The sequence below is a fragment of the Thunnus thynnus genome, chromosome 11 (genome assembly GCF_963924715.1).
Source record: "Thunnus thynnus chromosome 11, fThuThy2.1, whole genome shotgun sequence".
NCBI lineage: Eukaryota > Metazoa > Chordata > Actinopteri > Scombriformes > Scombridae > Thunnus > Thunnus thynnus.
In genome coordinates, this window is record NC_089527.1 from 32,570,548 (window position 1) to 32,825,115 (window position 254,568).

Sequence of the window (254,568 nt, forward strand, 5' to 3'; positions counted from 1 at the left end):
AGTGTCTTTCTCCATGGTTCAACCTTGACTCTCTACAGTACTGTCACTAGCACTACACTGTGTTATAGCGCCCTCTAATGACCATTTATGGGATAACTCTACCTGTCAATTTAATGTGGTTACATTTGCATATTGTCATGGAAAAGTCCTTCAGCTGGACCAATAGGTCTTCAAGTCTTCCACAACATATTTATCCCAAAAATTAAGATATTCCAATAATCCAGAAATACACTGAAACTGGTGTTCATTGCAATATAATAATAGATTTACTATGTATTGAGCAAAATAGTAAACTGAGGCTGGTCCATGAATCACAGTCACAAAAGCACTTGCTTATATACCCAATTCAACTACTCCTTCTGTGAAGCTTATTCTTATCTTATCTTCTAAGACTCCTTGTTTTTGCAGTTCCTGGTATTTTCCACCATTAGTTACAAGTCTTTCGTACACTGAGCTATTTTATACACCAACAGTTATGGTTTTGATACAGTCGCTCCTCCCATAATGACGTCATATGATGACCTTCAGTATGTTGGCAATGATTCAATATAGCTCATTTGAGTCACCATTATTTCTGGATCCTCCTTAAAGTAAAAATAAAAATAAATGGCTCTTGGCCTTTAATGATTATCTGTCATGATTATTGACTTTTACTGATTCATTGTCATGATGATTATTGACTTTTATTTATTCATTGTCATGATTACTGACTCAAGAAGGTAGAGAATATCTTCTCTACCTGCAACGGTGGAGTCAGTCACACATGTTGTTGAGGGAAATCTCTCATTGTTTCATTCATATATTTCATTGAGTAACTTAGGTTTACAAAATATTGCAGAATATACTGTTTTCACAGTCTTCTGACCTACGGAAATAGCAAGCCATTAACTGTACTTATAAGATTCAAATCTTAAATATAACTGATCCAGCCAACAACAAGTCTTCAAAAATTACAAGGTGTGGAGTGTGTACAATATTATGTATACTTGAAGTAAATATTCAAAGTCTTTGGCGTGTGAGAGTCTCTCATATCCATTTCCCTGTGGTATTTGTTAATATCCCTATGTCACTTACTGGTCCTAAGAACACTAGGCAACTGCCGTGCCGAACCAGAGTGACAGGTTGTTTGTTGTGGCAAAATCCTCTTTGCATGTTGTGGCAAATCCTCTTCTCACTCATCCCAATGGGGAATCACCTGCTCCAGCAAGAATTCATTATACCATCCAGCATCCTGCCACATGAAATAAGTACCTACTAGGGATGTGCAGAGGGCCCAGTATTTGTATCTGTCTTTGTTGAGGCAGCAAAATTATTTGTATTTGTATTTGTATTCGAATTAAAGTGGAAAGAGGCTTAAAAATCCTGTTTTTGTTTTTATTATGCTTTTAATTTTAGAAAATTCGTCTTCATCACTTTCCCTGCAACCCTCCCTCTCTGTCCTACCCCACCTCTTTTATTCTCTATGCTTATTTTCTTTCTTTTGTCCTCCCTCCGCCCCTTTTCTTGTCACTGCCCATGTTTTAACTCCAATTCTCATCTCCATCTACACAAAGTGCATCTCATGCAGCAGTGAGGGAATGACTCTTCTTAAATACACAGATGACATGGCTCTAGTTGCATGCTTTTCGTGTCCATCTGCACGGACCCCACTGCAGACAGACATTCACGTGTAGGTCTTGATGTCCCAACTCCCTCACTCTGCACATCACACCTTCATCATCTTCATCAGTTTCTGTGCAACCCTCCCTCTGTCACGGGAGAGGGCTTACGTGTTTTTTTTTTTTTTTACAAGAGCGAGAGAGGAGGCAGGAACCATGATCCATTTGTTGTTGTGTTTGCTTGCTCTTTTTTGAGGAAAAAAGAAACACAAAAACTTGGCATGGACAATGGACTTCTTTTGCCTGTGTATACCATGCCCATGGTGTCTCAGTGGCCCTTTGATTCTAAGTTTGATTTAAGTTTGATTTGGATTCCTGACACATGGCCACTACATAAACTAAAAAAAGCCCTTGGATTCAAAGGAAGGAGTCATCTCTGGACTCGTTGGAGCCTGTTGGAATTTGGATGGATGATCAACAGGGATTGTTTTATTCATTACCTTTTGGATATGGCATCAGTGGGAAAAATGCTCCTGACCTTTGTATGTGAGAATACTCAAGCACATGCACAGATAGACCCAAGGTGATGCTTATGCACCTGCCTTTTGGGCCTCTGACGAGGTAAGTGCCCTTTTTGCAAGACATTTTTTTCTTTTTCTAATTTTATATATTAGTTTTTTAATTTGGCCCATGGCATCAATTCTCAATTAAAAGCGCATTATAAAGCTGGACAACTGCCTTTGAGTTCTAATTCTATGAGACCACACGAAAGCAGTAACTTCAACACGGCTGAAAGCGATACGGAAACACTAAAATAAAGCAGATATTGCCGATCCAAACAAGATCAGGAGAGAAACTTAACTTCAAACCACAGAGATTTATTTAGAAGATACAAAAGTACACACAGAACACACAGAAACAGCTTTCTCTCTGGTCTCCAAGACGGACACACATGTCTCACAACACACCACTTGTTTGAGGGGGAGGAGGGGGGGTCTCATGGGTTGGCCGTGGTCAGCACTGAAAGCAAGCGGGATCACACCAGCCCAGCTCGCCTTGGTTATACCCTGCTGTGAGGCTGAAGTGGAGGCATGTTTCATCGTGGGTTAGTTTGGCTAGCTGTGTCCAAAGCAGACCAACCTGAGCTAGTGGAAAAACCCTTTCTGATGGAGTTGGGAATGCTGAACATAATCGCTATGCAATACTCCTATGCACAACTGCCGTTCATAAAAAAGAAAAAAAAAACAAAACAATAGACTTTAGTGTGTGTCTTTGTATGAAGAAGTGAATCTGTACAGCCATTAATCACTACTGTTGTTTTTTCTATCTTTTTTCTGCATTATACTGAGTGTCCGACACATTACATCAGGGACCAGCCAAGAGACTTAGTGCATAGTTGTCAATGCTTACCTTCAGAGCAGGGATACCACGGAGCCAAAAATCTTCTAGCGGATCACTTTGGAAATGAACATAAAATTGTATCTGCTCACATGGAAAGGATTCTCAGCTTGACACCTGTTAAAAGTGAGGATATTAAAACAGTACAATCATTATCCCTATTTCTTTGATGATTATCAAATTTAAAAGAGAAAATGGTGCATATGAAGGAATTGGACCCACAATCTAACACGAGGACCATTATCTTGAAACTTCCTTACAACTTAAGGGAAAAATGGAGAAATCTTGCCTGTGATCTCCAAGGGTGAAGTCGTGAGACAGCAGTGTGTACTGACCTTGATGCCTTTATCAAAAAGCAACTCTAATGCCTCCAATGCTAGTCATGTAAAGCAAAGGAAAAAGTGAAGCAGTTTTGCCACCAGTGTCATTCCTCCTCTACTCACAACTGTCTGTTTTGTTGACAAAGTAGTCACTCACTTGATAAATGCTCATATTTTAAAGTAAAAGAACACTGGGACAAGATTAATTTCACCAAGGAAAAATGAATTTGTCTCAGGTGCCTGAATGTATAGGCCACACAAGCAAAGACTGCAAAACAAAGCACCTTGGAAGGATAAAGGAACATTCTCAGAACAAGCCCAACAGTCTCTGTGCCCTACATGTGTTTCAACTGCAATGTCTCAGACCTGTGGCCATATTGGGGCTGGTTATGAAGATGATTCCATCTTTTCTATTGTTGCACATCATGAGCCATATACATATCGATATATATATATCACCCTGAACAGTGTTGGAATTAAAAGATATTTTATTATCAATGCATGTCAATGTTTGGTTTGCAACGGAACAAAACAAAATAGTTGTGAAAATAACTGCATTCATGCTTATTCAACAAAGACATTTTAAAACAGTCTGGACAAAATTATTGGTAACCTTTAGAAGTTGTAAGAAATAATTGATTTGTAGTGATACTTTAAGCAGACTATTGTGTTTAAGGCTTCCTGGTATAAGACCCAGGAAGACCCCACTTCTAAGAGGGAGACACAAAAAAGCCGGACTGGACTTTGCCAAAATGCATGTTGACAAGCCACAGTCCTTCTGGGAGAATGTGCTTTTGACAGATGAAACAAAATCAGAGCTTTTTGGTAAATCACACCAACCCTATGCTTACAGAAGAAACAATGAAGCCTTCAAAGAAAAGAATACCATGTCTACCGTGAAACATTGAGGAGGCTCAGTGATGTTTTGTGGTTGCTTTGCTGCCTCAGGCACTGGGTGCCTTGAATCTGTTAAGGGCACAGACTGGATGAGAAGGAAACTTTGGACCATTCTGAAGTGACCTGCTATGAGTCCTGATCTGAATCTCACTGAACATCTGTTGAAATAGCTGAAACTTGCAGCTGGGAGACGACACCCATCAAACCTGAGAGAACTGGAGCAGTTTGCTCAAGAAGAGTGGGTCAAACTACCAGTGGAGAAGTGTAGAAACCTTAATCAGAGTTACAGAAAGCGCTCAACAGCAGTTATTGCCTCCAAAGGCTGTGCTACAAAATATTAAGTTAAGGGTACCAATATTTTTGGCCATGCTATTTTAATTTGTTTTATTGTATTAAATAATATGCTAAGTTGTAAATCAAAAGCAAAGTTTCAGTTATTTTCAATGTGAAATAAAGAATGATGGATACCATATACTTCTGTCAGTTTCAAATTAATACAGAGAAAATTTAGTTGTTTTTTTGTTTTTTTTAAAAAAAGCTGGAAGGGTAACAATATTTTCAGCCATGTTATGTTATGTTAATCTCCATAACATACGCTGACATTGATTCACTCATTGGAACTGATGCCCAAATGGTGATGGAGCCCTGGGAGCTAATAAACAACCAGGATGAAGGACCCTATGCAGTCAGAACCAGGTTGGTTTGGTCCTTAATGGTCCACTTTGTGGTGGACAGCAGGAGTAAGGCTGCCCTAATGTGACAGCCAACTAAATCTCTGTTAAAGACCTTCAAGAAATGCTGGTTTAACAGTATCTTTGACTTTAATGAGAGTTCAGTGCAGCTGAATTAGACTGATAGAAAGTTAAAAGGCAAAAGAGACTTTATCACTGGCTCGAGCAAAAAAAACTGCAGACTGGGCAGGAGGAAGAGATGGAGGAGAGCAGAGTGAGAGGCAGGAGAGACAGAGGCTGACAAACTCACAGAGAGAAGAGATCACTTGTGGTATTAACCTTGTGGTATGTTTTCTCTCTAGTACAAAAACACACTCAGTAGTTATTAGCTATTACCTGTAGAAGAAGTATATATTTTTGTGGGGAACCCACCCATGAGATGTGACTAGAAGTTTATTATGAACTCATCCTTGATGGACCTTGGTTTCTCAACTGCTTTACTCAATTTCTGTCATGGGTAAAATAAATCAATGGCTCTATCTTCTGGCAAGTTAGCAGGCGAAACAAACAAGCACCATGAGAAACTACAACCATAAATTTGGGCTCTAACGTGTGTTCATGAATCACTGACAGTTTAAATGTGCAGATAATACTGCTGTATACTGAATAATCCTCCTCAGTGCATAAAAAACAAAGAGAAGGAAGAATTCTACAGTCACCAGTAAAGTTAGTACAATCAGAGATGAGTTCTCTTGACTTTTATTTTAACTTATTTTACATTTTAATTGTTTACATTTGTGTCTACGGCACATTATATTTACTATTTATTATTTACAGGAATAACAGTCTCTGGCTTCTACCTATGATAATGTTACTGAGCAACATTTGACAGCTCTAGTTACGTACAGATTATATATATAGTATTATATACAGTCATTTTGTGGTTTGTCTCCAACTGCAGCCCTCTTCTGTCATAAATGAAAATGGCAGCAGAGAGAAAAAAATATGCAATAAGTTATAATTCCTATGTAAAACTGACAATAACTAGAGTAATGCACAGTCTTTTCTCATGTATTGTTCATATGTACAGAAGGAGAAGAAAGGATTTTCACAATTTTTTGAATTCAGTAAAAGTTTTTGTAGAGCAGATCTCATCTCAGTCACTTCACATCCTCTCTACAGTATGTTGGCATCACAGGAGCCAGGCTGCAGTATCTGAAGAGTCACAATGAGTTTAATAGCTTTTCTAAACCAGGGGTAGAACAAGGCATATATCACAGGGTTCACCAGTAAAGTTAGTACAATCAGAGATGAGTTCTCTTGACTTTTATTTTAATTTATTTTACATTTTAATTGTTTACATTTGTGTCTACAGCACATTATGTTTACTATTTATGGGGGGGTCTACATATATGGGTAATCTGTGTGCATATATGCATAATGTCATTACACAGAGCCAGCAAAATCCTTTTTAAAACCACGTTTGCATAAAGCAGTAACTAACCATCGCTTCTGTATCACAGGAATAACATTCTCTGGCTTCTACCTATGATAGTGTGTGATGCCGCACCCAGACATCTGTGCCTTTCATTCTTCAACAGTGTTTCATATTCGAAAAACCTGCATTTACTTTACATGAATGTTTCCATTATCTACTACTTATATTACAAAACAATTCTGAGGGAAATATTTTCTCTTTACTGAGCAACATTTGACAGCTCTAGTTACGTACAGATTATGATTTTACTTATAAAACATTACCAGTTTACATGATGCAATATTTTGAAAAACAATACAACAGTATACAAAGTCGTTAAAGTAACCAATTCAGAATGATCTGGTAATGTAATATTATAACATATTGAGACGGGACATTCAACATAGTAAGTCCGCTATTTTTAATATTTTAAGTACATTTTGCTGCTAATACTCCTGTAATTTACCCAAGTAAATCTTTGAATGCAGGATGTTCATTTGTAATTTTACAGTATCTGTGAAATTGCTTGCTTACTTTCACTTCTACTTTCTGAAAACGTATTCTCTGGGACCAGCTGCTGCTGCACCTTTTTTTCTCTCTCTCTCTTTTCTTGGATGCAAATGATTCTTTACTTGTTTTTGATATGATGAAAAAACATTCTGACAAAGCAGTTCAAACCCTGGACAGTACTGCTGATGTGTCAGTTATAATGTCTCAAAGGTTGAGATATTTTGTTAGTTTCAACAAGAAAGCTTTAATCTGTAATACTAAATGTATCTTCATGACTGTTCTCTGATCTGTGGCCTGAATACTCTATGAGGCCAAAACAGCATCTGTGATCACATAAGATGCAATAGCAAGAAATGAGCTGATTATTTAGGTTCCTGCATGTTTGAATTGGGTCAGTTTCCAGCATGTAGGTTGTAATTCTAAAGTGTGATGTTGTGATTGATTGATTTGAGTTTACAGAACAGCTGTTGCTGTTGATGTTAACAGATATTTCATTAATGTGGTAACTCTTTCTCCTATTTCAGCTGTAGTGTGAGGTTATGCAATACTTTTTTGGTACAGAATGAACTGTCAAGTGGATTGAAAAATGCATCATGTTAAAGTCTTAAGTCTTTGTAGAGCAGATCTCATCTCAGTCACTCCACATCCTCTCTACAGTATGTTGGCATCACAGGAGCCAGGCTGCAGTATCTGAAGAGTCACAATGAATTTACTAGCTTTTCTAAACCAGGGGTAGAACAAGGTATATATCACAGGGTTCAAGCAGGAGTTAAATTGCAACAGATGGAGCACAAAGAATGCAGATGAAGTATTGAGCAAATTGTTCCCTGCAAGAACTGTGATATAGTATGGGCAGAAACATATTAGAAACACAACTACAAGAATACCAAGAGTCCTGGCTGCTTTCAACTCAGATTTCTTTGATGTTAGAGTCAGTGAAACCTGGAGTGTCACAGCTGCAACGTGAGAGCGCATTGCACGAGCCTGAGACACAGCCACTACAAACACTCTCATATACAAGATTATGATGAAAGTAACTGGAACAACAAAGGTCAGAACAAGATCAACAAGTCCTGAAATATATTCAATGACAAACACACACTCTCCCTGACAGGAATTATACTTACCTGGTTGAGTCAGTTCATCCTTTGTAAAGACAATGCTGAAGAGAGCAGAAAAGAACCAACACAGACAAACACAGAGTTTAACTCTTCTCACAGTGATTCTGGTGGTGTAATGCAGAGGGTCACAAATAGCCACATAGCGGTCAACTGATATGAGCACCATGTCTCCTACTGAGGAAGAGGTAATGATGAAGGACATATAATTAAACAGAAGACAAATTTCATCACCAAGAAACCAGCAGAATGTTTGTAGGACAACTGCTCCTGGTATCAGCAGGAGGCCCACAAGAAAGTCTGATACAGCCAGAGAGAGGAGGAGGAGGTTGGTGGGTGTGTGGAGCTGCCTGGAGGAAAAGAGAAATGCATCATTAAACCAACAAGTCTTCATATCTAAATGATAAAACAACTCAAACAAATATTTAAAAAAATTGTGTAGCTAGTATCTAGTGTTTATGTGAGTGTTTTCTGATATGCCTCATTTAAAGTTAACACATGGTTAAGTGTAGACAATCAAAACTACTTGGTTATGGTTGACATACATTGATTATTGGGGGGAGACAGGACATGAACCACTGTCTCCAGTGTCAAAGTCAGACATTTGAAATTTATTTTGCAAAAACATTGTCAGCAAGGCAGAATAGTTTAGTGTTCCAAGGTGCAACATTACTTAGAAGTTACTCAAATGCAATTGCTCTTTTATATGTTTATATTAATTAGTTTTAAAAAAGGATCCGCCAATAATTGTATTTCTACCTGAAGTGGGAGACCGAGATGATGACGAGCAGGTTGAGAGCCACAGTGAGCAGAGAGAGAGAGGACAGCAGAATCTTCAGAAACACAGCTTCAGATCCAGAAGACCTTGGCCTCCTGCAGGAAGTGTTGAGGAGTTGTGGAAAGCAGAGCTCTGCTCCATCCTGGACCTCCATCATCAGAGATCATCAGAGAGCTGCAGCTCTGGCAGCTTTCTGATAAGAACTCTGAGTCATACATAGTCATATAACTACTTTATCTCTCTCACATTCTCTTTCTCCACCCTTCTCAGTCTCTGTTGGACTGCGTTTTCGCTTCTCCCTCACTCTGCATATTACACCTTCATTATCTAATCACTTTCCCTGCAATCAGCACTTTGTCTCCTACCCACCCTCTGTTATTCTCTTTGCTTGTTTCCTTTCCTTTGTCCTACCTCTGCCCTTTTTTTGTCACTTAACCCATGTTCTATCTCTGATTCTCTCCTCCATCTACACAAAGTGCACCTCATGCAGCAGTGAGGGAATGATTCTTTTTAAATCTGCAGATGGCATGGGTCTGGTGGCACACCTGACACTAAAGGACAATTCATGTTTTCTGTGGCTATGTGGCCGTCAGGGTCAGCATTTCATCATCCACCCATGTCTGTGAGGGTCTGCGCGGACCCCTCTGTGGACATTCACGTGTAGCCCCAAATTTGTGACTGTGCAGACTGTACACATAGCAAGCGCATGTAGGAACATCACCTTTGTTAATACCAAATCCTCATTTGAAAAGGGGCACCACTTCCCATTAGTCTAATTTAACTGTGCCAAGAAGAAACACAGAAACAACTTTATCAGTCTCACGTCTGATGTAGTGTGTTATGATGCTTTGTCACAAGAAGCTTTAATGTTTCCTATGGACATTAAAGGTTACTTCAAGGTGATGGTGCCCAGACGAGGTTATGTTTTACATTAATAAAAGTGTTATGTTGCAACAATATTTTTCTTTATTTACTGTAAAAATCATACACATGTAGCATCAAAACAATAATCACTGTAAGTATATTAAAAAACAAGTAGATTTAATAAACTATCAGCTGTATTTAGCATACAGCCTTATATTTTGAGAGGATCATGAAGCATAAATATATTTACAACCACTTGATACAAACACATCTGGTTAGAGTGTCCTGCATTATAGTGGCCTGAGAGGTGCAACACCCACTATTGAAAACTTGAAATACAACCAAAATACTAGATATATTTAGAAATCCGTACTCAAGTGTACAGAGACAACTCGAAGATTGAACTGTCCAGCACTTATCTGTACCTTTCATTCTTCAACAGCGTTTCATATCTGAATAACCTACGTGTTCTTTATATGAATGCTTCCATTCCCTACTACTTGTACTAAAACAATCCTGAGGGAAATATTTTCTCTTTATTAACATTTGACAGCTCTAGTTATTTACAGATTACGATTTACTTTTAAAACATTACCACTTTACATGATGCAATATTTTTTAATAAACAAGTTTACCTAAGTGAATCTTTGAACACAGGATGTTCACTTGTATTTTTACAGAAAATGAACTTTCTGAAAGTAAAGAATTTTTTGAATTCAGTAAAAGTCTTTGTAGAGCAGATCTCATCTCAGTCACTCCACATCCTCTCTACAGTATGTTGGCATCACAGGAGTCAGGCTGCAGTATCTGAAGAGTCACAATGAGTTTAATAGCTTTTCTGAACCAGGGGTAGAACAAGGTATATATCACAGGGTTCAAGCAGGAGTTCAAATAAAACAGATAGAGCACAAAGAATGCAGATGAAGTATTGAGTGAGTTGTTCCCTGCAAAAATTGCAATATAGTATGGGCAGAAACATATTAGAAACACAACTACAAGAATACCAAGAGCCCTGGCTGCTTTCAACTCAGATTTCTTTGATGTTAGAGTCAGTGAAACCTGGAGTGTCACAACTGCAACGTGAGAGCGCATTGCACGAGCCTGAGACACAGCCACTACAAACACTCTCATATACAGGATTATGATGATAGTAATTGGAACAATAAAGCTCAAAACAAGGTCAACAACTCCTGAAATATAGTCAATGAGAACCACACACTCTCCCTGACAGGAATTATACTTACCTGGTTGAGTCAGTACATTCTTTACGGAGAAAATGCTGTAGAGAGCAGAAAAGAACCAACACAGACAAACACAGAGTTTAACTCTTCTCACAGTGATTCTGGTGGTGTAATGCAGAGGGTCACAAATAGCCACATAGCGGTCAACTGATATGAGCACTATGTTTCCTATTGCAGAACTGTTAATCATGAAGGCCACATAATTACACAGAAGACACATGAGATCACCAAGAAACCAGCAGGATGTTTGTGGGAGAACTGCTCCCGGCATCAGCAGGAGGCCCACAAGAAAGTCTGATACAGCCAGAGAGAGGAGGAGGAGGTTGGTGGGTGTGTGGAGCTGCCTGGAGGAAAAGAGAAATGCATCATTAAACCAACAAGTCCTTATATCTACACTGTAAATCTAAACATTGGCTTTAATAAAAGGTATTGAGTGTACTAAACTCAGTTTTTATTAACATGTTGCTAACACTCATTTTGAATAAGTTACCTTTACTTTGTAGTTGAAAAACCTTCCAAACTCAGTATGCTCGAGTTGTATTGATTTAGAAAAAACAAGTCCTGGCAACTTAGGCCTTTTCATGAGTTAATGTACTTAGTTACATGTAACTATGTGCATTTACTCTTATACTTAAACACCCTACATATTAGAAGTGTTGGCACTTAAAGTATTTTTTCTTGTTAAGTTACTTCCTATTTCTACCTCCTTACACTTACACAGGAAAATGCTCCTCTATTTTTTTTTTAATTTTTTTTTTTTTACTTAATTTCTTTTCTTGCTTTTACATAACATTATTGGTACAACTTTATTGAACGACCAGGGCTGGCAGTGCCACAAAGTGCTACAGCCCCCCCCCCCCCCCCCCCCCTCTAACGGTTCAACGGCTGCACATGCGCACTGCACAGATCATCAACCACCTGCCTCTTGGCGTGGTATGCCTATGTCGTTGGACTTGGACACGGCTGCAACGGCCATTATTTCAATTTTGGGATTTATCGTTCTGCTGCTGCTTGGAACATTGATATGGTGAGTCCATGCTTGACTAAAAGGGGAACTATGCAAGTGTGTTCGATTTTCTGCTGTTTCGCTAACAGTTCTCCCGGCCAATGCATTTGTTTTCGATGAAACCGACCAGAAAACAATCTATAGAGCGATGGATAACATTATCTATCATGTACGATGTTAGGACGTGTGTCTCTGTGTAGTCTTATCCGTCATTTGGGGTTAGCATTAGCTAGCGTTAGCAATCGCTAGCGTTAGCATTTATAGTTTGTGCTACCAAATAATTACAGACCTCTAAATCAACCCAAAAAATATATTGATGGCTTATATCCAACAACAGTATAGTGGTGCTTAGTGCTCAAAACACATTTATAACTTACATTTGTGTGATGTGGTGATTTTCAGTTTGAAAAGTAGTCCCCCCCCCCCCCCCCCCCCCCCCGTAGCCAAGATGGCGGCCATTAAGGGTGAGAAGTGTCCATAGTTCCACACTCAACTTTTTGACTGTTTTGAGTGAAACATCTGGGTACTCACAGTGTATTTTTACATACTTCTCAGTGTGAACGCACTTACTTTCTCAAAATGTTAAGTGTAAGTACAGAAGTATGTGATTTGAGACACAGTACAAGTCTAGGGCTGGGGGTGGGGGGAAGGGGGGTTATTTTCTTAGAAGTTAAGTTAGCTTGGAGATGCAAGGACACGTTACTCGCAAAACACGACTGTCAAACGTAGAATAAAGTTGTAAAATCCCAAAACGTCAGTGAAATTAGGTGCTTTTGTTGTTGTCGCTAACGTAGGCTTTTTTTTAGGTGAAACCATGAGGGTGCATGCCTGGTGGGTCATGTTCACTTAAGCAATATTACTCGAGTGGGTGTTCTTTAGCGCCATTTGAGCACGACAGTGATGCGGTCGGGACCGAGGCGCTTGCGCCCAGGTCCGCAAGCATCACGGTCTCAACTCTGTCTATCCGACTTTGTAACGTTACACACAGGCAGGGAGAGAGCCCTCTCGGCTAAGACAGTTTCCAGCATATTCACAAAAAAATGTAGATTTAGTTGTTCATATGTGACTTTGGCAGCTGACAGGAACACCTACATGAGGTTGATGTAGTTTGTGATTAATTCGTATGGCGCGTAATACATAACCTTTCAAAAAAAGAATAATCCAGGTGTGTGTGTGTGTGTGTTTAGATTGAAACTGAAATTAAATCCATTAGTACTTTTTTTTTTCTTAGGTCTTTGCAGAGTTTAGCAGAATTGCCACCAAACATCTTGAAAGCAGTTTCTTTGAGTCTCTTGACAAGCACACTCCACGGATCATTGAACTCCTGCAGTCAAAAAAGGGAGCTGCTGGACTGAAGATTCAAGAGTTAATGGCCAACTTGGTAAGAAATTAATTTAATAATTTAAGTTTTAAGTTCTTACTCTCATCTACATACACTTACAGACCAACATTTTCATTCTTTGTCTGACTTTTTTTATTCTAATTGATGTTTTCTGTCTCTGTCTTATAAGTCATCGGATGTAACTGCAAGACGCTCCGTGGTCCTCAAAGGCCTTCCCATCGTCTTTGGTGATGACCCAAACAAGTTCTCTAAGACATGTTTTGTAAGTACTTGCACAAAATGCAGTATATTCACTTGTAATACCGACATCAAAGATATATGTCCCTCACATTTCTGCCTGTATTCATTAATGTAGGCCTTCCTTTACTGTCTTATCTTTCACTTCATTTCAAATTTAGAGGGTGTTATTGTAGCTATTGATTGTTATTCTATTGTTCATTTTTTGTCTCTCCATCGCAGATCTTAGTGTATAGTTTATAATGATCATAGTGTCTAACTATCCAAATACTTCCTGACTACACATTGTTTTGCTGATTGTTTGTTTCTTTGCAGGAGACAACGAAAGATGAGGCCATAGACAATGTCACAGTCGGTGTATTGACCATCCTAAGTGAAGACGATCCTTAGCAGCCCGTGTCCACAGCCATCGTCCTTGAGGGAGGTATTGTGATGGACAAAATTCGGGACTTGCCACAGGCATTTTGCCTCATATTTGGCCTCACATATGCCTTGAACCTCGATTACCCAAAATGTGTTGGAAACACATTCAAATTCATTCAAAGTGTAATGCTTGGTTTGGGAAACAAAGCCCTCCCCCCAAAACTGTTAACAGTTAAAAACATGTTGTTTGACGAATGAGGAGTCAGATGTGAGGTAGCACTCAAGAACTGCTTATGACAGAGACATGAGAAGAGATGCCTTAACTAAACAGTATTTTGAACATTTTAAGAGCTGCCTAGATGCAGTTTATTTGTTGAGTTGATTTTCAAATCTGTTCAGTGCTTTTATGCTGGTGGTATATATAGTGCCCTCTTGTGAATTCAGGTGTTAAAATGTTGTGTAAAAAGAAATATATGTTGGATAATGTGGCATACCGTTAATGTTCTTATGACAGAGAAGAGGCGTTTGATGCTTTTATAAACAGCATTTTGAACTGTTTAAGAGTCAAGTGAAAATATAATCATCATTTCATTGTTCAATTGATACTCAGACCTGTTGAGTGCTTTTACAATAATGCCTTCTTGTGAATTCTGATGATAAAATGTTGATTAAAAAGAAATGTGATATGTTGGATGATCTAGCCAGCAAATACCTGTAATCCAGCATAAATTGTGCGTGTTAAGATTCACAGTAAGTCTGCATACTGTTAATGTTTTTATGACAGGAAGAGAGGTTTGCTTTTAGCATTTTGAAATGTTCAAGAGTGACGTGAAAACATTTTCATTTCATTTCAATTTTTTTTACAATAGTGCCTTGTGAATTCAGGTATTAACGTGTTAAAAGAAATGTGATATGTTGGATATTTGGATACTGTGACCAGCACATAATCCATCAAAAATTGTGAGCACAAAATCTGCATACTGTTAATTCTGTACACGTTTTAAATAAATTGAATGCAGATGACATTCTTTTTCGCAGTATTTTTTTCTTTCAAATTAAGAGATGATAACAAAGTTATTTTAAGTACTGAAGACTCAGAATTGACGAGTTAATTTCAATACAATAAAGTTACAATAAATTACTTATTTTAAGTCCAATGCAGTCATAACCAGCAAGTTAATTCAAGAGCTGTGAACTCAAAATAATCATGTTTAGTTTAGTTTAGTAAACTTATTATAAACAAGTTCTCACAAGTACTGCACACTTATATTTAGTAAGTTACATATACTTAACTTAATCAAGTTTACTTAACTCAGTTAGTTTAAGGCAATGAGTTTGCATATTTTTTTTGAGTAACGCCAACTAATTACATTTTACAGTGTAAAGGATTAAATAACTCAAACAAGTGTTTTCTGACCTGCCACATCTATAGTTAACACATGGTTAAGTGTAGACAATCAAAACTACTTGGTTATGGTTGACATACATTGATTATTGGGGGGAGACAGGACATGAACCACTGTCTCCAGTGTTGCAAAAACATTGTCAGCAAGGCACAATATTAGTCTAGTGTTCCAAGGTGCAACATTACTTAGTAGTAGCTCAAACACAATTTCTCTTTTAAATCTAACTTTATATTACTAAATTTTAAAAATGTAGGATCTGCCTGAAGTGGGAGACTGAGATGATGACGAGCAGATTGGGAGCCACAGTGAGCAGAGAGAAGGAGGACAGCAGAATCCTCAGAAACACAGCTTGGAACCCAGAAGACATTGGCCTCCTGCATGAAGTGTTGAGGAGTTGTGGAAAGCAGAGCTCTGCTCCTTCCTGGACCTCCATCATTAGAGATCATCTGACCAGCAGCTTTCTGACCAGAATTCTGAATCATACAACTACTTGATCTCTTCACATTCTCTTTCCCCACCTCTCTCTGTCTCTGTTGGACTGCGATATGACTCCTCCCCTCACTCTGCACATCACACCTTCATTATCTTCATCACTTTCCCTGCAACCTTCCCTCTCTCTCCTACACCCCGTTATTCTCTATACTTGTTTCCTTTCCTTTGTTCTACCTCTGCCTTTTTTCTCATCACTTAACAATGTTTTATCTCCGATTCTCTTCTCCATCTACACAAAGTGCATCTCATGCAGCAGTGAGGGAATGACTCTTTTTAAATACACAGATGACATGGCTCTGGTGGCACAACTGATGCTAAAGGCTAACTCATGCTTTCTGTATCCAAGTGGCCGCAAGGGTCAATGTTGGTCCGTGTGACATAAATTTCATTATCAGCCTATGTCCGCGAGGGTGTGCGCACAGCCCTCTGCAGAAGTCCACGTGAAGCCCAAATTTGTGACAGCATGGACTGTATGCATAGCAAGCGCACCAATTGCTTATGTGATAGAAAAGCAAACAGGAATACCTGTCTCATCTTCTGCATGTATGTACTGTATCTCTACTCTCATTAGGCAGTCGCTTTTCTTTTTTTGACTTTTTCTTGCTATTCAGAAACATACAAGAACTCCTCAGCTGTAGTCAGACTGAAAACAGTGCTGTGCAAAACAATACACGGAGCTGTGTTGGTGTGGGCGTGTTTTTTCAAGTGCCAGTGAGACAATGAAATATGATCTAGCAAGTCCAGTTGGAGTAACAGATTATTGCGTTTAAAGTCTTGTAAGGATTGTGATATTCACAGAGTGGATTTTACAACTCTGGAAAGTTATCATGCTGCAGCCCTGTCTACTAGTACGTACATATGGAACGTGTCTGTGTCCCTTGAAAGTATGTATGGAATCGCATGCACTAGTTCAGGCTTTTGAGGAAAGCTGTCTGGAGCTGAACATTGGCCAGACCAAAGAGCTGTGTTTTAGGAGCAGGGGGAAACTGGACGCACCCCAGCCACTCTTTGAAGCCATCAGGCTGGACATTTGCTAGAGCAAGTGCACACTTTCAGATACCTAGGGACAGAGTTGGACACCTTTCTCTCCTTCTCTCTGCAATCTGGCTCAGTGTACAAAAAAGCCCAACAGTGCCTCCAGCTGCTGAGGAAACTTAAAACAACAGTACTGCATGACAAAACAGCCCATTCACTCATTTCATTCAGTGTTTCCATCCACCTGTTTTTTATGTGTAGTTTCAATTTGCACATTTTTGACATTGTCTTTTAAAACAAATGATAACCTGCAAGTCATTAGAATAGATGTGAGTTTCCCCTCTGATTTTTAATTGGAAAGCTGTAGCGGGATCAAGCAGCTTGTCCTGATATGCATTTTTATGCGCAAGTCCTTGTTTCCAAAATCACTACCACAGAGGTTGGCAAGTGAAAAGTGAGAATAACCCATAGAGTCACAATGATGAATTCTCCCTCAAGGGCACTGAGTAAGTGCCTGGGAGCTGCAGTAACCCCTTTTCCCGCCATTCCCCATCACCTGACTATCACATGCTCTCCTGCACACATTTTTCCATTTCCTCAATCTCCCTAGTTGTCTTTATGCCAGCCCATTCCCATTCATTCATTAGCGCTCCAACCATTTTTTCCCGCCAGTTTGTTTAGCCACCTGTTATGATTCACTGTTTGCCTTTTTTTTTTTAGAGTTTTGGAATTGGAGATATGTAAGTAACCTAAAGTTTTCTTTAATAGCATTCGTTTTGATGTCTCACTATGGGATATGGAGACTCCTGTATTGCCAGACAACCTTATCTTGATGACTGACTGCCAGCACCCCTTACACAGACGTATGTGGGTGAGGAAGGTCCATCGAGGAGGCCACACTAAGGACAGCATGAATAACGCTCGAGACATGACATCCAACTTATTTTGGGTGGGTAACCACTCGAATGGAAGCATAGAGAAGCATGTCAGACTGCAGCTCTGCCTCCTGGTCTCAACTCTGAGTTGTCGTGGTTTTGGTCTGCTAATAAACTCAGCCATATTTCTAGATATGGCTAGATGGAATATGTTTCTGAAACTAATCTAATCACATAAGTGTTGCTTCACTTTATTTTATTCACTATAGTATTAAACTTTTACTTCAGTGTAGATGGTTTGAGATGTGTAGATGGTTTGAGAAAGCTGAATCAATAAAGTTTGGATGTCTAGACATTATAAGAAGCGTTACTATGAATATTAATGTTAGGTATGCTGAAGGAAGGATTAACTTTTCACATAGAGCAGGTCAAGACCGTACTCTTTAATATACAGAGACCCAACAATTCCCCCATGAGCAAGCACTTGGCGACAGCGGTAAGGAAAAACTCCCCTTTAACGGGTAGAAACCTCAAGCAGACCCCGGCTCTTGGTGGGCGGCCATCTGCTTTGACCGGTTGGGTTGAGAGAGAGAAAGAGAGAGGGAAAGGGGGAGGGGGGACAGAAGAAAAAAAAAATCACAACAACAACAACAACAAGCACGAGCAGCAACAGCCAGGGAAGGATGCCATCAGGACTGTGAAGGACCGCGGAGGTTCGGCCCGGGACTCAGCTTTTCCTGTGAGATGAGAAAGCACAAAAAAAACTCCGGGGAAGAAGCAAAGTTAGTGACATGCATTGATGTTACATGAATGCATACAGATGGAGAGGAGGAGGGGGAGGAGAGAGGAGCTCAGTGCATCATGGGAAGTCCCCCAGCAGTCTAGGCCTATAGCAGCATAACTAAGGGCTGATCCAAGGCGAGCCTGGTCGGCCCTAACTATAAGCTTTATCAAAAAGGAAAGTTTTAAGCCTACTCTTAAACATAGAGAGGGTGTCTGCACCCCGGACTGAATCCGGTAGATGGTTCCATAGAAGAGGAGCCTGATAGCTGAAGGCTCTGCCTCCCATTCTACTTTTAGAGACTGTAGGGACCACCAGTAAGCCTGCATACTGGGAGCGCAATGTTCTAGTGGGATAATACGGTATTATGAGCTCTTCAAGATATGATGGTGCCTGACCATTAAGGGCTTTGTAAGTTAGGAGAAGGATTTTAAATTCTATTCTAAATTTTACAGGAAGCCAATGTAGTGAAGCTAAAATGGGAGAAATGTGGTCTCTTTTTCTAGTTTTAGTCAGAACACGTCAGCTGCATTCTGGACCAGTTGGAGAGTCTTTAGAGACTTGTTAGGGCAGCCTGATAATAAGGAATTGCAATAATCCAGCCTAGAAGTAACAAATACGTGAACTAGTTTTTCTGCATCTTTTAGGGACAGGATGTGCCTGATTTTTGTGATATTACGTAAGTGAAAAAAGGCAGTCCTTGAGATTTGATTTATGTGGGAGTTAAAGGACATATCCTGATCAAAGATAACTCCCAGATTCCTTACGGTGGTGCTGGAGGCCAGGGTAATGCCATCCAGAGTAGCTTTATCATTAGATAATGTGTTTCTAAGGTGTTTAGGGCCAAGCACAATAACTTCAGTTTTATCTGAATTTAGTAGTAGGAAATTGCAGGTCATCCAGGTCTTTATGTCGTTAAGGCATGTTTGGAGTTTGTTTAACTGATTGGGTTCATCTGGCTTCACTGATAAATATAATTGAGTGTCATCTGCGTAACAATGAAAATTTATGGAGTGTTTCCTAATAATATTACCTAAAGAAAGCATATATAAGGTGAATAGAATTGGTCCAAGTACAGAACCTTGTGGAACTCCGTGTCTAACTTTTGCCTTCATGGAGGATTCATCATTAACATGTACAAACTGAAATCGGTCTGATAAATAGGACTTAAACCAGCTTAATGCAGTTCCTTTAATGCCAATTAAATGTTCCAGTCTCTGCAAAAGGATTTGATGGTCAATTGTGTCGAATGCAGCACTAAGATCTAACAGGACAAGTATAGAGACAAATCCTTTGTCCGATGCAGTTAGGAGGTCATTTGTGACTTTCACCAGTGCTGTCTCTGTGCTATGATGCGCTCTAAATCCTGACTGAAAATCCTCAAATAAGCTATTGTTATGTAGAAAGTCACATAACTGATTAGAGACTGCTTTCTCAAGGATCTTAGATAGAAATGGAAGGTTAGATATAGGTCTATAATTGGCTAAAACACCTGAATCAAGAGTAGGCTTCTTAAGAAGAGGTTTAATTACAGCTACTTTAAAAGACTGTGGTACATAGCCTGTTACTAAAGACAGATTGATCATATCTAGTAAAGAAGTGCTCACTAAGGGTACTAAGGGTGAGGCTATGTCCGGTTTTAGTTGAAAGTTAAAAAGACTTCCATTTTTTATAGTTGTTTCAACATCTTTTAAACTACTTCATTCAACACTAAATTTAAAAGCCTTTTTAAAACCATACAAACAACATTTGACAGCTGAGCTGTGATTGGCGGTTAGAGATCGTGGAGGAATCTGATTTGATAACTAGCAGTGGACTAGCAGGGGAGAGTGACTGAGTAGGAAATAAATGAATGGTTAAAGTAACCGTAAAATAAACATTTATTTAACAATTAAGAAGTGTCATTGTTTTCAGTGATTTTGTTATGAATTACTACAATCACAAACCCACCCAATTATCCAGATATGAGAAAAAAACAAGAGGGAAAAATACTCAAGAAAAAAAGCCAAGCGCAGAAAACAACATTGAAATGCATTAGATGAAGTTGGCCACCCGCATCGACCTCCGCATCCAGGCCCGGCGACGAGAGAAGCGTCAAGGGGGAGGCCATCGCCCTCTGCCGTCCCGCTCCCATGGGGGTGCCGTCGCAGCCAACTCTGCCTCCTCTTCAGCTCTGCAGACAGGGGATCCTGAGCCTATGCAGCTGGGACGCACCTCCCTCACCCCAGAGGAGAAGGAGCATCGCCGTAAGGCCAACCTCTGCCTTTACTGTGGAGCAGCAGGGCACTTCATCTCCAGATGTCCAGCAAAGAAAAGCCAGGGCTCATCAGTAATGGGGGAGATCCTGGTGAGCCCAACTTCCCTAGTGTCTCCCCGTCCCCAAAGAGCTCTGCTCCAGGCCCAGCTCCTCCTTCCGGACGGTCCCCACACCATGGCTACCTTCATTGACTCTGGGGCTGATGCCTGCATTATTGACGAGGAGCTGGCCCTTCAGTTGGGGCTCGGGCGGGTTCCTTTGCCACAACCGGTTCCCGCTAGAGCCCTAGATGGACACATCTTGGGCAACGTCACACATCAAACCTCCCCTGTCCATCTGCTGCTCTCTGGCAACCACCACGAAACAATCCAGTTTCACATCCTGAGCTCACTCCGTCTGCCTCTCATCCTGGGGTATCCTTGGCTCCGTCTTCACAACCCTCACATCGACTGGGTCACGGGGGCCATTCAAGGGTGGAGCCCCTCCTGTCATCTCAGGTGCCTGCAGCAAGCCTCCTTGCCACTTCACTCCCACAACCCCAGCTCCTCGCCCGATCTCTCCAGGGTGCCGCCGGAGTACCACGACTTCTGCCTAGTCTTCAGTAAAGCCAAAGCCACATCTCTGCCTCCGCACCGTCCCTACGACTGCGTTATTGACCTCTTGCCTGGGACTTCACCCCCCAAGGGGCGCCTGTACTCCCTGTCTGAGCCTGAGAGAAAAGCCATGGAGACTTATATCAATGACTCTCTGGCTGCGGGTCTCATCCGTCCTTCTTCCTCTCCTGCCGGGGCGGGTTTTTTCTTCGTGGAGAAGAAGGACAAGACCCTGAGACCCTGCATTGACTACCGAGGGCTAAATGACATTACTATCAAGAACAGGTACCCGCTGCCACTCATCTCCTCCGCCTTCGAGCTGCTCCAGGGGGCCACCATTTTCACCAAGCTCGACCTGCGCAACGCCTATCACCTTGTCCGCATCAGAGAGGGAGACGAGTGGAAGACGGCCTTCAACACCCCGACAGGGCACTACGAGTACCTCGTCATGCCATTCGGCCTCACCAATGCCCCCGCCGTCTTCCAGGCCCTGGTAAGTGACGTTCTTCGAGACATGCTCAACCGGTTCGTCTTTGTCTACCTGGATGACATTCTCATCTTCTCCCAGTCCAGAGATGAACACATTCACCATGTCCAAGCCGTCCTCCAGCGCCTCCTTGAGAACTCCCTGTTTGTTAAAGCTGAGAAGTGTGAGTTCCATGCCTCCTCAGTGTCCTTCCTGGGGTACATAGTTGCAAAAGACAGTTTACAGATGGACCCAGCTAAAGTCTCTGCCGTCACCTCCTGGCCTGTTCCTGAGTCCCGCAAACAGCTTCAGTGCTTCCTGGGTTTTGCCAATTTCTACCGCCGCTTCATCCGCAATTACAGCTCCGTGGCAGCTCCTCTCACCGCCCTGACCTCCTCCAAGGTGCCTTTTCAGTGGTCACCTTCCACTGACAAAGCCTTCCAAACTCTCAAGACACGGTTCACCTCAGCACCCATCCTTCAGATGCCCGACCCTGATCTCCAGTTCATTGTGGAGGTGGATGCCTCTGATGTGGGGATAGGGGCTGTCCTGTCCCAGCGCTCTGCCACTGACCAGAAGCTCCACCCATGTGCCTTCTTCTCTCGGCGTTTGTCGCCTGCCGAGAGGAATTATGATATTGGCAACAGGGAGCTGCTGGCGGTGAAGATGGCTCTTGAAGAGTGGCGGCATTGGTTGGAGGGTACCAAAGAGCCTTTTCTGGTCTGGACTGACCACAAGAACTTGGAGTACATCCGATCGGCTAAAAGACTGAATTCCCGCCAAGCCCGTTGGTGCCTGTTCTTTGCCCGGTTCAACTTTACCCTCTCCTACCTCTCGTAATGCCAAGCCCGACGCCCTGTCCCGGCAGTTCCAGAGAGCGGAGGAATCTGGAAAGAGGCCAGAGCCCATCCTCCATGGGTCCTGTCTTATCGCCGCGGTGACCTGGGACATCGAGGAGAGGGTGAGAGCAGCGGCTGAGGGACAGCCTGGTCCCAGCTCCTGCCCGCCAAACTGCTTGTTCGTCCCTCCAGCCTTTAGGTCAGAGGTGCTGCAGTGGGCCCACTCCTCCAAGCTCTCCTGCCACCCTGGTGCTCGACGGACACAGCACGCCCTCCTCCAGCGCTTCTGGTGGCCCAGCTTGAAAGAGGACACCCAGGACTTCGTCAAAGCCTGCCCGGTCTGTAATCAACACAAGACCTCCCGCCGGGCCCCAGCAGGACTTCTGCAGCCTCTTCCTGTTCCCCACTGCCCGTGGTCCCACATCTCCATGGACTTTGTGACAGGCCTTCCCTCTTCTGAAGGCCACACCGTCATCCTGACCATTGTGGACCACTTCAGTAAGATGGCCCACTTCGTGCCTCTGCCCAAGCTCCCTTCAGCCAAGAGAACTGCTCAGTTGGTCCTGCTCCACATATTCCGTCTTCATGGCCTCCCTGTCGATGTGGTGTCAGATCGTGGGCCTCAATTTGCCTCTGTTTTTTGTAGAGAGTTCTGCAGTCTCCTGGGTGCCACCGCCAGTCTGTCCTCCGGCTTCCACCCTCAGACCAATGGGAAAACGGAGCGCATGAACCAGGAGTTGGAAACGGCCCTGCGGTGCATGGCCTCCCAGAACCCCTCCTCCTGGTCCTCACAGCTGTTGTGGGTAGAATATGCCCACAACTCCCTCATCTGCTCTGCCACCGGCCTCTCTCCTTTCCAATGTGCATACGGCTATCAACCACCTTTGTTCCCCACCCAGGAGAAGGAGGTTTCCTGCCCGTCTGTCCAAGCCTTCATCCGCCGCTGCCGCAGAACCTGGCTCCGGGCCCGTTCCATCCTCCTTCGGTCTGTAGACCGCTACACTGCCGCTGCCAACCGCTGCCGCACCCCTGCACCTACTTACCAAGCGGGTCAGCGAGTGTGGCTCTCCACCCGAGACCTGCCCCTCCGCGTGGAATCCAGGAAGATGGCACCTAAACACATTGGACCCTTCACTATACAGAAAGTCATCAACCCTGTTGCAGTACGGTTGAAGCTCCCGTGCTCTATGCGCGTCCATCCAACCTTCCATGTCTCCAAGGTGAAGCCGGTCCATGACAGTCCCTTGGTCCCTGCAGCACCGCCACCACCTCCTCCACGCATTGTTGACGGGGGTCCGGTCTACACAGTGCACCGCCTGATGCGCTCCCGCCGGCGGGGGAGAGGCCTTCAGTACTTGGTGGACTGGGAGGGGTATGGCCCAGAAGAGAGATCCTGGGTTCCTGCTCGTTTCATCATCGACTCCAACCTCATTGCTGATTTTCATCGGTGTCATCCTGACCAGCCAGCTAAGATGCCTGCCCGTCAGGGAGCCCACACTTTGCCTCCACCAGACCGGCCTCTGGGGGACCGTTCCTTGGAGGAAGCTACAGATGATGGAGAATCCCTCCACCAGACCCCCTCCACCCACCCGGCTGAGGAAATGGACTGGTCCGACTCCCAGGAGTTGTAGGCCCATCTCCTGCCCTGTTTATAGTGCCTTTTTAGGGATGTCGGGAGCCATCCCTTGAGGGGAGGGTTCTGTCAGAGTCTGCTCTCCCCCTCACCTGTTGCTGTGGGAATTATCCAATCATTCAGTCTCACTCTCTGCTCTGCCACACCCCTCATTAGTTCAACCACCTTCACCTGGCGCTCCCACCTGCTCATCATCTGCAATCAAGCCTGTATATAAGCTGCCTCAGCCCACTCCCTCCTTGTCAGATTGTCTACACTACTATGCTAAGTCGTCTTGCTTTCTTCACTGGACTGCCTTCCTGGTTTCTGATCAGCTTGTCTTCGACCATCGCTCCTCGTCTCTGCCCCGGTAAACCCACCAGCCTTCTGTCCCTGACTCTGAGTTCTGCCTGCCTGTTCCCTGGTCTTTGTCTGCTGTGGGAGTGGAAGATCGGGGTTCAATTTCCAGTGGAGTCATACTCCTTAGAACTGTGTTTCTCCGACCGTGCTTATATTGCCTTGGCATCGTGTGAAATAAAGACTACTAAGTTTATACCAGTGTCATTTGTGCTGCTATTGGGTCCATCCTATACCCGTTACACCTTATTGTCAATATACCTAGCAAGCCATACATCGTCTGAATCCCCTATGTCTCTTGTTTGTGGTTGTAAAGTTTCATGAGGCTGTGATTGTCCTAGAAGTCACAATAGGTAATTTTATACAGTGAGGTCAAATTTCAATTTCATGAGGCTCATTGAATTCACAAGAGTCTCAGCTTTCCAGTCACATCAAATTTGTGCAATTCCAAGACTGTTTAGGGACCCTAGTATACAGAAATATTAAAAAAAAAAAACATTTTTAGAATAGTTGAAAACAATACATTATACTACATGCAAAAAAACGACATGTTTTTGCCCCAAACTGCATTGGATTAGCATAAATTGGGAGACTTGTAGGTACCCATCACAGACTGTAAAAAAATATGGATGTAGTCACCATGATGTGACCAATTGGTTTGTGGCCTGCAGTTTTGAAGCCTTAAGTTTAACGATTTGACCATTGCCATTTTTGATTTTTGGAGCCAGAAGTGACCATATTTGGATGAGAGGGTGGAGCTGACCATAGCGCTAGCAGCTAGCTTGGTTAGCACGGCTCATTTACAATCTGTGGTTAACGTGATAATGCTAATGCTAATTTCTGATAGCAAAAAACAGGTCTAAAACCATTAAAACAAAATGTACTCACTGGAAAAACTCAACATCCGACTCCTTAGAGGGTCTTTTATCACAACCAAACACAGAACAAGACTTTTTTTAGGTGAACAAAATGTTAGTTACTTTAACTAACTGAAAACACACTGAAATAGCAGCAGCTATGTCCATACTCTGTTCAGCTGGGTCTCTGTCATTCTTGGTTTCTATCTAATTAACATAAGTTAGTCTTCTTGTCCGCTTTTTTTTCCACTACCCCGTCACACGCTGCAGAGCAGTTGGGCCCAAATGCAGAGCCCAAAGGCAGGACTGAAGAAAACCTCCTTTATTTCTGGGATCGGCAGGCAAAAACACAAAAGCTGGCTGAGCTGAGCAGGATGAACAGAACAAACTCCCAGAATGGAACAGAACAGAACTGTCTTGCTGAACATAACAGATGACTCAACAAGGACTGAACAGAAACTTGAACATATAAAATACAAACTGAACTAGAAAATGCAATTTCTGTAGAAATTGCGTGTGATTGCTGAAAGCGAATTTAGATTGCATGACTGGAAGCTGAACACTATTGAAAAATCTAGCAAGATTAAAATCTGCAATGGGTGGAATTGTACCTACCCCCTCATACTTGTAAGACAGACATGCTATGCACTGAGCTAATATGTCACACAGGAATGCCAGGCCAGATTCTGCTATTTAGTCTGTCAATTGCATGAAATTGACAAAAAAGCAGTTCAGCTCAGCTCATTAAGCAGATTGGCTCGAACTCACAACCTTTGGATCTAAAAGGAGTTCAGAAGTGACCTGAGCTTAAACCACTGGACTACTCAGACAGGATCTGTAAAATAGGAAAAGTATTTAACAAGAATAGCAATCCACATTTTAGGTAATAATGTTAATGTAAGCTAAAGAGGAATTGACTTACAGTACATGATAGAGATGTAAAGCAACTTTGTACATGAGAGCAATATTATGAGGAGCACTGCAGTGAGCAGGTATCAAACACACAACCTTGTCATCTAAGGTGAAGCTGATTAGCAGAACAGAATTCTAAACCACTGAGCCAACAGACATTCACAAAAAAGAGAGGAAAAAATCTCCATTTTGATGAGGAAAATGTATTTGTCTTAAACTAGAGCTTGAAGCCCAGAGATTTGTACATCATTAGTGTAAGCAAGACTAGTTTAACATGAGAATGAATGATATGTGTAAAAAGTGTTTGAAGGAAGAGAGAATCTGTAAGTTTAAGAAACCGGGTTGAGAGGAGACACACATCCTGCAGACTGTATTGCAGTCAATGAGAACATGACAGGGACTCTCTATCAATTAAGGTTCAGATCTCAAAAACTATAAGTCCTATGTGAAATGTATTTACATTTTGAGAGAGAGGAGGCTTGTGGCAACATACTGAGGCAAGATATGTGCTTGAGGAGTTAAAATTGTGGGAGTGACAGCAGTTTTGAAAAACATTTCTGGTCTAAAATTATCTGTGCTCTCCACTGTGCCTGATCACATGACACACTGGTGAGACCTGAAAAAGTCTGAAAAAACCCTGACTTTGGGCTTAAATTGCTGAAAAACTACAAAAGATATCACTAAACAATCTGATAACTTTGAAAGTTCAAAGTTTTGTGAACATTTTACAGTTTGAATGGCGTCTGTACGATAAGGGACTTCCGAGCAGTTGAGTGTCAAAGTGACCAGGGTTCCAACTCAGTTGGACAGTTCGTCCCATAGACTGCCATTATAAATTTTAATGTTTTAAAAAATTATATAAAATTACTGAAACATGTTACATTTCAGAAAAATACAAGCACACATCTGCTGAATGAGTTGCACAGATTGACAGTTGAATGGTTTTTATAGCACAAAGTATGCAGCAGTTGAAATGCAGCAAAAAATGTACGGAAGACGGAATAAGAATAAAGAGTGAGAAGAACAATGTGTGATTGCTTTCAGCAACTAATCAGACAACAAGGAAAAGGTGGGACAACACAAGGGCAAGATAGGAGCTGATAGGCTGGGGAAGACACTAAGAGCAGGGCAGGACTGACGAGGCTGATACAGGGCAGGTGTGGGGAAAACAGAGGGCAGGGCTAACAAGGGTAATGCAGGGCAAGTGAGAGGAGGAGCACATGAACACAGGAGAACCACATAAAGGAAACACAGAACAAACCAAATCCCACAACATACAACACTCAAACCACAATCAAACCAAGAATGCAAGAAAGTCCCTCAAAGTCAAATAACATAAACAAGCTCAACCAAATGACTAGGCAACATAAGTGTAACACAGAAAACCCAAAGAACACAAAGAGTCCCAACCCATGAGTCCATGACACCACCTACCCTTCTCCTCCTTCACCTGCAACTATTTTAACTTTTGAATTTTTAATAACCAATCAAGCAAAACAAGCTCTTTAATACACACACACACAGCATGCGTGCACGCATGCAGTAACGTCACAAATTACCCTGAACTATACTGCTCTTACGTCAAAGAGCAGTAACGTCACGTCAAGTTATTTGTATGGCATATTTTAAACATATTCATATTTATGTAGCTAAATACATTTAAGTTTTTGAACAGCAGTGATTATGTACAAAAAAATTCAGAAAGCCTAATTTGGGTGGAGTGTACACGACACAATATATGTTTTCATTGACGTAATTCCCCACTTGCTGCAACGTTTGTCTATTTTTTTTCACATCTTTGTTGATGTATGTAGGGTGAAATGTTATTGACTATGTAGAATAAAAGATATATGAAAAATACATTAACGTTGCTCAGTATATTGCTTTTCTGCTTGTGAACCTCGTGTTCAGATAGATAGATAGATAAACCTAGAAAATGCAGTTTGTGGTAAAGGTCATGTACTGCTAGGTAAATATATGGCATAGTACCACAGGGCATGTACTGTGGTAACACACAACATTCAAATTACAATCAAACCGAGAATGCAAGAAAGTCCCCAAAGTCAAATAACATAATCAAGCTCAACCAAATGACTAGGCAACATAAGTGTAACACAGAGAACCCACAGAACACAAAGCATCCCAACCCATGAATCCATGACAGCACCCCCCCCTCAAGGGACGGCACGGCTGTCTAAAGACGGGGGGAGGAGGAGGCTAAAACCGACAGTCCATTGGCCAGGACAAAGCACAGGTAACCAAGAAGACAGGTGACCAGAGCGCAGGAAACCAAGGAAGTGGCCTGGGGGCTGAACAGGGTCAGAGCAAGAGGCCTCAGGCGGACAGCCTGGGGGCCGAAGAGGGGTGAAACAAGAGAGTTCAGGGGGACAGCCTGGGAGCCGAACAAAGGCACAGCAGAAAGTCTTAGACAAGCAGCCTGGAGGCAGGACCAAGGGAAAGCTGAGGACCTGTGGGCAACTGGTGGGCAGGGGCAATGGCTGAAGCTGCTCTGGAGGACAACCACGAGGCAGGACAGAAGGGTGAAGTTGCTCAGGAGAGTGACTGGGGTGCAGGACAGACAGTTGAAGTCGCTCGGGATGGCGACCAGGAGGATGATCAGAAGTGTGGAGCCGCTCTGGTGGTCAGGCAGGGGGCTGGCTGCAAAGGCGGAACCCTTCTAGAGGTCGGGGTGCAGGCCAGCGGCAAGGCAGAACCCCTCTGGAGGTCAGGCAGGGGACCAGCGGCGAAAGCAGAACCACTCTGGAGGGCCGGGGGCCAGCAGCGAAGGCGGAACCCATCTGGAGGAGGCGGAACCCATCTGGAGGTTGGAGTGCAGGCCAGCGGCAAAGGTTTGGCCGATGTGAAGGTCGACAGTGAAGGCTGGGCCAATCTGGAGGTCAACAGCGAAGCTGGCACCAGAAGACATGGCTGCAGGTCTGGGCAGGGCGCTGGAGAAGCAGACCACTGGAGTGCAGAGAAGGAGGCAGGAAGCTGGAGATCTGACTTGTGGTCGGCAAAGATGGCTGACTGACAATGTGGGAGATCTGGCTGTGGATTAGCAGAGATGGCCAACTGGAGGTCTAACTGAGTGTCAGCAAAGATGGCAGCCAAGAAACTGGACAATCAATAATAAAAGTGGTAGTTCCCTTTTTAATTTCCTCAAAAACATTGATGGCATAATTGGCATATCTAATTGGCATACTTTGAGCTCATAATTTAAAATTATTGAGAAAACACAACAACAACTTAAAGATCTATGTTATTTAATGTTTGTGTGGGTTAAAGGGCTATTTTAACCTTTGATGGGTAACTGTTAGTGTATATCAGTAAACTGAGTAGGGTATTGTGCTCTTGTGCTGTTTTTTGAATAGGTGTTAACTGTATTATATTGGTACATTAAAAGATACGGTGTGCTGTGCTATTGCTTTCTTCTTTTTGAAGGTGGAGAGTGTGGCATTAGTGTCACAGTAGTACAGAAGCCCACTATTTCAGAGCATTGTGAAGGTACAAGACATGTTAGAAAAATCAAATGTAAGTTGTATAGTTCAGGGTAATTTTATGGAGAAATATTTTTTAACAGGTGTACTTAAACTTCTGATGGGTGTATATCAGTACACTGAATAGGGTATTGTGCTATTGCTCTGTTCTTTTTTCAGGTGGAGAGAGTGGTTAACTGTATTATAATGGTAAATTAAAAATATGGCGTGCTCTTGCTTTTTTCTTTTTGAAGGTGGAGAGAGTAGCATTGGTGCCACAGTAGTAGTAGCAGTAGTTTCATCTCCCTCTTTAATGATATGTACCTTTGGTTTTATTTGAGGTTCATAACAGTACATTGTACTAAGCAGTTGTTGGCTCATTAGTTTGTTATTCACATGCACTAAAATTCACCAGAATGCAGGAAATCAAGTCTTGTAACTAAAATTTTCCTAATGGGGGATCACCAGACCCCCGCTCAAAAAGTGGCCTGACCAGAGTTACATTTCACCCTGCATTTCCCAGCCTGAATGATTTTCCCAGTCCGGACCTGAGGGCAGGGCTAACGAGGGTAATGCAGGGCAGGTGAGGTGAGGAGCACATGAACACAGGAGGAGTGAAGGAACACAAGGGAAACACAGAGCAAACCAAATCCCACAACATACAACATTCAAACCACAATCAAACCGAAAATGCAAGAAAGTCCCCCAAAGTCAAATAACATAAACAAGCTCAACCAAATGACTAGGATTTAATAAAAGATCAGCTGTATTTAGCATACAGTCTAATATTTTGGGAGGATAATGAAGTACTGTATAAGTAAATTTACAACCACTTGATACAAGCACATCTGGTTAGAGTGTCCTGCATTATAGTGGCCTGAGAGGTTCAACACCCAGTACTAGAAAACTGGAGATACTCAAAATACTCAATACATTTTAAAGTCTGTACTCGAGTATACTGAGACAACTCAAAGACTCAAACTTACCAGCACTAATCTGTGCCTTTCATTCTCCTTTCATTTTTGAATAACCTACAAGTACTTTACATGAATTTTTCCATTTTCTACTATCAAAAGGGAAATATTTTCTCTTTATTAAACAACATTTGACAGTTCTAGTTACTTACAGATTATGATTTTACTTATAGAACATTACCAGTTTACATGATGTGATATTCTTGAATAAACAATACAACAGTATACAAAATCATTAAAATAAACTCAACCAATTCAGAATAATCCAGTAATGTAATATAATAACACTTGACAGAACAAGCACATTTTGAACAGGCACTGCACTAGTTCAACATAGTGAGTCAGCTATTTTTAATATATATTGTACATTTTGCTACTAATACTCCTGTAATTTACCTAAGTTAATCTTTGAATGCAAGATGTTCACTTACAATTTTATAGTATCTGTGAAATTGCTTGCTTACTTTACTTTATCTGAAAACTTCTCCAACTCTGGGACCAGCATGTTGCTGTACCTTTTTTTCTCCTTCCCTCTTTTCTTGGATGCAGATGATTCTTTGCTTGTACTATCATATCTATTTTTGATATGACAAAAAAACATTCTGACAAAGCAGTTCAAACCCTGGACAGTACTGCTGATGTGTCAGTTATAATGTCTCAGAAGTTGAGGCATTTTGTTAGTTTCAACCAAGAAACTTTAATCTGTAATACTCTCTGATCTGTGGCCTGAATATTCTGTGAGGCCAGAACAGCATCTGTGATCACATAAGATGCAATAGCAAGATATGAGCTGATTATTTAGGTTTCTGCATGTTTGAACTAGGTCAGTTTCCAGCATTTAGGTTATAATTCTAAAATGTGATACACAAAAGGCTGTGATTGATCGATTTGAGTTTGAGATTTGTTGTTATTGTTGATTTGTTCATGGATACTGCTCCATTTTTCCCCCATACTTGATTATCCACCTGCACTATCACATTTGTGGGATACAGGGATAGTAATTTTAATGCCATTGTTTAGCTTTCTGTTTCTAAAACTGCTCATTTTTGTGGCTGGTCTCTAACTGTAACATCAGCCCCCTAAGGAGAGGGGATTTCTTCTGTCTTATGAAATGAAAATGGCAGTAGAGAGAAAAAATATACAACAATGACCAATATAATGAAACAGATTAGAACAAAATAATTGTTGTGATAAATTATAATAATTCTTTTATCCTAAATATGCAATAGGTTGGTCATTTTGTGGTTTGTCCAACTGCAGCCCTCCTCTGACATAAAATGAAAATGGCAGCAGAGAGAAAAAAATATGCAATAGGTTGTAATTCCGATGTTAAACTGACAATAACTAGAGTAATGCAGAGTTTCCTCATGTATTATTCATATGAACAGAAGGAGAAGAAAGGATTTTCACAAATTTTTCAATTCAGTAAAAGTCTTTGTAGAGCAGATCTCATCTCAGTCACTCCTCATCCTGTCTACAGTATGTTGGCATCACAGGAGCCAGGCTGCAGTATCTGAAGAGTCACAATGAGTTTAATAGCTTTTATAAACCAGGGGTAGAACAAGGCATATATCACAGGGTTCAAGCAGGAGTTAAAATAAAACAGAATACCCAAAAAGAATACAGATGGACTGAGTGAAGTGTTGACCCCTGCAAGAGACACACAATAATATGGACAGAAACATATTAGAAACACAACTACAAGAATACCAAGAGTCCTGGCTGCTTTCAACTCAGATTTCTTTGATGTTAGAGTCAGTGAAACCTGGAGTGTCACAACTGCAACGTGAGATCGCATTGCACGAGCCTGAGACACAGCCACTACAAACACTCTCATATACAGGATTATGATGATAGTAACTGGAACAATAAAGGTCAGAACAAGATCAACAAGTGCTGAAATATAGTCAATGACAAGCACACACTCTCCCTGACAGGAATTATACTTACCTGGTTGAGTCAGTTCGTCCTTTATAAAGAAAATGCTGAAGAGGGCAGAAAAGAACCAACACAGACAAACACAGAGTTTAACTCTTCTCACAGTGATTCTGGTGGTGTAATGCAGAGGGTCACAAATAGCCACATAGCGGTCAACTGATATGAGCACCATGTTTCCTACAGAGGAAGAGGTAATGATGAAGGACACATAATGACAGAGAAAACACATGAGATCACCAAGAAACCAGCAGGATGTTTGTTGGAGAACTGCTCCTGGTATCACCACGAGGCCCACGAGAATGTCTGATACAGCCAGAGAGAGGAGGAGGAGGTTGGTGGGTGTGTGGAGCTGCCTGGAAATAAAGAGAAATGCATCATTAAACCAACAAGTCTTTATATCTAAATGATAAAACAACTCAAACAACTATTCCAAAAAACTATGAGTGTTTTCTGACCTGCCACATCTATAGTTAACACATGGTTAAGTGTCGACAATCAAAACTACTTGGTTATGGTTGACATACATTGATTATTGGGGGGAGACAGGACATGAACCACTGTCTCCAGTGTCAAAGTCAGACATTTGAGATTTATTTTGCAAAAACATTGTCAGCAAGACAGAATAGCTCTAGTGTTCCAAGGTGCAAAATTACTTAGTAGTAGCTCAAACACAATTCCTCTTTTAAATCTAACTATATATTACTAAGTTTTAAAAAAGGATCCGCCAATAATTGTATTTCTACCTGAAGTGGGAGACCGAGATGATGACGAGCAGGTTGAGAGCCACAGTGAGCAGAGAGAAGGAGGACAGCAGAATGATCTGAAACACAACTTCGGACCAAGTAGATGTCAGCCTCTTGCAGGAGGTGTTGAGGAGTTGTGGAAAGCAGAGCTCTGCTTCGTCCTGGGCCTCCATCATCAGAGATCATCAGAGAGCTGCAGCTCTGGCAGCTTTCTGACCAGAACTCTGAGTCATACATAGTCATATAACTACTTTATCTCTCTCACATTCTCTTCACACACACACCCCTTTCTCTCAGTCTCTGTTGGACTGTGATATCCCTCCTCCTGCTCTCTACACATAACACCTTCATCTTAATCACTTTCCCTGCAACCCACCCTCTCTCACTGCCTCTCTCTCCTACCCACTTTATTATTTTCTCTGCATGTTTCCTTTCATTTGTCCTACCTCTGCCCTTTTTCACATCACTTAACCTATGTTAAGACAAACAACAGTATTGCATGAAAAAACGGCCCATTCATTAATTTCAGGTGGTGTGTCCTGTTACCTGTTTTATGTGCAGTTTCAATTTGCACATTTTCAATATTGTCTTTTTAAACAAATGATAACCTGCAAGTCAGCGCCTCACTAGAATATTTGTGTGTTTTTTCACCTCAGATTTTTAATTGGAAAGCTGAAGCAGGGTCAGGCAGCTTGTCCCAATATACATTGTTGTGCACAAGTCGGTGTTTCTAGAATCTCTACCACAAAGGTTGGCGAGTGAAAAGTAGCTATAACCCATTGTTGCTATGGGTGGGAGTGTGTTTGGTTGTTAGTAATAATTCATAATCATCATAGATAATTGCATAATTAATTAATTATAACAATTAATAGAATTATTAATATGAATTAACTATTACAGGGCACCAACCGGGACCAATAACCAAACAAGGTAGTCTCATAAAAGAGTTCACCTAGAATATTAATATCTGAGTGATATCAACATTCACAGGTGACCAAGGAAAGGTTGAATTCGAGCTCTGACTCCCTCAATCAGCCACTTTTCACAATATGTTAAACACAATAATGACAAAAGAAACTTCTCTTTAAAGATTTATTATTTAACTTAACAGAATTAACAGTTAACAAATGCTTCATTCAATAAACTACTATTCTAAAATTTCATTCTACCAAAGCAAAACACAAACAGCTATGTATGTGTATGTGTGTGTGTGTGTGTGTGTGTGTGTGTGTGTGTGTGACAAGATGGCGGCGTGATGACGTCGAGGGTTTGAGGCACGGACGTGACTATGGGAGGAAGTCATGTCACGCGAGAACCAAATGACAGAAGTACGGCGGTGTCTTGGTTTGACAATAGCAAGATGGCGCCGCCTGGTGGTCGGCTTCTTGCACTCACCAAATTCCATGAAAAACACACATTTCTGATGGCGGATAACGAGGGACAAGTCCCACATTATCTGACCATCAGATGTGCAAAAAGATGTCGGTGCGTGTATGTGTGTGTGCAAGCTTGTGTGTGCGTGTTAGTCGCAAAAGAGGGAAGAAAGAGGAGAGAAAGCGACCGTAAGGGGGAGAAACACAGAGGGCACGCGTACAGATGGCAGTCTGTAATGCAAGTTGTCTGGTTTCTGATTGACAAGGCAACTTACTTTCTCACTCACAGTGGCACAAACACAGCAGTAGTCCTAAGTCTAGTGTGGTGAACACAACTAAACAGGCAGAAAACTTAAAACACAATACAATACAACACAATACAAATGGCCTCGGCGGTCCGTCAATCCACACAACAAAACAATGATAGCAATAAAGCTTAAAAAGCTAAAAGTTAAACAACAGCGCTGATGCTGAAACTAACACACTGTAACACTGCCTCTGCCCAGACTTAAGCCTCTTACTTGGTCGCTTCAGAAAGCGAGCAGGGTGTGTGTTAAGTCCATCTTTCGGTCCGGCTCAGTTCCTCGACTCGGATGCTGACGGTGCCGTGCTTCTGTCAGCAGACTTAATGGTGAGCTGGTCCTCAGCAGCGTGGCCGAGAATACAGCAGTTGACTCAGTGGAAGAAGAGCAGGGCAGAGAAGTTCCGCATCTTCCTGAAGAAACTCCGTTTCTTCCTTCTGCAGGATGTGAGAGTGCTGGTTGCAGCAGCGGTCTCTCTTGGATCCAGGGATGATGTTCGGGTGAACACGGTGAAGTCTCATCTCGTCCGGCGAGGGGAGAGTCTTCCGATCGGTGGGGGGAAACACATGCATGGGGTCCCCCCTTTAGTCAAGCTGACTCACAGAGGGACAGAGGTTCCCCCTAGCTCAGTTGACATGGAAAGGGTGTTTCTCTGGGTGTCCTCTGGTTTTAAAGGGGCGTTGATGTCATGGCTGTGTCATCATGATGCTCCTCTGTGCAGGAGCTTCTCTGTCAATGAGAGACTGTTGTTAAGACCATTTCCTGTTTAGCACCTAGGTGTGAACGTGGTGCATGGCGCCTTGTGGCCAGGCCTCAGGGTTTATATGTAGGCCTTCTTTGTGTGACCTCATGGTTGAGGCCCAACACCATTGAGTCACAATGATGAATTTTCCCCTTGAGTGCGGGAGCTGCGGCAACCCCTTTCCCTTTCCATTCCCCATCACCTGATGTCCCTGTGCCCTCCTGCACACCTTTTTCCACTTCCCCAATCTGCCTAGTAGTCTTCATGCCAGTCCATTCCCAGTCATTCATTAGCAATCCAGCCATTTTTTCCATCCAGTTTGTTACACCTCCTAGGCTTGGGACAGTGTTGACGGTAACTCCATTCTGGTGCACTGCCATTCTGTTTGTGATCCCACCGGGCACGCCGCAGCGTGTTTCAGAGGTGTCCCAGAAGCGGCTCTCTGCTCCACTAAATATATGCACCTAGTCTATTTTTGACGGAAGCTGTGTCAAGCTGCACAGAGCAGATCGAGTAATAGAGCATACGGTCAATTTTCATAATAAAACACAATGTGCAGACTCCCGATCGTATATCACACCACAACATCAATATCATGTCATCACCGGTGCCAAGAAGCCAGAAGTCAATTGGTCAGAGGATATTTGACACCATGGATGACAAGATGTTCATTTTGGAAGTGGAAAAACACAAGGTTTTATATGACACCACAGATCCTTTTTACAGGGACGATGCCAGAAAGGACAAGGCGTGGAATTTAATTGCAGGAGTTCTGGGAGTGGATGGTGAATATAAACTACTAATTAACTGATAAATAGGTGATTTTTCCTGACTTAATGAATGTGACTTGTACAGTCAAGTACTTGTAAAGAGCCATTAAGTAGTTATCCATCTTGAAAACCCATTAAAAATGTTCAGTAACCTTGCATTTCACAGGACATGGCCTTTGAGATATTATTTGCTATTTTAAGAAATAATTAACATATTTCCTCTTATAGTGGCCGGTAAGTCAATTATACCCCCGGCCCGGGGGTGTGGTTGACATAAACAAATAAAGGCCAGCCCCGAATACAGGCCAGGGAGGGAAAAAACAAGCATGGATTGAGGCCATATTCAGACCAAATCAGGTGTTGCTCCGCACTGCTGCAGGGTTGTACAGTGGTGTGTGGGTGTTACACCAAACCAAAGGGTTACACCAGCTACCCAGTGTAAACGTTTGTAGAAGTAAAAGTGCTTCCGCTTGCAGTCTCTGGCTTCCTTATTCTAATGTTAATTGCTAAAGAGGCTCCACAGAGTGGCAGGACCTCTTTTCCCATTCTTTTTGGGTAAACAAAATTGTTTTTTTTAATGTTTTATTTTCAAAAAGACATTACAAAGAATGAAGGCTTTTTCACAAACAATAATAACTTGTCTTTCGGAGCATAATCATTTATCAGATTCTTTCAATCCTTTACGAGCATGATAACAAATAACATCTGAATAACAAAAGAGCTATGTACAAATTTATATATACACAGTTTCTTTCAGTCCACAATAACCTCTTTGGTCATTTTATCACACCATCCTGTCCTGTCAAGACACACTGCCTTAAGGAGAGTTGAAGAAGGTGCAAAATACCTCCCTCACATTACAGGCCTCTCTTGATGCCCATTTTCCTCCCATGTTCCTTACTGGTGGCATGTGTCTCCCCAGCTGCTCTGCCTCATCCAGCAACCTCACGTTGTCACTAGGGGCAAGCAGGATGCATGCAGCCACCAAAAGTGAGTCCACATTTTGTGGGTGCAGGTTGATTCTGCAATGAAAGGAGGACAGAATGCCAAAGGTATTTTCAACCACCATCCTTGCTCATGAAAATCTGTAGTTAAAAATCCTTTTCTGGTGAGTGAGGTTCTGTCTGGGGTACGGTCTCATCAAGTAGGGTTTGAGTGGGAAAGCTGCGTCACCCACCATGGCACATCACCCAGGCAAGCAGCACCAGGCAGAGAGGTACTGGGTGGCATATGAAGTGTTCCGTTCTCCATTCCTCTCCTCAAATCTGATCCAGCATACACCCCACCATCGCTGATTCTTCCAAAGTCTCCTATTTGAATAACATGGAACCTGTAGTCAACATCCACAAGTGCCAAAAGCACAAAGGAGAAAGTCTTCTTGGAATTTAAGTTCTGACTTTCAGACAGTTGTGGTGCTTGAATAGTAACATGTTTACCATCTATTGCTCTCAGGCAATTTGGGAAATTCCATTTTTCCCAGAAGCCTTGAGCCACCTCCTCCCAAGTGTCTTGTGTTGGCCTGGGTAGGAACCTCTCTATCATCACCTTCTCAGTGGTTGCACACACCATATGAACAGAGTGGATCACAGTTGTGTGCCCTAGGAGATAGCTGAAAGCTAGGCTGACAAGTGAAACTCCAGAAGCCAAGTACCAGATAGGGAAGAAAAGAAAATCTAAGTTACATATGAAAGTCTTTTTTATTCATCTGTCTCTGTGTTCTTTTTTTCAGGTGATGCTTGCAAGGCCAGATGGAAGGCTTTAAGGGATTCTTTTGTAAAAAGCAGAAAAAGAAGTCTGATGCCTGTCATACACTTTTCCATGAGCCTGTGAAAAGTGCTTGGGGCATTCGTGATTCCTTAGGGTATACGATTAGATTTGTAGAAACCCTAAGGGGCACACAAAGGCTGTCTTTGGTTTATCTGCCTCACTCATCTCGATTTGATATTACCCCGCCTTGAGGTGCATCAAAGAGAACCATTTTGACCCAGCAAGAGCTGAAAAAGACTCCTCCAGATTTGGCAGTGCATAGGTGTCACGGATGGTCTGCAGATTTAGCTTCCGATAACCCACACATAGCCTCACATCACCATTCTTCTTTCGCACTACCACAATAGGCGATGAAAACTTGAACTCTCTGATAAAGCCAGTATCTAGAAGTGCTTTAATATGCTTTTTGACTGTGTCAAAATCATGAGGGTGAATGGGTTGAGATATCTGTTTGAATGAGTCTGAATTTGAATTGAGTCTTGTCTTTCAGGTTTATGTGATGTTGAAGCTTGGTTGTGTGACCAAAATCGAGATCATGTTGTGAGAAGACATCGGAGAAAGTGTTCGACTTTTGAGTGATTCTGTGGTTCCACTCTTCAGGGAGTGATGAAGTGCCAAAGTAGTGCCAAAGTTTAACAAACAAAAGCCCTTGCATTTCTTTGCATACTTCATTTTATTTGTCACCAGATTAGCTACCAGAGATAAAAATAGAAGCATTACAACCTTAAACTATGTTAAAAGCTTACTTGAGTACTGAGTAACAACATTTAGCTGCTTTAAGCAGCGCAGGTGGTGACTGACTGACATGTTTGTCCCTCAAGTATTACCATAGCTGTATGCACTTGCCTCGCTGCTGTGCTGAGACTGTTCATTACTAAAAAACAGTGTTGCCAACTTAACGACTTTGTCACTAGATTTAGCAGCTTTTCAGACCCCTTTAGCAACTCTTTTTTTCAAAAAAGTGGCTAGCAACATATCTAGTGACTTTCTGGACAGAGCTTAACTCCTCTCCTTGAAGGGAGTCATCAGTATTTCTCAGCTAATGAGCGCTAATGTGGCTCTCTGGACTGACTGTTCAGTGGGACAGAGCAGCAGCACATTCAATGACCAATCATTGATCTACATTGTTTTTATTCTAAATGATTGAATGAACTTTACTATCCAAGTTTGATTTTGTTTTATCAAAATAGTTAACAATAGTGAATTTATTCCAGTACATGATCATCTCTCTATTCAACTCTCTATTCACAGCCTGCATAAATATTATTATTAGGGGCCGAGCCCAAAAGGCAGAGGACTACTGTAAAACAGTATAGGCTAAGGGCAAGGGCACTATTGTTTTTCGTGTGTTTGTTTGTTTCTTTCTTTCTTTCTTTATTATTACGCCACTTAAAATTTGACCCCCTAAACATGCTCAAAAACTCACACGCACATCAGGTCTGGTGAAAAATGTGGTAAAAAGTAACCCTCGAGGTACCAAAATGCGCTCTCTAGCACCACCTATGTTACTAAAATGGCCGCCACAGCCCGTAGGAATATCATAGAGAGATCAAACCAAAACTCAATTATTCATCTCATTAAGACCTACAAATCATTCACTGACAACCCTGACCTCAATCCAACAGGAAGTCCGCAATTAGCCTTTCAAAATAAGACTTTGCCCCAATTTTGGCCCCCGAACAAACGCTATCTCCTTCGAGGGCGTTAATGGTATCGGCTTCAAACTTTAATAGGTGACTTATGACACTATGCTTAAAAAAAGTTGTTAAAAACTTTGTAATAACTCGAAGTTGCAGTGCCACATCACACCTTACAATGTAAAACAATGGGGAGGCAATCTATGGGCATGAACTTTGTGTCAAACAGAGGCTTCTGACATCTAAACTATAAGTTTGACTACCTTCAAACCTGTATCAATGGATTCGCCACAAAATTTCCTACTAAAAAATATAATTTTTGATGTAAGATTTGGCCAAAGTAATGAGATTTATGAGATTTCACAAAAAGCGTAACTTACAATTCTCCTCTCCAACTGCTCCTGGTGATGTCACTCCCTCAGTGCTGTGGAACATTCCGCAATACACACTCATTATAAAATCACAGGAGGAGCAAGAAAAGACTTTAAAACTCATACTCTAATATCTCAAAAACAATAAAAGATAGAAAAAACATGTAAATTCAAGACTTGTAGGTCAAAGTCTGGCTCATTTAAAGTTCAAATGAAGTAAAGTTATGTTCATAATAATAGCAGTGTGTTTAAAAAGGTGAGTAAACCTCAAATTGCTTCAAATAAATTGTATTTTAATGAACACAAATGCATTGGGGACACTGCACATTCTATTTCAAAGCAAGAAAATTGGAAAAAGTAATTGAATTTGATGATATTTTACAGAAAGTCAAATATAATGTTCAAAAAAATAGCAGTGTTGATTTCTTTCCTTACAAACTCAAAAATGTACTGTATAAACTAAGAAATGCTTGAAGATTCAACTTTCCTTAGAATCATAAACTAATATTTAGTTGCATAACCACGGTTTCTGATAACTGCTTCACATCTGTGGTACATGGAGTCGACCAACTTCTGGCACCGGTCAACAGGTATTGCAGCCCAGGACAATTGTACTATGTTCCACAATTCCTCTGCATTTCTTGGTTTTGCCTCATGAACAGCATTTTTTATGTCAGCCCACAAGTTTTCTATGGGATTAAGGTCCGGGGATTGTGCTGGCCACTCCATTACTTGAATTCTGTTTGTCTGGAACCATGATTTTGCTCGCTTGCTGGTGTGTTTGGGGTCATTCTCTTGTTGAAACACCCATTTCAAGGGCATTTCCTCTTCAGCATACAGCAACATGACTTCTTCCAGTATTCTGATGTACTCAAACTGATCCATGATCCCTGGTATGCGATAAATAGGACCAACACCATAGTACGAGAAACATCCCCATATCATGATGCTTGCACCACCATGCTTCACCTTCTTCACTGTGCACTGTGGCTTGAATTCAGTGTTTGCAGGACGTCTGACAAACTGTCTGTGGCCCTTAGACCCAAAAAGAACAATCTCACTCTCATCAGTCCACAAAATATTACGCCATTTCTTTTTAGGCCAGTCAATGTGTTCTTTGGCAAATTGTAACCGCTTCAGCACATGTATTTTTTTTTAACAATGGGACTTTGCAGGGCTTCTTGCTGGTAGCTTGGCTTCACATAGACATTGTCTGATTGTTACAGCACTCACAAGCAATCTTAGATCTTCTTCAATCCTTCTGGAGCTGATCATTGGCTGAGCCTTTGCCATTTTGGTTATTCTCCGATCCATTCGAATAGTCGCTTTTCTTTTTCTTCCTCGCCTTTCTGGTTTTGGCTGCCATTTTAAAGCATTTGATATCATTTTATCATTTTCTACACTTCTTCATAGGTTTTCCCCTCTTTTATTAATTTCTTAATCAAAGAACGCTCTTCTTCTGAACACTGTCTTGAACGACCCATTTTACTCTGTTTTTCAAGGACAAATGCACAGCCAGCATATACAGCGTCAGTTGCCTTGATCCTTAAATAAGGGCCACCTGTTTAAAACCTATTTTTTTCACATAATCAATGACCTCACTAATTGAACTCAGCACTGCTGTTTTTTTGAACACACCGCTTTCAGTAGATGATTCAGTTTCACAGAATCAGCAGCATGCACATCATGCCTGTTGGGTCTGTTGGTTTTCTATACTTTTACTAAACCTTCTAGAAACTTACTTGCAGTGTAGAAGTTGAAATTCTAACAAAAACAGTGATTTATCTTGCTAGTGATGTGGGACTGCTATTATTCTGATCACAACTGTATGTATCTAAAACTATGTGGAAGCAGTAAATGTTCAAAAAGGTGTGGGTTTGCTCACACTCTCCATTCAAATGTATGAGTATTTTTCTGTGTCCAGCTGCAGTTACTTATTGTCTCTACACACCTGACAGTACACATGTCAATCAAGCTTTGACCAGGTCATGTGGGTTAAAAGTCTTTACTTTTCTAAAAATAGACTTGATGAAAATTAGGAAATTCATTTGTTTTACACACAAAATCATCAAGAGTTTTCAATTTACTAATTGAAATTCAAGTGAATGGGCCCAAAACTTGCATGATTTTGATGACACAGATGTGAGCAAGACAGACATGTCTCACCCTGCAGAAAATTCTCATCCTGTCAATCAAACATTCAAAATAAAAGCACACCACACTTGTAAGAAATATCCATCATTTTTAAAAAGCAAAATGATCTGATCCCGAAGGGCCAGAGTGGGAGATCCCATCAACGCTGCTTGCAGCTTTAATTAGAGGTAGATTCAGATGTACATTGAAGAGCTGCTTGAAAAGCTTAATTTAACTTCATTTAACTTCATTTTCTTAAAATTTTTAAAAATCTTGTATGTATGTAATTATGCCATGACATCATATATATGCAAATCAGCATGTGAAGTCATCTAGCAACATCTAGCAACTTTTCCTGCAGGCTTTAGCTATTTCCCACTGAAAATAGTTGGCAACACTGCTAAAAACCTGTAAACTTCACTCAAACTTGACTCGACTGCCAATACTCATAGCAGCTCTCGTACACAGTCACTTGCCTCCACACATCTTGTACATGCTGATATACTGCCTGTGTGCTGAACAATACAGACCATCAATGATTTTTTCTCTATAATGTCTCAAAGGCATTTTGTTAGTTTCAACCAAGAAGCTTTAATCTGTAATACTAAATATTTTTTCATGACTGCTCTCTGATCTGTGGCCTGAATATTCTGTGTGAGACCAAAACAGCATCTATGATCACAGAAGATGCAATAGCAAGAAATGAGCTGATTATTTAGGTTTCTGCATGTTTGAACTGGGTCAGTTTCCAGCATGTAGGTTATAATTCTAAAACCTGATACCCAAAAGGTTGTGATTGATTGAGTTTACAGATGTGTTTAAACAAATATTGTTGTTAATGTAAACAGACATTTCATCAATGTGGTAACTCTTTTGCCTGTATTTCAGCTTTAGTGTGAGGTTATGCAATACTTTTTTGGTACAGAACAAACTGTCAAGTGAATTGAAAAATGCAGCATGTCTATTTCCACAGCAGTCATTTTGCTCATGTATACTGTTCCATTTTCTCCCCCTAAGTGCTGGACCCACCTCTCCTGTCACATTTGTGGGATACAGTGATAGGAATTATAATGCCATTGTTTAGTTTTCTATTTCTAAAACTGCTCATTTTGTGGTTTGTCTCCAACTGTGGCATCAGCCCTCTTCTGTCTTATAAAATGAAAATGGCAGCAGAGAGAAAAAACATACAACAGATTGTAATTTCTTCGTAAAACTGACAATGAGTAAAGTGATGCGCAGTTTTGTCATGTACTGTTCATATGTACAGAAGGAGAAGAAAGGATTTTCACAAATTTTTGGATTCAGTTAAAGTTTTTGTAGAGCAGATCTCATCTCAGTCACTCCACATCCTCTCTACAGTATGTTGGCATCACAGGAGCCAGGCTGCAGTATCTGAAGAGTCACAATGAGTTTAATAGCTTTTCTAAACCAGGGGTAGAACAAGGCATATATCACAGGGTTCAGGCAGGAGTTAAAATGCAAGAGAGAGAGCACAAATAATTCAGCTGAAGTATTGGGTGAAATGTACCCTGCAAGAGAAACCCAATAGTATGGGCATAAACATATTAGAAACACAACTACAAGAATACCAAGAGTCCTGGCTGCTTTCAACTCAGATTTCTTGGATGTTAGAGTCAGTGAAACCTGGAGTGTCACAGCTGCAATGTGAGAGCGCATAGCACGAGCCTGAGACACAGCCACTACAAACACTCTCATATACAAGATTATGATGAGAGTAACTGGAACAATAAAGTTCAGAACAAAGTCAACAAGTCCTGAAATATAGTCAATGGCAAACACACACTCTCCCTGACAGGAATTATGCTTACCTGGTTGAGTCACTTCGTCCTTTGTAAAGACAATGCTGAAGAGAGCAGAAAAGAACCAACACAGACAAACACAGAGTTTAACTCTTCTCACAGTGATTCTGGTGGTGTAATGCAGAGGGTCACAAATAGCCACATAGCGGTCAACTGATACGAGCACCATGTTTCCTACCGAGGAAGAGGTAATGATGAAGGATATATAATGACACAGAAAACACATGAAATCACCAAGAAACCAGCAGGATGTCTGTTGGAGAACTGCTCCCGGCATCACCACGAGGCCCACGAGAAAGTCTGATACAGCCAGAGAGAAAAGGAGGAGGTTGGTGGGTGTGTGGAGCTGCCTGGAAATAAAGAGAAATGCACCATTAAACCAACAAGTCCTTATATCTAAATGATAAAACAACTCAAACAACTATTCCAAAATACTATGAGTGTTTTCTGACCTGCCACATCTATAGTTAACACATGGTTAAGTGTAGACAATCAAAACTACTTGGTTATGGTTGACATACATTGATTATTGGGGGGAGACAGGACATGAACCACTGTCTCCAGTGTTGCAAAAACTCAGTAAGCAGTAAGGCACAATATTAGTCTAGTGTTCCAAGGTGCAACATTACTTAGTAGTAGCTCAAACACAACTCTTCTTTTAAATCTAACTGTATATATTAATACGTTTTAAAAATGTAGGATCTGCAGATAATCGTATCTCTGCCTGAAGTGGGAGACTGAGATGATGACGAGCAGGTTGGGAGCCACAGTGAGCAGAGAGAAGGAGGACAGCAGAATCTTCAGAAACACAGCTTGGAACCCAGAAGACGTTGGCCTCCTGCAGGAAGTGTTGAGGAGTTGTGGAAAGCAGAGCTCTGCTCCATCCTGGACCTCCATCATCAGAGATCATCAGAGAGCTGCAGCTCTGGCAGCTTTCTGACCAGAACTCTGAGTTATACAACTACTTCATCTCTTCACTCACCCCACCCCCCTCTCTCTTAGTCTCTGTTGGACTGCGATGTCCCTCCTCCTGCTCTCTACACATCAAACCTTCATTATCTCATCACTTTCCCTCTGACTTTTGCAACTTTCCCTCTCTCATTGCCTCTCTCTCTCCTGCCTCCTATCTTTGTTGTTCTCTGTGCTTGTTTCCTTTCTTTTGTCCTACTTCTGCCTTTTTTCATGTCACTTAATGTTTAAACAGACAACAGTGTTGCATGAAAAATCAGCCATTCATTCATTTCAGGTGGTACTTCCATCCCCCTGTTTTTATGTGCCGTTTCAATTTGCTCATTTTAGACATTCTCTTTTTAAACAAACTAGTGCAGTGCCCGTTCAAAACGTGCCTTGTCGGAACAGGCTGATTTCTCGATACCTAGAGAGAGTTCGTGCATATTGAAATCATGATGGGAAAAAGACATCCAGCACTAAGTCTTGCATGTACATGCCGAGTTTCATTCACAGTAACGTTACACAGATCTTAGGTCTCTTAAACGTTTTCAAATCATTAACACTATGGATGTAATCCCACCTCAGACCACAATGTGGGTTTCAATGGCAGAGTAGCGCTGTCCATGTTTCAGCTCTATAACTCCACGGGCTGAAGAAGCAAACATTATTTAAGGGGTATCTTTGAGCAAAACTCAAGACCATGAAATGCCCTCCCATCGTCTGATTCATGTGCAGCTCATCCTGTCTTCACACTGTTTCAGTGTTTTTCACTCCGGGACTGACGCCAGTTTCATAGACAATACATTCGCAATGCAGCTGGGTAATGGGTGGGAACCCCTGGTCAAACCCATTGAAGTAAGCATCCTAGACATCATCCCTTGGTGACTAACAGAACTGTTCCTGTCCAGCTGGGTATGTCAGGTAACCACCATGCAACACTCACCTTCCATGTCACTGACACACCTCAACTTCCTCTCATTCTGGTGTTTCCATGGCTATGCAGGCATAACCCTCACAAACCAGTCATCTAGGGTTATTTTGGGATGGGGTGACCACTGTTATATTGTTTACCTCACATCTGCTCTGTCTTAAGCTCCCAGTAACACCTCTGTATCTGAGTGTCCAGATCTCTCAGGAGTTCCTTCAGAGTACCTGGATCTGAAGGAGGTCCTTAATAAGACCAGGGCCATTTCCCTTACTGCCCACCATCTGCATTACTGTGCCATTTACCTGCTCCCAGGCACCTCTCCTCTCAACGGACACCTCTACCCTTGTCTGCCCCTGAAACCTAAGCCATGTAGAAGTACATCAGTGAGCCTCTGGCAGCAGGTGTCATCCGGCCCTCCCACTTTACTGGGCAATAAATGGTAAATGGACTGTATAGCGCCTTTCTAGTCTTCCGACCACTCAAAGTGCTTTTACACTACAAATCACATTCACCCATTCACACACATTCATACACTGAATGGATACAGGGGCTACCATGCAAGGTCCCAACCTGCCCATCAGAGGAAACTAACCATTCACACACATTCATACACCGATGGCACAGCCATCAGGAGCAATTTGGGGTTAAGTATCTTGCCCAAGGACACATTGGCATGTGGACTGGAGGAGCTGGGAATCGAACCGCCAATCTTCCGATTAGTGGACGACCCGCTCTACCTCCTGAGCCACAGCCAGTAACAACAATACAACCATAATATACAGTGGAAACTACTTACAATGGAATTGACATACAAACAATAGAATATGAATCTGAATATGAATCTCTCTCTCTCTCTCTCTCTCGTCTTTTTTAAAATGAGTCGGGAAGACGTCAGCAAAGCCTAACTTTACTTTTAATGTTATCAAATGAAGAGAAATGTCCTCCCCTCTTCCTCATAATGTTTTTGTCCTCCCTCATGGCAGGGTTACAGCTCTGATCAGATTGTGATTGGCCACTGTAGTGTGACATATTGCACTTCTCCAAAAGTTGTACTAGTTCAACTTTCTCACTGCGGGCCCCTGCGGCCCCCACCCCTGCAGCCTAAACACACAACCTGTCTGCGTCCAACTGGTTACCTGAGGTTGGTGCTGCGTGCATGTAGAAATCATGATGGGAAAAAGAAAGTCTCTCAATGAAAAACGTAGTCTCCTTGAAGTTTATGACAAACTGCCAAAAACAAGTCAATGAGATGCAGCAGTGAAACAACAAGCATTTGATACAGCTGTTCTGTATTTTGAAACAGTCAATAAAATTCAGTAAATAGTGAAGCTGCCCATTTCATTATTTTATATTCATGTAATAAATATACAAATGTCAATAAGATGGTAATCAGCATAAGAAATTAAGAAAAAGAAAAAAAAGGTTATAGTAATCATCCGCTTATAGTGATCAATTTGACCTAGATGGACGTGATCACTATAAGCGGTTTCCTGTACTGTATCCTTCTTTCAAGCCTTGGAAAACACCCAGACCAATATAAGACCAATATGATATGTTAATGTACAAGTCTGTTTCATAAATTATATTATTATTTCATCTGTTTATTTGCAGTGAGCTTGAACTTAAAGGGATAGCTACCTGTACCAGTTGACATGTGACACCGTGTCACAGTATACTCTATACTGTGTTATACTGCTGTAAAAGAAAGTTGAATAGTAGGTTATCATTTTATAAATCTTTTGTATATATGTTACAAATGTTTTCAAACTAAGGAGTCAATGTTTGTTATCAACTGAATGTGATGTAATGTCATCGTCATTTTGGGGACACATGTTGGTGAAGAAATCCTACTCCTAGGCTAGTTGAATTCTTGAACCTGTTTCTATCTGAGGGTTGCTTGATGACCTCTGGGGTTAGCTAGAGATATCTGTCTTAAGCCTACTGTTTTAGAGACCATACTTGTTTGTAAGAAGGTGTAATGGTTTGTGGAAGTGTCCATTTAGGGACCAGACTGTTTTTAGCTTTGCTTCTGGAGAGGTATAAAGCTGTCTAGTTTGAGTTCACAATCTTTAGAGAAAGGGCTGGCTTTAGGGAAAGGGCCAGCTGAACATCATGCTTTCTCTCCAAAAATACAAGATGATTGTATTTTTGTTTGTGTTTTCTTTGTTATTTGTATAATTGTTACTGACGATGTGATGGATTGTACAGTGTTTACAACTGCTTCAACAAGTAACAATGTTTAATGCTTTCTTTATGTCTCCATGTGCCTTCTTTCTCGAGAGAAAATTTCCACAACACTGCCCAAACCTAATATCAAGTTTGTGAAACAAGTTCAGGAAAACACCTCAGCTGAGCAGTCCCTCCATCAAATATGTGTAAGTGTACAGCTTTGGGCCTTGATTTTTCTGCACTTGGCAGGAACAGAAACAAGCTGTGAATGAAATACTGACATATTATCACCTTTTAAGTTGACTTGTTAGCAAACAGTTGCCTCTTTGCAGATCCAGCAGCAAACATGGAGCAACATTAGCATTCATTTGGAGTCATATTTAAGATCACCGGACAAATGTGCAAATGGATGTCCAGTAGTCACTCTCCTTTCAGCTCTGTTTTTGCTCTCTACTAACTCCTGATGGAAATATCTGGCTCTTTGGCTTGCTCACCAGCTAGGCGCTAAGTTTGTTTGTTTGCTGTTTCACACTGTCTGGTACACTGGGTTTTTAGAGCTTTTGCGCTAAAAACAGCTGCCTACTGCATCTGGAAATAATGCTGATGAAAGCAGTGAGAATGGACCAAAACATTAAAACTGTGGGCCGTAAAACCAAAACAAATAGTTAAAAGATGCCTAATGGCTCTGCAGAGCTGATGGGAGCTGCAGAGTTGAGTGATGGTTCTCTGTGGGTTTGGGACTACAAGTGACCCTTCTCACACTACACATACTGTTTTCATTGTTATTATGATCCATTGTTATTATAGAAATATTGATTATAGCTGCTTTAAATATTGGACTCTGAGCAAACAAATACTAAAGGTCATGATAGACATCATCAACTGGAGAAAAAAAGCATCATTGTTCAGTAATGATTGCATCACATGTTGTTATGTGGTGGCTGCATCATGTGTTTACACTGAACGTTGTTTTTGTTAACACCTCTGATTGCAGTGACACCTGAGAAAATGAGATGTCATCATCTGACACTAATCCATGCAGGTGTGAACACACTTCCTGTCTGGGGAGGTTCAGCACACTGCCATTAAGAGCAACTAATGGGCAAAAATGTTGTTCACTGAGAGGCAAATTCAATCTCATAGGACTAATCTGAACATGTGCATGTGTGCTTAGCCACAACACACAGGCAAATGCCTGAGGTAATATGCAGTAAATGGATATTTTGCCAAACAAACACTGATCTATTGAGAGTTGAGTTTTTGCACTTCACTTTCACAAAGTCCACAACATTTACATTAATTATGTCTCATGTGACAATACTTGCAGAAGACTATATTTTTATCTAGTTTTTCCTTTGACTTCCATATAGTTGTATGCATGATAACTTGATTTATGACCTCAGCACTCCCCATGTTACTGTTACATAGAATTTCACATGAACATTACACACACACATGAACATTAGTGGAGAAGTTAAAGCATTAAAACTTGTTTTATGTGCGCTTTCAATTTGCAAGCAAAACACCAAAATGGTCCTGACAAAAACTAAAACACTGCAAAACATTTACCATATCAAAAAAGAAAAGATGCAATAAAGGCTGATGGAAAGAGAATTTCTGTTTCAGTTGTGGTACCTGCTGCTGTTTCTTCTACTGTTGACAAAGCATTTATGTCTTGCAGCCACTCACCGTTACAGGCCTCCACTCCGGCAGAATGCAAACAATAAAGAATAAAAGCAGTAGGGGTGTCAGAAGTGAACTCAAAGGTAGTTGATGTAAATACATATTGACTCACATTTTATTTTCCTTAAATTTCATGAATACGCTAAAAACTGAAACAAAACTACAGACACCATTATTTTTCTTGTGATTATACATATATATATATATATTACGGCACTACATACATAGTTCTTCACATATAGTGAAGAACTATGTAGGTTTGAGAATTTAAAAACCTGGTCCGCTACTTGTGTATTTCCTCCTATTAAGCAACATACAGTGATGGGTGATGAAGCTAATAAAGAGGAAGAAAGAAGATTACTATACTTTATAAAATAAATATACTATGAAAACAACTGAGAGATATCGTTAGGCCTTTGACATCAAGAGTGACATTGACATGCTGCCCAATACTTCCAAGAGAGGTGGAACTAGGCCTTTTTCTGAAAACAAGACTTCTACAGACATGCTAGTGAGCTACATGTAACCAACTTAGTGTAGCATGTTAGCATGCTAATACTTGCTAATTAGCGCCAATCATGCAGTACAGCTGGGACTCAGAAAATAAATAGTTTTACTGTATTTATTCAAACAAAAGTACTGAACAGATTCATTTTTTTATCTGGTGGTGGAATTAGGTGAAAGATATAGTATTTATGTGGGCTACTTTTTCCACTGGAACTGATACTATACTAATTGTACTGTATACAGTATATACTAATCTTTATAGTATGCTGTTTTTTGCAGATAGTATGCATACTTTATACTACTGCCACTATTTGTATAGTACTTTCAAGCTAAGAGCACAAAGTACTTTCCAATGCAGAAAATACAATCACACAAATAAAACCATCAAAATAAACACAAAATCTGTCAGTTACACAACAAAGCTGTTATGTAAACAAGTCTAGTTGTCACACAAGAAGGTGATTTTATAAAAACATATTTGAAGACAGTTTTAAAAAATGACAGTGTCAGCAGACTGAACACGAACTGGAAGACTATTCTAAAGCCGATGACCCTGTACAATAAAAGTTTGATCACCCTTTGACCTTAACCTGGACTCTGGAACAACTAACAGGTCTCACCCAGCAGATCTAAGAGGCCTTTTTGAACAGAGAGGAGTGAAGGTGTTCACTGATGTAGTCAGGCACCTGGCCATGTAAAGCCTTTTAAGTAATGAGTAGGATTTTAAAATGGATTCTAAAGGAAACTAGTAACCAGTGCAAAGAGGCTAATACTGGGGTGATGTGAGAAGTGCATTTGGCTGCAGACTTATGCACAGTCTGAAGCTGAGCTACAGCTCCAGTATTAAGGCAGGTAAATCGTTACTATAAGCGTTACTATAGTCCAGGTGTGAAGATTTAAAGTGCAAATTTTTTTTTTTTTTTTTTCTTTTTTGGTATTGCTAAAACACAACATTGCCTGGATCTCGAAAAAATTCCTGAGTTGGTAAAATATTTTTGTGTCTTTAGTTTAGTGTAGCTCACCGTCAAAGATAACACCCAAGTTCTTAGCAATGCCCTTAATATTTGGAATAAGAGGACTTAGCAGTGGCTGGTCTTGTTCTGGGACGGATCCAATATATGCACTGTGCAAAGACAATCATAATGCAGCTTTAGAATGCCACTGCAAGCAAATTGTTTTTCCAAAAACTCAATAGTTATTTTGTGCTCTCAGATGTGTTTCTGGAGCTTTTTCACCATCATCCACCATCAGTTTTATTTTTTGCCAGCTGTGAGCAGCTCTCCCATTTACTGACAATAAGAGCTTTTGAATCTTGAAAATTTGTGCAAGGCATTGTGGGAGAATAACGTGTATATGAACAGTACCCTTAGTATGCATACTAACTGTTATGGGCATACTTAATTTAGTCATTTTTGCAGTGTGAACATGCTACATACTCAAAAGCCTGCTTAGATTCAGTGTATAGTATGGATTTAGGATATGGCTAGAGATCATCATACAGACCACACACATCATACATCCATGCAAAGAAAAAGAAAAAGACAGCAGACAATTTGAAATGGTGTTGAAGTATATGAAGCTTGAGGTAAAGAGTGGCTCATACCAATTTTATTCTCACAGGTGATACAGTATGCGGTATTTGAGAGGGATTCAAATATTTAACATTGAGTAAGTACTCCTTGATTTTAGAAAGGAAGATGAACGATTAATTACAGTTTACAGTTAAGCATTATACAGCAGGAAGTTTGTATATACACTAAGTAGGGATGAGTACAGAAATTCATTTACATTTAATTTACAACTGTGTTTAATGTGAAACTGTAGTAAAAACAATGTAGCTGAATAAATTAGGGTGTTGAATTAACAACCATTGAGCCGCAGCAGTTCAGATGTCTCACTTCATGGATCAGTTTAGAAAGTTTTTTTCCGTAACTGCTTTCGTAGACATTTTGGACACTTCTTTTCCACAAAACACTGTTTGTGAAAGCAAGCCTTGCACACTGTAAAAAGAAAAGGCAATATTTATACAGCTGATAATTTCTTTGCTGTTTTTATAACTACAATGGTTGTGTCTCTGTTTTCACCTTCTGGTCCCAACACTGCGAATATTACAGAAAAGACCGCCGTGAGATGCTAGAAAATAAAGCATGTTTGAATTGTGCATCATGTAGCCATATCTATGGCAAGGTGACTGAGGTAATTTTGTATCAAAAAGATTGTTTGATTTATCAAACTCAGACTGCTGTAGCCTCAATATTAGCTTTATCTGAGCTAGCACAGCATGAGGACTATGGATTTTGTCTCCTGCTTCCTCCCAGCCGCCCTGTATAGGGACTGCTACACTAACAGTATGGACAGGAGAAATAATTATAGTAGCCAATAACTCCTAATGAACAGCACATATGGCTTTTCAGTATTATATGAAGATAGACCTGAACCAATTTTAAACTCTCTTTTAAGCTTAAATTGTTGCAGGTGTTGTTTCAGACTTGACAAATTAGTTAATGCGCACGAAAAAACCTTAAGTCTTGTCATGCATGACATAACTTGTGCAACAAAACATTTTTTGCCATTGACATTTTGTTGTAAAATTGATCAACAGTTTAACTGTTGGAGTTTTCAAACTTGTACTTTGTTTGCTCTGGACCAAATCAGTGGATGAGTTGGTAAACTTGTTCCATTTTCCTCAGGGTTTGGTTTCTCTGACTACAGAAAAAATTAAAGTGAACTGAAATGTATCACTAAAAGCCAGGTGAGAACGTTCACTCCTCTCATTGGTCAGATAAGTAAAGGGCGGGACTGAAAACATAAACACAGGAGGAAGGTCCAGATATCAAGAAGCAACATACTTTGTTGCTAGATTCATTATCTGGCTAGCTGTTAGCAACTGTTGATTTCGCTGATCTACATCTCAGCATGCAAAGTGCATCTAGTTACAGCAGCTGTTTAGCTCAAACTTGTAGCAGGATTAGGTCAAGGTCAGATTACGTTCCTGTTTCAATGTTCATTTGGGCTCCTGACTGTTGTTTTAAGACAGCCTTAAAAAGTTGTGAACCCATCCTTTAAGCAACTCCACAACTGTCTTACATTTGGTGTCATCTAAGCTGTGAAGAACTTGAAAACTGATATACAAATAAAGATTATTATTATTATTATTATTATTATTATTATCATTTTGAGTTAGCAAGTTGGTCATCAAAGAGTCAACTGAGTCATATTCAGACTTGCTTAAGTGATTCCCATGCGAATGTGCCATATCTTTAGTTAACTTGATATGTAATAAAGTAAGCAATAAATAATTAATAAATTAATATGAACAATCTGGGGAACCCCCCCCCCCCCCCCCCCCCACCACCACCACCACCACCACATAATGTGGCAATGTCAAAAATGCATACGTTGAATTAAGTTATGAGGAGCATACCAACTGTATGGTATCATTCTTATATTCTGCATATATAATTTATTTGAAAAGTAATCAGAAATTGTCTGTTCCTACCTGGACAACGCTTACATATGTCACTCTGAAAAGGAAAGATGATGTTTCTTTCTCTGCAGAACTCACAGATAAAACCTCGGGCCAGACACAGCTGTGTGAAAGAAATCAAATGGCCAAAATTAGAGAGGTTTTATTCCACAATGAATGCAGAAGTAACATCCTGAAGTGTATCTCCTCTAAAACAAATATGTGCAGGAGTGCTGTTGCTGATGTTTCAGTGTCCGATTCTTGACTGTTTTATGTCTCGAGCCTGTTGTCTTCAAATGTAAGTTGTAAATACAATCTCCATGTTATCACATGACCTAAGTTGAGCACTGAGGTCACATGATGACACCTGAGGAAGATCTATTTGCTGAAGAAGTGCCTGTAATTATCTGCCTGTAATTAAAATTATTGACTCCCCCTGAAACTTTGCATTGTCTTACAACATTGAATCAAAATAGATTTAATGTGGCTTTTTTGACACTGATCAACAAAAAAAGTGAAAACAGATCTCTACACAATGAGAGAAAGTGAATCTCAACTTTTTCAAATGTCCAGCTAAACACTTTTGGGATAATGGTATTGATTATTAAAAAACATTCAGTATTTCCTACTGTGAGGATTGCTAATAATACTAATAATAATACTTCCTTGCATTAGAAATACACTGCATGTATTTTCCATGTAAAAGAGAAGGCTATAGTGCTTCAGACTGACCTCACAGTTTTCAACATGATTAATAGCGGAGTGAAAGACTGCTCTGGCCTGCGCTACAAGCTGACCCTTCTTCACTCTGAAGAGGTCATCCATGGAGAAGAGGTGTGGCCGCTCGGTCAGGTGACAGGGAAGCTGTTCAAACTCAGTCATTAACCTGGAACAGAAACACACACAAACACAGGACATGAAAACCTCATGACAAATATCCCATTTGTGGGTAGTTGGGGTTTATTTTGAGTGATTGTACCTGGATGGCAGGTATCATTTAACAAGACTGAGAGTCTATAGCCATGCTAGCATCTCTGTGACGCTTAACTTTGGCACAGAAGAGTTTTGAGCTAAATGCTAACATCAGCATGCTAACATGCTTACAATGACAATGTTGTTATGGTGATGTTTAGCAAGCATCTTTACCATGTTCACCATCTTAGTTTAGTGTGTTAGGGTGGTAACATGCAACATTTCTAAGTAAACGGATCACCAAAATTTTCACAATTTGTCCTGAGGATGACATGAATGTCCATATTACATATCATTTTACATTTTACATTTAAAAAAAAAAACAAAATTGAACCTCATGGTGGCGCTAGACACTAAAGTCATTAGGATTCATCCTCTGGGAACCACAAATGTCTGTAGAAAATTCTAAGGTAATGCAACAGGACAAATTGCTGAGGTATTTCAGTATGGCTCAAAGTGGTGGACTGACCATCAAACGACATTGCCATCACTAAAAACACGTTTGTATGTATTTGGTCATAAAGTATTGGACAAATTAAAAATTTTGACTTGATGAGGGTGCTAGAGGAAAAGTCAGGGGATCATCAAAGTTACAATTCCTCCCGTGGGGTACAGGAATGTTGGTACAAAAAAATTATGGCAATCCAATAGTTGTTGAGATATTTCAGTCTGGACCAAAGTGGTGGACCGACTGACATTGCCTTCCCGAGAGCCACACAGCGTGGCTAGAAACATATGGAAATTGTTGACTGTTACATGATAATGCTCTGTGGGTCCATCACAACGAGCAGTTCCTTCTTACGTTCGAGTAGTCATCTGATCCATAAATATATTGATCATCGCTTAGCGTATAAGTGTTGATCATGTCGAATTCTAAAGTAGTCTGAGTCAATTCTTGAAGTTTGCAACTCTAAAGTAGTACAAATTTTAAATATGGTATAATATATACAGTCTATTAATGTATAATATTTACATATTGAATACCGTATATTAACATTATCCTCAGTAATCAGTAATATTCTATATTCACATGTTTATATCTGTATACTCTGTGTGTAAGAGAAAGTAAAGTTTTGTCTACCTTCCAGATAATCTGCAAGCTTTCAGCAGCTTCTTGATGCCCAGCAGCTGTTCCTGGACTTCCTGTAGGAAAAAGGAGAAGTTTGGAAGCAAAAACCCAAAGACGGACAGAATAAAGGAAAAGTAAACTGAAATAAAACTTAAATAAATTTCAGCTTCTGTATTTTCTGTGTTGGGCCCACTTAAAAGTGATCAACAACATTTTACTGACTCTTTGCACATGTTAATCATAACAAATCATTGGGGATTTGCAACTTTTTCTTATCAGCATCAGTGACTTCACTGCACTGAGTGGCTTCTAAGATGTTACACTCTCTGAAACAAGCGGGTCCAACTCTGTGTCTCTTTCCTGAGCTTTTAGTCCTGTATTTGTCTTCCACTTGAACTTTTTTGGGGGGAATTTCTTTGTTTCTTTTTTTTTTTTTTTGTAGTAAATGAGCTTCTTTCTTTAAATCAGGATACAGACATATCCAGGTTTCTGTCCCCAGGCTGTGATGATTACATGTGCAAACATAAAAGTGCCATACTCCAAAAATCTGACCATGACCGGAATACTAATGATAATTCTGTCTTTAACTCACCCTGAACCTGTCCAGCTCTTTCACTCTGCTGTAGAGTGTCTTACCAACGCAGGTCAGGTCAAACAGAGGCTGATGCCACACTGTATCCAGCAACTGTTTGGAGAAATCACTCACAGGGTATCTGAAATATGAATATTATTATGATAGATTTAATCAAGAGTCAAAGTGTACATCTGCCTATGCTATTTTTCCCACTGTGCCATCCAGCTTTTTGGGAGTTGATTGAATTATATATATATATATATATAAAATGTTTACTTTTTAAGTGTTTTTATTACCTGCCAAAGTCCCAGCAGGACAGAACTCGACCAGGGATCACAGCCTCAGAGCCGCTATGGCAGCAGTCACAGAAATATCTGCCAAATGAATTAGAATTAGTGAATAAAAGTACCATAATTAATTTAACATGTATAATGTTTTTGTTGAAGACCATAAGCATGCAGACTATAAGGAAACTGTGTTCTACTCTATATCTGCGGTTTTCCAAAAACCTAAATCAGACTATTTGTACGTTCACCAGAAAGAATATTTTACATTTTGTTTTTAATGATTGCAATGTTGGTTTGCTGGTCAGTCCACCACTTTGAGCCACCCTGAAATATCTCTGCAAATACTGGATTGTCTTGAAATTTTGTACAGACATTCATGGTCTCCAGAGGTTGAATCCTGATAAAATATCTAAAGAAATGCAAGATGGATTGGCAAATGAAAGGATGAATCCTAATAACTTTAGTCTCTAACATCACTATGAGGTTCACTTTTTTTTTGTGAAACTTTTGGATGGAAAGCCATGACATTTGGTAAAGACATTCATGTCCCCCTCAGGACAAATTCTAATTACTTTGTCAAATACTTTGGTTTATGACCAATTACCTTCCCATCAGCCTCTCCTGTGTACTTTGTGTTTAGCGCTAATAGGCAAATGTTAGAATGCTAACATTCTAAGCTAATGTAGCATGGTTTTAACATAGTAAACGCTACCTTATAAACATCAGCATTCACCTCAAAGCACCACTTTGCCCAGATACCACCTCACAAAGCCGTTAGCATGGCTGCAGACTTATTAATACATTTATAAAAATAAATAAGGCTACATACCTGCCAAGGTATTCACAGTACCGCAATTTCTTGATGTACTCTGGTGGCAGAGAGAGAAACAGAACTCAGACATGCTTTTTATTAGTACTTCCGATTAGTATTGTATCGTTACTGTATGACCAAAGCAAGACAGTCTGTGTCCACAGCCTTTTAGTTTAGTACAAACATTGTGAGATAATGTAATATTTGTGATGAACACTGATTATTGAGATCAATAATGATTTCTATGGAGGATAGTATCACCACGGGAAAATGGTAAATAATATAGAGAATAGACTATAAAATAGATGTTTTCTTTTTATAAATTGTCCAATGTATTTCTACTATGTGTTTCAACTATATATTCCAACTTGTGTGCAGGAATGGGTCATTTCTGACTTCAGTGCTCCACAGCGGTAGTATGAAAAAGGATTGCAATGCATTCTGATAGAAGAACTGAAAGACAAACTTTACATACATTGTCTTATTTTTCTACAAACAAAAACATATGCCATCAGAATAACTTGTTGGATGCATTCAAAAATCACACGTAGTGGCCGCAGAGTCAACACTTTAAAATAAAATTTTGGTACTATTTATGGTCTGCATTTTTTTCTCTGTATATAGTAGTTTTCATCATTAGTGGCGGAGTCCGACAGTGCCTTGACATGCACAATGTAATCACAGATAATCCAGTGTTACTGATATCAGTCTCACTGTTTACTGTTCACTCTCCTAAAACTGTATCAGAGCTGTATTAATTTACTGCTAATGATAACACAACATTTCCTCCTGCTGCTTCACATTCACCTGGCGAAACACGGGATGGCTTTTATTGTGAAGCAGTCACAGAAAACTCAGTGTATTTGTCACAGATGTCAGCACAGACAGTGATCATTCCTTAGAAATGCAGCTACAACACAAGGACATAGTCAAAACAAGGAAAGAACAGTCATTTGGGGTATTTGTGACAGCAGATCAGTTTTAGATGATGCAGGGAGTAAGAATCACACTGAGCTGTTAGATGAAGAGCTGTAGGTGACAGGCTGCACTCCTCCAACTCCACAGTAAGCTAACAACTCCTTTAACTGTGGGCCTGCTGCTATGTGGAAAACTACTCACTTTCTGCAGCATGAAATCAGATTGTGATGCTCATGACATGATGGAAAAAGGCCAGTTAAACACTGACATCTTTATTAAAACAATGTGAGTTTGTTTGGCTTCAGTTGCTCCTGTGTTATATTTCTGACAAAAAAGAAAAAGGTGCTGCTCAGTGTCTTCTTTACAATCCAATACTCACTGCGCTCTACCTCTGTCCCACAGCCTGCACACAGGAAGTGTTGTGAAGCCACTATTTCACTGCGTCTGGAGGAGGAAACAAACAGAGTCAGTTACTATCAATCTATCAATCTATCAATCAATCTATTTATATATCTATCTATCCATCTATCTGTATTTGGTTGTTGAGTTTTGTCACATGTAATGAAGGACCTGTGTGTCGGCTGCACGGTGAAGATGATCTGGAAGCGTGGAGGTGCCCAGCATAGGGATCCTCTCATCCTGGTCCTCAGTCTGATTTCTTCTGTCAGGCTCCCACTGTTCACTGCCACGCCACCAGTACCCGGCAACTGGTGAAGACAGAGAGGAAAGTTTATGGCAGTTTCCAGCTCAAGATTGTGTCTCATGGTTGGTTGTGAGGGACAAAGGGTAGCCAAAAAACTAAAAACTAACATGAAAACTAACTTTTTTTTTCAAAGATGTAGCTTTAGTTTGCTCTAAGGACTCACACCTATATACTGTAGTTGAATTGTTTGCTGTAAGTGTTCTTACCTCCTGAAGTGAGCTACGCAGGCTCTGCCGACCACGCCGAGGCCCGTGGGAAGGAAGCCATCTCTTTCTGAACTCCAACACCAGCTGCTGGGCTAGCCACTCTGCACTGAGTTATGGGACACCACAGATTGATTCAGAAATCACAAAATCAGAACAAATGTATAGATTTGGAGACGGGCGTCCTGGGTTTGATTGCATTTTCTTACTTTCTGAGAGAATCTCTTTGTGTCAACGTAGTGTCTACTCCACAGTCTGAAATTAAAACACAGAATATGATATTCGTATTATATTCATATGTGATGCAATATTAAATAAGAAGAAAATCATTCCTAAAGTGTGTCACAATGAAATTTTGTAACACTTTATCTCAAGTATTTCACCTATAGAAAAGTGCTGTTAGTACATCCAAACACTGTATTAGTACTTCAAGAGAAGATGTGAGAAGAACTTTTCCCTTGTTACTTAAACCTGTTTAGTCATGCCATGAAAATGTTACTGTAAATACATGTGCATGTACAATATCCTAGGGATGCCAGAAATAAATGATTAATAATATAAAATGCCAAGAAAAAGAAAAATAAGAACATATCAAAAACCTGAACTGTCACAAGACCCTCCCCGGGTTGGGCCCAGAAAAGGGCCTTTGTTTCATGTCACCCCCTGTCTCTATCAGCATAGTGAGATGCGGGGTTATCCTGATGTAATATATTTGACAATGAAGTCATGGGTTCTTCAACCAAAGTAAAAAAAAAAAAAACACACAAACAAACATAAACTGTACATTTATATCAGTATGGCAAATAACATGTTTTGCTTTCCAAAATAATGCACTAATCCTTCTTAAAAATCACATGCAGCTGTCCTTCAGTGCCTTGTCTTTGATAGCTGTTCAATTGTTGCTTCTTTTTTAGGTCAAACCAGGGGCAATACAAAGTGGACAAAGCACTTGCTTAAAATGTATTGCTGTATGACTGCATGGTAACAGCTGCAGGCAACTCAGATGACTATTTCAATCTTTTAACAACTCAGAGCTTCTCGTATCTGGATTTTCTGTTCACAGATTTTAGTGAATAAATCAAACTGAAACTGTAAAAGGGCGGCAGAAATAAGATTTTGCAAAGTGGGACATGTCTACAGAGGCCCTTAGAGGTAAAACCTCAGAAAACACAACAACGCTAGAGCAAACAAATGAACAAAACAGAAAACTGATGTAAACTAATGAACTAAAATGATTTATTTTATTTTCTAAGAAATCTGAATTGACTCAGACTCTGTCCAATAATGAACAAGAATTGTCTATTTCCACTCTGTGAAATGTCATCGTGTTTTCAGATTTGTTGTGTTTTCTCATGTTTTACCCCTCAGAGCCACTAGATGCAATTATTTGAGAAACGGTTATTTTGGATATTTGGGGATTATCAAAACCAAGGAGTGTGTCTTTAAACCAAAAAAATTAACACAAAAATATTTGACTTTATCCTATGGTATCTCACTGTATACGTACAGTTAAAATCATTTTACCTCCAAATCCACTGTCAGTGGAGAGGACAGAGAAAGTCTTTGATTGATGGTCATTATTCCCTGCTCCCTCCTCTTCTTTATCCTGATTGTGCTGATGTGGGTGCACATAAGTTTTAGAGGAGTATGTGTTTCTGTGTGACGTCTCATTGTCTCCATCAGAATGTCTGCTCTTATTATCCTCTTGTTTGGTATCCACTATACTGCAGCACTGTTTGTGTCTGCATGCCTTACGTCTCTGCTTGTGATCCACTGAAGAGCCTGTCTTTGTCTGTCTGCACCTGCTGTATGTGTGTTGGTGTGTGTCCATCACGGATGTCCATTGATCAAAGCTCAGAGTCCACTTTGCACCTTCCAGCACCTCCAACACCATGTCCACCACAATGAAATGAGCATTTTCCTGCACACACAGTCACAGTACAAACATAGGTGAAACAGCTTGCCATCATTATCATCATCAGCACTGTTGAGAAGGAACATACTAACATTGTTTTGTGTATTATCCAGTGTCAGATAAGAAGATGGAAATCATAATTTCATTAAGATCAAGAGATGTAACAGACTTCCATTTTCTAATCCAGGTCTGACTGTGACAGCAAACACTCAAATGCAAATGTTTCCCATGTCAAAATGTTCATCTATTGTGTTAATACGTGATCCAAGAAGCCCTCTGAACCTGTGTTTAACCCACTGAACTCCCCATATCTTCAAATTGTGTTTGATGTTTGAAACTGTAATTGTACCATACTGGTAACTATTGTTAGTAATCCACCAAAAGGAAATTAGAAATTCAGAAAATCAGTTAGTAACACACCTTTTCCAGCTCACATGTGTTCTTGAAGACATCTGCAGCAGAGAATTCTGGGATACTACTGCTCCTTCTCTCTCTGCTATGTTGTGTTGATATAGAGAGGCCTGACAAAATGCACATATAGACATGCATGAAGAAAGAGTTCAGCTTTATTTGACAGTAATATCAACACTGAATCAAATGAACTTCTATGCAGCTTTCAGCTAAATGGTGTATGGTGGAGCCCTCCAGCTCTCACCAAAAATACATTATAAAAAAAGCACAGGCAGCTGCCCTCAGCTAACAAACCCAAGCAAGTACATTTTATGCAAGTCCATGACTTAGAGTAATACAGGCCGTGTTAGCCTGTACACTATATACCCCTGCTATAAACTATGTGAACAGCAGATATCTGCAGTAATAACTGAATCATGCAATCAGGATGTTAAACTGAAATAAACTTTTTTAAACCACTGATAAGTAGTCCACTTCATGTGTTTCTGCATTTGGTTGTTTTTTGTATTTGGTTGTGTTTTCTGAATTGCCTTTTGCCTGAAGTGCCTCTTGTTTTGCTGCACAAGTCTTGTAAAATTGGTGAAGTACAGCATTTTTCATTTGATTGTGTTTTGTCTGTTTGCATGTGTTTTCTTTAGTTGCAGTGTGGTGAGCTCTCAGGGCCGCTGTACTTATACCTAAATTAGCAGAAACCTGGTTTAGATACCTGGAGTACTGTGGCAGCGCTACAGCCTCACTGCTCCCATTTTTTAAAAAAAAAAAAAAAAAAAAAAAAGATCTCCAACTTGATCAAACACAGACTCAGAAGTATTTTGGGTACATTTTGATGTTGACAAAAACATGATGGCAATCAGTACTTGCTATTCCTGTAGCAAATATTCCTTGTATAAGAAATAATGTGCAGCTGAAACACAGGAGGTTAGCTAATTTAGCGATTTAACTTTTTAACTTACATCAAATCATAACCTTGGGTGGTTTGGGAAATAGCAGTAGTATTCTGTGTATATAAACACCTACACAGCAGGGTCAGTAGATACTGGTAATAATTAATCCTATTCTACCTGATGTGTGAGGGGCATCACAACTGGTCGGGCCCTGTCCTCTGTGCTCCTCAGCCAATCTCTGCTGTCCACTGAGGGGAAGGTGGAACCCAGGGCTGAGGAAATGGTTCGGATTTGAGGAGACAGAGACACAGCCCGGCTTCTTGTCCTCCTGGACTGGGGATGAGCTGTGACTGGAGCTGGGTTTGGATCCCAGATCCTTCATACTGGTTACTGTCAGGCCCCCATGTTGATCCAGGAACAGTGAACCAGAGGGAGGAGATGGGGAGCCCAAGCTAGGAGCAGAAATGTTTCACTTTAGTCAAAAAAAGATATAAAAGTGAGAAAATGCTTAAGATAAAGAAAACCCAGGAGAAATTTCCAGCATACAAGCTAAAGAAACAATAAAAAAACAAAACAGAATTAAATGACATTTTAATGTAAAGAGTAGGAAGGGAAATAAAAGGCCTGTTTTAGATCAATAAAGTCATGTATACTCCTTTATCAGATCCTGCAGCAATCAGACTGAACCAGTGTTTTACCAAAAAACTGCATGTTTGATGGTTGAATGAAAATATAACTTATTGTCTGGGGAGACATTAAAAATGGCTTAAACACTGAAAGTAACAGAAACAGCATCGTGTAGATTTGAGGATAGTTTGATGTCCACCCAAAAGGCTTTTTATGTGCCTCCCTTCTTGCATTAAGCTATAAAAATCCCCATTGCATAGAAAAAATAAAAACTCTCTCTTTAGAGAGTCTCTTTATTTTCCATTTCAACCCCAGTTTCCTTACATCATGTAGGCCACCACATAACTTTCTAAACGTTAACCATCAAGTTTCAAGTGAGTCATGCACAGTAAACTTAATTAATCTGGCATTCGCAGGAAACAAGTTCATGGGCTGTAGACATTCACACATATAATTACATTTTAACAACAAAAACATTAACAAGCTTCTGTATATTTGAATCATCTTTTATGTTTTAAAGTGTTTTGTAGTCTTTTTTACCCATGGTTTTGTTAGTTTCACCAGTCAGTTGAAGCCACCAGGTTTAGGATTTAAAAAAATCTTTACTGTGGCGCCATCAAGTGGTGATATCAAAGTGACACAGTGGCAGCAGACCATACCAGTCATCTATTTCCAGAAGCAAATACCTATGCCATCAGAATATTTTAAAAGATGCAATAATCACATATTTGTATGCATATATATATTTTTTTTGTTTATGTCTATTTTCTTTTTTTCTCTCTGTTTCTCTTTTCTTTTTCTTGTAATGTGGGGTTGGGAGTGGGGGATCTCTTGCAAGTGTTTCCTTTCAATTGGTGTTCACATGTGTCTGTTAAAAAGAGATTTCATTGCTGTCACACACGCTCTGATGATGGCTATATACTGATATGCGTCAGCAGATTTGAAAGCATATTGATTAAACAAATGCACTTAAACGATCAACACATGAGGTGATTTCTTCACTGGTTTTGGCCTCTTGAGTGCCTTTTATTGGCTTTGTTTTTGGTGCAAAAGTGCAAAAAAATATTCCACTTGAAATGTGCTGAATTAATGTGACTTAACCTGAATAGAGAGCGTTTTTAAGCTTTCATGTATGCAGTTACCTTGATAGAGCAGACGTGTCAGCACCCCCTCCATGCCAGGAGAGGGGCCTGTGGCTTCTGGAGATGACTGGACTGCTCCTGGGAAGGTAAAATCCTTTGTCCTCTGGATGAAGAAGAGACTGGTCTTCTTTGTTACTGTTGTCAGCCTCTGAAGGTGTGAAGTTCTCCTCTCTACCTTTTTCATCATCCTCACCCTCATTGCTACGACTGTTTGTTGCTTTGTCAGTGTTGTGCAGGGCTGAAGTAGTGCTGGAGTGTGTGTTTGACTGGGAGTGACAGGAGTGTTTGAAGGCCTTCTTTGGCTGTGGGAGTTGATGGGAAAGTTCTGCATCTGTTTCTCCTCCACTTGTGTCTGGTGGTGAAAGCAGGACGAACGGGATCAATCCTGCACCAGCCAACTGTTGGTTTTGGTGAGAAAATTCTTCTGGACTGTCTTATGGAAAGAGGAGAGAGATAATATTTTATCAATACATATTTTAATTTTTGCCTCTTTCTCTCTCAAATGGATATCAGGGAGTTTCTTTCTCTGTCTACCCAGAAGCTGGTCTGGATGTTGAACCAGAAATGTGTCACTCAGAAGCCAAGAGGACAAATGGAGAGCTGAGAGGGCAGAAGGTGGAAATGAAGATACAGTCAATGATTAATAACAAGTTCAGATATTTCAAATTGAAAACCTACAAGGAACTGGTGGGATTTTGTCTTTGGAGCTGATGGAAGGCTTTTAATGTGAATCATCCTTGAAAGTGCTGGGTTTCACTGAGAACAGTTAATAGTGCTTGTTTTTGTTCAATAAGAGAAGAAACAGTAGCAGAGGGTTGAGTGTGACATGACTCTGTGGAAATGTGCATGCAGAACCAGTCAACAGTTTGAACATACTTTCTCAACCAGGGGAATAGAAAGGTGTGTCCAAACTTTTAATTGGTCATTTACATACATACTGAACTTATCAAGAAACATGGAGGAAGTGTTAATTTGCATCAACAGCAAATGAAAACCGGACCAGATCATAAAAAATATGAATATGAGAGTATATATATTTATAAAGAAATAAAGGCCTGTCTACCAGGCCCCTCTCAACCAGATAAAGATCTATATGATTAACTTTATTGATTGCAGGCTGTCGCAGCAGCAAAAGGAAGTGACCTAAATGAGATAAAGTAAGATGAGATATGACTAATGGAAAGTTTAAACATACAGACTTCAAATGTATGATTAAAAAATAAAACACAAAAAAAATACATACATTGTGCTGTATGTAATATACAGTATATAAAGTATATGTAATATACACACACCATACAATGATACAACACTATGAAATACATATGATAAATATAGAAAAGAAAACGATATAGCATATAATATAAAAAATACAACAACAATATATGAGATATGATATAATATAGTATAATTATATAATGACATGAGTAATACAGTTTAATGCACTGTGTGTTAGATATGTCAGTCCAACTTATACTACTATTTCCATAATAGCATTACATAAAGTACATAAAGACACTCTTTGAGAATTAAATGTTAAGTTTCCCCTGGCACAGCATGTCAACCTCATCAGGCCTCCTTTAAAGCCCCTGAAAGTCTGGTTTCAAATCTTAACTTTACTCTATAACAGTAAACATTCATGACCAAATAAACCAATTATAAGTTAAGATTCTAACACTTAGAAATGCTAATCTACTTCATCAGGACTGTGTATGTGTGGTTTGATCAGATTTGATTGACAATGACCAAGCAATGTCCTGATGTTTCCCATGTGGTTGCAATCTTTAAAATCCCTAAAGGTGCCCCAAAGCTCTGTATACTTACTTTGAGAGTGTGGTGGATCTTACCTGTTGTTGTCAGAGTTGTAGTTGCAGTTGGTGGAGAGTCCACACACCAGCTGACATATCTGGGTCTGTGGGGAGAGGAGGACCTGCCCCTGCAGCTTCCCATCTGTACAGAAGAGGAGACAGTTTCCCAATGACAGCAGCTTTGGTGCAAACTTCCCGGTACAGTGAGTAAAAAACAACCAGCTGTGGCAATAAGTACAAAATTACCCAAACACAGGTAATCCGCAGGCAGTTGATCAATACCAATGCTGACTTGGCCACCAGATGAAATTTATGAATTTTGCTTTTGCTTTTTGTTCTGTATTCTTTTTAGAGTAGGTTGCAGGAAGTTTGACCAGTTTTATCACTCATACAAACTGATTAAGATCATAACTTACTGCTCCTTAAAAGTCAAAGTCTCAAGTCCGAACACTACTTCCTCCATCTACACTGAGGGCAATAGATGAGATCTGACAGGTAGTGTTACACTGGTATGACGGTATTTCAGAGAAACAGTGAGGAGAAATGAGATACGTTTTAGGAATTTAAAGCTTGTAGAAATTTTGGTGATTCAAATCCATCACTGGCAACACACACAAACATTTGTTAAGAAATGTGGTGCCACAGACAATATCTGTACTTGGTTCAGTCAGAATTCAAAGAGTATATGTACTTTTAAGCACAAACTGCAGTCCATGTAGAAACTGTGCAAGTTGTTACATTGGGAGTTTGGTGGCAACTTTTTTTAATGTGCGGTAATAACTCAACATATATTGTCATAACAAATTAAAATCTAATGTTTTAAGGTCCAGTATGTATTTCATATATATAGCACCATTTCCATCTCTACAATCACATCATGATCTGCATGATCCACAGTCCAGTTGTTCCCAACATTGTAGATTGTAGATTCTCCCTTTATATGCATTTAAGTTTTTTTAAACATATACAAATGATGAAACACTTCAGCATCCACCTCAGCTATAAATATATACATATGATTGTATACAGTATATAACATATACAGGATAGTATACATACATATAATGAATAGCTGTAGGTATGTTGGTTGTACAATTGTTGACCTATAATTTACTTACTATTTTTTTGTCTATACATTCTCTATAAAAACTATTCACTCCCCTTGGAATTTTTGTATGTTCATGTACTCAAAGTAGATTTTATGTGGCTTTTTCACAATGATCAACAGAAAAAAAGCCCTTTTAACTTACTTAGGAACTGCAGTGTTTGGACCACAGGAAGCAGGGACTAAATTTAGGTCAGTTCAATAACAGAAGTTTCTGATCTGGGTGAGGTTTCCAGGGATTGTGTTCTGCTCCATTCAGAAAACAAGGAAATATTTTAATATTGACGGGGTGGGAAATTCTTGTTAAACTTTGAAAACAAAGTTAGAGCTTTGTTGTCGGATTCTCGACTAGTTGAAACCTCTAGTCACACCAGCATTTAAATGTACAAACAGCAAAATTTCACATCAAATTCAGTTTACTGCAAAGGAGACGCTGAGATAGGAGGATTTGCTTGTTGGGGTGTAGTAAATCTTCACAAATTTCTTCTTCTTCTGTTTTGCATTTTTCGACGGGTTACAATACCAACTTTTAGGTGCATACTGTTACCTACTGTACCGGAAATGTAGAACAGGATCTAGTTTACATAAATCTATAATAATAAAAAGCAATACGTTTATTTAAATAACAAATAAAAATACTATATTTTAATAAACAATCAGGTGTTTATTAAGAAATCTACTAACCCTCTTCGTGTGTCCCACACCTTATCTCCATTTGTTCCTAGTATCCTTTCCAAATCCCATCCTTGTTTGGCCTCTCTCACCCTTTGTTGGAAGCTTACCCTTTCTTCATTATATTTGACACATTGCATCCTGTCAGATCCTGTCATTACCCTTTAATCCCACATGTGCAGGTACCTAACAAAATTCTACATCTATTCCCAATCTCTGAATTCTGAATAAACACTGAAAAACTTCAAACATTAGATCCTCCCTCGTTCTCTTCATAGTCTGTAAACTTAAAAGTACTGCTGCAGAGTCAATACACAGCACCAACCTGTCAGGCCTCACTTCCTCCACCCGCTGCAGACCAACAATCGATGCTATCATCTTAGCTCTATAAATTAGCTCTATATTTCAAATTGTGGGATTTATACTCCTGTTCCTACACGATCATTATGATCTTTCGAGATGTCAGTAAATATCTGTAGGCACTTAGTTTGCATGGTGTCCTATTTTGCTTTCCACCCAATCTTTCTTTAATTCCATAATACTAAAATCAACTTTAGTCTTAAAAATAGCCATGGAGGAACATAACTTATTGGAGTAGGGGAACTAAAACTTGTTTCTTTAATGTCCTGTTCTTTTGATTCATCATTTATCTTCCGTCCAAAACCACTTCCCTTAAATCTGTTATTCGTTTAGGACACGTGTAGGACACTTTTAGTGGTATTTTCAGCCCCACATCCTCTAAGATGAATCCAGTAACTTAATGAAAGTTTGTCGCTTCTGAGCTCTAGTGGGCTTTCTCCTGACTCTACCAACACAGCATTACTTGGAGTCCATCTCATTGCACTAATGCAAAGTCTCAAGGCTTTGTTAAGTGAGATTTGGCTGCTGCCCCATAAACAATAAAACCCATAATCAATTGCTGATTTCACACACACACACACACACACTCATACATATATATATATATATATATATATATATATATATATACATATGGACACAATTTTAAAGAGCTGTAAAACTAATGACATTCCCCTCAGTCTCAGTTGTACTTTGTGTTTAGTCCTAATTAGCAAATGTTAGCATGCTAACACACTAAACTAAGATGGTGAACATGGTAAACATTATACTTGCTAAGGGATTGTTATGCGATACGATTATCGGGAGGAAGGGTAGTCTGACTTTTTTGGGAGGACAGTCTACTTTATTTCAGTGTTCCCTTGCGAGATGTATTACGTAAAAAATTGATCAAATATTTACATCAAAAATATGGCTTTCATGTGCACCACAGAGGTGCTTTTTACATGCAGGGGGTCAATCTCTCTCTGTATCAGGGATTTATTTTCCTCATCACCAACAAACAAGTAGTTAATGTCCATTCTGCACATGTTCTTCATTCAGTCCTCAAAATGACTCTCACACTTGATCATCCGCTCTTTCACAGTTAGCTGAACTGCAGCCAAAACACTGAGAGTTTTTTTTTAACAGTTTTCTCACATCTGTCTCAGCCTGTCATGTGTCTTGAGCTGTTACTTTAACCGTTTACTGACAGTGATGAACTTTTATTTGACTTTTACTTATATTTTTCAAAATGATATGGGCCTACCTATCTGCAATGCATCTGTCTGTCCGGAGGCTTCTGCATCACAAAGCTACGATGAACTGAAAACTTCACTGATTCCAATCATTTTTTCAGCTGTGACACACTATAACTGTGCCCTGTTGAATTTTCTCCAACTGGCATGATTATGTAATTCACGCATCATGTAATTGGTTTATGACATTCAGTTATCTGATCTCACACTGCCTACAATATATATTATGTAAACTGAGTGTCCCTGTTTATGTCACTGTGCATAAAAGCCAACTCGACTATAATAAACAAGGGTGAAAATATTGTGGTTCTCAAGTCTTTCAGCAGGACCGCTGTGGCTAAGTGGAGACACTCAGAGCTGTGTTTTAACCTTTTGTAGCAATGTCTGTGATTTATATTTTAAGTCTATTCTGTAGTATTTTATATGTAGTTTAATAACATAAACATCTGTCTTGTTGGGATTTACTGCTACTACTACTGTACCTGCTAGCATAAATTTAGATTTTGCAGCAACATTGCCTATTGTGCTTGTCTGTGTGTGTTGATGTAACTAAATTAGTTACATCTTCGACATCATTGCGACATTGTTACATTACTTCTAACTGAATTAGAATTACTACTCCTCTGGCCTGAGAACTATAGTTTGTGATTATAATGTGTCCCTTACATCTTATTCTTCTGTGTTAGAGGTTACATGTGATTAAATAACTTTTGTCATTACTTGTTTTAACTTTGTTAGTTTCCCAAGGCCTCTGTCAGTGTTATTGTGCACAAGCTATTAAATACCATAAAAGAACTTGATTGATATTAATATGTACAGTAACTGAAAAGGTCACATGCAACATGTGCACCACTGCTCCTACATGTATTCTTACATATATTATTACCCATATTTGTCAACTCAAAGCAGCCAATACTGACTGCCTTTTCAATCCCAGCCATTTACTACTGAACACGCATTAAGACGACAACAACAGTAAAACACAAAACTGTAATTTCCTGAATTTGAAAAACAGAGTGTTTCTAAGCTCGAGGACTGAGAACAGTGTTGGTTTTTAGTCTGACTTTACCCCCAAACTCCCTTTATTTTTATAGTTTTATCCAGTTTTCTGTGTGAGTAAAATTGTGTTTATCGTGTTCATTGAAACTCACAGTGGTTTAGTTTAAACACCTAGTAACAGTTTCTTGTTCACAGATTGTCAGTGATAAAGTACCCAGATGTTTCATATTTCAGTAAAAGCAAAGTTAAACGATAGACAAAAACTAGAGAACTGAACGAGACTGACCAAAACACGAACAAGTAAAAAACCAGCAACACTTAGAAACCCCAAAATAAATCAAGCTACTCACCACCTCGCGAGGAAACCTGTTAAAGGCTGCGGAGACTGAAACGAGTCTTCAGTTACCAAACACTGTTGAGGAGAAAGGAAGAGAGGCGGTTGTTTATCAGGGCTTCCTGTATTTAACAATGCTTTGTACTTTCTGTGGCTGAGCTGTCAGTAGCGTTTCTTCATAGGACAAATAGGCCTCAACACTCTCGCTATATTGCACCACAGTGATCCATGAGATTTCCTCAAGTGACTCTCTATCAGCTATTATCACATTCAATAGAAACAAATAAAAACTCAAACTGGTGACCATCAAGAATGGGTTTCACTTACATCCACGTCATCACAGAGAAAGCCACATCTGGAGTAACATGTTATGTTAAAGGTTATGGTTAAAATTGTGTATCCTCCTCAGCCTAACAGTAACCATACAGCAGCATGAAGCTTTGCTGACCAGAAATATTTGCTATAAAGTGTCTCAGCTGAGCGGACTGATGGCTGTCACGTCAGCTGGCAGCTAGTGGAGAAGAAAGAGGAAGTCAAAGTATCAGTTGGTTTAATTTTACCTTCATGTTTACAGGGAAACACAAGTAAAAGCAGCTCAGATAAAATCTTTCTGAGACAAAAAGTTCCCTTTACAATAGGAGTATCAACAGTACATAAATATCTGACAAGTACTTTTAAAATGCCTTTACTGTTTGTTGTGTTTGTTTTTGAACTCTGAAAGGGCTTCGCAGAGCTTAGGGCCCCTGAAAACTTGGACTGTCCCTGTATATATCTGCAATGCAAGTTTAAGTGTCTTTAAGTATCTGTCTCAAAATGTATTTGATCCGTAGAGTACAGTCGGACCTACTGTGCTGTTGTCACTAGCGGGCAGATTCCTATGGGAAGATGTTCCCGAAAATGAAACCTTTAAATTTCTCAATTCATCTTTTTCTTAAAATTTTGTTGCCAACATTGTTGCAGTATCTCCAAAATAACAGATTTATTCAACACAGTTTTGTTTCTTTAAACTTTCCACTTGTTTTAAAAGTACTGGTTCATTTTTTTCTCCTATGCTAGCAGCATGGCTCTACCCCTTTGGTCCAGCCTGAAATATCTCAACAGCTGTTCAATGGATTGCAATGAAATTTTACACAGACAATCATGATCCCTCGGAGGATGAAGCCCTCTGACCTTAACATTTGACTGACTTTTCCTCTATTGCCACTAGCAAGTTGACATTTTTGGTTTTGAGTGAAATATCTCCATAACAGTTGGATGCATTACCATGAAATTTGGTTTAGACATTCGTGTTCCCCTCAGGATAAACTGTAATAATTATGGTCAGCATTTAAATTTGTCCAATAGTTTGGTTTGTGAACAAAAATCTGCAAAATGGATCACATGCCCATCAGCCTCAGCTGCACTTTGTGTGTCTAATTAACAAATATTTGCATTCTAACACACTAAACTAAGATGGTTTACATGGTAAACATTACACCTGCTTAACATCAGTATGTTAGTGTTGTCATTGTGAGGATGTTACTGTACTGATATTAGCATTTAGCTCCAGGCACTGCTGTGCTTAACTACAGCCTCATAGAGCTGCTAGTATGGCTACAGATTCTTGTTGGAAAGTGAAATGATTCACTTTTTCAAATAGCTGTTTGATGGTTAAGATTTGGTCTGGTGTTATGGTTAGAATTAGAGTTAAGTTAACTCTAGGGTTAGGGGCTGAGGGATATATTGTGTCACTAAAGGTCCTCACAAGTACGGAAATTCAAACATTTGTTGGCCCACATAATGTAATCAGTGAACAGCACTGTATATCTGCTGATGCAAGCTTGTTATGTAATCAGTTGACTCAGCTCTCCAGCTCCCCAATGGAGTTCTTTCACTATCACACACACACACACACACACACACACACACACACACACACACACACTCTCTCTCTCTCTCTCTCTCTCTCTCTCTCTCTCTCTCTCTCTCTCTCTCTCTCTCTCTCTCTCTCTCTCTCTCTCTCTACATGAACACCAGATGGCAGTAAATAAGGGCTTTTACTTGCAACACAAAGCATGATTCTGTGCAACCTCTATTAAACATGTCATTTGTGGTTTGACAGCCAACAAAAATATAATCTGACAGTCCAAATGTGGGGATCATTAGTACTGAAAACTGCTTGGTAAAGCTGGTAAGATTTATAATCTTTTTATTCTTTGATATGATAATTTTGGACTATTTTATGTCTGCAAAGTGCTGTTTAATACTTGAGGAGTTTGGCCTCTTTTTTTTTTTTTTTTTTTAACAAAAAAAGGGCTTCATAGATAAAGAATGTTTATTTTATATTTCAAGTAAATTATTATTTTTTTTAAAAGTATCATTTAGTTGTTGGTTTCCGGGTATCATATCGGAAGTAGCATTGAAACATTGTGTATCTCTTCCTCTACAGTTATGATCATTGATCTAAACAAATGTCAATAGCTGTGTTTATGGACATTCAGTTTACTCATCATGGTTAGTACTACTCAGCCTGTAAAAACAGTTGTTTGATTTCTTATGTGGCTCTGGGAGGAGCTGTCTCAAGTTGGCTTAGGCTTCAAGACCACAAATCTTTAACAGAATTTCTGCATTACAAACTAGGGGCCTGTAGTTTGAAAAACTTTGACATTTACCAAACAAAGGAAGTGTGATAGATGCCACAGAGTTACATCATGGGAAATGTATGATCCAGTATTTTTAGGCTTTAAGGTATTAATAGGCAGGATATCTTGGCCTCTGCTGCATCGTACAGGTTTATGGGCCCCTAACAGACTTTTAGGGGCCCATAAACCTGTTATCAACAGGACCATAACTTCGTCAACTACGACTAATATTACAGTGACACCACAGGAGAATTAAGAAATTGCAGTGAAATATCTATTTGGCGCAGACAAAGCAGAAGTTGTCATGTCTCTGCTACTCAGCATGTTGCACTGATCCTGTCCAGCAGATGTCACTGTTAACTGAGTTTTCACTGCTGAGTTTTTTTTTCTTTGCTGTTTCACAGCTGCAGCTCAGTACGCAGCCGCAGTGAGAAAACTGCGTCAAGTCGAAGAAATGCAGTGTGAGACCGGACACGAAGCAGTCCTGTTTTCAAAATAAATGAAAGTGACTAATTGAAAAGAAGCCATCCTTCCAAGTTAACTGGTTTGAATGGTGTCCATTAAAAATTCACATATTTTTTCTTTGTTTAAATTCTGTTTCTTCTTAAGAGGATGTTTCTGAAAATTCACTATAATCATTAGTGAAAAAGACTCAAATATGAAAAAAGACAATATCCTGGCATTATCAGGAGAGGCACCTTCCCTTTTTTTAATGATATCCTCTCCTGCTGGATTTATAGTCATCACTATAATTCAGACAGTTTTCTAATTGACCTCAATCACGGTGCAGATGAAGGTTTTTATTATTATTTCTGTGTCTACCTATTTATTATTTGTTTAGTTTGTTGAACATTACCGTTTGTGTTGGTAAAGAGCGTCTCTAATATACTGCGGGTATTTGATGACCGGATGTCGCGTCGCAGACTTTGACGCTTGACACCGCGCAGGGAGGAGGGCGGCAGACGCGGAGGAACGTGAACGCGCGGCGCGTCTGTGTCCCGCTGTTTGTCTGAACGTAAGCTCGCTCTCTCTCGGACAGAACCGACACACACGCAGCGGAGAACCGCGAAGAGGGGGAACATTATGGCGACGTTGGGACCGGAGTCGGCTCGTACTCCTCTTTCCCAGCTCGGTTCTTCTCCGTCGATCCAGACTCACATCGGCAGCGCCAACCTGCCTCCCAACCGGGGCTTGGAGCGGGCGCTGGAGGAGGCGGCGGCCAGCGGCGCACTCAACCTCAGCTCCCGAAAACTGAAGGAGTTTCCCCGGACAGCCGCCAACCATGACCTGACGGACACGGTAGAGGCAGGTAGGGCATCTTTCCTCGGTTAACCAATGCTGAACGGTAACGACTCTCAGTAACGCGTTACAGCAGCGTGGATGCTTGCTTCAGTGACCGTTGTACTTTATTTATGGCTCTGGCATTTCCGTTACCCATTTATAACCCAAAGAGCGTGTTTAACGTAGTCATTGAGCCCCGACCTCAGTGGTTGCATTAAATGCATCTCCCCATAGGTCATTTGTATAACAATATATGTGAATTGAACTTTTTCACTTGGACCAGATGCACAGCTGAATTTGAGTATCATTGCTGGCAGATGTGTGGTCTCATTGACACTAAATAACCTGGAATAACCGGAAGATTGTATACACACATAAACACATGGAACATATCGTCAGTGTCCAGTCTGCTGTACATGTGTACAGATGATGTGTGTGTGGGGGACTACAGTGGAAGTGGATGTTGAAATGTTTATCGTGGATCTAGCTGCTCAGTGGGCCCGCAGTGGAATTCCCCACCACTTCCTTTTAATCCAGTTACAGTTGTAAACAGGCATGGAGAGCAGGGTGCACCCAGCCACACTGTTTGATTTACTGGAACAGAGGAGCTGAGCTCAGTGTTAATCATCACAACACATAGTTTACGTTATGGTCACTAGTGAAAGGTGTGTGAAAATGTGTATTTAAAAAAAACCCATTAGCAATATGATAAAATGTGGCAAAAGCATCCATGAGGTGATGAATTCATGAAAGCAGTTTTAGCTGTTAGGTGTGAAGTCTACAGACTGTACTAGGGCTGGACAATATATCGATATTCTATTGATATCCTGATATGTGACTAGATATCATCTTAGATTTTGGATCATAATATCAAGATATGGTTTGAGTGTTGTCTTTTCTTGGTTTTAAAGGCTGCATTACAGTGAAATGATGTCACTCTCTGAACTTACTTGGCTGTTCTAGCTGTTGTGTTATTTGCCTTTACACACTTAATCATTATATCCATATAACTGATGATTATTTATCAAAAATGTCATCATGTAAATATTTGGTGAAAACACCAATAGTCATCCCTACAATATTGTTGCAATATGGATATCGAGGTCAAAAATATGGTGATATTTGATTATGTCCATATGGCCCAGCACTAGGCTGTACACTGCCACCTCTGCATAGTTTAGTATTCTGTTAACGTGGGGTGTTATAGTGCTGCGGTGGCTAGCTGTGTCGCCTCACAGTAAGAAGGTCCTGAGTTTGAATCTGTCTGGAGTTTGCATGTTCTCCTCATGTACCCGGTGCTCCGGTTTCCATCTACAGTCCAAAGACATGCAGATGAAGGTGAACTGGTGACTCTTGAGGTGTTTTTCACACCTATAGTTTGGTTCATTTGGTCCAGATCAAGGAAGCTAAAGATTCATTGTTGCCTTTCAGTTCTGGTCTGCTTCATGTTCACACCTGTCTTTACAAACATACCAAGAGCTGTCAACAGGAAGTCATAGGAAGTGACAGGTAACTCATGGATTGGATTCATGGTCAGTGCGAGGGGCATGCCATATGATAGTGCTCATGATACTGTCCATGATGATACTACATTTAGTTTAGATCTCTTGTAAACAAACAGTTATTTTTGCTTTGAGTGTTACTCACCAAAACACACTGTGTGTATTCTGGAGCGGGTTTGTAAGTATTTTAAATTCTGCATTGTTTACATCATGTTTACTATTTTGCAGTCTTTTTCTTCACTGTCTTTGCTGCTCTCTTTGGTGCATTCCAGCCACCTGTAGATCACTGGAATAGTGTGAAACCATTGGCAGGACTGTGTATGATTGTGCACAAGACAAACTAAATGTGACCCACTCATAACAAAACTCCTCCATAGCACTACTAGAGATCACAAACTGCCCACAGTACCTTTAATGTTGTATAAATGAATCATCTGATGATACTTAGGGTAATGTGTGGCTTTGATGTATTGATGTTGTGACCATGCACAGCAGCAGCACACATGTCTGAAAGTGAATGTGAGGTTGCTGCAGCCTCTGCTGTGGAGGAGTCCATCTCTGGTTTGATAACATTACCTTCATCGATGAAGAGCAGAGGCTCTATACAACATGCTCCATCATCTAGAAGTCACATTAATCATGAGACAAGTGGCATCAGGATCTGATGTAGCTCAGGTGACAATGATTGATTGATCATGACCTTTATATGTTTGCATCGTGGAAATTTATCAGAGCAGCATGTCGCAACATCATGAACATCGTTTTTAAAAGTTGGGAAGAGTAGAGGCCAACAGTGCTGCCAGTCGGGGATGTGAGAGGGAAAAGTGACAGTACAGTCAGCACTTCAGCAGGCTGAAGTTAGTTTCATTATCACCAGCTGGACACGTTTTACCCAATAAAGTGAACTTACAGTTGGGTATAGATCAGCTGACTAACGTCATTACAGCAGGTCTGTTTACATCAGAGACTGTGATCAAAGGCTCTGCCTCCGTCTGCTCCTCTAAAACATCTGTCACACTGACTGAACACAGACGCTCCAGCTGAAATGATGTTATTACAATTATGTTGTAACTGTATTTATATTGTAGCTCTGTAGACACACACGTGTGTATCGTCAAAAATATAGTTATCCTAAAACTATATGGCCTACCTCTAATCAGCTCTACATGGACCCTCGTTGGCAAAAACAATTCTGGTGACTAACAGCAGCTCATGAAGCACTTTAATGATCTTCATGTATCTTTTCTGAAGAAATCATTAAAAATGGGCCTTAATGTAATAAATAGTGACAAAGTACTTTTCATTGAGAAACACTTAACTCCTTTCTCCTTTCTGATTGATCAGGGAAAAAGCCTGCGCTTGTTGTGATGCGTTTATGTTATCATGGTAACCAAATGATCTTGTATAAATATGGTCAGCAGATAGATTTAACAGTAGTTTAGCTTTTGGATTCATTCTAAGATCACTTGCGTATCCTCACACAGTGCTGTGCTTCTTGTCTTTTGCTTTCCCACAACAAGCAAACAGCACCACAGTCTTAGCTCACCGAGGCGGTCTAGATGCACCAGAGTCCGACTGTTGATGTTCACACTTCCCTAAATGACCTGCATTAAACCAGCAAACACACCAGAGGATGTCTGAATGGCACCAAACCTGTTGCCCACAGGCATGAATGTGAGTGTCTGTGTCAGCCCAGTGTGGCCCTGCTCTCACCCAGTATGAGCTGGGACAGACTCCAGCCCCCCTGCCACTTGACCAGCATAAGCAGGTACACAGTAGATAAGGGATGGATGACATTTGAAGGCTAGAAGCAGCGACGGTCTTCATGACTTCAACCTAGCAGAGGTCAAGCAGCTGCTGCTTCCTCATCCTGTTGTGACCGTGTACCCTTTTCAGATAAGAAACCTTCATCAAGCTGTTGTTATGAAGTGGTTTGTTAAGACTCTCTGGAAAAGAAGTAGCATTTTGATTGTAGCACAAGGAGTGTGGGTGATCTATATGCTCTGATTTAGAGAGGAGTTGATTAAAGTGATTTGCTTTAATGTGCAGTAAATCAGTAATGACTTAGCTGCAGGCTGCTCACATCATGCCAGCAGTAGCATCACATTTAAAAGACTCGGTTCCTCTAAGTTGTCTCACTGAGCTCCAGTGCTGTTCCTCCATGCAGATAGTTTTGGTTTTGTTATGAGAGATTTTGGCTGACATCTGAACACAACAGAGGTGAATGGAACTGAGTTTGAGCTCCTCGAGGCACTAAAGAATGACCTCACTGTGAACAAATCATTTCTTTGGTCAAAAATAGTCCTGAAGAAAGTCTTACACAGCGAGTTCTGTGGATGATCTCAGTAATAGTGTTACCGGGAAGAGACCTCGCTGTGGATTCTTTTCAAATCTTCCAGTGCTGTGTTACAGGACTGGAGAGTCTTAGTGATGTTCGATCACTGTACTCTGTAACTTTGTTTATGTGCACTGAAGAGAAACGTGGCTTACGTAACCACAGAAACAGACAGCAGGATGAAGTCGAGCCATGGATCGGGGGGGGTTTGCATGTGGATTCAAGACACTGATAGTTTGTTTTTTTGTGCACATACTCAGAGTTTCTCTCTGCTCCAGCACTGTACTTGCATGCTAGCGTGCTCAATAGCAAGTGTGGTTTGCAGCAGTGACATTATTTTTGTGTAGTTTCATATCTGGTGGTCTTTTGAATGAAGCTTTAAGTTGAGGGTGTAGTGTCTGTGTACTGATCATTGATCCAATCTAATACTGATCACTGATTCCTTCCTCTTCTTGTACATTCTTACAGAGAATCTCCACAGACATCAAGTGTAAAACCACACATGGCTCTATAATAAAGCTGTATGTGTTACTGTAACTAATGATTTCTGATTAATAAGCTAATAGTTTACTCCATAAATTGTCAGAAAATAGTAAAAAACTGTTCATTATTATTTCTCAGAGCACAACGTGACAACTTCAAACTGTTTTGTCTGCAACAGTTTAAATCCCAAAGCAAGTCAACGTCCAGTGATGTGAGTAAATAGGAATGAAACAGATTTATTGTTGCTGATTGAAGGTTGGAAACATCATTTCCTTCATGAGGGAAAAAAATGCAACATGGCAGCTCGGATATATATAGAGAACTTCTGTTTCCAGACAATCCCATGGTGATGATTGTAGAGTTTATGAATGTGACCTGCAGACTTGCTTGTTCAGGTGTCTCAGTTTTATGATTCAGAGTCAAACAGATTGGCTGCTGTTGGAGGGAACATGTCAACATCTCCTTAGTTTAGCGCTACATTAACACGCCGCTCTGATGCTAGCTCATAGTTGTGTCCTGTGTGTCTCTGATCCCATGAGAACTGTGATTAACCCCCATGAAAGGAAAGGAAATGAGATGAGAGGGAACAGAGTGAGTCAGTGTGACTGATGAACACGAGGTGGACACACACACTCATGTGCACGTACAAATGTCTTACACAAATCTGCTGAATGCTGCATGCAGGAGCAACACACACACGCACATAAAAGAGACACACTGTGGTTCAGCCTAGTTTCATATCAGCAGCCACACAAGCCTCAACTTGCAGTGAAAGACAAACTGGAGCTGGTTTCCTTCTACCGTCCTCCCACCAACACCTTCCTCCAGCTAACACACCTTCCTCCAGCTAACACAGCTAACACAGCTAACACAGCTAACACAGCTAACAGCAGTGAAGCAGCAGGAGCCAGTACCACACAGCACCATCACTGGCTCTCCAGCTGTCTTTGGGCTTAACTCAAGTTTTGTGGTATGATGAAGCCGGCTCATTTAACCAGGCTGTAGTTGAGAGACCACAGGTTCAGTCAGATGGCCTTAAATTCATGGAAAGAGACAGCCACCATCTCTTCTTCCGTTGCTTTTTTGGGTCTATGACGTCGTTCTGGTCACACTCGCTGACTTCTTGATTCTTCACAGGATATTTAGTATTTGGAGAATACTGCAATGGAGAATAAGAGCCTGTGTGCACACCAGCGTGGTCAAAACAGATCACTGTGAAGTCATCATTCCTACAGGATCCTGACATGGACACACTGACTTCACAATAAAGGGACAGATAATTAAGAGCAATAGATCATTTTAAAGGTCAGCGTGATTATATAATCAACGACTGTTTCTTTCATTCCCAACATGATTTCTGACGCTGTCGATGCTTTTACACTTTTATTCCATCGCTCTAGCTGAGAATAACAATAACTGTGTGATGTGATGATAACTAGAAATGATAAATGCAGCATATGTTATTTCTAGTCTTTCTACAGCTTCTTATACTGTTCAAGTTATATTTCATACATTTCACTGCCTTTATCACCTTTTGATCTTATGAAGTATTGGACTCATGCTTCTGATGATGTTGCTTGTACATAAGAACTTCAACTATTCCAGTTGTCTTTATGTAGGAATCTGCCTCATCTCTCCTGAAGCTGGAGAAAGCAGTACTAGCCTCTCAATGTTGATTTGAAGATAGTTTGATTCGTTTTTAAAGCAATGCGTGGACCAGCACCGGCTTATATCTCTGATCTCCTCCCCTCCTCCACCTCCAGACCCCTCACATCTGCCGACCTATCACTGCTCTTCACTTCCAGGGGTGTTTGCTGCTCAGTATTTAATTCCTCTCCAGTTAGTATGTTTAAATCCCATCTTAAGACCCAGATCTATAGAGAGTCATCATGCAGACATGACTGGTCACACTGATAGCTTTTTATTTATGTGTAATGTTCCTGTTAAGTTTTACATTTTACCCCAAATTGTTGATTCTCAGGCTTTTTAAAGATTAATACATGTGTTGATTTTTATTGTCATGTCTCTGCAAAACACTTTACATGTCAGCATGTGTTATTCTGAGCTTTGATTATGTGATGCATCATCATCATCATCATCACAGGTGAAAAATGCGTTAATGAGGAAGTTGAAATAAAAGCACAAGGAGGTAGAAACATCTGGAACATGTGGAATGAGCTGCTATGACTGGAGAAGTCAGCAGCTGCCAGTGTTGCTGTCTCTCTGTTTGAGTCACATTCTGGACGGAGTCTCTTTTTTTTTGACTGGTTCTATTTTGGACTGGTTCTGTTTTGGACTGGTTCTATTTTGGACTGGTTCTAACTGTCCCCAGATTGCTTTCACATCTTTTTTCTGAACCTGTATTTATGCATGTTGGGTTCATGGAGGTTTTTTTGGACTGATGGAGACTTCTACTTCCAGGTTTTCATGGGATGGACAATATGAATAGGATCTTCTTTCATAGTATGCAAGGTCGTTTGTTATTATGGCTGCAACTAATGATTATTTTCATTATTGATTAATTTGCTGATGATTTTCTCCATTAATTGTTTTGTGTATTAAATGTCAGAAAATAGTGAAAAATGTCTGTTATAAGTTATTTTAGAGCCAAAGTGCTCAGATGTCACGTTTTGTGTGATCAACTGATATGTAGGAAGAATTAAAGTTTCAAATCCTCACATGGTAGAAGCTGTAGAGTCAAGTGTTGCCATTTTTCCTTAAAATAAGACTAAAAGCAGTATTTATAAAAGTTGCCAATTCATTTTCTGTCCATTGACTAATTGTTACAGCTCTAATTTTGATATTGTTGTATTTGCTGTTTATTCATTGTGAAATAAGACGTTTTATAGAAATGAAGTTGAGAACCTTTTTATAGATAAAAGAACCAGATGCTAATACTTGTTTTGTAGCTAATATGTCAACAGTCTAGCTTATTGATTCACAAGATTGCCAACAATGGCTTAATATAATCAGAGATGTAGGGCACAGTGTTGAAATGATTTACTGATAAGATGATTAACACAGAATTAAGCAACAAATGAAATGAAACATGAAACATTCTCTGCTTCCAGCTTCTCTCATGTTGAGCTTTGTTGCTTTTCTCTGTTTGATATTTTTGTAAAGTGAATAGTTTTGGATTTTGGACTGTTGGAGACATTTGAAGACATCACTGTTGGCTCAGCATCTTTTCTGACATTTTACACACAAAAAGATGAATCTGTTATGAAAATGATGATCTGTCCATACTGCACGTCTCCTTCGACTCCTCGAATCTCACCTTCATGACAGATAGTCCAACCGATGATAGGGCGAAGAGGAAGAGGAAGCAGTGAATCCTTGGAGTTGTGGGGGATTTTTTTTTTTCAGAGATGAAGTCCAGAAACAGAAAGGTGAAGGAGGGTGATTTCCAAACCAAACCAACCAGTCAGTCTGCTCTCTGCTTCACTGACTCATATGGTGGTATCAACCAGCCATGCAAGTGTGTATGTGTGTGTGTGTTATCCTGTAACTGCCAACCTGTTGAGGTTTGAAAGGTAAACATGTAGTGTAGTTCCATGGAACAAATGAGTTCAGTGTGATGTGCGGTAAGGAGAACCTTCATTAATATGTTTCAGTTTTGTTCTTAGTAGCAGGACCCTCCACTCTTTCACTTTTTGTGTTTATACTGCAGTTTCTGCTACAGATGCTTGAAGAAGAATAATATAGAAACACTCTGACTGCCTCTTTCCTGCTGTACTCTGTTCTGTTCTACAATGCAGAAAATGACTGGGTATTAACTCTGTGTATCTGCTATGTGTGTGTGTGTGTGTGACCAGTAGCAGCCCGCTTCCCACCACATTCCCAGCTCTAGACAATACACATTTCTGCAGTGTTTGGCAGTTTTTCCAGTGGACACACACAGACACACACACACAAACACACACACACACACACACCCGACACATACACAGAGAGAGCTCAGCCCAATACTGTACGTGTGTTTAAGTCATATTGACAGAAATAACATCCCCTAAGTCCGTGTGTGTGTGTGTGTTTGTTTGAACCATGCAGGGAGAGATTACATAAGATTACACGTTTGTGCTTCATGTTAAATCCATCTGCAGGACTTTTTTTTTTATAATTCTGACTGAACTCCATTCCTGCTCACATCGGTCACACAAATCCAGATAAAAATAGCTGTGCAGTAGATTTCACACCAGACTCTGCTTGTTAAACAAAGGCTTTTATTCATCTGCACACCCATTCAGATTCTTTCTAGTTTCTGACCTTGTTACCCATTTCTCATCACCGCAGTGTTACTTTCCCTCAATCATCTCGTGATGCAATTTCTGTAGGTGGACTTCTTTCATAGTGGTGAAACAAATAACACATCAGTCGACTGACAGGACAACAGTTCTACTAATTAATAAGTTTCTCATTTGTCAAATAGGGTTAGGGATAGGGCGTGAGGGTTAGGGCGTTAGGGTTAGGGTCAGGGCGTTAGGGTTAGGGCGTTAGGGTCAGGGTTAGGGCGTTAGGGTTAGGGCGTTAGGGTTAGGGCGTTAGGGTTAGGGCGTTAGGGTTAGGGCGTCAGGGCGTTAGGGTTAGGGCGTTAGGGTTAGGGCGTTAGGGTCAGGGTTAGGGCGTTAGGGTTAGGGCGTCAGGGCGTAAGGGTTAGGGCGTTAGGGCGTTAGGGTTAGGGCGTTAGGGTTAAGGAGTTAGGGTTAGGGCGTTAGGGTTAAGGAGTTAGGGTTAGGGCGTTAGGGTTGAGGAGTTAGGGTTAGGGCGTTAGGGCGTTAGGGTTAGGGCGTTAGGGTTAAGGAGTTAGGGTTAGGGCGTTAGGGTTAAGGAGTTAGGGTTAGGGCGTTAGGGTTAGGGCGTTAGGGTTAAGGAGTTAGGGTTAGGGCGTTAGGGCGTTAGGGTTAGGGCGTCAGGGTTAAGGAGATAGGGTTAGGGCGTTAGGGTCAGGGTTAGGGCATCAGGGCGTTAGGGTTAGCTTTAGGGTTAGGGTTAGTAATTATCAGGATTTGCTGATTTTCTTGTTAATTGAAAACTTTTTGATTGTTGGTCAGACAAAACAAGACTTTTGAAGATGTCACTTTGGACATTTCACTATTTCCTGACACTCTCTAGACTAAACCGTTAATTGATTAACTGAAAAAAAAAACATTAATTGATAATTAAAATTCTTAGTTACAGCCTTGTGATCACCAATTTATCAACAGCTCACTCTGACTTCTTCTTCTGCTGTGTGTTTACTTGTGAGTCAGATGACAAATGATGTGGTTTTGCAGTCTGATGTGAAGGTGTCTCCCACACGAAGAGAGGAATAGAACATTGTTGATGGTTTATATTGACCTGCAGAAGTGGAGCTTCAGTTCGGCTCATCTTAACAGGAGGTTAACCCCAGAAACACCGGCCTCCTCCCACAGACTGACCCTTAAAATTCAGTTATAGTTTGAAATACAGAAGGCAGACACCCCACAGTATAACACAGTTGTTGCTGCATCGTCTGTTTCTCGCTTCAAATGCTTTTAGCGTAATCTTTAGCTGTAATTTGAGAAAGTTTGTGATGCGGCCGCCATCTTGGAAACAGACGTGGAAGACACAGAAGGACTCAAATGCACTAACATGCACGCTCACATGCATGCACGGCCGGTGCAGCTACCACTTCAAAGAACAGAGAAGCTCTGATAACAACACACAAAGAGGGAGTGTGACTTCATTCACTGCTCAGGTCACCATTACTCCACTATATCTTTACATGGCACCTTAAAAGTTATTAAAGCCTTTTATTGTTCTTTGATTTATTTAGATTTGCTTGACAACTTAAAGGATAAGGCTGGCAAAGTTATTCTCTCAGTTTTTCTCACTGTCAGCAACATTCAAGAAAAGACCAAAACCAACAATGTGTTAATCTGTCTCTGTGGTTCCCAGCTCCAAACCCACTGGTTCCTACTGAACATGTAAACAATCTTTTAAAAAACAGTTCACAAACACATTGTTTAACGTTTTAAAAGTCACAGTAATTTCTCGGGCTGTAACTGAATCAGCATTTTTTTGCAGAATATTTGAATTTGAATTTGTCATGTACGAGTGTCTTATCTATAGATAATTTTTGTTTTTTTAAATACTCAACATTATTACTGATCTTCACCTGCAGCTGTGAGAAATATATTATTAACTGGCCTCTGTCCAGTTACAGTCCAGTCCAGCTCACCTGCAGAGCAGAGCAGCAGACCACACTGACCTCCTATAACAGCCTACATTTCAAGTTTCATGTTTTACATGTAAGACTGACACTTTAATGCATTTTGTTCATCAGTCATTGTTCAGTCATTAGTGCACCATGGAGCGTCTCTCCTACTGAACAGTGAGTCTCTCAGGACTATACATATAGGGGAAGTCTACCAGCATCTGGTAAAAAAAAAAAGTTGTTTAGCTGACTTTGCTAACACTGAGCACCAGGGCTGAGAGCAGTGAACAGAAACAAGTCACTCTGCCCTCTGTTTCCATCACTGTTCTCTATTTCCAGTTCATTTTATAATCAGGTACAGATTGTGTTTGTAAAAGTCTCTAGCTGGCCATGCTGTTACCCTGTGTTGCCCTGTCTACTATGTGGCAGCAAAAAAAGAAACCATAGATGTTAAGAGGGCCTTTAATATCCTAAAACAGCTGGGCACTGTGGTTTTTCGCAAACATTACTCAAACAGGAGGAAATGGGTACTATTTTCAGCAGCGGATAGATACATATTTGGTGCTCTAGTGAGTATTTGTGGCATGAAAATGATATGTGTGGGATCTTGTCAAAATAAACTACTGGACTAAGAGAATACAACCTGCATCACAGCTTTTCTTTGATGCTTTTTTTTTTTTATAATATTTTTGTGTAGTACTAGTAGTATAGAGGTGTATAGTGTTTTATAGTATTTGGTCTAATAATAGTGGAAGTCAGTCACAGTGCAGCAGTAGTGTAGGAGGGCTGCAGGATGATAGATGTAGTTAGATGTAAAGTTTGGGTACCAAAACCTGTCAATTGAAATATTCACCCTCTGGTGCTCTAAAACAGACCTTACAGGCAACAGAAGCATCACCACACATGCCTTCGCTAGCTAACACTACACTTGTTCTGATGGCAGCAAGTAGCCTACCGTTAGCTAGTAGCTACCTCAAACACAGTCAAAACACAGGTTTAGGCACAGATACCATTTGAAAAGTATCATTTTAGTAGTGGTATCAGAAAAAACCCAAATGATACTGAACCCGAGTTAGATGTGAACAGGGTGTGTTTGTAATGTGTATGGAAGGATACATAAAGTGATAATGTGTGCCTTAGGCATGATACACCTCCCAGAGTTTACCACCCTCACTTCCCTTACCTCACCGCTCTTCCTTCCCTTTCATTTACACGCCACACATACACACACACACACACACACACAGAGGAAGCTGTGGATTCCCAGGAATGTGATGTTGGGTTAGAGGAGGGTCTATCCGCTAAGTGATCCCGCCACACCTGAACATAATGACAGTTGTGACAGAAACACACACACACCCTTAATGTGAGGACAATATAGTTAACAGATATTGACTGCAGCTGGATTTTGTTGAAATTTCTTTGGGTACCATATAACAAAACATATTTTTCATTTCACATTTCTGACAAATTTACATAAAAAAGAAACTGTTCAAGAATGCGTGTAGACTTTCAGTTCTTTAAAGTTTGATATTCAGTGACAAAGTCTGGACATGTTCATAAAATTGAACCTCAGAAATGCACAACTCACCATGAACGCTTCCCTTAATCATCTTTCTAACAATGGAAGTGGTATTCACGGAGGGCGTGCCTCATGCATAGTGAATGAAGCTTCTTCTTCTTCTTCTCAGAGAAGTGAACAGAATTAATAAAGATTAGAGGAGATCAGAGTACAGCACAGAGCTAGAAAATAAGAGAATTAGAGCTGTATTGGAAAAAACTGACATTGCCATATATATAAAAAAATCAAAAAATCCCCCTCTCACCCTCCTTCCACTGTTGCCTTTACCCCCCACATCTTTTCTAGCTCCTCTTTCAGCCCTCGGTATTTTTCGAACTTCTCGAACTTGGGATTGCTACGTCTAACACCACTGCCTTCTTCTGTTGTTTGTCGATCAACACAATGTCCGGTTGGTTAGCCATCACCAGTTTGTCAGTCTGGATCTGGAAGTCCCACAGGATCTTGGCTTGGTCATTCCCAACCACCACTTCCATTGTGACCTTGGGACTTCCAGCCCACACTCAGTGCAGATGTTCCTGTACACTATGCCAGCCACTTGGTTATGGCGTTCCATGTACGCTGTTCCTGTCTGCATCTTACACCCTGCTATTATGTGCTGAACTGTCTCAGGAGCATCTTTGCACAGCCTGCACCTGGGGTCCTGTCTGGTGTGGTAGATCCCCGCCTCTATTGATCTTGTACTGAGTGCCTGTTCTCGTGCTGCCATGATTAGTGCTTCTGTGCTGTCCTTCAGTCCAGCCTTTTCCAGCCACTGGTAGGATTTCTTGATATCAGCTACTTCTTCTATCTGTCGGTGGTACATGCCATGAAGGGGCTTGTCCCTCCATGATGGTTCCTCCTCCTCCTCTGCATCATCGGGTTTCTGCTGCCTGAGGTATTCACTTAGCAGTTCATCTTTGGGGGCCATCTTCCTGATCTATTCCTGGATGTTGGTGGTTTTGTCCTGGACAGTGGCTCTGACGCTCATCACAGCACCAGTGTAGCTTGTTTATGCTCCATCACAAGAGGCTAACATCAGGTCTAACCTCCTTCGCTTTAATCAGCAGGTGGCAAGCAAGACACAGGACCTTGGCTTGGGTCTTGTGGAGTTGTAGCATTTATTCACTGACAAATAGCCTAAACTGTACACACACTGCTACGTTCACAGCTAACTGCTAACAGTAAGGCATGAACCAGCCCCATCACAGTAACTGTTTAACTTGTAACCAGCACTGGGACGAGTTGCAGCTGATAATAGAAATACACACACTCAAAAGCCGCCTTGCACAGCTGAACGCCTGTGTGCAATATTTTGAATAAGTAGGTTAGGTTTTTGTTGTGCCGTGGCAGAAGCAAATTATGATGAAGCCAGATGATTCAACTAGAGCTGAAACAATTCTGTCTGTTAAATTATTGTTTGGCAATAATGACTAACATCCCCTTGTTCCAGCCTGTCATATGTGAGGATTTTCTGCTTTTCTTTGTTGTATGTGATAGTAAACTGGATATCTTTGACCAAACATTTGAAGACATCACACAAGGCTTAAAGAATCTGTGACAGGTATTTTTCACTTTTTTAAATTAAGACCAAATGATTAATCAAGAAAATAATGGTGACTTGTAGAAAGCTGAAGTTAAAAATGGCTTCAGTAACACAAGGTTTGGTCAGACAGTTCTTCTAGAGGGTTTGGGTTTCTTTCACTGAGAGACGACATTGAGCAGTGCTAGCTAGTGGAGCAGAAGCTAACCTGAAGACGGCAGGGTTGTAATTCTCTTAATGACACACTGAGGTGGAGCAGTGACGGCAGAGCTGCTCTCACCAGCACAGAGACCGGACGTGACCGCTCCCCACCTCATTGTTTTCAGGAGGTAGTAGCTCTGATATTTTCCTGTCAGGACCACCCCCCCAAACTATAAAGTAAAGCTGCATCTGGTACTATCTCTACTTCATCCCTCTGAAACATCACACATTTTGTTCAAGTCAGGTTTTCATTTGATTTTGTGACACATTTTTTTACTCTCAACAGGATTGTCTGGGAGTCACCTCCACCCCATTAACATACATGAGGGCTACAAAATATAAGGAACACTTTTCAGTATAATGTAGTCCAGTATACCACCACCAGCCACTACCACCTCAATAATAAACATGAAGTAGAATTATCACCTTTCTGACAATGTCAACAAAAACTGAAAATGGATAAGCTTTGTAAAAGTAGAATTTATGGCAGAGCTGTTGTATTGGATTGCATTAGATTGCACAAGTGTTCCTAATAAAGTGTTGGGTGAGTGTACCGTGTAAACACGTGAATTATCATGAAAACTGCAGCCCAATGTCCCTGCTGGAGCACTGACATCACTCTAAATTGGCTGTTGAAGTTGTGTCTATGATTATTATGAAACCTTTCCGTCAATTTGACAAATATTCTGAAGTTAAGGTCTGCAGGCTTTTTCTGGAGTGTTCAAATGTGGTATTTGGTGTTACAACTATGCTAACTCCATGTGCTGATGAAGACTGTGATATACTAACATTGAAAACTGGGCCTTGAGTTCAGATGATTTTGTCAAACTTTTGTTCCCAGGGTCAAGAATGAACTTTCATGCTCCATTTTTCAGTCAATACTAAAGACATATGATTATCTAAAGCATGTTTGATTTAGTCAGACCCCCCCCCCCCCCCCCCCAAAAAAAAACAGTGTTTAGTTCATTTTTCTGTGATGAGAGTGACACTGCGTCTGTCAGAAAGGATCTTTGTACATCAGAAGAAGTCATGACTCTTCTCAGAGACACCCGACCGCTGACCCCAGCAGGAAGTGATACCTGACACTGGTGAGTCAGACTATGACTGCGGGCTTTGACATTGTTTTACACACTGAAATGAAGATGATGTCACACATTACATCATGTTTCTGAATCTTTTTTTCTCTGTATATATTCACTTCCTAAAAAAAACATAGCCTCCAGTTCACTTCTAGCTGAGTCCTGTTAGTGTGCGTCATTACAGCGGTGCAGTGATGTTGAGGCTGTATCTTGTGTTTGTGCCTAAATTAGGTCTTTTGAGGCTTTTTTTTCTGTGTTTCTCATCTGGTGCTGCTCTCTGCACACATCAGACCAACTCTCTGAAGCTGCTATGTGGAGCAGAAAATACAAAACACATTCACAGACCACAGACCAGACTTCTCTCTGCTGATGATCTTCATCCTACAGCACACAGACCAGTTAGACACCAGGGCTGGACAACATAAAATTCGGTACATACATTCACGTTCCCCACAAGATGAATCCTAAATGAGCTTTCACACTGCCAAGCAGTAACTCACCACCTCCAGTCATTTTCATGAGTAGAAGGCGGCAGAGAGGAAGCGGTTTGGATCATGGTGGTGGCAGTATGAAGTGGTTGCCGCCCACATGAACACGTACAGATTTTTCTCTGCTGCTCATAGTTCACTGGTCTGAACTTATGGTGGTAACCGCCTGGCTTTGGCCAATCAAAGACAAAATGGTGGGCAGAAAGAAGAGCGATCATTGAGGAGCTGATAATACTGGGTCTGGGAAAACATTTCCACCAGACTTCAGATGATTTTTTGGACTTTTGGGTGGGCTGTACCAACCAAGCGGCAACCTCTGCGGCTGTAAAATGAAGCCAATGTTGAAGTTCCAAAAACTGCAGTTCCTTGAATGGCCACTTGAGGCTCCAAAAGCGAGTCAATTCCCATAGACCCCCAAGTTAAAATGTCCAACTTTACAAAAAGCGGTTTTGGTCTCTATAACTAATTTCCACTTTCATGACAACTGTACGGGGGGGTGAATTTTTTTATAACTCGCCCGTTTAAGTTTTATTAAGCCGTAAAGTTATGCATAATGAAGGACATGGCTGCTTTGAGTGACAGGTCTGTCAGCTGCTAGGTGGCTTGTTTCAGGCATTCGGCTCGCCTCTTTGCCCATTTTTGATTGGCTGGGAGTTAGGCAGCGTCAAGCACTGCCAAGATGGCGACGCCCGGAGTGGCTCACTTTGAGCTTCAAAACCGCTCTTCAGAAACCAACGGGTGACGTCACGGTAACTATGTCCATATTTTTATACAGTCTATGGTACCAACACTATGATGTTCACCTGCCTGTCATGACAGCCTTGGACTGTAGCGCTAGCAGCCGCTTTTAAAAACGCTTTGCTTTTTTGGGGAGCGCTCTCACAGGTAGGCGGTTGTCAGGGCGGTTACTGTGCAGCGGTGTGGCTTCTCCTCTAGCACCACCATCAGGCCAAAAATATCTGCAACATCACTGACATTCCCATCAGCCATAGCTAATAAAGTCTGGTACTCTCTACTATAGAGACGCACCCCACCGCCCAGAATGCAGCATATTTGTGTATGTATCTCTGAGCGCTAACTAGCATATATTAGCATGTTAATGCACTAAGCTAAGCTGGAGGCCAAAGGTAATTAAACCTCCTAAATATCTGCATTCTGAGCATGTTAGCATGATGATGTTAGCATGTAGCTCAAAGCACCACTGTGGCATAGACTCTTATTGTTATTTATTAGCAAAGAGCCACTTACAAAATATTCAGGTAATCATTTATCCAAAGAGCAAATATGTAAATGAGTTAATTTTACACTATTTGAGTTTTAGTACTTAAGGATCTTCTCCAGACATGTATTAAAACACATAAACATACTCTGCTTTGGACAACAATGTGTGTCTAATATGGTTTTCCACAAAAAAGTACAGTTAGCATGTTAAAATCCTTAAAATATGCAAATCACTGCAATCTCAGTGTATGGAGGAGGCTTACTTGAAACCTCCAGTGCACTTGTAAGTTTTTATATTGGACCAGGATCGGCATCAAACTACTTGTGGTGTCACAAATCATGCTTGTAGGCCCACCCTTTATTTCAGTGAGCTCAGAGAAACTTTCCATCTTCAGCAGATAAATGTGAATGTGCATCCATCATTCTGCACAGTCAAGCTCAAACATCCAGCTGTAGGAACAAGAAGAAAAACATATTTTTGAGTTTGGGGGACTTTAAAATATTTATAGTTTATAGTAGATTTGAGAAAAGTTTTTAAAAGATTCAGTATAGATGCAATACTGGATACAATGCAGTTGAACTCCAGCCATATTTGATTATATAAACATGAAAATGACTAGACCTGCTAGTTATTTAAATGTGAATGAAATAGCAAACTGATTTAGGTTCACACTGAATAATTGCACCCCAGACACCTAACTCGGCAACCTGGTAACCTTACAATGACAAATGAATCCATCCTCACCACTTTAATTGACCTCCTGTGGAATTCAGACCAATCAACATGACAAATATCTGAATATGATCATTGGTACAGACCTCATCCACCTCCCTCTACCCATAACTCCTTTTGATTTGGCTTTGTTTGTAGTGGCTTTATATCATGTTTCTACTAATGAATCACATTGGACTGGTAACTTTTGTGCTGTCGTGTGGTACCACTGTTGAAATAGCAGCACAGTTAAATAGTAAAATATGACAAGGGAGAGCTATTTTGAGAAACTATTCCTCTGTGTGTTGTGTGTAATAAAGAAACATTCTGTAACGTGCAGCTGTGAAACCAAATGACACGGTCTCATCTCGTCCTGCAGCTGCACTCCTCCCTAAATCTGAAATATACAGTTTGAGTCTGCCCCGACACTCGCCAGATCTCTTTGAATAAATAAACAGGAACAGTCTCTCATCCCTCCAAATGTAGGCCAAATTCACCCCCAACACACACACACACACACACCTCCCACCCACTTAAATCCTCCTGGCATCATATCGGGATCCAAACATCACACACAGACACATATACACACATCCGTAACCGTTTCACCGTAACACCCACACACACACTTTCCATATAGCACTCCTTCAGGCTTATCCTAATACACCATGAAGCACATGCCAGCATACATAATAAGTGTTCACATATGCTCACACACACATGCACACACACACACACACACACATTAAGCTAAATAAATCCATATCCAGACAAATGAAAAGCTGCAGCATTAAGTCCAATAAAGTGAAATCTGATGAGATTTCAGCTAAAGCTGCAGTTTGTAGCAGGTGAGACACTCAATCATACTGCAGTGGTACTTCTGGTGGTGTGTGTATGTGTGCAGTTATAATTTAACACGCATGTTCATGAGAGATTATGTCTGAGTGTATTTTAAGTCTGGTGTTGTTTGTCGGCTCCACCTTTTCTGTTGGAGGTGTAGATGTCTTTGAACTCAACCTTCACTCCATGTAAACCATCATGTAGCTGATACTTCATAGGTTGCATCGAGGCTTGTTTTGTTTTGTTTTGTACTAACCTATCAGTAGTAAGTGAGGTTACCTTGTGGAGTTTCACTAGTGGTGTGATTGGGTGATGTTTAGAGCAGGTCTGTGTTTTGTGTGTATCATGCCAGTATGTGAGCATGTGGGTGATGATACACATTTTATTGGATTTATCCTGCTGATGTACAGCTGGTGGTGATAACAAATTAAACAATGCAACAAAGGCAAAGAAGAAGAAGAAGACTGCTAGCAAACAAACATAGATGTAAACAATCCAGGATTTCAAATATTTTTCAAAAATGTCCTTTTGCAAATGTTTTATGAAGAATATAACACACAATATGTTTGGTGAGAAACACACCAGAAGCCTCTACAGGGTACCTTTAACTATCTGTGTCCATCTCTTCTTGTCACCATTGTAAAGGTATTTTCTCTGTTGCTGTTTTTATGGACGCAGCTGTTTAGATTGGTCGACTGTATTATTATCTGGGAAAACTGCCGGTAAAATAGCACCCTTTTCTTTTTTCATAAAGGTTTATTTTATTAATGGTCAGTGTTTCCCAAAGCCCAAGATAACATCCTCAAACATCTGGTTCTGTCCACAACCCAAAGATATTCACTTCACTGTCATAGAAGACTCAAGAAACCAGAAAATATTCACATTTAAGAAGCTGGAATCAGAAAATTTGGACATTTTCTCTTAAAAAAATGATTGAAAAGATGAATCTGTTATCAAACTTAACTTTACAGTTGGTAAGTAATAGATAGTGGTTGCAGCATGTTAGTGAGAGTGGTGTTAGAGTGCAGTCTATTAAACTGTCTGTACAGTCAGTTAAGGTGGTATGAAGGAGAGATAAAAATGCTTTCAAGCTGAACTTTGTGTCTGAAATTCACTGTGAAGTTGAGCTTCCTTCTCAGCCCTCTGATTTGCCGTATATCTGTGGTAGCCAATCAGATCACTGTAGTAGTGCTAACCTCCCTGGACACGCCCTGCACGAGTCATACTTTGAATTTTAATTATTTTGAATCCTGTTGTTTCCGTGTCTGTGTAGCAAAGAGAGAGTCTGTGTGTGTTAGACGGGGGTGGGTGTGGTTTTATGAGCATGCCATCCCCTGTGGCTGTGATAGTGCCCACACGCACACACACACACACACACACACACACACAGACAGACACAGGTTAGTGATATGCTGACAGCAGAGAAAGATGTGGGTCAGTGGTGGGGGTCTTGTTTTATTTGATGATGATGGGGTGTGTGTGTGTTGACAGTGTGCCTGGTAGGTTGCCAGTTTGAGGAAACTCCCCCTCTCTAATCCTGTTAATGTCTCTGCCTGCCAGCTCTCTTCCTCTTTTCCTCTGTCTTTCTTTTTTTAAACCTGATGTTTTTTCCCTCTGTCTCTGTCTCTGGCACTGCTTTGCTCTTTCTCTGTCTGTCTGTTCATCAGTCTGTCTTCACTATAACATCTGTGACTTCTCTCTCTGCCAATGCTAACTTTGCTGTTTTTCGCTGCTTTTTATTAAATGTGAGTCTATTTAATCCAACTCTAGCTGTTTATTCCAGTTTGTCACTTTCATGTATTTTTCTTTATTCACTCTCCGTTTTATTTTCTTGCGACTATTGTAAAAGTGTTCATTCTGTTTATGACCTGTACTCTCTGGTAAACATACTGAGCATCTCTGCTCAGAAAATGGAATGTGGAATTAGATCTCCTGTTGTTTAGAAATCAATATTTATCTGTGTGAGCCCCTCATAATAATCACCCTAACCCTCTAAATCCACTGTGCTACTAATCCATGACTGTCTGCTGGTCACTGGGTCAGACAGACAGAGAGAACCCCCCGCCCCCAGGCTTTTACACACACACACACACACACACACACATGCACGCACACACACACACACACGCACACACGCACACACACACACATCACAGCTTTTGTGTTTGTGTGAGTGCCAGATGGAATACAGCTGATACAGCTGATAAACTGAGAGGCCACACAGTGCTGCATGTTACTGACAATATACAGTATATCTACATAGCTCTGACCATTTTGGTCCTGAGTGCAGTTATAAGAATTAAAAAGAATTGATATGCTGAGGGCTCAGCCTTAGAGATGAGGGGTGAGTAGCTGGGACATCTGGGGGGAGGGGTGGGGGGGGGTTTGGAGTAGAGCTGCTCCTCTGTGTTTGGGCACCTGGTTAGGATCCTCCTGGACGCCTGTGTCTGGAGGTGTTCCAGGCACGTCCAACTGGTAGGAGACCCTGAACACACTGGAGGGATTACATATCTCTTCTGGTCCGGGAACGCCTTGAGATCCACCCGGAGGAGCTGGAGGGCGTTGCCGGGGGAGAGAAGGATGTCTGGGTTTCCTTACTCGGTATGATGCCACCATGACCTGGTCGCGGATAAGTGGCGGAAACGGATGGATGGATGGAAGAATCATCAATGATGGACAGCGACTAGATCAGAAGACAAACGAGTGTACTGTATGATTTTTATCTCTCTTCTGTCAACACTAAGTGGCCCAGACTGAGCAGACTTTATTCAGAGGTAGAGAGATGACAGGAAATGAGGGGAGTGAGAGGGGAAATGATATTCAACAGAGGTTCCTGGGCTAGGACTGAATGTTGACATGTGTCAGGCTGCGCCCAGGAGAAGGAATACTTTAGGTGGGTTTCCATCCACCCTTTTTTATGGACTTTTTCAGTTTCTGCATAAAACAATGTGAGTGGAAACGCTGGAAATGTTGAAATATGGCAAAAAAGTTTTTACGCTTAGATGAGGTGAAAAAGTTGATGTAACAGTAAAAGCAAAGTCCAAACTAGGGCTGCTCCATTCTGATCCTAATAATCATGATTATATTAATATTATTTAACATGATTGCTCATTGACTTTGGAAACATCATGCATTTATTAAACTTTAAAAAAAACTTTCTAAAAAAATGAAAAGAGATAAATAACATTATATATGCACTACTACATATATAGTAGTACACCTACACAACCTACTGAAAACTACTACACATTTATTCAATATATAAAAATGATAAAGATGAATTAGACCAAATCATTGAGATGATATTATTGTAGTGATTGTTAAGATGCATGTTGCTGATGATACAAGCAGTTGAGTAACCAGGTTACAGTCGCTTTTCTCCAGAAACTGATTTCTTAACTGTCATGTGAACAAGAAACCTGCTTTCTGTAATAGTAGTATGGGATTAGAGGAACCTGGCCTCCACAGGTAGATTGTACTACCTTTTACAGCTTTCTAATCAGCTTCTTACAGGTAAGCATGTGACTGCAGACAGAGAAAGCACAGCGCTGAGTGGCTGGATGAAAGCAGAGATCATTACACAGAGCGAAGCATCCTTGTATCTAAAATAATATCACCCAAAGTCTGACTGAAACTAAAAGTAGCCCGTAGACGTCTAAATAAGTCTGTTTCCAGCTCTGCTATCTGTCTCTCACTGCACTGTCCTGCTGCTCCCACACGTGATGCACTAGATTTCTATCACATGACAAAACCAGAGAGTTATTGTGAACAGGAACGCAGCACAATAATCGTTTTTATCGTTTTATCAATTATCTTGTTTTCATAATCATTGGAAGCCAAAATCATAACTGAAAATAAAGTTTGTGTTCTAAATTATGAGACCAAGATTTTCATTTTTACTGCAAATGTATATTGATCTTAATATCAGTTATCAGTCTCATTGATTACTAATAATCAGTATCAGCCCTGACAAAAAAACACATCAGTGGACATCCAGGCTAAACGAAACACTTCAACTCAACTCACTAGTAAACTCACTAACTGAACTCATTTGAAAGTTAGTAGTAATGTTATTTACTGGAAGATATATTTTAATATGATTCATCATTTTAATATATTCATATATGCTATAGCCTATAAAGAAAATACAGTCGTACTGGCAGGGATACAGTAGTGTACAGAAGGCGTTTCCATGGTTACCACACTTAAAGTGACTGGCACGGAGCACTTGTCTGCCTGTGTGTGTTCACATGAGGAGCACAGCGACTGTAATCGCTGTTTAGTATTTCTGCATCTGTTCCAGCTGAGCATCTGTTTCCAGCAGCTGGACTGATGTTAGCTACAACGATCAACACACATCACTCCATCATGTAGATCAGCTCTGTGTGTGAAGTCTGTCGTGTGCAGATCGGGGTAACCTGTTTTATATTTCAATAACATCACAGGTTATTGTTTGAATTGTTAGACATGTCCGACACTTAGAGTCTGATCTCATTGATTTCCTCCAGTGAAGCTGGAAGTTGTGCAGCTGTTTGATGTTCAGTACTGTGGATTTTGTTGAGCCAGTTGTTGAACAGCAACAGATGGGAGCTGTGTAATTCTTCACCAGGCTAAAGACTGATGTCAGACATTTATTGGACCAAGTTAGTTGTCAGGTAGAGTATATGTAAGCTTTGTTTTTATTTATCTCCTCAGTCCAAAAACACTCTGTTATACTGTCTACTGCAGCTCTGCTAACCTACATACTGTGTGTGTGTGTGTGTGTGTGTGTGTGTGTGTGTGTGTGTGTGTGTTATATTCAAGTGTGTTTTCAGGCTTCTGCTGTCAGTTTTGCTAATTTGCTATCAGCCCCGGTCGTCTTATTCCACTTACCATGCATTAAAACAACTACACAGTATTATATCATTGCTGGAACAACTCAATTAGCTAACGGTGTGTGTGTGTGTGTGTGTGTGTGTGTGTGTGTGTGTGTGTGTGTGTGTGTGTGTGTGTGTGTGTGTGTGTGTGTGTGTGTGTGTGTGTGTGTGTGTGTGTGTGTGTGTGGATGATATAGAACCAGACTGATCTTTCTGGGTGTTCTCCTCTCGTCCTACTTTTCCTTCCAGGGAAGCAGGAAAGTGGGACGAGTGAGGAAGCAGCAGCGGGAGGACTGAACATTGTTCTCCACTGTGTCATGAGTAAATATTAGACAACAAAACACACACAGATTGTTTTCTTTGCGTTTTGTTTTGTCCAAAAAGGGAATAGAACCCTCAGCTGCGGTCGTCGCACACACGAGGCTCCACTGCCCTGGCAGTGAGGCAGAGCGAGTGGATGTGGGTGGATGCTGCTCGCTGTTATGTAACAGTCAGCTCATGTCGGTCGCTCTGGAGAACAAAATGCAGAGATTGAGAGACAAACAGGACAGGGAGGGAGGAGGAAAAGAGGAAGATAAAACTGACATATTCTGATTTGCTTTTAAAAACACAAACCTGAAAAAGCTGCTGATGTCGTCTCAAGGCTGCAGAGTTCATCACACCGCAAAACTGTTCATTAAGGCTGCCAGTTAGAATTATTTTCATTATCAATTCATTTGTTGATCAAGGAGAGTGACGACGAGAGTGAGACAATTTCTCCCCCTGCCCCAAACAGGAGGCAGGGGTGGGTCACTGTGGATAAATCAGCATGTATAAACAGGTGAAATGTCAGTGTGGTCCTCAGTAGAATTACTGTCTGTAGTAGAAATACAACGTGGACCTGAAGTCATTTTCTGGGGTCAAATAAATCAGCTGGTGGACGAGGAATGTTCCAGTAGCACAGAAAAACAATTTGGGGTGTATGTGTGTGTGTTTTCCTCTCATAAACAGACCTTATAAAGCAAATCTTATGTGTTTTAAATGAGTGTGTGTGTGTGTGTGTGTGTGTGTGAGTGAGGTGGCGGCAGATGGACGTTGGTTGAGAAATAGGTCATTTAGAATTCCTGTGGGAGGACCAGCCATTCTTACATACACGCACATGCATGCACACACACACACACACACACACACACACACACACATTTAAAACAAACACACACACATGTACTGTGCATCTATGTTTAAATCTGGAAACACTTGGACGAACAGCAAATATGCATTTTTTTTTTTTTTTTTTTTTGCTCCAAGACAAACACGAAACACACACAGACACACACACAGACACACACAGACACACACAGACACACACAGACACACACAGACACACACACAGACACACACAGACACACACAGACACACACTGACACACCCGAGCCTGCACATTGGTACAACCGCTGATGCTGATACATACAGCATCACACACACACACACACACATGACATGTGTCTCTGCATCCATGCAGAAAGACTCTGCCTTCCAGTCTTTCAATCCTTTGGTCAATCCTCTACTTCTTTCTTTCTCTCTTTTTCTTTCTTTCGTTCTTTCTCTGACTTCTCCTGCTGTTCCTACATTTACAAGTTAGCTGACTCAGCAAACACAGCACTCTCCTCCTGAGAATGGCCTTTTGTAGTCATGGAGAGGTGTAATTACAGTCAAGTAATTGCTTTGGATTCTCTTTTTCATGAACAGTTGGTAATTTCAGGGCAACAACTTTTCAGGGGCAGATGTAACGTTTGTTAGCAGACGTTGTATGAAGTATGAATGTTGTTGTTGCTAGTTGCTGCTGTGTTAAAAGTAGTGATTTTGGTGCTGTAGCTGCATTTCAACTAGTAGAAGTAATTAAACAATCACTAATTATAAATTCAAACACATTTCTGAACAGAGTAAACCTTGGAATTGAATTTGAGCACATTTCTAGATGTTGTGGTAACTTTAATGCTTCAGTGACATTTTAAAGCTAGTTAGTTAACAGCAAGAGCACCTAAAACACACACACACACACACACACACACACACACACACACACACACACCCTGTACAACATCCCTGTGTAGTTGAGCTCAGTGAGCCGTATCCCACGTCTACACTGTGTGTGATGCTGCCATGTAAAATACTTGCCAGTGATTCTGCTGGAGGTTGTGCAGTATCTCAGGATAAGTGAAGTAGCTGCATCATCATTGAGAATGAGCCGTCAGTGCTGGAGGGCTGCAGCTGGTTTCAGCTGTCACAAGACAACAGCTTCTGCTTCATAGTCAACTGTAAATAAAGCTGCACTACAGCCGGGACCACAGAGGATTTTGACTAATCTATACTGATAAATGTGAGTTGTTGAGCGACCCGGTGCTGAGATGAGAGTCAGTATTTGACTTCCATCCATCATGAACAGAAGCCCACTCTGATGATAATGTCACTGTGTGTCTGCTTGATGTGGACATATTAGCTAAAATATGTATATGTATATGTTTCTGTAAGTTTAGTGTTGATTCTTTCTGCCCCCTAATGGTGAAAAATCACCCACTACAGTCTTCATGGAAAACTCTATATTCAACAGGAAATTCGCACACATCCATATTTCCATCACTTGTATCTGTCAATCTCTTCATTTTTAAAAAAACCTTTAATTATGAAATGTATTTCACAAACATAGTCATGACTCTGTTAGAACAGCTTTGTTGTGTGAGTGAAGTGTGATCTCTAAACAGTCTCTGGTGTCTTCTTGAATGTTTATTTCTGGGAAGAAAAATACATTTCTGGCATATTTCGTGGCAGTTCTGCTAATATTGATACTGATAATGATGATCACTGACTTTTAATCATCTGATTTATGGTGATTTGTATATTACAACACTGAGAATACAGTCAGCAAAGTTGTGTTTCATTCCTGTCTGCCTGAAAGCTTACACGTGTGAGTAATGACTCTCTCTCTCTCTCTCTCTCTCTCTCTCTCTCTCTCTCTGTGTGTGTGTGTGTGTGAGGCGGTAACCACAGAGCCACTGCAGTCTTCACTCTGCCTCTTCTTACTCAGCTAATCCCTGACTCTTCATTTCCTCCTCTTAACATTCTCTCTATTTTCTGTCTTTTCTGGTTCCTCTTCATCTCCCTCACCTCCTCTCTCTCTCCTCACTGTGTTTTCTCCACATGTCATGTGTGTAGTTTGAACCCTCACTTTCACTAAGAGGATGAACCCAAGCAATAAGGTGTTTGATGTCCAGTAGTGCTGCTCTTTTGGTTTTGTGCTGCTCTGCTGTGTGTGTGTGTGTGTGTGTGTGTGTGTGTGTGTGTGTGTGTGTGTGTGTGTGTGTGGTGTAAACCCTGTCATTACTGTACTGCAGGGAGGAGTCTTGCCTTTTCCTGCACAACTAGAGGATGCAGCTGCACACACACACACACACACCAACACACACACACACACGCACGTTGTACAGTGTATTCTTACCCCAGACACAACCAGATGACCTGACTCTGCAATATTTAGATTTGACCCATCAGGACCAGCCAGTCTAATAATATGAGCGAGGCGTGTTCATGAGTTTGTGTCTGCTCCTCTAACACTGTTGTATGTTTGTCCATGAGGCAGCCATATTGGCTAATAAGTGCTAGCATCTCCTCTCACTACAGAGCTTTTAGTATTCATAGTTTGTGCTCTCTCTATGTTCATCAGCTCCACAGGGAAATTAATAAATACATGCCAGTCCTCACATTTTACACACAGGTCAGTTTACTAGTCATGAGAAGCCTGTAAAAGCATGATGTCACAGTGATGTCATCATGTTGAGAGAATCTGGAGGTACAGAGTTTGAAAGATGTGGGCGTTTAGCAGTCAGGGAGGGTCTAATGACAAAACAACACTGAGTTGCATTATGGGAAGTGTAGGATCCAGTATTTTTGGAGCTTCACCATGTCATGCTCATGATCAGTTTTGGCCATTAACTGTCTGTGTTTGCATGTTATTTTATGAACTGCATGTTTATTGATTATGAATTAGAGCTGCAATGACTAGATGATTAATTGATTAGTTGCCAACTACTTTGATAATGGATTAATCGTTTGGAGTCATGCTTTGAGATAAGAATGTCCACATTTTCTGATTCCAGCTTCTCAAATGTGAATATTTTCTGGTTTCTGTGATATAAAGTGAATATCTTTGAGTTGTGGACTGTTAGTCGGGACGTCATCTTGGAGGGAAACAGTGATCGATTGATTCAATTCATCTGTTGATCAAGGAAATGATCAACAGATGAATTGCTGCCACTCTGCTGCTGCTGCAGACTCACAGAGCAAACACTTGAGTTTAGAACTGTGTCAGACGTCTGACTAAGTATTGATAACACAACAGTCCTTCTTCCCGCCCATGATCATGTTTTAATTCAGAGTGTGCACAGAGAGGAGGGGCTATTCACAGACAGTTGTCAATGAGTTTGTGAGAGAGAGAGAGAGAGAGAGTCATGCAAGGGGGCTGAGCCAATCAATGTGCTGTATGCAGGTCTACTATGAAATAAGATTTAACCCATTTTAATAGTAAAAAACAACAGAAAATCAATATGTGGTGGTCAATGTTGATATTAAATAAATGAATGCATGTGAAAGCCTGGGTTAGCTCACCAGCCACAGCCGTCAACCAGCTAGCCCTGCTGTAGTTACTACAGTATGTTACCAAGGTAACCAGTGTCCACTGATTCACACCTTGAATTGTCAGGTATTTAAGTCACTGGATTAGCTAGAAACAGTTGAGATGCATCTGTTGACATGCTAGGTTAGTAGCTGTTATACATGATATAGAGTTTATCAGTGTTGTGTTATGAAACGACCTTAATTCCATCCTCTTTTTAACTCCCTCCTCTTTCCTTCCTTCCTTCCTTTCCTCCCTCCCTCTCTCCTCCCTTCCTCCCTCCCTCCCTCTTTTCCTTCCTTCCCTCCCTCCCTTCCCCCCCCCCCTTCTTCTTCACTCCTCCCCTCCCTTTCGTCTCTGCTGTGGTGTTGTCAGATGACAGAGCTCTGTGTTAATCAGTAGGCAGCAAACATTCTTGTGTCTCAGCTGCTCAGCCTCCACATTCCTCCACTGTGTCTGAGTATTTGTACAGTACAAGTCTTTGTACAACAAACTGAGGTCACACAGTCATCCACACAGTTCACATCACTTCTCACATGTTGCCCTTATGCACTTCAACAGGTCACTTATACATCCGTTACTCCTGTTGTCATGGAAACAGTTTAACCAGGTAGTTGTATTCACAGCCAGCTTGTTGGATGTGGATGATGATGATCATGTCAGTGTTCACTTGTATTGTTTGGTTCAATGTGAAGTCACGTGGTGAACACGTGTCGGGGAAAGCTGGCTGCTAAATAAAGCTCGTACTTTAAGAAGATAGTATCAGTATCATAGCCTCGCATACAACAAAACGCCACAAATATAGTACTTCCTGTTTCCCTGTAGGCCGCCTCACGTCCCATTAACTGAACCCAAACTCCTTATGTAACCTTGGAACTCAGTCCTTCTCAGTCCTGAGAATCAAACGTCTATAGTGTTTGGTCAGATTTGTTGTCTTTTTACTTATTTTTGTGATCAGATATTTTTCATGTCTAAATCAGGAAAATGACAAGTTCGGACACACCTTCCCATTCCCTTTAGGAAGTGTGTCCAAACTTTTGACTGGTGCTGTATGTGTTTTTTGTTTTTTTAATGCAAGCGGCAGGTTGCAGGTAACAGCAACCACAAGATGTAAGCAAATGGAGTTAGTGAGTGAAAAGTATTTGTGTTATAAATGGAATCTCAGAGCAGCAGAGCGAGGAGTACAGCAGGGTTCTGTTGTTGTACTGATGCAGGTAGTGAAGGTGAGTTTATCAATCCAACTGGGTTGATATAAATGCAAACTTCAGGCAGGTTTGAAATGAAAATAATGTCTGATCTTCTAAAAGAGGGGGAATTAGTTTCATATAAAGGTCTGCTTCTCTGTGCAGGAGAGGTAAATAAAGGCCTCAGGTAGTGAAAAAGCTTTGTTGTTGTATCGTATCAATCTGCTATCTTTCCTCTTTTAGAGGTCAAAGGCCACACATGAACAACAGCACACTGACCCACTATATGACCCTGATGAGGTCACTACCTGTTTCCTTACAGAGAGACAGTGTTGTTCTTAACACAGGAAGCCCCACGCCTGCTTCACAGGGTGCGGTGTGTGTGTGTGTGTGTTGTTTGTGTTTACAGCATCGGGCCTTTTCTCTCATAAAGAAGATAAACGTCTCCAAAGTTTATCTGTCTTAAACTGTTTGTTGGGCTCAGTTGCCTATAAGGAAATTCTTGTGGCAACAGTTCCGAACTCTTTTCACGGCTGTTGCTTCCATTGTTTTACATACGCTTAAACCTGAAAAGCAGTAGGAAATGTTCATCCAGTACACGGTTGTATTATCAGCCGCTGACGATCAGGAGCAGCACACAGACTGAAAACCTTTACTGGCAGCTCGGCTTGTTTATCTCTGCTGCTGCCTGCTGCTGCTGCTGCGAGTTGAAACAAGTTAACTGGAGGGAATTTGGCCTTAACCTCCCACATCAGCTCAGTTCATGTCCTCTCAAACATGCAGAGATAAGTTCTGGAAGATTCCTGGAGGTTAGAGGAGCTGGTTTGGTTGCTGGTCAGGAAACAATCCGCTGATGTGTCCTCCAGCAAGGCACCTCAGAGAGCAGCAGGACTCAATCATTTTCACTTTGTTTGGTATATTTTTATATTTTGTGTAGTTTTGAAATGAACAGTATTTGCATATTCATACATTCTAGATTATTCAAAGACAGAGAGGGAGTAGAATTTTAAGAAAAGAAAAAAACCAGAGCATAAGAGAAATGAAAGTATTTTATGTGGCTTGGTGATGGCTGGCTCAGACCTGATCTGCTTAATGAGGTCAATATCAGAGCTGATAACAACCCAACAGATGGTCTTCCTAATAACAACTAACACTTTTCACAAGGACACAAAGAATTGTGACCAAAATATGTACTGAGCAGGACATAAGCATCAGTCAGCTACTACCACTGCTGCTGCTTGATTAGCAGGAGTAGTGGTAGTAGTAAACAAAAACACCAATGTGTGTGTGTGTGTGTGTGTGTGTGCGTGTGTGTGCGTGCTGGGGTAAATGACCTCAGGCCTGTATTATGCCTTATATGGCATCATGTGTGGACACATTTAAATGTAACATGACAGATGTGTGACTGTGAGATCGATGTGTCCTTAATGTGTCTCTTCCTGCATGCGTTGGTGTGTGTGGGTCTAATGTTTTGCAGTATGAGTGTTTTTCATTAAGGTCACGGTCACTGTATTATTTCAGAGGCTAAACAGATAGTATCAGGCACACAGCAGTGTGTGTGTGTGTGTGTGTGTGTGTGTGTGCAGTCAGTAGTTGAGTCAGACCGCTGCTGTTTGCTCAGAAGTTGAAAGCAGGACTGACTGGCTCTTTGTTTCTAAACTACACTGTTTTAAATAGCACTTCCTGTATGACTGTATGACCCATGATGCAATGCTGCCTGTGCTGTTGATGCTGAGATGCAGCTGTGATTGAGTGTTCACATTTCACTGTTTACAGGAACACAGGTGCACTTCTCTCTCACAGTAGTCAGTTTGTAGTCATTTTTACACAAACATGTGGGCTCACAGTGCAACAGGTTGAACATTATTTTTTTATAGCGCTGTGAAAAACAAGTTTCGACAGACATGGACTGGGCCTCTATTAGGAGATGATGCAGATTAATATAACAAACACATGGATGGGTTTGGAGGTGTTTGAATGTGTGATGTACGGTTGGTCAGGCAGTGTGTTTTTCTTCGCTATAGCACCCCGTGATGGCGGCTATGTGACCAGAAAATCCACGTTTAACTGAGTTGTGAAGTGGGAGGGGCTATCTCGTAAAAAAAATCTCATTCCTTTGTCCACAGGCAACGTTACATGACTCACAGTTGGAGCTCTTCTACAGCTTGCATCAGCAGGAAACTCTCCCGGTGAAATCATCAGTAGAAAAGATTTCCAACTGCGTTAGAAAATATCTGATTCTTTGATGAAAAGTCAAAGATACATGAAAACAGAAGGTGAGAAGTGAACTCCCAAGATGCATTTTGGCAAGAAACATCCAATCACAGAGCTTCAATTTATGTCTGTTTGCACCTGAGGCTTATGGGTATTGTAGTATTTAGACCCGTTGGATAAAATAAAGAAATGTTGAGGTTTATTTGATATTCAATTGGAGAGGCCTGCGTCTTTATGAGGATTTCATTCAAAGAAAACAGTTGGAATACAGAATCCTCTCACTTTGCAGCTCTATATCACCCTGAGGCTGCAGGCTGATATAGAGCTGCGAAGTGAGCTCTATATGCGAAGTGAGCTCTACCACCTACCAGCAGGGAGACAACTTGTTACAATGTGGTGTTTCCCACTGATTCCAGTCTTTGTGCTAAGCTAAGCTAAACATGTCCTGGACCTGTCTCTGTACAGGACACACATCTTTTTATCCAACGCTAAATATTTCAACAGATAAGGGTTTTTCTTGTGTCTTCTTCCATTAAATGTGCTGGTGATGTTGCTAACCAGCAATGTAAACCAGTTAATATTTGAATAGAAGCTGCAGGTAGTTAGTGGTCATCATAACGTCAGCACTGTAACGTGTATCAACAGAAGACTGGTGCAGTTCCTCATGCTCTCTCATGACTCGGGACCAGCAGGATGACAAATAATCAACAGTGAAGCAGATCTATGTGAGCTGATGTGGCCTTGTTGGATTTGAACGGAACAGAGTGAATCTAAACACTGAATACAAAAATACAACACAGACAACTTTTCCATGATTGTTGCCTCCAGAGGAAATGAACTCTGGGTCTGTTCTCGCTCTGTTAACAAAACAAATGTGTTTTCAGAAGCCTGAGCTCAGCCTCACCAGAACAATGTGAAATAATTGGCTTGACATTTCTTGGCCTTATTTGGCTGCTGCTGATAACTCAAGTTGATAATGTTGCTGCTGGGCTACAGCAGGATGTGATGTCAGTAATCTTGGCCCTGAGTGACTGACCTCTGCCCCTCTGACAAATACTGAGCAGCCTGAGTTTGACTACAGTTGCACTTAAAACAAAAGTTTCTCTGCTGCTGTGTCTCTGCTGCAGAATGTAAGAAGTGATGGTTTATTTTGATTGTGGCTTGTCAGTTAATTTACTCTAAATATCAATATGAAGAAGCTTATTGATGGACTATATTTTGTAATGGTAAATGCAGGCAAAAGATACTTAACCCACATTGCTCCTGATGGCTGTGCCATCAGTTTATGAATGATTAGTTTCCTCTGATAGGCAGGTTGGGACCTTGCATGGTAGCCCCTGTACCCATTCAGTGTATGAATGTGAGTGAATGTGATTCATAGTGTAAAAGCCCTTTGAGTGGTTAGAAGACTGGAAAGGCACTATACAAGTACAGTCCATTTAGCATTTTTCTTTCTTTTCTTTTTTTACTTACTCTTTGCTTAAAACATAAAGTTCAAGCAGACATATCTCTGTTCGTAATGCTATTTATTGAATTTTTTATACATCTTTTCTCTGTTTTGTCTCTGCAGACTTGTCAAAGAACCGGCTGACTGATGTCCCCACAGAGGTCTGCCATCTGGTTGCCTTGGAGACACTAAACCTGTATCACAACTGCATCAGGACCATCCCAGACAGCATCATCAGCCTGCAGTCACTCACCTCCTTAAATCTCAGGTACACACACACACACACACTCATGTACACTTTTGACAATATAGATTACATCATGTCTGTTTTTTACCTCCTGCCCCAGTTCAGTAATGTTTGTCATTGCAGTATATCAGTATCTGATACAATTAAATGTTGATTGAAGAAGCACACACTGACCAACCAGTAGATCTGTCAACCACACAGGCTCACATCCAATATTATACGTCACTATGATATCGGGCTAAAGTCTGCTTTACAGCGGAGGAAACATTTCCAAACAGTTATAGGATGACATTTTGACTTTCTTTTTATGTTTGTTTCTATTTTCTCTTTAAACTGCAGTATCACATTTCATTTAAGGATTCATCCATGGTCCAAACACCTCATGTTGTTGCAGCTCTGAAGTGTGTGTGTGGGTGTGTGTGTGTGTGTGTGTGTCCACACTCTGAATGCAGCATCACACTGAATCAGAGTGACAAAGCAAAAATAAAACAGTGGTATTGTCCTTTAATGTGAGCAGACTCTATATTGTGTGTTGGCTTGCGGTCGCAGTGATTCCACTGTCCTGCCTGTCAGAGCTGTTGTGCCACTGTGTGAGTCGCTGCAGGTGTGTGTGTGTGTGTGTGTGTGTGTGTTTCTCCTCAGCGTTGTGCTGATCGTGGAGGTCACGGCTGCATGTGTGTGACGCACCAGCGATGTCGCAGGGTGAATTGTAATAGTTGCCAAGTATCGACAAAAACAGCAGGCAGTTCAGTGGACTGTTAGTTAACTCAAAGACCTTCCACACACACACACACACACACACACCTGCTGCTGACCTTCACACACATCACCATATTGTACTGTATCATGCTGTGTTGAAAGGTCAAGGTGTTCCCTGCTGTCTCCACTGTGTCATCTCCGTCTACACTCTCACACTGCAGGTGAAGACAGCTCACAACAGCGTTTTTGTCCCCTGACATGCAAGCAGTTTTTTTATGAGCATTAGGGCCACATTCAGGAAAAAAAAAGAGATTTCAAGAAAAAAGTTGTGATATTACAAGTTAAGTCCTGGAGTATGGAGACAATCCCAAACAGAGCAAAGGTGCCTGGTTTAACCACACTGTTCTGACACTGACACTGCAGTCCAGACACAAGTTTTTACAAGTTCAGATAAGTGTGGGCTACAGGAGTAAACGCTAAAACATCAGTCAACCTGTAAGCATAACATACAACACTTTACACTTGACTTTATTCTCCAAATATTACGACTTTTTTCCTGTAATATAATGACTTAATTTTCGCAATCTCAGATTTTCTTTTTCTAACAGCGGCCATGATACTGGTAGTTTTTAATGACAGTGTGGACAGCCCAAACAAATTGACTTCTGCTTCCTGATTTGCACTTTCATATGTGCTGTTTGATCGTTTTTTTTATTGTGAGTGAACTTCACTTTTTTTTGGCTGATCTATTAATGTTCAGATACTTCTGGTTCCAGCCTCTCAAAATGTGAAGATTGTCTGTTTTATATCATTATAATCTGATTCTCTTTGGGTTCCAACATTCTCACACGCTGGGAAACTGTAATGGACATTTGTTTAGTTTCTCACAATTTTGAAGACTAACTGATTCATTGGCTAATTATAAATCTAATCAATAGAGCTGCAGCTCTAAACAGCTTTAAGAAATGAAATGAATCAAGTTTGCTCTCTTTAATGTATCAGACCTTCTCCTCTCCGCAGCTCAGCCTCACAGCTGCAGTCACATGATAATGAATCAGTTATTATAGATCCACTCACTGAAACACACTGACAGCATGAATAAACACACTGTCACCCAGCGCACATCCTCTTCATGCACCAACACACACATACACATAGCTCTCTAGTCATGCTACTGTGTCTCACATCACTGAGTAAATGAGTCATTTAATGAATTTAATTAGAATTTTACATGCATGAAACATGTGACTGCTGGCTTTCTGTGTGTGTGTGTGTGTGTGATGTTTAATATTCATAACCACTGTAGACAGCAAATCTACATGATATCAGCACTAAAAAGGAGCGAATCACGTTTAAAGAATTCGCACACACACACACACACACACACACACACACACACAGTCTGTCCTGTCAGAATAGGAAGGACGCTCTGGCTTCCTCTCCACCAATAAAGCAGCTTTATTTTTAGTATCTTTAAAGTCAAACAGCTCGCTGTCAAATCTTAGACAGAGGAGTTTTGTCTGCGGGTTTTTCAGTTTTGTTTAGTTTTTCTGCATTGTTATTAGCCTTCTATTATGCTGTTTGAAAGGAGTGATAGATTATAGTCTATCAGGACGTCACCAAAAGTCAGATGAGTGAAATAGCTCAACAACTATGGGATTGATTGGTATATAAAGCAAACATACTGTGGCTACTTGTATCACACACACACGGTTTGCAGACAGTAGAGATGTGGTGGTAGTAGCAGTAGTCTCAAGATTGGCACCAGACTGATCCAGGCATATTTTAATGGATTGATATCAGCTAAAATAAACCAGATCCAAATCTAATCCTTTCTTTACTCTGTTGTGTTTTGTCCACGTCAGCCTGTTAGTGTTGCAGCGACAGCCAGGTTCCACAGCGCATATATACGAGTGAAATGATAGTGTTCAATGTGAAAAATGATTTTGCTGAGTGACTGGATACTAACCTGTTATCAAATCATTTATCTTTCCTCTCACACCCATATTAGCAAAGAGCAGTGTAAACATTCAGGTAGCAGCTTCTCATCTAGCCCTTTCACAACAAGACCAACAAAGTCATACATCTTCTCTCTAGTTGTTCATGCAACTTTCATCCATATCATATCAATAATAGAAGGACTTTCAGTGTGTAGATTCAAATAAGGAGTGTCAAATGTAGTCCACAGCTGTGTCAGATACATGTTGAGTCAGCCGTGCAGATCTTCTGTATGTCTTTATTTTAACTTTGTATTCTGAGCATCTTTGGCTCAAACATTTCCTTCAGGATGAATGATGTTCTTATCTCATGGTTAGGTAAATATAAATACAGGATCAGAGAGTCTAGCGTTATTAAAGGACTCAGAGTGGGATCAGGACATCTCTCACAGAGTGGATTACATACTTACTGACTGAATCTCTGAGGCTTTTCCAACTTTAAAGCAGCAACAACTCCAGCTGTAACTTTGCTTTTTCCATTGTCTGCCTGTGTGTGTGTGTGTGTGTGTGTGTGTGTGTGTGTGTGTGTGTGTACACACATACAGGCAGACAGTTGGATAAACTAACCTATGTTGAGTCAGAGGAGGTTTCACAGTCTTGTGGCGAAGATGTGTGTGTGTGTGTGTGTGTGTGTGTGTGTGTGTGTGTGTGTGTGTGTGTGTGTGTGTGTGTGTGTGTGTGTGTGTGTGTGTGTGTTAGTGTGTCTTATGTGTGCTCGTGTTTCTATTTTAAAGACGCTGTTCGGTTTTGCTTCTCTCAGTCTGATTTATTTACTGAGAACACCCAAAGTGCTGTACAGCCATAAGAGGGAAAGATGTTTTTAAAAAAAGGGACATTAAAGTGATATTTCAAGTTAAAGTGATTAAGGTGATATTTATTTCCCAGCTCACTCACTGGCTGCCTGATGCTGCATTTAGTAAGACTATGGATTTATCATCAAGCATTTAGTGATGATACAGAGAAGTGAATGGAAATGTAACCGAGTCTGGTGTTTAGTTTATAGAGGATGAAGCTTTTAGACACTCTACAGCCTTCCCTTCCACTGCCACTTGTAGCTGCCAGAGTACAAAGTTACAAAGTACAGTTTGAAGTTCAGACTTCCCTCTAAGCAGAAGTGGCTGGCTTTTAGAGTAAGCATTAGACTAGAGGTGTTTATACGCAGTTGAGATAGTGAGTCAACAGGAATAAGCCTAACTAAACCACAAGCAGTTCTGACTAATTCAAAGTACAATGTCCATCCTCTTGTATTTATCCTGCAGATATCCTGAACTAGTACTGAAAGCACTCATTGTTGTATCTCACATATCATGTATGTCACCTACACTCAGCCCTTCTGCACATTGCGCTGCTGCACAGACATGAACCAAAATAGCAGGTGAGCATAGAGACGCCTATTCTGACTGTGCGTCTCCGTGTTTGGCATTTATTATACAAGATTTTAACTGAGGGTGCAAAATATTAAACTGAGGGTGCAATGCATGCTTTTGCACCCTCAAAGAACTGAGCCTGGCCACTGAGGAGGAACATTTAAGGACGTTTGCTATAATATAAAGCAAGACATCATTATTGATGATCCATCAATAAAGAAGCCATCGTGTGATTTCACATATCTCTGTTACTGACATGTAACCTAGTCTATATAGCTAATGTGCGCTGAAAAAAAAATCTGGTGCTCATACACAGCCCTGGCTCTGTAAATGAGCATGGAAACACATTGGCTCAGAGTGAGCCACACAACACTATTCCAGCCAATCAGCAGGGGGCGTTGGTGCTCATGCACAGGACAGGAGGAAGTCATCAGAGCAGCTGTCTGTGTGAGGACATGACAGTCTCTCCCGCCCCCGCTGAATGGTGAGGGAGGCTGTGGCTATGTTCACATAGAAAGTGTTTTCTCACAGAACAGATATACTTCAGTTTCATTAAATGTCTCTGACAGTCTCACAGAGACCCCCCCGCGTTTTTTTACCTCTGAGTCCATTTGTTTAGTGAAGCGTAATCTGAGCAGGCAGCTGTTTAAATCACAAATATCCAGCTGTAAATGTGTTTTCAACTTCTTAACCGTATTAATGAATCAATAATTACAAACACTGTTGATTTCTTCCCGTGGAGCCCACATGCAAACTATTTTGGTTCAGTAAATGTCTGCTGTCAGTCAGCCTGGTGAAGGTAGTTTGTCCTCTCAGCTGCTTCTGTGGACACAGACGCTGAACGCAGGTTGAGTGAGACGTGTGGAGGCCACAGAGAGGAGGAGAGTGTAGACGGACTGTTGTGCTCACGTGAGACATTATTCTGCTCGTGATAAAGTGTGAGAGGAACAAAATGACTGTGTGGACACACTGTGGACTTTGGCCTCCATCACTTACATTGAAAACGCATTTACAATGGCAACATTTTTCCAAAACTGGTTGTCTCAGCTAGCGAGCTAAGTAACTGCCAGTTAGCGAGCTGATTAGCTCAGAGAGCTTTTTTTCCCTCTTCAATAAATCCTTATTGAATGAAATGATGTATAGTCCAGCTAGCTTACTGGGAACACCGTGTGGTACACTTGAGCTCACGTTAGCTACTTTAGCTAAATTGTGCTAACAGGGCAGGTATCGTAATCAAGTAACAATAAACTTAGTGAAATATTGTGACAGTAGTTGGACTCAGTGTGAATCCCAGAGCCGGGGAGAGCAGCAGGTGAGCCAACTGTCAATCAACACCCACATGGCAGACATCAAAGCTACTATAAGTCTTCAAATCCTATCAAAGGAGCAAAATGTCCAAAATGACCACCAGCACACTTATTAGAATGAATTTAGAAACTGAGACCATAATGACTCGTGAAACCGATGACTGACTTAGTATTTCTAGAGAGAAGTTGAGGCTTTTTGAATGGGAGTGAATGGGAGCATCTAGTGGCCATCAGTAGTATTGTACGATAAGGGACTTCAACATTGGCTTTAGCCTCAAGCCATGGTGGTTGCCAATTGGTCTTTGCACAGTAGAAACAATCCACCAGCTACACACCCAGCCTTTATAACAGACATCAGAGAAAACAGTTTCAATCAACTTCCTGTTTAGAACTGAGCCTAGAAGTAGTCATATATCTCCATATGATCCAGGCATTGTTTTGAAGGATCGGTATAGGTCCCAATCCAATCCCACTCCGTTGTTTGTTTGCTCCAGGTACAGCAACTGAAGTCAGTTAAATATAAGATTATTTGAAGATTATTAGGCTATAAAAAATATAAAAATAAATATCTTGAATTGGGATCGGTCACACAAGAACGCACTTGATCAGGACATCTCTACCTGAAAATGCAGCAGTAGTGCAGCAAAGGAACAGTTCATGGTTTTGTTCCTATGATGTCTCCCACTGTGTACATTGTGTTCTGCGTTTTAGCTGCAGTATTGCTGCCCCGTTGAGAGGACATCTTTGATGAGCTTCCTGCAGCTCGTCCACATGGAGCGAGAACACACACACACACACACACACACACACACACACACACACACACACACACATACACACACACAAACAGACATATACATATGTTGAGGAAAAAGGAAGTGAAATTCATTTTTTTGCCCATGGGGCTTTCTGTTGTCTGTATGATACAAGACAAACAACAGTAAACACTGTGAACGTAAAATCACATTATAGAACACATTTATACTATCAAGCATTCACTGTTCACCTCTCCTCATGGAATATTAATGCTGTGTTGGCTGATTTTGTGTTTAAATATTCATATGTTCTGAAGAATGGCTCATTATGGTTCTGCTCTCATTCATATAGTAGTCATACACTCTGGTTATCAGCCTCTTTGTATAAGTCCACCTAAAAATATAACCTAGGATAGTCTACTTATTATGTGTGTCCCAGTGTAATACATTCCTGTTTATTATCATTATGATAGTTTATGTTTATATTGATTGTGCTTTCCACTCTATTATATATTTATTTGTTTTGTGTTTTTTTAACCTATTTTTAAAAGATATTCATGAGCTTTCCTGTTTACTGTTTCAATATTAGCTTCTCCTCTGTGACTAATCTTTTTGGAAGTTTATTGTGAATCATTTTCCTCATTCATAACGATGGTTGTTACATAATGATAACTGATTTTATTCTTTATCGGGGAATGTGGGAAAGTCCTCCTCTTGGGTGTCATCATTATCTTTTCTTTCCTCCACCTCTTCCCACATGTTTTTTTTGTCTATAAGGTATATATATATATGTATTGCTTGGTCCCTGCTGTTGGCTGATAGTTCTGTGGGTGCATGTGTATACAGTATGTGCAGGCCTTTTATCATCTGCTGTGTCAAACACCTGATGAAGGTTGCTTCGCCAAAACAGCTATTTAATACATTTAGCATTAGTGTTGACAGTGTGCAGGAGTCATTTTTTTTGTTTTGAACTAGGGCTGCAACTAACGCTTATTTTCATTATCAAGTAATCTGCCAATTATTTTCTTGAGCAATTGATAAATGGTTTTGTCTATAAAATGTCAGAAAATAGTGAGAATGGCTGTTGTAACTTCGTAGAGCTTCAAATGTCTTCTGCGATCAACAGTCACAAATCCAAAGATATTCAGTTTACTATCATGTATGATACAGATGATTCTGCTGATATAAGAATCTGCAACCAGCAGCTGTTTGACGTTTTTGTTTAATAAATGAATAAAATGATTATAAGCTTGTCAAAATAGTTGCAGATTAATTTTCTGTCAATCAACTAATGGATTAATCGACTAATCGTTGCAGCTCTATTTTGAAATATTGCTTCATCTCCTACGCACCTGTCTGTCTACGAGTGTGCAAAGACACATTTTTTGCTCTTTATGTCTTTGAAACACTATTATTAGAATTGAAATAGCTTATTATGTCAGGGTTAGCTTGACAGCTGATTCTGCACCTATAGTCCCAACTCAAATGGCTTTTGAATTGTCCTCACCTGTTTCTCTTAATGTAAAACACTTTGGGCTTCATTTCCTGTATGAATATTGCTATAGTAATAAAGTCACACAGTCATAATTTATTCCTTGATTTCTGTGCCTGCAGTCGTAACCAGCTGGGCTCACTGCCGGCCTGTTTGTGTGGTTTACCTCTGAGAGTCCTCAACGCCAGCAACAACAAGCTGGTTAGCCTGCCAGAGACCATCGGACAGCTGCACAGCCTCATGGAGCTGGTAAGGCTGTTAGACATGTCTGTGCTTAATGTTTATAATGTGTATGTACCAAGTTTCACCCAAAAACATCACATTTAAAAGGAGCATCGTACGAATTTCGTACAGATTTTCTTGATTTTTCTGTTTCAGTGTATCAGTTTGTTAGCTGCTCTCTAGAGGATTCTGTTCAGCTGAGTTTACAGTAAACAATCAGATCAAAATCTGCTTCCAAGATGTTAAAAAAGAAATCAGGAAATATTTATACTAAAAGTTATATTTTTTCAGTGTAGCTTTCAACTGGATTTGTGTATTATTGGTATTTATAGGATTTTTACTTTAAAAAAAAATTAACACTGGGAAGAATGAGCCTTAAAGAACCAGTGTGTAAGATTTAGTAGGATCTCCCCCTCCCCTTCCAATCATGTAGGAGATGATGGCTGCAAAACTTGCGAAAAACTTGAAAGGCCCTCTTTAGAGCCAGTGTTTAGTCTGTCCGTTCTGGGCTACTGTAGAAACATGGCGGGCTCTGTAGAAGAGGACTCACTCTCTATGTAGATATAAAGGGCTCATTCTAAGATAGCAAAAACACAACAATTCTTATTTTCAGGTGATTATACACTAATTTAGACATACTTATGATTATTATATTCCATTTCTGCCAATAGATCCCTTTAAATCCTACACACTTGTCCTTTAAATGTGGCAGACGTGGCTCATATGAAGCAAGCAGACAGGTGTCATGTGTCATGATGCTCAGCAGCAGCACCTGCAAACATTTGAAGTAACTCAGCAGTGAGTTGTCAGTGAGGAGAGCAGCTTTCTGCTGTGAGGGAAAATAAATGAAGTGATGTATTTAATGGGACTCTGCTAGCTGCTGAGTTATGTTGTTGCCTTTCCCTCCACAGGACATCAGCTGCAATGAGATCACAGCTCTTCCTCGTCACATCGGCAGACTCAAAGCTTTGCGAGAGCTAAATGTACGCCGAAACCTTCTCTGTGTCCTGCCAGAAGGTGAGTCCATCTTTCTAGCAGTTAAAAATAGCCCAAACGATCCTTTTTATCCTTTTTATGTCTAAACAGCAGTAGTGTCTTGTGTCTGGGTGATTTCAGCACAGACAGTTCTTACGATGTCCTGAAGGATGGTGAGCTATGCTTAGACAACCTTTTGTTTACTTTCAGAGTTTAATTTAGACCAAACTATAATTTATGTTCTCTTTGACAGGATTTAGATCAAATGAACCCTTATAATTTCTGCTTCCAGAACATTTTTCCCCACTTTATCTCTGTATCTCACAGAAGAAGATTGTGACTTTCATGAATTTTCAAGTTCATTTGAAGCCAAAGATGCCAGTGCTATTACTTTTATTGAGTGGTAGCGTCTGACTTGAAACGAAGCAATCTGTATTTGTACATGATGGTGAGGTGCATTCAGTCCACACAGTCCTCTGCATGTACTGCCACACCCATCCCAGTCCCCAAAAATATACTTTACCCTCAGTACGACCTCCAGCCCCCAAAGGTCTGAAATAAGTCAGTGACACAGAGATCAGTGGCAACCACAAGCCTCTGAGGCTCATCTGGAGAGACACCACCCAGTCTGACTGGCTGGCTGCTGATTGGCTGAAACTGTGGAGAAGCAGGCTTGCGACTGGAGGGTTGCCAGTTAAAATCTCCAGAAGAACTGGGAAAAGTGGGTTGTGTGAGTTAATAGGAATTGCTTTCTCTAGTCACAGTATGTGATTCCAAGGTCTGTTGAGGGTCCAAGAAAATGAGAATTTTTAAACTCTTACTCCTCTTAAATTTTATTTAGATTTAATTTATGAGATTATGAGATACACATGCTTTTTTCTGTAGTTGGTTATATTATTGATGTTCCTCAAATTAGATATTCTCAAACAAATATATGCGAAAATGTGTAAATATGAACCATTACTCCCAGTAGGGAAGCAGCTTAAAGATGTACATCTGTAAAATAGTCCTTATATTGTCATCATTTTCATTTGATGCGTTTATGCATGTATCTGTTGATGTCCCAAATGAGTTTTGTCTGATTGAGCCCAGATGTGCCTGCAGAAAACATAGAAGATTATTTTGGAGGGGAAAACATGAAAACCAGGAATAGAAACCTGGAGGTGGTTAATTGGCAAAAACCACCTACCTGGTCTGAACCAGAGTGTGATTCTTTGTTATTGGACTCCTGTGGTAGTGGCAGACTGTCCAAGCAGCACGGTCAAGTTTAATGTGCTTTAGGAGTTTATCTAGTGTCTGATATTGATAAGAGACTTTGTAGTGAATTAAATTCAAGTATCCCGGGGTCCGGTTCATGAGGGAGGGTAAGATGGATGGTCAGCAGTAATGCGGATGCTGTGCTGGACTGTCATGGAGAAGAGGGAGCTGAGCCTAAAACCACAGCTCTTGGCTCATGGATTGATCTTCATTCCAACCCTTATAAGCTTTGAGTAATAACTGAAAAAATGACAACATGGATACAAGTGGCCAACATGAGTTCCCTTCCCAAGTTTGCTGGGCTATTAGAAATAGGGTAAGAAGCAGATAAGCAGTGCAAAACTGATGGATGGACTTCATACAATCAGATCTTTGGCTGTAAGTCTTGAACACTTAGATGAAGGGAGACACAAACCTGTCAACCGATCACCACCTGGTGATGACTTGAAGCAGGAAGTGGGGAGGCTACTGGACAGACCTGGTAAACCCAAAGGTATAATGAGCAGGAAACCTCTGGTAAGCCCTGTCCATGTGGCCCTCTTCTCCCACCTCTGAAGAAACTTGTGGATAATAATCCATGTGGACCATGTTTCAAGCCTCTGTTGTAAGGTAACTATTTGAGTAGAGGTTAGGGATGTTGTGGTGAAGGAATTTCCCCTGCGGTGAGTCAGGGTGGTTCAACAGCACGGTATGCAGTCTCTGCAATATTAGCACCTTTTTTGTGTGTGTATGAAAGTCAAGGTATGTTAGTCTGATAATGTGTCAGCTGAATGGAGCAGCAGCACCTAACAAACACGGTAAACACTTTAAATTTTGTTGTGGCAGGAAACAATGTTGGCCTACAGCCAAGTCCCCATAAACCTGGGATTTATGAATGGAGTCTGGCTGGATGCGCCTTTAGATTGGTGGAAAACTACTCTACCTCGCAGGTTAAATGGCAGTCTGCTCAGTGATGCGGTGACCCAGGAGAGTTTAAATATATCATCCAGACAAAATATTCACACAGATGTGCTTTTAACTACCAAGCATCAGCACCAACCCCCAGTCAGCTCACCTCGAGCCCAGCTCTGTTATGAGGGCTGGGCACCAGGTAGCTAGTGCTCATCACGCGGGAGACGAATTGAACCGGAGGAGCTGCCAAACATTCAGTACACACGCACTGAACGGTGACACAAGAAGGGCATAGCCTGAAAAACATGGCGTGGTTATGGCAGTTTCTTGCCATCCACCATGGTTGGCTTGTCGCAGCATTGCAAATATTGCAGTTATTGCGACAGCCCTAGTAGAGGACAGAAGTTATCACTACCTGTCTTGTCGGCAATCGAAGAAAATTAGTTCAGGTGATAGACAGAGGTAAGCTCATGGGGTGATTCAAATCAAAAATGTTCATCTGGTGAGAAGGGATGTGCTCAGTAGTTTCTATACCAATCAGCCCGGTAGATTGTCTATTTTTTGCATCTGGCTGAAAAAAATGTGGCCTGATGGAGATGCCAGAGGAAAGGGAAGATAGTCATCCACAATACTGTTTGGATATTCATGGGAACCAAATGTAAAGGCAGACAATTCTTTGCAAGCTACTTTGTCTTGAACCAAGGTTTTGGTGAAGTAGCAATTTTAACCTGATTGTAATTTGCTACAGATCAACAGCATCTGTCAGCTGTTGTACCTGGCAGCTGCACTGTATAACAGTTCTTCAAAACAGAATGCCTGCTTAATCCTTCTTTTAATTGGATCAATACAGGTCAAAAGCCTACAATATTGAGTTTTTCTAAGTCCTCACTTGATGGACTGAACCCCAGTGAGAAACAGTGAATATTTTCCAGAAGCCTCCTTCCTGGTGTCTTTACTCCTCACATCCTTCTAGAGGTGCAGCTGTGTTTTTCGTGGACTGATGAATAATGCTGCTGCATCGTGCAGCTCCTAATGTACTCTAAATTGAATAGTATTGATCTGAATGCTTGGTTTTTACTCGGTCACTCATATGGTGGCTCTTATATTTGATGTCTGATATTTGAATCAGTAAAGCTTATTTCCACTTCATTTGAACACTGAGCAAGAGCATCAGTTAAATGACCAAAATGTAGAAAAACACGTGCACCTTGTTGGAGCAGTGACAGTAAAAACCTCGTTCCTGCTGAGATTTGATGACTTACCATATTTGTACTATATAATCTTCTATAATCTTTTTTCCCCTCTTTAAATAATGGATTGGACACGAAAATTAAAATATTTTTAATGTTTGTGCATGAGAATAGTTCCTTTATTGTTAGTCTTCCAACACAGACTGGTGGGTCTGTCAGGGTTTTTCCTGGCTCAGAATGGGCCTTTGGCGGGTGACTGTGCACAACATTAAGCATGATCAGTCTGTGGCAATGGGCCTCATTCACAAACAGTGTGTACGCACAAATCTGTGCTTAAACCATACGTACAAATGTCTAAAGCACAAATCTGGAATTCATCAATATGTTCTTGCCTGAATTTGTTCTTACTCTGTGAACACATTTAGAACTGCCTTAGACCAACCCACAGTCTGAAAAAATTATGTAGTCAATACTTATTCAATGTAAACAGTATATTAGAACCACAATTATTTAAAAAAAAAAAAAAAAAAAAAGATTGGGCCTAAATATGCATCACTTAAAATTGTGAAATTGCTAATAATACACACTTTATTTACTAATTATAAAATTAATAGCTGAGACATTGTAATCCTTAAATCATTATCATAAATGTAATGAAATTATATTAAAATTGTCCTGGTCCCACTTTTAGATGACGATCTATCAGAGTTTCCATAATGGAATATGACAGCATCAGATTTTACTGTGATATATGCAGCTGTTTAAGCAGCAGTGTGACAGTTCAGTAGTGGTGCAGGGAGGGACACTCTGCTTTCACTACAAAGTAAGAACATTTCTATGCACATATTAGTGAATGAAGCCCAATGAGTCTGTGTTACCTTTTTTGACAGAAATCTATGCATTTTCCTGTAATTTCTGACTATTTGATAAACAAAAATGTCTATTATGCTTGAGTAAATGAAACCCAATCAACAACTATATACATGAACTCATATTAATACAGAAAAAATAAGCTGAATTTCATTGGAAACTTACTTCACAGGTGAACCGATAAAGGCCCAAACACACTGAAAGTGATAATTGACACGTCTCATTTGATGCTCCTATGGTGCACTGCAGACATCCGTTTTTGAAATGCCAACACCACAGTACCAACAGATTTGTCCTGCTGTTCTTCATATCTACTGCTGCATTAGTTGGATGTAATGAATGAATGAAAATGAGAAATGCAAAGGAGGAAAATGAAACTGAGAGCATCTGTTTCCACAGTAAATCATCTGTTGTGTGTTTGATGGTTATTTATTTGTGCTTTAGAACGTAACCACCATGAAACAATCAGAAAATAACATTTTATTTCTCTCATTCACTCTACTGTTGCTCCCTCTCCTCGCTCGACCTCCACTTCACTGTCCCTCTCTCTCTCGCTCCCTCACTCGCACTCTTTTTCAGCTGCAGAAAAAACAGCTTTAGTCGCTGGATCCTCATTTGACGCTCCAAAATCGAAACAAGGTTGGAGTAGGGGCGTCAAGGCAGTTTGATGTGTCTCATAACGGTTTCGGTGTGCGTTCAGTCATTAAAAAAAACGTACTTCAAAATGCACGCATCAGGTGCTTTCAGTCCGGACATTTTCTGGAATTGCCCTTTCACCACAGCAGGAGGTTGTCTGTGTCAGATGTGTTCTCACCTACTGGAAATCCTCCGTTATGTTTAGGCGAGGGATGCAGCAGGCAGGACATGATGCAAAAAGTACGCTGTGGTTGTAATTCAGCATTTTTAAGATTTCGACCAGAAATAAAACTGCTTTTATTTTACGAGAAATCACAGGAAGTCGTCTTTCCCATTAGCGCTAGCTTCACAGAGGAGCATTTAGGCCCAGTCAAAACAATGCAGCTTAGTTGGTCTGCTGCGTTTATCCAGCGCCAGCTGCATGTATCACATAGCAGCTGTAGAGATTTGACTGCTGGAAGTCAGTGACGCTGTATTTAAGTTTTTGTCCTGCTTGTTCAACAGTTGTTTGATCAGTTGCTATTAAACACATTCTGAGAGGATTTGAATTGCTATTTTTATTCTCAATTCTTATCATTTTGGCGATGGTGCCAAAATGTGATTTTCCTTTAGCGCTGGCTAAAACCTCTTTGGGGGGCGCCAAAAATTCCTCTATGCAAGAAAAACCCTGGCCTTTGATAAACAGACCGGAGGAGTCAGGCCTGTTGATCAGTGTGATGAACAGCTACCAACTGTTTTCTGGAAGATTTATCCAGCTTTATCCCTGCACCAGTCTGTTTGCATTTATTGCTGTATTTTCCTAACCAAGCATGAGCTTGTCCCTCACTATTATGAAGGACTCCCAGATTGATTGATGAGTTTTGATCTGGCTCAGCAGCTTGATGCCACAGCGACAGGGAGGCTTGGACCGACCGAGCAGACTGGACGGCAGCCTGACAAAGGGAGGAGTGTTGTTTTTGATTTAATATCTGTTGAACTTGTGCAGACTTCATTCCTGCACTGGAGAGCCCCTGAGATAAGACCACCGTGACTGTTAAAGTGTTTTTTAAAGGTCGGCCAAGCTTGGGGTGGCAGGAGTCAAACTCAAATCTGAAGATCATATCTGAGGAGCTGATGGAAGAATTTTCCTCTATGCCAGAAACATTACCATGGCAGCGAGATGCTTTAGTTACAACAGCGCACAAAACATACAATAATAAGAATGAAAACTAAAACAGAGCTGGATGCTCTTACTTGCTTCACTCCGGTTTATTTCTTATTTATTGGATTCATATTTAACATAAAGCAATGGAACTTGCAACCTTTCATGGAGGTTGGGGGATCCTCTAAAAGTTTACCATATGCCCAACTTAATACCTCAGTGATGTAAGACCTTTGATAAACAGCTAACATGATCATTGTTAGCATTAGCTCTCCAAAAATGTACCTTCAAACATTCAGCTGACAGGACAAATACTGATGATCACAATATTTCTGAGGTGGAATAGAATATTTATTGTGCAGGAAATGTTTGAAGAAGAAAACATGACCACTCTTCAAGCAAATGTTCCAAATTTCACTGCACAACAGCCAGCCTAGATGAGCTGATATTTCAAAAAGCTTGTAGTGCTGTGTTGGTAGATTATTTCAGTAACATTCAGCATGAAACAGAACAAAACATCAAGGCAAGCTGTTTTAAATCAAACTGATGCCATGAAATTTGGTAGACTAGAATGATCCAAACTTTCTCCACCAATACAGATTCCAAAACATCAACAGTGCTCTCATTTCCCTACATTTAAAATCTGTAAAACCTCCCAGCGTGGAACTCATTTTCTAATGTAGGTAACATGAAAAATAATGGATAAATTCAGACTTTTTAGACATTAATGTTCCCCTGAGTGAGCCCCTGACTTTTCATCCAGCGCCACCATCTGGTCAAAATTGCTATTTGTCCAATGCTTTGGCTTATGACCAAATACCTGACCTAATGAGCTAGCAAAAGTATTCTAGTGTGGCTGCTTTACTGCAAAAACACTGTTTCTCTGAGCACTTTGGATTAAATTTAAACATTTGTCCTCAGTGACCTCATAGCAGGAATATAACATATAGTAGAATATATTTTTATCCAGTAACCATCCAGAAGAATGCTATCTGGTGTCGGCCCTCTCTTCATCATGTCCACTCAGCCGACATTATCACCTATATGGTTTTAATCATGAGATTGTCAGGAAGAGTCTGTGATGATGGCTTTGTCAGAATTGATGGGCTCCTCAGGAATGTGTCATTAGCATTCTGCAGGATACGCGTCTGTCCACCAACCCACACATCTGTCTTCAGCGTTCGTCTGATTAGCTGAATGTTGCAGGAATCATGTAAACACCCACACAGCAGTCCATCTTATTTATAGAGTGCCTGAAACGATCAGGAATGACAATGACAGTGATGTGATGTGTTTTACATCAAAGGACAGACACAGATAAAGATTAAAGGAATACTTCACAGTATTGTTTTCTTTTGAGTAGAGCTGCAACCAACAGTCATTTTCATTATCAATTCATCTGCCAATTATTTTAATCAATTAATGATTTGGTCTATTAAGTGTCAAAATAGCATATGTGTGTGAAACAATACTTTGGGCCGAGTTTGCATGATTGATGTGTTTTCAGCCTTTCACACTGGTTGGTGGTTGTGAGGTGTTTTCTCAACCTCATCTCCACCCTGTTTCCTAAAACCCAAATCCAGGCCTTGAAGCTCCATGAAAAGCTGTCAGTCCTTTTTGGACAATGCAGCATGTGATCATGTTGAAGATGCTCAGAAAGACACATTTTCCCAGAAGTTCAGCTGCCTGTTTCATGCAGTCTTTGAGAAATTCTCTCCAAACCTTCTACATCCATGTTTATCACACTTTATGGTTAAAACATGTAAATCAGAAGATCATGACCAACAGCATCCATGTTCAAGGAGACTCATTTCATGAAGTCAAACCTAAACCTCCTTTTTTTCAGCTTTTAAACTTGTAACCTTTAGCACTTGGTCCTTGATATGCACATACATGCCACAATCCCCCTTGTGCATTAAACACTCTCTTTCCAGTGAATTTACAGCTCAGAGACTCCAGTTGAGCACAATTACAAGTATTTCCAGGTATTTTGGATCTGATGGGGGGTGGAGTTCACATGAACAGACACTTGACGGCTAACAATGACAAACTTCCTCTGAACATAACAACAGCTGCAGTGTTCTGTGTGATGAGAAATATGTCAGTGGTTTCAGCCATGTGATTGTGTGTGTGTGTGTGTGTAGGTTTTACAGTGCAGATGTGTAAAATTCAGCAGCCAGTTTTTACAATTCAGACTAGTACTTTTGGGAAAGTTTCCTGAGATACTTTTAGACGTGACGTAGGAAAGCTTTCGACTTGTTTTCACTCATCAGGTGGCAGCAAAAAAGATTACACGGACCATCAGAAACTTTTGCAAGTTGAATTGGGCTTTATAAAAAACTTCTTGGGTTGAAAAACCCATTATAAACACTAGCCTAGCAGCATTAAGGCTAAATGAACTCTATGTCAGAAAGACCAAATTAAATCTCATCCAAAAACTCACAAGACAGAGATAACCAGACCTGTTTAGCTAACTGGTTTTTATGTGTGTGTATGTTTTCTTCCTGCAGACCTGGCTGATCTTCCTCTGGTGAAGTTTGACTTCTCCTGTAACAAGGTGTCGACCATCCCGGTGTGTTACAGGAAGATGAAACAGCTCCAGTCCCTCCAGTTAGCAAACAACCCACTGCAGAGCCCACCTGCACAGGTATCCACAATTCATTATAACCTCGACAGTCTTGCATGTCAGGATTTGCAACTAACATTGTTTTAAAAGTTCCAGATTCAGGTTTGATTAGAACTGAGGATGGCGCTTTAATTGAATAGCTTTTTGACACTGTATTTCTGTATTTCTAACATGGAATAAAAGGTGAAAAACACCTTATGATAGATAAAATCCTCATATTTTATTTAATATGGATTAAGTGTTAACTGACATGATTTGGTGCATGTAGATTTTGTTTTGTTTATATGTGACGCTGTGTGCATAAATCATTACATTGTTGTTGCATATCTCCAGGGACATTATATGTAGGCTGTTTAAATGAGTATGAGGGCAGCATATGGTGCTGTTAGATGCTGATGGGTACGCATGTTTGGTTGATTAATGTGACTGATTAATTCAATGAGGGACACAAAAATAAACCAATGGATTCATTTATTCATTGATTCAGAAGTCATTTATAGTTACATCTAATCATATATGACGTCTCCATCACTTGGCGGAACATGTGAATGAATGAATGGTGCTCACTCTAAATAAAACTCCCTATAGCCTCTTGTATTAGCATTTAGATTTATTTTGGTCTACAGTGTTTCTCTAAATGTGTTCATGACTCTAAAGAGAGTTTTTGAGCTCAGCTGTTGACACAAATGGTTAAAACCTTGTTGTGAGTGTCGTGACTAAATTGCAACAATGAATGGTAAATGGATTGCACTTATATAACGCCTTTCTAGTCTTCCAGGCACTCAAAGCGCTTTACAATACATCTCAACATGCACCCATTCACACACACATTCATACACTGATGTCTACCATGCAAGGTGCCAACCTGCTCATCAGGAGGAGAATCTAATACATTCACACACACTCACACAGCAATTTGGGGTTCAGTATCTTGCCCAAGGACGATGCGGACTGGAAGGGCCGGGGATCAAACCGCCGATCTTCCAATCTTCTTCTACCCAAAGGACTGGGGTGTGGCGGTTGGCAATCTGCTATACCTGATAAGACATCAGTCATATACTGCATCACAGTTCATGGACAGCTGGTATGAGACTGTGTACAAACTCTATCTTCTCTTAGGCTGAAGGATAAAACACACTCGGGGAATGTTAAGCACCAGCTGTGATCACTCAGAGTTCAGTGACTCAGCAGCCAGGTTGATGTGTGTGTTCATACAGATTGCGATGGTAGAAACTTCATTCTAATTTGAATCTATCTTTTCCTTTTCAGATCTGTATAAAGGGTAAAGTTCACATATTCAAGTACCTGAGCATCGAGGCGTGTCGCAGTGAGAAGATGCCTGACTCTCTCTACCTGCCTGTCATGGAGCGACTCAGCCTATCACGGCCCACCACTGGCAGGTCAGTGTCACTGTGGTAACTTAAATGTCACCCAATGGGGAGCCAAGACTTCCTGCCACTATTCTGCATCACTGCTGTAAGTGGTAACCATGGTGGAAAATCTCTCATTCTTCATCTCTTTTTATAGCAGTGTCACAGCAATAGTTTCATCAGTAAAACTTAATAGAATACAGTTCTGGCCCATAGAAAACTAATTGCCTCATCATTCTTTAAGCCCTCTGGCAAATGAAAAAATAGCACAGTTTAAAATTTCCTTTCCATCGTCCATGAGCAGCGCAGGCAGAGAACTGCAGTAAAGATTTCATTCTCATCTGAGACCACATTACATGACAAATACAAATACGTCTTTATTTCACTGAAGGTATCTGATCCTAAGAAGTACCTCCTTAAATAGTTGCATCAGGCCTGCAGAGTTTCAGAAGTAGAGATCTAATTTATTTTCTCCATGGATAGGTTTAGGTGACTAATATTTGGAGCTCTTTAGGACTCCGATGGACATATAACTGTCCTCGTTGAACCATCAAGTCAAAAGATAAACAACTGTGTTAGAAAATATCCACTTTAATTTAAAAAAAGAAAAGTCAAAGAACGTACAAGCCTATGTAGATAAAACCTCAAAACAATAGTTTGGCATTTTGGAAAATAATTAGCTTTCTGGTGTAGATTTGGATGAGAAGATTAATACAATAACACTCTCTCATCTGTTTGTTGAATATAAGGCTACAGCCTGCAGCTGGTTAGCCTAGCTTAGCTTATCTTAGCTTAGCTTAGCTTAGCTTAGCATAAAGACTGGAAACAAGGGGAAACAGCTAGCCTGGCTCTGTCCAGCAGTAACACCTACCAGCAGCTCCAAATCTCACTAATTAACACATTTATCTCAGTTGTTTAATATGCACAAAGAACAAAGTTTAAGTAGACCTGCAAGCAGGTGTACCGGGTCCAAGCAACTGACACACCTCGGAACCAAAGGTGCACCATCCCGGGGCAACCAGGAGTACAAGGCCATAATGTCATTAATTAATGTATGTGTCAGTGACCTGATATTTTTAGTTTTTTTCTAACAAACAGGTTTTGCAATATAATATCCGATGATAGTAACTATATCATTGTTAATCTTTTTTTTTGTTGTATGTGCTGTCAGCACTTGGTTAAGATTAGACAAAGATCATGGTCTTGTTTTAATACAAAAAAAACACACAGTCATCACTGATAAATATAATAAATAGAATATAATTATATAGGCGTGGCCTATACCATGCAGGTGATGCAGCTCAATATACTGAATGCGTAGATATAAAGCATTTAAATATGCAATGTACGGTGTGGGAGTTATAATGCAAAACATGTTTGCCTTTATAATAGCGCCCCCTCATGGTGAGCATGGTTACATTTTCGCACTTGACTAGATCTCCCCACTCTCTATCCTCCAAATTTCACCTTTGCAGCCTGAGCGGTTCAGGCTGTAGAACTGCTTTTATGTGAAATCTGGCAGGAAAATAATATTAAGGATAATGAAAAATCCAGCAAAAACAATAGTTCCAACACCATCGGTGCTTGAACCCCTAACAAGGACAGTTCACTGTTTTACTGGGTTGTATGTGTCGGACTATTTCTTGGCTGGGACCAGTAACTTTCTGGAGTCTCTACTGGTTGCTTGGCAACTGCTCAGGACACTCACCTAATATTCACCTGATTTATTAGTCAGTTAATCAATGTTAAATCTGAAAACTGAAAACAGTTTTGTCATAAAGATCACCTGTCTTTCACTCTGCCCCTTCCCCTCAGGGAATCTTCTCATCTCCACTGTTGAGCACTCTGTTCTGCATTTCAGTAAGAAACATCCAAACACAGAGCTTCATATTCTGTTGTGTGAGCTGCTAACAGGGAGTTGAAGCTGAATATAAAACATTCAGTAGTTTGAATATAAAACATTCAGCAGTTTAAATCGGTTCACTTACAGACTGTGGATCAGTCTTTGATGACTTGTGTAACTGTGGCAATGTGTTTCAGTTCCAAATGCAGCAGACAAATGTTCTGAATTCACTAGAGCTCTGATTCATGCCTGTAACTGCCATCTTCTCCATAGCAACAGGTACTGAGGTAAATGGGTTTCATAGTATTTTGTAACTTACCAAAATACTGCAAAATCTGAACAACTAGTCCAGAAAAAACTAAAACTGATTAAAGTAAAGAATTTTTTTCCAATTTTTGTGACATCCAGGTTATTTATAAATGCTGTCAGTTCTTCTTTAGCTGAGGACCTCCAGCATGGCTGCTAGAGGCAAGTTACATCATCTCGAAGCTGTTTGTTTGGTTTTAAGGACATTGCACTATGTGGAGGGAGAGATATTCCTTGCTGGAACAGAATGGCTGTCTGTGATCTAAGCTTCCTCAGTTTCTCAGACTGGAGCCAAATCCTCCATTAGTCTGCTGAAACTGATCCGTCCCCCGGCTCCCTGCTCACTGCTGGGTCACACTGACAGCCTGTCTGCCGTCGGAGAAGTCGACTACAAAGTTAAGCCAGAATCCAGTCATCGGTGTCTGAGGTGTTACTTATGATTTCTAGATGAAGGAATAAAGGCAGAGACAAGCAATGGAAAGAATGAGGGAGAAAATAAATGTAGACATGATGAACAGAGGAATGAAGGAGTCAATCCAATAGTGTGATCAACGTAAGAGATGGATGAAAGTAGCTACAAAGAAAAAAACGTAGGAGCATAACTGTAGGAACAAAGAGGCAGTTGTAGAGAGGAGAAGGATTGAAGGACAGAAACAAGCAGAGGAAAGAAAGTACAAATATGTGAACAGGGGGAAAAAAGGCACAAACAAAACTGAACTAAGAAATTTGAAGGAAACATGTAAAAGAGGAAAGGAAGTAAGAAATGTGCAAAGGATGAAAAGACATAAATGAAGGGAACAGAAAGGAAAAACAAATGAAAGACCAACAGAATATGAAACAATGAAGGGAATGAAGATACAGATGACAGTCCACCAGTAAACTACCAGAGGACGTACTACTAGCACCAACATTTCAAGTAGGCATTACTTTAAGTCTACGACATATTCAGCGACATATAGAACTGAATTTGGTGACACAAAAGCAGTTGCAGTTTGAAAATGATAACAGTAATAAACTGTTGTTTTGGCTGTCCTTCACCAGCGCCGCTAGTTCATGTGAAAGGCATGTTGGGATACTAGTTACCGTAGGTCCATACAAGACAAAATGGGCAGTGCATTTAGACTGTACTTAGCTAGATGCAGACATTGAATTGGAGCAGTACTCGGGCCATGACTGATGATGTTTCACAAGAACACAGACTGAGAAAGACTTACAAAGTACAGCTGAATGTCATTAGTTTTGCACAAACCAGTGTGGGACAAATAAACCTTTTGACCTGATGATGGTGCTGGATGAAAAGTTAAAGGATTGCCAAAATTAATATAAATATCTGTTCCAGATTTCAAGGCAGTCCATCCAATAGTTGTTGAGACTTCTCACACAAAAGCACAAATGTCAACCACATGGTGGCGCTAAAGAAAAGGTCACCAAAGTCAGTCGGAATCATCCTCTGAGAACCATGAATGTCTGCCAACTCATCCAGTAGATGTCCAGATATTTCACTGGATGATAGATAGATGAAAAGTCAGGGTGTCTGGAAACCATGGATATTTTTACCAAAGTTCATATCAATCCATCCAGTAGTTGAGATGTTTAAGTATGGACCTAAGTGGTGGACCTAATGACTGACTGATCCCTGGAGCCACCGTGGAAAATAAGGAAAGGAGTATACAAAAGACTGTAAGGATGAAGGAAGTAGCACCGAAAGGAAGGAAGAAACAGACATTCTCTAAAATTACAGACTGAGGAACAATTGAAGATGAGATTAAATACATGGAGGATAGAGGGATGGAGGGAGCATGAGAAAGACAGAAATAGACAAGAGGAGAAAAGCCTGCGCTGCTGCTGCAGTGAGATTCTCCGTCATTCTGCTGAAACTGAGCCGAACTCTCAGAGGATGTAGAGCTCTGCAGCGTCCGCCCACGTTAAACACTCCCAACACGTGGGCGGGAAAAACGGTTCCTGAAAAAACACATACATACACATCCTGTATCCTTTTTCCCTCTGACTCTTCTTCCTTCCACCAGACTGAAATATCTCAACAACTTTTTGATGTATCGTCATGAAATTCTGTACAGACATTCACGGTCCCCAGATGATGAATCCTACTGACTTTAGTGAACCCTTGACTTTTCCTTTAGCGCCACTTGTCCGAAAATTAGCATTGTCGTATGTTAGTATGCTGATGTTAGCATTTAGCTCAAAGCACTGTGCTAGCATGGCTGTAGACTCTTTATTTCCTCACAAATCTTTTCTCTCTTTCTGGTTTTAAGAAACAGGACACTTTGTTAATGGGACATTGGACATGTGATGCTAAGCAACCACTTTTCCTAAACAACCAGTCTGCTAATAAGTGTAAAAGATGAATAGCAATCTGGTTGGGTTAGCTGTAGTTCTTCCTCTCACCCTAGTGGAAGCTGACAACAGATTGGTGCTATTTTAAATACTCAAATTAAAACAAGAACTTAAAGAGAACCAGATCAAACACTGTGAGGCTCACTTTACCTTCAACCAGCATGAAGGTTTCTCCACAGGTGTCCTGCCAATATAAAACAACAAGGCCATTTGCATTCCAGATGTTCTCATCACATCAGCTGTCAGATCCACATTAACAAATGAGCAACAATGTGCTATCATTTTTAATCACCAACATAAGGAGCAGCCACGAGAAAGGCAGGTCTGGGGTCAGAGGTTGCAGGTTACAGAGACCTGAACGTGACAAGTGTAGTTTAATATGAAAACTACAACAACTCTGTGACTGCAGATAAAGTAGAAATCCAGTCATTCAATTCAAAATACCGGATTAAATGATTTAGTAGAGCAGAAGAGTAGGAATATTGTTCACTGGAGGTTAATTTAGGAGAAGCCTAGAAAATAATGTGTGTGTGTGAGAGAGACAGAGAGAGAGAGAGAGAGAGAGAGAGAAATTACAGCACACATTGTTCAGTTGCTTAGAGACTGCCATAGGGCTGCGTTCACACTGCAGCTGAAAGTTTCCTAAATGTTCTGTTCTTTCATATTTGACGCTGATGTGTTTTTGTAAGGGCATTAAGGGCATAAGAGAAATGAAATGATTTAGTTTGATTCTTGTTTAGACAGTGTTAGAGTTTGGAGATATAAACGATAGAAGATGCCAGCAAAGATGGGAAGTATTTGACCTGAAGCATTAGCATTCAGTAAAACACACTGTAAACATTTCACTGACATGATTGAAGAACTCTGTTTGTTTTTGTAATGTTATCGTAATTTATCTATTTGAATAGATTTTGTGTTTATAGCTCATACAATTCTTGATCATCTTTTTTTGTGAGTAATATTTTAGTTTGTTTTTTTCATTTGGAAAGCTTTCAAATGGCAAATGAGCCAAAAGAAAACAAGTCAAAAAGAAACAGACAAGAAAAAAAGCAAAAGAAAATAAATGTCAAAAGAAATTATAATAATAGTAAAAATAAATAAATAAAGTATGGGGGTAGATAGTTTGATGTACTAGAGATACTTATGCACACATGTAGATACACATACACACATACAGTGTATACATGTACACACACATGCATATATACATATGCACCCACATATACATACATTAAAGTCAAAGACATATTTTATATGAGGGGGTAAAGGTAGTGCTTTATATAGGATATGGCTTTTGACCAGTTTTCAAGTGTTTCCTTCCTTGCGCAATCTAAGTTAGCTGTTGATCTTTCTAAAATGCAGATATCATAGAATTTATATATCCAAGTTTGAATGAATTGTGTTTGGTGATCAGTCCAGTTTTTAAGAATAACCATCTTTCCTGCTGTTGAAGCAGCTAAATTATCTGCCGTTGTTGATAGAACAGAAAGAGATTATCACTGTAGGCAAAAAGCAGGAGTGGACAAATAGGACAATCAATTTGCAAAATTGACTTTATTGATAGAACATTGATAAATAATTCCCAGAGTTTTGGGATAGTACTACAGTCCCAAACATATGCATAAAGTTACCTGTCTGAGAAAAAGTACATGTTATACATTTGTTGGCTTGCATTGGGGAGTGAAATCTGTCCTGTGAGCAAGTTTATAATGAATTAACTGATGATCTAATTGTTTCTGATGAAGAGGCAATGCCTGAATATATTCAAAGCCACTTATAATGAAACCAAAACCCTGTATCTCCTTTTCCAAACCAGCATAATAGGAAGTTTATTAAGGCTATGTGAGATTAACATCTTACAGATGCGGGAAACCAGTCCTTCAATTCCTGCAAATAGTAGTGTTACCAAGGGGTGTGGAAAGGAATCCCAAGGTACTCCATATCCTTTCATTGTGCTTCTAAGTCTTAAATGAGAACCATGAAGAACTCAGAACAGAATAAAACTCCCTCAAGTCTTGAAAAGAGCAAAGGCCTTCAAAAATTCTTCAAAAATGATCTTGATCAAATGTTTTGTCCTATTGCTCAGTCCATTTACACTTGACGGTTTTTCCTGGCTAATCAGGGTCAGTTCTGCTCCAGACCAGAGGGTGGTGGTAATGCACCTGAGGCTGTTTGGTAACACTTAAAAACACCAGAGGCAGAATAACTTGTAAACTTAGTTTCTGGTGCGCCTAAACTTCAGTTAAGTGACAGTTTAGTTAGTGTTAGCTCGCAAACAACTATCCATAAGCTAACACCAACACATGGATGAATCGTATTTTTCATATCTTCACACACATTCAGTTTCATCTCTCCTTCATCCATATTGTATTTTTGTATGTATTGAAATCACTGAGGCTGCATTGACAGATGATTTCATGACTCATTTACACCTTTTCAAGATGTGGTTAGAACAAGCCTTAAACCAGCTCCAGAGATGGTTTGAACAGTCTGTCTTGAAAGTCTCTTAAATGCATCGACATTTAACTTTTAATTAGAACTTTTTTGATGTCTAATAGCTATCTGATCCTCCCAAGATGCACAAAGTGACTGAGTGTAAATGGGGACTGTGTTAGCATGTGATCCTCACTTTGATATAAATTAATTTAAGTTGTGAATATATAGAAAACATATTTTGGTCAATAAGTATGTTCTGTGCTGACTTTAGTCAGTGGGTCCTCTATCTTCTCTGTCTACATTTATTTATTTTTTTCTTGTCTATATTGTTCTTTCAGCTCAGTTCAGAGCAGTTCAGGCGAGTTTTTCAGGCTGTATTTAGTAAAACTGAAAAACATCATGTGAGTCATCAATTTACACATCTGAGTAGTAAATCAAACTTAAGCAGCAGTGTGAACGCAGCCTAAGAGGGGGGGGGGCTCTATAAAAACTGAATTCTAGCAGCAGTCTGGACTTCACCATTTTCTCAAAAACAGGAACCACATCAACATTCAACGCTTCCTCCTCTGGCTCATATAACACTGCTATCTTTGCCTGTCCTAAAACTAAGTTCAATATCTAACAGTTCTTCTGCTTTCTCTTCTGCTGGCAAGCATATTTAAAAGCATCATAAAACCTTCTCCACATCTGCTAAAAATGGTTTCCAACAACACAAACGGTCTGTCAGTCAAGTGTACTCTGAGAAACAGTGAAACACCGTCTCTCTGTGGCTACAGAAGGGGCATTTTTCCTCTACAGCAGCGTTAATAACAGAGATAAAGGAGTTCACTGTTAGTGTGCCATGTAGGATTCTCCACTGAAAGTCTGCATGTTTCTTTGTTAAAGGAGGCTTATACAAACACCTCCATGTTGGTTTGAAGTCAGCATAAGTCCTCCACAGTGTGTCACTGCGCCCATTCAGTTACTCTGATTCAAAGTTTTTACCATCAGTTTAACCCTGAGGCGTCCTCCAAAGAAGCACCGACAGGGTCAACAGGCTCAAGTAAAGGACCAGAACAGTTTTTAAATTCAAGAAACAGTCCAATGGCAGGATATGGGTCAGTACAGTTTGGCAGTAGGGCACAGTCTCAAAAATCAGTTAAAGGAGAGCATTCATTTCCCATCAGCTTGTGTTTTCAGTGTTTCAGTAACTGATTTATTACTGTAGATCTTACTCCAGCCAGTCAGTTGATTGTCCAACTGAGGTCCAGCCAGCTCTACCCACTGCTCCAGAGGAGAAACTCCTGCAGTGTGAAGCTGTCTGGACAGAGTCGGTCCAACCCAGCTGGGACAATCTAAAAAGGGAGAGCGAGGGAGGGGGAGAGAGAGAGAGAGAGAGAGAGAAAGAGAGAGAGAGAGAGAGCTGGGTGGGTGTGTGTGAGGAGGTACAGAGAGAAGACTACACACCCACACACACCTCCACTGTGTGTGTCAGGTGTGTGACCTGTGTTGTGTGTGTGCAGTGTGGAGGACATGGAGCAGCAGAAGAAGCAGGACAGCGACTCAGGAGTCGGCAGCGACAACGGAGACAAAAGACTGTCTGCTACTGAGGTACTGTGTGTGTGTGTGTGTGTGTGTGTGTATGTGTGAGAGGCTTTTTGTGTGTCATTGCCTCCATATGCTACAGTATATGTGCATCTTTCTGTATTTGTGTTTTAAATAAAGTGTCTATGTACCGTACCTGTGTGTTTATGTACAAGTACATGTGTATTTTGGCACATATGTTTTTATTACAGATGGATTGTCTGATATTTATCAGCTGATATTAGACTGTTCACCGATGCTTCAGCCTCAGACTTGTATCCATTGAAAAGCTTTTGCTTGTTATCTATAGACGTGTCACTCATTTTACATGTCCATCTATGTTCTTTCATATTTAACACATGTTTAATATCATTTTTTACACAGTCACTGTCAGAGAAATGTCACTCAGCTGTTTCTGCAAAGGGAAACAAGAGTTGCTCACTAAATTCCTTCATCTTTCTATAGACTGTCTGCATGTGTTGGAGGCATTAACGTTCAAAAGCTACTCAACAAATTTTCAGCAAACTCATTTGAATCAACATACTATAATAATTTATTAACCGTATTTTTAACACAATGTTCTGAAGAGCAATAATAAAATAATTCCTTAGGTAAATGAATGCAGCAGCAGCTGTGGAAATATTACATCACATCAAAAACTCAGTGATATTGAGGCCCAGAGTTTTGAGGCTGATACTGTGGTCAGGTGTTTGAGAGTTATAAAAACAGCTTGAAAAGTAAACTTCAATAAAAATTCAAATATTTTAACTAAGAACTTTCACACAGAATCAGAATGTAAAAACTCTGACTGTTTAATGAGGAAGTGCATTCTTGGCTACAGAGGAATCCTGAGATAAATAAACTGATCAGTCACTCAATCAAATTTTGTACATTTTTCCATCATTGTTGTTGTTGTTGCAGCCGTCAGATGAAGACAGTCTGAGTCTCAACGTACCCATGAGCCACATCACAGAGGAGGACGGAATCAGTAAAGACGATTCCAGTGAACACATCAGCTCCCTGACAGGTACACACACACACACACACACACACACACAGCTGATAGTGAAGAGGACATGGTGGTGGTGGAACAACACTGCTGTGTCCTCTGAATCCAGACAACACAGAGACTTTTCCGGACCCCTGCTGATATGTGTGAATGTATAATGTGTGTGTGTGGAGACAGATAGTGAGTCTGGACTGTATATGTGTGTCTGTTGTATTTGTGTGTATGTTATTACATTTTACATTAAATCCACAAACAAGAGAAACTGAGGTAGAAACTAGAGAGAAGTCTTAGATCAGCACAGATATAAAAACAGAGAGAAGTAGCAAATCTTCACATTGAGAAGCTGGCAGTTTGGCATTATTGCTTTCTGGCTGACTTGAATGATTAATTGATTAAAATTGTTGTTAATTAATTTGTGTTAGCCTTTTAATTGAACAAGATTTAACAGCTTGTTAGACTGATGTGTTTTGCAGTGTAGAAACAGGACTGTTATTGTAGCTCTGCTTCTCTTCCATCTGTGTGTCTGCAGTGTGTCTGTGAGTATCTGGGCTGTTGAACTCTATTAGAGAACACCAGCAGCTCCCCAGACACACAGCCTAAATAGACTTCAATCAGCCTCAATCAGGTCAGAGCTGATGGAAGGTCACATTTCCTGAGCTGAAATAAGTGAAAAGAGGGCTGTCTGAGTTTTTTTTAAAACAATCTCTTAACAATGTAGGTAGAGATTGTCAACCTTTCACCAAAAATACACATATTTTTTTTAAAAATATGCAGGTTTCAACTGACTTCTCACTGTTTTTTTTCACCAGTACATTCAGATTTTAACAAACGACATTTTTGAGCTACTACTGCAGGTGCAGATTTTTTTACTAGACATTCACGCTTCATGTTTCTTCCATTTCAGCAGACCCAAACTCTGACTCAGTCCGTCTGATTGAGGAGAGCCCCACAGAGGCCCTGAAGGACCAGTTCAGCTACAGAGACTCTGCTCTCAGCACTCGCTTCATCAACTACATCAAGGCAAGACTTCATGTTGTAGTGTTCCAGTCAGTTTGTTATGAAAGATTGATGCTGTAGATGGTTCAGCCACACTCAGAGTGAAGTCAGGTATTGTAAGACTGTCTTGTGTCAGTGTATTCCTTTATTGCAGCGTTAGTTCAACTGCTTGTCATTTTAGGCTCCTGAAGTCTGTGATTTGTTTTAATGGTGCTTACAGCCTTAGCTGTGCTTTCATGTTTGTTAATGTGAGTTTAATTAACTTTCAGAGTTAAAAGTTGTCATCCGGTCATTTGTCATGAAAGGTTGCCAACAGTACAGCATTTAGAGAGATGGTCCTGTTATAGACGCTTACATCACAGCGAGCCTGTGTGTCACTGTGGAGACTCGGCTGTGACCAAATAAGGACTAAACACAAAACAAGTGGACATCATAAAGAGTTGAGGAGCCTGATGTGCTGTTGTTGAATGAATATGCAGATCCATTACAGTACTGACCTGATTAACCGAGGCAAACTACTAGAAGATCAGTACATCTTATTACAACTTGAATCTTATTTTCATAGTTTTGTCCGTTTTTTCTATCAATAATAACACGGTACTCGCCTGGTTAATAGTGAAATCTGGGAACATGTGACATCACTCAAAAGAAATCTGATGGGTCAAGAAACACGATGATGAGACAGGTTGGAAACAAACCTCCAGGTTAGACAAACGAATTTGGAAGAGAAATCACAAGTGAAGAGTAAAATTATGTCTCTAAACATCCATCACAGTTTACAGACTTACTTCCTGCTTCATCTCTGACATACCATACTTACCCTAGTTGTGTTTACTTTTAGTTTAATCTCCAAATAAATAGTTTTAAATAATCTGCTGATAAACTGTTTGTTTGTTTCCAACCAGTCGGATTGTCTGACTCCTTGTTGTGTCACTCAGCTCCCAGATCTGAGCTCAGTGAACTACAAAAATAAGATCCAAGTTTTAATAAACTGGAATTTTTATTTTTACACTTGTGAATTGAACTCAAATTCCTATGGTCCTCGCAGAAATGATTAATAGTGATGTTGCTTCATCCCAGTTATCTATCCTTTTAAGCATCTGTGAGAAACAAGGAGAGAGTGGAGGACGGAATTAACTCAGGAGAGGGAGACTTTGTTACAGTGTGCTTATTGTTATGTGGATAGTGGTAATGTCTCTGAATCTTGGCCGGTGGCCGAGTGAGTCTGTGGGTCATGTGACAGCTGCAGCTGGTGCTGATGTGTGTGTGTGTTTCTGTGCAGGGGCGGACGGCAGCAGACTTTGACGAGCCCCTCAGGATAGAAGAAGACTCACACTGGCCAACAGAACAAAGGTAAGTTCATTTTTCTGTTTGCCTGTTAAACAGAACTTCACTTCAAACTTTCCACCTATACTGTTTTTATTTGGTCAAGTTGGTATATATACTGTATTTTATGTACTGATATATTTCCTATAGCACCAACACTGATTTGCTTGGCTGTAACAACCATGGGATAAGTTAAACCCATATTGCTTGATCTTGAGTTAACTTCCCATTGTGAAAATGGCACTTATAATTGGATTACTCATCACTTGTGTCTTTGGGGTTACAGGTCAAAGGTTACAGGGGGCACAGAGCTCCATATCGACATGATCAACCAGCTGAAGGAAGCTGTGGAGCTGCTGCAGGACCCCAGCAGGTGAGAACCAACCTGTAACCTGAGCATTACAACATAACAGAGTGGAGTTTATCTAGAGCTGGGTTTCTCAATAATAGTGCCAGTATGATACCAAAACTGTCCTGTTTTCTGCACAGTTTCTGTTAACACTAACAGATATACAAGAAGGGAAATACAGCATGTTGATATTCAAAATAAATACCACCCAGATCTCAACGTTCTTTTAAATATAATAATGATCCCTAACAAAGTTTTTTTTAACTAGAAAAAAAGTGTGCGGGTACTCCTTGTATCTAGTTTAAGTATTTTTGTATCCACCTACCCCACTGAGGTTTTGTGGATGTGCACACACCTACTTTGTTTCATTTGAACTGGAAAGCACTCAAAGCTCAAACCTTCACCAATGATTCACATTCTTTAGTATTAAGAAATCCTTTCTAAGTTTATGAATTCACATCAAAAATGAATCATCTGTTTTTTAGCTGAAGGCCTAACTTTGCAATAAATGTAATCAAAATCTGTTTAAAAGTTTTGATGATATCTTGCTTCTTAACAGACAGACAAACAGGACAGAATACAAATGTTTGCCAGTTTTTAGTTTCTAAACCAAAGCTACTGATTTAATAATGTAGTTCTTGTGTGTGTCAGAGTGAACGCGGAGCAGGACGATCTGTCTGGAGTGCAGCTCTACCCAGTGGAGATGGTCACAGTGGACGAGTCACTCAAGTAAGACCCCATGTGCCTCTATGCTTTACCACATGTTAACTAACTTTATATCATGACCATCTAAAATACTCATTTCTGATTGGCTGGCAGGTGTCTGTTAAAATTGTACATCAGAACACTTCAAACATAGTTCTGATCAACAGCGTAGTCACTGTTCTCAGCTGGTGCTCATGGTATATAAAACTAAAGGTAACCAGAGCAGCACTGATGCTTCATAGTAACTGGTGAAACTAACCTGACTGTAGGTTAAACTACAAACACTGAAAATCTTGTATACATAGTGTTTCTTTGGTAAGTGTCAGTCCTCCATCCTGTCGTCTAAATTTTTCAGGAAATATCAGAATCTCAGTTCTCAGTATTCAACCTCCTATCATTAAGAAAACCATAACTAAAAAGAAACATGCATAGTGTACAGCCTTACCTTGTATAGTTCAGTTGTTCTGACTTGCATGGCTGGTGACAGCAGGAAAACAGTAAGTGGGGGGTTAGGGTTAATGGTCAATGTGCAAGTTGTCACCGCTGCTGTGAATGCAAAGTCTATTGTATCCTTACTTCATCTTTCTTCATGTGTCTCTCTCTGTCTCCTCAGCGGGCAGGACAGTGATGACGGCGCCACAACACCAAAGGTACACTGTGCAGAACTTTAGAACTTATCTTACTTGGAGTCGAGCCACAACACAGAACAGCAGGTTGTCATCAGCGTACATGATAATAACCAAACCAGATTGCAATATGTCCATCAAAAACAGCACTTATTTTATAAGTTGTTTAGCTTATGCTTCTGTCTGGAGAGACTTGCAGTGAGTTTGGTGTAAACAGTTTCAACAATTTAAAGAAAATAAGAGTAAAGAGGAGTAAATCGAAGATTACAGAACCTTTGATGAAGTCTGTCGAATGATTTGAATGATACAGTCTACAGTTTGTGTCCCACGATATAACATATGTAGTCAGCTGTCGTGTTTGCATAACTATTGATTGTAGCCTGAGCTCAAAATGTCACATCTATACCTGAAGTGAGCCACAACTAATAATGATTTCAATGTCAAATAACTTTTTCAATTAATCATTTAATTATTTAGTCTACAAATTGTCAAAAAATGACAAATGTCCATCATAATTTAGCAGAACCTAAACAGATCATCAGCCTGCTTATGTTTTCTGGGTCAACAGTCAACTATCCCACATCTGCGTGTATTGCTGTCTGCTGTATTTTTTGATACTACCACTTGGGGGTGCAAGAGTTGGAAATTTCTAAATCCTGCTCATAGTGGCTTTAAATCTAGTAGCTCTAGTATACTTAAGTACATTTTTCTTGATGAAGTGTACTTGCGTGATAGAGTTCCAGTGGGTCCTAACTTATTTTGTGTTTTTTTCCTTGGAAATATGAAGTAAAGCCTATAAGTATGTAAGTAATAGCAAATATATAAGTTACTTTAAAGCCTAAACGTTTGATGCGTTCTGTAGCAGCACTTGGAGGGAGGTGGCTATGAGTTCCAGAAGAAGAGACAGATGATTCTAGAGAAGGCCAGATTTGAGGCCCAGCTTGCATGCCAGGAGTATGAATGGCATATGTCAATCAAGGTAAACATAGCACCAAACCACTGGATGTAGGCTCTGTCCCGCCCCTCAGAGTGAATGTCCTGAGCTGTCCTCACTCATGTTTCCCAGTGAACTGACGGTCTTTTACTCGTGTGTCTGTTTGCTGTGAGTTGCGTGTTATTAGGTAACCAATCTTCACTGAGCTTTCACATGTGACACATTTCATCTGGCAGCAAGTTACACATGTGAACTGAGTGGGAAAATGTACGTTATTGCTATATGTCAATCTATATCTTTCACCAGTCATTAGAAATAATTCATTTCTTTGAATTAAGTCAATTTTAATAAAGCTATCTTGAGTGGACAGAGGAAAAACTGGTGGCTGGTGAAGTGACAGTTTCCCGTCCTGCATGTCAGTGTGTCAAGAGTTCATCTGCAGAAGTGGCTGATATGTAATGTCAGTGAGTTTGGGTCCTGTTTGTTTCATAGCAACTAGTAGTATAAAACAATTAGATTGCAGTGAACTTCTTATGAACTTCACTTGAGTCAACAAATAATGGGGAATTGTGGTATTTAATTGCCTTGTATTGTATTTGGTTTTTTAGTATTACACTCCCAAATATTCTAACATTGGCAGAAAACAATGTTCCTCATGCTGAACTAATAGATAGCTAGAAATAAAAACTTAAACCATTAAAGTAATAGTTTAGCATTTGAGGAAATAGCACAGCACCTAATCCCTTAAACAATCTAGATAAAACATGGGCTTTTGGACAGTGTAGCTTTATCCACCTGCTTCCAAACTTTATGCTTAGCTAGGCTAACCACGTCCTGACTCCAGCTCCGTACTTGGTACGCACAGACATGAAATCGATAGCAAATTAGCAAAACGTTGAACCATTTCTTCAAAGCAGCTGCACATTTTAGTATTATCCAAATCCGGTAAATGGTTGATTCTGCTGATGTGAGGTCCGCCCCGCCCTCAAACTCAGAAACAAACAGAGTGAAGAGAGTGTAGGTTTAGAAAGGAGGAGAACAAGACTCCTTTGTTTGAAGAATGTTTCTCCAGATTGGTCTCAAAATGCTCCAAAGTAAAAGAATGAACACACACAGACAAAGTGCATCAGACTCAAACAAAAAACTTATACACAAACAAAAGTAACAACACACACTCTTGATCCATGATCTGGACTGGCTGACCTCTAGAGCTTAAAGATTGAATTTTAAACCCACAAAACCACGACAACCTCAGTGAGGACAAACAGCTGTTCAGAGTCTGTGTTGCCCTCTGTTAGTTTGTTTTGGATGACCGACTGACCTTAAAGTTAAAGAAACCATTCTGCTCTACTGAAGTGTCCATCAGCAAGATGCTGAATCCATACTAATATCCTAATACTGTACCTTCCTGCATTTCTACCTGGTATCAACCTGAGGTCTGTGGATACATGGATAATGATTAATACTAACATATTTCCTGATCCAAATGAGATGGATGTTCATACCAGGTGGAAATGGGATCCATGCGAAGGGGGAAGACATAAGAGGATTTCCCTGCAGGATATTTTTTTTAAATTTACTTTGCTCACACAGTCTTAACAAAAATCTGTACCTCTTAGATTCTGTTAAATTGCAGATGTCTAGACTGATCGCTTCTAAAAGAGTGCTATCACTGTATCAGTCTCTCTGTCTCTGTTGGCTTCATAGGCTGAGTGATGGTTAAAGACAGAGGAGGGAGGGATAGAGTGAAGCGCTCTTGCCTTTGAGCCAAGTTGGAGGTTAACTTTGAGGCACTGTACTGTTAAAGTATCAAACACTAACAGCTGCAGCACAGGAGCGTACATGTTTCTATGTAGGTTATAGTTCTGTGAGTCATCTGTAAGTCTGTGTTGTCGTTGCAAACCGCTCCCACATGAAGCACAGGACAGAGCATATCCAGCATCTGTTCAATAAATTGTACTTTCCATGTTTATTAATGAAATACTTACTGTATTGTTTCCTTCTCTGTTGCCGCAGCGACATGACAGATCTCCAGCCAGTGGACTTCCATCCTTCTCCAGCCCGCCATTTGGACTGAAGCCCCGTTCAGGTGAGTTGCCTCTGGGCTAAGAGGGTATCTCTGATACGTTGGCTACCAGATCCACAGGGTGATTAACTAGTTCAGTGGTTCCCAAACAACAAAACAAAAACCATTAATTCTGACCAAGAAAGGTTTTTCCACTAATATCATCACAAATCATGAAAAATCAAAGATGGCAAAGAATTTCTCCCTCTCACTGTACTCAAGTTGGTGATCTTGTGCCAGCGATGATTTGACATGGTTTATATTGACTTTAAAGACCCTGAAAACATATTTTCTTGATCAGCCTCTTCCTACGGGCGATGGGGTCTGACATGAACACAACATAATCTGTTAGAACTGTTTTGTTTATATCACATTAGAGATTTCTGTATATGCGTTTTTGTCTGTGTTCTTCTCACTGGTCTGAAGTGAGCAGCACTCAATTGGAAAAAGGGTTTTTTTAGAAAAAGGTTTTTTTGTGCACCATTCACATTTGAATCAAATTGATGACATTTCCTGTAGCAAATTTTATGAGCGCCTAAGTGCTTGAAAAATCCAGGTTGTGTGTGATGGCTATCCAGGACTGTGACATAAGCATGACCATCCTGGATCAGGGCTAGCTGAACACAAGCTAAGTCAGAGTTAGCTGCTAACATGAATGCAAATCAACCCAAAATGAACCAACAAATGTGTTAAATGCAGCTACATGGTCACTGCTTGTCTGCTGTCTTTATAGTCTGTTTTTGAGTCATAGCGAACTTCAGTCCCGTGCTTTTCTAGAGCTAGCAACCATCTGGCTTTTGTTTGCTTACTGTTACCAGTGTGTGAAATGTTGCTAACTGCTAATGAAGCTAACATGATGCTAACAGCATGTCAAGGTGATCTGTAATGTGTAATGCCACTAATCTTTATTTTGTTTTTGTGCTTTCTTGTGTTATGTGTTGTCATCTCATGGTATCCCAACTTTTCACATTTTCCTTTTTCTGATTTACATGTTTTTTCATTTTCTTTTTCACTGATCTGCTGCATGACTTTTAATGTTAAATCATAAACCCATGTATTGTGACCTGCCTGTGTGTGTGTTTCTTGCTTCCCTTTGATCTCTCTGTTTTTATGCCCTGCCAATCAATCTTCCCGGAACCTTCTCCTGGTGATATTGGTGTTTTCGGGTGTATTCTCGTGGAATGAACTTTGCCTTGCTGTACTTGGTTCACCTTGGTGCTTCACCTTCCTCCACTACATACGCCACGCCCACTTCCTGCGTCTCTCTGACCCCTCCCACTTCCCCGATTGTAGCCCCACCCTCGCTGCCTTGCTCGCCCCCTCCTTCCTGTCTCGCCCCCTCCCTCCTCTCACAGGCCTCACCCCTCCATAGAGATACACATCGTAGCCATGACGACGGAGGCATGCACGGCCGCGGTAGGTCCTGCTTTTTTCCGCTAAGAAGCCTGCAGGCTGCAGAGCCGGATTACACACACACACCTGGACTTATGTCTGCTGACAGTCTCTGTTTCAAACTTCCCCAAGGGTTTGACTGTGTCGCTCTCAGAAGAAAGTCTGGAATGACCTCCTGTCACTTGTTTCACACTAGGCTCTGTGTTTTATGTGATGGTCCAAATTGTTGGACCAATCAACATTCCCGTTCCTGTAGCCATGCTGCTAGCATGACTAAAAAACATAACTTTGGCAGAGTTATCAGTTAATTTTAGCTTATTATAGATATATGTATCAGCACACGTGTCGGACGATAAGTTACAAGAGATCATAGTACAGAAATGTAAAAGAGATGTTTGAGTTATATAGAAGCTGTCTATATATAATAGTGAAATGTCCCAGTCAGTACTTATCGTGGTCACAATTCTTTAACATATTGAAGGGATTCTTATCCAAAATTCTCCCTTATGTTGTGGCTGTTAAAAAACAAATATCTGTTGTTGTTGTTTTAACTTTTATAAATGTAAAACAAAAAATTAAGCAGCTAGTATTTGTTGGATTCTAACAAGTGGCCTTAAGATTAGAGAAAAATATATTTTTCTTTATAAAGTTTTATTATTTAGATCATTGTAACCCCTGTATAATATTCATGTAGGGCCTTAGACAGTAACTGGTAGTTTAGTGTGTCATTACAGTGATTGCTTCTGGTCTGTCTGTTCCTGCTTTACTTCCAGAAGTTATACTCTTTTGAGTGTTCAATTCTTATTTTGAGGAGTTTATGTGTCATATCTGTTTCCACAGTGACTCACTAGCTCCTTCCTCTGGCATGGATGCTGTTAAAGGATAAGGCTGGCCATTTTCTGTATTTTTCTTATTGTCAACAAAGTTCATGTACAGAGCCAAAGCAGCAATGAACAGATGTAGTCTGATGTATCTTATTGCTCTGTGCTGTAAACCTCTGTTGCTGTTCAAAAACTATTAAAATACATCAGTGAGTCAATCTGCTGCACTGGGAGACAGATCCACAGTAGAGAGGAATAACAGACTTTGGACACAAACAATACATGTAGGTAGATTAGTTCATTGTTGGTTTGGATCTGCACATGAGATTTGTTGACAATAAGGAAAATATAGAAAATCATCAGCCACATCCTTCAAACAGCAGTCTGACAACACCACAAGCTTGATTTCCTCACTACATCTTGGGTTCTTTCAGGTGACTGCTGTTTGTGCATGAATTTAAGTGTGTTTTAGCAGCAGACACTGATCAAAGAGGAGCTTCACCACACTCAGCTTTCATCTCCAGCAGTTTGTGTGTGTGTGGTGGCTATAGACAAGCAGACACACGTGGTAGAGGTTACACTTGTGTGTGTGTGTGTTTTTTACTATAGCAGTGTGATCACACATGCAGAAGCTGAACGTTTACCCAGATGTGTGCATATAAAGATTCTGGAAAGGAACAAACACAGGAGGCGTCCAAGCCCTGGAAGAGTCTTGAAAGGTCTGAAATGATCAAAATTCAAGGGCTTAACTGTCTGTCTTAACACCTTGAATACTGTCTTGAGTTTGATGTTCATTTCAAAGAATGTTAATCTGGTGAGAAAATGAGAATCTGGCAGGAATTCAAACTGGACAGAACAAGTTTTAGTTTGGATTTGAAGTCATTCTTGAACTTGGAAACAGTAGTTGACAATCTCGCAACAAGGTCCATGTTGTAGCTGTTTTTGGAGCTTTGGTTGCATTGTATGATCTTCATCAACATATGGAGTAACTTTGGGGTTTTTTAAATTGCTGTTAAAAAAAAAAAAGTCTTAATGGCAACACATGCTGGCACTGTAGCATCTTGATGCATGTTTGCGCTGTCAAGTCTCTAGAAAAGCAGCAATTTTCTGACATGTGCCAGCTACTGTATCCTGGCTCCTTCCTCTGTCATTACACTGCACCCAGTGAGAGCTACATGTACAGGCATCAACTGATCTGAAACTTAGAGGTTAAGATGTTGACCGTGAAATACACTGTCCCCAGTTTGAGTCTGGCTGAGGACCTTTGTGTTTAGGCCATGATAGGATTGTTTGGTATTTCTCAAATTGTGTGTGTGTGTGTGTGTGTGTGTGTGTGTGTGTGAGTGAGTGTGTTGTTTGTGTGCATGCGGTGTCTGTACTACGTGTCTGGGTTTTTCCTGTGCACATTTTGTGTGTGTGTGTGTATTTTTAGCTCCTATATTTTTAGTGTTAATAATGGTCCCTAAAGGAGTATCCCACTTCCACCGGAATGGAGTCCAAGATTTTAGATGGATCACAGCCGTGTGTGTGTGTGTGTGTGTGTGTGTGTTTGTGTGTGTGGCCCCTCCCTGAGGCGAGCTGTGTTTCAGATGGTCCATAAAAGGCTCTGATATGTTGCAGGAAGTTACCAGTGACTGTGAGCTGTGAGCTGTTTAACTGTTCACACACTCACTATAATAGCCTCTGGCTGTTAACAAGCTTCTCACAAACACTTAGAGACTCTTTCAGTTCACTTTCTAAACTCTTTCAGTTTGTTGGACATTTATCTGACATACATTTCTGCTTCATTTTCATATCACTTTTTAACTGATCCGATACCCTCAATTCAACTTCTGATGACAGACTTCTTGCTAATGTGTGAATCAGACACTGCGGTGTATGCTTATGTGTTCATGTGGAATTTACTGGAGCTCAGTACAGTGTATCAGAGCCTGCTCTCACTCCACATAGTGTGTATAGGTTGGACCAGAAAGTGATACAGTAAAATGAATGTGTGTGTCCTTGTGAAACAGGGGGTGCTGTTGATGAACTAGGTAGCTTGCAAGCAAACCAGTAACATGCTAGCTAACTGGAAACATGCTAGCATATGCTAGAAACAATATATCATCAAGCTAGTTGGTTAGCTAGCTCAGTCACTTATCTGACAAAAAGTTAAAACACTATTCAACTCACTATTCAAGATATGTATATGAAATTTTCTTTTTCTTTTTTTTTTTTTGTTTTTGCTGTTATAATTGGTGGTCTGACTGGGTCCTTATAGTGTAAGCTAAAATACTAGCCCATTGTAACTCAGCATAGTGTATTTTTTGTTACCGTATCCCATAATAGTATTGGTGTTTACACTAAAGTTAGCATGAAGCCTGCTGTCACTGTGACCACTCCATGTAGTGTATGCTTATAGCATTGAACCAGTGGCTCCCACCTTTTCTGACACATATTTTACCATTAACACATGCATATACATATTACTAAGGGAAACATTATCACATGCATTAACATGCTGAACATGCAGTGATATGATATATGATTACAAACTAACACAAGCTTGCTAACAAACTGAGATGCAAAATATGACATTCTTTAGCATATGACACCCTAATTTTAGCATGCTAAAGTTAGCATTAGCCTTGGTGCAAAGCTTAGTCTAAAGCTAGGCAAGTTCATCTCAGATGTCTTTAAATGGTTGCCATTCAGAGATAAAGTCTTTTGGTTTGGGTAATAATATGGCCTTTCCTCTGGCTCCACCTGCAGGACAAACTTTACATTTGTGTGTCTTTTTCATCCCGCAAACTAGTTTTCTCTGGTGTTTAAGAACATTACAGCCTCACAGGGCTGCTAGTGTTGCTGTGGACCTTTTTCTTTTTATTCATATTAATGTTTGTCCCTGCAGTAATCTGGTTCACACCTCTTTGAGTTGCTGCAGTAACAAAACTCATTCTGTTCATAAATCAGTAATCATCAGCCTCTCCTCGCTCTGAGGTGATCTCAGTTTGCCATTGCAGTGATAAGACCAGTTTTTCCTTTCAGTGTTTTATAGAGACGTTCTCTCACTGAAGCACAGCACGTTGTGTGTTTCTGCATGAGAGGTTCAGTGTGATAAGATTATGACTAATGGTCTATAATGGGTTCAGGCCTCAGGGAGAGTGACATCACCAGGAACTGACATGCTCACATCATCACTGCTCCTGACCCCATTAACAACCAATCATCAGTGTGTGTGTGTGTGTGTGTGTGTGTGTGTGTGTGTGTGTGTGTGTGTGTGTGTATGTACATGTAGTGCATGTGATCTGACTTTGTGGGGTAGATTAATGTGATTGATGAATGTTTTTATCTGTGATTACTTTTGTATACGTGTATGCCTTACACAATCATACCTGTGTGTGTGTGTGTGTGTGTGTGTGTGTGTGTGTGTGTGTGTGTGTGTGTGTGTGTGCAGTAACAGTAGCAGCAGTCAGTCAGTATATCCAGTGGTGGATGTTCAGCCTCTCAATTCTGTAAACAGGCTCCATCTGTTTACAGGAACTCTGCTCTGAACACGAGGTGCTCATCTGGGATTTATTAAAGGAATGTTTCACTGAAACTTTCACCCATATGCTTAGATCTCTGTAAATGCATGCATCCACAGTTTTAATGAACAGATATCATTAGGAATTATTTTCTACCATCAGAAAAAAGCGACATCTGTTTACTGTCACGAGTAACCAGGACACAGTTTCTGGAAAGACACGTTGCTATTGATGTTTTTAAATGTAATTTTTTAATGCAGTTGGCGTCATAAATGAAATTTTATTTACCTACATTGTAGAGGTGGACACTGACGTCTCGGTAGCGGAGGTGTTGAAGACTGCTGCTGCAGAAAAGTGCATAGATAAAAAAAATATGATTTTTGCAATGAAGCTGAAGTGACCCTTGACTTAGCTGCTCCAGCCAGCAGCAGAAACTGAGAACAGAAGTGTGAATGTGAAGCAGGTGGTTCCCTCGCCTACTTTCCCAGCAGATACTGTATGAAACTTTCAAAATAGGGATTGAAACTTATCTTGTCTTATCAAGTGGTCAAACTTTTGATGTTGAATTGCCAGTGACATTTTTACATGTGCTATATAAATGCTAAAACATCCACTGAAAAACTGGTGAAACTTAAATTTTCATCATCTTATCCAGAGATAAAACCAGCCCAACTTGAATTAATGTTGCATTTACATGCAGGAGTTTAGAGATTCATTAACATCCACAAAGGCATGCTGCATTCATGTGCTGTCTGAGAACTCAGTTGTCTGGCTTTTCCGTGCGGTCCATGTGGTGAAAGACTATATTTGTTTATCAGTAAACACATGTCAGTCACTAGTATTGGAACTCATTTCTCTCTTTTGTAGCACATTGTTCAGTGTGTGGACTTACACAGAAACTCAAAACAAATCTCATGAATCTCAGAATAGAAATAAACATTTAGCACCGTGAGAAAATGTTCTTTCTCACACACAACTCACACACAAGATGACTTTAAGCCAGATTAGAGATGTTATCTGTCAACTGCACTGCAGAGAGAGTGGTAAAGGCTCTGTGTCAGTGTGTTGGTGTAGCATCTGTTGCACCAAGCAGTAACCATAGTGACAGAGAGACGGTTTACACTGGAAATGTTAAGTGAGCTATGTAAAATGAGCTCATCCATCTTTATTATCATAGAATAAGATACAATGTTTCTCAACATAAAAACACAGGAGTGTCCTTACTAGTTAATTGATATTATAAGTTTATGTTATGGCCACTAGTTGTAATTATTGCTTTAATTATATCTCTGTTTCTGGAAATCATGTTTTGTTTTTAGCATGTAGCTCAAAGTGCTGCTGTGTGCTGACTCGACAGGTGGCTCTAAATACTACGATACCCATGAGCCTCAGCTAGCACTGCTATACAGAAGATGCCAGTCAGCCAGAGGTGTGAATCAGAGCAACTAGTTTGGTTGTTTGTTGTACTTTTCTAACAGTACCCAGCTGTGAAGTGCTGTACTGGAACAAGAACATGTAACCACAACTAGTTGGCAGCGCAAGGAATAGTTAATGTTATTCTTTTAACAAACTGTTGTACAACTGCAGGATGATCGTAAACATTATAATCATCACCAACTTTTACAGACCAGATGGTGGAACATCTTTGGTTCTGTCTATAAAATGGTGATCAGGTCTCAATCTTTGAGCATGGGAAAGTGTGAACAAGTTCTGAGCTAGAAATAGTTTATTTGTGGAAAAAGATGATGAAAAGACACATACACCCTTGAGCATGGTTTTCAAAATACAACCCAATCTCTTGTAATAATCCATCAGAGGAAGAGACACAGAAACAAGATGCTGCAGGCTCAATGTGACCAGATGGCAGCGAGACAGAGACACATAAGAAAAAGATGAGGAGAGGAGGGGGCTTTCAGCAGCTTGTAAAGTGACTTGACCCAGAAGATAAAACTCGTGAGAAAAAACAATTTGCCCTTCATTATCTTTCCCTTTCTCTGTCCCCTAAAGACACTGCACATCATGCAGGATCATCCTAGAGTCATACAAACACTGCTCATTACTGAGTCTTTTTGTTTAAGAGGTTTGAATCGCATCCAAAACTGGGACGCATCCCTGAAAAGACTCAGGACCATCCTGCCTGCATCTGAAATGGAAACATACCTGCAGGTGCATGTTATCACAATCTCTCTGCTCCCGTTTGATCACAAATACATTTCATACTTAATTTTATTTGCTACCCACTCAGCACAGTGAAGGTGAATGGAATTTCATTTGAGGCATTGAAGGCATCAAAACATCCAGCATCAGTGTCTTTGTTTCTCTGGATAATCCACACACCTCAATGTCTTGTGTTGTCATTGCAGATATTCTGTATTGTGTTCTATTAAAGACAGAATATTGTGTCTCCTGAAAGTAGAAAACACTGCTTGTACTGAAAACACTGAAATACTGACGTTTTTCCCAAAGTCACAATTGTGACTAACTATCATAGGTAAAACTTTGTATTGTGGGATTTGTACACATTTGTATTTGCTACTGACTTCCATATATAAATATGCAATTAAGTTCTTTTTGCTATGTATTTATGTGAACTGTCCCTTTAAGCCAGAGTTGGTTAAGGTCAGGTCTTTGAGCTCTCAGGCGTTCAGGTCTAGTGTGAAGTTCAGTTACTGGTGTGTGTTTCAAGGTTTTCTGTTAGGAACAATAAGAAGAAGAGAAAGAAACAGATGAGTTGCAGTCACAGGACAAGTTAACACATAACACACACACACTGACGGATAACTAGTTCACTTAAAGCTGTCATCATCAGAGATAAGCAGCCTCTCACTGTGTTCTTGTTGTCAAGTTAATACTTTGTTGTGTGTTTCTCTTGACATCACTGAATGAACTCAAGGAGAGGAAGCACAGATCTTTCCTTCTTTCATTTCTCTCTTTGTACTATATGTCATCTTAGTTTCACTTTGGACACTTTGTATCTTTTGGTGTGAAAGTCTTTATTTCAACAACACAGTGTCACTAGTCCTTCTGTCATCATGATTTCTAAGTTTGAAAATCTCAAGCTTCAACCTTGATGACCTCACAGTCCTAAAGTGTTATAATGTTTGATGTGACAGTAGAGTAGTGTTACAGTGAATACTGCAGCTGTATTTGACAGGTGATATTTATGGAAAACCTTCATCATTTTCTTAATTGCCATGATTGTCAAAAAGTAAAACCTTTGTATGTCACACACCACACTGAGATGACGTGTTGTTTCCTCTGAATGTTTTGAGTTCAATAGTTCTACAGTCACCTCCATTAGTTTAATTGACCAACACAATATTCTCAAATATTTCAATGAATACATGTAAAATTATATTATATATAATCTAAGTAATTGTATATAAGCAGTATATTCAGTGGAGAGTGAAATTGCAAATAAATTCCAATTGGATGGAAATTAAAATGTATTTATGAATAAAAGTCTATGATAAGTAGAAAATATAGAATTCAGGCTTCTTTAAGACAATCCCCAGTGTAGACGTTTTTTGTGAGAATAAAAGACATCTGACATCATTTAAGACATCTGCAGCACTTCTTCAGTAGCAGAGCTGTGAGGACAGTTAGCTGAAGAGGCTGCAGTGTGAAAACACAACATTCACATCCTGTAGTCTTCCTGTCCTCACTTCACCACATGAGATAAACCCACTGCAGGGACTCTGTAGCTCCCTCTAGTGGCTGTTCAGTGGAACTAGACAGATACAAGCTCTCTTCAGCTTCATTTAGCTGTAAACGGCAGATTTCTGTAGAAAATAGGACACTGAGGAGTGATTCACTCTACAGCGGTGTGGGTGTGTGTGTTGTGGTTAAATGCGTGAAGAGGCCAAACGTGTTTCACACTCACTGCCCTCCCACACACTCTTCTCCCTGATTCATTTATATGTTACTGAATCTTGGTCAGATTCTGATTCTGCATATTAATTCAAGTTACCATAGTGAGAGTGAGTGGTGGTAGTGTGTGGGGGGGGGATGTTAAGCAGAATTGATAGAAATTAAGAGTAGCAGCAAAGCGTAACAGATAACAGATAATGGATCTTTGTGTGTGTCAATTTAGCTGTAATGTTTCTATAATTACTCACATTTCCAAGAGAAGGTTTCTCAGGTACATCCTGCTGCATGTATGTACTGTATGTCTTCATGTCATGCTTAAAGCCACTTAGAGGGTAGTATTTGAAAGACAGCCAAGTGTTACACTGTCAAAAAAAATCCCCAAAACAGGTTTTGAGCTTGCCTCAGATTCTAGTGAGATGAATTTGCTCCAAATGTTCCCAGTGCAGTTTTTCTTGATGCAAGAGATTTCTAGAAATACATGTCATGATCTGTAAGTAAAAATAATACAATGATTGCTGCTGTACTATGAAGAAAATGACACATTTGATTCTACAAAATAGTTTAAATAGTTTCTTAGGTTCCAAAAAGGTAAAATCATTGGTGTTAAATGAGAAAATTTGACTGATACTATAAACACATAAACATCCTCCACACAGGAGCTTTAAGGTCTAGAAGTCAGTCAGTTTTCTGTGTGTTGCTCAGCAGGCTATTATAACGGAGCAGTGAACTCTCTTCACATGACTGCCCCTGTGACAAAGCCGGAGCTAAAAGTGCGCTGAGCTCTGACTGCATGAGTGCATGTGAATGTTCCGCTTACGTAAGCTTCCTACATTTTTTATGGCAGAAATGCTTTTTTTCTGTGTCAGTGAATATCTGAGTACAGATGTAGATGTACAGGAGGTCAGTTCATCAGTGTGAATATGTGTTCTGTTTGTCTTGTGAGCTGCTTTTATCTACCTCTGTCTGAAATCTAGGACCCCTTAGTTTCGAAAATTGCCGTGAATTTTGAGTCGCCATCGTCATTATCATTCTAAACTGCATGTGTGCAGTTGTAGAGTGGAAAGCTTCACAGGCATAGCAACTGTCATTGGCGGGGGCGGGCCTTAGCAAACAGTCAATTGACATTTTAGTGACTAAACGCTGAGCTGCTCTGAAGCTTTAGGAGAGAAGTTTGCATTTGTTTCTCCAAATCACTGATCAGTGTAGTCAGCCTGATGATACTGATAGTCATTAAATGAAATCAACCCACTTACTATAAGATCTGGAAGCAGTTGTGATTTCTCATCTCCAGGACCAGCTGGTGAAACTCTCCTGACCAAGTCATGAACAGTTTTTATTTGTTTCAGAAATGTTGCTGTGGTCCTTTTAATGAATAGCAGGCCTGGCTGGGTTAGTGTGCACATGCAGACATGTCCTGTGTTCATGCTGTCTCAGACTAACGCTGCCATCTTCTCCTTGTTGTTGTGTTGGTGACCTGCAGTGTTCCTGCGGAGCCACAAGAGTCTGGAGTCTGTGGATCCTCAGTTCACCATGAGAAGAAAAATGGAGCAGCTGCGAGAGGAACTGGAGCTCATGGAGCAGCTGAGAGACGTGAGGCACTCTTACATCACTATTCACTCTATTCAGAAACACACATCATCACCATATTTGCACATATACAAACAACAGACAACAAAAGGAAAGTAAAGTTACACACTGAAATAACCAGACACACAAATCTGTTCTGACACTTTTTCTGTTTGCACTCTAAGTGGTATAGTGAGAGACCAACCAGAGAAAGGGAAAAAGGTTTATTGTTGGAGTGTTTATATTTATGGATATCTAATTTAAACATTTAAACAAAACTTTTTCTGGTAAAATATATCAGGTAGATTTTGTCCTTATACCTGCTGTGATGAAAGAAACCAAAGATTTTCCCATTTAAGAACATAAAAGCATGATGCATTCTTTAAATGACAGAGGCAGGAAGATCCAACCGCAGATGATCACACGTGTTGTAAATAAACTCCTAGTTATACCAAACTCATCTGAAAGAGAAAATCAACACCAAATGTCACAATTGTTAACCAAACTGTCTGTTGGAAACATGCACTGTCAATACTACATACAAATTTTTAGCAATTTTAGCCAAACACACAAAAGGTCTTCTCTAGAGCCAGTGTTAGGTTTGTCTGTTCTGAGCCACTGTAGAAACATGGTGGGCTCCATGGAAGAGAACCCACTCCCTTTGTAGATATAAAGGACTCATTCTAAGCTAATGAAAACACAACGATTCTTATTTTCAGGTGATTATAGACTAATTAAAACATACTTATGAATATTATAATCCATTTCTGCCAAGTACATTTGCTAAATGTCACTAAATTCTACAGATTGCACCTTTAAGTCTGTCTTGCACTGGTAGGCAAATAGTGGCCCTCCAGCAAACATATCTGGCCCCTCGACAAAAGCTACATGATACATGCATTTTTAAATTCAGTGTGATGTACACGTCCCAAAAAATCTTTATCTTTGATGCACACTGTGAATAAATATCCTCACGTCCTGCTTAGGAATCATAGAAAAAAGACACTTCAGTTTTCTTTAGTATCAAAGTGTCAGTGATAGTTGTACATTGCAATGTGGCTCTTTTATCATGTCCTGTTAGAATAGTAAAAAACGTTGATTTATTATATACTAACTGGAAAAAAACTGTTGGTATGTAGTGTGGTTGGGACACAGCAACCACACATACCTGTATATACTGTTGTAACTTGTCCCTCGCTCTCCTCAGAGCATCGAGAGCAGACTGAAGGTGGTTCTTCCTGAAGACCTCGGCTCGTCTCTGATGGACGGCGTGGTGCTCTGCCATTTGGCCAACCACATTTGCCCGCGCTCCGTCGCCAGCATCCACGTTCCCTCACCTGCAGTGGTACGCCTGTTAATCATGACCTTTTGACCTCTGAGATGAATATTCATGACAATCTGTAACCCATGCTCATAAAATCTAGCAGTCCAGAGCTTATGTCATCTGTTTCTATCTCTGGTCTCAACTGTTCTCTGATATAAAACAAGTTGCTCTTACAAATACTGATCAACAAAGAGGAAGTGTATGTTTTTGTAAATGCAGCAGACAAGTACAAAAAGCAGTTTAGAAAATGATTATTTCTGTATAAAGGTGACTTTGTGTGACTTTGTACTTCCAGCCCAAACTCAGCATGGCTAAGTGTCGGAGAAATGTGGAGAACTTCCTGGACGCCTGCAGGAAGATAGGTGTACCAGAGGTAAGACATGGCCCTTAATACCACAGCCACACCTCCACCGGTACTGCTCTGACAACAGTAAGCTGCCTCTCTGAACTGGGGGTCATTTTCAAGTTTTTGTTGTGAAGTTGCTGCTGAAGGACATTCTGCAAGTCAGTCCAGGGATTTGAACCAGCAACCTCCAACCTGAAAACACCCCAGTTCATAAGAGGACCCCCCCTACCCCCACCCCAAAAATATCAGCTGAAATCATCAACATGGTTTCAGCTCAGCTTCAGTTGGCTGATTGATTAAATACACACTATATGTAGAAGGAACTTTGAAGGTGTCCTGCAAAAAATAAAAGTCCGTAGTCTCTTTTGCTTTAAATTTCCTTGATTTTACTTTTAATGACAATACATTTGCAGCCTCCATTATGATTTATGTTGGTAAGGGATGTGAAAACTCAAATTAAGATTTTTGCAGGACACTGATGACGACACTAAACTGTAAACCAGATCTGGGAGGAAGGATGATGGTTCCATGTTTTTAACAGCAGCAGTTTTTCTGGTGTGATCCCCCCTGAAATCAAGATTCCTAATCAGAGCAACATCGAATGATCCTTTGATACTACTAACTGCCTGGGAAGTTGTTGAGAACAATGTAAAATACGTCTGTCACTATCTCTAAAGTGAAGCTTGAGAACCACTCAGCCTTTTCCCAGGACTGGTTCATTTTCTTACTTGCCTCCTTTTTGTTCTCATTGCTTTTAAACGGGGGGGTTTTAATGTCGACATTTAACGCTGATTCATCACCGCTGTCATCGCTGCCTGTGGCTCCCAGCTTCCTCCATCATGACAGGAGTCGATCAGATCAGCAGCTTCAGTCCGAGCTGACTGAGTTGCTCCGGGGTTAATGTGTGTGTGTATGTATGTGTGTGTGTGTGTGTGAGAGAGAGAGAGAGAATGCATATATAAAAGTTTATATTTTAACCCTGTACTGTGTCAAATGTGTCCAAATCTTGTGCATAATACTTTAAAGTATTGTAAATATCTTAGTGTGCAGCCTGGACGTGTAAAAGGAGAACATGGTGTCTCAGTCCAGGACTAGCATCTGTCCAGTGTTCAGGTGCTCTGACAGGTGGATTCTGGGAAATTCAGCAGCAGGAGAAAGAAAGCTAAAATCAACATAATGTAATAAAGTGTGCTGCACACTAAATACAGCATCATCCTGGTGAAACAGGATGAGAGGAGGCAACATTCACAGCCAATAGGATACTAGTTAAAGAGAGAAAGGCACTTTCAATGGTAAAGAGGGGACTGTAGGGCCTTAACTGTTAATATTTATCACATAATTTGAAAATTCTCCTTGACCTCAGATCTTTATTCCAGTCTGGTTGTTGATGCACTCATATTATTGTATACACTGGTCCTGAGTGAACAGCTGTATTATATCTTATATATTTACAGTTGCAATGACAAATCTTTATTAAACCAGGAAAGTGGATGACGGAAATTTAATATAAAAAGGTGAATGTAATGAAATTGAAATAGAAAAATTTGGGGACTCTCATCATTCTGGATTGTTTGGTACCTCCCACTTTAAATGTGATCATTTTATTATATTTGTTTATGTTATTTTATATTTTTGTTTTTGTTTTAACACTTTAATGGTCCCAACCAGTAAAAAGTACTAGATAAATGATTTATTTGTTAGTACCTTTGGGCAGTAACATAAGAAAAAGTTTTTCAAGTTTGAGCTTCTACCATACAGGAATATGTCCATTTACAGTAAAAGTGCCCTTTCAACAATCTGCATAGATTTGACTCCATTAAAGTGAAATAAAAGAGAGAGAGAGAGAGAGAGAGAGATTGCCACATAGGTTCTGCGCCTGGAGTCGAACCATGAGCCCTGGGTTTATATGGTATTTTTCACTTATACAAAACCTAGGACTTCTGTGTTTTTTTTCTGTGTGAGAAAATAAAGAGTTGAAGATATTTATTCCTTCTGGTTCTGAGCTGTTTCTCTGAACTGACTGGTTGACCTTTGACCTCCATCGCTGCTGCTGCTGCTGCTTGCTGGCTTCTTCCAGTCTCTCCTGCAGCCTGAATGCATCACCAACAACGCTTCTGCAAGCTAACGTGCTAATAGCTTCTGCAAGCTAACGTGTGTTGGCTTGACTGCACTGGCTCTCCCATCAGCCACTTCACTCCTCATTATGGTCTGCTTACTGGGGGAGAGGAGAGGTCACCTGACAAAGGTGTCAAAACTTTTTCTCCATCCTCTCAGTAAGTGCCTGCTTGTTGCCATGGTAACCCCTGTCCGCCTCGCCCTGCCTCACCTCACCAGCTCACACTCTTTTCTGTGACCCTGGACCTCTGTGCCCATTGGTTAATCTCCTGCCTTTTCTTTCTCTTTTTACTTTCCGGCTGGATCGCACCATGTCCTTCTCCTCTTCCTCTTCTCCTCTCTTCCTCCTCCTCTTCCTCTTCTGCTCTCCAACTCCTTTTTGATACTTCCTATTCCATATGTTTTGTTTTTCACTTTTCATATTTCTGTCTTCCTCTGGATTATTTCAAACTGCCTTTGAAACTTTGGTTTTTCTGCAATGGTTTGTTCACTTCTTCCGTCCCCATCCTCTTCATGACATTTTCCTCTTCTACTCCTCTTCTTTTCCTCTCAAACCTTTGTTCTGTCACTTGTGTCTTCTGCTCTCTGTTTTTCACACTTTTCTTCCTCAACTTCCTCATTCTCTATTGTTTTCCTCTCAACATCATCTTTTTCCTCTTCACCTCTTAATGTCCCTCATCTCTCCTCTTCCTCCTCCTGGTTTTTGGTTCTTTATTGTCTTTCACCCCATCTCTTCTCCCTTCCTCTTCTTTTCTTTCATCCTCCTCTCCCGTTTTTTGGGTTGTAAATATGTCATCTTCTCTCTCTTGCTGCAATTAACTCCTGCACTTCTTCACCTCCAACTTTCTTCCCTCCTTTTTCTACTCATCCCCTTGTTTCCTCCTCCCATCTTTATTCCATCTTCATTGCCTCTTTTGCTCCTTTATCCTTCTCTCATCTCCTTCATCCATCATTCCCTACTTCCTCCTTACTTTCCTTGTTTACGGCTCCTTCTCATTCTGTGGCTCTGTTCTTTCCTCTCGCTCCTTTTTTCCTTCTTTGTTTCACTTCTTCCCTCCTGTTCCCACCTTCTTTCCCTTTATTCTTCCTCCCCTTGTTTGGGTTTGTCCCTCCTTCCCCCTTCATTTATTTTCCTCTCTTCCTAATGGGGATACCAGTCTTCCCTCTGTTCCCCCTATGACATCACCCAGTGCCGCCTGCAGCCACTTCGTGCCACAGTTCGGGCGCTGGTTGGCTTGGATACAACCTCTCCGGACAGGAAACAGGAAGAGGCTATCTCGGCTCCAAACCCCGCCTCCTCTGGGGTGTCAGAGACTCCCTTATTGGTTTCTGTTACCACTCAAACCCCGCCTCCAGCCTGGCAAATCTGGGACCTTATTGGCTCAAGCCTGGTTCACATCCTCTGCCTAGTTCTGCTGTTCGTGGCCTATAGTTGGAGCGAGCTGACGTAACCATGACAACAGCCTGCTGTCAGTCACATGACTGCCCCTCCCTCTTTATGCACAGGCTCCTCTCTGTATTTTTGCATTGTTGCATTTATGTCACATGGGAAAAATCACGCTCAAAATAAAACTTTATTTGGAGCTGAAAATGTCAACATTTCTGTGAGCTCGTCAGCTTTTACATCAACATACAGTATTTGAACATAGTGATCGATTATAGAGTAACTACACCCAAACGTTTTTTAGTAGTAAATGTCTATTTATTACTCGACTCATATTGTTTCATATTGCACCACCAAGTGAATAAAATAATGCAAGGACGACTGTACTAAGAGGCATCATCAGTGAAAAAATGATCAGTATAAAGCTCAGCATAAAAGCAGATCGATGAAGGCATAGCCAGTAACTGTGAGGTCATGAATCAGCTTAGTCTTTCAAATGTCACAATGAGAGGGATCAGATTTTGAGCAGCACGCACATCACTACCCTTACACCGAGTGGTTATTGTCAGGCAAGTCATCACACTACGCAGTCCCCCCCCCCCCCCCCCCCCCCACTACTCTTGTCTTTTTTTAACATGCTGAAAGGGAGGGGCAGAATTTATGGGTGTACTTACTCTTTAAAGTTTGTATTTTACACAAAGCCAAGCTAACAACAAGCTAAAGTGAAAATCATTCAAAAACTACTTTCCTGACATTTTATTTGTCCCATTTGAATGAATAGTTAGATTATCTTTGAACCAGATCAGAAGATCATCTGTCCGTCCCATGTGATACAAATGCAGCATCAGCATGAGCCGACGCCTCTCTCCTTGCCTTGTACTCCTTGTTTAATTTTCTCTTCTTGTTCCGTGTTTTGGAAAAATCAGCTCACTGAAGTGTTTTTGTCTTTGCAATAAATTGACACTGAAACTCGTAAGAGAAGCAGGACATGTGGAGCAGAAGGTTACTTGAAGTCACTGATGTCTTCAATAGTGTACAGCAGGGATATCTGATCGGTGCAGGACTGAGAGGTCATGGGCTTAAAATGTTTAGAATAAAATTCTTGTTTCCTTTGCTTGTTGGATCAATGAAAACTTCATCCATGAAAAAGAAAAATCATTGCAATGATGATCAGTCCTTTAAAGACATTAACACCATGTTGTAAAAACCAGCCAGTATTTACATCTACTCCATTACAAAACAAATTCAGTAGTGGCGTTCAGATTATTGATGTACTTTTAGATGAATACTGTGCATACTGTACAGTACTTAGGGTAGAACAGCCTGGTGTATTTGTCTTGGTTGGCTCCAGTATACTGTGGCACAACTCTCCCAGCAGCTATTTGGTACCATCATGGAGGTCTAGGGGACAAATGACTGCAGGCACTTTTTATTAAGTTTATACAACCATTCTTCGCTACATTTACAAAGCTTGCATTAATGGATAATGATGCTCCCTGTACATTTTATTAAAACTTCAAGGTTTAAGGTCCAATTTAATCTTTCATTTTAAAAAATTGAAATTACACTGCTCTCATCCGAATCAACCAACACAGATAACATAACATTTGAATACCATAAAACAACCCATGAATTCATAAAACAAAACCATAGATAAATACCATGCATTTGTACAAATGTTACAGTAAAATTTAAAAATAGCTTCAATATATTACAGAAAAATACAGTGAAGTTTGTGAACTGTAGCTGCTAAGCTAACCAGTAACATGCTAGTTTTCCAGGAACATGCTAGCACTACTCAGCCACAGTAATCCACCATCTTAAATGCTGACTGCCACTTATAAAGCAAGCTAATTTGTTGCTAACTGGATGAAAAGTTTTGCACACTGACTATATTTATTTATTTTATTTCAAAATGTAATTAGAGGATAAACCCACTGAGATGCACCATCTCGTTTTCGAAGGAGTCCTCAGGAACAAAACATAAAAGTTACAACATTTGAAAACAACAAAATACATCAGTAATAATAATGGTAATAAATTAAACAATACAACGACACAAAAAATCAACATAGTAACACGGACAAACACATACACTTACACATAAGGGCTCTCACACCATCCCAAACTCCACCTGCTACATCTGTGACATAGGTCATCTATCCAAAGAATGAATGAGAAATAAAATAAATGAATAGATCGAATAACATTATGTCAAAGTACTGAGTCTACTTATAAACTAAAATGAGGTTAAAAATAATCAAAAACAAGAACAAGTAGATTTAAAGGAAACAAAGAAGTCTTGAAGTCATGTAAAGAACTAATCGATCTTGTTGAGTTAGGAAAATTATTCCAGTCTGATGGTGCTTTAAACTTAAAAACTCGTCTTCCAATTTCTTCACAGATTCTAGGCACAATAAAAAAAGGTTGTTGAGTGTGTCTAAGTGAATATGATGATCCAAATAGAAGGATAGTTAAAGTAAATGCATTTGAAAACAAAGAGCAACCAATAAAAATGTCTCCTAGAGTGAAGTGGTACAGTGAAGTGTATCGTACAAAACGATGCATGTGGTAAGGACACCTCAGGACAAATCTACAAATATTATTGTAGACTACATGATTACATTAAAGGCTGAAGATGTATGTCAGAGGTGTTCTGTTATATAATATCACCATAATCAATAATGGGAAATAAAAGCTTTTGGACAATTAATTTTCTTACTTGGCAAGTAAAACTTGCAATTTAATTGACTGATGTGCGACTAGTATTTATTTTCTTTCTGATAAAATAAATATGAAGAAAATTAAGAATCAATCCAAAGTCCCAAGTATTTAAATTTATCATCTTTAATAAGCGGACACCCATCAGTAAAATTAATAGCCAACTCACCAACAGGTGTATGATTAAGATTATAACTAGTACCAAATAACATGCTACAAGACCTCTGCTTGTTCAGTATGAGATTGTTATTTAAAACCCATTTTAGAACAAAAGAAAATTCTGATTGCAGAGAGCTTTGAATTTTAGTTATATCAGAATCAGATGTATATACAACAGTGTCATCTGCAAATAACTGAACAACACAATTAGAACAATTTTTTGGAAGATAATTAATAAAAATAGAGAAAAATAAAGGTCCTAAAATAGATCTTGTGGTACACCCTTTTCAGCAATATTCTAAAGATGAAAATACATCATTGGTAAATTTTACAAGGGCACTAGTAGTAGAATAAGTAGCACAAAAACCATACTGAAATGAGGATGAAATATTGAGATCATTAATGTACTGTGATAATTGATTAAAAATTAAATTCTCAAATATTTTAGCTGTGGTGCAAATAATAGAAATTAGTCTTCAATTATTAAGATCTAGTGGATCTCCTTTATGAAGTGGAGTCATTTTAGCATATTTCCAAATAGATGGAAGTTTACAAGCAGATAGGGACAGATTAAATAGGTCAGCAAGTGGGAAAATAAGCACTTGAGAAGCTAGTTTTATAAACTTTGCCTTGAAGCCATCAGGTCCAAGAGCACAGCCAACATTTAGGGCAGAAATAACTTGCATAATTTCAGTAGGTAAAATACCTCTAAAAGAAAATGAGCCTCTGGTAGTTGAGTTGCTAATATGATGATTTAAATAAGGTGAAACAAAAGAGTGCAAACTATAAACAGGAAAAATTATGATTGAAAACTTTCAAGATAATAGCGGGGTCATGGAAAACTTACTTTAGCATTTACTGGGGCTAAGGATACTTTTCATCCTGTTCCAGAACTTTTCAGGGATAAGATAATCTTGAGAAAGACTATTTCTATAATAGTTGGACTTCGCATTCCTGGTTTCTGTCTTACAGAAATTTCTTATGTATTTGTATGCTTCCCAGTTAGCTGGATCCCTAGTTATTCTATATTTTGACCAGGCCTTATCTCTAAGTTTAAAACGACTTATTAATCTGAACTAATCAATGGTAAATGTCTACCTTTAACTTTCATTGTTTTCCAAGGGGCATGTTAATCAACAACTTTAATAAATTCACTCAAAAGAAAATTCCAAGCATCTTTAGCATAAGGTATCAGCTGAAACCTGTCCCACTCTGACTGCTGACTATGCCTCATTTGTGAAGCAGTTTACTCCAGCAGAGCTGAGTTACTTTAAAGTTGGATTGTGCGAAACAGCTAATACTGTATAATATCATCTTCCATTTTGGACTCTCGAGTCTACATTCCCTCCAAGGTCAGCACTGTCAAGACTGTGTGCAGTTCATAAATGATGCAAGTTTTGTAAGGTTACCAGTAGAATATCTTAAGCATCATTCCATGTTTTGTAAAAATGAAAACTACTAGTCAGAGTTGTAATTATATGTTTACAAGCTCAAATGCTCAGCAGTGAGTCTAAAACAGTACTGTGCTTACTGTGGTTATGAGAATAATCCTGTCAATATAACTTGAGTTTGATGGTTATGTAGCCTTGTTCACTTGTGTTGTTGCCTTGATTAGATTATTGGTGTGCATGTAAACATGGCCACAGTAAACTGTCTTTGTGTGCAGCCCTCATCTCTTCCTCCAAACTTTTCAGTTCTCTTGGGAAGAGTCATCTCAGTTAACATCACACTATTAGCTAGCTAACTAGCAAGCTATAAAAGTACAGACATTCATGGTGCCCAGAGGATGAATCCAACTGAATTTAGTGATTCCCTGATTCCCTTACTTTTTGTCTAGCGCCACCATGACGTCTTCACAAAAATTGACTACAGACATTCATAATCCCCAGAGGATGAATTGTAATAACTTTGATCACCTGACTTTTCATCTATTGCCATCATCTGGTCAAATCTAAAATTATGACCAAATACCTGCTAAACCAATTACATTCCCATCCTCAGCAGTACGTTGTGTGTAGTGCTAATTAGCAAATATTAGCATGCTAACTCACTAACCTAAGACGGAGAACATGGTTAACATCATACTTGCTAAACATCAACATGTTAGCATTGTCACTGAGAGCATGTTAGCCCAAAACTGTCCATTTTCCTCCTGTGGCTGGTGGAGGAAGGCACAAGTTTTTAGTCCTGTCCTGTCTTTCTTTGACACACTGTCAAAGAATTAATTAATAATTAAAGAATTAAACTTTTCTTCTGTTCCTGGGTTTGTTTCCCTACACATGTCTGGAGGCTCTTTTGTTTTAGATGTCTAGGTTCCAACTACATTCCAATTTTACTCCCAGGAAAGAATTTAACTACATATCTACTACAGATAAAGTCACTGAAATGCTGTTGTTTATATGTAACCCACAAGATATCTTAAAAAAAAAAACCTTCCGCTAACCAAATTTACCCAGTTTTAACTTGGACATCTTTTGACTTCCAAAAACTGAAATCACTGCTTACTGGCATTGCTGAATGACACAATGACAAGCTGACACTGTAAACAAAACCAGTCAAATAGATCAGTGATCTTTAGATCCTGGTCAGACAGAAATTAAACATCTGCCAAATTATTTTGAAAATGCCACATCTAATTTTAATGATTACAACCAGAAGTACTGAAGACCTCCAAAATGGCTGCCAGATGGAACTGCTGTTTTTTCAGAGTAGGATGAATGGAGGGCCTCAGTGTTACTGTACACCTGCTCCCACATAAATACTCCTGTTTACTTCTGAATATCAGATGATTCCCTGCACATTTAAAATGTGTAGTTTCTTTGTGAGAGTGACTACAGTTAGTGACCTGAAGTTGTATGTTCATAGTTGTTCATATTTCATGATAATTGAACTGCATAAGCACATGATTCTTGAATGGAGATTTTCAGTGGCTCAGTGTCACAGAGCTGCACAAACTGTATTTGTTCTTTCCCAGTGTGAGATTATTAAGTTGTGAGGAGTGAATGGAAGCTATATTTCAAGGGTTATTGATCATTCACATCACTTAAGTGTAATATTGTGTCTTAATTTGCCCAAAACTGATTTAAAAACCTTATTGTTTATTTATTTATTTCTCCTGCTCCAGCACTAAATGAAATTATTTCATTTACATCAACCAACTCTACCGTATCCTGATATGCAATGTGACTGTTTTTGGAGAATATTTGAAGGGCTATAGACACTAGATGAGTTTATGAAGTTAAATATTAGTCTTATTAAGCTGTTTATTTTAGAGAGTTTGATACATAGACGATTAGATTCTGAAACTGAAGAATGTGGATATTTGCTGTTCGCACTGCAACTTTATAAATCATAATTTTGCCTGACCGTGTAAGCAGCTGATTGGCTATTGGATGGACTCACAGAAAATGAATGAATATAGATGTCTTCACTGGTACCTAGCCTTCATCTTTTGATGTTATGGAAACAGATAGAACACTGACTTTTTGAAAAGCAGTGTAAGCTGAGTAACAGAGTACATAACATGTTAATGTCTGTTACCATGGATGTCATAATTCAAGTTAATCACTATTTATTCATATTCTGTGAATTTATTCTTGCATTAAATTTCAGTTGATGTTGTTTCCACTTTCTCTGCACAGATTTTTAACTTAGTGCTGATGTGGGTGGATTTCCTGTGTGTGAGGGTATTATTTTTATGACTTGTGTATGATATTTGACAGTGTTAGACTGAGTCAATAAATGCAGTTTAGGGATGCTGTCTGTTCTACAGTGTCATTCTCTAAAGTTGAGTTATTAGGTCTTAAAGCAGTGTTTGTTTTAACACTTTGGTTTTAACCTTTGGACAAAGCCAGGCTAGCTGTTTCCTGTCTTTATGCTAAGCTAAGCTAATTGTCTCTTGGATGACTGATTCTCACCTAACTCTAGGCAAGAAAGGGAACGAGCATGTTTCCCAAAAAACAACTCCTTTAATCAGAGGTTTTCCCGACCGTGTCCAGAGCTCACAATCTTTGAAGTAACTGGATGCGGAACATCTGAATCACCATTCAGTTCCTGTAACGTGTGACAAAATGATCTCAACTCAAATGTTCACTTAATGGTATGAAACTTGAGGCACATCCCCTCTCTGGTGTTGTTGTGGATGTCCTTCTTGACCTTTCCCCGGCCGTCCACTGACTCTTGACTTCATGTACGACCACTTATTACTGCACGTTACTGACTTTCCACAAGCAAGAGCAAGAGGTTCAAATACTTGTGAAGACTGCAATATAGTTTAAAAGCTCCAAAAAAGCTAGCAAGTGGACCTTTGTGTTGAGATAATGTTGTCACACATACTGCTCCCAAGGTCAAGAATGATCTTCCATACAGTCCCATGTTGTTGGGTTTCAGTAAGAAAGTCACAGGACCTTTTTGGGTCAAGTACAAACTTATGGACCTGTGAAGACCTCTAGCCCAAGGTATTCAGTCATTGTACATGTAGGAACACTTGCAGAAACACAGCTCACATTCATAAACACTGTTGTCTAAATCCTGTGCTGCCCTTCTGTCTTTGTTTCTGCCTCTACATCTCTTTTTCTTTCCTCTCTTTCTTTCTTGTTCTCTTTTCCTCCATACTTCCTTTTCTCTGACTCTGGTCTCCCAGGATAGACTGTGTCTTCCTCACCACATCCTGGAGGAGAAAGGCCTGGTGAAGGTGTGTGTCACGGTCCAGGCCCTGGTGGACGAGGCCTCCTCCTGACGTGAGCAGTGGAGGACGGATACGAGCGGAGCTTCCTCTGACTGACACGTACAACAAACACACACCTGGATCAGCACTCTGACTTGATTTCACATAATGCTACAACACACCTCTGTGGTCATTCTGCATCCTTTCTAGCAACAGAGTGTTTTTATGATATTTTGGATGCAAAATTGTGTTAAGGGAACTAAACCTGTCAGAAGTGGATTTATTTACTAATTCATAAATGGGAACGTCAGCATGGATTAAGAATTTAGTATAATACCAAGCAGAAAGACTGGTGGAAGAGCCAAAAATTTGACTGGTTGCAGGTGAATTCTTGCCATAAATGTTGTTTTCTATCAGTTTCTGGGGGACATGAGTGAAAATAAACCCCCCCATTTCTTCAGGTAAAGACAAACACACACTTTTAACTGAAGAGCATAAATACACCTCCACAATTAGTATTTTTTATTATTCTAATTATTGTTTTGAGGTTTTTTAAAATTTTATTTTAAAAATTCTTACACTGGTTGGTACCACGACCACTGTGTGTGTGTGTGTGGGGGGGGGGGGGGGGGGGGGGTAATCTTTGATTTCAAGAATAAAGTCAAAATATTTTAGGGGAAAAAGTTATTATGTTATGAGAATTAAGTTAAAATTTTGAGAAAAATGTAATAATATGACAAGAGAAGAGATATTAAGAGAAAATTAGTTGTATTCTGAGAAAGACAAAAATGAAAATTGTAATATTGTAATCATGGCTTTATTCTTTCAAATAATTTCTTCTCAAAATATTGCAGTTTTTTTCCATCATTAGATTATGATTTTATTTTTGTAATATTGTGACTTATTTTGTCATAAAATTATGACGATATTCTGGTCATGACATGGTCATGAAATTATGGCTACTCTCATAACATGACAATTTTTTTAACTAAAATATTACAACTTTATTTTAGAAATCTCAGATATTTGGCCCTAATACTCATGCAGGGACATTTGAAAGATGCAAGATTTAAATTTCAATTAGCAGGCAGTGGAGCCTTTTTAGTATTCAGTCTGAAGTATGTCACCCATTACTTCACCTCTTTATATCATGCAGTCTATGCACACTTAAAACTCTTAACTCATTTTACAAACCATCAGTTATCTATCTTCAGATTATAGATTTCTTTCTTGGTTTCCGGTGAAGTGTAACTTGACTGTGTGAGTGTTTTGCTTCCATTCTTGCACGTTTTGCTCTCAGTTCCCTGAAGAGAATAAAACCAAAATGTTATAGTCTTAACATAGAGGGAAACAACTTTTAACCACCATTTGTATTTAAATATAAAGATATTTATAATATAAAGAGAAGCTGAGATAGGAGTTTGGGTTGTTGTACACATTCAAAATGAAATATCCCAAAAGTATTTTTCTCTAATATATTTTAGGTATAATTGTGTGTGTTTTCTAAAAGTTTGAAATGACTTTGTGTGGAGCATGTCCCTGAACCAGGTGTGAGTCTGTTAACCTGCCACTGTGGGAACACTAATCTGTGTTTATCAAGCCTCTCTCCAGGTAATGATATTCACTCTGTTTTTGTTTTGTTTTTTTTCCACACCCTGCATTCCTTCACACTTACTGGTAAACGTTGTTCACGGAGGGAAAATGTGCCTGAAGGCATTTTTAGGCATCTGTCAGTAAAACTACTTCAGCAGTTAATGTTCACTTTGGATTTGGTATTTTTTATGAGATGCAGCTTGTTAATGTGCCAAAACACATGTGGTGCTGATGAAAAAAGACACAAAAGCAACATACAGTCACTAAGGCTGAATTATACACTCCATGTAGCCAAGGGTCTGTGCGACAGAAAGTTCATCAGTTTCTCATGACTGTGAACATCAGAGCACTGCCCGAATGTTTCAAGCTCAAACCCCCGATCACCTGCAGAGCCTGTTTTCACTTTGATCCTTTCTCAGCACCCATACTGCCTGACACTTGATAAATGATCAGTTATGTGTTTGATTTTTAGATTTCAAGATGAGACAGGTGCAGGGTCAGTGAGGATGAGATCTCATGCAGCCACACCTCTGGGTCAAACAGGCAGTGTGGTCTTCAGAAAACCTGAAATCACCTGGGTCAAAGGCTGTTCCTGATTGGTTAGAAGTCACAGCCGCAGAGTTTTAAAAAACTCATAAACACCCGTAAAACACATTGTTTTTCTACCCAGAGACGATTACTTGCTCGCTACTTAGTGGAGAAAAGTATGCCAGGATATGTTGTTACACAGACACAGATTACACTTTTATCACGTCAGTTTTGTTGCTATTATCCTGCAAACTGTATTAAACAAGCGAGCACACGAGCGTTAGTCCTTTTCTAACTGTTTGTGTCGAAATTTGTCCAAATGTGTGAGACTGAGGCCGGAGTTGTTGCTGTGTGAGATTAGAGATTCTACGACTCAGGGTAGGTTTGGGTTTACCACACTGTTGATGCTTCATTCCATAGCCTGCTACGTCAACAGTATTTCTGTGTGTGTGTGTGTGTGTGTGTGTGTGTGTGTGTGTGTGTGTGTGTGTGAGAGAGAGAGAGAGAGAGAGAACAAGGGAGTTGCCAGTTGGCCTTTTGAATTACGTGGCAATGCAGACTTGGCACAAACCGCGACTTTAAAGGGGCATTAAGTAATTGTTGACCTTTGTCAACCTCTGCTGACAAGTAGAACAAATCGCAGCTCTCAGCAGCACTGACATTATCTTCTTCCATATAACTAGTGTTTCCTTTCAAAACATTACTGAGTTTACAAAGTTCCTGAAGATGTTTAATCAATGTTTTTTCATTGTATCTTCAGACCTTGGGCCAGAAACCTTGTTGGTTTGATTATTAAAGAACAGAGATGCAAAGCTTTTGCTGTGGCTGAAAGAAACGTAGCAGCTGGAAGTTCAGACAGGCCAGGGCAGGATTTTATGTAGCGGATAAAGAGAAGAAAATGTAGCAAGCTGTAATACCTCCTGACTGATCTGAGCAGGTCTGTTAACATATTTTTTTTAAAAAAACAAGAAAGAAAACTTCTTCTGTATCATCATATCCTAGTTCACCAGATTTTTCCAGGATTTACAGAACAGCAGGGAGAAAAGAAATGGGACGATTAAAACTAAGGAATTGTAAAACTATCATAATTCTTTATAATATTTATCTGTTTATCTGTTCACTTCTGTGACTTTTTCATGGCTTAGTAGTCATTGTGATGAAGAGGAGGGGTAGCAGGCAGCCTTGAACAGTCTGTACAGACACCACAGGAGCACAGTCAGTAGTTTAGCTACAGATTTACTTCATGCCCCTTTAAAACCCAAATCTCTGCAGGTCTGGGATTGTGTCATGTTTCTCCTAGATGCCATAAGAAGACCAGCAGGCATGTATGACTGAGAGCTTTTTTCTGTACATATTATGCAGCTTGGTATCCAAAGCTTAAGCTACTTAAAGATTCAGCAGTAAAAAAAAAAAAAATTAAAAAAGATAAAATGCTTCCACTGGATAGATTTGTCAGTTGCCAAAACAAACATGCTCTCTCTTGTGATAAAGGATCACATTTAAATGTACATATTATTTATCATAAGGATTTCCTGTTTGATGATGAGTGATGAGTTCTGTTTGTGTCTACGTCTTTGTGTACCTTTATATTTCACCCTAAAACACTCACATCAGCAGACTCTAAGCACCTGTTCTTCAGAATCATAATCCACAATATCATAGGATTTAAAGGGGACATGTGCTTTTTGTGGTTTTCTGTTATTTATATCCAGTTATGATGTCAGATATCGATATTAAAAATGTTCCAAAACTTGAGGTTAACGTACACAGAAATGCTTCCTGCAAGTCAAAAGTCAGGGCTTCAACCTGCTGTGAACACTTTGTTTGCGATGGTTTTTTCTACCTTACAGATGAGCTGACGTTAGATCGTAGCGCATGCCCATAAACCATGTTTCAGTAGCCTTTGTTGCTAAGGTTGTTGCTAAGGGATATCGGCTCGAACATGGACGGATGTTTTTGAGAAGTTGACATTTCAAGTGAAGAGTGAAAAAAGAAGTGAAATCCTGCTACTGTTTGTTTCATGGTTTGTTGACGTGGCCTCCTAAGGGGCAGCTTCTAAGAACTGGCCAATCAGAACAGAGTGGCTCATCTGGAGGGGGGGCCTTAAAGAGACAGGAGCTAAAACAGCCTGTTTCAGACAGACTGAACTGAGGGGCTGTGTAAATGGCCAGTATGAGTTAAATAAGGAGTTTTTTGAACTCTTAATCATGCAGAGATATTCCAGTAGAGCCCCAGATTAAAATCATAGATTTGTAAATGTGCCCCCTTTAATAAATGTTCATGTATTTCAACCCTATGGGCAGCTCGGTGAAGTAATAACACACATGTCCAACGAAACAGTGTACTGTATATGTGCTATTATTCTCTGATAGCAGTATTATTTCTCTTTTTGGCTCAAATCTGTAAAAGAGAAGATAAGCAGAGCCACAAATGTCTCCTAACACTTCTGATATTTCCTGATTACATTTCTCAACATGAAATCATTTTAATTGAATCTAAAACACCTGCTGAAAACAGTCAACATTGAGCAGGGATATCAGGATTTTTATGTCAGCCATCATGTTGCAGAGATGCAGGAGATGGAAACAGAGGATTTACAGATGTTAGATAAATAATTGATGATGTTGATGACATATATAACATGTATCTCCATCTCTTCATATAATCATAGATCATATCCACAGTTCTGTAAACATCACATTGTCACTGTGTTCTTGGGAAAAGCAATAAAAACACACCGTCTGCTTCCCTGACAGAATCTGCACTTTAACCTTCTCTATTTATATCTTTGTTTTGGCAACTGAGAGAATCTGAAATCACCTTTAATCTGAACTAAGAGCATACTGAACAGAGAGTCTAACTTTGACAAATGTGATGCAGATGTAAATTGTGTAAATGTGTGATGAAAGAATTGCCTGCTGAACGTGAAGCAGTGTTGTTTTTTTAAACGTCTCTTCTTTTGTATATATATATTGTCCACAAACAGCCTGTACTCACATTTTTGTACTTTTCTGACTGGGAGGAAATTTATTTTTATGTGACTTCTTTTCAGGTTTGTTGAAATTTCAGTGTAACATACCCTTTTGTAACTCTTTGTGAACCTTTGTGTAATTTGTTGTACAGCAACTCAGATTTACATGCATGAAATGTCCCTTTAATGTCGCCTTAACTGCTGTGAATACTGTATATACTGTACTGTATTTCTCATCACTTTATCAGTAAAGACCTCATCTGTCAAAAGAAACTGCATCAAAAGAGTGAAATTACTTTGTGCACAGATCTGTGGATGTTCAAATTAAAATAACCAGACTGTACATGATTATTTTCATGAATGTGGAACCCAATATCATCAACCTTTCCATCATAGTTTGAGATGAGTGATTACACTTTCTCTTCAACCATCAGTTTGGCAAATGTCCTGCTGCAAAACAACACTCGTAGCATTTGAATTTGAATGTAGAGTAATGAAAAAGCTTTGGATGTCAGATAGTTGAAATTGTTTTTTCCTTTAAAGAGCAAAAAAGTGACTGAACATTTCATGGTGAAGAGTAAGGGAGATAGCGTTGGTTACTTATTTCCTTTAAAGCCCAACTCTTCACAGCTCTGTGATTGTGTCATGGGATCCCAGATCAAGTAAACATGTAATGCATTATAGCTTGACAACATGAAAAAGTCTCTGAATGGCCTGAACATATAAAGGAATAAATCTTGTTACCAGAATGAGAATTGTTGACTTGACAGGGATAAAACATATTTTAGGTGAAGTGGCACAAAGCTCCAGGGGTTATTTAACAAAGACACTGTCAGAAAGAAATATACACACTGTATAATTCATGAAATTGATATTTTGTAATGTTTTCAATCTTCATGGTATCAGTTTATCAAATGTTAACCATCGGAACGCAGTTAAATTGAACTTTCTTAACATGTTCACTCAGCACCTTCTTACTGTATGTTTGCTGTGATAACAGTGGGATAGATAGAAAATGTATCGTCCTCACCATGAGAGCTTGTCATGAAGTTAATTTGCTGATGATACAGTCCTAATAGGCCTTAATAATGATGTTAGTTATTATTAGAAAGAACTGTGACAGAAATGACCTCCAGTTGCAGAGAGAAAACAAACCCAGCATCAATCATGTGTTGGTAAATGTTAGTGTAGTTGAACACTGGATACCTATGAATACCTGGGAGTAGACTTCAGTGACAGGCTGACATGGAGTGATCATGTGATAGATTATCTATAAACACATTTGAACTGCATCAGGAAGCTAAAGTCAGAAAGCTGCTCATTGTTTTTCAAAGGCTCAATGTTACTCATGCACACTACAACTCTGAGCTGGTATTTAAAGATTTCTCCACTGTGGAGACAGTTTTTTATGTGAGATTAATGGCAGTTTAATGTGGACGAGCCAACATGGAGAGAAAAAGATGCTTAAAAAGGAAACCTGCAGCTAATCACTGTTCAATGCATATACCCCCTGAAAACCACAACATTGCATTTTCACACTCTGATTTTTGTACAGATTTATCAAATAACATGTTAATTAGTGAGTTTTAGAGACACTGGTTGGTGGATTGTTACTGTAGGACAGTAACAGGCTAGCTGTTTCCAGTCCAAGCTAAGCTAGCCACTTCCTGGATTAAGCTTTATTTTAAGTGTAAGTATAAGTAAAAGTAGAAATACTGTTGTCTAAAAACACTCAATTACAAGTCCTGAGTTTAAAATGTTACTAAAGTAAAAGTACAGAAGTATCAGAGGTAAAAGTACTTGTTATGCAGACTGTTATATTATTATAGCATACTATATTGTTTGTTCTATCACTAACAAACACGAGAGCATTTTAATGCTGTAGTTTATTGGTGTGGAGCCAATTTTAGATTCTTTGGGTAGATTAACAGTACTTTTTTTTTCTTAAAGAAAATAAAAGATTATTTATATTTCCCTCTGAAATGTAGTGGAGTGGAAGTATAAAGTAGCATCACATGGAAATACTTAAAAGTACAAATACCTCACAATTGTACTTAAGTAAATATTGAGAAAATGTACTTAATTACATTCCACCACTGAAACTGAGTGATGTCAATCTTCTCATCTAACTCTCTGTAGGAAAGTGAATAAGTGAAAGAACTATTCCACAGCTGCAATGAAAACAAAACACCAAAATGAATAACTGAGAATTTTATTCAGAAAAATACAGCTGTGACTGATCACTGACAGGTCTCTGCACCAACAGGAGGCTAGCTTAGCAAAATACATGATCATCATCAGGTCACAGAAACATTTCCTTGGATGTCTGAAAAACACTGTCCACTGAACGGTGACTCTTCCCCCATCAGTAAGTGCTGTTTAGACTGAAGGCACAAAGACTTCTAACTGGGCTGAAATGTCAGTGTTTTATTACAGGATATTCTGTAATATAATACTCAATTGTGCAGGGAGGTTGGACCAAAATAAAAACTGTTAAGTTTATGATAGATGGCAGTGAACAGGACAGAGATGTGTTCAGGCATTGAGGTACTTGGCGTGGTGCTTGATGTGGTCGTTCATGAAGGAGTAGATGAAGAAGTAGCTGTGGTCGTAGCCCTGCAGGAAAAAACACAATGTTAAGGTCAGAAAGCAACAGATTGATGTCAAAGTCTGAACATATCTGGAGATTTGTGTTACAAAATTATCTACAAATTAATATTTTGTCTTAGAGATTGTACAGAAAATTAATCAGCAATTTTGATAACTGATTAACCTTTCATTCAAACTAATAAGTAACCATAAACAAGTTTTCCAACTTCATCCAAAGACACTTCAGCTTTCATTTTTTTCATAAAATAGTCAGATGTCCATACTGGCTGTGATGAGATCCCTTCCTAACACCACTCCAGTGGAAGTGATGAGGGACAAAATCTCACATCCCACAGTTCTCCAGTTCTCCATCCTTCAGTTCAACCAGAGTTAACGTGATGTATATGTGGGCATGTGAGAAATGGGATCTGGATTCAAACCTCTGACACTAAGTTTAATAGTACAGATCAGTAATATTCATAATAATCTTGTTCCTTAGCTGAAAGTTTATCTGTGCTCTTCAATTCATAGAAATCTAAACTGACGGGGAAACACACACACTTGCAGACTAACAGCAAATAAGATACTTTGTGTGGCCACATGGTGGCACTGTGTGTCCAACAGAGACATGCTTAAAAACCTCAATAAGGATATACACTGAGAAAATAATAGCATGACACTTTACAGAGTTCCAGTTTGCTGTTTTTCAGCCGTGTAAAGAAACACATTCAGGTGTTCAGTCTGAAGAATAATGAACTGACTTTGAGTTAAAAAAACAAAAACATTGCAACACCTTGCAAACTATATCTATATTTCAAAGGCATTACATCTATTAACAGAGATTATATGTATACATGTTATTATTACGGTGCAGTAACAGTCATGTAGTCAGAATGAGGAGAGATTTGGCATCTAGCAGACCGTGAGAGTTATCAATGCTTTTACTTTGGTAGAGTAAAGGAACTGACCGGCTGCAGTCTGAAGACGACAGGGATTTTCTTCTCGGAGCAGACGGCGATCAGGTTGTCGGGCAGCAGCTGGCTGGCTGACAGGAACTGGTCATCACGGCCCTGATCGATGAGGATGTCCAGCTGAGGGCCGGAGTACGCCGCCGCCAGCACGGTGGCATCATACGCCTGAAAGAGGCCAGCAGGAAGAAGTGATGTCATCCTTTCACACACTGCAGCTAAAACAAGTATTAAAACAGGTTCAGATGTTCCCTCACCGCTTCCTGGTTTAGAAACTTTACATGAAAAGGTTCTAACACATTTTATTTCCTGTTCATTGACAAACTGCAAACTCCTACCTGTGCAATTTCTTCATTTACTTCTGACTTCTACTCTGTGTGTTCACAAAGTGTTCAGGTAACAATGTGCAGGGACAAATGCTTTTTTTAATTTAAAACCACTAACATGTTTCCACCCATCACTATTTGTCTATGAATTTAGAGGGCAGACAGGATCCACTGATGAGACTCTGGTGGTGATCTGGTTCTGAAACCAGTAAAGATCAGTGTCTAACCATGCAGATAGTTCTGGTTTTATTGTCCAACTTGTCTTATTTCTGCCCCCAGTACAGCAGAGGACTATGGAATTTAGTTTGTGCTGTTCACAGCAGTAAAATGACATTTAAAACATGTAACACACATCTCTTGCTGCCGACAGCTTTCATTGGAACTATGTAAAGAAATAGTCCCTGACAGCACCACAAACTAAGTTCAGCGTGTTACTGACCCTTTAAATGCCACATTAGGTCATACAAAGAAGCCTTCAGATGGAACATGAACTTGTCCTCTGCTGCATGAAAAATACACTCTGCCTTCTCATTTGGATCCCACAGAAATGAACAGGACAGAATGCAGCTGTTTGTCCACTTACGTTGAGGAGGAGGACGGGGGCAGGAGTTTAATGATTACAGTTATTATCAGGACCACAGTCTGCAGTGCTCTTACCTCCCATGTGGACCTGTCAGAGCCCAGGTATCCTGAGAAGGCTTTCTGTCCCCAAGGACACTGCATGGGGTTACAGATGGGTGCAAACGCAGACACAGCCTGCAGGAGACACAATAGGACACATCAGGATCATCAGAGAGCTGCTGTGCAGCTGAGTTTACATCCAGCAGACCCAGAATCTGTTTCTACTGATAGAAGGTGAAGAGAGTAGAGACAACTGGGCCTGGAGGTAACTCAAGATGCTTGGAAATCCTGCTCTGAATTGGAAGAACTGGTTCTAAATGATAAGAACCTGGAGTATTTGTATGGTTGGTTCTTCTATCAGTACACAGAGAAAGCAGGCAGTGAGCTTAGTGGAGCACGAAATATGATTATGGTGTAGTTTATAGTCTCCTCACAGAGCAGAGAAGCCACAGCAGAAAGAAGGAAACTGAGTTAAGGGAAAGAGAAAGTTTTACTGGAGTTGACAACAACTTGGCTTGTTACTGTGAGAGCAAGGATCAGCAGAGAGACGAAGGAGTGATTGTCACTGTTTTCTATGTTCTCGATCTTTTTAAGCTTTTATGTTCAAGATATTATTCCTTTCATTCAGATTTGTTTCCAGGGAGATGTTATTGAGTTTGTATAGTGACTTTGCTATTATAGGGACAATATTTTGTTACATAATAAATATGAAGTAACTGTTATCTTGTTGGGGTTTTTTTGGCACAGTAACGACAAATAACTGAACTGATTTGTGCCTAGTTTATAAATGTAAATGGCTGATCATTTTCATATTTTTGGGTTTGTCCTTTAATTTTCACATTTTTAGAATTCAGAGGCATATATCACATATGTCATTGAAAGACCCTGTTCCTCTACGAGTAGTATGTTGCCCATGTCAACATCAATAAAAAGAAAAGGTACAAAAAAAGAAAGTGAGGAGAATCATGGATCCCTGAGAGTCTGCAAATATGCAATAAATGTTCAAACTCCTGTCTGTGCTGCAAATGGTGTTTTTATAATCTGGTTTTAATTAACATTCGGACTATTTCTCTCTCCTTTTCACTTTTTTTATTCAATATAAATACTGATACATTTTCCTTTGTGAAAAGCCGAACAGTGAGCCCTGAGGTTAGAGAGGTCAAGACAAGGAGGAAGCTGAGAAACACAGCAGATCAGTTACACTGCAGTTCCTTCAGAGTTCAACTGGATGGAAAAAATACATAGAGTCACTGCTGTCAGTTACATCAGCAAAGAAAATCTATACATTTGGGTGACAAGGGAATTTGATACTAAAACAACTGTATGTTTGGAAGATATCCACTTGATCTGACTGCCCCTCATCTTGTGAAGCAGGGGTCTCTGCAGCATTGTATTAAGATAGACTTGTGAACTTTTGATCTGCTACCATTTCTTTCAAATAATAGTTTTTAATAGAGAATACTTCATTAAAATGAAAATCATGCCAAAATACAACAAACTGAGTGTGATGAAGTGGTATCTTGCTGAGTTATATGCAGTACCTTGTATTTCCCAGGGTTCTTCAGGGCACAGATGAGCGCCCCGTGGCCGCCCATGGAGTGACCACTGATTGACATCCTGTCTGGGTCGGTGGGGAAGTTAGCGTTGATCAGTTTGGGGAGCTGAGAGAGAGAGAGATTACTAATCAGCTGAAAGTAATAAAGAGACGTGAGTTTTTTTGGGTGCACAGGTGACATGAATCAAACATACCTCCTCGGTGACGTAGGCGTACATGCGGTAGTTGGTCTTCCAGGGGTCCTGGGTAGCATTGACGTAGAAACCAGCCCCAGTGCCAAAATCCCAGCTCTCATCCTCCCCTTCAATGTTACAGCCACCTGAAGCAGGATGGGAAATAGTTGGGGTTTCAGTTTGTTGACAGTTGTTGACAATTTGTTGACATTCCCATCAGCAGCAGGTGTACTGCTAATAAGCAAATTTTAGCATGCTAATATGCTAAACAAAGATGGTTGACATAGCAAACATCAGCATATTGATGTAGGCCTCGTGGGCATGTTAGCATGCTGATGTTAGCATTTAGCTCAAAGCACAGCTGTGTCTAAGTACAGTCACAGAGCTGCTAGCATGGCTATGGACTCTTATGGGAATATTTACTAAGGCAACCCTTTTTTAGACGCTTAACGGCTGAATTACATGTCTCCTTATTTACTTAAGGGCCACACCGACATGGAAGAAAAACATCATCGCTGCACTGAAAATTGTATATTTGTGCTTTATCGCATCAGAATGACCAGTGCAGTAGAGGAAGACTATAGCAGAGAGAGAGAGAGAGAGATGCAGAGTGTGTGTGTGTGTGTGTGTGTGTGTGTGTGTGTTCTCATACGTGGGCTGGTGTCTGGAGCTACGATGATGATGCCGTGCTCTGCAGCAGCGAGCTGACTGCCAGCTTTTGTGATGAAGTTCTGCTCCGTGCACGTCAGGCCTGCAGAGAATCACAGAGTGAAAACTGATCCCAACATCAACAGACAGGCAAGCTGATGACCTGGAGTCTCTGGTGCTTAAAACACACTGACTAAATTGTGCCTGTTTTTATGTTATATTTATAATATGCTTGGTGTATCGGTTGGGAGGGATCATTTGATTGATTCCTCTCCAAACTCCCCAAAGTTTGAGAAGCCTGTACTAGAGCACTAAATGTTAATTGACTGCTAAATGTGATTCCTAACAAATTAACTATTATATCCTGAGTAACATTTGATTCAAGATTCAAGATCCTTTATTGTCATTCAGCAAAACATCAGTGATGCAAAGCAGAACGAAATTACGAGCATGGCACCGTTAAAAAGACAGCATATAAAAAAGACAGCATATAAAAAGATAGCTATATAAATAAATGAATATATATATATATAAAAAAACTGAATAAATAATTTCTTGCACAGGTATGAGGTGTCACGCTTTTGTCACCAGACGCCTGTGAGTATGAAGCTCTGACATCAGAGACTCACCAGAGAGCCAGTACATGACGGGACATTTGTTGGTCTCAGCCTTGGGAGGCAGGTAGACTGCAAACTTCATCTTACACTTCAGCTCAGTGCTACACAGAGGAAATGCAAATACAAATGAATTTGTAGCTTCTTTTCCAAATATTCAAACACTGACTTGTACATGTTAAAATCTTTTCTATGTGCTGAAAGTGAGGCCACATACTCAAAAGGTTCGGCTTAGATCTCACCTGTCATGTTCAAAAACCTTCTGGAATCCACCTGCACACTTGTTGGAAGACACTTGTGTGAGGGCCATCTCTGATCTGTACAACAGAACAGCAAGCATCATTACCAAAACTACCAAAATGTATCTGATTACCAAAACTCTGAACAGATGCAGTGTGTTTTTAGACTTTTCAGAATACAGATACACTTCAAAAAACATCCGTTGTCTAATTCTGTGTCAGATTCAGACTTGTACACTTTTATGAAAACAAACAAATGTGCCAACAGGGTGAGACATACCTGGTGTCACACAATAGTACATTCTGTACATGTCTGTTATCTCTGGGGCTAAGGTGAAGCTTTGCACTATGGATTCTTTTCAAAATAGCAATTCACATATGGATGTTTGGTCCTTTGGCTGAAGTTTTGAGACTATGATTAATTTTAAACAGAATTTGCACAATCGCACAAAATAAAGGACTAGTTCATCAGATAAACCAGGTGAAACAATCACTCCCACTGGAAGGTAACTGAAATCTTCCATCAATAACAGGTTCAATTACTTGTTAAGGTAGCTGTTTGCAGTGTAGATGTTTAGGAAATACAATTACCGGTTCATTAAGTAGATAACGGTGAAACTATAACACTAACTGAACCTCTAACACATTGTGCTAACTTTTAGAAAATGAATGGACAGTGTGAATAAACTAGCTGACCCCTGAAGCATTTGGACGGTGTAGAGCTGCTTCACTCCGACCAGTCAAACCTCAACAACTTCACGTTAGCTTTCACTTAGCTTCACTCTTCAATCTGGCCATATACAAGACCACTGACAAGAGTCAAATGACTATCCCAGTTTCACTGTCGATTAAAATAACGGTATCGTTACCATTAACGTTAATGGCAGCAACCACAGTGAAGCACGTACAAAATCGCCTATCAATACAAATGACAACATCATTTCTATGCCGAATTGCCCAAAACAGCATTCGTAACTTAAAAAACTGTTATATGTGCTCAGCCAGCTTTGTATTTAGTTTATAAGCAAAGGAAATTTAAAATGGACAGATTTTGAATAGAGTTTGGCTTCAGTTAAAGTGCGTGCAGGGATTAGAAAAATTATATATCGTTAGCTGCAATTTGTTGGTGTCTGCTTGAAGTTAAAGTAATTTATAACTTGTGGGAAATAAATAAAACAAACTAAACGCATAATTTCCCAGGACATACCTTAATGAACCACGGTATTTTGTTGCTTGTGTCACTGCTGTGCTAACTTCCCCGCCGGCGCAGTCCAGGGCAAAGTCCAAGAACGTCAGGGTAAACGCGGTGACGTCAGAGGAACCTCCCCTCCACAGTTTACGTCCGAGACGTAATGAAACTTTATTTCAACTTTATGTCAACATATGTATGTAAGGGGGATTTAATGTTTAATTAAGATGTAAGTAGAATACAGGTGTAATCAAATTCTCGAAATTTCATAAACGTTTACTCTCATGCTGGTTCCTGGTATACAAACACAATTTTCCCCTCACATGGCATACTACTTGTCTGTCAAGGGTCATATGTTTACCTATAATGAATTCTTATCAGAATATAACATTCCTGTTCTTCCTAGAGAATTTGCTACTGTCTTTGATGATATTCCATCAGGTATTAAAATTCTGCTGTCATCTGCAACCACGGATATTATCCACCAAACTACTCCACCAGAATTATATACAGGGAATTCAGATCCTTTTTTGAGAATAGAAACTAGTAATAAATGTATTAAGAAATGAATCCAGAGGGGCACAATTAGAAAATATGCTTCTGAAACATAGACTGTAAACCTCTGAAATTGTTTAAACTAATATGGATATTGGTGTAGACTGGAAAAAATGGTTATTTCCCAGATTTTTTTTTTTTTTCAAATAGATGCGAGAGGTGTCTCCACTCAGATGAAACAACAACTGATCACTTTTGGGACTGTCCGTTCAGTCAGACTTTTTGGTACTACCTTAATCTTTTTTAAACTCGAAAATTCAATACATAGCTTACTTAATATTTGTTGTTGGGTTTTTCTTTTCTTTTCTTTAATTTAATTTTGTTTGTTTGTTTTTTATTTTTACTTCTGTATTATGATCTGTGCATGCCGAGCATACATTGCCTTGTTACTGTTGTTGGAATGGTAAACCTGTTTTAAGTTTGATTTTGTAAATAAAGTAAAAAACATTTTTAAAAATTAAAAAAAAAAAAAAAGTCCGAGACGTAACGTACTTGTGCAGTCGCCAGATGGCGGGATACATCCATGGCAGTGCTTTGTCAGAAAACTACAGCATGTTTTTCATTTATTTGTTTATTTATTCACGTTTTAATGTCGGGTTCGGTTATTACTTGTAACAAGTTCTAAAACAAATTGTAAAATGCACAGATTATGTACAATTATCGATGGTTATTCTGAATATTTGAATCAGAAAGTAGATGTATAAAATAAATAAGCCTGGAGGACAAAAGGCTTTTTACATACAGTATGTGCTATAGATCAACAGTACGGAGCACAAAACATATAAAATAAATACATAAATTATTATTTATTTATTCATTTATTTAATTCATTCATTCATTGATTCATTCATCCATTTATTTCTGTATTTCTACATTTCTTCATTTATTTATTTTTGTATTTCTATGTCAGTATGTTAATTAAGTGGGTGGTCCTAACCTCAGTTTAAAGGCCTTTATACACTGATTTTTCTGAGTTTTCACACAGCGAATAAAAGCATTAACCAATCACGAAGCCTGCAAACCTCCAATCTGCACAGACAGCTGTTTATTGGGAAGGCCTACGTGGAGTGTTGAATATCCCACTGTATGTGTTTTGAAGATATTTACTGTATTTATATTGATTGATCAGCTCCCAGTCTGTCTGTGAGCTGCCTGTTTCACTGCAGGCAGACAGGTAGGCTCACTCGCTACAGTGGGCAGAGAAATAAAACCAATGAATAAATATATTGATTCATGTATCATCATATGCATCATCATCATCATCATGTATTTATGAAGACAAACACTGTCAATTTCTTCCCATGGAGCCAACATGCACTGATGTTGACATCATCCAGTGATGATGATCTTGTCCTTCTTCTACTCACTCAACAAAAGAAGAGGACAGCATTATATCTGTTTAGTCCACACCAACTCTGACCTGCAACCTGTCTAACACTGAAATATGGAGAGATTTATTAGCATCTCTAACATCTGCACATTGACTCAAGGTAGGCCTATAATCTGTGCATAAACAAACAAAACTGTTATTTGATAAATATTTCTAAATAAATAAATAATTGTATAATAATATTGTATAAATAAATAACATTATAACATTATTGTAAAACAATACATATTTTCAGAATGCTATGCTAATTGAGATGAAAAACAAAAGTTAATTAGTGCAGTTTAATGTATTTTTAATATGTTACAACCGTCCCTGATCGTGTTGTGTCTCCAGGGTTGGGGTCATTTGCAACATCTGACTTCTTCCATTCAAATAAATATTGTGACCGATATGTCATATGTAATCATCTTTAAATGGTATGGGTAATTAGCAGACAGATGTAAGTTTAATATATAAAAATTTGGTTGGTCTGGTCCAAATAGTCTTTGAGTAACTCAGAGTAAATGCAAAAAGTGTTGCAACCATCCCCAGTCTCCCCTAAATGCAACAGGATTAATTATTTTTTCAGAGGGTATAATTTCTTTCTTTCTTTCTTTCTTTCTTTCACCATTTTACCATTTCAATTCATAACAGCATGTGCTGTCCATAACATCTGCCTTGAGGCTGGTGACATCATGGCCCTGGAGGATGATCCTGAGGAGGATGTAGCAGAGGATGAGGGGGAGAATGGTTTGGAGCAGTGCTCCCTGGCGTGACCAGCTGTCCACAGAGGTGTCTGCCCTGGAGGAGATACCCCCTGACCACGACTATTTTTAAAGGGTCTGTATGTAGGAATCAGAAATTCCTTTTCATTAGTGACATCTGTGGCCGTTAAATGAGCTGCAGTCAACATCCTGGTGCTTGCAGCGTGAGACTATTGCACATTTTGTCTTCTTCCTTGCTTACACTTCTCATAATTACATAAAAAATCTCTAACGTTGTGTTTTGCACCATGTTTCAGCAAAGCATCTCTCACTCCCAGTCAGTCAGCACCACCCTGCTGTATGTACATGCGCTCGCTTGCTCGCCCACACACACACACACACACACACACACACACAGAGGCTCCTGCTGCACTGTGGCCGCTGACCATTGAAAGCCAATCCACCACCACCCAACTCTCAAAAATAGGCATTAATCAATCACCTGAACCTGACCCAACCCACAAACCGCCAACTTTTCTTCACCAACCGTGTTTGCTAAACACTGGTAGGCTCAGTGAGCGGTGGCCGGGGAACAACGAGCTGCAGTTTTGTTGTGAATGTGTGCTTATTATTGACCTTTGGGCTACCAACAGGAAAAACTAAAGAGGTAAGCTATGTTCTGCTATCACTCTGGAGCTTGTTTTCTGCTCCTTTGTTGAGGAAACAATGTTGCTATAGCTGTGTGTGCTCGGGAGTGGCTGTGGAGCGACTTGTCAGTGTGCGGCTGTGTGAAACGGTTGATGGAGGCAGTTAGCTGTCTCATTGGCTAGATGGATAATATCTGCAGGGTGTTTCTAGTCAGATAGCATCAATTTTCTTGTGTTGTTGTGTCATTATGCTGGTTGTTTATTGACATTAGCGGGAGAGAGGCAAGGCACTCCAGAGTGCGCAAAAACGTCACTGCCATTGAATTTTCACAGAAAATCTGGCCCGAGTCCTTCACATAGAAATCAGTCCACAGGCTGTTACAGACAACCGAGAAAGTCAGAGAGAGTCTCATTTTTTACATTACATTAGTACCCATTCACTCATTGGCAATAAAATCTATTACTACATGTAAATTGCTTCACAATTCTATGTATAGAACCTTTAATAGGCAAGTAAAAGAATTGTAAAGCTATAATTCCTATTTATTTCAAATGTTTTGTGAAACAGTTTTGTCTGTTGAAATATTTTGCGGTGAGATTTCTTTTGTGAAAATAAGGTTGTGAAGTAGTATTTTGTATGCACTGTCAATTTATTCTTGCCTCTTTCTGAAAACATCTTAGTGACATAGCAGCCTTTTGATTAACACAGCCCTATAAACCCAGTCGATGGACCATGCAGTGGACAGTGGAGAGATGCATCCCCAAACACACTCTGGAGGTGATGTCCCACAGACAGAAGAACCAGGGTCTTTATTGGGGCAGGAGCACCACCAGGGACTCCCTGCTCAGCTGAACCAAAATATACATAAACACATTTTCCCTAATATTTATAAAATTGAATGTACGACTTTTTAATGACCCGCAGACACCCCGTTATTCCACTTCTTATGTACTTTATGTTTTAATTTGTTGTAAAGATCACTGTAAATGAAACAAACAATGTATTTAACAATTACTTTATTTTGATTCATTCATTCAATATTTTTTATGTTTCAACTAATCTCTCGAGTAGAGAGAAGAGCCTGTCAGTTCTCTGTCTGCTCTCCTCTACTCTGCCTCTCTCCGCAATCTCATTTCTTCCTTCATGAGCTGTGGAAGCTCATCCTCTCTCTCTTTCTCTTAAGTGGCTCTGGATGGCTTTTATCCTCCTCCTCTTGCTGGTCATCAACTGCTGTACTTGATGTTACCTGGAGTGCCCTCAGGGATGGAGGCAATTACGACTGGACACTTGCAATCCTAAGGCAAAGGAAATCAATCATGGCAGTTAACAACAACAACAGCAGCAGGAAGATTGGAAACTGTGACACAGTAGGGCAAGGTGACAGTCACAGCTTGCACCCCTGTGACAACACTAGAAAAAAACACAAGACGGAAAGGCCCCATCTACTGCTTGTTTTATTATTATGGGCTTTGTAAAGGATGAGGGCTAATTTAACTATAGGCTATTATTGCCTTACCTCCAAGCTAAGCTAGCTGAATTTTTGGCCCTGGTGAAGAGATGATAATTTTCCCCCCTCAGTTTAATGAGCTGAGCAATATGCTCCTTGCTCCGTAAAACAAAATGAAATGTTAGAGTAAGTTTTGCTTCACATCACCAAACAAAAGCAGCTTAAGTAGCAAAATAACCAACTTCAGGTTAGCTGTGTGACTCTCACCTGTGTCAAGAGGGTGTGGAGGATCACGTTGGGATAAAAGTGTGCATTGAACGGCCAGTCAGCGTGTGAGAGAGACTGAACTGCTTTGGTCCGTGGCTGTGGCACTGTGGAGGATGCTGTTCGCAACTTTTAGTGTTGTCAACAGTGAAGACAGCTAAGCGGGGGATCTGTTTCTGTCTTAGGACGGGAGGCTAGATGCCTCCTTTAGGTAGTGAGAGTCCGGGGACTAGTAAGTGCCTTTTGCCTGTGCTTCTACTTTTGCCTGTTATCATCGTGACTCCACACATCACCCCACGCTGTCTCAAGCAGGTCATCTGCCGTCACTGTCTTGGCATCCCAGCTGCAGCAAGTATTTCTGTGGGTACTTCCTGGTTCTACAGAAGACTCCATGTTCATGCCCGAATAAACTTTTATAATAATAATAATTTGAAACCCTGTAGAGGACCCACTAAAAGGCAACACTGTGGCCAAGGGGGCCCTCTGCTCCCCCCTCTCTTGGTAGAAATGGTTCTGACCTGTTTACAGTTTGGAATGGTACTTATTGATTGAAGTGCATATTGGTACAGTTATTGCATTAGTGTGCAGTGTACTGTTTGCTGATATGAACAACATTGATGACAACTGTTTTAAATATGTTTGCACTGGTAACTCTGTCCAGTTTGGACCCAGAGCTTCATTCTGAACCTGAACCTGTAACACACTCAAGCTAACTGGCTAAGATTTAGCGCTAGCTAATCCCTGTTTCTGTATTAATCAGCTATCATTTTGCTGGTTAGTAACTGCTTGTTAGTAACTCATACACGTCTGCCTTTTTGTCTCACAGGAATGGAATGTTTTTTATGTCCAGCAGTTTACTCTCAATTCCACCAATTTTATACAATCCACCAGATTAATATAGCTAAAAAATATGAAGTTCTTAAATGTTTGACTGTGATATGACACTTGATAACTGTCAATAAGCAGTGATATAACTTAGACCCACTCCACAGGTTAATGAAGTTCATTTTATAATATATTTACTCATCAACAGTCACTACCCTGTCTATATGAAATATGTAATATTTAAACTTTGGAACATCTTGTGTTTTACTTCTGTCCATCAACAGGCCCATAGTCTGCAGCGAGGGGCAGAGCTGCATCACAGTGAGTGAAGATCACAGTGAAGATCACAGCAGCAACATGGGACACATGAAGAGAGTGAAGCTTGATGCAGGACTGAAGCAGAAGATGCAGAACATCCAGCAACCATTCCTTAGATGGATATCATCCTCTCAGTGTGCCCAGCCAGGAGAGACAGCATGATGGCACCTGTGTTGGTGTGTTGATGGGAGCATCAGCTTGTTCAGTAGTTTCAGACAGAAGCATCCAGGGTTTGGGCTGTGGCTGCTGGATATCAGTGTTATCCCTCACATATTCCTATTATAAAGTTTTATTCTGTTTATTTATTCAGATGTGGTCTTTTTTCCTTTATATTATACACTAGCTGTACTTAAGTGTTGACTGTGACATATAAAACATATGAGTACAGTTTTGTGTAAACGTGATTGCAGAGAACCTGAACATAAATTATTTGCAACAGTTTACTGAAAATCATCCAATGCTGTTTGCATTACCAAGAGTCCACATCAACCAAAATGCAATAATAATCCATGATGACAAGTCTACTGGCCTTGTATTACATTGGCTTTAATGTTGTTGCTGTGCATTACATTCAAACAATTATATGTGTAATATGTGGTTAACTTTTCACATTAATAGTGAGAAAAAGAAGAGGAATCATAGCCAAGTCTGTTCAGGTAACAAGTACATTAATAAAAAATAAATGTTTATGATTTCTGTGAATGTTCATACTTTTGTCCATTACTACATTTCTTTCAAAGACTGTGACAGAGTGGACATGAACAGTCTTCATCTTCTGCACTGTATTGTGGCACAAGCTGCTTCTGTAAATATAATACAATCACACGAGTGAATTAAATGTATATAAACAATGCACGAAAAGTAAGGAAATTTGTGTTTGGTACATTATTTCTTTGCTGTAACAATGCTTCTTGGCAATAAACCTTATACCATTGGAAAGCCTGTTTGGTATTGGCAAAAAAGATTTGGCAAATTTTTCATGGGCGCAACCCACATACTCAGCTCTGCTGCTCATCCCACAAATGCATATTCCTTACAAATGTGGCACCATTTAAAAGGGAAATAAACAGGCTTTCTAAGGGTATAAGATTTATTGCCAAGAAGCATTGTTACAACAAAGAAATAATCTACCAAACACAAATTTCCTTACTTTTTGTGTTAAGTTTAGATCAGTTTGAGCTCAATGTAAGTATATGTGACCACTAAAGTAAAAAAGATGACTAACTTTCCTCCTTTGTGCAGTATGGTTATTATTGTTCATTTATGATTAACTTAAGTTCAGAAAATGATCTTCACACTGAACAGATGCTTCATCACTGTCTGTCCCCTGACTGTCTAGTTTATTTGTTAATCACAAAGCTTTTCAAAAAATATGGCTGGCTGATAATTTAAATATTTACATTAAGAAACAATTTTGTGGGTTAAATACGGTAAGTACGGTGTTTCCAACTCAAAATCTAATCTATCAACAAATAACTGGACTGTCTACCTCATTAACCTAGGGCCAAGGAAAAAAATAAAGAAAGAAATGTAGAGATAAATAAATAAATAAATGTAGAAATGCATAAATAAATAAATGAAGAAATGTAGAAAGACAGAAATAGCCTAACTAAAGATTATTTATGGAAATGTAGAAAATAAATCCAAGACATTAATTCATGTCCTTTTTCATTACCAATATCTATCATTTTTTAAATTTATTTATGCATTTATTCATTTATTTATGCTTATGTCATTTTTTGTACTCTATCTAACAGCTTTACTGTTTGCTCTCTTTGTAAGATATAAAATAGATATTATATATCTAAGATTGTTGACCAGAAAAGGGAGACAAATATTTCTATCCATGAAGGTGAATGTTTTCCATTTGTATAATAATAATTCAATAAAGTAAAAATCTGTTATCATGCACTGGTCAAAATATCTGAAGGGCACATTTTTTATCTAAATGAAAACTCAGTAAAAAGCAATTACAAAAGTTTTTTTGGAGGGATGCAGTCTGGAGCACAGTTATAGCTTTATACTAATATTTAAATATAAGGTGTGTCTTCATCACATGTCAAAATGTTGTTTGCTGAACCTTCTTCTAGGCTCTGATTATACCCTCCAGAACTCATCAGTCCAGATCCTGTATGAGTTGTCCTGTCTGTTGAGGCACGGATGTGAGCTCCAAATTGATTGATATTCCTGCTTTTTTTTTTTTTTTTTCTTTTTTTTTGAGAGAATGCACATTGATCAAAATCACAGTGTGTGTGCCAGTGTTAGCTAAATGACACCTTTCCAACTGTTGTCCTTTGTCCAGATGTGAAATCAAAATAATAATGGAGCAGCAGAAATGTAAAATCTGACCAGGAAAAAGCAGACAAAACATAAAGCAGCTTAATGGAGGATAAATGGCTTAAGTAAGTAAGACACAGAAAATCCACAATGCAAGCAATAAAAACATGCCTTGTAAACAATCAATGCAAGCAAGAGGGAAGAGTGAGAAAGACAAGGGACACAATCTGACAAACAGACAAGAAAATGAGAACAGGCAAGGACAGCATGCAGCGACAAGGAATGATGGAAAGTATAGTGTATATGCTTTTAAATAGTCTCAGGATTAGGATATACAGTATACAAAAGAATGGTAGAAGAACTGAGTTCCTGTCATATATTTAATGTAAGTGTGTTCCAAGTCTGGGAAACTAAGTGCATTTTCTATCTTGATATAACCTTTTGCCACACATTTAGGTCTTTCCAAAAGAAGATAAATATGAGACGTCACCTTAGAGTTGCTGAAAGCCTTGTTGAAAGCTTTGAAAGTCAAAGGTCCAACATCCATTTAGCCGTCATATTAACCATCTCTTACCTACCTGTTTGTCTATGAACTCAGACTGTGAAGCTTTCTGTCCTTGGTAACCACTTTTCAAAAGAGAAGGCCCACTTTGTGTGCAGTAAAGCAGGAAAACACTGGAAAATTAAATTACTGTCTTCTTGTGACTTGTGTAAAAATCCAAATTTCTCTCAGATTAAGTCTGTCTTTGTTTATCTGCTTGTATATGTGTGTGTGTAAGTCTGCCTGCATCTCTGCCAGTCTGTCAGTCTAGTTTTACACCACCTGCCTCTCCTTGTCAGTCTCCACCTCCTCTGCTTTGCTCTCCATATCATCAGTTTTGTCAGCAATCTTCATCCCTCTCACCATGTCAGCAGAGCAGGATTTAAATTGTAAATTATTTATTAATACATACAGTACACCAATTCTTGTGTCCTGTCTGTCTCTGTAACTGCTTCCTAAATTAGACTGTTTCAAATCATCCACCACCCCCACCTGACTCCCCCCAAAAAACAGATTAAATTCACTCAGCATGCTCAAATACACTCTCTGCTCCCAACAGGATTATGGTTATGCCTGCAGCCATGCACCCATGCACCCATGTGTGCTGTGAAGATTCCATCCAAAGCAGAATTTGTCACAGATTCTTGTTTTTCAGCTCATAATTTCTAACTAATCTGCACATTAAAGGGACAGTACATACAATTACAGCTACAGAGGTCATGATGAGGCGTCCTATTGTAGGGATTTAGTAGCACAGCTCAAAGGTTAAAGAAGGTTCAAAATCTCTGTGTCATCCTGATTTAACATTAAGACTTAATGTGGAAACTTTTGACAATGTTTTGTATTTATGGGGAAAAGAAGGAAAATGAGAGAAACTTGTTTTGCTGTTTCATTGGAGATATGTGATATAACACATATATACATAAAAAAGATTGTATGAAGACTAAAAGCTGTGATTGTGTGTGATATGTTTCTCCGTGTTCTTTTACCTCTTGCAGGTCCTGGTGTTCTCCGTCTGGACCACAAAGTGGTCTTCAATGGGGCACCTGTAGCTTCTTCCCACACTGGCAGCTGCTTCCTGCAGCGCTGGTGACAAACTCCTGATCTCCTGAACAGAAAAAAGCAGCTGACTCACTGTCTGGCTGAAATCCTGAAACTCCTGAGCAGGGGCGATGTTTCAGCAAAAGCCAAGGTGTGGCAATGTGACACGATGTCACAGAAATACTCAGTGATGAAAGGATTTGAAAAATATGAACTTAACTAAAACTTTGGTAAAAAAGCCATCTTTGACCATTCAGAAGGACATAATATGCTACTGAAAACTGTTTTAACAGACATATAGCTATGTAGCTATATGTAGCTACCTAACGTAGGTTTCTGCATGATGACATTGATACATATATACCGATCACATCAGTATTCTGGCTCTAGCCCACGGCACTGCTTTTTGCAAACGTTTGAGTGGGCATTTCCATTTGAACATCCTGGAAAAGAACACAGGTGGAGTCGTCCTTTAAAGGAAAAGTCGGTGGCAATTAAGACTGAAAAGGTGTGTGTAAAATGAATGTGCTGTGTGACATGTCTCTTTTACCAGCAATTACACTACTGTTATGATGAAAAAATTAGTGATATTTTAAATTTAAGTTCAGTGCAGAGATCTATCAACTTCCAGAGATACAAAATTAATTACTATTGTGTCTCTTTAGCGGCTTGTTCAACAATTATTTTTTCTTTGTCCATAAAAAACAAAAAGAACTACCCTAAATGTGACATTTGTTCTTTGTTATGCCAATTATATCGCGATACAAACTTTTGGCATGGCTTATTGACATTACAGTCATAATATACTTTACACACTGTTATGTAAGTTCTAACATCTCACAACATTGACTGTGAACAAGTCTAAATCATAAACTATGAGTCAATAGACAGCTGGGGAAAGGTCAAGGAGGCCATTCACATCTGGTACCAAAGACCATCACTGGAGTGAGACAGGGTTTCGGGGTCATATATAACCACCTTTTATCATGCGATCGAGGGGGCTGTATTTACATCACGTGATGACACCTGAGCCATTCCATTCATTGAGGAAGACTGTAATATAGCTGCAAGTAAGGGGCGACTACCATGGCTTGAGGTTGAAGCCAATGTATCTGTGCTGCTGACTCCCATTCAAAACTCCTCAACTTCTCTCTAGAAATACTAAGTCAATAATTTTTTCAATGAGTCATTATGGTCTCGAATGCAATCAATCAATCAAAAATACAGGCCCTGTAGTAAGTGTGCTGGTGGTCATTTTGGAAATCATTGCTCTGTTAATAAGATTTAAAGACTTATAGTAGCTTTGATGTCTGCCGTGTGGGCGTTGATTGACAGCTGTGACTGACAGATGGCTCACCCGCTGCTCTCCCTGGACTTGCACTGAGTCAGACAAAAAAAAAAAGAAAGTCTAATGTTACTTGATTACAATATCTGTCCTGTTAGCACAATTTAGCTAAAGTAGCTAATGGTAGCCCAAATGTGCAACGCTTGGTGTCCCCAGTAAGCTAGCGTTAGCTTCGGTCCGAGGTAGCAGGGTGTATTTCAAGATTGTGAAATTCCTTATTTGGAAGGTCCTGGCTCCAAATGGAAAAGATGGCACCGACAATAAGCAGCAACTCTGGGCTTCAAACCAGCTCAAGTGCAAACCAGTGGGTGACATCACACCTCATTACGTCCAGCTTTATATATGGTGGCAAGTTCTGAAAAAGTTTCTAGGTAAATGTTGTTGGTTACATTGTGTTTTACCACAAAGACTGTACCCAAGGTTAAAACCTCTATCATCTAGTCACTGTTATACTTAAAAACACTATAACTTCAGTCAGTATTGTACATCCCATGATTCTGTGTTCAACAGTGAATGTATCATATTTTTCTCATATCAGTAATGCTGATCTATATCTACTATAAATTCCTCACCAGAGGTGTCTATGGTGAAAATTGGGATTGGAAAACTCTGTAGGTATTCTCAGTCTCCATGCGCTTTCACCTCATTGCCTTTCAGCACATTTTCCTCAACTGCTCACTCGTATTAGACAGTGTCTGACTGCTCCCTGCAACTGATTATTTATTGAATGGGACAGTGTGCAGTTTGAAACATTAAAGATGCACTGCACCAGAGTTAGCTTGAGGCTAATTTGCATCTGTAGTCGCCGACAAAAAACATACAAGAGCACAACAACAAACAGTAAAAAGCAAACCCCACCCCACCCAAAAAACAAACAAACAAACAAACAAAAAAATTATTTCCTTTGTCGTATTCTCATGCCCTGGGCAAACCTGTAAAAGTGAAATTATATATATTAAAAAATTACATTATATAATACAATTAGATGGAAGTGGGGACTTGGGTTCATACTCATTAAGGGCAACAGGAGTTATTCCAGATGTCTTACAAAACGAAAGGGATAGAGGGTATTATTAATATAATATAACAGGCCATCTAATCTGGCTCACACTTTTCATGGTTAATGTCTGACATATGGTATGTTTTACAGTAACTAAGTATGGTCGCATACAATAATCCCATGTGCAATGTTTTGTGCATATCTTTCATCAACAGAAAAAGACACTGAATGCTAATTAATTTAAGGACTTTTGACATTCAAGCTGAGGGAGAACAACAATCAACACTGACATTTGGCATAAATGAGGACAAATTTGGAGGTGCTTCTTTTGATGATGGAGAAATATCTGTGTAAAACTAAAAGACCCAGGGCATGTGTATTTTTGAGAGTTGTATGAAACTCCCTGTGGTTCAAGGGGATCAGTGGTGGTACAGGGAGTATAGAGAATGGTGATGCAGCACCTTTGATCTTTTCTTTGAAAGAGAAGTCATGGCAACTGATAAAAGTATATCACTATTTGCTTAATTGGTGCAGTTAAAATATCAACTCAGAGTTGTCATGTAGACTTGATGGGCATTTTACAATCAAATGTATGGCTGCTGCATACAGAATTAAGATTTTTTTTAATTAGTTGTATGGATCATGGTTAAAACTTTGTTTCGTGCACCAGGGTCCAAGATGACTCATCAAGTGACTTATTGGTTTTCCATTTATATCATGCTCAAAACCTTAACAATTTGGCAAAATTCAAAGACGCAGTAGACTTACTAAGAGACTGTTTTATTAGTTTTTTGTCTTTCCATTTTTGTCACTCATTTACCTCTCATATTGTGCTTGGATTCTGCTCACTGCTGCATGCAGCTAAATTATGAGATGGGTAGTTTTGAATTGTTTAGTAGAAATGTCTGTACTATTACTATGTTATGCAGGATATGTTAGAGGAGGGTGGCACAGACAAATCCAGGTAATATATTCTGAGCATCCCACCATGGCTTCTGCAGTCATTTTTGTGTATATCATGCTAGATTTTCAGATTAGGAGGTACACAGACATGTAAGAACTAAAAAGTAAAAACTCCATTCAACAAGGGAAGCTTTCATTCTTATATGTGCAGATAGTATTCTATACTGTAAACCTTATCTACTGCTTCAACCTTGACCAAACATACTGTATGTGGACCACACTGCATTCAGAAAGACAAACACTTAGACGTTCTATGTGCCACGCTTCATTCAACTAAAGTAAGTGTTTTTTGTGTGTGAGTCCATCTTGTCTGTAATGACCTGTGTTTGTGTGTCACAAAGTAACATGGCAACACAGTTAATGCAATACTGTTTTCATTGCTGGCTCTCACTTTGTATCTGAAAAGGATTTAGTGCTTTGTTTTATGGGCTTTTATTTGAAAAATAAAATAAACATATCTTTACAGTTTGTAAGAAATCTTAACATTTAGCATTTTAATTAAATCAAGTTTATACATTTATAATTTGCATCTGAATTAAGATATTATGAAAATGCCATAATGACCAAATGAACATAATTTTGGTGATAAAAAAAATATTTAAATAAAACCGTGGCTCAGCATCAAGCATTCAAGTTCATGATTTAACCCTAGCAGAAGTAACAATAATTCATCATTAAAAGACTTAAAATAACATGTTGGTCATTCTTGTTTTCACAGTTTTAACCACTGAGGAGGTTGTGAAGCGCTATCAACATGTGCTCTGTAAAAGTGACCCAGATGACTAAGTCTGCAGCATACAGTGAAATTGGGGTAGATTGCAAAACGATCATGGATACGGCCCCAATCTCTGAGCTCCATGCAGTAAACAAAACTGCGTTCAGTGAGCGAGAACATGGCTGCATTTATGAAAAGTAAAGAAAGAGCAGAATTGTACAAGATGGATACCAGGAGGCAGAGGAGGCCATGAGGAGGACTGAAACCCTGCTTGAAATTTACAGTAGAGACTGAAGATGAGTGTGTTATTCTTTATTTTGTTATGAACCAATTTTTGTTTTAGTTCATTTTCCTGAAGGGATTTTTTTGTTCTTTTAAGTTTTTTGGAGATGGGCAGGGGGCACTTTGCCTTTATTGGACAGTTACTGGCGAAGAGGGTGAAAGGAAACAAGGGGAGAGAGATGGGTATGAAGTGCAATAAAAGTCCCTTGCCAGATTCGAAATTTATACTAATTTTTACAATTTATAATCTTATGTAACTGCGTACTTTTATTTGACTGTAAAAATAAACTTGATTTCACATTAAACTTCTGAACACTCGAGGCGTTTCTGTTTTGTGACACTTGATGGCCTCCATGTTTTCATTATGATGATAGTATATGATAGCTGATGATAGCTGTTTGTGTGTTTAAAGGGCAGCTTTAAGTTTTTTCATGTCTGTCTTGAATTAATAAATATGTAGAAATACATATAAATACATATAAAGAAAGAGCCCTCTGTTGCTCTGTTGTTTCTTCTGCCCATATTGGTAAAAAAGCATTATCAATGATGAGGGGAAAAATCCACAGTCCTCCTTCTGTTTGAAAATGCGTTCTGAAGTTCAGCTTTGAGACTTCAGCAGTCTGAGTTAGATATATCTTCCAAAGTTACATTTACTACATTTTTGGTTGTGTTTTCTTTATTTGAAGCATGTTTCTGTGCTTGTTTGTGTTTTCTCATGTTGCAGCATCTTCTAAATACTACGGATGTGTGTCAAACTGTTGTAGATGTTTTCGTCATTTGCTTGTGTTTGTTTTTTTGCTGTGTTGTCTTTAACTGCACTGCATTGAGCTTTAAGGGCCACCATACCAAAGAGCTGAACTGACAGAACAGCAGGGCCAACACTGCCATCCTTGGGCTTAAATCAACACAAAAAATCAATCTATAACAGCTTATATCTATTTTATTACCTTTAGTGGTGTCAGTTTGGTGCTTTTGCCATGGTTAATTCTAGTAAGACTGTTTTAGTAAATATGGAGTGTGCCATTTGAATAATTACAGACTTTATAGATGTTTAATCTGATATATGTAAATGCAGATGTAAATACTACTGTCAAAGTCTTTCATTATTCCAGTGGCACACTCCAGACTCCAGGTAAACCCATAATTGGAGCGAGTGAACATCTTTCAGAAGAGATGTGATGTGATTGACATGACTTACTGTATTTGAACAGGATGTGATCTGTGGTCATATCATCAAAGTCATGAAGCCCTTAATCCAGCATGCACAGCTAATCAGATTAGAGCAAATGGTAAATGGATAGAGGCTCCTGGGTGAGTGATCGGCTCAGCCTGCTAATTACATGTTCCACCATTTTAATCAAATAAAAAGCTATCACTTTACCAGTAGGAGCCAGAGGGAGATGTAGGGTTCACATTTACTGGCTAATTTGCCCTTGTAACTGGCTTCAGGAATATTAAACAGATGATAGATGTTCACCTGTCTCATCAATTACAACTCCTGAGGGGTCTTACATACTATTATCAGGCAGTTCAGTGACTTCATTCTCTTTAGGTGATTCTCTTTAGGTGATTCACTTTTATTGAACTCTGAATATTTTTCAACTTAACCATTTATGGACCACAAAAGCACAATCCTAATTTTCTGTCTGAGTTTTCTGAATTTTTGTAAATTGCTCTTGTCAAATATGATAATTGTTTGATGATATGATTGACGCAGCCAAGATATTTATGCATGCTATGATTCTTTCCCATATGTCTTATTGCATCACATTTTGGGGGCAGGCTGGAGAAACAGCCATAAAACCTCTTGAGTCCTTATACAAACAAACTCTAAAAATTCTGGACAAAAAGCCAATGCATTTCCATCACTGTAGGGTACTGGAGAAATACAATTTACTGAGCTGTGACAATTTTAGATTATTCTCAAATTTGTGTCTAGTTTATAGAATTTTAAATGGTTTGGCCCCTCCTCCACTATGTGACTTTGTGTACACTCACTCAGTAAGTTCTATTAGATCCTCCAGAATATCCTCTATACAAGATTGTACCATAACATTTCATGGCCCTGCATTTGGGCAGTCAGCTTTCTCTGTGAAAGCCACAACTCAGTGGAATGTCCTATGAAGAGCTGTAGTTCTATCAATACATTCAAGGCCAAATTAAAATCTAGGCCAATCAGCTGACCACTCCATCTATAGTCTTCTCAACAGTACAGGTAGTCTTGCTTTTAATTTTTTAAAAGTTTACATTATTAATTTCTAGTTGACATTGTGGGTGTATGTGATGTGCTGTTGTGTGTAGCTTTGTATTTTGTATTTTGTATGGTGTATTATGTGTGCTTTTTGTTTTGTACTGTTTGTTGTTGTGCTGTTGTATGTTTTGATTGTGGGGGACTGCGGATGTAAATTAGCTTTGAGCTAACTCCGGTGCAGTGCATCCTTTATGTTAAAAACTGTACACTGACCCAATAAATAAATACAATAATTTTACTGGGGGATTTCAACTTGCATGTAAATGACTGTTTAGATTCTAGAGCAGCAGAATTTATGGACCTTGTTACTAGTCTAGACTTTACCCAACATGTGAAGAATGCTACTCACAACTGTGGAAATTATTGGGACTGGACATTATTTTTACAAAGGGTATTGATGTTGATGTTTCATCTATTTTACAGGTTCCAGTTTCTGATAATTCCTGTCTTTTTCAAAGTTTCTCTCTGCACTCCAACTAAGTGTTCAGAGCCTGACACAATTACTTATCGCTGTATTGACACCACTACAGGTCTATACTGGCTGAGTGTTTACCTGATCTACTTGACTCCTGTAGTGCAAATTCTGATTCCCGTTAATCATCTCACAGACAATCTGAATAGGACCTTGCTCAAAAAGTTTGATGCTGTTGCTCCTCTTACAACCAGAAAACGTACTCAGATTAAATCAGTGCAATAGTTTTCAGATGACACCCATGTGCAGTACAGATCTGTAGATAGCTTGAGCGCAGGTGGCGTACGACAGAACAAGAGAGTTATCACCTTGCCTGGGTTGAGAGTTTTAGGAAGTATAAACATGCACTTTCAGCTGCTAGGACAGCATATTTCTCTCACTTGATTAACATTAATAAAAATAATCCATGATTTATGTTTGATTCTGTTTCTAAACTCAAAAAACACAGAACATCCCTGCCAATAGCTCTTCATTACATGCTGATGATTTTCTAAATTTCTTCACAAATAAGATTGACTCAATTAGAGATAAAGTCACTTGTCCACACTCCTCTCAGAATGATGGCTATGAACCTTCCAATACTTTGATGGATGCAGGCACTGTGACTCAGACCAACTGCACCCTTTCACAGTTTGAAATAATTTCCCCTGAGGCCTTCACCAGCCTGGTAACTGCTTCCAAACCTACAACCTGCATATTAGACCCTATACCGTCTAATCTTTTTAAGGAACTGTTTCCTGCTCATCTTGTTTATCCTATTAATCTTTAAATTAAGACTGAAAACCTACCTTTATTCACTTCATTACAGCTTCCTCTGAAACTTAGCCGGGTCCATCACCTTTTATCATCCATTTAACATTGATGTTTTTAAAGTGGTTGTTTTATTTTAATTTTTATTGTTGTAAATTGGTTGCTGTATGTTTTGTCCTATGTATTCTTTTTAATTGTAAAGTGTATTGGGACCATACTGCATGGTGATTCTGCATTTTAAATAAAACGGATTGATTGATTGAATACATGCAGACAGGAATGAGGATAGTAAGAGTTTTTATTATGATGTATCAGGAGTTTTACATCAGGGGGAATGTGGAAACCTGTAATGTGTACAATCCCAGTGAATGTGAATAAAATGTATATTAGGCAGAATCGTTCCAAGCAATGGTGGTGTCCATAGTCTCATGGTGTCCATAGGGCCCATGACAGTGGTGAGACCATGGGCCAGTGTTGTCATGAGCTACATTTCCATGAGTTGAGGAGTTCAGGACTGAAATATGTTTAGTCTGGGCTGTAGCAGTGTTAATGTAGCTACAGAGCATAGCTTCTTTCTTTCTAAGCTCTTCTGAGATGCGCTTGATGTCTTCTTTTAGGCAGGCAATATGTTTGCTGGCCTTACTGAGCAGAGCATAATGGGACAGTCAGTGGTATATGGCATATCAACAAGAGACATTTTGTGCATCTGTGAATAATCACAGAAATATGTAAAAAATAAAATAAAATAATGATCAGCATGAAGAATAATCCTGTAATCCTGTAGGTAATTCACAAAGAAAGAAGAAAGACCACAGTCCACTTACAATATGTATGTGTAGTATCCTGGCAGCAGGAGACAGCTATACACATGCAGGCTGTTGTAGAGGAGATGGCCAGAGCAGAAGATAATCCACCAACTATCTGTGAATGTAGATCACAAACATCCACAAAGTTTGACAGTGCACCAATAGATATAATAAAAGAGAACAAAAGAGTCTCTCCGAATCATGTAAGATATTCTTGAGTTCTTTGTATGAAATCAAAAATATGGTTATCTCAGCTCATAAGATTTGGAGCACAGATTCAAGCAGCAGCCATCCTGTGTTCTCATACTTCACTGTGAGAGTTTGTAGTGCTCAAGTTGGAAGCTTATTTAGTACTTTCATGCTTTATCAAAGACCAACCGCTATGAGAGAGGGGCGTGGGGAAGCATCAGTCAGTGTCAGCCACTTTCCCCACGGCATCTGGATAGATCTGAAGGAGGGAGGAACCAGACGGTAGAGCCCAGAGAAAACACTGTCCACACTGATGTGGCTAAATCTGGAAATTCTGTTTACATGTGTCAAATGGGGCTTCATTTACATACATTTTTAGATTAAGATTGGTTGTAATTTAACAACCTGTAAGCTGGAGCTTCCCATAGCCTCAACTGGTTCGAACTCATGAGGGTTTTAGAGCCAAATTCTGTGTTCTGTGTCACTGTAATGTTTTGGATATATGTGTTTGAAAAGATTAAACCAGGACAAACATCATTATATTTATGCACTGTTTGGTAGGTGAGTGCATTTGGGGGACAGACAATGATGGAATACTGTAAGTGGTGCTAATATTATTATATTTTATAATTTATTTTCTTTCATGTTTACACATAATGACTTTACAACATCATTAAATCAATATCAGAGCCCCACCTGCAGTAGGAAGTGGACAGAATGGAGCAAAGACAGCACCCGAGACCGACACTAGACCATAGACTGTATATAAAGATGGTGTAGCAAGGTGAGGTCACCCATTGGCTTGCATTGGGGCTGGTTTGGGGGCAGGTATCATAATCAAGTAACATTAAACTTACTGAAATATTACGACAGTAGTTGGAGCCGGGGAGAGCAGTAGGCTGTCAATCACAGCTGTCAATCAATGCCCGCACTGCAGTCATCAAAGCTACTATAAGTCTTCAAATCTTATTAATGGAGCAATAATTTCCAGAATGACCTACAGCTCACTTATCAGAGGGTTCAAATTTAGCAATTGAGACCATAATGACTCGTTGAAAGAAATGTTTGCATTAGTATTTCTAGAGAAAAGTTGAGGAAGTTTTTGAGCAGGAGTCAGTTGGAGCATCTAGTGGCTGTCGGTGGCACTGCACTTTAAAGTACTTCTGCATTGGCTTCAGCCTCAAGGTGTGGTAGTTTCTGTTTGCACTAGACAAGCTCTAATCCTGCTGATCAGCTCTCTCTAGATGCGAGGCCATCCCTCGAGACAGGTCAGCTGCCAGTGCTGATTTCTTTCTGGTCTGTACCATCAAACCACACCACTGCTTTATTCTCTCCTGAATCAGAAGACATGCACACAATGATAATGTCAATGTTTAGAAGGAATAATGTTTAAAGAAATGAAAAAGGAACAAGGAGCAGACAGACATTGGCATCCCTAGAGCCATGCCGGTAGCATGACTACAAATAGATTACTACTAGACATGTTGCAAGTTTTTGAAATAATGTTACTGTGATTTAACTGAAAACTCCAACACTGTGCACACAATCTTCAATTTACGTGGACAAATGCATAAGGCAGCATGCCTTATGTTCGATGCAAAATCAGAGTACATTAGGGATTTCAAGAAACACCAAGTTACTTAAATTATAAATAATGACACAATATTATTTATTTAAATTTGTGTCGGTCACTAATCAAGGATTGGCCCGACAAAATCTAAAGTAATAAACACAGCAAAAAGCTGCACAACTTCCAGCTTCATTGGAGAACATAAATGAGATCAGACTATAAGTGTTGGAAATATCTAACAATTCAAACAAACTTGACCCATTTTTCATTAACCAAAGGTGCTGCAGCTTTCAGCAGTAAATAACCTGTAATGTTATTGAATAAATATAAAATAGCTTATCCCTGTCTCCCCACAATGGACTTTGGTCTGACTGGTTTTATATAGATAATACACAGACCTGATCTATATGATGGAGTGATATGTGTTGTTCACTGTAGCTAATGTTAGTCCAGCTGCTGGAAACAGCTGCTAAACTGAAATAGATGCACAAATACTGCCACTGCTAAACAGCATTTACAGTAAGCAGCAAACTGGACACTGAGCTTTCCACAGCATCAGACGTAAACAAACCGATGTGCAAGTTGTCCTGGATATACAGTAGATCTCTATGCAGTTAGCCATAATGGCTGCTACAGGTGGCTGGTTTCTGTGTTTACTTTCGATCACACTCAGAAACAAACTTTTAAAGCGATTTATGTAAAAATCATGTTTATTTGGTAAGATGTAGAAGGCTCAGCAGCTTGCCCCAATGATAGTCATTTTGTGTATTTTTTTGAATTGCCGGAATCTTTATAACAGAGCTGGAGAGAGCAAGATTAGCATGATCCATAGAAACACAATGACCATATTTAGAGGAAATACATCAGGTTGAAATAAACCAGAATTTTCCTTTAACTCTGTAGATTACAATGTACTAATTAGTATATAATTTATACTGTATATGTACAATCAAAAATAAAAAAGTTGTCTTAAAGTGAGTATCGTGAATTTGAGTTGTATATTTACATTGTTGAAGTCATATTATCAGTATCCTTACTATATTGTCATATACATATTGTTATAAATTTTTTATAATCATCAGAAGGAAGTCTGGTGAAGTCTGCACCCAGTGTGGCCTCTCTGGAACTCTGCCAGGGGCCCCTTATGGACTTAATCAGTTGGGGATTTGGAGAGTTTTATACGGATGCAAGGATGTCAAAACATGTAGGAAAGTCAGCCTTTTAAAGAAGACTGGACAGCACAAAATGTACTCACTGCCCAAATACTTAATGATCATCAGCATCATCACCCAGTGACCTTGAATCCACCAATGTTTAGATGCTATGCTCATCATTAACTGGAACATTTAACAGCAGGGGCTTCTCACATCATCATGAGGAAAGTCTATTCATTATGATACAAGATAAAACATCTAATATTGGGTAGTGGGGGTCCCACAGAATTTATTGGTTTATTTTGTCTGAGTTAAGAGTGTTTTGTCAGTTAAATGCAGAGGCGGCAGACTGAGCAAGTTTTTTAGTGGACCACTCTCTGTTCACCTGCATGTTTGCAGTGTTTCCTGCAGCTAATGAAATGCTACATAGTGGAGACACAGTCAGCCCCTTATGTGACCAAGCCAGAAAAAGGGCTCAACCATGGTGAAGTTACATTAACATGCCAGTTAAAATATAATTTCTATTGTAGCCTGCATTTCTTTTCATATTTTTTTTATTATATGTGACTCTTTCGTGATAGCCAATTTTTCTCTATCTACATATCTGCAAATTCCCTGTAAGCTATGTGAAAACCTTAAATATTTATGATTCTGATTCTGTAAACAGGCTAACTAATGTAAACTGCTTTATATTATTATTGCACCAATATTGCCTCTGAAAATACAGTCTGGACATCCCTGCTGTTTTCATAGCCTCAAAGAAATGGAACAGATCTTGGTGGAACGGTGTCTGTGCTTGCATGGTAGAAGGCCAGTAACCACTCCTTACAAAGTCACTTTATTCTGGAGCCCATTGCTTATTGCAATGTTTGCATATTAGCATTGGAATGTGAAGATCATATCGGCCTGATAGCATGAAAGACAAATAAATAACAAGGAACTTAAGTAATGTGTTAGATAAACAATATTTAATTTTTACACAATCCTACCATTTACGCAAACCTGTATGATAGATTTACCAACAGAGACTGCAACATCAACAGTGTCACAAGAGTATATCATTTGAGGAAAGGCTGTTGGTGTAGAAGCGAGATAGCGTGTGGAATTGTACCAAGTACACAGAGCACTTCATGTTAAATAAACAACTGACCAGAAAAGATAGATAAAGAGTTGTTTCCGAAAGGTCCCGTTACAATCTCTGGAAAAGTAAATACTCTTGTTGCCAGGTCAGTTTGACCTATGTCGATCATTGACACACCCAAAAAATGTCAGGCCACCAGACAAAAGGAGACATCTGGGAATAGTCTTTGCACACAGCGTGCAAAGACGAAATTAAGAAATGTCCTACTCTCATTAGTCAGCAATCAGCAAGGATAAAAGACAATCAGGATGAAATTTAAGAATATTTGTTCTTGGTACAAAATACTTGGATAACAGATTTCTTGGATAACAGATTTCAATATGAGATAATACTGTTGTCTGTTGGGGGAAAAATTGCCAATCAATTGAAAAAGAGACACCAACCTTATTCACAGATGATGTATTTGCCATCATGGAGTTTCACAGACTCTGTTGGAGGAATTTATTTATAAAATCCATACATGGTGGTTTGCCTACTGCACAGAGTGTGGTGTCTATGTACCAAGTGATCACACTCTGCACAAAACCACTCTGAGGGCATACATTCCCCACAATGGAGGACAGCTTCTCTTACGTGATAGTGATTACATGTCATCTGGACGATGTTCTCAACTGAAAACAAGTTGCCAAGGTTCTGTGGCCTCACCTCTTGCCAACAATGCTGGACCACTATTTGTCTTTGACTCCAACTGGACAATGGTGATTGCTGACCAAAATCTTGCCCATCAATGCTCCCTGAGTCCCAGAGAAGGTCCTCAAGTCTCTGCATATTAAGATCTTCAAAGAGAGAAAGAGAAAAATACAAACATACCATAACTCCAACATTGCAATGCCACACTGACTTCTTTTGTGGCTTTTCCATTCCTTTTAATACAGGGACAATCCAGTAATAGCAAAGAAGGCAGAGGGTGGAAGGATAGTTGGAAATGTGGAATCAAACCCATGGCCCTTAAGATTCAGTATAGGTGCTGGCTGTCAGAAATGTTGCCTACTCAACCATGAACCTGAACAACCACCACGTGATTTTGCTGAGAGAAAATCATGTGGTGATCAAGACTTGATCAGATACTTCTTTGGAAAAGAAGGATCTGTATTGACTTTGACTGTGTAGTTATTGTTGGTGATTTTAACATCCATGTTGACAACCCCCAGGACAGAGTGGCTAAAGAACTGTGTTATGTTCTTGATAACTATGGACTGACTCAGCATGTAACAGAGCCCACACACAACAAGGGGCACACTCTGGACTTAATCATCTCCAAGGGTCTGAACACTTGTTGTGTTGGGTGACTGATGTGGTGACTGATGTTGCTCTCTCTGATCATTCCTGTGTTTTCTTTGAGAGTGCTATCTTCATGCACACAAATTTTCAAACAGAGATAATCAAAAAATGGTAGGTGAAGGTTGTCTCTGGTAAGATAAGATCTCCATGGAGAAATGCCATGCTGGTAAGAATGGAGAAAAGAGTGCCAAAAAGCTGAACACAGGTGGCAAAAAAAAAATCTCCAGAGAGACTTCACATTTATAATTTGGAACTGAGAAATGCAAAGCAGTCCTTCTTCTCTGACATCATTGCCTAAAACAATAATAATGCATGTGCCTTGTTTGCTACTGTTGACAGGCTAACAAACCCTCCTTTGTCAGTAGCCCCTGAACTTCTATCCCCCAAGGCTTATAATGAATCCTCCTTCTTCACTGACGAAATTCAGAAAATTAGACAGTCAGTGCCTTCATATCAGGTGCAGGATATGTGTTGTCCCTGTGTCCACTTGAAATCAATTTGAGTAGGAAGACACAATTCCATCCGATCAACCACAAAAACCTGGAGAATATTATACAACATCTGAAATCCTCCTCTTGCTGCCTTGATATTCTGCCTACAGGTTTTTCAAAATTGTTTCACTGTATGGCCTCAGATCCTCTACAGCTTGTCAACACATCTCTTCTCTCAGGTGTCTTCCCACAGGCCCTGAAAACTGCCGTCATCAAGCCACTTTTAAAAAAGAACAATCTAGACACTTCACTAATGAGCAACCATAGACCCATATCAAACCTCCCGTTTTTAAGTAAACTCATCAAAAAACAACTGAACAACTTTGTGGCAACAACCGTTTTGATGTCTTCCAGTCAGGATTTCGAGCACACCACAGCACTGAGACTGCTCTTGTTAAGGTCTTCAATGACATACACCTAAACACTGACAGTGGCTAAATTACAGTATTAGTATAACTGGATCCCAGTGCTGCATTTGACACAGTTGACTACAACATATTACTGGACAGACTGGAAAACTGGGTGGGACTTTCTGGCACAGTACTGAACTGGTTTGAATCCTACTTAGAGGACAGGGATTACTTTGTGTCTATAGGTAATTACACATCTGAGCGGACAAAAATGACATGCGGAGTTCCCCAAGGCTCCATTCTGGGGCCTCTTCTGTTTGTTTAAACTTACAGCTAGTTTGAACTTAGGTTGTGTTTTAGTTCTTAGCTTTATTGTTCTTAGTGAAAGTCAAATGTACCATGTTGAATCATATACAGAATAAAATCACTTCCTTAATAAATCCTTTATTTTGATTGAATCGTGGTTTTATCAGCTCTGATCTTTCATTCACAACTGTTTGACATTATTCTGCACAATAAGAATGACTCAATCTGCCCACATTCTCACTTATTTGATCCTTTGTGGTTCTCAGGTCTTTAGACATTTCCAAAGTTTTCCTCATATGATTCAAACCATTTACCTTTGAAGGTTTAAACTTTGTACATCAAACACTCCAATCATTCTGATATACTACAAGAATCTTCTTTGTAAAATGTTAAATTCCATCACGGAAAAACTTAAAAACTCACTTAAAACATTATTCAAGATAATACCCTCCAGTATGGCATTCAGCATCTGGTGATTTCCAGTTCGGGGGGACGAGACAATGATGTGTAAAAGCAGAAGTAAGCTAATTATGAACAGAGGTGCTAATATGGGTGGAAGTCGGCCAATAGACTGTCCTCGAGTTACAAGAGAGGCCTGAGTTCAAATGTCAAAGTCCTCCTACCAGATGAGGCAGTTGACAGAAATATGTTAGAACTGGTTGTAATGATGAATCATGTCTAACCCGTCATACACATAAATATGATGATGTTATTTCTGCTGGTAGGTGGCACTGTTAACAGCTCTGGTTGTGTGGCCATTAAATCAAATTAAAGGAATAAAAACTTCTCCCAGAATAACATTTTCAGTGTTCAGTGATGTTATGAAAAAGGTTTTTGTTCTAGGAATATGTTGTTGTTAAGGCCTGGTTCTGTTTGATTGATTTCTCTTTGTTTAGCACAACCACCTTGTCCCATCCTACCCCACATTTTTGTTGCAAATATTGTAATATTTGCATTATAATGTATGCTTGCAATATAATTAGCTCAAAATAAATGGTCTGTTCATTCAATTTTCACTCCTTCAGTTTCTCTGTTTGTCATGCTCTTGTCTTTGTTCCCCCCAGTTCCATCAATGGGATGTAACACAGCTTATAATGTCTTACCAGACGCCCCAATTTTGTGCACAAGCCCAAAAATAATGTTCCCAAAATAAAAATCATGTTGTTCAGCCCTTTTTATTACAGTCATAACCCTGTTCTCATTTAAAAAGGTAAATCTTAACAATTTACAACCAAAAAGTCAGAATGACTGTAAATGATCCTGAACCAAAGTTCAGGTAAACAGTTAAACTCAATAAACAGACCTGTTTTCTTTTATATACAACAAATGTAAGGCCCTCCCACCCCCTCCCAGCCACTGACAGCGTACATCTTCAGGATCCTACAGTATTAGGGTGAATGGGTGAATTTACACTATGTGATACCAACAAGGACATACCTCACCCTGAACCGAGTAAATGGAAATTGTGTCTTAATGTTCAGTCATTTGTAGATGATAAAGTTGCATACTTGAAAGACAAAAAAATCTTAATATTCTTATTAACACAATTTTTACAATCAAAACAAAAACAACAACCTACAGATGGCTCCCCAACCTGTTGCTGTGGTACTAGCAGCAGCTTCACTACAAGCCCTACAACTTCAGAAATAACTGAAAATAGAATTAGGCCTGTGAAAATATGACTGAAATACTGCAAAATGTGAAATTAAGTCAATTTGCCAATTATGGCTGCACCTGGCATTTGCTATGAGGAAGATCCATCTAGTACATGGGTGCAAGAGCTCCCTCTAGAGACGAATTTCTGTCAAAAGTGAATTATTTGTTCGTCTGATACGCTGCATCCTCTCCTCTGCTCTCTGTGTCGGGCTGAGCTCCTACACACACACACACACACACACACACACACACACACACACACACACACACACACACACACACACACAGAGCATCAGCGAAACCCACAGCAGAGTAGAGAGAGTGTGGTGGAGACAGACGATGAAATAAAGATTACTGCAGTTGCCAACAACTATGCTTGTTGCTGTAAGCGGTCAGTGTTTTTGTAGATCACAGGCTGTTGTGTCAACTGCAGTGTTTTCCAAGGTGCCGATGCTGTTGGGAGTGGTTAGGGAGTGAACCTGGTGCTCTCTTTCTCTCCTCTGCCCACTGGTGGGAGGGTTGCTGCCAGGTTACTTCCACCCAGTAGATTAGCTGGTTTAATCATTGACTTGACTTGTTTCCTAGCATATAAATATACCCCTGTTAGTGTTTCCTGGTCGCTGAGTCTTGAGTTTTCTGTTCATTTGTGCTTATTCCCAAGAAACTAGTGAGACTAGTTAGACAGCCTTGTCAGCTGTAGTGTTTTTTTTGTTTTGGTTTTTTTCAATATATGCTGCTTCAGTCTCCTGCCTCTCACTGCACTTGCTTCCTCACTTAATTCTGGTTCATTTTTTCCTTCAACACAGAGAATATACCATGAGAGTCTAATTACTGAAAAGAATGTGAAAGTGTTAAAAATGCATCTCAGATTTTGACCAACATTTGTGTGCTCACAGAAAACATTTAATACAACATTTGATTATGGGCCCCCCAAAGATTCAAATTTTAATTGAGCTGAGTTGAATGTGAGGAGCAACAAGCCTGAGATAACCAGTGACTGATTACCTGAATGTTTTGATCTGAGATGCCCAATCTGGCTGCTGTGGAAACTGCGCCAATGTGGAAGGAATGGCTAGAGGAATGTTCTGAAGATATGCCAGAAATGCAGAAGACTTAGTGAAAATGCTTGTGAAACCAGAATTTAGTGGCCATTCTTCCTGTTTTGGTCAGGAAGAGCAGGTTCCTGTTTTTGCAAGCCTTTGATTAGCAGTTTCATTATACGTTTTAGCCCTCTAATACGCAGGTAGCCATGGGCATTAGTGGGATACAGCAACTGATGGAGGTTTTGGGGTCAGTATGGAGGCTGGAAATTATTCAACAGGACATGGTTTTCCACTTGTGAAATGAAAAGCTTCCAGTCTATATTTATTCCTGAACATCCGCTTGGTGAAAATTCCTTTTTGTCACTTGGTGTGATAGACTGTTCCTGAAGTTTATGAACCATAAGTGTGAAAACATATGTGACTGCCAGCCACACTGTGTGTGAGCGGTTTCTGGGAAGTATGGAAGATTTTGAGGAGAAACACGGTCAATAAAGCAGTCTATTTCCACTTGTCTCCTTTCTCTGCATTTGCTTTCTTTCCTTCCTTCTGTTGCACTTCTATCGGACTATCTAAAAGATACTAACAGGGTCCTAATGAACTGGGTAGTGGAGGCAAAATGGACTCCAGCCCAAAGGGACTTGTTAAATTCAAACATACTCTCCTCGACTCATTAGACTATATATCCAGCTGCTATAGGAGTCGTTTCTGTTTACTGCTGTACTACAATGATTAATGGCTGCTGCTGCTGCCGCACCATTAAGAAGAATTTCATTGAGAATTGATGAGAATGATGTGACAGCTGAGGCAGAAAAAGTTACAGTACAGATGAATTTCTTCAGGCCTGTAAGAAAAGTATCTAGTACAGATACAAATACCCTACATACCCGAATAGTGACTATCTCCCTGGAGTATTCATGAAAACTAAACTAAAAAGGACCCAAACTATAGTATGGGTAGATTAAATAGGGTCATCACACAACAAGGTGGAGTGTAGAAAACGCGTGGGATGTTGTCTCCTACACAGAGTCCATTATTTAGCATTTTCATTTTATTTAAGTTGCAAACATTAACTTAACATTCAGATCTGTATCTCTTTTTAATTTTATTTTAATTGTGAACAGCTGTGTCTTTGGATGGTCTTAAACACAATGAGTAGTTCAACCCTGTTTCTAGAAATTATGTATATATACGAAAATTTTCTTCTGCCAATTACATTATGTTTTTACAGGTAATGTAATTGACTGTTCACTAAGCCCTGTGTTTTTGTTCTTGCATGATAGATTTAGCATTAAGGTGATTAATTATAATTATTATTTTTGCAACAATGGATTTTTAATTTCACATAGAAATGAACAAAGTGCTAGGCTTCTCATTTGTAGTGGACAGCCATGGATTTTGTTGGCTGAATTTGTTTAAAATAAATGACCCAGACATCCTTTGTGTGTGCTGAAATTTCCACTCTATTTTTCTCTAAGTTAAGTTATTCCTGCTCCAGCTCCTGCATCCTGGTAGATGGATGAGTTTATAGCTGCGCACAGGACTATCATCTGGTGTGTAATTAAAATTTTATTTGTTCTCATATGACCCTGGGATGGTTTGAGACTGACAACAGAAAAACATATTTGGACAGGAGTTGCTGGAGTGTAAAATTCCCCAAACCAAATAAAGAGCATGACAGAGCTGCTTGCCTAAACTGAAATATACAGGGTGGATGTTCCTAATCTGTAACCATATTTAATAATACAGTTAGCTAGTAACATGCCCCTTGCCTGTGGAAATAATGCTAGCTTACTATTGTAGGCAGTAAAGTTAGCCAGGTATGCTAACATTTGCAGTTTATGTTAGAGCAGACAAACACACTGTTTAATCTGTTTCTTACACTTTTGCTCTTGTGTTTTTGTTTTTGGGCAGGAGATTAAAACAACACCACCTCCAAACTCTTCAAATATCAAGTATCCCACTATAATACTATAATTTTTGGAGAAATCCAAAGCATCACAGGTATGCCTAGTTATGGTTGCTAAGCTGTGATTGGACAAAATGTTTTGGGTTTTTTTCCTAGGAAACATATCATTTATATACCCGTCACAAGTTGTAAGGAGGTTGCTGTGGAAGATGGTTTAAACAGCAGAACACTTGACACTGGAGACTGAGGTTCACATCCTCAATCCTGCATATGTTTAGGTTTGGGCAACAAAAACACCAAGTTTTAGTATTTAATCAAGATCGCTGATATTTCTCAAACTGTAACCAAATATTTTGAGTGCCTACGTCTTATCATACTTTGATTGTTATGTTGTCAGTTAACGTTTTGCTGATTTGTTCAGTATCATTTTTCATCACATTTTGCAACTTGGCAGATATGTTCATTAACAATAGTTGCTCATTGTGTTAAAACAAAGCTCTTTATAATAGTATTATACATAAATTATTTCTAGAAGACAGGAATGAGAAGTTAGAAATATATCAATGTCTTATAATGACCTCTATGCTGGTTTTCATGATCAAAGTACACACAATGCTGTGCATAGTGTAGTTTTGGACATCTTGCCGATGTAAATGTATTCAGAGCAACTTGTGATGAGCTGAGCAGAATCCTTTATTTCTTTATAGTCATGCTGAATTTAACTTGAATTCAGTGTTAAATGTAAGCATATGTAGATACATGTGGGGCAGTATCTCACATGGGCAAAGAGTAAAAGAATATGACATTATAACTGACCAACATACATCCTGTGCTTCCTGCAGGCACCGAGGTATAGAGAAAAGACAGATCCATTTCTTTTATTAGCTCCATTTTATGAGTCCTTGTTTGTGACTACGATATGTCAAATAACATTTGAAAGTATTTCAATAACATGGAAGTTTCAGCCATGGAACATCCAATTAGTTTTCTGTGCAGATCCACAAATTTTATAAAGGATTTCTTAACTATGAATAGTGAGATAGGGCAAGGTGTTTTTTTTTTTTCAAAAGATTGCAGCACTCCCTTGAAAGAAAAACATCTGACACATCTATCCCCTGATTGTTTGTGTATTTTCATGCAGATCTAGATAATAAAATACAACACAATTTCTATATATTTTGTGATGTTAAAATAATTGATTTAGAAGAATGTCAAATCCTTCACATAGTAGCTTTAAAAGCTGTCCTATCCACCTGTCTCATCAGGTAACCATGACAAACCAAACTTGCTAGGCATGACTAGCAATGCGATGCTTAGTATATGGTACAGCACTTGATACATAAAAGTGATAATTCATATTACAATTCATATTATATGTACAATTTTTAAAACATGTAAAACATAAACTGCTTGTTACACGTAATCCTGCACTAATCATTTGCCACAACTGTTCATTTATGGTTGTTTTTAGCCATGCTAGCCTGGCATGGTAATGTTGTTTGGTTGGTCAACCACTTTGGTCCAGACTGAAATATCTCTACAACTATTAGATGGATTGCCAGGAAATTTGGTACACACATTCATGGATCCCAAAGAAAGAGTTCTACTGACTTCTATACATATTCTGGATAGATTAGTACAAACATTTGTAAAGATAATCATGGTTCCCAGATGATGTATCCTACTGACTTTGGTAATTAATTAAAGCTATTTATATAGCACTTTTAACAAGGATTACAACGTGCTTCACAGTTAAAAAGGACAATAAAACCATTTAAATTAATATTCATAACACAAGCAAAGATTGCCAGACTATGAACAAATCAGGACAAGCATCAATAAGATGTCTTTGAGAATAAACAGGTTTTGAGATGACATTTAAAGCACTCAAAAGAGATTCTGATCTAACCCCCAGAGGGAGACTGTTCCATCGTCTAAGAGGCAGAGCAACAAAAGCTCAGTCACCCTTTGACCTGAAAGGCCTATTTGCCTTAAACAGGAATACAGTGCATTACAAATAATGGATGATTTGCTCTGTTGGAAAAATAATGTGACACTCACCAGCTGCAAACAGCAGGCTAAAACGCAAAGATGAATAGGAAACAAGGTTATGTTAAAAATACCAGTCTTTATTATAAAAAATATAGTTGAATAAAAACACTTTAGCAAGTTGGTTGGCAGTAATGCATTAAGGGTTACATGCACTCCATCTAACAATATGTGGATCAGATTAACAGGACAAAACAACACATAACCTGGTACAAAAGGAGCTCACAATCTATACACTGGATCAAGCCTGTAAATATAGACGATGCAGGCAGTGCTGTTCAAGGAGCTCTACAATACACATTGTAACACATTTAACATTAAATGTCCAAAATGATGGAACCATTCAAATGTAAACATACAGGTACATCAGAGAGGTGGTCTATTAGCATCCCTAGCTACATCATGACAAGACGTCTCCCCAACACTGGGCTCTCCTATGAACAAATTTATCTATTTAATTTCCTCAACAGAGAACAAAACTGCCACAAAATTATATGCAAGATAGTTTACTTACACTGAAACAGGAACATCTGCAGTCCCAGTCAGCATGCTGCCACTATTGCACACCAGATGAATAAATCGAAATTGCAACTAAACTCTATGTACTCTCATTGGTGGTGTGTTTAACACACTGCACACAATGTGCCAGCCCTTCCTGGAGAAGACAAAGCCTAGAATGAAACCCGTGGCTTGCCAACAGCTGCCCCTTATCACCCAATCACTGTCAGTGCAATCACATACAGGCCCAGCCAGACCAACTGCCCCCAACGTCAGTTTCACCTGGCTGCAGGTGGCTACAGGAAAGGGTTTAGTTTATAAACTTAGCACAAAAAGTAAGGAAATTTGTGTTTGGTAGATTATTTCTTTGCTGTAAGACTTTGCCAAATCTTCTCTGTCAATGCCAAACAGCTTATTTTGCTGTTGCTATTGACTCTTGTTTTGAGCTTCTGGTACCCCCAGGTGCTGCCAATCAGGTGCCTGATTGGCTCCTGATTGGCAGCACCTGTGAGCATGGGCCCTGCTACAGTGGTCAGTAGGTGTCTGCTCCAAGAATTGGCAAGCCATGTTTGACTGATCTGGATAGGGCCTGTGCGATAGGGCAACTTCAAGCTGGTGTTCCGCAAAACCAAGTTGCGGCATTATTTGGAGTAAGCCCTAGTACCATCTCCAAAGTGAGGGCCAAGTTCCATATAATTGGGGATGTCACAGACAGGCCGCAAAGTGGGCGTCCCAAGAAGACGACACCCCAAGAAGACCGTTTCCTCATCCTGTCAGCACTTAGGTACCGTAGGCTGTCTTCTACAGATTTGCAGTCAAGGTTTGCAGGACGATATGGCCGATGGCTCTCTGCCCAGACAATCCGGAACAGACCGCATGCAGCCAATCTCTGGTCTCATAGGGCTGCCAGGAGCCCTGCCATGACTGCCCTTCACCGTCAAGCCCGTTTGCGCTTGTGTCGGCAACACATGCACTGGAACCTGAACATGTGGAAGAATGCTATGTTCAGCAATAAGTCCAGATTCTGCCTATTGCAGTTGGATCGTAGGATCAAAGTGTGGAGAAGACACAGAGAACGCTATGCTGATTGCTGCACCAATAGAGTAACATCTTTTGGTGGAGGCAGTGTGATTGTGTGGGGCAGCATCTCCCTCACTGGAAAAACCAGGCTTGTCATCATTGGAGGCAATCTCAATGCAGAGAGATATCAAGATGAGATTCTGCAACCAGTGGCAATCCCATATCTCCACAGTCTGGGACCGAACTCTATCCTCCAAGATGACAACACTCACCCCCACAGAGCAGGGTTTATCAGAGACTACCTCCAGAATTTGGGAGTGGAGAGGATGGAATGGCCTTCCAGCAGTCCTGACCTCAACCCCATTAAACACTTGTGGAATCAGCTTGGGTGTGTTGCTCATGCCAGAGTGACCAACACAACCACGTTGGCTGACTTGCAACAAATGCTGATTGAAGAATGGGATGCCATCCCACAGCAGTGCGTGACCAGGCTGGTGACTAGCATGAGGAGGAGGTGCCAGGCTGTTGTGGTTCTGTGTATGGTTCTTCCACACGCTACTGAGGCTCCTGTTTGTTAAATGAATAAATTTTTAAATTGCCAATATGTCTTGTTTCTTCAAACTTCAATCATCCAATCCACCAAACACCAAACAAGAGTCAATGGCAGAATAAGCTGTTTGGCATTGGCAGAGAAGATTTGGCAAATTTTTCATGGGCGCAACCCACATACTCAGCTCTGCTGCTCATCCCACAAATGCATATTCCTCACAAATGTGGCACCATTTAAAAGGGAAATAAACAGGCTTTGCAACAATATAAGATTTATTGCCAAGAAGCATTGTTACAACAAAGAAATAATCTACCAAACACAAACTTCCTTATTTTTTGTGCTAAGTTTAGTTTGGCAATGTTTCTTATTTGAAAATAACATGACTCAATAACTTACTTAAGATGTTTCTCAAAGTTCAACTGAGAATCAAAAATGACCTCTAGGTTTCTGGAGACTACCCTGAAGTTAGAAGCCAAGAAACCTCACACAATGTCTACACAGGCAAATGCTGCTCATTTAGCAGAGCAGCAGCAGCAGCTCTCATCCTCCATCTCTGTCTACACAGGATGCGTTCAGCAACAGTATTGAATGCAGGTCATCCACATTTTAGCAGTGCTCAGAGCCCACAAAACAGTTAAAAAAAAGCTTTTCTTCGAATTGTATTGACTGAGTTTTGGGGAACCCATTTAAATGTAATATACTGTAATGTGCATGAAGATATCCTCAGTGAGAGATGTCAGCAGATGTTAAAATAGGAGAACTACAGGATAAATGCATTAATGTGGACTTTTTCCAGTGGTTTCCAGTGCATGCAGACACAGCACTTGTGCAAGGTAATTTCATCAGTGTTGTTCCACATGTCAGCACAGTGGTGGTGGTGCATACCAGGGAATCACTGCAGGAAGATGAACTTCCAGGCAGCTCCACGCTTCAGTTTTCAAGGTGGGATCGGAAAGAAAAGCCTGTTAAATTCTGGGATCATCTGACTCAAGTTTCCATCAGTCTGCCTCTGACATCCACTTTTAGTCCTTTTTTTTCCCAACGATGGTCTGAAAAATTCCAGACTGAGGGAACAGACTATTTCACCAGCAGGATTTAAAATGACTGAATTCACTGTTAGCTAACAGATATAAATCATCTTCTGACTGAAAGGATTTCTGATAGAAAGAAAGCTTATCATTCAAAACTGCATTTGCAGGTGCCATTGTCTTTCTTTACTTCTCCCTTTGTCTTTCCAGTCTTCTGTCTTTTACTCTATTTCTTCCTCTATATACTGATGTCCATTGTTTTCTTTCTTTCTCTTTCTTTCTTTCTATCCTCCTTTTCTTTATTTTTTTCTTGCTTCCTTTCTTACTTTCTTCAATTCATTTCTTTTTTATGCTTTATTTCTTATTAGTATTTTATTTCTTTTCAGTACTTCGTTTGAATGCTGCAATCCCATCTAATCAAAAATGGAGAGGCAGTTTCTTACTTTAACAGCACGGGCCGGTTCATTGTTGCAGCATTCATGAGGGTCCAGGTGACGTAAATTCCAGAGGTCCCAAAATATGGGACTGCACAGACGCATTACATGCACTAGAAAAGCGAACTGGGTGCTTTTTAATGTTACATGTACGTACTGTATTCCTCACCCTTGGACCTATTCTCGTGAACACCCTTTTCTGTTTTCAACTTTTTCTTGTTGTTTAGCCAAATACAACAAACAAAAGAGCTCTTTTTTTATGTCCTGAAGTCGCCACCTCGTCTTTTAGTGCCTACGCTGAGCCCTGTTTGTAGTGTGTATAAAAGCATGCGCACAGCTGTCCACGTCCATATTGAAGTATGCACAAAGCTTTCAGGTAAATGATCAAATAAAAGCTGATATTCAAATAATGAGGCAAAAAGGAGGGTAAAATGCTATTTTACAATATCATAGCTCACTTATTGCTTGCTCAACCTGGTGTATTTTGTAATATCTATCTAATGTGGCAGTTGTGGCTCTGTGTGCCATGCTTACTTTGCTCTCTCCAGCTCAATTTTTGAGATTCTGGCTATTCAAATTGAAATTTGGTCGAAAGAGGCCTCCGTTATACTGATGGTTATTGGGACAAGCTCTGTCAGCCTCCTACTGCTTTTGAAATAAACCTGATTTTTACATGGATCATTTCAAACATTTCTTTCTGAGTCTGAATGAAATTAAACACAGGAACTAGCCACCTGTAGCAGCCATTATGGCTGTGGACAGAGCTGAAGGGCAGAAGTAATGTTGTAATAGTGGGACATGAAATGGCATCATCTGTACAGCCACACATTTTCAATAAGAGTCCTGACCTTTCATGAACTTTTGCTGCCACCCATTTGTATTCAGCTGAATTCTAACTGGGGGGAGAACAAATTGGCTCCAGATGTAGATTTGGCTTCAGCTGGAGAGCTGATAGGCTGTGAATTATAATCAGCCAAAGTACAATAAATAAAATACTGTGAGATGATTCAGAGTAATAAAATATAGAAAAAATAAATTTAAAATAAAAATACAAATAAATTTATATAACAAAATCGAGTACACCCCTGTGCAATATCACTAAAATGTTAAATGATTCAAAACTGTATCATCTTATAATAAGTGTAGTATTTTTAGGGTGAAGTGTAGGGTATTTGATCTTATTTGTAATTAAAAACAAGCAGGTTAGATAGACTACACAGAAAATACAGGCCTTAAAGTACAACTTCAATGCAACAAAAGTGAATACACATGTGACCACTGAAACAAAAGTGATTACACCTGTCACTTCCAATTCAGACTAATCACCTGGACAACGTTATAAAACTGTCATGTCTTGTCCGGTGTCTTAAGGTATGTTTTCTTTGTTTCACATTTTTGTTGCTTGACTTCCTGTTTTATTTTGTGTTACTCACTTCTCCTCTCGTTTCAGATACCTACTTCCTGCCCTCGTGTGTTTCCCGCTTCTGTGTCTGCCCCGCCCTAATGTGTTTCTCCTGTGTTCAATTATTCCTGCCTCCTTTGTGTATTTAGTCTGTGCGCCCGCAGTTCCCTGTGCCAGTTTGTCTTCATCCCTAGTGTCAAGCATTCCAGCATTTTTCTAGTGTTTAGTGTTCCTAGTTTTCTAGATCTCTGCTTGTGTAGCCTTTCTCTGGATTGTTGCCTGACTGACTGCCGCCTTGTGTACCAAACCCTGTTTCTGAGTAAACACATTTGATCTCACCACGGACCTGTCTCCAGACTCATGTACTTTTGGCCTGGGATGTGTCAATCAATCAATCAATCAATCAATCAATCAATCAATCAATCAATCAATCAATCGTTTAATTACCTCACGACCAAGGTGGTGGACAGGGATCTATAGCGCCTCCTGTGGGGCATCAGTTGGAACAGGTGGTGAGCAGGATGAAAGGGGTCAGAGATTATTTTATTTGCCTTTTTGATGCGTTTCATATATAGTGATTCGACTGATGGGAGGGGTGTGCCAATGATCTTGGAAGCTTTTTTAACTATATGCTGCAGTATTTTGCTTGAGTGACTGTCCAGGCTGCCGTACCAGACTGTTATAGATGAGGTAAGTGTACTTTCAACGATGGCAGTATAAAACTGAAGAAGGAGGGATTGTTTGACTTTGAATTTCTTGATCTGTCAGAGGAAAAACAGTCTCTTGTGGGCTTTTTTGGTGATGTGAACGGTGTTGGTCCTCCATTTGAGTGTGTAACTGATGAATGTGCCAAGAAATTTGAAAGAGTCCGTTATGGTTATGGGTTTTCCAGAGATGTGGATGAGGGATTTGGGGGGGGGCTACGAGAGAATCCCTCAACATGTGAACTTCAGAGATAAAATCTGACCTTTCAAAACGAGAGAAAAAACAGTTAAATGTATTAGGCAAATCTGCATGATTTATTCCGTTAATGGTGACAAGTTGTTTGGCCTCCTCTGCATACTGGTTAATGCAGGCCATTGATTTCAAACCTTGCCAAGCTGCTCTAATGTTTCCACTGGTGAACTGCATTTCTATCTTATTCTTATAACTTGATTTAGCCTTGGCAATTTCTCTTCTCACCTCTCTGAAGACAGACCTCTGTTGTTTGTAGTTTGGAAGTTCGGTGGACAGGTTTGTGTGATTGAAGTCGCCAAGTACAATTACTGCTGCATCGGGATGTGAGTTTTCCACAGTGCAGATGTGGGTGGCTAGTTCTGTGATTGCTATTTTAGCTTTAGCTGTCGGTGGGATGTAAACACCAACCATAACAGATGCAAACTCCCTGGGGAGTTAGGAAGGTCTGCATTTAACACTGATGTATTCCAAGTGAGGGGAGCAGGAGCTGTTTAGCACAGTAGTGTTGGTACACCAGAGTTTATTAACCATGAAACAACCTTTGGCTGATAGCTTGGCTGACCTGTCGGCTCAGTAGAGTGTAAATCCAGGTGGGGTTACCGCTTGGTCCGGCATGGTGTGGTCCAGCCAAGTTTCGGTCAGGCAGATGACAGAGCAGTCCTTGTAATCCTTGTTAGTTTGGATTAAAAGAAATAGTTTGTTAATTTTGTTCTGGATGGATCTCACATTAGTCAGTAGCAGTGCAGGTAGTGGTGGCCGGTATGGGCGCCTCCTGAACCTGGAGAGAACACCAGCATCCCGTCTTCTTCGGAATGGTTGTTGCCTCCTGGAGGTCGGGTAGCCAGGTGAGGAGTTGGTGGCCAGTATCTCCACAGGTGACGTTGGTAGGGTGTGTAGTTCCGAGGCTGGGATCAGATTGACTCTTAGGGATAGTAGCTCCCAATGTGTGTACATGAACAGACATGACAATTTCCTGACATATAACATAGACAGAAGTGCAAGACACAGTAGCAGAGCTTGTACCGGGATAAGCCTCACGGGCGCCATCTAGAACCAGACTTGAGATAGACCAGACTTGAGATGTCTCATGCAACATGGCTCCACATGATGAGGAATTGCCTGAACAAGAAAGACACCAGATTTTGAGACTTCATAAAGATGGGAGAGGATGCAAGATCATCAGTAGGCTACTGAACAGAAGCCAAAACACAGTTCCAGCAGTGGTGAGGAGGTAAAGGAGGACCCATATTACCAAAAACAGAAGGTGCAGTCTGTGCAGTCCCAGATGCACCTCAAAAAATGAAAGCACACACAATTTGTTGTTTACACAACCTTGCATTGACAATGTGAAAGTGCTTCTGACTTGACACAAGGATTATGTGTGGAAATTGGTGTTTCAGTGACTGTTCAGACCTTGCATGAAGTCAATCTCTACAGACAATGTCCAATTCTACATATAGAACCTTTAAAATGTAAAAGAATGGAGTCTCATTAATGAAAGGTGTGCTGACTTTTGTGGCAGTTTGTTCTTAAATATGGATCTTTTGCTATAGTTTAATTAGTCAAACATTCAGTTTTTCAAGTGAATTGCCTTATTTCTTCTTAGGTTTTCTCTAAAAACAAATAAAATTGTATTAAATGGAAGGGTTTGTAATTACATAATATTTTAGTGATATTGACCAGGGTGTCCTCAGTTTTGTTATATACTATATGAACAGAAATTAAATGAAAAATAAAAGATGCTGTATGTAGTATTTGTAAACATTATTGTTAAATTGATCAATTGATGAGACAGTTTGTTGTATCTGGATCAAATGTACTGTGAAAGGAGTCGCTGATATTGATGAACCTACAGAGAATTATCACCTGACTGCAGTTTCCCTCAGCTCTATGGAGCGTTTTAGTTTTAGTGTCAGCTATTTTTCTCTTTTTTGCTTGTTTTACAGCCGATAACTTAAATGTTTTGCCTCTGTGTCAGCACAGCAGGCAGATGTTTTGTTTTTTTTTTTGCAAAAAGCTCTGACTGTACACTACCTGCTCAGCAGCAAACACCAGACAAACATAGATAGAGACTAGCTGGTGACTCAAGTGGAAGATAGATATTTTTCTTTCAAGTTGGTGGAGACTGAACCAGAGCTAAAAAGAGAGTGAATATTGGACTTACATTCATCAGATGAACACAAACATGACTCCAGTGGGATGATAATGTTGCTGTGTGTTTGATGGATGTGGAAATAAACCATATATTTCTATCATATTTCTATCATGTTCACCATATCAACTTTATAAGCTGATAATATGTCAATGTTGTGTTTTTATGCCTTGATCTACAGCCCCAGAGTCTGCAAAAGAATGCAAATGTGTTTCCTCACCCTTACCTTAACTGTAACCAAGCCTAATTCAATCCTTAAAGGACAGGTTCACAATTTTTCAAGTCTGCCTTAAAACAACAGTCAGGAGCCCAAATGAACATTGAAACATGTTTTTCTTGCTGTAATCATTCCTCCTGTTCATACTGACCATTAGAAGATCCCTTCATAATAAACTTACAATGTATGAGATGGGGGCCAAAATCCACAGTCCTCCTTCTGTGCAAAAATGTATTTAAAAGTTTATCTGAAGCTAATATGAAGCTTCAGCGTCCAAATGAGTCAAATCAAGTAGATATCTTTCAATGTTACAGTCTTTTTAGTGCCAAAGTCCCTATTTTTGTTAGTTAAATGTGGCAGATATCCACTTGATATGACTCAGACTGCTGAAGCCTCATGTAAGTTTCAGTTCAACCCTTAAAGGCATATTTGCACTAAAAAACTGTGACTGTGACATCTTTTAATAGCCAGTATGAACAGGAGTGAGTGAGGGAAACCTCTTTCACTGTTCAAATGGACACTTGACTGTTGGTTTAATAATAATAAATAAATATAATAATACATTTTATTATATACAATAAGCAGAAATAAAACATAAGTACAATCATAAATAAAACATGCAATAAACAACAGAGCATAGCTCAGAGTTAGGATCAGTATTAAGTAAAAAAAAGAAACAATTGATGCAGTTAAAACGGGTACGCTAGTTTAAAAAGATGGGTTTTAAGACCAGTTTTGAATTCTGTAATGGAGTCAAGTATTCAAATGTGAGGGCGACGGGAGTTCCAAAGTTTGGGTGCAACATAGGAGACGGCCCTGGCACCTATTGTGTTGTGTTGATGTCTGGTAGTGCCAGTAGACATGCTGATGAAGACTGCAGGGTACGAGAGGGAGTGTAACGGCCAGGACACAGAGCCTGTGTGAGCAGTGTGTGTGCATCACAGAGCCTCTAGCTTTTCAGTTTGGTGCCCATGTTAACAGAATAGAGCAGCAACACAGCCCACATGAGCCGTGCAGCTGCAGCAGTGTGTCATCTACAAATTTGGGGTCTTGCCTATTTTTTCCCTGTGACGTGTGACAGTCATATTGACATCATACCAGCAACATTACACCTTTTACTGTAGTTTCAATGTCTATATCTGTAGAATATGTCACTGACACAAAAAAATGTAACGGCTGCGAGTCAGCCTATGACGCTGGGGTAGGGAGCCTCTATAGTGGGAATCTCCAGTGCAGAGAGTCGGTGACACACAGAGCTTGTTTTCTCGACACAATTGAGCCCATGCCTCTTAACCCTCTTCTGTCTAAACTAAATATAAATGAAAATTATAATTTAATGATATGAAACATTCTATTATTGATAGCCATTATCAAAGTCTTGCAGTAGCAGCACTGCAGCAGCAACGCTGTCTGTGTGACAGTACATGCATGTGAGCCGCAGCAGTTCAGCAACACACACGTGCTGCTCAGGTAGAGGCAGGCTGTGTGTCCTGAACGTAAATCTGAAGGAGGTCTGTGAGATAGGCAGGGGATAGATTATGAAGAGCTTTAAATGTTAATAATGACACAGGGAGCCAGTGTAAATGAATCAGCAGGGGAGTGAAATGCTCAATGGACTTTGAGCATGTAATAATCTGTGCTGCAGAGTTCTGGATGAGTTGAGTTACATAGATAGAAGTATAACAGGATGAACACACTAACACATGTAAAATAAGCAGGATAACCTTTGCGCTGGTCACTGAGAACAGAGCCAGACCTGCCTCTCTAGCTCTCATGTCACAGCCAATTACAGCTGCTTCCTGCTTGTCTGACAGGATTTGAGCAGCCAATCATAGCTAATCAATGTCAGACAGGAGTGGAGCGGCAGCAGCTGTTGCCATGGCAGCCGAACACCACATCAAGACAACCAGACACCATGAAATGTATCTGTATCTGTCAAGATTGTCAGATGGTCTTATTTGCGCTCTCTCTCTCTCTTTCTCAACCTCACACACACAGACACAGACACTCCCTCTCCATTCACTTGATTGACAACTTCCTGTCTGGCTCTGATCGCTCTGTCTGTCAGAGCAGCAGGAGAAAATAAAAAAGTATTTCATTATGGAGAAAAAATAGGGAGTGCTGCACTGGGTCAAGAACAATAGTGTTGGTAATGTTTAAGTAAAAAATCGGGTACTCTTCAAGGATAGGACAAGTAGTTGTGAGTAAAAATTCAAAAAACAATGACTGTCCAGCTTAAAGGATCTTAAGGGTCTTAAAGGATTTTTAAACTTATAATCAGAGTGCCTGGCTCTCAGTGTACTACCAGGTACATATGCACTTTAAGTCTCCAAAACATTCACTGTGTTCACTGTATGGTGTCAAGTACAACATGTGAGGTATTGTATTGTTAATTGCTGCAATAACTGCAATGATTTGCCATAGAGCTGCAGCACCTGCTGCACTCAATTTTGAGTTGGTTCATCTAAATGAAATGAACCTCTAGAGCTTTTTGGGTTTTTGAGTTTTTCATGTTTTTTTCTCATATTGAGCTCCCTGAAACTCCTGGCTCCCGAGCAAAGTCACATGTGGCTCATGCTGTTGGTGTGTCTTTAGTCTATTTGCTATTTTTACCCAGAGCACTACCACCATCTCACCTCAGAAGCAGAATTACACACATTTTGCACTTTAGGCTGCATCTTGTGGACTGTTGTTGTTGTTGTAGTTATCTTTTATAGTTGTTTTGTGTATGGTTGTTCACCTCTCCTAACTGTGAGTAGATTTTTTAAAATGCTATGATGTTTTGTTAAGTTTTTATTACATAATACTTTTTCTGACCTTTTTCTTCCCTTGACAAATAACCCATATCACAAAAAACTAAAACTAAAACTCAGAAAACTAAACTAAAACTAAGCATTTTCAGAAAAAATAAAAACTAAACTAGCAAACCCACTTTAAAAACTAATTAAAACTAAATTGAAATTGAAAACAAATAGTCAAAATGAAATAAAAATGAAAACAAATGAAAAATGCAAAACTATAATAAACTTGACACACACACGCACACACACAGTCATGTTTCCATCACTTCAGAGGACATTACATTGACCTACATTCATTTCCTGGACTTATCCTAACCCTAACCATAACCACCACATGCCTAACCCTAACCCTTACCCTAACCTTAACATAACCCTAAACTAACCTTAACTTTAAAGTCTTCACCCTAAAATTAATGATTTTACGTTAAGGGGACTTGCCTTTTGTCCCCATAAGGGAGGTGAGTCCCCACAACATGACTGTTTAAACAGATTTATGTCCCCAAAACATGACCTAGACCACACACACACACACACATATACATAGTAGAGTGACATCAATCACTCTATATTTGCAGTAACTCAGAATCCAGCCACGAGCTGAGAGCAGCAGATGTGTGAGCTTTTCAGAAGAGCTGAGAGGCTACAACAATGTTTTTCATGTTATATAAGAACTTAAAACACTGTGTGAGTGTTTGTGTGTGGTGTCCCAGAAATGTGACAGGCAGGGAAGAAGACAGCCCTGAGGCATGCAGGACCCCTTGAAAGAACTTGAAGGAGTTCAGAGATGCCTGATGCCCCTGGGAGGCAGAGATGCATTGCTCGCTCTTATCTTGCTCTGCAGAAGAAGCCTATGGTGTTTCATGTTTAGAGTTTCCACCTCTGCGAAAATCATCCACCACCAACACCTGAGATATCTGCTTTGTGTATTTTTTTTGTGTATGCATGTACACAAGAACATGACAAAAAATGTCTTTGACTGTTTGCAGGTATAGATTTTGGTTTGTGTTACACATAGATAAATCACTCAGAATACCAATTGGACCACTTGCAATTTTTAATGATGCATTCTTTTTCCTGGCAACTTTGTTGCACTATGTGTTTCAAAGTGCTCTTGTCCTTTGTCACACTGGCAGGGTTATTTAGTCTGGGTCCATGAAATGTTTAGTATTTTCCTCTTGAAAATCGCTTCATTCTCCGTATAGCCATTCATCAGAATAACAGTCAAGATATACAGAAAAGAAACAGTCTGCCATTTGAGGTAAAACCTCAGTTGACAGTGAATTGGAGGACTGCCATTCCACTTTGTCTCTCTTGCTGCAGACTGCCTCAGCAGCTGCTGGGAATTTTTAATAAAAGCTGGACCAGCATAATTTATCTCTTTTTTCCCCTTGCTTAAACATGTTCCATGACACGCAGCATCAAGTCATGTTCTGTGGAGCACTGACCCTTTCGGGCGATTTCAGTCCAGTTGAAAATCGCCCAAATCCCTCTGATAGACTTTCATGTTCAGGCATTTTTTTTCAATCTGCAGGCACTGCAAGACAATCTCTATGGGCTTGAACTAAAGTGTTTTCATCAGACATTACCTGGTGCATTCACATGCTCTTCGGATGGTCCCATTTCCCAAGTTGGGAAGTCGTTCTTCCGACCTCGGTGTGTTCATGTTCAACATGGATGCTAAAAAGAAGAGGTGTTGTATTTTATTGCTCAGAGTGTTTAAACAACACTTTGATAGCTGTTTTCACTAAAATATTGCTTTACGGTTGGGAACTAATTTTTCCAATTATTGCGACACCACTTGAGGCAGTGCTCACATTCAAGATCAACATGGCTAATGTTACCTCAACTCGTAGTAATCAGGATAAATTGGCAACTAAAGAATTAGGACCACCCAGACCAAATTTAAACATCAAGCAAGTATCTACAAAGGTTGTATAACTGGGGATTTTCGTGGAGCTGGTATGGACGTAAAAAGTGGTTAGCAGGATGCAAAGAAGCTAATGCTTTGTTCTGCTACCCCTGCATTTTGTTCTATCCGGATGATGGCACTGACACTGCATGGACAACTACGGGTGTCACCGACATGCATCATCTCTCGATGAAAGTGAAAAAGCACGAAGATGCATATCGACAGTTGCCTGAAACTTTCGGCTTTTAGGAGGGTCAACATTGGCACACAGTTGGACAACAGCTACAGGATAGCTGTGTGTCGTCACCACAATTAGGTGAGCAAAAACCACTATATTCTAGCCTTATTCAAGTCTTATTGACTGTGCAAAGTTTTGTGGAGTGTTGAGTTAGCTTTGCGAGGCAAAGATGAAAGTGAGGGCACCAGCAACCCTGGGATTTTTCGTGGACTGGTCGACTTATTGGCATTGCTAGACAAGGTGTTTGAAGAGCACTTGCTTTGCCACAGTTTTCAAGGACACGTCAAGGCTGTGCAAAATGAACTGCTGGATTGCATGCTATCAGTCATATCATGGAGGAGGTGAAGTCAGCTAGATTTGTAGCAATCCAAGTAGATGAAACCACAGACATTTCTACACACGCTCAGTTGGTGCTTGTGTTGAGATACCCTGATGGGAACTATGCTGTGCAAGAACAGTGTGATTTTGGAGAGCCTGAAGTCTTTTCACTGACAATGACAAAGGTAAACTCATCACAAAAGCATATGATGGAGCCAGTGTGATGAGGGGAGAGATGGCTGGTCAAAATTCTCCATTATGTGCATTGCTACACACCCCAGCTGAATTTGATTATGCAGAAAGACACTTCTCACATCCCAGCAGTGAGAGTTTTCTTTTCCGATTTGGGTGGCATTGCTAGTTTTTTTACCCAGTCGCCCAAACGCACCAGCATTCTCAACCAGATTGTTGCATGAAGGCTGCCAAAAGCATTGTCTACAAGATGGAACTTCAACAGCAGGATCGCGAACACTGTCTATGAGAACCTAAATGACCTCATAGAGTGTTTCCAATCCATCAGGACAGTCAGCTCATTTGATAGCAGTAACTCAGTAATTTCCTGAAACAGCTGGTCATTGTAGTTTCTTGCAAACATTTGTGAAACAGGAGCAGGACCTATGGAGTATTTTTTTAATGAGTGGGTTCCTGTTTAATTTATAAAGCGTACATTCACAAGGACACACATGAATGCATAAGAAACATCCAGTTACTGAGCTTAAAAGTATGTCAGGTGGAAGACGCTAAAATGGACACTTTGTGGGCACTTGATTAAACATTTAGTAGATTAAAAATTCAACAGTTTAAGGAGCTGGGCTATCAGTAATATCTTCATTCCTCATTAATATACTTGAAAAAGAGCTACAGTTTAAAGTACTTAACAGGCTCCATCCAGTAAAGCAGCAGTAAAAAGGCCAAACTTTCTTTAGGAGTAGATTAGAATGTTAAAGATAATCTGGCTGCTCACAGCCATATGGTTTGGTCCTGTCCATGGCTGGAGGATGTTTGGAGAAGGGTTTTTAATACCCTTCAAGTGTACATGTGGCCTCTCTGCACTGCTTGCTCTACAAATCCTCAAATAGAAAAAGGCTGCACCACCATATCATAAATGCTGGCTGGAGGCTGTAATGGCACACCTCAAACTCAGAAAACTAAAGCATACTACTAAGGGCACAACCAGAAAGTCTTGTGAGGTCTTCCAAACTGGACAAATCCCCATTAATGTGTTTCCTCATCTCCCTTTGATGTGGGCTGGAGTTGGAGTTGGTGTATATGAATGAAAATATTCATTCAGCAGGTTAAACCACTTTCAGATTCTGGGTCAGATTTGGATGAATTTGGTATTATGAATAGTGCTAACATAAAATGAATGAAAAAATCCAAAAGCACTTGCTTTCTCCCGCATACTTTATTTTATATGTCACCAGACTAGCTGCCAGTGATAAATTACAACCTTAAACAGTGTAAAAAGCTCACTTGAGTACTGTGTGACATTTAGCTGCGGTTAAACAGCGCAGGTGGTGACAAATGTTTGTCCCTTGGGTATTACCGTAGCTGTACGCACTCGCCTCGCTGCTGTGCTGAGACCGTTCAGTACTTAAAACCTGTAAACTTGACTCAAATTCCACTCGACTGCTGATACTGATAGCAGCTCTCCTACAGACTCACGGCCCTCGACACATCCCGTACAGTGTCAGATAGATGCAACCCTGCTCCACCTCATTCACTTCCGGTGTTCATAAGATCCAGCATCTATGGGTCATTCCACTAAGCTCTTCAGGGTCCTACTCCACATCTCATCATCCAGATCTTCAGCCACTGCACTCACCCCTTCATCACCACCATCAGTGTCCTATACAGCTCATGGCATGATCTCTCCCTGAAGACAATGATGTTTGTATGGGATCTAAACGCCAAAGAGTACTCACATATTTTCCTATTGTGCAGATTATGTCAAATCAATTTTATTTAACTGCTCTTTGAGCTTCTCTTTCAGTTGAGTCTCTCCTTACTGAATTGTGGTTCATTTTACTCATCTGCACTGTAGTTTGTTTCTCCTGTGCCTCCTCTGCAGCTCAGAGAGCAGAATTTCATTCAGGGTTGTTGAGAAGTCAGGAGGAAGTTTTATTTGAGAGAGTGAGATAAAAATGTTGTGTAGAGCCATGTATGTTGGTCTGGACACTGGCACTGAGTACAGATCAACCAGTAAACCAAACACATATTAAAGTATTTAATATCACTTTTCAACCTACATTTTAGTACTTTCTGATGGCTGGAAAGAAAGAAATGATCAAATGATCACAGGGATCTGGACTGATGAGAAGGTAAGAGTGGCATGTCTACATCTGTTCAAAGCAACAGTATTATTGGAAGTGTTTGCAGGTTTCCTGTGCTTTATGTGCAAAACTTAGATTGATTTTGTGCTACTCAGGGATGTGGCTCTCAGAGAGCTCAAAGAGGAAACAACAACAACCAAAAAAGTGTCAGTTCAATACTCCGGTGGCAAGAGTGGAAAAAAGATGAATGCATCAGTGAGAAAACCTTGGTGACAATTTGGACCCCACTGTGGTCTCACTCCAGTTATACAGCCCATGTAGAGAGAGAGTTACTGTTGAGCTGGGATCTATGAATGAATTATGTGTGCACATTTGAGTCACACAGACTATTTAAGTAACAGACATTGAAACACTGCAGAAAAACAGACAGTACAACCTCTGGCGTATTCGTCTGTATAGGGGACAACAGGGTAACATGAGCCACTTTTTACATTTGATGATTTTACTACAAAATAAAAATGTATTTGTTTCAAATACAAACAGTTACTATATATACTTCAAGCTGTTGTGTACCCATGGGAATTAAAACAAGTTATCTAATTATTGTGGTTTTAGAACAATGACCCCTCTAAAAAGCCGTATGGCACAACTTGCCCCAAGGTAGGGGTAACATGAGCATGGGGATGGGGTAAATTGAGTGTTCTAGGTGTAAATAGTGCCACCGTTAAATACTTAATCAAATCAAATCAAATAATTTTGAACTTTATTAATGTCATCAATTTAACAAAGGCAAAAACGTAACTTAACTTGCTTAACTGCTGATGCTGGTGCGTGATTTATCTCAGGCTGAGAGAGGACCATGGCCAGGTAAATAAAGATCGGTTATGCTGTGTACTTTTAGCCAACAATAATGTTAACATCAGCTAGTTAACAACACTTAGTTAACATAGTTTATATGGCTAATGTCATCACAGATTAAAGTGCTCCATCGCTACAACGGATTTCTGTCATTTAGAATTCAAAAAGGCCATTTATGAGATCACTGTAGATCCGAGGAGAAAAAAAAAAATGGTGGGGGGGGTGGGACTTCCTACTCACTCTCTATCTCGTTTATGGACTTCGATGGTGAAAAAAAAAACAAAAAAACAGTGAGAGCTGATGTTTGCTATTGGCAGATTGTCACACTCAAGAGCCAATGGAATCACAATCCATGGCCGACCGTGTGTGCCACCATAAAGTGCGTATATGTTTGTTTATTGCTTAACATGACCTGTCACTAACCATCGTGCAACCACTGGTCAACCTCATAAAATCGGGTGCAGAAGACTGGCACACACTGTCAAGACTGTCCATGTCTAATGCACATGCGTCCTATCTGTGCACACATGTCTGTATTGCTGCTCACCGGAAAAACGAACTGTCAAATAAACTGAAAACGCAGATTAAATGCAGACGAGGCAACATATGGCAGGACAGATCCTATATGTTCTTATGCATTATGAGGACATGGGGAAGGTTTTAACCCAGCAATATTGCAGATGCCTCAACCCTCACACAAGAATTGACTGAAATTCTCCAGTCCTACAACCTGAACTGGAATCAGGTTGTTGGTCTACTGTTGGACAACTGCAGTGTTGTGAGGGGGAAAAAGTCTGGAGTAGAGACACAAGCCAGAAGAGAAAACCCATCACTCCGCAGATACAGTTCATATGATCTCAAATGCAGCCAAGGCCCTTTTGAATCCTTTCCAGGGATTTGTGGAAGAATTTTGCTTTGATGTCTACTATGACATCGAAAAATTCCCCAAACAGAAGGAATTTTTTTGAGAGTTTCAGTCCTTGCTGCATTTGGAAAACAAGAGCCTGATACATCCCATCAGCTACAGGGTCCTACAAATGCTGGAAGTGTGCAACAGAGTACAGGAGCTTCTGGATCCACTGATTGTGCATTTCTACGGTGTCCTGTCCCCTCACAAGCAACAAAAACACAGGTGAGATGGCATTAACATTATCCTTTATACTAGGGATGCCAATCAGAATCACAATCATCTTTATTGGCCAAGTAGGTTTAAACATATAATGAATTTGACTCCGGTTTAGTGGCGCTCAATATTATGCTCAAGAAATGACTATATACAGGTGAAACTGTGTATGGGAATTGTAAACAGGATACAAATAGTGCAATGAAGTGAAGAGTGCGACTGGGAGAGGTGGGAAATATTAAATAATAATAAAAAAAGACATTACTTTGTATACATATAGTAAGTGGTTATTTAAAGTATATACAGCCTGTTCAGATATACAGTAGTGAGTGTAATGTATTCCACATTTTGTGTAAATGTAAAACAGATTACCCCAGTCTCCCCATAACAGACATCAGTCTGACTGGTTTAATATAAAATAATCTGCAGAGTCGATCTACATAATGGAGTGATGTGTGTTTACTGTAGCTAACGTTAGTCCAGCTGCTGGAAACAGCTGCTCAGCTGGACGGATGTCCTGGGGACGAACAACACTGTCGCTCATACTTTATCAGTCCATTTACTGCCGCTTATACAGTTCATCACTTTTGAGTTGATTTTGTTGGAAGCATGTGTAATTACTCAGCTCTCAGTTTGCATTAACCAAGCAGCTGCTCCTGTTCAAGATGCTAGTTTAGCATTAGCTTGAACCTTAGATAGCTAAATCGGATAGCCATCAAACAACAACTCCATAGAATTTCTACAGCTTCATGCCTCAGAGTTTGCTCAACTGCCACAGTGAGCAGGTCGAGGTACACTGCGACTTTTATCTTCCTCCAAAGGCAGAGAGGTGTGTTTGTTTTACAGTTCATACGGCCCTTATGGGCAGTCACCAAACACTCCTGTAGCTCAATCTCATTAAAAAGTATGAGGCTCCACATGGTGGCGCAACCGCGTGATGCACCAAATTTACAGGACATTGTCTAACAGTGACACTGCACATCCCTCATCTTCTGCATTATTGATTAATATATTCTTAAATTCTTATTCTTCTTTTTGGTTAAATTATTAATGGCAATTAAACAATAATTGACAAATCATTGAGATACTTACTTTATACTACTTAAACCTTAGATTTTCTCTGTACTAGTAGGCCAACATAGCCAATCCTATGTGAAATTTCTTAATAACCTAAACGTGGGTGTGGGTGGATGTGTTTTAGGGCCACTTACCACAGTTGAATAGGGACAAAATAAATCTTGTTCTTCTATCAGTGAAACTTATTAATATAGACGCACATGTAGTATATTTCTGTATTACAACCTTTATGTTATATCATGAAATTATGCAAATTGGGCAAACTCATGAAATAAGTCAGAACAAATATAGCTATTTCAGGTGTTGTCTTCCCTTAATCTAATGTGCATAATGCCTTTTATGATGCAGATGGCTCCTGAATCAGATTCTTGACAAGTATCAGGTGACACCTGATGAGAGGGCTAAGATCATTCTTCTCCGACGGCAAATGGCAAAGTCTGTAAGGATCAGAACAGTGGTTGACAAAAACTGGAAGACATGCATCTGTGTGCAGTTCTTCTCACAGTTCGACAAGCTCACAGCCTTGATAGATCTTTACAGAGGGATGTTGAGTCACTTTTCTTTTTTGAGCGGCCTGGTCAGAGTCCTGTTTCTAGTTGAAATTATGTAGTAACTCATGCAACTTTGTCTAATACCACCCTTGGTCTAAATATCTAGAAACATATTCAGCCACTTTTAATCAGGTTCTAATCTGATTTTCAGGTGTGCTTCCAACATTCCAGGTGTTCGTGAAGTTGCAGCATGAGAAGCCCATGCTTCATGTGTTGCATGCTGAGATGGTGCTACTGGTCAGGGAACTCCTCTCCAAAGCCTGAGGCCATCTCCATGAAGGTGTGAATGATTTGCTGGAGCAAGAGCCACTGCTGCTGTAGCTAGTCCCACAGAGAAAACCCTCAAATGAGTCTCAGGTGTAGCCAAGCTTCAGACATATGATTTCATTGCCAAAAAGCAGAAAAAGTGAAAAGCACTCTATAGAGACTTTTTTCTTTTTTTAAGTTGCAGTTGTTATTTAATCCTGGTGCTGTTTGTTTGCTGTTGTTTTTTCTATTAAGTGATAAGAGCCTCACTTGAGACAAAAACATTGTTTTGGTGTTATAATAAAGGGCACTATAGAGACTTTTTTTAAAAAATAAAAAATTGCACTTATTGTTATTTAATTCTGGTGCTGTTTGTATGGTGTTGTTATAAGTGTTATAAGTGATAAGACGCTCCCTTGAGACAAAAACATTGTTTTGATGTTATAATAATAAAAAAACATATGTACTGAAAAGTTATGTAGATGGTTGATTATTTGAAAGAGTAAAAAGTGAGACAAGCTTTGCAAAAAAGAAAAAGTATTTTTGTAAAGTTTCATTTCATAGATTGAAAATTGCATTGAAAAGACAAAAAAGAAACTGGCAATAGAACAGCTGTTCAAAAGTATCTTCCTGTAAAACACTATTTGTCAAGTATTTAAACTTGATGGCTGCATTAGAGAACATTGTTATGTGTGGAGTGGTGCTGAAATCGTATGCATTGTGTTATTTCTTTAGCAGGTGTCAAGTAATGTAACCTGTAACATGTTTCACAAATTGCAAATGGGGAATATGACTTGGCTGCAGCAAAAAATTTCAGTCACAAGATTTTTTTTTTGCTTTGATCCATGTGTCATTTAACTTTGACAATATAATTTCATATTTAAGATAAACCTAACCTTACTTTAATATTAAAAAATGGTCTTGTCATTAATCAGCTAACAGGTTGAGTAGATAGATAGATAGATAGATAGATAGATAGATAGAAACAGGTGACAAATTAAAGGAAAAACTGGTACAAGTCTGAATGCTTGACCCCCTTTAGCGCTGTTAACTCAGAGGTTGTTCAGTTGGGCTGTACTTTCAGCGCCTTCAGTGGACATGCCCCCAGTGTTTCAGAGGAGTGAATACTGCTTATTTTTCCACAATTTTGAAACCTAATTTTATATACTTGGTGACTTTTTTAATCATTCAAATTTGGCTGGGTGGTTAATGATATATTTTTATGTGGTGTGACAAACCCAGAACACATTTTATTATTGCTTTACACAGACTTACAAGAGTGCGTCCTTGGAATTATGACTCAGTTCATTTGTTTACCCTAGAATAACTTCTAGATTTGCTACTGGCAAAAGGGTAAGTTGTTTTCTTATTTGGTTTGACCTTTTTCAATTAGTTTTGAGGAGGATAGTGCAACCCCTATAACTATAAATTATAATCTTTCATGTAATGATATAAGTCTTGTTCCTTCATTCTCATCTGTGGTGTTAACACCCTGGAAAGCCTTTAAATTTTTTTCCTAATTGTGAAGTTGCTACTATTGGCTTATCCATGTTTGTAATACATTTTAATGGATCTGAGAAATAAAGTTTTCAAAACTGTGTTGCTTTGAGATTTATTACAGGGGATAGAATAACCAATTTGAAATGCATTACATTTATTTATGTATAATACTTGAATAAACACATTAAGTTTATGTAGAAGTCCCTTTTAACTTTATATGTAATAATTGAATAAACACATAATGTTTATGTAAGATTGCATTAATTTAATTTAATGAAATCTGGCAGTTCTGAAGTTCTGAAGTTAATTTATTCACAATAACTCAACATTGCATTAAATGTAACCCTTTACACTGACCTTATGTAATAAAATTTGATGGAAAATTTGCATATAATTGAAATATTCAAAGTCAACGTTTTAGCCATAATTATTTGATTGAGTATCATAGGATCTAAGAGCAATCTGGTCTGCATCAGAAAGCGATGGGAGGTTAAGGTTTTCTAGGAAGTTATGTATATAGTCCATGCTCAAAGTGGACTCAGAGGTATAGAGCTTTTTGTAAAAGTTCTCAGTAAGAGCCTTAGTCTCATAATGGTTCTTCCCTGAACCATCTTTTATTGAAGAGATTGGATTTTATTCCTGTCTACCTGCTGCTAGACGTGTAAGCAGTTGCCCAGGTTTGTCCCCCATTTCAAATAGTCTATGTTTGGCATAGAAAATGCTGGCCAATCGTGTGACGTCTCTTTTAACAAGGAAGGCCTTAGATGAATTACCTTTTACCTTTTCATGTTCTAATAATTGTTTTTCTAAGCTGATTTGAGTCTTTAAGGCCCCACTAGAAGATAAGGATTATATGATGCACTAAAGAAATATGACAAAATTAAGGATGTTTTCCTCCCTTCTGTAACTAGCAGCCAATGAGATGCGTTCAGTGTTAGCTAAATTAATCTAAGTTTCTAGTGTCAAATTGATCTGCATTAAGTTCACTATAGTCAGCAGTGATGTTGTCACTGTGTTTGTGTTATTAATGTCAGACATTAAAGTAACGTCTAATGTACAATTACATTTACAGTAAGCATACATATTTCCTTTCTTTGTATTTTATGTGTTATGTTTGCTCAACAGGTGAATATGTGTATAAGGACAGTGAATGCAGCTACATTTACATGAATTACTAAATGTCATTATACGTTTAGGAAAATAGTTAAGTTCAAGCACTTCTGTCAATATTTTTGGAGGGAGGGAGGGAAGGGAGGAAGGAATGTTAACTGTTAAAATGTTTTATAAACCAGTGTCTAATGTACCTTATCTAAAGCTTATGTCATCCAGCAGTGTTTGAACCAACCTCAGTCATGGGTTTGTTTTAAATACATAAATTTTAATATCCCTTTAACAGTGTTGCAAAAGTAGTAATTCCATGCATATATTATTTAATTATTTGCAAAAATCGCCTTTTATGAATCTGTCCCTGCCCCTCTAACATCCTCTGCACATCCCTGTGTAGTCTAAACAAACTGAAAATGAAGTTCCAGATGGCAGACTCGGTGTTGGTTGAGTATTTTAAGCTTATGTGTGAACTGGCCAACCTTGACAGTGTTTGTGTCATCTGCTTGTGTCCTGCAGGATCAATACCAACACTGTCTGAGTCTACACTCGTCCTCTGAAAAGAAGAGGTTCACTACTCTACTTTTACCATCACATGTTTACACAAACATGGACTCACACACAAGACTCCCACTGAGCCACCTGAAGGGCACCATCTAATACAGAGTATGATTGACAAGTGATATTTGGGAAGGCGAGCCAGGGGAGAAGGGCACTGCAGTCAGTATCCAGGAAGAGAGACAGTGAATCACAAACACACCACACACCAACACTGAGACCCACTGCAGCATGTACACACTCATATGCATGACCAGGAATACAGGGATGAAAATATTTTTTGACCTGACCCTCAGGTTTATGAATCTCCTCTTTTTTCCAAATTGAAAACTACATGCTGTTCAAGCTAAAATGTGACTGCAGTAATGTGGAATATTTACATACACCTAATAAAACATTCATACATGACAGCATCATACTAAATCAAGCGGCAACTACCACAGCTTGAGGCTGAAGGCAATGCGGAAATACCTTAAAGTGCAATACTGCTGACGGCCACATGATGCTCCAACCGACTCCCATTCAAAAATCCTCAACTTCTCTCCAGAAACACTAAGTCAGTCATTTCTTTCAATGAGCACTAATTTGGAAATGATTGCTCCCTTAATAAGATTTGAAAACTTATAGTAGCTTTGATGTCTGCCATGTAGGCATTGATTGACAGCTGTGATTGACAGTTGGCTCACCTGGATCAAATTCTGATACTGAAATGAATCATTTCGAAGGGGTTGTGATGCTCAAAAAAAAGTATCCGCTGATTTACAGATGTCTCTTTCACAGTGTAAGTATATGGGAAAAAATATTTTTGGGCCCAGTAGTATCACGTGAATTACACAGTTTGGCCACTATGTCAAATTGGCTTCAAAGCCTGGTGCTGTTCCTGGGGGCTTGCTTCAAACTGGTTCCAATGCAAACCAGTGGGTGACGTCACACCTTGCTATGTCTTATACTTGTAATTATACTTGTGCTATGATTGACTATATGTCCCTCTTGGATAGAGAACATTCCAGTACTTTGAAAGAATGATTTGATATTGAGTAGGGTTTGCTGCATCTTATAGAAATATACAGTGCTGCTTGAAAGTTTGTGAACCCTTTAGAATTTGCTCTATTTCTGCACAGATATGACCTGAAACGTGATCACATTTCCATTGAAGTCCCAAAACTAGATAAAGAGGCATCAGTTACACAAATGAGACAAAAACCTTACATTTGTTCATTTATTTATTGAGGAAAATGATTCAGTGTTACATATTTGTGCATGGAAAAGTATGTGAACCTCTAGGATTATCAATTTATTTGAAGGGGAAATTAGAGTCGGGTGTTTCTATCAATGGGATGACAATCAAGTGTGAATCTGAGAGGCCCTGTCTTATTTAAAGAAGAAGAATCTGGGTCCTCACTATCAAAGTATGAGTTTTATGCTCATGGCTCAAACAAAGGATATTTCTGAGGACCTTAGAAGAAGAGTTGTTGATGCTTAGCAGGCTAGAAAAGGTTACAACCTCCACCAGTCAACTGTCAGGCAGATTGTATATAAATTGAAGACATCCAACACCATTGTTACCCGGCCTAGGAGTGGTCGAACAACAAAAATCACACCAAGAGCAGGTGTGTAATACTCCGGGAGGACTCAATAAACCCCAGGGCAACGTCTAGGAAACTAACGGCCTCTCTTTCAGTGGCTACAATCAATGTTCATGAGTCCACCATCAGGAGAACATTGAACATCAGTGGTGTGCATGGCAGAGTTGCAATGAAAGAAACACTTCTCCAGAAAGAACATTGTTGCCATCTGCGGTTCGCTCAAGACCACATGGATCAGCCAGAAGGCGATTGGAACAATGTTCTGTGGATGGATTAGACCAAAATTGAACTTTTTGGCTTAAATGAGAAGCATTATGTTTGGCAATGAGCAAACACTGCATTCCAGGATAAGAACCTTATCCCATCTGTGAAACATGGTGGTGGTAGTATCATGGTTTGGGCTGCTTTGATGCCTCTGAACCAGGACAGCTTGCAATCATTGAAGGAACTATGAGTTCTGAGTTGTACCAGCACATTCTACAGGAAAATGTCAAAAAAAATGTCATCTGTCTGTGCTCAACAGAAAGTGGGTCATGCAGTAAGACAACAATCCTAAACACACGAGTTGTTCTACCAAACAATGGCTAGAGCAGAAGAAAGTTAATGTTTTGGAATGGCCAAGTCAAAGTCCTGACCTTAATCCTATAGAAATGCTGTGGAAGGACCTGAAGCAGTTCATGCAAAGAAGCCCACAAGCATCCCTGAGTTGAGACTTATTCTATAATGATATACCGATTTATGTGAAAAATCATTCAAACTTCAAAGATAAAACTTCATCATTTATGTTATGCCACTGTTAGTGTTTCTTAGGTCAGTGTGTCATGAGTGACGATAAACAAGATGATAAGAATTTTTGCCAGTGTTATTTTCAAATGAGCTCATTTTATATCTATGTAACCACTCTGTTTGAGTGGTTAGAGTGAGTTTTTGAGGTGAGATTTACTGTTTGGCTGAGATTCATGTTGGTAATGCACACTGTATGAAAAGTTTTGAAAAAGTGGTTTCAGTATTAATTGGTGCTTGTTAGCAACTGAAAAAACTGTAATACAAACTACAACTACAGTGTCCAGCTGTAGAAAATGAAACTGTAATTTGTGAGCTGTTTTCAAAGACTTGAATCTTCAGTAGGAGACTTTCTGAGACAGAAAGTATGGAGAGATGGATTAACACACTATTGGTTTTGGTCCTTTAATGGGATTTGTTGACAGTAAAGAGAACATAAAACAGTGCCAGCCTTTTAAAGAACACACTAACCAACAGTGACTGATCTCAGCCATCAGCTCAGGATCAGATATTATTAGTGATCTATGATAATAATTGACAGTAAATACATTCTATTAAGTTCATTTAAATATATATTCATTTATAAATTCAGGTTTGTCTGCAGATAAGGTGGCTTGTTGAACATTTGTTGACACTTTGCTTATGCTTTGTGAGGCAGTCAAGACTAAAATACTGTATCTACTGTTAGTAGCAATGACTATATATGATTTTAATCATGTACACTGTCTATATTCTATAATGTACAGTATTGGATGGACAGCAGTGTCTGTGTCATAGAGACTGACATTCTAGAACTGTCATGTCATGATGCAACAAAAGACATTCTGATTCAGCTCAGCAGATTTTGACTTAAGATCCTGAAACAGTACAGAGCAGCTGGTTAACATTTTACTCACGTTGTATCTACGGAAAGATCTGCAACCATGTTTAAAATGCCTCGCTGTCTACGAAAGGTTAGTTTTACAAATGTTACACAGTTTCTGTACTTTCCACCTTGTTTATGTCAACTTGGAAGTCAGAAATAGTGCTATTTCTCTGACTTTCTTCAACAAGAGTTTTATAGATAGCAGGGTCTGTGAACACAGCTTATATCTGCTATGAAGACACATTATTTTTCTTTCAATTAACAATTAATTTGCTACATTTTTCTTTATCCTGAACAGAAAAATAAAGTGTCAGTTGTGGAAGATGAGAGCCAGCTGTGCTCCATCTCTAGTGCAAGGTAAGAAAAGTTCACCTGCACACAGTGAACTGAGTGAGCAGAAAAATAGAAACACCTGTACCATGAGATGCAGACTGTAGTGATGTTGTAGTGGACTACAGTATATTGAAAGGTGTTTCTGATATTTAGTCAACTTCTCTTAAATGTATGGAGTCAGAAACTTCCATCATGATGTACTCCAACACATCAACACTAACTACAGCCTCCAGAGTGAGCACAGAGTTGAATCATCAGCATCAACAACAAATATCAATTAGTAGGATTTATTACAAGTGTTACAGGGTTTCTACTTTTTCTATATTTGTAATGGTCCCCTGCGTCACACACTAACTTGTCATTTGCTTACAAAGACTTGACTTGCACTTAAAACCAGCTCTGGTTTACACCTGCTACTAGCAATTATCTTCATTATGAATGATTTTTTCTATTAATCTATTAATTCTAGTCTACAAGTTCCAAGTTGACATCTACAAATGTCAAAAGATATTCAGTAAACAAGGACATAAACCAGAGAAAGGCAGCAAATCCTCACATTTATGAAGCTGGAACCAGGAAATGTTTGAGATTTTTGCTTCATAAATGACTCAAAGTTGAATAAATGAGTCAAATGACACTATTCTGTTATTTGCTGTATTGACTATGGAGAGTGATCAGTCCATTCAATCAATGCTGTCAAATGATTGTAAACATGAGTTGATGGTGAAAAGTCAAAGTGTGTTTGTGTTTTATCAGCAGTCAGAAGTCCTCTGTGGAGAAGCCACCAGGAAGGACTCCTTGGCTGCACAGACTGTTCGGTCGACCTGTGGTATGTTTGACAGAAAGTGCTTCACATTCACCTGATTTGAGCAGTTTGTAAACTCTCTATTTGGTATTTAGCCACAAAAGATGTCAGACGTACTTTATTCTTATGATAGTTTTTGTTGTCACGTCAGAAGAGCGAAAGGGAAAGAGAGGAAAGGGGACAGCGCTCCGGCCACCAACAGAGGTAAAAACATCATTCCTCCTCCCACTAGCAGAGCTGACAGTGTCTGTACTAAGAGTCAGGAAATGATTTATCCACAGTTCAAACTAAGTCAGCAGTAGATTAACCAGCTGTGTTTGTCAGCAGAGTCACCTCCTCAGAAGCTCCAGCCAACCAACAACCAGAGAAGAAGACTCGCTGGAGGTGCCGAGTCTTCGACTGCTGCAGAGTAAGTTTCACTGCTTCACATCAATCACACAGTCAACAGTCTGGACTAGTAAAGGATTCAAAAGTGTGTCTCTGTGTTACTGAACTGTGAGAGTCTTTGTTTCCTCCAACAGAGAAATCGACGAGTCGCTCCGGCTGCCGACGACCAGGGAGACGACGGAGAGCAGAGATTCCCTCAGAAACCTCAGAGGAGGTAACGAGACTCTTTTCACATCACTGACAGTGTTTGTCAGGAAGAAAGAAAGTCAAGCAAAAACAAAGTCTGCTACAGAATTACAGCCTGTCTCTCCCTCCATGTTGCAGCCCTGTCAAAGCTACAGATGGGACTCTCACTGCTGATGAGGTTGATGAGGTGGTGGAGTTTGATGCTCTCACCGAGGAAGAGGAGGAAGCTGTGACGAAGACAGAGAAGAAAGCAGCCAACAGAAAACATGAGCTGCACAGACTCACATCTTTCCTCCTCTCTGGGTATCGGACACTGACCAACCAGGACTCGTCCTCCAACAGGTCACTTTCACATGTTCATAGTTCACATTCAAAAGCACAAAAATATCAAAAGCTGCCATCTGATGTCTGATCAGATTTGTTGACTTATTCTTTGATCAGATAGTTCCTGATTGTAATCAACATTTTCTCACTTTTTCACATGAAAAGCTCTTCAGACAACATCTCGTCTCTTTAGTGTGGCAGTACTGCAGCATCAGCATCAGCTCTGTCAACACATGTGTGATCGTTACATCACTTTTACATGAAAACATTGACTGTATGTTTATGTGTGTGTTTCTCTCTTCTTGTAGTGCCAAAACACATCACGTCCGTCATGGTGATGTCATGACCTCCCAGAGACTCAGAGGTCAGCAGGTCGACTGGTTTGGGTGAGTAAATCTGTTTCACAACACAAATATTTAACAGAAGGTTTGTTGTTGCTCTGTCACATGTCTAAACTAACAAATGGATCTGTAACAGAACATAAATCCATCAAAGCAAAGTGAAATCTAACTAGTGAGAGAAAAGCAGCTGCAGTTAGTGATGTTGATGTGTGTGCTGACAAGTTGTGTTTGTGTGTCAGCTTTCCCAATCCAGCTCAGATCTGCTATATGAACTCCAGCCTTCAGAGCCTGTTCACGCTGAAGGACTTCATCACAGACATCATGTGCCAGGTGGAGGTGTGGGGTTCAGTGTCTCAAGCTGAACTGATCAGGTACAGCAGCCACACACACACACACACACACACACACACACACACACACACACACACATTGAACTGAAATAACAGCAGAAGCTCTCCTCTCTTATTTTCTCTTCACCCTCTGCAGAAGACTCATGAACATCGCGTTGCTTCACCGCTCCGTCGACGTCCGTGACAAACTCCAGGCCCTCTTTATGTTCAAGAGCGCCCTCTCTGTCCAGGCTCAGGAGTTCCAGGATTTCAACCAGAAAGTGAGTCAGCTGCTTTGATTGTTTCTGTTGTTTCACCTCCTCCTGATAGTTCCTCCTCTGTGCATCAAACCCTGTGTGTGTCTCTGTGTGTTCAGGATGCTCATGAGTTGCTGACAACTCTCCTGGATCAGATGAGGAGTTTGTCGCCAGCGCTGCAGGAAGCAGCTGCCCGCGTGGGAAGAAGCTACAGGTGCCCCGTTGAAGACCACTTTGAGTTCCAGATGAAGAACACAAGGATCTGCAAGAGGTAAAAGAAGACAGAGAAACACATCACACACAATCACAGCTCAACACACTTGTCTCTTCATACAGCTTTTTTATGTATATATGCCATATGTCATATCACATATCTTCAGTGAAACAGCAAAACACCTTTCTCCCATTTTCCTTCTTTTCCCCATAAATACAAAACATTGTCAAAAGTTTCCACATTAAGTCTTAATGTTAAATCAGGATGCCACAGAGATTTTGAACCTTCTTTAACCTTCCAGCTGTGCTACTAAATCCCTACAACAGGACGCCTCATCATGACCTCTGCAGCTGTAATTTTATGTTCTGTCCCTTGAATGTGCAGGTGTGGAGCCCGGACTACCAGAGAAGAGGACTTCAACAACCTGTCTCTGGACCTGGTGCCTGGAGCTTCAGTCCAGCAGATGCTCCAGGATTACCTGAAGGTAAGATCCACCTGTCCTCCTTCAGTGACATCATCCTTGCTGTTTTATTATGCAGTATGTCACTGACAGCATGTTGTCTCTGTTGTTCAGGAGACAGACTTGGACTTCAGGTGTGACTGCGGTGCCAACACATCTGGCCAGCAGTCCACCTTTGTGAACCTTCCCAAGTGAGTGACATCACATCCAACTGTGGTCCACTGACTTTAAAGGACCTGCTGAACTACACACACACACACACACACACACACACTTTACTTCTCCTTCATCTCCTTGTTCTCATGTCTTTTCTTCTTCTTGTGTTTACTTCCTGTCTACAGGGTGCTGATGCTTCATCTGAAACGTTTCCGCTTCACTCCATTCCTGCAGCTGGAGAAGCTTCGATACGCAGTGGAGCTGTTCAGAGAGCTGCTGGTGACCTCCAGCCAGGTAAGAAACAACTCACCTGAGTCCAAATACAAAGTAAACATGTGGTCTGTGTGTACTGGTGTTTTATATGTGTGTGTTGTTGACTGTGTTCCTCCTCAGGCTGATGGTTGGTACAGTCTGGTGAGCGTCATCAGCCATTTAGGCTCTGGAGGGGAACAAGGTAAGATGATGACACGCTGACATCACACTGTCACCTTCTGTGGTTCATCTATCAGCTTCTCAGACTCATTATTTGAGCATTTTTGTTAAACCATTTTTTTAACTGAAATGAATCATACACAAGTCAGCTGTAGAGATCAGTTGACCTTCAGAACCTGTGCAAGTTAAGACACCTGATCTAACAGTGACTCCTCTCCTGTTAGGACACTACATAAGTGACGGAGTGCACCCAGATGTGGAGCTGGATGACCTCGCTGACCGCTGGCTCATTTATAACGATTCAGAGGTCACAGAGACAAAGGGGGCCTCTGTCTGTGAGCGGCGGCAGCGAGATGCCTACATCCTTTTCTACCAAAGACGGGTAAGATGACAAAAGTGTCTCTTCTTGAAGTCAAAGTGACTCTGATGTTGTTTGATTTGAACTGTTTCTCCAGACAGTGAGCCCACACACACGTTGTTGTTCACAGGGATTGTCTAATCCACCCACTCTGTATGACTGCAAGTGTTTTTCTCTGTTCTCAGATGTAGAGCAGTGTGGAGATGGGGGACTGTGTGGCACTCTCCTGAAGATGATGCAGTGGAGGTGAGCGACCACGGGAACTGGACATCACAGGTAAGTGTGTTCTTCTCTTTTGTCTTTCTGCAGGTGGTGAAGGAGAAGACGGAGGTTCAGGTCGGACCAGCAGCTCGTATCGTGGTCTGAAGCAGCAGGAGGACCCCCAGCCCTCAGGAGGAGGGGCTTCTTCCAGAGAGCCTGGTTCCTCCCGAGGTTTCTCCACGTTAGAGGGAGTTTTTCCTCGCCACTGTCGCCACACAACTCGTCTCCTACATACATCATTCTAATGCGGCTCTGGATTGGACTGTTACTGTCAGACATGGAGATGAGTTGCTCTGAATCAACGTGGCTTGCTCTCTGGGAACGACCAGCTGTAAATAAAAAGAAATAAATAAATAACTTGAGAATTAAGAAGGATTTGATCCTGCTCTTTATTTGTGTATTTTACTCTCAGTGTTATTGAGTCTTTATGGTTGAAATGGACCTCAGTGATCAAGAAGTCTCATCATTGTCCACAACAGCAAACACTGAGTGTTACGTTCAATAAGTATAGAAACAAAGAAAGAGAAGACAGATCTTAAATAGATGTTCATACTGTTGAATTGTTTTGCCTAATATGTTTTGAAGGAAATGTAATTGCTGGTTTATATTTGTTGACATTTTTTCCTTCCTGTCCACAAAGTGTTAGACTCCTGTAGAGGAGACAGACAACTAACCATCATGTCAAATCAATTCAATTCATATTTATACTGAATTATTGCCCAAAGACAGAGATGCATCACATGTGAGGATGGAGGAGTTTAATTCACCAAAGCAGACGTCCTGGCTCACTCCAGCCTCATTTTGAGGAGACAACAGTTACTCACCAGGTGCATCGTCTCAACTGTCAAACGTGTAAAATAAGTCATAGTTTTAAAAGGAAAACACCTGATAACTGCTACTCTGATACTGATTATGGATCTACAGCTGTCAGGCCTATAGAATGAGACTGATTAAAATCTGTTTATTACCAACAGAACAGAATGGACGTGAGGGAGAAACCAGCTATAAAGCCTCATTAGTTTGTGAGAGAGCACAGGTAAAGTATAAGTGATGTCCTGTCCAGGCTCAGCTGATATTATGGCAGTAATAACAACAGCAGGACTGTAGCTGTATACGTTTCCTCAATGAACCAAGATGCACTTGGAATGGAAAGTTAGAAAAAGCTTTTTGGTTTATGAAGAAATCATAAAGAATGTTACAGTGTTTTAATGATTCATTTATGACTCAAATTCTACACACATAATATTTTTATTTTATGAGTAAATATGATGATGTAAGAGCTTCACAGCTTATATGATTCATCTACAGTATTATAATCATACAATATTATTTTGGAAATCAAATCTGGTTCCAACAATTCAAGACTGGAAGTCTACAGTGGGACACTGTTCAAAGATATTCAGTATCAGGCAGTTCCTGAAAGTCTACGGTCAGATTATGGAAGCGCTTTGTCTATATTGTTTGTTTGTTTCTGCTTGTGTTTTTGCAGTGATGTGGAGGATGTTTGTGTTGGTAAATAATAAAACACAATTCTAACATTGCAGTAAAGCTGTTTTCACAGGACAGTCCAGCCCAGCTGTTCCTTTTACTGTCCGTCAGATCAGCTGATCAGTCAATAAAGACATTCCAATCAAAATATACATATATATATCAGTGGCGGGTCAATTCTATATGCCAATAAAACAATTTGCTTTCAAAAACAAAAACCCCTGAGTGGTGAAAAGGCTGCTTCTTTAAAGACATTTAGCATATACATGTTGTTTCTAAACAAAGAAGTGCTCATTTTAGCCGTGGAGTGGAATGTGTCATTTTACCAACAAAGTGAAATTCAAATTTATAGTATTGTTCTATTGTGACAACAGATTTATGTTCTCATCAAAAAGAGACAACAAATCACATGATTTACACGTGTTTCCTGTGTATTTTCTTAATATACAGAAATATATAAAGTAGCACAAAGCTTATAATGTGATACAGGAACAGATCAGTGCTGAACACTAAAAACATTCACAGATGTAAAAGTGTAGGTTCACATCAGAAAGTGTGTGTGAACGACATACAAAATATAATCTACAAAGCTGACATGTTAACACTAGGAGCGCAACGGATCACAAAACTCACGGTTCGGATCGTATCACGGATTTGAGTCACGGATCGGATCATATTTAGGATCAGCGAAAAAAAGGGGGAGACAAATAAAACTTTGTTTTCTATTTATTCTGTAACACACTTACAGCCAGAAACAGCAAGGAACTTTTGCCCATGGTCTTAAATGAAAACAATATTTAAGATGTCCAATGTTTAAATAAAATAAAATATATAAAATACTCAATGCTGATACCTTCCTCTTTTAAACACGGTAGTGAATGAAACAGCCTCTGTCCACATCATCAAGACTTGATGATAACTTAGAAACATGAACACACGTCTTGTCCTGCAGCTTGTTGAACGAGCCACCAGACAAACATTCACCGCTAACGTCAGTTAGCAGCTAGATGCTAATTAGCTGCTCAGCTGCAGCACATTAAACAGGTAAACATAACTGCAAATGTCACTTCAACCTGTTAGATGCTGGTTTGATCGTTGCTCTTCAAATTCTCTGTTAGCGACACGCTGTCTGTCCATGACTTGTACTTACAGCAGTTTGTTTACTTTGTCTTAAATGAGACATTAAATTTTGCAATTAATCCGCAGTTCATATGACTGCTGAACCGTGGGGGGTGTAGCGGTGTAACGGATCAACTACGATCCGTTACACCACTAGTTAACACTTGTTATTCTAGAAACTGTCAGAAGCAAGCAGCCAGACCTCCTGCACACTAACGTTAATCATGCAACATCAACAGATGACTGAACAACCACTCAATTAAAAACCAATGAATGAGTGAGTCCAGACAGCTCACTGTAACTTCAACAAGCAAACTAACGTTACCCACAACACATTATATGATCTCTGCTGCATTCTTGTTGAGGAGATAAATTCACAAAACAGCCACAGACACATTTAACCATCAGAGATGAAATTAGCGACCAAAGAGACAGAGAGAGAGAAGCTGTATCTGACTCACGTTATCTGACGTCTTCTTTCTTTCATGGAGATGAAGTATTCATGTCATAACGTCCATTTGTGGCTGTTGGTCATCTTGTTTGTTAGTTAACAGAACTTTGTGGCTGTTAGTTAACCAGTCTGATATATTTAGCAACAATGACAAACAAGCTAACTCTCCTTGTTGTTTCTCCGGATGCTTCTCTCTCCAGCCTCCCCAGTGGTGTCCTGCTGCGGCTGCTGTGCTGCCCAGTCGAGATAATTTCCCCCGTTAGCTTAACAACAGTCCTTAACAGTCCTTCCATGGATGTATAAAGAGTCCTTCAGGCTGTTACAACAAGCCAGTCGTTAAGGCAAGGAGCTATCTACTGCTGCTACTCTGCCTTACAGTGGTGAGAATTGAAGATGAAATCTGGAAACTATCATTGGATAGTTCTCGATGTCAATATTCCATTCTGGTTGTTGATTGGTTAGGGAGGACGTCCTCCCATGGAGCGTCAGTGTCTTGGCCAATCATAGATTAGCATGAAACAAAATTAATTTAAGTACATTAAATAGATGTAGGAGATCCCGCCTGTCAACATGCATATTATATATATATAATATGCATGTTGACATTCATACTATTTATTAGAGCAAATATCAATATTTACATCTAAAAATACATCTCTCTATAGATAGATATTTTGATTATACAATATTTTTAATGTTGACTTTTTAATATGTCTGATATATTTAATGTAGACAGTGACCAATCTGTATACAAGATTTTTTTATTTTTTAAATTCTGTGCTAGGCATAAATGTACTGCTGCAGTCTGGGACATGGGCTGCTCCATTATTTATTAGAAAAAGTACAACAAATTCCATCTACAACCCACAAATGGAATTCAGTAAAGCAAAAATGCTGCAATACAAAATGCTGACAAAAGAGTAGTTTGCGCTTTCTTGACAAAGGAAACCTCAGTTGTGTCTCTAGCATCTGGCTAACTTGAATGGGGATAAAACATTTCAATCGTGCGGCTCTTTTGGGCTTTCGAAATGTGATCGGAATGAATGAATCCAATTCTGATAATGAGAAGAGTCATTTCGCGGGGGTTGTGATGCTAAAAAAATTTATCCGCTGATTTATGAACATCTCTTCACAATGTAAGTCTATGGGACAAAGTCTTTTTGGGCCCAATAGTGTCACATGATGTTGTTACACGGTTCGGCCACTATGTCAAATTGGCCTCACAGCCCGGCGCTGTTCCTGGGGGCTTGGTTCCGCTCGGAACGTTTTGGCAGGCCACCACTTAGCTGTAGCATGCATGATAGAACCCGAAAAAATTGATGAATTCTCCATACTAAGACACGCACCAACTCCACACAAACAAACATAACTCATGGCATTTTGTAAAGGACAATATTCTTAAATTGGATTAGTTAGCCAGTTCACATTAGCTAATGTGGCTAACGTTAGCTAACAAACAAAGACCACAAGGAAGTACATCATCAGTACTCTGCAGAAAATACAGCTAGGACCCCAAGCTGATCTGGCAGGCTGAGCCGATCTGGTACCTGCATCGGAGGACCCGCTGACTTGTTGTGTGCAGAACTTCATTCACCTCAAATATTAAATCTCAAATGTTGAGATTTAAGATTGCTGTCCTTTTCTGAAAGAAAACTTGAAAGTTTGACTGACAGACCCACTGAACGTGATAGTTTAACAACCAAAGCAACAGGATTAAAATCAGAGTTTTTATGAAGATTTTATGAGCTGTCGAGTGTATTAGGCTAGCTAATGTTAGCAGCTTTATTTCCAGCCTGTCTGCGATGATGCATCAACAGGTTTTGTTCCATTCTAAGAAAGAATCCCTGATTAACTTCCACATAGCTCCGTAGATAAAGATTTAATAAGCTTGCAAGCTGTTTTATGTATTTTTCTCAGTATCATTGGTGATAGCAGATGCTAACAGGCTAAGCTAACAGTGTGTTAGTGGCAGCAGTCCGGATGGAGTGGAGGAGCTGTATGGCTGTGTGTGACATCAGAGGAACATGGTCACCGTGTGTGCCTATTGCATTGTGGGCAGTTGGCGCCTTTGACTCCTGTTTGGCTAAAATATCTTATATTATATATAATATATATAATATAATATATATATATATTCTTAACACAAATCATCAAGATGCAGTGTAACTACTAGTTCGGCTGTAGTAGATATTTGATATATTTAGTAGATAAATCTTTTTATGACCCTATTTACAACCCTGAACTGGAGGAACTACAACTGCGGTGTAGATTTGTATCAAGCTTTCTAGGGAATTCTAGTTTTTACATTGTAGTTTTTATAAAATATCAGCGTTTTTCCTAGAATTGGAAGTTATAAAAAGGAATTTAGGGGGATAGTAGACACATTTGTGTAATCACATCTTTGATATTGATAAATGGGTGACAATTAATTTTTTAACCATATTTGTCAGTGCCCTCAGTTGTTGACTATGCTGACATGATAGCTGAGGTCAAGAGCTCTCCATGATCCCATGTCTGCAGCCCCTTTTGTTGCTGAATAATAAGCCTTTAAACATGCAGTGAGGTCAAGGTTCAAAGGTCTTTCAAAGCAGGAGCCATGTAGAATCTTCATACTGACATGTTAGGGTGTTTGTGATATACCGGTATTGACGATAACTGTAATATCTAAAAGATGAAATATTGATATCATGTTGATAATAAACATATGATAATATCGTGTAAATAATCCAGTGCCTCTTGAATCATTTCCATTTTTTTCCGTTCTCACTTTGTCTCCCTCCCCCAATGCCCCCCATTCCCATCCTTTCAGATATTTTCAGCCATGTTTGAGATTTTTTCTGGTAGAATTGCTTCAGTTACAAACCTTTGGGAACTCAGAGACCCCCAAAATGAACTTCTCCATTTTGTTCTACGATGAAATTTCTGCATTTTGGTAAAAAGGTCAATATATTTAGGGTAAAAGTTTAATGTAGTTTAGTCTAATTTAATTTACCTTGTGGGAAGTCAGGTTAGTGCACCCCACTCTATCTCACACAGCTGCAGTTTGAATAAAAAGGCCTTGGTCTACATAATGTTGCATTGTGGATTTGCTGCAGTGCACTCTCCAGGGGGGTTATTAGATAGCATAGGAAACATAACATAGGAAATGAGGGAGAGAGAGATGCAACAAGGAGCCCTGGCCAGATTTGAACTGGGGGCACTCTCTGGTTCTCTATGAGCACAGTCTTGAATCTTTTTTTCTCCCTCCCCCTGACTCACTCATCTGGCAGCTATGAGTCAGCTGGCCACATGTGAAAGCACCTGGCTAATGGCAACAACAACCCTGCACTGCCTGCAGACACACAGGTCCTTTCATAGCCGCCCTGCCTCCTTTATGTGCAAAGCCAGGGAGAGAGACACGACAGATTTGAAAACGAGAGAGAACAATGAATTTCACTTCAGTGTTTTCTCATTTTATCTCCTCTGGTTCTCATGTTACTGAAATGTTTGGCCTTGTACCATTCAACCCATCCTGTGTAGTACCAGGTAAAAATGACTTTGGTGTGTTTTCATCAATTTTCTACCTCAATAACATATGAGGTCTGGTTTTTCATTGACAATCTTCTGCTAGCGATCACAGTGGAAGCTTTAAAACAAGCTGTACAAATTAGCAATACAAGACAATGCACTGCTACTACTGTGGCATTGTACAATATGACTGATGACCTTGTATCCAGGGCACCAAAGGACTCACTTGCTGGTGGAACCAAATACTGCAGGTGCAGCTCATTTCAGGGCTTTGTTACCAACTAGTGCAGTGCCTGTTCAAAACGTACCTGTTCAGAACAGGCCGATTGCTTATTATTATTGCTTATTATTTCTTACAATTGTATCAATTAAAACAACATGGACTTAATAAATGAAATGGTTTAAATCCAGACAGTAACTTCACCGGTGAGACGAAACTGAGGTTGAACCGTAGAAGCAGTTTATGACCTTCCATTGGTTGATTCTGCTGCCAATCAATTCTTTTTCATTTCAATTCGATTCTGCTGTGCTCTCATTAGCTTTTACTGCCTCCACCTCTGTTTCTTTCTCCTGTGTGTGCTCATTCTTCTCTCTTGGGCGGTTTAACTGAGCAGGGCATGTGCCTTTGTCCTGCTCAGCAACACAGAGCCTAGAAGCCCCGCCCAACTGTGTTGTGACGATGTTTATATCAAACAGCCCCTGCTGCACTCAGACACGGAGCTGAGTGGCTTGCTGTTCGCTTGTTTATTCAAAGTTTGTTAACATTAAACGTGTCACGTGTCCAAATTGCACCAAATGAGCATCTGTCTCCACAGTGCATCACTTGTTGAGTGTTTGATGGTTGTTTGTTTGTGCTTTAGAACGTAACCGCTGTGAAATAATCAGAAAAAAATGTTTTATTTTTGTCATTCACAGGCTTTCTCTGTCTCAGAGAAAGCTTTCCACCACTGTCTCTCCTCACCAGCACTGTCTCTGTCACTCACTGATGCATGCAATTCTCTCGCCCTCTCTCTCTTTTGAGATGTTGCCCCCTCCTCTCTCTCATGGCAGGGTTGTACAGCTCTGACCACAACATGCAGTAGCCGAGCCCAGAAGCTCCACCTCGCTGCTGCAGAGCAGAGCGGCTCGCTGTTCACTTGTTTATTCCAAGCTTATTAATGTTAAACGTGTCGTGTGTCCAAATTGCACCAAATTTCAACAGTGCACTCCCTTGTTTTCCCAACAATACACCCGCCAAGTGTGAAGTAGATCAGATGAACAGTTCTTGAGATATGCAAAGGACAAACATACATACAGACAGAGATTCTTTACTTTATATAGAGAGATTCAGGATATTAGCTGGGCTAGCTAGCTAGATACAGGATACACATTCTGCCCTGTTTGAGAGTCGGTTTTGTGGTGAAAATTTTCCCCTTTGGAGAGTTTTATACAGTTTGTGTAAAACTGTTAAGTCTATTGATTTCTTGTAGGCAAACTTAAAAAAACTGTATGCTATACTTTAAAAAGTAGTACAGTGATCTCAGCATACTGCAGTTAGTAAGTTGTGTGGAACTGGGACACAGCGTATGCTTTGGATTCATTTTGTTGGCTTGAAACATGGTGCACAGTGCAGATGAAATTGATGAAATGGCTTCATCACAAAAATATTTTGATTTGGTTTTATTTCTTTTATCAAATAAATGTAATATCCAAAAATCATGTTCAGGACAAACAGTCTTCTGGCTGCAGTGATTTCTTTGAACCATTTACCTCAGACATTGGGAGAACTGATGAAATTACCTCATTTCTTCATTTCTCCAGTTCTTCAGCAGTTTAGTTTTGGGACCCTCTGGAGGTGTAATCCAGCTCTTACTAAGACAAACCTCAGAGACAGATGAACTTCAGAAGATGTTGGAGATAAAATGTGTCCATCTCTGCCTACTTTTGTGGCTTTGATGTCTCTTCACTCAAACTCCAAGTTGTTCTTCAGTGCATCTGGATAACAGAGAGGAGCATATCTGTGTGCAGTGTTTTTCTTCCTCTGTTTCTCTCTAACACTCACCATTTTTCACTAAATGCTGATAACTAGTGGGGGATATTTCATGACACTGATAAAATCACTCTAAGGAGAGTTATAAGGAGATTTATTGTCAGTGCTTTATCTGTGCATTCACACTGAGAGCGGCACAACAACACAAATCACTGACAAACACTCACTTCCTGCAGACCAAAACAGGGAAAACAAAGCAGTCTGTACAAGCATTTTCAAAAAGGTCACTGGATGAGAAGATGGCCATGAGTTGACTTTTTTGCATCAATCAACTGACTAATTGTTCCACAGGTGCCGGCTAAAACACTTTTGCTCAATATTGGACCAATTCCCAAAAAAATACTGGATTTTCCTTTTGAAGAAAAGACAATGAAAGCTACAAAAATGCACTTTCGCCCATAGGAGCAGTGACGAAGGGTCATTTAGGGCAGCCCCATCTGCTGGCTGCAGAAAAAAGTGGTTTCTGTGGCACTGAGTAATTTAGAAATTGATTACTTATTATTTCATATGAATGAATGACATAAAATACTTGGTTGTTGCTGTTATTTATTGTTATTCTAATCATTTGAAGTCAGTGGCTTGATGCAAGCTTTAAAAGGGTGATTTTAAGTGCGTTTGTCTCCAGAAACCGCTATGTGGAGATAGCCTCACTCTCACAACATCAAATGCTTTGAGTACAGGGAAACAACAATACTCATGCCCAAAGCTTTTGAGAATACAAGCAGATTACATAAATCTGATGCTAAGTGGGGCTGATTACCTGTCACCCCGCTGCTATTTCTTTGACTGTTTTTGCTGAGTAACTTGTCATCATTCGTGTAGTTAGCAGTTAGCAGAAGTTGCATTTCTCTTGGAAAGTAAGTGCCTTCATGAACAAAGAAGATTATCTTCTAGAACACAAATTTGTCTGCCTTTAAAGAAAAGTGTGAGATTGAACACCTCGGTGCCCACCAGCTGTGGAACATTGTTATAAACCAAACCGCAGGCAAAAATAATCACATATTTAGTGTGGAGTGATTCTCCAGGAAGAAATGAAATTTTTGCAGCAGCGCTCACAATTTTGCAGCGGTGGTGTGCTGCTACTGAATGAATACATGGGAAACACTGATGTGTAACAAGTTAACAAGTGACAAACATGAAGCAATGTAAGATAGAGGAAACAGTAATTTATTGTATTTTCTTCCTTACTCATTTGTAAATGAGTAATAATAATAACAATCATAATTGTGGTTCTAAAGGTGCTGTAGTCTTCTTGTAAATTTGAAAAGGTAAATGACATCCCAGATAGCAAACGGAAGTGGCCCCTTCTTCTGGCCCGCACAAAATGGATGTGAGCCTGAAATGGCCCACATGTAAAATAGCAAATATGACCCAAATATCCCAAATCAAATGTGGGCCTTTTTTAGTAAAGATGCAGTGCTCTCAGGTATGTGTATTCTGGGTGCGGGCCAGTTGTGCTTTATCTTGGTTGACATACGGCTTGCTTGTGGCCCAGATCTGGGAATCAGGGGCGGGCTGCCCAAGTGCCATCAGTCCATGTGGTATGTGGGCCGGATGAAAGTGCCGAAAGTGTCTGTTGTGGGCTGGATCTGGGCCACAGCAATATTGCTATCTGGGATGGAATGAAGAAAAGATAATGACTGCATTATTACAATTTCATTCATCAAGCATTCACACTACCTGTGGTATCTCCCTGCAGCAGACGTTCTTGGGCTCTGTAGGTGTGCTGTTTCTTAGCTGGCAAAGCCGTGGATGAGTCAGGCTGAGAAGAGTTTGGTTCCAAGGCTGAAGGATGCAGGCCTTGCTGGGTAGTTGGTGCTCCAGTCATGCAGGTCAGAGGGCCCAAGTCACTCTTTTGTGCATTCCTTACAGAGTTAGCAGCAAGCTAACTCTGCTTTGTCCCTTTGATGCTTCCTTTTGAACAAATTTCAGTCTCCATGCCAGATACCCACTCCCATCTTCTGCATTGTAATAATGGGTGGGTAAATGTCATTTAAGCATTTATACAGTTTTTCTATTTGATGTACTGTTATGTATTCTAGCGTGTAGTTTGTAGTTTGTCAGCGGTATTTACGCTAGCTTGGTGTCCTAAACTGGGATGAGTTGGCACTAGCTTGCCGTTTACGATGATGGTTATTGTCAAATTACACCTGCAAAAACATCAATTGGAGTCAGATGTAAAGTTTGCCTGACTCCACTGATATATACGTATGTGTAAGATTTAACTGTTTTGTAGTTTATATTTTCTTTGTTTTATTAATTTTCTGTCGGTTAATAATGTTTATTTTCAGTTTGTTTATAATGGTTAATAGAATGTAGACAGAGCCAGAGCCTGAACAGCTGATTAGCAGCACTGTTGTTTACCGTTGCCAAGGCAACCAGGCAGCTCACGGGTTGTAATACGTCACATGAAGGCAGAGAGGATGAATGAGAGATATATCTTTAATGTAAATGTTGTGTGACTTAAGTTATGAGGGAATAAGATGATTGTTTTATAATGGAAATGATAAGATTTTTAGATAATAG

At 39.8% G+C, this 254,568-nt stretch overlaps 8 protein-coding genes across 12 annotated transcripts; 2 read left to right on the forward strand and 6 right to left on the reverse strand.

The window, feature by feature from the left end:
- Positions 1–7,522: 7,522 nt before the first annotated feature.
- Positions 7,523–8,921, reverse strand: LOC137192166 (trace amine-associated receptor 13c-like). The gene is made up of 2 exons (XM_067602677.1): positions 8,749–8,921; positions 7,523–8,339 (listed from the first exon to the last, which is right to left on the reverse strand). The coding sequence occupies exons 1-2, from the start codon at positions 8,919–8,921 to the stop codon at positions 7,523–7,525; spliced, it is 990 nt and encodes a 329-aa protein (XP_067458778.1).
- A 1,478-nt stretch (positions 8,922–10,399) lies between these two features.
- Positions 10,400–16,056, reverse strand: LOC137193216 (trace amine-associated receptor 13c-like). Its single transcript, XM_067604500.1, has 2 exons — positions 15,487–16,056; positions 10,400–11,216 (listed from the first exon to the last, which is right to left on the reverse strand). Exons 1-2 carry the CDS (start codon positions 15,660–15,662, stop codon positions 10,400–10,402), a joined length of 993 nt encoding a protein of 330 aa, XP_067460601.1. The 5' UTR covers positions 15,663–16,056.
- A 16,110-nt stretch (positions 16,057–32,166) lies between these two features.
- On the reverse strand, positions 32,167–33,546 carry LOC137192167 (trace amine-associated receptor 13c-like). The gene is made up of 2 exons (XM_067602678.1): positions 33,374–33,546; positions 32,167–32,983 (listed from the first exon to the last, which is right to left on the reverse strand). Exons 1-2 carry the CDS (start codon positions 33,544–33,546, stop codon positions 32,167–32,169), a joined length of 990 nt encoding a protein of 329 aa, XP_067458779.1.
- Positions 33,547–42,889: 9,343 nt separating this feature from the next.
- LOC137192168 (trace amine-associated receptor 13c-like) lies at positions 42,890–45,669 on the reverse strand. The gene is made up of 2 exons (XM_067602679.1): positions 45,013–45,669; positions 42,890–44,638 (listed from the first exon to the last, which is right to left on the reverse strand). The coding sequence occupies exons 1-2, from the start codon at positions 45,186–45,188 to the stop codon at positions 43,822–43,824; spliced, it is 993 nt and encodes a 330-aa protein (XP_067458780.1). The 5' UTR covers positions 45,189–45,669; the 3' UTR covers positions 42,890–43,821.
- Positions 45,670–52,085: 6,416 nt separating this feature from the next.
- On the reverse strand, positions 52,086–71,454 carry rubcnl (rubicon like autophagy enhancer). 2 transcript variants are annotated; one of them, XM_067604502.1, is made up of 18 exons: positions 71,349–71,454; positions 71,038–71,099; positions 66,356–66,458; positions 64,509–64,941; positions 62,917–63,191; positions 61,865–61,965; positions 61,054–61,450; positions 59,739–59,784; positions 59,533–59,638; positions 59,194–59,330; positions 59,003–59,067; positions 57,724–57,763; positions 56,904–56,981; positions 56,626–56,746; positions 56,046–56,107; positions 54,725–54,878; positions 54,026–54,116; positions 52,086–52,526 (listed from the first exon to the last, which is right to left on the reverse strand). In XM_067604502.1, exons 3-18 carry the CDS (start codon positions 66,456–66,458, stop codon positions 52,438–52,440), a joined length of 2,298 nt encoding a protein of 765 aa, XP_067460603.1. In that variant the 5' UTR covers positions 71,038–71,099; positions 71,349–71,454; the 3' UTR covers positions 52,086–52,437. The 2 variants fall into 2 exon arrangements, with proteins under 2 accessions (XP_067460603.1, XP_067460604.1); XM_067604503.1 differs by lacking the exons at positions 71,038–71,099; positions 71,349–71,454 and adding an exon at positions 66,563–66,696.
- A 3,133-nt stretch (positions 71,455–74,587) lies between these two features.
- lrch1 (leucine-rich repeats and calponin homology (CH) domain containing 1) lies at positions 74,588–165,928 on the forward strand. The gene is made up of 20 exons (XM_067604504.1): positions 74,588–74,951; positions 107,533–107,677; positions 115,396–115,522; positions 116,407–116,512; positions 124,966–125,102; positions 126,351–126,481; positions 134,894–134,981; positions 135,876–135,981; positions 136,868–136,983; positions 138,242–138,312; positions 138,572–138,658; positions 139,286–139,363; positions 139,953–139,989; positions 140,828–140,944; positions 142,916–142,988; positions 144,258–144,380; positions 154,034–154,143; positions 155,327–155,464; positions 155,739–155,816; positions 159,062–165,928. Exons 1-20 carry the CDS (start codon positions 74,726–74,728, stop codon positions 159,353–159,355), a joined length of 2,388 nt encoding a protein of 795 aa, XP_067460605.1. The 5' UTR covers positions 74,588–74,725; the 3' UTR covers positions 159,356–165,928.
- Positions 165,929–174,122: 8,194 nt separating this feature from the next.
- Positions 174,123–180,983, reverse strand: esd (esterase D/formylglutathione hydrolase). Its single transcript, XM_067604505.1, has 9 exons — positions 180,867–180,983; positions 179,663–179,737; positions 179,436–179,524; positions 178,811–178,909; positions 178,180–178,304; positions 177,972–178,091; positions 176,467–176,565; positions 175,484–175,651; positions 174,123–174,542 (listed from the first exon to the last, which is right to left on the reverse strand). The coding sequence occupies exons 2-9, from the start codon at positions 179,728–179,730 to the stop codon at positions 174,462–174,464; spliced, it is 849 nt and encodes a 282-aa protein (XP_067460606.1). The 5' UTR covers positions 179,731–179,737; positions 180,867–180,983; the 3' UTR covers positions 174,123–174,461.
- Positions 180,984–236,089: 55,106 nt separating this feature from the next.
- On the forward strand, positions 236,090–243,820 carry LOC137193220 (ubiquitin carboxyl-terminal hydrolase 46-like). 4 transcript variants are annotated; one of them, XM_067604506.1, is made up of 17 exons: positions 236,090–236,152; positions 238,904–238,962; positions 239,695–239,767; positions 239,877–239,947; positions 240,071–240,152; positions 240,265–240,344; positions 240,455–240,658; positions 240,949–241,026; positions 241,221–241,352; positions 241,468–241,591; positions 241,687–241,838; positions 242,166–242,265; positions 242,356–242,432; positions 242,583–242,691; positions 242,791–242,851; positions 243,054–243,211; positions 243,373–243,820. In XM_067604506.1, the coding sequence occupies exons 1-17, from the start codon at positions 236,105–236,107 to the stop codon at positions 243,376–243,378; spliced, it is 1,614 nt and encodes a 537-aa protein (XP_067460607.1). In that variant the 5' UTR covers positions 236,090–236,104; the 3' UTR covers positions 243,379–243,820. The 4 variants fall into 4 exon arrangements, with proteins under 4 accessions (XP_067460607.1, XP_067460608.1, XP_067460610.1 ...); XM_067604507.1 differs by having other exon boundaries at positions 239,895–239,947; XM_067604509.1 differs by having other exon boundaries at positions 239,898–239,947.
- The last annotated feature ends 10,748 nt before the right edge of the window (positions 243,821–254,568 follow it).

Bases quoted from the DNA above. Each gene is read 5' to 3' on its own strand.
- LOC137192166 (XM_067602677.1), bottom strand. From the start codon at position 8,921: ATGGAGGTCCAGGATGGAGCAGAGCTCTGCTTTCCACAACTCCTCAAC. The intron at 8,340-8,748 runs GTAGAAATACAA...CTTTTCCTCCAG, and splicing joins ATCTCGGTCTCCCACTTCAG to GCAGCTCCACACACCCACCA.
- LOC137193216 (XM_067604500.1), bottom strand. From the start codon at position 15,662: ATGATGGAGGTCCAGGAAGGAGCAGAGCTCTGCTTTCCACAACTCCTC. The intron at 11,217-15,486 runs GCAGATCCTACA...CTTTTCCTCCAG, and splicing joins ATCTCAGTCTCCCACTTCAG to GCAGCTCCACACACCCACCA.
- LOC137192167 (XM_067602678.1), bottom strand. From the start codon at position 33,546: ATGGAGGCCCAGGACGAAGCAGAGCTCTGCTTTCCACAACTCCTCAAC. The intron at 32,984-33,373 runs GTAGAAATACAA...CTTTATTTCCAG, and splicing joins ATCTCGGTCTCCCACTTCAG to GCAGCTCCACACACCCACCA.
- LOC137192168 (XM_067602679.1), bottom strand. From the start codon at position 45,188: ATGATGGAGGTCCAGGATGGAGCAGAGCTCTGCTTTCCACAACTCCTC. The intron at 44,639-45,012 runs GCAGAGATACGA...CTTTATTTCCAG, and splicing joins ATCTCAGTCTCCCACTTCAG to GCAGCTCCACACACCCACCA.
- rubcnl (XM_067604502.1), bottom strand. From the start codon at position 66,458: ATGGGAAGCTGCAGGGGCAGGTCCTCCTCTCCCCACAGACCCAGATAT. The intron at 59,068-59,193 runs GTCCTTCATTAC...TTCCTCCTCCAG, and splicing joins ACCGTGCAGCCGACACACAG to ACGCAGTGAAATAGTGGCTT. The intron at 54,879-56,045 runs GTAGACAAAACT...TTTCTGTTCCAG, and splicing joins GCTTGCAGATTATCTGGAAG to GTTAATGACTGAGTTTGAAC.
- lrch1 (XM_067604504.1), top strand. From the start codon at position 74,726: ATGGCGACGTTGGGACCGGAGTCGGCTCGTACTCCTCTTTCCCAGCTC. The intron at 138,313-138,571 runs GTAAGTTCATTT...TTGGGGTTACAG, and splicing joins CACTGGCCAACAGAACAAAG to GTCAAAGGTTACAGGGGGCA. The intron at 155,817-159,061 runs GTAAGACATGGC...TGGGGATACCAG, and splicing joins GGAAGATAGGTGTACCAGAG to TCTTCCCTCTGTTCCCCCTA.
- esd (XM_067604505.1), bottom strand. From the start codon at position 179,730: ATGGCCCTCACACAAGTGTCTTCCAACAAGTGTGCAGGTGGATTCCAG. The intron at 178,305-178,810 runs GTATGAGAACAC...ATCCTGCTTCAG, and splicing joins AGCTCCAGACACCAGCCCAC to GTGGCTGTAACATTGAAGGG. The intron at 178,092-178,179 runs GTATGTTTGATT...TCTCTCTCTCAG, and splicing joins ACGCCTACGTCACCGAGGAG to CTCCCCAAACTGATCAACGC.
- LOC137193220 (XM_067604506.1), top strand. From the start codon at position 236,105: ATGCTCAAAAAAAAGTATCCGCTGATTTACAGATGTCTCTTTCACAGT. The intron at 239,768-239,876 runs GTATGTTTGACA...TTCTTATGATAG, and splicing joins GACTGTTCGGTCGACCTGTG to TTTTTGTTGTCACGTCAGAA. The intron at 240,659-240,948 runs GTCACTTTCACA...CTCTTCTTGTAG, and splicing joins CAGGACTCGTCCTCCAACAG to TGCCAAAACACATCACGTCC.